Genomic DNA, 288,358 nt, shown 5'->3' with positions numbered 1-288,358 from the left:
TCTACTCTTTTTGTCTTACAAAAAGAAATCTCAGAACTGAGCCAGATGTTAGTGAAATTAATTGATTTCTGCTGGCCTCACAGGCCTAGTGGGAAATGGGGAGCTCTGTGGCTGGGTAGAAGTCTCAGACAATAGGTACGGGAACTCAGGATTTTTCTCTCTGTGTTCTCGCTGGCTGTGGCCAGTTTTCCTCCTGAATTATATAAAAAAAATACTCTTCACCAAAGAGATAATTCTGTTTTTGAGACAACCTGGTCCATCTTGCACTATGCATTTTGCTCTGCCTTCACATTTAATCCTTCAATGTTGACAAGTATTATTTATTCCCATTTTTCAAAGATGACACTTGCAGAAGAGCCCAGTTACAAGTAGTGTGGTGAGATTCAAATCCAAGTCTTTTGGATTCTAACGATGCTGGGAAGATGATGAACTTCATTACAAGGCACTAGAAAGTAGGGGTGAAGTACAATTGGCTCTCAGCCCAGGTATGATATCTCTCAGTCCTGCTATGTAACAGTTTTTTCATTTTCATAAGAAAGCAATTCCTCCCCAGTGTCTGTAACTAGATTTCTTATTGTCAATTGAAAATTTGGAGCATCAGAACATGTAGCTAATTTCTATAGGGCATTTGTTATTTTATTAAAGTGTTTATAATTCAAAAGCCATGTGCTAATCTTACTTGGAATGAAATGTCTTTACATATTGGATAGAATATCATCTACTACTGCAAAGAAGCTGAGCAGTCTACACTAGCACACCCCTGCCGCTCCAGCCAATTTCCACTATTACATGCTTCCAAGGCACCCTTATTAATTCTTCTAGACTTGAAAGCCTAGCTCAGTGGGATCACTGATTTTTCTCTCAGTAGACTGTAAATGAGAGCAAAGGTCATTGCATCTTCTGGAATACCCCTGGAATATCGACAATAGGAACTCAATACATATTCGTAGAAGAAATTAAATGATGAAATTTCATCATTAAAAAATAGAATAAATCTTGTATGTTTTTATTGGGATGGGATCTTGCCTACACATTATTTACCTGCTAATATTTGGTGTGTGGGGGGAGGGTAAGGGGGGGACAGCTGCCAGAAATCCTGTCATATTCAAGCTGGTACTCTTTGTTATGCAGCCTTAGATTCCTCCTTTATTTTTGCCTCATTTCTTTTGCTGTTGTTTTTGTTTGTTTATCTATGGTTTTATTGTGTGTTTTTGTGCACTTTTTGTCTGAGGACAGATTGTTAAGGTTGGAGAAGGGAGTATGATTAAAAGCCATAATGCAGCCAAGTGGAAGCTTGGCTGCTTAACCTGAGCCCAGGGCCCCACCAGCCTACACAGAGCCTTTGGGCAGACAGAAGAGACCTGAACAGGTAGCCCTCACTTGCATATTCTGCCCCTTTCATGCACTACGCTAGCTGAAGAGGGGGACAGAGCAGTCCTGACTGGGTGGAGGTTGTCACAGACAGCAGCCTAATGCTTATTTAGGTAATTGTCTAAGACCACCATTGGCCTTTTGGTTCAATTTTCTTTTTCTTGTACTCATATCCTAGCTCTAGAGTCTTGTTTCTTCATACCTCTACTCTAATGTCTGCCTCTGATGGCATCAGATTGTATGGGCTTCTGAATCACCTCCTGCCATTTTAACGTTAGGTATGTTTGCTGTTTTGTTGGCTGTGTTCACTCGTTGGCCTCCATGACACTGATGCTTAAGAGTGGAATTCTCAGCTCTGGTCTTGGCCCAGCAGGATCCACAATGCCAGCAGCAAGCCTGTCCTATTGCCCTAAGGGATCAGTGGGAATTCAACCAACACCAGTGCTTTCAAGTGACTTAAATAAATATCTCAAAGAACAACTTCTGGAATATGTCCATGTGATCAGAAGCATCAGGCAAAGGTAGAGTCAGTGTGATGTGTTCTGAATGGTCACAAGGACATAACTGCATAAACTATATGGCAAATTTGATCACTCTTGGAGAAAAAAAAAATTGCATTGCATAAACTGAAAAGTAAAAATGATCACATCATAAAAAAGTTTCATTATGTGGAAATGGAAATTTTACCTTATGTTCAAAGCATAACTCATGAATGCATGTTATACTAAAAGTGGTCATTATTTCTCATGGGTTGTACAAAGTAGGTGCAAGTGAGCAGATGCCTCAGGACATCTGCCATACTTAAATAATCACATTCAATAAAGTGCTCAGGATAAAGAATTATTATTAATAGAACCTCCTCCTTTCAATATTTACCCCCCAGAGGGCTATTACTTCTAAAGAAATTATGATGAAAAAGGATAAACAATTTTGGACAAAGAAAGACTATCTCTTCCAACTCTGGCCATAGCTGGAGTTCCCCTTAAACAATGCAAATGTCTATTCTGAAACACTGTTGTCTCCAGAAATTCTCTTTCCACCATCCATCACTGTCATGACATTTTCATCAGCTGCTTCTAATGATTTTCTTGCTGCTTCTGACTCAAAATTTTAAGATGAATGAATTGATAAATGGATGAATGAATGCATGCTTACTTAGAACTGTTTTGAGTGGATGGAATTCAGTCATATGGCACTGACGGGGACTGTGAGGTAGGAGAGGGCTCTTCTTTGCCCATGTTAATAAAATTCTGTTCTATTATAACAATGATTCCATGAACTGATGGGAGACAGCTGTGGTGAACACTGAGGAGTTTTAAGATAGTTTGCAGTTTAAGTTACATGACTAAAAATGTATATCAGAGTATTTGACTTTTTAGCTCAATGGATTTATTTTCCCTGTAAATATATTTTAAAATTTTTTCTAAACCAAAGTAATAAATTGAAGAGGTAAAAAAAAAAATCAGAAAAATGGAAATCTCCCTTTTTCTAATTCAAAGTTCTGACCAGCAATTTCACTCTTTGATGACAACCATTATGAATAATCTTTATATATCTTTCTAAAAATATCTGTTAACATAGACAAGTATATTCTGTTTATTGTGTGTGTGTATCCTTTCTTATTTATACTGATGGGATTATATTAAACATACTGTTATGTACTTTGATTTTATTAGTTAACAGCATATTTTATAATTTATTTTATATTCCTGAATCAAGGGAATATACTTCATTTTTATACTTTCAGAATGTATTTTTATTATATTCAAAATAGTAAAAATTAAATTCTATCGGACCCTCTCCCCCATATCTCAAAAAATCTACAGTATTTTAAAAACCTTGTTCACTTTAAATTCCTGAGTAGTTACTTTCAAGCCACTGAATTATATGAGTAACTTCTATTATTACCTTTAGACAGAACCCTTGTGCACTGTTGCTGGGAATAGTGGTGCAGCCAGTATGGAGGTTCCTCCAAAAATTAAAATAGAGCTCTTTTTTTTCTTTTTTCTAATTTTTGGTTGTTATATTGATTGTCTTTGAAATTTTGAATAATATATTTATAACAATCTTTTTTGTTTGTTTTTATGAACTTTAATTAATATACAGATTCTCCTCTATTGGGAGAATCCCCTCTTATCTTATGAAGCAGAAACTACCCCCAAATCCATTCTCCTCTTCTTCCATGGTAAAAACTTTTGTTGAGCTGTGGGTTCCCAGTTAAGAACAACATTGCCAGATAGCTTTGTTGCTAAGGGTGATCCTGTGACAAAATCTTGCTAACGTTACATGCGTGAGAATGATGTCTGTTAGCTTCAACATACATGCTGAAAATCAAATCTCTACCTTCTGTTCTTTTCCGCTATCCCTGGCTAAAAAGGTGATTTTCAGTGTGGCCTTGGAAGCCACGTATTGAATATTGCAGAACTGCCATAACCGTGGCCTCTGAACGACTGTATGGAGAAGAGCCACATACTGACCAGGAACTTTGAGTGTGACACAAGAGGAAAATAAACTTCTATCTTTTTTCAACCCTAGCATTTTGGGAGTGTCTGTGTTACAATATCTTAGCTTTTTACTCTAAGAAATAAACTTTCTTTATCTTTCTTCTGCCCATCCTTTTCTTCCTTTCCATCAGCTATAATGTATGCAGCATATATCATTGATGTCCTGCCCATACCCCCTTGATATTCACAGTGCCAGACCATACCACAGTGTCCCACTGCAAGTTCCTGCCATTTCAGTCTCAGAGTTTCTCTCATTATACATTCAGGGCACCTAGAAGTATTAGGGAGTTAGCACCCTGGGAGCAGTCCTTGGCCAATGATGGATTAGAGTTTGAATATATATAGTTCAGCTTTCCTGACCCTTGGGAAGGATAATTTTGAGGTGTGTTTCACATTGTCTTTTTTTTTTTCTTCACATCTTTGTTTTACAATGTTGTGTTAGTTTCTGCTGTACAACAAAGTGAATCAGCTATATGTATACATATATCCCCATATCCCCTCCCTCTTGCATCTCCCTCCTACCCTCCCTATCCCACCCCTCTAGGTGGTCACAAAGCACCGAGCTGATCTCCCTGTGCTATGCAGCAACTTCCCAGTAGCCATCCATTTTACATTTGGTAGTGTATATATGTCAATGCTACACTGTCTTTAAAAGTTCCTCAGTGAGATTGCATTTTAGTTGCCCAAATCAGTAACGTGCTTGATAACACAATCTGTATTTGGCTTCCTTTCCTTACTTGTCTTTCTTCCTCTTTCCCCTGACAGTACGTCTTGAGTACAACTCTCAAATAATTTGCTTGTCCTCATATCTTTTTCATGGGGTATGCTTGTTGGGGAACTCAACTTAGGAGAGTATCAGAAGTTGTCCCCTTGATGTGAGATACTGAAATTAAAGAGCTTACCAGTCAGATAGTAATAAGAACGCCATCACCAACTAGATGAATGAACAAGTTCAAATGAATTTATTATACAAGTGGAAAGAATACGATCTGGCTCTGTTTCCTGGAAGGTCCCAGAGGATACTCCTTTTACTAAAAGGATAAGGAATTCAGTATTAAGGAGTGCAACAGCATTGATGAGAAGCATAATGGTGACTGTCTCTGTAGGCTTCCATTGATGATAGAAGATGCTTGTATACAGCTTGTCTCCCTGGGGTCAATGTGGATAATAAAATCATGACATATTTGATGTTAGGAGGCAGGCCTTAGTCATCAGCAGCAAAGTAGATATAATTATTATGATGGGCAGCAAGGTCAGAATGACATTCAGGGACTGACTTTTGAGGCTCCATCTTATTTGAGAGATGACAGATCTCTTATGGATGAGATAGATGGGCAGCCAGTAAGGGTATTACTAGACTTGTACCTGGGTCAGCAAACTATAGCCTGTGGGTCAGAGCCAGTCGTTTGCCTGTGGAACACAGCCATGTCCATTTGTTTACCTATTGTTTATGGCTGTTTTGTGCTACAGTGGAAAAGTTAAGTAGGTTCAACAGAGACTGTATGACCTGAAAAGCCATAAAATCTTTTCTGTGTGGCCCTTCTCAGAAGAAGTTTGTTGACCCCTGACGTATACAATCAAAGAAGGTCAAGAACAAGTGAGAAGAAGATTGATGCCAGCGTCTGTAATGGAAAATCACAATCCTTGTTTCCAGACCTTAGCCAATTTTCAGACTCAGGGTTATTGACTGAAGGAGAGGAAGAACCCTCCAGATGGAATATACATAGAAGGCACATTCAACAGCCATTCTTCCACTCCTTTTCCTTTAATAAAATAGCATACATTGGGGAAAGGAGAAATACTCAGATATTTTGAGAGCACTTAGATACAGGTTCTGAGCTGACACTCATACCTGAAGATCCAAACATCAACCGCCCACCTCACAGAGGGGGAATACAGAGGCCAGTGATAAAGTCCTAGTTCATGTCCACTTCACAGATCTCCAGCATAGTCATTTCTCTGGTCCCTGAGGGCATATTCATGTTGGATAAACTTATTAGATAATGGACACTTCACATTGGTTTGTTGACCAGAACCCTTTGTCACCTACCGCTGTTAAGACAACTCTTTCTAAGCTCACAGATACATTCCCTTTGAGGTTTCCTTAAGGCCAGATGATGGAGGTGCAAAGCACCTAGTCTGGATCCTGGATGGATTGATTGATGTGTTGGTGCAAGTGAAGAAAAGACTGCTGCACACTATCACCACTTGGAGTGGCCGTGGAAGACAGTGGTGAGGGAAAGTCCCCCAAGTAGACAGAACTTCATTCAGTATAACTTGTCATCAAATTTATGTGAACAAAGAAGTGGTTCAAGGTACACAAATTCCTGGGAAGTGATGGATAGCTTTGCAGGTTGTTCAAGGATCTGGAAAGTGCAAGAATAGGAAATTGGAGACAAGGAGATATTCAAGAGGCATGCAGATAGATACATCTGGGAGTGGCACAAAGGTTTGTACGTCTTTTTACTTCAAAACAATTCATATTATAGCATACCAATTTCAGAGGAGTCATTAAAATCAGATGTACATAATTACTCATTTAGTATATGCTAGGCAGCCCCTGTTTTTCTGCCCTAGTATTTGAACATTTGGCTCATGAATGGAGAGGCTATGTTGGCTGGGATAATGGCTACCTATGGGCCTAATAGCTTGGATTCTCTTTCACCAAGTATAACCTACTGCTGAATGTCTGATCAGTGAGCAATGAATTAATACTAAACCCTCATCTTTTGAGGAATCCAACCAGTCACTTGGTGTCTAGTTGACTATATTGATAGCGATTCATCCATACTGAGATTGATATGTACCCATGTATACAGTACGTCAGCTAGCAGAAATGTCAGAGGGCTCACAGAGTGCTTATATTGTGAAATAACATCACCTAGGCCTAAGGCCTCACTATACAATTGAGGAGGTATAACAAAGGGGACATGATCATGAGATCTACAGGTAAGGAACTGTCGATCTTACAGAATCTTGGAAGGGCCTCTCAAAAGTACACATAAGGTGTCAGCTTGGGGAGGACATTTTGCAGTATTAGAGTATTGTCCTTTAAGGTGCCATATATACTTTGAATCAATGGCCATTCTGTGAGATTGTGATACAAATAGCTGAACTATATGGGTTTATGAAACAGGTGGCAGAAGTAAAGGTCTTCAACTTACCATTACTTCTATTTATCCATTTAGGGAATTTGTGCTTCCTATCCCCGCAATGTAGTCTCTACCAGACCAACATCTTGGTTTCTGAGTGGCATACGGGAAGGGGAAGGGCCTACAGCTAGGGGCACAGTAAATATTCAACTAAGTTTAAAGCTAAAGCTGCCACCGGGTCATTCTGGGCTCCTCATGTCAGCAGACTAGCAGGCAAATAATAGAGTTACTATATTGGCAGGAATAATTGACCTGACTATTACATAGACACTGGGCTGCTATAACATATTGCAGCAGTCAGGACTAAATATTTCAGGACTCAGGGGATTCAGCAAGTTGCCTCTTGCTGCTTCCATGCCCAGTGATAATTATCAATGAACAATTGCAGCATCCAAGTCTTGACAAGGGCAAGGTGACTCAGGGCTCAGACATCTAGTGATGAAGGTGTGGGATAAGCGAGCAAGCAATCTAGAACAGAAGGGTATCCAAAGCTGAGGGCAATCTAGAATGAATGCCAAAGGAGGGAGAGAATGAATACATAAGCTAGTAGCTTGTCCCATTAAGCCTCTCACTTATAAGTCTTTTGTCTTTCTTTTTAGATTAATTTTGACTGGTCACTAACTTGAAGAAGTGATGACACATCGTGATGTTATATCAGTGCTAATTCAGAGAATGGAAGTGATAGCACTTCTGTAATACTTTTAGAAAAGTGTTTGAAAGCACATGTACTAAAGATGTTCATGAAACGTAGTGATGTTACCTTAGTATGTGGCGTTAGTTTTTCCTTGGTGTGGGTCTATGGTAATGAATTCAGTGTTTGTTTTTAAAACTGTTTTTATTTCACATTTATTTTTAAATGTTGTGTGTGTGGGTACAGATGCATGTTGGGAAGGGTGAATCATGGAAACTTCACAGCTGAGTATAAAAGAATAAGTAGGGAGTAGTTAGGTGAAGCAAGTGACGAGACAAAGGGGAAAGAGTATTTTTTATGGGTGGCATGTGCCAAGATAAGAAAGAATAGAATGTTGCATTTGAGGAGTTATATAGTTTAATAGCTTTTTATAAGACTGAGGTGGGGGATTAGGATGGATATTGACAAAGACAAGAGCTTATCTGGGGTCAGGTTATAAAAGATCTTGTAGTCAATGCCTGAGAGTTTGGCAGGAGATACAAGGTCCAGGTAGAGGAGTTAAGCGGTTAAAAGCAGGACAGTGACATGATAAGAACTGACTTTTAGAAAGATTACTATAACTACAGGGCAGGGACTGTATTAGAAGTAAGCAAGGCCAGAATTAAGGAAAAAAGAAAAAAAGCTGTTGAAATAATTCTGGTGAAAGAAGATAAGAGAGGTGTTAAAGAGAGAGGAAATGGAAACTTTTGCATGTATTAAAATTGGAGGAGTGATATGAATTCATTTTCCTTCAGGTGTGGTGGGTATTGGAAGTGAGAGTGAAGGTAAGAACAACTCCCAGATTTTGGACTAGGGAAAGCTACATGAATAGTCCTGGCATTGGATAAGATACAGAGCACAGGACAAAGAGCAGATTGTTCGGCAGCAATATGACAGGTCTGTTTCTAGTTTTATTGATATGAGGGGCTCAACTGGAATTATCTGATGTGCAGTATGATTGAAATGTCATCAGAGAGATCAGGACTGGAAATATGATTTTTGAAATAGTAATTAAGAATGGATAGGGGCTTCCCTGGTGGCGCAGTGGTTGAGAGCCTGCCTGCTGATGCAGGGGACACGGGTTCGTGCCCCGGTCCAGGAAGATCCCACATACCGCGGAGCGGCTGGGCCCATGAGCCATGGCCGCTGAGCCTGCGCATCTGGAGCCTGTGCTCTGCAAGGGGAGAAGCCACAACAGTGAGAGGCCCGCGTACCGCAAAAAAAAAAAAAAAAGAAAGAAAAAAGAATGGATAAGATCACACACACACACACACACACACACAAAGAATTATGGAGGAGAGTTGAGAAATAGATCTGTTGAATGTCAACATTCAGAGCATTGACAAAGTAAGAGGAAGAAACCTCAAGAGATGTCATGAAAGAGTAGTCAGAGGGGTAAAAAGAAAACCAGAGAAGAATGGTGACTCAGAACTCAAAGGAGGGGAATTTCAGAGGGAAGTTAGTGGTCAATAGCATCAAATGCTCCAGAGAAACTGAATTAAGTGAGAACCGTCAAGTACTTCCTAAATATGTAGCACCTAGAAATTCTGGGAGAACAATTTCCAGGGCTGGCTGATTCAAACTGTAGTAGGTTGAATGGGAGGCGAGAAAGTGCCCTCCAGGTGTTAACACTGCAATAACAAAAAGGCAAAGGGTAATGGTTCCTCTCTAAAGCATGTGGGCATCAACCAGGGGAGAGGAAAATTGAGCTGAAATGATTGCGGATCTTTGCTACCTATGTTAGCTTTTTATAACAAAACAATTTTCAGGTAAAACGTCACCTCCTGTCAAGATCTAAGAGAAAAATATTTCCTTAAGTTAGTTTTTAAAAATTTACATCTTTAAATTGTGTGTACAATTTGGCCTTTTGTTTGTTTCTTCTTGGCTTTAGAGAAATGTGCTTGGAAGTAGATGCTACTGATTTAAATGCTACATTCCCAGTTCTCTCAGAGATAGCCCATTGTTTGCAATCCATTACATACTGGGAAAAGGAGTGAAAAAGTGAAATGTAAACCCTTGTATTTTTCTACAGATTTTTTTATTACAAATTTTCAAAGACTGGTTTGATAGCACTTAATTACTGTGTCTCCACAAAAATTCAAATTTATGTTTTGTTTTGTTTTTTACCTTGTAAGAGTAGGGAGGAACAGGAAGAAAATTCCAACGGGCAGTTTACCATCAATGTGTATTAAATGCAAATTGAGCGGTCACAAAGCACCAAGCTGATCTCCCTGTGCTATGTGGCTGCTTCCCACTAGCTATCTACCTTACGTTTGGTAGTATACATATGTCCATGCCTCTCTCTCGCTTTGTCACAGCTCACCCTTCCCCCTCCCCATATCCTCAAGTCCGTTCTCTAGTAGGTCTGTGTCTTTATTCCTGTCTTACCCCTAGGTTCTTCATGACATTTTTTTTTCTTAAATTCCATATATATGTGTTACCATATGGAATTTGTCTTTCTCTTTCTGACTTACTTCACTCTGTATGACAGACTCTAGGTCTGTGGGATAGGGAGGGTGGGAGGGAGGGAGATGCAAGAGGGAAGAGATATGGGAACATATGTATATGTATAACTGATTCACTTTGTTATAAAGCAGAAACTAAGACAACATTGTAAAGCAATTATACCCCAATAAAGATGTTAAAAAAAAATGCAGTCTTCTCTCAATTAGCCACATGTAGATTGTTGGTTTTGTGGGTTATTGTCACAAATGTTCATTCCCACCTGTCAATAGCCTTGTGCTCCTACCTTCCTTCATCTCTTAGAATGGGCTGCTGGGGGAAAATGCATTATAATATTAACATAAGAAACAATTAGGAAGATAAATCAGTTCACCATATGTGTTCTAAAGGCAGTTAAAAGTATATTTTGCATTATTGATAAAATATTCTTTTCCTGTGTATGTGTGTCCTATATATTTAATATATTTGATGCCAGCAACTTTAACCAGGAGGTATATCTACTGGGAAAGATCATGGGCTATGAAATTAGGTCATTATTTGATATTGTCTTTAGCACTTACTGGATTGCATGACTTGGGGAAAATGACTTAACCTCTCTGGGTCTAATTTTTCTCAGTTGTAAAGTTGAGACCGTGGATAACTTTGGGGGTTTTATGAACTGAAAGACTGAAAGTAAAATAATGCGTTCATATAAAATGCTTATCATAGTGCCTATAAATTAACAAAGTAAAATAAATTAAATTTCATCTGCCACTTTCTTTACTAATCTTACAGTATGTCTGCTTTTTCCTACACAGAGGGTAAAAACACAGCCTCTGTTCAAAAAGCTATGGTGAATTATGCTCCAGAATATTTTTTCTTTTAAGCTGTGCCTCCTAGACATTATTCTGAGCTTTTTCTCTATCCCTTGGTGACTAGTTCTTATCCTGTTGCCTGGTTCCTGTTTTGTGCCTCACTACCCAGTTTCATTAAATTGATGCTTCGGTTTTAATGTCAGTTTGGTTTTACTCCTGCTTTATTCCTGGTTGTCTTTATTTAGAACTGCCTCCATTCATGCTCTGTGACTTCCATGTCAGCCCTGTCATCACTGCCAGATTTGGACCCTACGACTCCAGCCTTTGGCTAGCACTGTATCTCATTTTTCCAGGAAGGGAGTTTGAATGAGAGTGTTAGCCAGTGAGATGCTTTAATGTAAAATTCATTTATAAGAAGAGAGTCTCATTGTATTGGTTTGCTTAACATGTGAGTTTTCAGGAATATTGTACTTACTTATACAATTCTCAGATCACCACCTCCATTGCCATTAGTTTTGCTTCTCTGTATTATTCATAATCTTATGAGCAGGTGCTGATTAATAGGAGAAACTTTGAGGAGGACATATTCATTTAGCCTTCTCAATAAATATTTTTTTTGTGCAATTTAAATTATGCCAGGGGCACTGGATAGTTGTTTATTGGTTCTTAGTCCCACACTTACTCTATTTTCTTCTCTGTACTACTGAAACTAGAAGGCTGCAAAGGGCATTTCTCAGATTTCCTCACCAGCTGAGTTTTGGTTAAGCTTTGCCAATGGATGCATTGATCGAAGAATAGATGGCAGGAGGAAGAGAGAGAGCATTTTGCTTTGGGCTCTGGCAGGACCACACTAGTCATACTTGAGGAATTCAAGAAGTACAGCGTATCTGGAGTAGGGAAAGAGTGAGGGGGAAGAGGTACGAAAAGACTTCAGACAATTAGGAGAGACCAAATCATGTATATAGGGCCATGGGGCGTGTTGATAATGGCTTTGGATTTTATTCAAAGTCTGATGGGAAGCCATTAGAAGGTTTGGAACAGAGGACAGATACAATGTTTTTTGCGTTGAGAGAGCAGTTGGCAGCTTTGTTAAAAATAGTCTGTAGGGATGTACAATAGAAGCAAGAGCACATCAAGGAGATCAGTTTGAAGGTTGTGTCAGTCAGGCTGTATTGATAGTAACACATGCAAACTGTGCTCTGGGTTGAGGAAACTCCCCATTCATCATCAATTTCATGGCACTTCCACATCAACAAGTGCTTCTAGATTGCCAAAGAAAGGATAAAAAAGCTCTAGAGAGTCAGCAATTAAGTGACTTCATCTGAAAATAAAACAAATCATATGCATCTATTTCACTTGCCAAGGCGAATCACATGTCAAGCAGGAAGAGAAGAGTGAGTTTTCTTTGTACCCACAAGTAAGGAAGAACCAGATATTCATTAGCAAAAATAATACTTTCCACAAAGGATATTTTAGTAATCTAGAGAAAAGATAATGATAGTGGCAGTGGAATTGGTGGGAAGTGGTCAGATATGAGATGTATTCGGGATACAATTTGATAGCAGAATTGAGAGATGTGATGACGAATTAGAGGTGGGATGTTAGAAAAGTAGGAGAGTCAAGGATGACTAGAGTTCAAGACTGGGCTAATGAATGAACAGAGGTGTCTTTTCCTATGATGGGGAAACTTGAGGAATTGCAAGTTTGGATACATTAAATCTGAGGTGATGATTATGGATTCAAGTGGAGATGTCATGAGCCTAGCACTCGGGAGAGGATCAGCTTGAAACATACATTTGGGAGAGTCAAAGGTAGTCAACAGCAATAGAAGGCATGGAGATTGTCACACTGAGTGAAGTAAATCAGGCAGAGAAAGACAAATATCATATGATACCAGTTATATGTGGAATCTAAAAAAATGGTACAAATGAACTTATTTACAAAACAGAAATAGAGACACAGGTGTAAAAAACAAACTTATGGTTACCAGGGTGGGTGGGTGGGGGGAGGGATAAACTGGGAGATTGGGATTGACATAAAAGTACTACTATATATAAAATAGATAACTAATAAGAACCTACTGTATAGCACAGGGAACTCTACTCAGTACTCTGTAATGACCTATATGGGAAAAGCATCTAAAAAAGAGTGGATATATGTATATGTATAACTGATTCACTTTGCTATACAGCAAAATCTAACACAATATTGTAAATCAACTATAGTACAATAAAAATTTTAACAAAAAGACATGAGGAATACTGAGTAGATGGCGGAAGAGTAAGACGCGGAGATCACCTTCCTCCCCACAGATACACCAGAAATACATCTACACCAAAAAAAAAAAAAAAAAAAAAAAAAAAGGGTCTGAGAAATACATCTACACATGGAACAACTCCTACAGAACATCTACTGAACGCTGGCAGAAGACGTCAGACCTCCCAAAAGGCAAGAAACCCCCCACGTACCTGGGTAGGGCAAAAGAAAAAAGAATCAACAGAGACAAAAGAATAGGGACAGGACCCGCACCAGTGGGAGGGAGCCGTGAAGGAGGAAAGGTTTCCACACACTAGGAAGCCTCTTCGCGGGTGGAGACTGCAGGTGGCGGAGAGGGGAAGCTTCGGAGCCACAGAGGAGAGCGCAGCAACAGAGGTGCGGAGGGCAAAGCGGGGAGATTCCCGCACAGAGGATTGGTGCCGACCGGCACTCACCAGCACGAGAGGCTTGCCTGCTCACCCGCCGGGGCAGGCGGGGGCTGGGAGCTGAGGCTCAGGCTTCGGAGGTCAGATTCCAGGGAGAGGACTGGGGTTGGCGGCGTCAACACAGCGTGGAGGGGGTTAGCGAGCCTAAGCAAGCCGGGAGGGAGTCCTGGAAAAAGTCTGGAGCTGCCAAAGAGGCAAGAGACCTTCTCTTGCCTCTGTTTCCTGGTGCGCGAGGAGAAGGGATTAAGAGCGCTGCTTAAAGGAGCTACAGGGATGGGCGTGAGCCGTGGCTGTCAGTGCGGACCCCAGAGACAGGCATGAGACGCTAAGGCTGCTGCTGCCGCCACCAAGAAGCCTGTGTGCGAGCACAGGTCATAATCCACACCTTCCCACCAGGGAGCCTGTGCAGCCTGCCACTGCCAGGGTCCCGGGATCCAGGGAAAACTTCCCCAAGAGAACGCACGGCACCTCAGGCTGGAGCAACGTCACGCCAGCCTCTGCTGCCACAAGCTCACCCCGCATCCGTACCCCTCCCTCCCCGTGGCCTGAATGAACCAGAGCCCCCGAATCAGCTGCTCCTTTAACCCCATACTATCTGAGCGAAGAACAGGCGCCCTCCGGCGACCTACATGCAGAGGCGGGGCCAAATCCAAAGTTGAGCCCCTGGGAGCTGTGAGAACAAAGAAGAGAAAGGGAATCTCTCCCAGCAGCCTCAGAAGCAGCGGATTAAAGCTCCACAATCAACTTGATGTACCCTGCATCGGTGGAATACATGAATAGACAACGAACCATCCCAAATTGACGAGGTGGACTTTGGGAGCAAGATATATTATTTTTTCCCCTTTTCCTCTTTTTGTGAGTGTGTATGTGTATGATTCTGTGTGAGGTTTTGTCTGTATAGCTTTGCTTTCACCATTTGTCCTAGGGATCTGTCAGTCCGTTTTTTTTTTTTTTTTTTACTTAAAATTTCTTTTTCTTAATAAATATTTTTTATTTTAATAACTTTATTTTATCTTATTTTATTTTACCCTCTTTCTTTCTTTCTTTCTTTTTCTTTCTTTTCTTTTCTTTCTTTCTATTTTTCTCCCTTTTATTCTGAGCCGTGTGGATGAAAGGCTCTGGTAGCTCCGGCCAGTCATCAGGACTGTGCCTCTGAGGTGGGAGAGCCAATTTCAGGACACTGGTCCACAAGAGACCTCCCAGCTCCACATAATATCAAACGGCAAAAATCTCCCAGAGATCTCCATCTCAATGTCAAGACCCAGCTCCACTCAACGACCAGCAAGCTACAGTGCAGGACACCCTATGCCAAACAACTAGCAAGACAGGAACACAGCCCCATCCATTAATAGAGAGGCTGCCTGAAATCATAATAAGGCCACAGACACCCCAAAACACGCCACCAGCCATGGACCTGCCCACCAGAAAGACAAGATCCAGCCTCATGCACCAGAACACAGGCACTAGTCCCCTCCACCAGGAAGCCCACACAACCCACTGAACCAACCTTAGACACTGGGGACAGACACCAAAAACAACGGGAACTACGAACCTGCAGCCTGTGAAAAGGAGATCCCAAACACAGTAAGATAAGCAAAATGAGAAGACAGAAAAACACACAGCAGATGAAGGAGCAAGGTAAAAGCACACCAGACCTAACAAATGAAGAGGAAATAGGCAGTCTACCTGAAAAAGAATTCAGAATAATGATAGTAAAGATGATCCAAAATCTTGGAAATAGAATGGAGAAAATGCAAGAAACAGTTAACAAGGACCTAGAAGAACAAAAGAGGAAACAAGCAATGAAAACAACACAATAAATGAAATTAAAAATACTCTAGAAGGAACAATAGCAGAATAACTGAGGCAGAAGAACGGATAAGTGACCTCGAAGATAAAATAGTGGAAATAACTACTGCAAAGCAGAATAAAGAAAAAAGAATGAAAAGAACTGAGGACAGTCTCAGAGACCTCTGGGACAACATTAAATGCAAAAACATTCAAATTATAAGGGTCCCAGAAGAAGAAGAGAAAAAGAAAGGGACTGAGAAAATATTTGAAGAGATTATAGTTGAAAACTTCCCTAATATGGGAAAGGAAACAGTTAATCAAGTCCAGGAAGCACAGAGAGTCCCATACAGGATAAATCCAAGGAGAAATATGCCAAGACACATATTAATCAAACCATTAACAATTAAATACAAAGAAAGCATATTAAAAGCAGCAAGGGAAAAACAACAAATAACACACAAGGGAATCCCCATAAGGTTAACAGTTGATCTTTCAGCAGAAATTCTGCAAGCCAGAAGGGTGTGGCAGGACATATTTAAAGTGATGAAGGAGAAAAACCTACAACCAAGATTACTCTACCCAGCAAGGACTTCATTCAGATTTGATGGAGAAATTAGAAGCTTTACAGACAAGCAAAAGCTGAGAGAGTTCAGCACCACCAAACCAGCTTTACAACAAATACTAAAGGAAATTCTCTAGGCAAGAAACACAAGAGAAGGAAAACACCTACAATAACAAACCCAAAACATTTAAGAAAATGGGAATAGGAACATACATATTGATAATTACCTTAAATGTAAATGGATTAAATGCTCCCACAAAAAGACACAGACTGGCTGAATGGATACAAAAACAAGACACGTATATATGCTGTCTACAAGAGACCCATTTCAGACCTAGGGACACATACAGACTGAAAGGGAGGGTATGGAAAAAGATATTCCATGCAAATGGAAATCAAAAGAAAGCTGGAGTACCCATTCTCATATCAGAAAAAATAGACTTTAAAATAAAGACTATTGCAAGAGACATAGAAGGACACTACATAATGATCAAGGGATCGATCCAAGAAGAAGATATAACAATTGTAAATATTTATGCACCCAACATAGGAGCACCTCAATACATAAGGCAAATACTAACAGCCATAAAAAGGGAAATCGACAGTAACACAATCATAGTAGGGGACTTTAACACCCCACTTTCACCAATGGACAGATCATCCAAAATGAAAATAAAGAAGCAAACACAAGCTTTAAGTGACACATTAAACAAGATAGACTTAATTGATATTAATAGGACATTCCACCCAAAAACAACAGAATACACATTTTTCTCAAGTGCTCATGGAACATTCTCCAGGATAGATCATATCTTGGGTCACAAATCAAGCCTTGGTAAATTTAAGAAAATTGAAATCATATCAAGTATCTTTTCTGACCACAATGCTATGAGACTAGATATAAATTACAGGAAAAGATCTGTAAAAAATACAAACACATGGAGGCTAAACAATACACTACTTAATAACGAAGTGATCACTGAAGAAATCAAAGGGGAAATAAAAAAATACCTAGAAACAAATGACAATGGAGACACAACAACGCAAAACCTATGGGATGCAGCAAAAGCAGTTCTAAGAGGGAAGTTTATAACAATACAATCCTACCTTAAGAAACAGGAAACATCTAGAATAAACAACCTAACCTTGCACCTAAAGCAATTAGAGAAAGAAGAACAAAAAAAACCCAAAGATAGCAGAAGGAAAGAAATCATAAAGATCAGATCAGAAATAAAGGAAAAAGAAATGAAGGAAACGAGAGCAAAGATCAGTAAAACTAAAAGCTGGTTCTTTGAGAAGATAAACAAAATTGATAAACCATTAGCCAGACTCATCAAGAAAAAAAAGGGAGAAGACTCAAATGAATAGAGTTAGAAATGACAAAGGAGAAATAACAACTGACACTACAGAAAAACAAAGGATCATGAGAGATTATTACAAGCAATTCTATGCCAATAAAATGGACAACCTGGAAGAAATGGACAAATTCTTAAAAATACACAACCTGCTGAGACTGATCCAGGAAGAAATAGAAAATATGAACAGACCAATCACAAGCACTGAAATTGAAACTGTGATTAAAAATCTTCCAACAAACAGAAGCCCAGGACTAGATGGCTTCACAGGTGAATTCTACCAAACATTTAGAGAAGAGCTAACACCTATCCTTCTCAAACTCTTCCAAAATATAGCAGAGGGAGGAACACTCCCAAACTCATTCTACGAGGCCACCATCACCCTGATACCAAAACCAGACAAATATGTCACAAAGAAAGAAAACTACTGGCCAATATCCCTGATGAATATAGATGCAAAAATCCTCAACAAAATACTAGCAAACAGAATCCAACAGCACACTGAAAGGATCATACACCATGATCAAGTGGGGTTTATTCCAGGAATGCAAGGATTCTTCAATATACGCAAATCAATCAACGTGATACACCATATTAACAAATTGAAGGAGAAAAACCATATGATCATCTCAATAGATGCAGAGAAAGCTTTCGATAAAATTCAACACCCATTTATGGTAACAACCCTGAAGAAAGTAGGCATACCCACATTTCCTCAACACAATAAAGGCCATGTATGACAAACCCACAAACAACATTGTCCTCAATGGTGAAAAACTGAAACCATTTCCACTAAGATCAGGAACAAGACAAGGTTTCCCACCCTCACCACTATTATTCAACATAGTTTTGGAAGTTTTAGCCACAGCAATCAGAGAAGAAAAAGAAATAAAAGGAATCCAAATCGGAAAAGAAGAAGTAAAGCTGTCACTGTTTGCAGATGACATGATACTATACATAGAGAATCCTAAAGATGCTACCAGACAACTACTAGAGCTAATCAATGAGTTTGGTAAAGTAGCAGGATACAGAATTAATGCACAGAAATCTCTTGCATTCCTATACACTAATGATGAGAAATCTGGAAGTGAAATTAAGAACACTCCCATTTACTATTGCAGCAAAAAAAAAAATATATATATCTAGGAATAAACCTACCCAAGGAGACAAAAGACCTGTATGCAGAAAATTATAAGACACTGTTGAAAGAAATTAAAGATGATACAAATGGATGGAGAGATATACCATATTCTTGGATTGGAAGAATCAATATTGTGAAAATGACTCTACTACCCAAAGCAATCTACAGATTCAATGCAATCCCTATCAAACTACCACTGGCATTTTTCACAGAACTAGAACAAAAATTTTCACAATTTGTATGGAAACACAAATGTTGTAGTTTATCTTATGACAAGGCCGAAAGTAAGCTCATCACACGAGATGAATTGTGCCGAAGCACAGCAGTAGAGGGCTGCCGCTCGCTCAGGCAAAACAGCGCCGTCTGTCCTGCTGTGGCAGCTTTTATTAAAGCATTATCTAGGTTGACACTTTAAGACTTGTTTTCTTAACATTTCAGAAATGCCAAAGCAGCAACCTATGTTTTTATGAATTATATAAGCAATAACTGGCGTTCTTGATAACATGCCGTGCTTCGTCCTTGAGCGCAAAAGCAGCACAAAGTTCCCACCATTATTTTGATTACACTGAAGTAGCACAAGGACATTTCCTTGTGTTCCCACCACTCTGATTATACTGAGGACATCTCATGGATCAGTGCCCAAAGCACTCAATGCTTCTTCGCAGGCCCCCAGTTTGCCGGGCGGGGGGGTGCTCAAAGCATTCAGGACTGTTCATAGCTCTGGCTTATTCACATGCCCCCGGTTTGCCGGGGGGGCCCAAAGCAATCAGGACTGTTTGCAGTTCTGGCTTATTCGCCAGTCCCCAGTTTGCTGGGGGGGGGGGTGCTCACGGGTCACGTCTCCTTTCCATATCCTCAGTTATTCCACTACACACAAAAGATCCCGAACAGCCAAAGCAATCTTGAGAAAGAAAAAGGAGCTGGAGAAATAGGCTCCCTGACTTCAGAGTATACTACAAAGCTACAGTAATCAAGAGAGTATGGTACTGGCACAAAAACAGAAATATAGATCAGTGGAACAGGATAGAAAGCCCAGAGATTAATCCACATATGGTCACCTTATCTTTGATAAAGGAGGCAAGAATATACAATGGAGAAAAGACAGCCTCTTCAATAAGAGATGCTGGTAAAACTGGACAGGTACATGTAAAAGTATGAAATTAGAGCACTCCCTAATGCCATACACAAAAATAAACTCAAAATGGATTAAAAACCTAAATGTAAGGCCAGACACTATCAAACTCTTAGAGGAAAACATAGGCAGAACACTCTATGACCTAAGTCACAGCAAGATCCTTGTTGACCCACCTCCTAGAGAAATGGAAATAAAAACAAAAATAAACAAATGGGACCTAATGAAACTTCAAAGCTTTTGCACAGCAAAGGAACCATAAAGAAGACCAAAAGACAACCCTCAGAATGGGAGAAAATATTTGCAAATGAAGCAACTGACAAAGGATTAATCTCCGAAATTTACAAGCAGCTCATGGAGCTCAATAACAAAAAAACAAACAACCCCATCCAAAAATGGGCAGAAGACCTAAATAGACATTTCTCCAAAGAAGATATACAGATTGCCAACAAAAACATGAAAGAATACTCAACATCATTAATCATTAGAGAAATGCAAATCAAAACTACAATGAGATATCCTCTCACACCGGTCAGAATGGACATCATCAGAAAATCTAGAAACCATAAATGCTGGAGAGCATGTGGAGAAAAGGGAACCCTCTTACACTGTTGGTGGGAATGTAAATTGATACAACCACTATGGAGAACAGTATGGAGGTTCCTTAAAAAACTACAAATACAACTACCATACGACCCAGCAATCCCACTACTGGGCATATACCCTGAGAAAACCATAATTCAAAAAGAGTCATGTACCAAAATGTTCATTGCAGCTCTATTTACAATAGCCAGGACATGGAAGCAACCTAAGTGTCCATCTACAGATGAATGGATAAAGAAGATGTGGCATATATATACAATGGAATATTACTCAGCCACAAAAAGAAATGAAATTGAGTTATTTGTAGTGAGGTGGATGGACCTAGAGTCTGTCATACAGAGTGAAGTAAGTCAGAAAGAGAAAGACAAATACCGTGTGCTAACACATATATATGGAATCTAAGGGAAAAAAAAAGTCATGAAGAACCTAGGGGCACGATGGGAATAAAGACACAGACCTACTAGAGAATGGACTCGAGGATATTGGGAGGGGGAAAGGTAAGCTGTGACAAAGTGAGAGAGTGGCATGGACATATATACACTACCAAACGTAAAATAGATAGCTAGTGGGAAGCAGCCGCATAGCACAGGGGATCAGCTCGGTGGTTTGTGACCACCTAGAGGGGTGGGATAGGGAGGGTGGGAGGGAGGGAGACGCAAGAGAGAAGAGATATGGGAACATATGTATATGTATAACTGATGCACTTTGTTTTAAAGCAGAAACTAACATACCATTGTAAAGCAATTATACTCCAATAAAGATGTTAAAAAAAAAAAGACATGAGGATGCAAACTACAGGATCACACAAGTAACTGGATTTGAGATGTAAGTGAAAAGGAGATGATGTTGAAATGATAGGATTTTTTTGGTAGCCATCAGAGAAGGTGATAAAGATTTCAAAATGTAACAGTGAAAAAAGTAGGAAGAGCTTATGCAGGGTTAAGAAAATGTATTCATGTTTGAACATATTCAAATGAGGCACGTCTGGATATTGAGATCATTGAGGGAGAGAGAAGAAGCCAAGAGTGAAGACAGAATCTTGGAAAATATATATACACTTAGGGAGGAAGAAGACAGTTTTGAGAAGTGTTCAGTGAGGCAGAAAAACCAGTAACAAGTTGTCATGGAAATCAAGAGAGCTGAGAGCTTCATGAAGGAGGAGGTAGTTAACTGTCAATGCAGCCATGTTTGAAATATATGGCAAAAATATACAGTTTGGATTATCTGATAACTCACGGGTTTGAATTATCTATACTTCCTCATCCCCAACTCAGCTGACTTATTCAATAGCGAGTCCAGATGATTTCTCTGAAGATTTCTATGATCCTAGAATTGCTCAGTTATTTACAGGTTGAGAAGGATAAGAACAGAAAGAGTTGACTTTTTGCTATTATGGAAAAAAATCCTTTTAGTGTACAATAATAATAAAATAATAATAATAATTACAGCTAATATTTATTGAGCTCTTATATGCCAGGCTCTATTCTATGTGTTATCCCATTTAACATTCACAACAATCTCTGCGTTAAAAAAAAATTCTTGATCATACATGCTCCTTTAGCTACTTTTCCTTTTTCCTTCTTTCCTTTGGAGCAAAATTTCTTTTACAGATTGGCTAAGAGCTACTCTCTCTCTTCCTCCTTTTTCATTCTCTCTTAAACCCACTCCAGTAGGGCTTTAATCCCCACCATTTTACCAAAACTTCTCTTGTTAGTCAACAGTCATCTTCTTGTTACCAAGTTCAGTGGTCACTTTCCATTACTCATCTACTGATAGCATCTGGAACATTTTCTTCCCCAATCCTCTGGAGATCTCTTAGTGAGCCTCCTCTTCATTAGCCATTTCTGATCTTCTCTAACTTCAGTTGTTGGAATGCCTTAGAGCTCAGTTCTTAGACCCGTTAACTATCAACACTGACTACTCAGAGGATGGTATTCAGTGTCATGAGCTCAGATAATAGCTATACCCTGATGAATTCCAAATTTATGTCTCTTTCACTTACCAAACTTCAGACTCTTGTAGGCAACTATGTACCAATGGGTATCTTTAAGATATCATGCCCTTAACCTCCCTTCACAACCAAAAATGCTCCACCTCTAATCTTCACCTTCTCAACAGATGGTAATTTCTTCCCTAAAGATGCTGAGGCAAAATACCTTCTCTTTCTCTCCTACTCCTAACAGTCAATATATTAGTAATTTCTTTTACGTCTACATGCTAATTATATCTGGACTCTGATAATTTCTCACCATGTCCACCAGGTTACTGAATTAGTTGGAGCTACAATTATTTCATTTCTTAGTCGCCCTTCTGTTTCCACTCTTTCTCTCCTACAGCCTTTTTCAACACATCAGGCACTACTACTTTATAAAACATAAACAAGTTTATGTTGTTGCTTTGGAAAAAATCCTCCAGTGGCTTCTCATCTAACGCAAGGTAATAAAGTCCCTACCTTCACTCAAGGTCCTGGATGATTTGCTACCTTTGCACCTGTTGCCTCTTACCTCTTGAACTTCACCTTCTGCCACTTTCCCTGTTCCCCTTTGCTGAATTCTCATTGGATTCTCTGCTACTATTTGTACACACTACACATGTTCTTGGTTCAGGTCTTTCCAATTCCTATTCTTTTGCCTAGAGTGATTTTTTTTTCCAGAATATCTACATGGCTTGCTCTCTGACTTCCTTTAGACACCATCTTCTTAGTGAGGTTTTCCCTGACCACTTTTTATGACATATCGAGAGCCTCACCTTCCTCCAGTTCATATAACCCCTTGACAAATTATATCTTTGCTTATTTATTATCTCCTCCTTCATGTGAGTTTCATGAAGTCAGAAATTATGTTTTGTAACCGCTACATCACTAAGGCCTACAGCAGTCCACGGTAACTATGAGGTAGGGCTAATATCATCCTCATTTACTGATTAGGTTCAGAGATGTTAAGGGCCTCACTAAATTTGTAAGTGGTGGAGCTGGAATTCAAGTCCAGAAAGTTTGAGTTCACTGCCCATACTTACTTTAAGTATATTAAATATTAACAGACACTTCCAACCTTCTACCCAGCTTTCCGAATCTGCCCACTGAAGTTTTAGTACTTTCTATTACCCTTCCCTTCACCCCATGACATTCACTTTAGCCAGATTTTATTTATGCAAATGCATTCATGGCAGCAAGAGGCACAATGAAATGGTCTCCTGTCTCCAGAAGCTACTCCAGGTGTCTCTGAGCCGTATTCCACTGGCTATAGGGAAGGCTTTGCTACCAACACTAATGATTAAGAGTTGGAAATTTTCCAATAGGCCACAGGGCAGATAACTTTATCAGTTTGGTTCATAAAAATGAGGAGTAATTAGATAATTGGAAACAACTATGATGTATAATAGCATTTGAGACCTCAAGAGAAATAAATAGAATAATGTGTATAAAAACTGAGAAAAGTGATAAAAACCATCTTGGCATGCTAGTTATGATGATTCCAGGAGGAATAAAAAGAACTAGAAATAGATACAATTATCTTTTAGTTTTAACCATAAATTTGTTTAATCAGATTTTTTTTAACCAAAATCATCTTAAGAGGCAGGCATTCATCAGCTACTTTCCCACTTAATATTTTTTTTTGTGTGTATCAGCTTTCTTGAGAAAATGCCAATATAATAAAAACGTAAACATCATCTTTTCACATATGTACACAGATATCAAAAGTAAGCATATCCAAGTCACTATATAGCCAAGAATCAATATTATTCCAGAGGAAAGAAAATCACTTAAATTTATGTCCCTGTTTCACAATTAAAACTAAGCTGTATTTGAATTGCACACTTAGAAAATTCTGAGTTACCTTTTCTGTGGCAATAGAGTGAACTAAAACTCCATTCCACTGGATTTTATATAAATTCCATTAGTTAATAACAAGATTAGCACAATATTGACGGATATGAACAAAAAAATGTATACCTCTCACTGCCACCTTTCCCTTCTGTCTCACACTTTAACAAGTATTTTCAAAGTGCCCACGATTAAAAAACAAAAAAAATCTATCACTATCATTCTAATGTACGTATTCAGCTATAAATAGTCTTTGAAAAATTGCTTGGCTATACAAAAGGAAACAGAAAGGAAAATACTTTTTCTAATGCGTTTATTGTATTCTTTGCATACAGCAATTTCTATGCCTTAGAATATAAAATAATGGAAAAAAATCAGTCAGAAAGTGAATTCAGCTTACAGAATAGAGGGAAAACACTTCAAATAGATTTATCAGAAATGCAATCAAAATGTACTATTGCCAGTAAAATTGAGACGAAATTATCCTTAAAAATTATTTATATTTTCACTAGTTAACATATTTTAAATTTATTAATTTGTAAATCCAGAGCTATCACTGAAAAAAATCCCAACTATTTATTTACAAAGGAATTTCTGAGGATGAGGAGAATGTCCAGGTCTTCTTTTTCTATGTATGTGCATATGTAAAGAGGCAGAGATAATCTTCTCTAAGAACAAGAAAGGTTAGTCTTGAATATTATTGAACCATTTACTGTGTTCTGAGGCTGCAATATCATTTAAAGAATTATTCCCATTTGGAACAATGTAATTGCTCAGTTGGGGTACTGTGGTCAGCCAGGGGATATAAAATGTCTGAATACTTGTACTTTTTAAAATATTTCTATCTTGTTCATTGAAATCTGCATCCTTTAGAAAATGCATACTACCTGCTGCTTAAGAAGCATAAATAGCCTTGTCATGCTATTCTATGACAAATAGATAAGCAAAAAAAAAAAAAAAAAGACAAAGTAGACCAATTATGACAAGAAGATTAAATAAATATATAACATAAAGGAAATTCAAACCATGCATGGAAAGTAAAATGTGAATATTCTTTTTACCATAGTTTTTAAGAGGAAGAGAGAAGACTTTTTCATATTCAAACACAAATACTAGGCAAATCTAAAATATTCCACAAGAGGAAAACTCTTTTACTATTTGCAACATCATGATTAGAAAAATAAAACAGATTTTTACAAAACTATTAAGTGCTTTTTGGCTAAGCAGTACAAATATAATTTACTTCTAAGCAAGTGCAAATCCTAACAGTACTACTGAATAACATAAATTTCTTTTCAATTAATATGCTATAACTATTTTTAAGGCTGTGTTAAAGAACAGCAAGTTGAGTTGAAACTATATTTCTAGTGGCCTTAAATTATTTTGGGGCAACAATGTGGATATTAATCAGCTAAACAATATCCTTCTTGTGCCTTATTAAAAACTCTTGGCCCTTACAAAGTAATTTAATAATAACTCAGTTTGTACACATTATGAAGTTTTCATAGTATTGCTTTCATTTGATCTATGAGCCACTGTGAGTTGCTTCAAGTAAGAAAGCACAGCAAGACACATTCTGGGTAAGTCACAGAAACAGAAGCACAGATCTGCCTTTGTTACTTAGGGGCAGTACCCTGGAAAGATTTTCCCAAGGCAAGCTACAGCTGGAAGCATTATTACCGAAGTGAATCTATGAGCACATCAATTGTCATCAGTTGTACATAGGAGGGACAGGAACCCTCAGCAGTCAAAGAAGGAATGGGTTGGCAAGGCCATGGGCTTTAATGTCAGAACATTCTGAATGTTAAGTATGGGTTCACTTCTCACAAGCTAGGTGATCTTCTAGCCTCCAGCCCTCAGTTTTCTTCTCTGTAAAATGAGCTTAAAATTATACTCAAGTTGCAGAATTGTTGAATGGATTATATGAGATAATATGTGTTGCCTGGCATAAAGAAAACACTGGTTGCATACTTGTGGAGGTGGGTATTATCATATCATCATTTTAAGCATCATCGTCATCAACATCATCATATCATCAGAGAATGAAAAAAGAGGCCAAGAAGCAGAGAATTTGTGAGGAATGAGGTGTAGCAGTGACAAATAGGGCAGTTTAGGAAACTAAGTTGGTGAGCTCTGGGCATGAAGCAGATGCTTCTATCATGCAGACCTCAGAATGCATTGGCAGGGCAGGATGGTTCCTTAAAGGTACTGCTGCAGGCTAAAAAAGAATCAGTAGGAACACACATAGCCTACTGTCATCCAGACTACCTAGCTAAATGTGGTCATTAAATACAAAGCCTTTTGGCTCATGTGCTCACTATTCTGTGTCAGAAAAGCTTGTGTGATTTAGATACTAGCCAAAAATATGGCATCATCAAAACACTGCATTAAATTGGAAGGCATGGGAAAGAATGATGGAGAGAGAGCAGCAGTTTGTCTTGTTTCTAGCTCTGTAGCAATCTAGGCTACATTCTTCCTTTGCAGTTGTACTAAAACAGCTTCTCCAAGAAGTAGGGACTAAGAAGACCCCTCATTAATATGCTCAGAAATGTAGCAAGTGTGAACTAAAGCCATATGGGTTCACATAAAACTTTCCTAAAATGTAGGACGTCAGGAGTGAGATAGGCAGCAGCAGGTTAACTAAATTGTGCTCACTCGAGAGGCTGTAAGGGGACAATATTAGTAGGGTGGTCGAGAAAATTGTCGTAAAGGACCTCGCTATATAACTCCTGGCAATATGGCATGGCTATTACATGCTAGTGGCCAAGCAGCAGGGAGCAGAGTGGTCACTTTAGAAGGTAAATTAGAGCACATCATCTTCTGCTCAAAAGCTTTCAAGGGTTTCCCCTTTCACTTACAGATAAAAGGCTACTCCTTACAATGGCCTGAATGGTCTTTTTTTTTAAAGAATCTTTTTTTTTTTAATTTTTTATAATGATCATCATGCTTTACAAAGTGAGACTAATTAGAAAACTTTAAAATATGATTCAACTTGCTCATGGTTATTCAAGGAACACAGTGAATATGCTGTGTCAAGTACGCTTACTAATGGATTGCAGGAGTTTTTTTTTTTTTTGGTTATTTAATTAAAAAAATTTTATTGGAGTATAGCTGATTTACAATGTCGTGTTAGTTTCAGGTGTACAGCATAGTGATTCAGTTATACATATACATATATTCATTCTTTCTCAGATTCTTTTCCCATATAGGTTATTGCAGAATATTGATTAGACTAATCTGGTTTACCTTTTTGACCTCGTCTCTTACATATTTTTTCATGGCTGGTTCCTTTTCAATCTTTGGTCTCATCTCAAATTCCAACTTTTTGAGAAATTCTCAACTCTTAATCACTTTGATTGGCCAGCAGTAAACATGCCATATTGGTTGTTAAATATTTTGAATATCACACTTACTATATTATATATTATATACATCAAAAAAGTACTTCTGTGAGTACTCAGGTAACAGAGTTGTTGAATAGATGGCATGAGACAATATATGCTAAGCAACTATCACCATGGCTGGCATAGAGAGAACACTGATGTATACTTGCGGTGGTTATTATTATTATATTATAATGTTATATTTTAATTATATAATTGTATAATTATCATTATTATAAACATGATCTGTCAGGCCTCAGAACATAGGCACTTGGTGAGATAGTCTTTTCCTTGTACCACCCTAATCAGAGACTGGAGACACTGTCTTCCCTCTTCCTTGGTGGCACTTAGAGACAGGGAATACTCATGCTTGTCTCTTTCTTACATCTCACTTTCCTTCTTCTCTCTTCAGTGCCCCAGGGCAAGAAGAGAACTTTTTTTTACTTCCCCAGTATTGTGTAATCTCTATATCATAAAGGTAACAAGGCTTTACTTTTTTTTTTTAATTGGAGTAAAATTGCTTTACAATGTTGTGTTAGTTTCTACTGTCCAATGAAGTGAATCAGCTATATGTACACCTATAACCCCTCCCTCTTGGACCTCCCTCCCACCCTCCCCATCCCACCCATCTAGGTCGTCACAGAGTACTGTGCTGAGCACCCTGTGCTGTACAGCAGGCTCCCACTAGCTATCTATTTTACAAACGGTAGTGTATTTATGTCAAACCAAATCTCCCAATTCCCCCCACCCTCCCCTTCCCCCGCTGTGTCCACATGTCCATTGTCTATATTTGTGTCTCATTTCTGCCTTGCAAACCAATTAATCTGTACCATTTTTCTAGATTCCACATATATGCATTAATATACAGTATTTGTTTTTCTCTTTCTGGCTTACTTCACTCTGTATGAGAGACTCTAGGTCCATCCACATCTCTACAAATGACCCAATTTTGTTTCTTTCTATGGCTGAGTAATATTCCATTGTATATATGTACCACATCTTCTTTATCCATTCATCTGTTGTTGGACATTTACGTTGTTTCCATGTCCTGGCTATTGTAAATAGTGCTACAATGAATATTGGGGTACATGTGTCCTTTTGAATTATGGTTTTCTCAGGGTATACACCCAGTAGTGGGATTGCTGGGTCATATGGTACTTCTATTTTTAGTTTTTTAAGGAAACTCCATACTGTTCTCCATAGTAGCTGTATCAATTTATGTTCCCACCAACAGTGCGAAAGTGTTCCCTTGTCTCCACACTCTCTCGAGAATTTATTGTTTGTAGATTTTTTTGATGATGGCCATTCTGACCAGTGTGAGGTGATACCTCACGGTAGTTTTGATTTGCATTTATATAATAATTAGTGATGTTGCGCAGCTTTTCATGTGCCTCTTGGCATCTGTATGTCTTCTTTGGTGAAATGACTATTTAGGTCTTCTGCCCATTTTTTAATTGTGTTGTTTGTTTTTTTGATATTGAGCTGCATGAGCTGTTTGTATATTTAGATTAATCCTTTGTCCATTGTTTCATTTGCAAATATTTTTCTCCCATTCTGAGGGTTGTCTTTTCGTGTTGTTTAAGGTTTCCTTTGCTGTGCGAAAGCTTTTAAGTTTCACTAGGTCCCATTTGTTTAATTCTGTTTTTATTTTCATTACTCTAGGAGGTGGGTCATAAAAGATCTTGCTGTGGTTTATGTCAAAGAATGTTTTTCCTATGTTTTCCTCTAAGAGTATTATAGTGTCCATTCTTATATTTAGGTCTTTAATCCATTTTGAGTTTATTTTTGTGTTTGGTGTTAGGTAGTGTTCTAATTTCATTCTTTTACACGTAGTTGTCCAGCTTCCCCACCACCACTTATTGAAGGGACTGTCTTTTCTCCATTGTATGTTCTTGCCTCCTTTGTCATACATTAGGTGACCATATGTGCGTGGTCTTTGGGCTTTCTATCCTGTTCCATTGATCTGTATTTCTGTTTTTGTGCCAGTACCATACTGTCTTGATTACTGTAGCTTTGTAGTGTAGTTTGAAGTTGGGGAGCCTGATTCCTCCAGCTCCATTTTTCTTTCTCAAGATTGCTTTGGCTATTCGGGGTCTTTTGTGTTTCCATACAAATTGTAAAAATTTTTGTTGTATTTCTGTGAAGAATGCCATTGGTAGTTTGATAAGGATTGCATTGAATCTGTAGATTGCTTTGGGTAGTATAGTCATTTTCACAATGCTGATTCTTCCAATCCAAGAACATGGTATATATATATCTCTCTGTCTGTTTATGTCATCTTTGATTCTTTTCATCAGTATTTTATAGTTTTCGAGTACAGGTCTTTTGGCTCCTTAGGTAGGTTTATTCCTATGTATTTTATTATTTTTGTTGAGAAGGTAATGGGATTGTTTCCTTAAATTCTCTTTCTGAGTTTTTGTTGTTAGTGTACAGAAATGCCAGAGATTTCTGTGCATTAATTTTGTATTCTGCAAGCTTACCAGATTCACTGATTAGTTCTAGTAGTTTTCTACAGGCATCTTTAGGATTTTCTATGCATAGTGTCATATCATCTGCAAACAGTGACGTTTTGCGTCTTCTTTTCCAGTTTGGATTCCTTTTATTTCTTTTTCTTCTCTGATTGCCATGGCTAGGACTTCCAAAACTATGTTGAATAATAGTGGTGAGAGTGGACATCCTTGTCTTGTTCCTGATTTTAGTAGAAATGCTTTTCAGTTTTTCACCATTGAGTATGATGTTTGCTGTGGGTTTGTTATATATGGCCTCTATTATGTTGAGGTATGTTCCCTCTATGCCCATTTTCTGGAGAGATTTTATCATAAATGGGTGTTGAATTTTGTCAAAAGCTTTCTTTGCATCTATTGAGATGATCATATCGTTTTTATTCCTTAATTCATTAATATGGTATATCACATTGATTGATTTGCTTCATTGAAGAATCCTTGCATTCCTGGGATAAACCCCACTTGATAATGGTGTATGATCCTTTTAATTTGCTGTTGGATTCTGTTTGATAGTATTTTGTTCAGGACTTTTGTATCTATGTTCATCAGTGATATTAGTCTGTAATTCTCTTTTTTGGTGTGATATCTTTGTCTGGTTTTGGTGTTAGGATGGTGGTGGTTTCGTAGAACGAATTTGGGAATGTTCCTTCTCCTGCTGCAATTTTTTGGAAGAGTTTGAGAAGGATAGGTGTTAGCTCTTCTCTAAATGTTTGATAGAACTCGCCTGTGAAGCCATATTGTCCTGGACTTTTGTTTGTTGGAAGATTTTAAATCACAGTTTCAATTTCATTACTAGTGATAGGTCTGTTTATATTTTCTAACTCTTCCTGGTTCAGTCTTGGAAAATTGTACCTTTCCAGAATCTGTCTATTTCTTCCAGGTTGTCCATTTTTTTGGCATATAGTTGTTTGTAGTAGTCTCTTATAATCCTCTGTATTTCTGTGGTGTCAGTTGTGATTTCTCCTTTTTCATTTCTAATTTTATTGATTTGTATCCTCTTCCTTTTTTTCTTGATGAGTATGGCTAAAGGCTTATCAATTTAGTTTATCTTCTCAAAGAACCCATTTTAGTTTTATTGATCTTTGCTATTATTTTCTTCATTTATATTTCATTTCTTTCTGTTCTGATCTTTATGATTTCTTTCCTTCAGCTGACTTTGGGTTTTCTTTGCTCTTCTTTCTCTAGTTGCTTTAGGTGTAAGGTTAGATTGTTTATTTGAGATTTTTCTTGTTTCTTGAGGTGAGATTGAATTGCTATAAACTTCCCTCTTAGAACTGCTTTTGCTGTGTCTCATAGGTTTGGGCCATTGTGTTTTCATTGTCATTTGTTTCTATGTATTTTTTAAAATTTCTTCTTTGATTTCTTCAGTGATCTCTTGGTTATTTAGTAGTGCACTGTTTAACCTCCATGTATTTGTGTTTTTTAAGGGTTTTTTCCTGTAATTGATTTCCAGTTCTTCTCTAAATGTTTGATAGAATGCAATCCATTCATTCTAGGGAAATTTAGATATTTTGCAATCATTTAGAGTTTAAAGTCAAATATAGAATGATTTCTCCTTACTTTCCTTATCCCTGAAGTTGATTCTAAGATTAAGGGCTTATGAAAAAATCTGTAATATTGGTGGGGAGAGAACTCCACTTCTTGGTCTTTATCTGCCCTGTGCTGGTATCCAAGGAAACACACAATTGTTTGGCTTCCACATCCACTGGCGTTTGTTTCAATGGCCTCTTGCCACTCAGTACAAGCTACTATTTGAGAATGCGTGTCTCCATTGAATTAAAGATTAATTTTATGTGATTCTTCTGCCTTTAGCTAAGGCTTGATTGTTTTTCTGAACCTTCCTGAGACTGAAGTAGACTGGGTCCCCATCAGATATTCTCTGCCACTGAAATCCCAGGCAGCCACCCTGATTCAATTGGCACCTACATCATTGTGACCCAGGGCATACCTGCAGACCTGTCAGAGCTCATCCAGAAAGTGGGCCTCAAATATATTCAACTTTTGTTTTCTGAAATTTAAAGGGGCATGTCTTACCTCAGTTTCAGTGCTTCCATATCAACTGCTAAGCATTCAAGCTTCAGCTTTCTTTCCTTCCAATTCTCTTTTTCTTTCCCCAGCTCAGAGACATAGGATTGAAGTGAGTGGTGGGGAGAGTGCCAGAGAAAAATTGGGGTGCGTTTTGTTTTGTTTTGTTTTCCAACTTTCACCTAGATTGGGAGATTTTAAAGCCTAAAAGGCAATCATTGACCATTTGCTCTTCACATCTTCTAACAATAACCTCCACCTGGAGCAAGAGTGGTCTCACTTCTCATCCCCACTTACAGGAAAGTCTTGGGTTAATATTATGCACAGGTTCAAGGGGGATTGAACTGAGAAATTTAAATATTTTATAGCATCTTTTTGCACATGTAAATTAGATAGCACAGAACTAACTACTAAGAGCTACTTGGTAATTTATAATAGCTAAAATCATATTTTTGGCTAAAATTATTACTGAGTGTTTTTATGCTTGAGGCTCTAGGCAAAAATGATGATATGTGTGATCTTATTTAAAACTTACAACATCCCCATGAGATAGAAATTATTATCCCAATTTTACTGATGAGGAAACAGTTTAGGGAAATCAAATAATTTGCTCAAGAATATACTGTCAGCAAGTGGTAGAGCTAAGTCTCAACTCCAAGTCTGTCTTACAGTCTAGCCTCTGTTCTTAACCCTGTAACCATCCCATTACTACCCTTCCTGTTTCCTCTCTCATTCTAGGGCTGACTTAGCATGCCCCAGCTTTTCATATGAGGGGGTGTGAGAGCAGAATGTGGAAGCAGGAATGAACATGATATGACTGTGTGACAATGATGCTAGCCACATGCAAGAACAGAATTTTCATAAAAACATATTAACAAAAATTTAAAATAAAATAAAAGATATGTGCAAATGCAAAGCCTTATTCTTGTGTTATTAGAAATATAAATGCTCTGAAATTTTATTTAAGTTTCTTGAGCATCCATACTGCTTCTGGATTTTCCACATGAGATGCTTTCTCAGCCTAGGTCAAGCTTGCCAATGACTTTGTTGCTTTTAGCTTCCTTTTTACATTAAATGTCAATTCTTAGACCAAAAGTCCATATTTTTATCAACATACATTTTATTGGAACATTAGTTCATCTATCCTATCTCTTAGAATTAGTCAACTTGAGCCTTAAAGATATCACTCCTTTTCCTGGCTACCTGTAAGTGTAGAAGAGCTAATTTTATCCCCAAAGCTCTAATTTATTTTGTCTAATTTTAGTTTTGTTTCTGCCTCAGTATTATTTGGCAAATAATCAGGAAGAGTCTGAGGTGAATAATAAAAGAGCTGAGGTATCTTGGCATAACTGTGTGGGGAAGCTTCCCACACTACACTGTGTCTGGCTCTAGACACCATTTTATGTCTGGATTAAAGAACATTAAAAATGACTCTCTGAAGTTCTTTGGGGGAAAATCTAATGATATATTCCAGGAAAATAAACAAAATGAAATATTTATTGAAATTTCCAATATTTGTAGGATGTTATTCATGCTATGTTAACATCATGTTAAATTTGTTGATCACTAAAAAAAAAAAAAAAAAAAAGAGCCAAGTACAGTATATTAAATTTATTAAAGCCAATTATATTTTGTGGATGTTCAATGATTATTAGTACTGGAGTTAAAATTTTCCATGATTAGATAAGGTGATGTTACACAAGGAATGACTCCGTGATCAGTTATATCCAAGTGGAGTTTTATACATTCTGGGTATTTTCCTCCTCTAATCAAGAGGGCCACACTGTTTATCAGGTCCCAAAGTCTCCAGGAGATTGGCAGTTGGTATATCCAAACAATTTCTACAAGTTGGTGATAGTTCACCCTAATCTACCTGGTGCTATTGGATCAGAACCCACATCATGTCCAGGAGATGCCCCGCCCCTTTCCATGGCATGATGAGGAAACTAGGGGCTTTACGAATCTCTGTCTTTCTGACTCTGCTCAGGTGGCTTTTCCCTTTCTCTAAACAAGCTACTTAATACTCTATAAATGTGAAATTGTAGGATTCATCTTGCCCCCTTGCAGGACTGGTGGCAGTCCTAAAAAGTTCAGTTTGGCTTGGCAGCAGGGTTAATGGTTTGAAGCCCTATATCTTGTAACACTCTGTGAAGTGTTACTTTTAACAAAGATTTTCTTGGACAGTGGTGGAGTGATGATACAGAAAAATCATCAGATTTAGAGTCATCCATTCCACAGCCATTTAATAGATGCTGCCTATGTCCTGGTCACAGAATCAGATCTTGAGTCTCTTCTTCCAGAAAGAGTTGCAGTATAGTTGGCATGGTTTTGATTCCGGCTTCTATGAACTCTGGCAGCTTTAGAAATATTCCTTAATACTTTTGATCTGTAGTTCCTTCATCCGTAAAATGGAAATAATATTACCTTTGCCACAAGTATTTGTTTTTCAATTGAGTAAAATACTGCATGTAAATTCCTGGTACAGTGTTCAGGTAAGCAGTCAATGAGTGTGGGATTATAGATATCTGGAAACAACCTTGGGTTTAAATTCTAGATTTTCCTTTTATGGTCTATGCAACCTGTACCATGTTACACAGAAAGCAATTTGTTTCTTTATTAGTTACCTTTTTTTTTTTTTTTACCTTTTTTTTTTTTAATTCAAAGGATGTGTGTAACCAACAGAGAGTATTCTGTGCAAGGACTGAGGGAAGCAATTTAGAGGCATAACTCTTTTAGCATTTATGAGTCATGTACAATTGTTCTCTGTCCTTTACAGATGAGAAAAACGTAACCTTAATCAGAGAAGTAACACTTCAGAAGAACTTCTTACCATTACACTAGACTATTGTAACTACTGAGTAAGCTAGTGTATCACATATCCCCAGCACAGCACTTGGAGTACAGCAGGAGCTCGAAACATATTCCCATATCCCTAACTTCTATCTAGTGACAGATTCTCAGAATGTTTTCATTCACAAGAGTTTGGTCTGTGCCCAGAGAAGCAATAAATACACATGAGGTTTGCATTGGATTTGCCTTAAATAATGAAATCTGTGACAAAAACCACTTTTTTACTTTGGTGTGATATTTAAATATGTGCATTTCTTTTCATGGATCAATCTTCTGAACGCTAAGCTAATGCTACATTCCTAGGAGCTTAAATATGTGCATCCTTTGAGTCAGATAAAAAATAAAATGGCAAAATTTATTACAAAATGTATTTCAACTACATTTTCCACTGGGAAAAAGTTATAGGTAATTGCCCAATTCTAGTTTCTCCAGGTAGTAGGTCTGTAAGCAAGAGTTTTTTAGAACAACCAGAAACAAAAATCATACTTCAGTGTCATTTCAAGTAAAGGTCCCCTCTTCCCAACACAGTAAAAAAAGGACTATTCTTAAAGTAGAAATTTTAGATGCCACTGGAGACTTTTGAAATAGTGGAGACCATATGAAGAGTGCTTTACCATAGAGTTTTTAAACACAGGTCTTCAATGGTGACCACAGCATATATAAATGGAGAGATAGAGAATTAATTCATCGTACAGTGAAGCAGAAAACTCACATCTGTTCTTTCTACAACCCAGTACACCCCATTTATTATTGTTGTTCTCTGCACTGTCAGGTCCAAGCAATTAACTTGTGCAGACTGGCTTCTGTCAGGGGAGATAGTGTGTTTATCAGGGGAATATACTAGTTGTGGCTCTTTTAACATCAGAGAAAAAGAAATACAATATCCCCTATGCTTTATGTAGACTAAGACACTATAAACTTACAGTCATGGAGTACTTTTAGCACCAAAATTATACTCAAAATTTTAAGTAATAAGATAACATTTCAGAGTGTTTCTTTCTTTTTTTTTTATTCCTTTAATCAGCTAAGAACAGATCATTTGGAATGGAGTCCAATACAGTTATTTTAGTTTCTTGGTGAAGGATTCATTTCTAAATATATTGGTTACCCACATCACTGATAATCTGGAAATGGGAAAAAAAAAAGATTCTGTCATTGCCATTAAACATAGCAACTAATGCAGATGTATATTCATATGTGTGTTGCTCATCTGAAGTGCTATTCCATGAGTGCTGATGACCTTATAAATAAAAGATGGGGTGCTCTGATGTGAATCCCAGGTATTATGATCAGAAAATAGAATTTGTGACCCTATATTTTTCATAAATTTTCTGTTTTTATTTCAACTTCATTTTCTAGCTCTTCAACAGATAAAAAGTAGGTATTTCTTCCTACTCATATTGATTATGATTGGGATAAAATGATTGAAAGAATTAAGAAGCAAATGCACAGAAATGATCACTTCTTATTTTTCTTTTGGAAACACTTTTGTTCCTAGGTTTCCAGAAGACCACACACTTTTGTTTGGATCCTACCCCAGTAGTCACTCTCATCTCTGTGACAGAGTACACCAGAGTACCAAAAATAGATTAATCCAAAACGCCAACCTCAGATCTTGTTTCTACTCGTTCTCATGGCTTTAAATACTATCTATATGGTTGGTGACTACCAAATTTGTTTCAAGGGCTTTAACATCTATTCCTGAATACCAGAATTCTACAAATTTCCTGCTCAACATCTCATTTAGGTGTAAATAAGCATATCACTTTTGATTTATTCGAAATTGAGCCTTTGATTCTTTGCCCGTTTCAGTAATTGGCCCAGCCATTCATCCAGTGGTGACCTGGTAACCCTGGAGACATAGGACTCTTCTTTCCTTCAAACATTTGATCCATTAGCAAAAGCTCTTCAAAAGAGATAAAAAATCCTGCTACTTCTCATTTATTTGGCTTACAGCTTATTCTCAGCCACCTCCCTCCCTCACTTGGATCTATGCAGTGTCTTCCTAGCTGGTCTCTTTACTTCCCCTTTTGTGCCCACACCTGTCTAGTCTGTTTTCTTTTCCACTCAGCAGCCCAAGGGATCCTTTCAAAACATCAAATAACTCCCTGATCAAATGACTTCCCTGCTCAAATTCTCCAGTGATCTTCCATCACACTTGGAATAAAATGCAATAAGTACCATATGATGTGACCCCTGCCCCATTCACCTCCCTAGAGTTTATCTCCTACCACTCTCCCCTTACCCACTTTCTCTTCTTGAGACACACTGGCCTCCATGCTTACTCCTGTCTCAGGATTCTGAACCAGCTGTTCTTTTTGCTTAGGGTGATTTTTCTCCAGATAACTGCCTTGTTCACTTTCTTACTTTATTCATGTCTCTGTTAAAATGTCACCTGCTCAGAGAAACTTTTCCTGACCATCTTTTTTTTTAAAAAAATAATAAATTTATTTATTTATTTATTTTTGGCTGTGTTGGGTCTCCGTTGCTGTGCGTGGGCTTTCTCTAGTTGTGGCGACCATGGGCTACTCTTCCTCGCGGTGCACAGACTTCTCACTGCAGTGGTTTCTCTTGTTGCGGAGCACGGGCTCTAGGTGCGTGGGCTTCAGTAATTGTGGCACACGGGCTCAGTAGTTGTGGCTCGCGGGCTCTAGAGCGCAGGCTCAGCAGTTGTGGCGCATGGGCTTAGTCGCTCTGTAGCATGTGGGATCTTCCTGGACCAGGGCTCGAACCCGTGTCCCCTGAATTGGCAGGTGGATTCTTAACCACTGTGCCACCAGGGAAGTCCCTGACCATTTAGCCTCTTAGTAGTTATCTCTGACATTATATGTTCATCTGCTCAATGACTGTATTTACATTAAAGTGTAAGAGAAGACACTTTTATTTTATTTTATTTTATTTTTTTACTATCTCAGTGTTCAGAATTGTGCCTGGTACAAAATGAGTGCTCAGTAAATATTTGTTAGGTGAAAAAATTAAAGGATGAAGTTTATATAATGGTATTATTCTAGCTGCATAAACTTTATTCAAGTTAAGGCCTCTCATAAATAAATCTGCTTTAATCAGATAACATCATTAAAAGTCAAATTTTAGTTAATATTTAATTACTAGGATTATTATCAATTAACAAATGGGAAGCAGAAAACATTCCCAGTCAAATTCTCCTATTTGGTAACCAAAAATAATTAGAGTGTTATGAAATCTCTCTTTCGTTTGTGCTGTGTAGACGTACCCTGAGACTGATACCAAGTTCTATCAAGTTTTACTGCTTGAGCAGAAGGTGAAACAACCTCCTGGGAATAAAATTGTCCAGGTTTCCTTTGAAGTTTTTCAAACAATAAATAAAATACTGTGTGGCAGAGAAAGATCTATATATGATGAAAAAAGAGAACAAAGTTTATTTGTAAAGGTTGGAAAACTTCTTGTTTTCCACAGTATTAACCATTAACCCAGAATTTACTCATTGATTCCCTTCCTCAGTGCTTTCTAGTGTCTCAGATTTGAGGACATAATTTATATACCATTTTTCTCTAAGTACTGTTTTCAGCCATTCCCACCAACCCAGACTCATGTTGTGAACAATAAAGCCAGTTTATGCATGGAGAATTATGAAATGAAGCATTTCTAAGAAGGAAACCTGTCCAGAGATATCTCAGTGAACTTCACTGCTTCTTCCTCTGTACACTGCTCTGTGCCATTCACAGCTTAGTGGGAATTAATTTGTAAAACAAATTGCATCCTGACAAGTAAAATAGATTTCAGTCTGGATGATTTGACAGAATATGGAACTATGCATTATTTTAAAGAAATCTTAAAAAAAAAAAAACCACTCCTGCCAAATAAATACTATTTCTGTCTCATTATTTTCTGCTTCTTCTATTTCAAACTTGAATGAATTTATTTAAAAAAAATCCTAAATGTAAATACATACTAACAGCTTCAAAACACAGGAAGCAAAAACTAACAGGACTGAAGTAAGAAGTGGAAAAATCCCAATTATAGTAGATTGATAAAAATTGATAGTAACTTATAGAACAAGTAGATTTAAAATATCAGTGCAGCTATAGAAGACAACGTTATCAAGGAAATTGACTAACATTAATAGAACATGCTATACGACAAGAGCGGAAAACAGTTTTTACAAGTGCAAAAGAGACATTCACCAAGATGTATTTTGGGCCATAAAATAAGTATCAACAGATTTAAAAGAATTGAAATTATATAAAGCATGTTCTCTGATCACATCAGAATTGAACTAGAATCAATAACAGAAAGATATTGGAAAGAAACCCCAAATATTTAGAAATTCAAAAACTTACTCTTAATAACCCATAGATAAAAAAAGAAAAACAAACAACAAACATAAACAAACAAAACACCCTCTGCAATGAAAGAAAAATGAAAGAAAAAAACCCACCCAAATCTGGAGTGTAGACAGTACTTAGAGAGTAATTTATAGCATTTTATGCTTATAGAAGAAAGGTCACAAATCAATGATGTCAGTTTCCAATTTAACAAGCCAGAACAAAAGAAAATTAAATCCAGTGTAAGCACAAGATTAAAGGTAAGAACAGAAAACAATAAAATAGAATACATAATACAATAGAGAAAAATAATGAAGTCAAAAGTTCATTCTTTGGAAAGATGAATAAAATTGATGAAACTCTAGCCAGACTGATCAAGAAAAAAGATTATAAAATTTATCAGTATCAGGAGTTAAAGAGGTGTTAACAATACAGATCTTATAAAATTAAGAGGATAAAAAACGCATATTATTAACAATTTTATGACACCACAGTTGACAAGTTATGTGAAATGAACAAATTCCTTAGGAGGAAAAAAAAAAACAAACTACCAAAGTTTATTCAGGAAGAAATAGCTCTATTTCTCCTAAAGGACTTGAAGTTGTAGTGAAAACTTCAAGTTTCTCGTAAAGAAAACTCTAGGCCTATTGGGCTTTATTAGTAATTCTACTGAACGATTGAGGAATAAATAATACCACAAACTCTTCCAGAAAATAGAATATGAATAATTATTGTCCTACTCATTCCACTAAGCTAAAACCTTATATTACGGAGAAAACATCAGACCTATATCTTTCATAGATACAAAAACTCTTGAAAAAATATTAGCAACTTGATTCCACAAAGATATAAAACTGAAAATGAATCACAACCAAGTATGATTTATGCAGGAATGCAAGGCTGGTTTATCACTGAGAAACAATCAATGCAATTCAATCAGATAAACAGACCAGAAGAGAAAAAAATTAAAATTATAGGATGATTTCAGTAGCTGAAGAAAAAGCATATAACAAAATTCAACATATATTCATGATACAGAAGAGAACACACTCCACTTCACAGAAGCCATCAAATGAAAACCTACTATAATAACTTAGTGGCAAAAAATGGAATGATTTATTTCCCTAAAATTGGAAACAAAACATGGTTGTCTACACTCACTACTTCTTTTCAGTTTTTTACTGCAGGTCTTAGGCAGCTATATAATGCAAAAAAATGATAATGATAATAATAAAGTAAAATAAGATCAAATCACATATGTTGTGAAGGATAAAGTGAAACTGTCTTTATTCACAGGACATCATTAAGGAATCTATGAAGAAGCTACTAGATTCTAAAAAGTGATTTTATCAAGTTCCTAGGATACATAGTAAATATATATTTAAAAAACCCTATTTCTATATATTAGCATGTATTAATGGGAATGTACCCTTATCTTGTTTTAACTTCATTCTTCAGAGAAGAAACAGTGCTTATATTGCTGCAGAACAAATAGATCTGATTATTCACCAACCATATTTTAGTTTCTTATTGCTACTGTAATAAATTATCATAAATTTAGTCGCTTAAAGCAACCTATATTTATGAGAGTTCTAGAGATCAGAAATCCAAAATCAGTTTCACTATGCTAAAATGAAGGCATTAGCAAGCCTGCATTTTTTTCTGGGGGCTGTAGGAGAAAATCTGTTTTTTTGCCTTTCCTAGCTCCTAGAGGCTGCCTACATTCCTTGGCTTATGTCCTCTTCTTCCAACTTCAAGGTCAGCTAGCTGTGTAGCATCTTTTCTTCTCTTTGACATCTGCATCTGTCTGTACATTTCCTCTTTTGGACTCTGATCCTCCTTTCTGTCTTATGATTTCATTGGATCCACCTAGATAATCCAGGGTAATCCTCCCATCTCAAGATACTAACTTAATTAAGCAAGTCTGCAAAGACCCATCTATCATGTAAGGTATTATATTCATAGTATACAGATGTATTAGGATGGGGACATCTTGGGAGGCCATTATTCATCCTATCACAGTTCACTCTCTGGCCCCTGAGGATTCATATCTATCCCACATGAAAGTACATTCACCCCATCCCAGGGTCTCAAATGCCTCAACTCATTCAGTATCAAGTCCAAAATCTTATCTAAGTGAAACACAGCAGGACCCTCTGGTCCTTGCCCCCCATGTCCTCAGCCTACATTTTGTCTGTGGAAAAACTTTGGCCAAAGAATAAGTTTAATCAGAAAAGTGAGAAAATGTAGAAGCAAAGGAAAACTGTCAAAGGAGACCAAATAATAATAGTTTAGTCAGTAAGCACAGTCAAGGACCTTTAGTTCCTCCTCAAGGGCTGTAGATAATATTCTGAGCCATATCCTGTGAGCTGCCTTGTAGATACTGAAACCTCCAGCAGGTGGAAGAAGTTTACATGATGACCAGTCTATGGCCATGACATAAGCTGCCACGATTCCAAGAACTGGCCTCAAGGAAATGGGAACAAATTGACCCTGGAACTGAAGATTAACTGTACTTAAAACAATCAAGATGACGCTGGTCAGACCACCGCATGACCAATTTCAAGATGACTGTCAGAGCTGACTGTGCTGTTTCTGCATGTAGCCCCCTCCCTCAGCCTGTAACAGCTCTTGCCCACTAATTGCCAGTGGGTGGAGGGAGATTTGGCCTTTGGACAGGAGTCATCCTCCCTTTTGCATGCAGAGTAGCACATTTGTGGAGATGAGTAGTTTTATAAGCGTTTCCGCCTGTAGAATTTTGAGGTTCGGCAGACCTTGTTTCATTTGGTTCTCTCTCGGTCCCTTTCAGTTCAAGCTGCCAGTGTTTCTGCTGGTATAACATTCCCAGAAACTCGTGAGTCTCAAGCATATATCACAGGAGTTTGCTCTATGAGACAAGAGGCTCCTCCACAGATCTTTCCTGGATAATCGTATTTCTTACTTTGGCTTCTGCTGAGAAGATGAAGGGAATCTATGAGTCACATGCCTAATCTCTTCAAAGAGCCTCTGTGTGATTTAATACTCTGAGCTTTTGATATTCCTTAGGTGCTAGCAAAAGGCTGGCTAGCTACACACACCCTTGGCTTTCACTCCAGAGTACATTTTCCTGACAGTGAATTTCCTAATTTTAGTTTCTTTTGCAATCTGGATAGGCCGAGGATTTCCACCAATCATTAAGTCCTTATTTCTTTTTTGGTTAAGTTCTTCCTTCAATTTATCTCTTTCTAGTGGCTTTTTGGAATAAGCAGCAAGAAGAAACCAAATCACACCTTCAGTACTTTAGAAATCTCAGCTAAACATCCAAGTTCATTAGTTTCCAGTTCTGCTTTCCATACAACTAAAAGACTCAATGCCACTAAGTTTTCTGCCATTATATAACAAAGATTTCTTTTCCTTCAATTTCCGATAACCTGTTTCTCATTTCCCTGTGAGCATTCACCAGAAGTGCCTTTAACATTTATGTTTCTACCACCTTTTTACAAAACACATATTTATTCTCTAAGAAAATAGCTTTCTCTACCATGCTCCTGAAACTGTTGGGGGGGAGGATGACTGTGGGCTCCTGAGCATGGAAACCTTTTTTTGTCACCATTCTTGTAGGCAAGACTCCAGCCTCCTCCATGGCCTTCCCTGAGTTCCAAAGGGCGGAATTGAACAGTTGCTAATCAAGCGAGGAGCAGCCAAGAAACCACCTGAGGTGAGATTAAAGGGACCAGAGAAGCTCATCAAGATTAGGAGACCCACCACCTGAGACCCTGCACACACTCTAATCTTGTCAGAAACCCCACCCTTGGACCATTGTTATAAAACTCCTCATCAAATCCTCCCCTGCTGTGTCCCCCTTTGCTTGGCAAGGCAATAAAGCTATCCTTTTCTACTTCACCCAAAACTCTGTCTCCGAGACTTGACCCTGCACCGGTGCAGGGAGACCAAGCTCTTGGCATCACTCTCCTACTTTTTTCTGAGCCCTCATCTGCAGCATCTTTAATGTTCAATTTCTAACAACAGTTAATTCAAAGCAACAAAAGCAGACGCCAGACTATAGAGAAGGTGTTATACTGCTGGTTTTGAAGGTAGAGAAAGGGGTCATAGCCAAGGAATGTAGGTGTCCTCTAGAAGCTGGAAAATTCAAGGAAACAAATTCTCCCCAGGAGCCTCCAGAAGGAATATAGGCCCATTGACACCTTGATTTTAGCCCAGTGAAACTGATTTCAAATGTATGACCTCCATAACTGTAAGATAATAAATTTGTATTGTTTTAAGTCACCAAATCTATGGTAATTTGTTATAATAGTAGCAGGCAACGAATACAGTCCATAGATGTGATTTTGTGTTCTATAATGTATTATGTTCTAACATATATTTTGCCTCTGACAAGCCACTTAACTCTATAATTTTTCTCTTGAAGCGTTCTCCTCACAGTATTTGAAGAGTGGAGAAAGAGAAAGAAAATATAATAGTGATTAATAAAATAATAGCGTAGGCTCAAGGAGAAGACTGCTTGTGTTTGAATCTCAAATCTACATCCTCCCCATGTGACAGCATGATGTTACTCCATCTCTCTATGCCTTAGTGGCCTTATATGGAAAATGGCAATAATAACTGTACCTACTTCATGGGCTTGTTTTTAGTTTAAATAAGATAATCTATGTAAAGTACTTAGCACAGCCTGGACACACAGTAAGCACTCAAGAAAGCTTAGGTAATATTTTCTTCTGTCTAGTACTTTTTTTTTTAATTAAAAAATTCATTTAACAGGATTTTGCCATAAGACATGTACCCCTGCATGAAATTATAGATAAAGAAGAAAAAAGCTTACAATCCAAATGCATAGGAGATATAATTGATTGATGTTACTGTGTTGATAAGAATGCATGATATTAGTACAGAGCTGTATTAGGTGAAGGAGAATGGAAAACAGGAGGCATCTCAATATGCAAAGGTGGGGTAAGGCATAGAACTCAGATGGGAAAAAGCATTCCAGGAAGATTTAAATGATGAAAATACATTTGAGAGATTTCCCATGCTTGTTCTGGTCAAAAACACAGAACAAAATTATTTCAATTCTAAGTGAATGTGTTCATGTTCTCCAAATTTATAAATATGTCCATAACATATCACAGAATATAAGTATATATGTAACATTTATATTATCCCTTTATAACTGCTAAAGAAAGAAAGTGAACACTTATTAAGTACCAGGAACTTTAAAATTAGTATCTTATTTGTGACTACATCTTTCTGAAGTAAGAATCATTGCCTCAGTGTTGCAATTGATGAAATGAAGGCACTGGGATACAGATTTGAACTCAGATCTGTTGGTTTTCCATGACCCCACATTAGCATTTGCCATCTTTTTGGCAGCACTAGGATTTACTCTGAGGAATTTTTTGTCTTTCTAAACTCCAGATTATCTAGCTACAGATATCATGAACGCAATAAAAGACTAAAACATCCAATTCGTGTCAAGAACTATGCTCCTTAAAATATTCAGACCTTCAGCTGGAATTTATTTAATTATAAAAAAGAGAATGAATTATGGAACACTTGCGTTTGAAAATAAATCCAGATGGGAGGAAACCAGAATCACACAATTAGAGATCCAATGGCTCTGAACCTATACCTAGGTGTTCTCGAGTTCTCTGAAGGACTCTCTCAGCCCGTGTAAACCTCTCAACCTTGACTGACTATTTAAGACCAGAAAAGAAAAATCAGAGTAAGCAGTTTATTGCAAGTAGAGGATAATCAGCTTTACTTTTTGATGAAAGAAACCCAGAAATTATAAATGAAATGGAGACGATTTATTTTTAAGTGAGGCAGAAATTGGAGTGGCGCTGGCTATGGAGGTGAAACATTGAGAAGATGAAAAGTAAACAAGATGCAGGAATTGTTTTCTTGAGTGAAGATAATGTTTATGGTAAAAACATGTTTTTAAATTATGCAAATAAGTAACAAATAAAAATATCATCTATAAATATTACCATGATTTTTGTACTTCACATGCCATGCACACCATCTCTAGGTATATGAATCCTTAGACTTGACTTTCACTCTGAAGCTGTTTCCAAAACATGTCAAATGCTAAGTGTCTGGGGTCCTATTAACTCATATTTTTCATGATTCCATGTGTAACTTGTTTATCAAAGAGTCTGATTTTAGTGGGGGTATAAATAGGAAGTGGTTTTATTTCTTTTCTCCAATCGCTGTATTTAACCATGATTTATTGTTTCTCATGTTCCTGCCACTAAACATCATCTTATAAAGATCTTTCAGTGCTTTTGCTCTGTTAGGTTCTGAAAAGCCCAGTGCAGCTTAGTCCAGGCTACAATTTCAATGTCAAGTCCATTTTAAAGATTTTTTTCTCTTTGCACTAACTCTGGATGGTATGTCATCCCATCTGTTGTGGGATGCCCAATGCCTATTGCTCATAGGATGTGCAGGTGGGTGGACTCCTTGGAAGCCCCTGATGAGGTCTCTCTGCTGCACAGGATCAGATTTAGGAGGAATATTCTAGGGTAATCTGTCCTGACCCTCTCCATAATCTCCTGCTCAGTCTTCTTTCACTAGGATCTTGTTGCACAAAAGGAAGCTTTCTTGGGCAGGTACTAGAATGATGGTACAAGTCCTGCACATCTGCTGCACCAACATTGAGGTGCATGTTACCCCACCATTGCTCCATATTGCATCCTAATAATTCCTATTTTTCCTGATAAATAATCAGAGAGAGCAGATCAGCAAGTCTGCTTTCTAAATGGGCATACCCTGTGGGAATGAGACAGCAGTTTCTTTCCTTGAAGCAACCTTCTATCGCTGTAAATGGTTCCTCAGGAGGGACCAACCCTTGGCTTGTACATGTGATTAAGGACGAAGTTCTTTCTCATCACGGATGGGAGTTGGATAGTTAAAAGTTGTGGACAAGTATCAACAGAAAACCATAGAAAATTGAAATTTGAGGGAAGTATGGTGTGGGAAGACCTGCCTTGGATCCAAGCAGACCTAGACTGACATCCTTGGTCCTGGCCCCCCAGTATTAGGATGATCGGGTAATGCATCTTCCAGGAGACTTCATTTCTCCATGTGTAGGATGGGATTCCATGTCTAGAGAGGAGCTGATGAGACATCTCATTGTAGTGACACCTATGAAAAGGCTGAACATAGTTCCTGGCAACAAAAATGTTTCCTCCAGAGTACTTCAGCCTTCCTTCACAGTCCTTCTAGGTGTCCTCAGGCTGCTCTCTACCCAAATTTCCCAAGGGAGCTATTCTATATCTTATTCATTTTCCTAAATATTCTATTCTATTAACCAAAACCATCAGAGCAGAAAAAAGAACTTAGGCATTTAACTCTCAAGTCCCCATTTGGCACATATAAAAGCATCTAATGACATGCTTTTGAAATTGTTTTCCCTTCTTTTTTCAAAAGCTAATCCTATCCCCAAACCTCTCACCACCTATATATTTAATTTCTCCTTTTTTCTCAACCTATAAAACACTGAAGCTTTTTCCATCCTAAAAACAAAAGCAAAGAAACACTAAAAAAGCAAATAAAATTTTCCTTCAATCTTTCATCCTCCTCTGGCTACATCCTACAACTTTTCATCTTTTTTCAGAGAACTATCATAAAAGAGTTATTTGCACAAGATGTCTCTGCCTAACTTATTCTTTCCTCAATTTATATTTTGACTTCTATTTCTCCTACAACATTGAAATGTATTACTGTCAGAGGTTTAAAAACCTTAACATTTCCAAAACTCTACTAATTCTCAACAGCCCAACTTACTCCCCACAAAAAAGGAGAAATCAATTATCCTGTGATGCTCTTCACTGAATAGTGCTAAGTCCCAATTGTCTAAGCCTAAAACCTTGGTATTACCCTCATTCCTCTTTCTCACTGATTGGCCTTCATCCATATATGCCAACACCAATCCATCAACCATTTACTTCTGAAAACTCTCAAATATACTAACTACTCTCTAATTTTTCTAACAACTATTTTAATAGCAACCTATCAGTATCTTTATCTTCCCACTTCTCAGCCATGCCCTGCTCCTCTCTTCTTGTAGACTCTACTTTTCTTATGACATAATCAAGCCATATTAGCATGGTATCTCTTCCCCACTTAGCCTAATCTTTAGCCATTAGAAACCACATTTTAGTCCCTGAATGTCACTCTCTTTTAGGCCACCATGATTTAACACTTCATAATGCCCTGTTTTTTCTGCTTCCAATGTGATTTTGCAGCCACTCACATATGGTGGTGGAGTCCATTTCCTCTTTCCTTAAATCTACCATGGCCTTGTGTCTTGCCTTAGTCAATAAAATTTGTTTTTTTATTTTTTGAATTTTATTTTATTTATTTTTTTATACAGCAGGTTCTTATTAGTTATCCATTTTATACATATTAGTGTATATATGTCAATCCCAGTCTCCTAATTCATCCAATAAAATATGACAGAAGTTTTTCAGTTCTACACCTAGGCCACAGGACACCTGTGTGTTTCAGCTCTCTCTCTCTCTGGGATATTAGCAGATATTAGCAGGGTAATATCTGGAATGAATAATATCATATCTAATATATGGAATGATAATATCTGGAATGAATCTGGCCTAGCTTGCTGGAGGGCGAGAGGCCACATGGAACACAGATTAATAATCCTAACAGAGGCCAGCTGGCTGATTTACCACCTAAATAGAGTTGCACAGAGACTTAATAAGCTGATTCTGGCCCAGACCAATAGAAATGACCACCTGACCCATAAAGCTACATGAATACTTTTTGTTTTTAACCACTAAGTTTTGTAGCAGTTTGTTTGCTGGAATAGCTAATAATGCACCATGTCAGATTCATATTGGTGCTGAAAATCACCTAATGGAAGAGTGTATATTCCATATAACAAAGATCCTTTATTTAACCTTTGCATACTAATGATGTTTTTTTAAAACCACTTTATTGAGGTATGATTGATATACGATAAGCTGTACATATATAACTTATACAACTCAATGAGTTTGGAAATGATGACTATACATCTGTAAAACTATCACCACACTCTATGTTACAAACATATCCATTACCTCCAAAAGTTTCCTCCTGCCCTTTCTGTTTATTATTATTACTATTATTATTATGTAATAAGAACACAACAGAAGATCTATCCTCATAGCCAATTTTTGCATATACAATACAGTATTATTACCTATATGCATTAAGATATTTTCTTGACAAATGTTTTCCACTTCTAAAGTCTAATTCTTTTTTATCACTTAAAAATACAACTTTTGGGTCCATATTACCTTCTGTTTTCATTAAGCCTGTGATAGAATCTTGTCCATTATTTCTTCTTTTTATCCTACAGTTAAAACCATTTGCTTAACATTACAATAATTTCTCATCCTGACAAATATGTTTTTGCACACCTATGTTCATGGCAGCACTATTCACAATAGCCAAGACTTGGAAACAACCTAAATGTCCATTGACAGATGAATGGATAAAGAAGACGTGGTACATATATACAATGGAATATTACTCAGCCATAAAACAGAATGAAATAATGCCATTTACAGAAATATGGTTGGAGCTAGAGATTATCATACTAAGTGAAGTAAGTCAGAAAGAGAAAGACAAATGTCTTATGATATCACTTATATGTGGAATCTAAAGTATGACACAAATGAACTTATCTATGAAACAGAAACAGACTCAAAGACATAGAGAATAGACTTGTGATTGCCAAGGGGAAAAGGAGGTAGGAGAGGGATGGAGTGGGACTTTAGGATTAGCAGATGCAAACAATTATATATAGAATAGATAAACAACAAGGTCCTATTCAATATCCTGTGACAAACCATAATGGAAAAGAATATAAAAAAAGAATGTATATATATGTATAACTGAATCACTTTGTTGTACAGCAGAAATTAACATAACATTGTAAATCAACTATAGTCAATAAAAAAGATAAATATAATATTTTGCCTCTGATTTTAATCATTCTCTTTTCTGTTACAAAGGCTATCATCAGCTTTCCCCCCTGGACACTTTATGCTTTGCTAAGCTTCTAAAATGTGCTCAAATTCTTGCCTTGTATTTCTTATCTTGTATATTTCACAGATCTTATTTCTATTTATTTTCCTTTGCTGATGTCATGGTAAACAACATTATAAGTCAATTCTATCTTTCCTTTTCCCTGATCCCTTCCCCTATATACTCAACACACATTATTCCATTCTCTCTGAATCTGCTGGCTAAGATAACAAAACTTTTTCTAATGCCTTTTGAAAAATGTGTCTTCAATGAAAATATTTATCCTATACAGAATGCCTAAGATCTGATTTGTATCTTTTAGCTATATTAGTCCTCCTGGAAATTTTGTATGAATTGTATTATCTGAATATTTACCTGCAGCTACATAACTCAGATTCTATTTCCTCATACATTTTCATGACTCTGCTTTAAGGCTCACACTCAATCTCTAAAAAGAAAAGCTACATTACACAGCTAAAACTTGTACATGCGGAGTCAGGTTCATAAGAATTAAAGAGCTTGGTCATGTTGATAATACACAACATAAAGTAGGAAAAAAACGTGTGGGACATAATGGTCTAAGTTGTCATTCCCTATTAAATTTTGTTCATATTTTCCCTTGCTGAAGGTAACATTAGGTGCAGTACAAATCGTATTTATTAGCCAGCACAAACCAAAAAACACTAAGGACTCATAGGCTATTGTCTATAGTATCCAGAAAAATTAGAGAGTATAATCAGCTATTTTTCAGGTAATGTTATACTAAGATATTAGACACCCAAGAGGACAGTTTGGATTCTACAAAATGTATAAGGACCTATAGAAGAATGTTGAAAAGAACAAAGGTTCTGGGGACAATTACAGTGGCTCCTGTTGCCAAGGAGATTCTAGGAATAATTGTTATTGTAACATCTTTTCAACGGGAGGAATAATGTCATGTGTTTGGGGTCTCAGAGGCTGAGGAAGAGGTAACTTGCTCCTGATTACCAGGAAGGTACTATGGGGATTTCAGATGAAAAAAGACTAGCAGAGGTTCTGATTCTTTTTAGGTGATGGGAATCTCAACAAAGCTCTTGCAAGCATGGCTTTCAGTTGCACTCTCGTGGGAGTAAAGGAAGTAGATGATTGCTGAATGGACTTCATGATTCTCAGATAAGAATTGCTCTTACAACTTACTTTTTTGTGTATTAATATAAATAAAATTATTTATTTTGAGAATGCAGTAGAGTTGAAAAATATTTTTGACTTATCTGCTTCCACCTCTTCACATTTATCCTCTGATTGTCTGAATCCTTCCAATCCCCTTCTCTTCTACTTTCCCATCGACAGTAGGATACTCTTGACCTATGTCTCTTTCCTTTTCCCTTCTTAGTCTAATGGTTGTGAGAGTGAATCTACTTCTCTCCCAGGGAGGATGTTGTAATTTTATCAAGAGTCTTATAAGAAAGTTTCTTAACCCAAAGAAATGACAAGTTTGGTGATGGGAAAGGAGGGCTTTGAGCAGTGTCATGCAAGTGAGTGATTTTGTTGTTGACAAGTGAGGCCTTGAGATGTCTCTCAAATTATACCCCATTGAAGCAGTTGCTGCATCTCAATCAGCTTGGCATTGCTTCTACAATGTCTCCAGATGAATTTATCCCAGAGATGTACAACAGAAGTCTTTGGGCTTCAGAGAGTGTTAGGTCATAATGATGACCTAGAACTTAGTATATACTATGATGTAATTTAAAACCTAATAAAAATAATTCTAAAAGGCATATTCAAGACTAAACAGAAAACATATAGGATATTTTAAACATATGAAGTGATTCAGTGGCATGAATTAGACCAGTCACAGGTTTTTCCAAAAACTAAAATAATATCAAATAAAGTGAAATATGACCTGTGCTGCCTTAACTTTATAAAGTGACTTTACATCTAACAGAGCAGTTTGATTTAGGGGCTGGAGTTTGGCAGAACGGCTTTTTAAAGCACTGGGATAAACTGTTGGGTTAACAGTAGTTCACATGCAATATTCAGAAGAATATTACTTCTTGAATGGTAACTTATTCTGTTCCCCTGGCCTCTATGTTTTTGGCATGTTAAAATGTGTTAATTATCATTTATTTTCACTTTCTTGAGACTTGACAATAATATCTAAATTCTAGGGAAAAACCAAATTTATTGTACACTTATTTATACAGGCATAAGTTTTCTGTTAATATGGTTCATCATTTTGACTTCAATCTGAAATTATTCTTACTTGAAAAACTAGTTAAGTATCATCTCAATCCTCTCATCCTTATAACAGAGTTACATGTATAAAAGCCATGTTATATCTCTAGGAAATTTGAATGCTTAAGAGTTAGTAGGTTCTGCTACTGGTGTTAAAACAGGACCCAGGAAATTACCTATATTGTTAAAATGCATCAGTGACTAAAGTAAACATCTAAGTGATAGTATTTATAGGTCCTGCTGATGAGTTTAACAGTGTTTGAAATATTCATGTTTAACCTGTGTTATTAACTAAAGTTTACTAGATATAAGTCTCATAGAATCATTCTTTTCAATCACTGTGATCTATAACAAGGCTTCATTATGTGTCAATTAAAATAGCTTCATTCTTCATATCACAATTATTTTCAATTACATTCCACTTTAAGAAAACTAATATAGAGTAAGGGGTAACCCAACTCAGTCACTGAATGCAGGGTGGGCGTGTGTGTGCGAAGCCCAAGGCTGGGCCTGAACCCTCAGCCTCTGCACTATCCATGCGTCAGCTGCACAAAGGTAGCCATGCCGAGCAGCTGTGTGGCTGACAGGGTCTTGGCGCTCTGGCCTGGTGTCAGGCCTGAGCCTCTGAGGTGGGACAGCCAAGTCCAGGACATTGGACCACCCGGCCCCACGTAATATCAATCGGCAAGAGCTCTCCCAGAGATCTCCGTCTCAACCCTAAGACCCAGCTCCACTCAACGGCCAGCAAACTCCAGTGCTGGATGCCCCATGCAAAACAATTAGTAAGACAAGAACACAACCCCACCTATTAGCAGAGAGGCTGCCTAAAATCGTACCAAGTTCACAGACACCCCAACACACACCACTGGACACAGCCCTGCCCACCAGAAAGACAAGATACAGCCCCACCCACTAGAACACAGGCACCAGTCCCCTCCACCAGGAAACCTACACAACCCACTGAACCAACCTTACCCACTGGGGGCAGACACCAAAAACAATGGGAACTATGAACCTGCAGCCTACAAAAAGGAGACCCCAAACACAGTAAGTTAAGCAAAATGAGAATACACAGAAATACGCAGGAGATGAAGGAGCAAAGTTAAAACCCACCAGAACAAACAAATGAAGAGGAAATAGGCAGTCTACCTGAAAAAGAATTTAGAGTAATGATAGTAAAGATGATCCAAAATCTTGGAAATAGAATGGAGAAAATACAAGAAACGTTTAACAAGGACCTAGAATAACTAAAGAGCAAACAAACGATGAACAACACAATAAATGAAATTATAAATTCTCTAGAAAGAATCAATAGCAGAATACCTGAGGCAGAAGAATTGATAAGTGAGTTGGAAGATAAAACAGTGGAAATAACTACCGCAGAGCATAATAAAGAAAAAAGAATGAAAAGAATTGAGGACAGTCTCAGAGACTTCTGGGAAAAAAATAAACACACCAACATTCGAATTATAGGGGTCCCAAGAGAAGAGAAAAAGAAAGGGACTAAGAAAATATGTGAAGAGATTATAGTTGAAAACTTCCCTAATATGGGAAAGGAAATAGTCAAGTCCAGGAAGTGCAGAGAGTCCCATACAGAATAAATCCAAGGAGAAACACGCCAAGACACACAGTAAAACTATCAAAAATTAAATACAAATAAAAAATATTAAAAGCAGAAAGGGAAAAGCAACAAAAAACATATGAGGGAATCCCCATAAGTTTAACAGCTGATCTTTCAGCAGAAATTCTGCAAGCCAGAAGGGAGTGGCAGGACATATTTAAAGCGATGAAGGAGAAAAACCTACAGCAAGATTAGTCTACCCAGCAAGGATCTCATTCAGATTCAACAGAGAAATTAAAATCTTTACAGACAATCAAAAGCTAAGAGAATTCCACACTACCAAACCAGCTTTACAACGAAGGCTAAAGGAACTTCTCTAGGCAGGAAACACAAGAGAAGGAAAAGACCGACAAAAACAAACCTAAAACAATTAAGAAAATGGTAATAGGAACATACATATCAATAATTACCTTAAATGTAAATGGATTAAATGCACCAAGCAAAAGACACAGACTGGCTGAATGGATACAAAAATAAGACCCATATATATGCTGTCTACAAGAGACCAACTTCAGACCTAGAGACACATACAGACTGAAAGTGAGGGGATGGAAAAAGATATTACATGGAAATCAAAAGAAAGCTGGAGTACCCATTCTCATATCAGAAAAAATAGACTTTAAAATAAAGACTATTACAAGAGACAAAGAAGGGTACTACATAATGATCAAGGGATTGATCCAAGAAGAAGATATAACAATTGTAAAATATTTATGCACTCAACATAGGAGCACCTCAATGCATACAGCAAATGCTAACAGCCATAAAAGGGGAAATCAACAATAACACAGTAATAGTAGGGGACTTTAATACCCACTTTAACCAATGGACAGATCAACCAAAATGAGAATAAATAAACACAAGCTTTAAATGACACATTAAACAAGATGGACTTAACTGAAATTTCTAGGACGTTCCATCCCAAAACAACAGAACACACTTTCTTCTTAAGTGTTCATGGAACATTCTCCAAGATAGATCATACCTTGGGTCAAAAATCAAGCCTTGGTAAATTTAAGAAAATTGAAACCGTATCAGGTATCTTTTCCTACCACAACACTATGAGACTAGATATCAACTACAGGAAAAAAATCTCTATAAAATACAAACACATGGAGGCTAAACAGTACATACTAAATAACCAAGAGATCACTGAAGACATCAAAGAGGAAATCGAAAAAAACCTAGAAAAAATGACAATAAAAACGCAACGACCAAAACCTATGTGATGCAGCAAAAGAAGTTCTAAGAAGGAAATTTATAGCAATACAATCTTACCTGAAGAGAAAAGAAACATCTCAAATAAACAACCTAACCTTACACCTAAAGCAATTAGAGAAAGAAAAACAAAAACCCCCCCAAAGTTAGCAGAAGGAAAGAAATGATAAAAATCAGATCAGAAATAAATGAAAAAGAAATGAAGGAAATGATAGCAGAGATCAATAAAACTAAAAGCTGGTTCTTTGAGAAGATAAACAAAAATTGATAAACCATTAGCCAGACTCATCAAGAAAAAAAGAGAGAAGACTCAAATCAATAGAATTAGAAATGAAAAAGGAAAAGTAACAACCAACACTGCAGAAATACAAAGGATCATGAGAGATTACTACAAGCAACTCTACACCAATAAAATGGACAACCTGGAAGAAATGGACAAATTCTGAGAAAGGCACAGCCTTCCGAGACTGAACCAGGAAGAAATAGAAAGTATAAACAGACCAATCACAAGTAATGAAATTGAAACTGTGATTAAAAATCTTCCAACAAAAAAAGCCCAGGACCAGATGTCTTCACAGGCGAATTCTATCAAACATTTAGAGAAGAGCTAACACCTATCCTTCTCAAACTCTTCCAAAATATAGCAGAGGGAGGAACACTCCCAAACTCATTCTATGAGGCCACCACCACCCTGATACCAAAACAAGACAAAGACGTCACAAAAAAAGAAAACTACAGACGAGTATCACTGATGAACACAGATACAAAAATCCTCAACAAAATACCAGCAAACAGAAGCCAACAGCACATTAAAAGGATCATACACCATGATCAAGTGGGGTTTATCCCTGGAATGCAAGGATTCTTCAATATATGCAAATCAATCAATGTGATACACCATATTAACAAACTGAAGGATTAAAAACTATATGATCATCTCAATAGATGCAAAAAAGCTTTCGACAAAATTTAACACCTATTTATGATAAAAACCCTCCAGAAAGTAGGCATACAGGGAACTTACCTCAACATAATAAAGGCCATATATGACAAACCTACAGCCAAGATCATTCTAGATGGTGAAAAACTGAAACCATTTCCTCTAAAATCAAGAACAAGACAAGGATGCCCACTCTCACCACTATTATTCAACATAGTTATGGAAGTTTTAGCCATAGCAATCAGAGAAGGAAAAGAAATAAAATTGGAAAAGAAGTAAAGCTGTCACTGTTTGCAGATGACATGATACTATACATAGAGAAACCTAAAGATGCTACCAGAAAACTACTAGAGCTAATCAATGAATTTGGTAAAGTAGCAGGATACAAAATTAATGCACAGAAATCCCTTGCATTCCTATACATTAATGATGAAAAGTCTGAAAGAGAAATTAAGGAAACATTCCCATTTACCATGGCAACAAAAAGAATAAAATACCTAGGAATAAACCTACCTAAGGAGACAAAAGACCTATATGCAGAAAACTATAAGACACTGATGAAAGAAATTAAAGATGATACAAACAGATGGAGAGATATACCATGTACTTGGATTGGAAGAATCAACATTGTGAAAATGACAATACTACCCAAAGCAATCTGTAGATTCAATGCAATCCCTATCAAACTACCAATGGCATTTTTCACAGAACTAGAACCAAAAATTTCACAATTTGTATGGAAACACAAAAGACCCCAAATAGCCAAAGCAATCCTGAGAAAGAAAAATGGAGCTGGAGGAATTAGGTTCCAGACTTCGGGCTATACTACAAAGCTACAGTAATCAAGAGAGTATGGTACTGGCACAAAAACAGAAAGATAGATCAATGGAACAGGATAGAAAGCCCAGAAATAAACCCACACACCTATGGTCACCTTATCTTTGGAGGCAAGAATATACAATGGCGAAAAGACAGCCTCTTCAGTAAGTGGTGCTGGGAAAACTGGACACCTACATGTAAAAGAATGAAATTAGAACACTCCTTCACACCATACACAAAAATAAACTGAAAATGGATTAAAGACCTACATGTAAGGCCAGACACTATCAAATTCTTAGAGGACAAAATAGGAAGAACACTCTGACATAAATCACAGCAAGACCCTTTTTGACCCACTTCTTAGAGTAATGGAAATAAAAACAAAAATAAATGGGACCTAATGAAACGTCAAAGCTTTTGCACAGCAAAGGAAACCATAAACAAGATGAAAAGACAATCCTTAGAATGGGAGAAAATATTTGCAAATGAAGCAACTGACAAAGGATTAATCTCCAAAATATACAAGCAGCTCATGCAGCTCAATATCAAAAAGACAAACAACTCAATCCAAAAATGGGCAGAAAATCTAAATAGACATTTCTCCAAAGAAGATATACAGATTGCCAACACACACATAAAAGGTTGCTCAACATCACTAACCATTAGAGAAATGCAAATCAAAACTACTATGAGGTATCACCTCACACCAGTCAGAATGGCCATCATCAAAAAACTTACAAAAAATAAATGCTGGAGAGGGTGTGGAGAAAAGGGAACCCTCTTGCACTCTTGGTGGGAATGTAAATTGGTACAGCGACTATGGAGGTTCGTTAAAAAACTAAATATAGGACTACTATTTGACCCAGTAATCCCAGTACTGGGTATATACCCTGAGAAAACCATAATTCAAAAAGAGACACGTACCACAATGTTCACTGCAGCTCTATTTACAATAGCCAGGACATGCAAGCAACCTAAGTGTCCATCTACAGACGAATGGATAAAGAAGATGTGGCACATCTATACAATGGAATATTACTCAGCCATAAAAAGAAATGAAATTGAGTTATTTGTAGTGAGGTGGATGGACCTAGAGACTGTCATACAGAGTGAAGTAAGTCAGAAAGAGAAAAACAAATACAATATGCTAACACATATATATGGAATCTAAAAAAAAAAAAAAGGTTCTGATGAACCTAGGGGCAGGACAGGAATAAAGACACAGAGATAGAGAATGGACTTGAGGACACGGGGAAGCAGAAGGGTAAGTTGGGAGGAAATGAGAGAGTAGCGTTGACAAATATACACTACCAAATGTAAAATAGATAGCTAGTGGGAAGCAGCTGCATCGCATGGGGTGATTAGCTCGGTGCTTTGTGACCACCTAGAGGGTTAGGATAGGGAGGGTGGGAGCCAGACGCAAAAGGAAGGGGAGGGGCTTCCCTGGTGGCGCAGTGGTTGAGAGTCCGCCTGCCGATGCAGGGGACACAGGTTCGTGCCCCGGTCCGGGAAGATCCCACGTGCCGCGGAGCGGCTAGGCCCGTGAGCCATGGCCCCTGAGCCTGCGCGTCCGGAGCCTGTGCTCGGCAACAGGAAAGGCCACAGCAGTGAGAGGCCCATGTACCGTAAAATAGAAAAAAAAAAAAAAAAAGGGGGATATGGGGATATATGTATACATATAGCTGACTCACTTTGTTATACAGTAGAAACTAACACAACATTGTAAAGTAATTATACTGCAATAAAGATGTTAAAAAATAAAAAAGAAAGCTGATATAAACATATACATTTCAGGATAGTTGTTCACATTTCAAAAAGCTGTTTCATAAAAAGATCCATGATCACATTCTTTGAAATAACATTCTCTCTCAGCACATCTAAGTGCTGGTTTACACATCATTAACTACTTGACAGAGAGGGAAAGGTTGTGAACAGAAGAGAGAAATTTCAAACTAATGTAATGGAGTCACTGATAATTGAATATAAAAACAAATCTCACCTGAAATTTATAAAGTAAGTCAATGAGGAAATATGTTTTTATTATCTGGACAATTTTAAAACTATATCTATGGTATAAAGTGAAATACTTATTAAAATAATTTAATGGAGGCAGGTTTTGAAAATTTCCTTTAGTATCCTTAAGTCAGCACAAAAAGTGACTATAATTTTTTCGTTGTATAATGGTCAGCAGCATTAAATTCAGAGGTGTGTGTTGCTATAGATGCCTATGGCAACTTAATACTTCTATAATCACAGGGCTGGGAAACACAGATCGATAGCACACAGTGGCTGTAATCAACATGCAGATTAATGAACAGGGCCATATCCATCGGGGAACGCTAGAACAAAGACCAGTTGAGCATTTTAATTGCTAAGTTGCTGCTAAGTCTCAATTCCCCATCAGTCTCCATCCATTATGACCATTGATGCAGAGCAGACATTAAGAGGAAAACAGTAACATAATGATTCATAAGTGCTAGGGTGCAAGTGAACGGTTAGCTCTGGGAAAATCATGGCTGTGATTATTTCATGGCTCAACCTACCTAAAAGATCTGGCACATTATTTCTAATTTTCACTGTTCCCTGGACCTGACCAGCCTATATTTAATAAGTTGGTTTTAATGGAACTAATAGCACAGCAAAAGGTTAGTTGAACAATATTTTCCCTAGTTATCTCAACATAGGTTTGAATTGTTCCTTAACTAAATTATTTAACTTAGAAAAATCACAGTCAGAGAAATTAAAAATGAAAAAGACTCATGAAATCATCTGAAATATTATCAACTTGTGAGGGCAAAATTTTCCCACAGTATGATCATGTATCATTTGTGGAGTTACAGCTAGATGCATTCAGTGGCTACTGCCTTTATTTTCATTAACAGCTCGGTTCACATCTTGGGGTTTTAAATAAATCTCACAGAAGTTGACCAACAATCCGTGGAATGTTTCTCCATCTGGGAGGAAATTTCTCATCACTACTTTGGAAGGCATAAAAATGATTATGTGGTAGGTACAGCACTGTACTGGAGAATTTACATGGGCTCCTCTAATCCTTTCAACAACTTTTTGACATAAATAACATTTTCATTTCTTTTATAAGTGAAACAACTAAAGTTTGGTGACTTTCCCAAGTCACACTGCCCAGGAGCAGTGAAGCTAGGTTACAAACAGGTCCTTTTGACTCTATAAAATTTTGTCATTTCCTCTACAATCTTTTTTTTTAATTAATTTTTATTGGAGTATAGTTGCTTTGCAATGTTGTGTTAGTTTCTACTGTACAGCAAGAAGAATCAGCTATACATATACATATATCCCCTCTTTTTTGGATTTCCTTCCCATTTAGGTCACCACAGTGCATTAAGTAGAGTTCCCTGTGCTGTACAGTATGTTCTCATTAGTTACCTATTTTATACATAATTCAATAGTGTATCTATGTCAATCCCAATCTCCCAATTCCTCCCACTCCCGCTTTCCCCCTTGGTGTCCATACATTTGTTCTCTATGTCTGTGTCTCTATTTTTGCTTTGCAAATAAGATCATCTATACTATTTTTCTAGATTCCATATATATGCATTAATATACGATATTTGTTTTTCTCTTTCTGACTTATTTCGCTCTGTATGACACTCTCTAGGTCCATCCACGTCTCTACAAATAACCCAATTTCGTTCCTTTTTATAGCTGAGTCCTTTACAATCTTGCTAGATCCTAGACACTATGTCTGGGCTGACTTCTCCTGAGCATTCTTATTAATCAATGAATATAGAAACCTTTAGTATTCTTACAGAATATACGCATACTGAGTATCAACCTACTGTCTTTCGGGTGATGTTAGATGCAGGAACCTTTCACTCCCACAAAGCCCTCTCTTCAGCCTTGTTTTAGTTTACATCCCCTGAATATCTGTTTCTTTACTGGATGGACTTTCCAACAAGTCACTGCAGCTGCATGGCCTCAGTCGAATGGACTCTGCTTAGGAAGTTAGAGCATGTCATTAAGTTAGGATTCAGGCAAATTATATCTTAATTTATATGAGTTTTCCCTTTTACAAAATCTTTCCTATAATTAAAAAAAATTTGACTGTTACTGCAGCCTTGTCAAGTGGCTAGTACAGGTATTAATTAATTGACTAATTAATTTTATTGAGATTTAATTTGCAAATTTTGAAGCTGAAAATCACAATACCGAAATAAATGTTCAAGGTTTCAAACAAAATTCTTCTGGCTCCTGGTATGGTGCTCTTTGCCAACTATTCACAAGTCAGTTTGGAACCTATCACTAAATGGTCTGCAGAGAAGAAATGATACCACAAACATCCATTCTTGCCTTTATCCTGCACTGATGCTCTCTCTGCTGCTTTTATTCCTCCAGGACACTGGTATGGAATTTTAACTTTCTTCTAAAGCTTTTTGACCAGGAACCCCCTATATTGGATCCAGGATATTTTCACAACCCTGATGCTGATATTCAAGTCAGACCTGGCAATGGTGCAGGGATCCAGTAGAGAAATCAGTAGTCAATAGACTTAAACTTCAGCTCAGGTTCTGTTAAATAGCTGCCTTAAGAATCTGGGCTAGTGCTTGAAACTTTCTTGGTATCATATTCCTCACTTATATAATGAAAGCATTTTTGAAGTTTGTGTGATCTGACTCTTGCAAATTCGACTTAATTATGGTACCATACATACATTCTTATTTTCACAAATCGTTATTTCTTCCAGCTATCTCTTCTTGCTACATTTAAAAAACTGATGCCTCTGTATTTATACTAACTTGAGATTAACAACACTTCAAGTGGCTACTTGCATCACTGTCCTGTATAATATCCCTTTATGTGTCTCTTTCTTCTAAGCTGGATCGCTGGCCACCTAAAATGGATCATAGTATTGGCATATACTCTACTCTCATCTTCAGCCTGCGAGTCATGGAACTATGAACACCATCTCAAGTATCTTCAACAAATGAACTCTGGTTTTTAGATTATTTTCCTAGATGTATGTTTTTTCTCATACTCCAGTTTTTTACCTCAGAGTCTGTGTCCTTTGCTGATATGTGCTACACCTTTCAATTAAGAAACATCTGTGAATTTAATTAATGTGCTGTTGACTCCCACTCTTTTCCAGGTCATTAATGAGGAGGCTAAATCGGAACCGACTAAGCTTTATCTCGAGTTCCAGGCGGACCTTTTGGAAAAACTTCCTCTATAGCGTTTCCATCCATTTGCATTGCTTTAGGGAATTCCTACTGTATGGTACTGAATATATTTTGGAAATACGGCATTTTAGATGTTAAAGAACTATTTTGGTAAGATCACATGTTTTTAGTCATGTATTTTTTTGGTATCTCTCCTCTGAGAGGGATAATAATCTATGGTTCAGTGGAATATGTATTTTAGAAGAAATCAAGAGTTAGCACGTGAAGTGGGTAGAATATGCAGTCAGTGGTATCACTCCCAACGTTCTACAAAAATACCAATTCTGTGGAATGTAGAATAGTATGAGAAACCCACTATGGACATGTGGCAGGCAGGAAGGAAGTCTGGTTATAAGCACACCTAGTCAGCAGTGAACCATTAAAATTTATGCTATTAGAATTATTCTGTTGGCTGTACAGGTATTTTATAAGATCAATAATTTATGTTTATGGTACTTACGTTTATGTTTAATAACACATACACATACACACATATAAATGCTGATCAAAACTGACAATGGGGAGAGCAAGTAGCCAATATATCAACTATCTTCTTAGATCACAAGAGCAAAAAAGTATTGCAAAAAGATAGGACTGTAAGTGCAGGTTCATAAATCTTTCCCTTTCTAAAACACAACTGAAGATTTTAAAGCCAAGGGAAATTCCTTAACCTCAAAATTAGAGAATTTTTGTTTTCTTTCACTTATAGTGTTTGGACAACAGTACTGTTTGAACAACACTACAGTCTGCAACAAAACGAAGGTAGAATCTAGGCAATATCATGGACCCTTCCACAACCACCACCACCTGTATGGAAAACATGTAAAACACACTTTTCAAAAAAGTGCTTTCCTGTTTGAGCAAATGTAGGATTAAGTGATTGTGGGGCATAGGTACAGGCAAGAGAAAGGAGGGAAGAGTCTGCTCCAAAACTGCTTTCCCGAGGGCATAGAAACGTCACGCTGACAGTTCAGTGGGGGGCGCTTCAAGAGGCTGCATGGAACCAGAGCTTTCCATTGGTTCCTTTTCTTTCTGCCTTCACTCTCTAATGAAGCATTCATTCAAATAAAGGAGAAAATACCCCTTTACCTGGAAGGGCAGTATGTAGTATAAAGGGCTATACTTGTTTTCTAGGGCTGCAAAAACAAATGATCACAAACTGGATGGCTTAAAACAAACAAAAAATTATTCTGTCGCAGTTCTGGATGCCAGAAGTCTAAAATCAAGGTATTGGCAGGCAGGGCTGCACTCTCTCAGAAGGCTCTAGGGGAGAATCCTTCTTTGTCTTTTCTAGCTTCTGGTGACTCTAAGTGTCTTTGGATGCAGCTGTTTAACTCCAATCCTTGCCTCCATCTTCACATAGCCTTTTGCTCCCCCTTTCTGTGTGTCTCTCCTCTGTGTCTCTTAAGATGTCTGTCATTGGATTTGGGGTCCACCCAGATAATCCAGGATGATCTCATCTTGAGATTCCCTAACTTAGTTACATCTGCAAAGACCCCTTTTCCAAGGTTCATAGGCATATCTTTCTGGAGGCCACCACTGAGCCCACTATAAGAGCACAAGGCAGAAGAGTGAAAAAGAACTTTCTGAAGGTATTTTTACAACTAAAGACCAACAGCAACAAAATGCCAGGACAAAAATATGTATCCATGTCAGATTAAAAGAATCCACATCTTTCAAAATGAACTTATCAGTGAAGTGCTCAGTTTGTCCCAAGACAGGAATCAGATTGATAAGGTAATTTAGTTGGGCAGCATTTGCTCCCAACGCAATAGACAAAGCATAACTCTTAGTTAGAATTTTTAGAAATATAGAGGGCAAAAAAAAAAAATGCAGATATAAAATTCCATCACTGTGGCTTTCTTTACACATTATGAGGAAGGTAGAGAAGAAAAAGGAATCAGTAGTGATCATAATATTTCATATGTGCAGGAAGGACAGAATCTTGATTTTTAAATGTCATAGAGGGATTAGGAGGAATAAACACTTTGGGGGAAAAGGATGGGAAAGATAATGAGTTCAGTTTCGGGTAAGTTGAACTGGAAAAGCTGCCATGAGACAGTAATGCAGATGACCATGTCATGCTCAATGGCTTTTTATTGTGCTAACAATAAAATCTAAAGTTCTCTCAATGGCCTCCAAAATTTTGTATTAACTGTGTTATACCTGTGTATAATGTGTTATATGTTCCTTCTCTGACCTCCTTTCTCCCTTTCTTATACACCTCTGTCTTTCTTACAATTCTAGGATTATGCCAAGACTGTTTTTGTTACAGTCTGTGCACAAGCAGCTCTCCCTAGAATTTTCTTTCCCCTAATGTTTGTATAGTTTTCCCCTCATCTTAAGCAGATTCTCTTCAAAGACTATCTCCTCAGAGAGATCTTCCATTATAACATCTCTATTATAGCCACCTTACTCTGCCCTCTGTTACTATCTATCCCTTTATCTTGTTTTGTCTTCAAAGCAGTTAGCACCAACTGAACCATATGTTAGTTTGTGTGCATGTGTGTGTGTGTGTATGTGTGTGTGTGTGTGTGTGTGTGTGCACAGGCATACACATGTCCGTTTCCTCTGTTAGACTGTAAACTCTGTAAAGACAAAGGCTTTGTCTTGCCATCACCATGTGGCCATATCTTTAACGTCTAACATATACTAAGTCAGCGATAACTATTTACAGAATATATAAATAAGTGAGTGGCACAAGCATCTAACACTAACAACCTCCACTTAGATTTAGTGTTAGTGACTCTGGGAGGACATGGCTTACATTTTTGCTTTTCAATTGCTTGTTTGGTTCATGCAAAGAAAATGTACACCTTCTTTGTTCTTATGAGTCTTTGAAAGTCTTAAAAACTGGATCCCAAATAGGAAGGAAGCAGAATAGCACAACTTATTACAAAAAAAGCTAACCACTTCGATCTTTTAAATTTTCTCTGTGTGTGTGTGTGTTTGTGCTTCTTATGTTAAAAACAAATAGGAAATCTTTTAAGTAGAGAGTGGGTTAATAATCTGTCTGTAAATGTGAAGTTGCATATTGTGCTTTGTCTGCTCTCTTTAAATAGGACTCAGTCAGCTCAATTAGGTTATCAAACACTAGAGCATCCCCAAGGTATCTAAGTATAAACTGCAGCATTTTCTGCATACTAAATTCTTAAAAATAACTCAATAATAGTGATGGTATTCACACTCCCTAATCTACTCTGTGCTAAAAATCTTGCTATCAATGATACAGCAAGAGAAAAGTACTCTTGATTTCCAGATGTGTTTCAACATTTACAAAATATATTGCCTAGAATTTCATTTTCCTTCTTTCACTCTGGCTTGGCATATTTTCAGAATCTAGATAATTGTTTTAAGAAAAAAAAAATTTTTTTCACAGTACTCCCAAGAGGGCAAATTTAGCATCTGCCTTTCTCAGAATTTATCAGAAGGTCTGGCATAAAACAGGCCTTAATATATACCTGATGAATGAATGACTAAATGTGTGACACGTGAGTGAATGAAGAAATTCCAGTTTAAAGTTAAAAAAAATATTTTTAACATTTTGATTTTTTTCTTATTCTCCCTTTGACCTTTAAAATCGCCTTTCTTTTATTTCTTCCTTTAGCCACACATTTTTAGTTTTACTGTACCTGCATTTTTTGTACCACATCACAAATCTTTTAGAACCAAGGTTATACCTCAACCAAATCTTTCCCTTTTCTGCCTTCACTCATATTTTTACGCTATCAATTATTTTGGTTACATTTAGTACCCTGGATTGTTTAATACTTTAACAGGACCAAGTTTAAAATTAGCCTGTTGGGCAAATTTTATCCTTTTAAACCTATGTGCATTTTGATTTAATTACCTAGCAACGTTTTCATTTTTTTTTATGTTTTAAAATAATGACAAATAAATGGTTTAATAGGTATGTTAGCTTCCCTATTATTACCTTGAGTTATTCAAAGTGATGGTTTCAAATCTCTTACCTGTTGGGTGGAGGCCACATCTCCCTCCTTAATTTTACTCTTATTTCCACCTAAACTACCTAAGGAATATCTGGCTCTGAAACTCAGATTGGGAGTGGTTGGTATTGTTTTGTATTGAATATTTTAGAAAGTGACAATAATTTCTGACTTCAAGAAAGAGTTTTCCCAGGCATGTAAAAAGCATTTTAAAAAAACAACATAGTTGAATGATCCAACATGACTTAAAATTCATGATAGAAATTGCCAGAGTGGGGAATATAAAAAAGTTCAACCTAATGTATATTTGGAGATGTTTGTCATGTCAATTGAAAAACATGCCTTAGAAACTCAAAATAGAGCCTCTTTTAACATCTATGCTCAAGTTGTATGTGCTTAGCTTTTCAGGACCTCACTTAACTGGTCTACCCCTCATGCATGAGCAATGTTGGCTGTGGTGGCTGAATAGCATGATCTTGCCCCTTTGACCACAGTTGATATTACTAGGAACAACGGACTGAAGTGTGGTCAGTTAGTTCCCCAGGAATTTGGGCCCTAAGAGAATCTGTGTTTTCTACCATGATGCTCTCAGTGAGAGAAGTACAGAAAAGCAGAGAAGAGACATGGAGAGGATGATTGGGTAGAGTTATGCTCCCTGGTTATTATTTCTTTATATTAGTTACCTATTGTAGTGTAATAAATTACCTCAATGATAAACGAAACATTTGTCATCTTACGTTTTTGGGGGGATTCTGAATCCAAATAAGACTTGACTGGGTGCCTCTTAGGGTCAGTCAAAAAGCTACAATCCAGGTATTGTCTGTGGTTATAGTCATCTCAAGCCTTGACTGGGAGAACATCCACTTCCACAGACACTCATCTGGCCATTCACAGACCTAAGGTCCTCTCTGAATGTTAGCCGGTCCTTTCCTTGCCACATGAACCTCTCCATAGGGTCACTTGCTTTCTCCGAAGCTGCTTTTCCAGAGTTAGGGCTTGCAGGGAGAGTGAAAGAGAGGGAGGGCAAACCAGGCAAAAGTCACGGTCTCTTCATTATCTAACCTTGAAATTTATATCCCATCACTTTTGCTGAATTTTAATCATTAGAAAAGGGTATTAGCACCAGTTCACATTTGTGAAGAGGGAGATTACCCAAGGGTATGAATAAAAGGATGTGAGGATCAGTGAGGGTTATTTTAGTGGCTGCCTACCATAGTCTACCCTCAAGCTTCCAATGATTCATGTCCCTACCGTATTCAAAAGACACTTGGTCTCTCCTAAGGTCCTCCAAAGTCTCATCTTATTACAACATCAGCTCAAAGCCCGGAAGCACTTTATATAAATCAGCATCAGGTACAAATGAAGATCCTCAGATATAGTTTCTTAAGTATAGCTCCTTGGGTACAGTGCCTTTTATCCTTAGATCTGTGAAACTAAAGAGACAAATTATCTAACCCTCCACACACCAAACTTAGTTACTTCTATCCCTCAGAGTAAAAGCTGGGAGAGAGAGTGATCAAGATAAAAGTCACGTACTTTTGTAATCTAATATTGGGAATGACATTGTATCACTTCCGTCATATTTTATTCATTAGAAGTGAGTCACTAGGTACAGCCTACACTTGAGAGGAGAAGATTTAAAAGAGCGTGAATACTGACAGGCAGGCATCATCGGGGGCCCATTTGCAGGCTACCTACCACACCCTTCTAGAGGTCTTACAGCATTTCTGGATCACATTGAGACACTTCGGGCTTATTTATTTATTTGCGGTACGCGGGCCTCTCACTCTTGTGGCCTCTCCCGTTGCAGAGCACAGGCTCCAGACGCGCAGGCCCAGCAGCCATGGCTCACGGGCCCAGCCGCTCCGCGGCATGTGGGATCTTCCCGGACTGGGGCACGAACCCGTGTCCCCTGCATCGGCAGGCGGACTCTCAACCACTGCACCACCAGGGAAGCCCCGGGCTTTTTTAAAAGTTCCCATTTTGCTTTTCAGATAGCTGAAGTTGATTTTTGCTGCTTGAAACAAAAAAGTCATTTATACAACCTCTCTGATTTTTAAACTGGACATTTCTTATTCTTTCCTTGCATTATTTTTAAAAGTCAAACTTTCTTGAGTGTCCAGTATAGGTTGGAAATTTCTCACTATCAGGAGGATTGTATCCAAAATTTTTCTTTTCACAGTCCTAAGTTACCTCCTTGGTGTTAAAGTCCACTGGAAAGATTCAGACTATTTTAGTTGACATCTCTATAGTATTTAACACTGTTAGCTATTCCTGCCTTTTGTTTCCAAATAGAAAATTATTTTATTCTGATACTACTGCCATTAATCCAGTAACAGGGGACAGAGCACAGGTCAACTCTGGATACTCAGTTTCACTCTAACAAAAGATGGGAAAGTTTTTAAAGAGCTGGCGTGGATGGATCTTAGGCCATCTGATTTTTGATTGGCTTGTGCTTGCTCCTATCCTAAACTTTCTCCTATCTCCATGACAGGAAGTAGTTGTATAGCTTGGAGCACCAAAGTTAGGTGCCTACCTTCCCAGAGAAACTGGGATATCGGGGCACTATCTTCCTTGATGATTATATTTCAAAGGGATTGCTCCCAGGTCCTTGAGAAAGTACTGGCAAAAGACTTGCAAAAAGACTTATATCTTAAAGAAACAGGGAAAGAATTTATAATTACACATTTTGTAAAGTAAATGCTATAAGAAAAGAGAAGTCAGAGGCCTGGAGTCAGGAAGAAGCCTGTCTAACGTTTGATCAAGCTGAGGAGAATGTTAAGGCCATCCTGACTATAGACTTCACTAGAGTTTCTGTCTCTCCTCCAGGGATGTAGCTTGTATTCCATCCTATTTCCTTGTTGACTAGGTGCTTTTCCACCCTAAGTGAGACAGGAAGGCTGGAGGGGCAAGAATATACTTCCTAAACTCAGGAAAAGTTCTTCCCTTGGAGAGTAAGCCTTTGCTATGGAGAAGAACCAAGGAGCTTCACAATGGTTACCCCTCCTTCTCCCCCGCCTCCCTTAAGCCAGAGCCCTGAGGGAGAATCTCTCTTGCAACCTCACTGTGAGAACCTGTCGGGGCTCCTGGAGCACTCTAAGTCTGTGAATCCAGAAACTTCTCAATCTCCTGTTAGTCCATACGGAGCATCCAGTAATTTGTCAAATGCCATTTAAGTGTTCTCACCATTTTGTGACTTCCTACAACTTCTGTTTGGGGCAATCAGGTCTTTGTGTCTGTACCTCTTCTCCCTCAGTCTTGAGACACATGATTCACACTCTCCTGGATTAACTCATCTTTTTATTAACTCTTACCTTTTTTTGTTTACGAAACATTCTCCCTTTTGATGTCCCTTTAATTTGCACATAATCAAGATTCCATTCTTTGTCCTTTTCTCTCAGTACCTATAGTCTTTGAATGATCGCCCCTTACTTGCTTCTAAGGACCATCTTAATTTGAAAACTGAATTCTAGATCTCCATTCCAAATTGCCATCCACACCAACAGCTACAGCTACCTATTCAACATCTCTATTTGATATCTCCCAGGCACTTACAAATATAACGTCTTATGACAATTTATCCCCATCCTCAAAATCCTCCCTGTGTACTTTCTCCCTTGCACAAGCTAGAAACTTGAATATCACCCTTGAGTCCATCTTCCTTATCCACATAGCAGCCATCTAATCCTGTTCCCAACTCTTGTTCATTTTCCCTCCTTAATATCTGCCTTTCTAGGAAATTTTTCTACACAATACCATACCTTTTTTTTCTTTTTAAAATAAATCACTGTCATTTTTCTTGTGATGTAGACTATAAGAAAGCGATTAAGAGTATGGGATCTGAAGAGACCAACTGGTTTTGAATCCTGGTTCTGCTTCTTCCCTACTTATTAGGGATGTGATCTTGAGCAGGTTACCTACCTCACTGAATTTTTAACAAGATTATGTGAGATAATGCAAGTAAAACATTTAGAATAGAGTTAGGCTCATAATAAACATACAATAAATATTAGTTATTACCCAAATTAGCTGATGACTACAAGCCATCAGTCTAAACCATTCTAACACTGCAATGGAGTACAAATGCAATTACATCATTCCTCACTCATTAAAATTTTTCAGTTGTTATCAACTGTTCTCTGACCTAAAACACAGGCTTACAAGGACACTCATGTTCTTGTCACCTTTTCAGCCATATATCTTGTTAGTCTTTCTGATCCTCACAATCTGGAATCATGCATTGCCACTGAATAATTACTGTGTTTTAAGAATAACTACCAGGCATTGAGGAACCAGTGACACTCTTCTGCTCTCAAAGAAATTATGCTCTTCATGGAGCCATCCATGTTGTCTGACTTCCAGTTCTTCAAACTAGTCACACTTTTCTTGCAGTTCTGGGTCTTGGAAAATACTGCCATCTCTTCTTCTCCTGCTTTTATTCCTGATGGTGTAATTCCTCTCATGCCTTGAGTTGGAGATTAGACATGCTTTTCTTCAGGAAAGTCTTCTCTGATCACTAATACTCAGTTATTTTCCCTCATTAGGCTCCTGTGGTACATTGGAGTCAGTCCTGTAAATATTTTCTATTTCCTTCTTAGTTTCAGTCACAGACTTTAAGCTTCTACTGCACCAAGACTGTGTGTTCTCATTCATCATCGCATCTCTAGTACCTAACATCAAGCCCAATATAAAGTGGGCCTTCAACACACATCTGCTGAATGAATGTCAGGGCATGTCCACTGGAGGGCTGTTAGGGTAGGGATCTAGGTATATGGGGGACTGTGGACCCACCTGGGAAAGATCTTGCCCCAGTGCAAAGTTGGGTTCAAAGGCAATATGCTAGCAAGGGAGCGAAGGGACCACTTTGAATACAAAATGGAATTAATTAAAAGTCATCTGACCCAGTACCATGAATCAAAGCAAAAGAGGGAGAGGGAGAGTGACAGAGAGAGAGAGAGAAAATGCTAAAGTAAATGAGTTGTTTACTAAAATTTCTGAGGAACCTGATAGCATAAGTACTCAACAGAATTGGTGGAACCTGACAGCATAAGCACTCAACAGAATTGGTGATAGAAGTTTAGTTAACAGTCGACATTTTAGCAGGGACATAGACCATGCTGTTTTGCAGACGTCAGCTCCCTGGCTATCTGGCATCAGAAGTCTCAGCGCAAACTCCAGAAGGTATCAACAGCAATATGACAGTGCCCCTGGTGTGCACTAGCTATGGAAATAATCTTCCTCATGTTGGCAGACACAGAAGACATCTGTGCAGCAAGCTGAGCCAGAAAGGAGGAAAATGGCAGTGCTGCAAGATAACCAAGACTGATCTTACATTTGCCTTCATACATCCCAAAGGTATTTCTGGAAACATCTGGAAGGAATCTGTGCATGAAGAGCAAGAAGATGAAGAGCAGGTGGGGGCAGAAGAAAATAAACTTTTATTTTTGACTATTAATATAAATCTAATTTTACCTTCAATGTGCTTTAATCTATGATTATGTACACAATGCCAGGTCTTTTATATATTTGTCTCTTATTTGACCCTTATATGGATCTTCCTTAAATGAGTTAAAATCTCTTGTTTAGACCCCATATGTATACATGTTGTTTGAATGCTGTGTGTTAGTCAGTGTGTACAAGGTTATGCTGCAATAACAAACAACCACAAAGCTCTTTGGCTTCAGTAAAGAAAGCTTATTTCTCATTTATGTGTCTGCTCTTGGTTATCTTTGACTTTATTCTACACATTGTCTTCGTTATAGGATCCAGATTGAAGAATAAGCCCCTTTTGAGGATTATTATTTGCACTGTCCTTGTAGTAGAGCAAAAGAAAAAGATGCAAAACCTAGCAATGCTACCTAAAATCTCTGCAATAAACTTTACCTGTTAATAATTGACTGGTATATCTGACATCTGTAGGAAGGGACATTGCCAATCTCATGGCAATATGTAGGGATGATTAATCTCACTGCATTTGCAAAAAATAACTGATAACAGTAGTCCAATAATCTATATGCTTCCTTAGTTATACAAAAAAATCTGTTTTATTTCCCAAACATTATTTCCCCTTTATATACATCTTAATTGAGTATGTGTATTTTAGCTCTATTATTGTCATGTTTCATTTCCTATTCAATATGACTGCTTTTCTACCTTATTTTTACAGTTGCTCAGGTATAGTGGCAGAATCGTGACCATCATAATCTTATATTAGGACACTGTGTCTTCAGTTTTTCTTAATACTTTGAGAACTACATGGCCAAAAGTCTATTTTCAATTGATCTTTAAATTTTTTTAAAGGAACAAGTTTTAGTCATTTAAATATCATAGTAATAATTTTTCTTGTTATTGGAACTACTTTCTTTGGTGTGAGATTATTATGTATGCTTGAAACTGCTTCATATTCTCTGACACCTTTTTGATCATCAGTACCAACCTCCAATTACCCTCATGCCCCCAATCAATCTATTCCCATTATAGGCAGTCCAAAATGTTTATTTTTATTATTATTCTTTCATATCTTTGGCAATAAAATGTTCTCAACTTAATTTATATAAAAAGAGTCTCTTTACTTCCCTAAAATAAGGTACATATGACACCTGTGGGTCGTCTGGAGAATGATGATGACCAGTAATTTTAGATCCATGAAAAATCTGTCTTACTCCATAAAGGTGTGATTTCTCAATGCTTCCATTTTAATTTCTATATCTTTAATTTAAAAAATCACCAACATTTTGTATCTTCTTTGCATAAACTGAGCATCCTATTTTACCCAAGTGAAAGAAAACTCTCATCAAAAGGGCTCATCCTTAAGCAATAAAGAAGGGTATTGACTCATATAAATGGAAGTCCTGAGGTAGGATTGGTTCAGGGTAAACACAATCAATCTGTGGTGATTTGACTTCTTCCTTCTTCTTGTTTTGCTTTATTCTCAGACTGATAGCAAAGGGAGTACAGGCTTCACATCCATACATGATAACAGCTGGAAGATGAAAGATGTTGTTTCTGAAAGTTCTTCCAGGGGAAAAAGAATTCTAGGAGGAACTTAGAGGCTCTGGGGAAACTTTTGTATTTCATTGGTACAAATCAGGTCACATGTCATTCCTTAACCAATCACTGCTAAGGATGATGCAATTATCCTTAATATAATCAGGCATCATCTGAGGATGAGAGCTAATGTCAATAGTCCTTTTGGCACATAATTTCAGTAAGAAGGTGTGGATATCAGAACAAAATCAGAGTTCACAAAGGAAGGAGAATGGGATAAACACATGCTGGATAGTCAGCCAACAATAACAATATTCAAGTCATCCTGCTCTGAATGAGTTTACTTGTTGCCTTTTGTCATTATATCTAAAATGATGAGAAAATTGTCCATACATGTTCGCAGATGCCAGAGAGAAAGAATGGTTTTCCTGTACATGCTTAAGTCATTTTTCTGATGTCTTGAAGGATTTTGCTCCTGGCAAACTTCTCCTAGAAGATTCATAATTCTTGGTAATTTCAGTATCTATATAAACGATCCTTTAATGATGTGGCTACTTCCTTAGCTCCTTGATCTTCCTATCTTCAGTGACCTTGTCCTATATTCTCTCTTGCTCATCTTTCCCAGTGTTATAATTTAGACCTTGTTATTACCAAAACCTACACACTCTTCTTAATCTCAATTTCAAACATCATCTTTCTCTTCTTTTACAATAGACATTATTTTTTCTTTTTTGGTCTGGCTCATGTCTTTTTGTATCCCAAATCCAGAAACCATAATGCTCACCAGGGCCTTTAATCCACTGATTCTACCACTTCATCCTTTCTCTTACCTGCCTTACATCTTCACTCCTTTCTTTAGTCTGCTTAAATTTCCTCATCAATCATTATTGTCACTCTACTGCATATGGATCCAAATTCTTGGTTCCTGTCTATTTTTTTACACCCTTTTTTTGTCAAAGTACAAACCTAATTAAATTGAATTCTCCCCTTAATTTATGGCTGAATCTACACACCTGAACAAAGCTAGATGACTCCATAGTTATCTCACTTTAAATTCATGATTACTAATCTCAAGTGAGCCCTTCATATTGTCTGGCCATCAGACTATATATATATATTCCTAGTCCATTAATCCTTCTACTCTCTTAGATAATTATTTCATAACTTCACTTTTCTTCTTAAATGTCTAATCTCCTATCCGTACACTCACTCTCAGCTTATGATCTTGCTTTTGCTTCCTATTTTACTGAGAATAAAGAAGTCAGCAGATGAGAATTATCACTGGAACCCAACACCAAATTTACTCATATGGTCATCTTGGCCCATATACTGGGTCTCTTGTTTTTTTGTTTGTTTGTTTTGTTTTTTTGCGGTACGCGGGCCTCTCACCGTTGTGGCCTCTCCCGTTGCAGAGCACAGGCTCCGGATGCGCAGGCTCATCGGCCATGGCTCACGGGCCCAGCGGCTCCACGGCATGTGGGATCTTCCCAGACTGGGGCACGAACCTGCATCCCCTGCATCAGGAGGTGGACTCTCAACCACTGCGCCACCAGGGAAGCCCTGGGCCTCTTGTTTTTTTTTTTTTTTTTAAATTTTTATTTATTTATTTATTTTTGCTGTGTTGGGTCTTCGTTTCTGTGCGAGGGCTTTCTCCAGTTGCGGCGAGCGGGGGCCACTCTTCATCGCGGTGCACGGGCCTCTCACTCTCGCGGCCTCTCTTGTTGTGGAGCACAAGCTCCAGACGCACAGGCTCAGTAGTTGTGGCTCACGGGCCTAGTTGCTCCGCGGCATGTGGGATCCTCCCAGACTAGGGTTCGAACCCATGTCCCCTGAACTGGCAGGCAGATTCTCAACCACTGAGCCACCAGGGAAGCCCTGGGCCTCTTATTACTGTGAGTGAAGCTTCTCTGCTCCTGGCAAAGGTCAGCTTTTTCACTGGTGCACTCACCCATGCCCTCTTGCTTTCTGAAGATCAATATTTTAGAAAATCTTGCCTTTTTTCCCTGTATCTTCTTATTTTCTCCCCATAAGCATACAAATCATGTTATTTTTCCTCAACTTTAAAAAATACCTTATATTGATCCTACTTACTCTGCTGGCTTTTATCCCCTTTATCTCTGCTCCTCTTTGCAGCAAAACTCTTCAAAAAGTATTCTCTATACTCACAGCCTCCAGCTTCTCTCTTCCTGTTCTCTCTTGAACTTACCTCCACCAGGCCTTCGCTCCTCTCTATTAAAGTTATTCTTGTCAAGATAACCAAGTGACATTATCCGACCATCCAACACAAAGGCTCATTCTCATTCTTCACCTTGTTTGCGCTATTGGCATCATTTAGCACAGTATCCTTTACACATTCTCTTTCCTTGGCTTTAACATGCTCCTGGTTTCTTCTTACTGACTGTTCTTTCCTTGTTGCTTTTGTTGGTACCCCCTCACCTCCCTAACCTCTAAACTTTGGAATGCTCCAGAGCTCAGGCTTCAAAATTTTCTCTACACTATAAACTCTCAGAACTCCAAATCTGTATCTCAGGTTCAAATGCCTTCCCCCAATTTTAGGCACATGTAGCAAACTGCCTGCTCAGCATCTGCACGTGGGTAAGATTAAGGTTAAGGAAGAGGCTTAGTGAATTGAGCTAAGGAATACAATTAAGATCAATGACATGTCTCCACGAAACTTGAGTAGGGCTAAAGCAAAAGGGATTTCAATAAGCGTGATGTGATCGGATATTCTCTGGAAACTGAAGGACTAGCTGTTTTAAATCAGGGTGGTTTGAGGAGAAAATAGATAACCTGAACCCTTAAGGGGTATATCTGACACCTGGGCCTTGGAGAATTTTCTGATACTTTATCTATGGAGCTCATCTCAAAGCCTACCAGATTAAAACGTCACTCTTAATAGAGCCTGTAGTGCCTGCTCCCCATGGCTAATGGTGCAGGCAGTAGACACTGATTTACTAGGAGCAGTGCTGGTCTTTGGTAAAGAAACTGAAAGTCAGAGGGATGCTGTGGAAAAGTCTTTGGAACAGTGTATGATTGAATAGTGAATATTTCACCTGGAGAGTCTCACATGCCCAGTGCTTTGTGAGCTTATTAGAATACATCAAAGAAACTCCTTCATGAAGTACCCAGCTGTACATTTGTGTTTAAACCAACCTTGGCATCATTTTCCAGAAAACTGGAATGCATCAAGGAAGAAGACATTGGGTGTATGGCCCACATACATGGGCTAATTAAGATACCCAATCAGCTTTATTATCTGTGACTGGACTGCTATTGAAAACTGTATCAGGGCCATTGTTCCAGCTCTTGTTAGGGAGCTTATACTACGCAGGGTCTAGAGACTTGGGTGGGGGTGGGGAGGGGAAGGGAAGGAGTCCAATGCCAGGACCTTTAGAGAAAGCTTTTGAATTGTGGTTGGAACACACCATTGAAATGTTAGTGGGGGGTGAAAACTCTGAGGTATAGATGCAGCAGAGATTAATAGAAAGTGTGTAGAGTCTGGCGCTAAGAACTATACATGCTTTCAAAAGTATGGATAAACAAAAAATGCCTCCTTTTCTACAGCAGAATGCCTGACATCAGTTACTCAAGTTACTCAAGAATGCAGGTAGATGCTGAGACTTATATGTGAAGTTTGTGAACACACATCACTGAAAGTACCTTAACATATATGTCAAGACTTGAGGGACTTTTGCACGGAGGTGCCGTGGAGCGCAGTGTCAACAATTATGTCCAGTTAGTGCAAGTTGCTGCAGCAGCTATTTACAATGAAGAGAACTGTAGGCTCCAGGAAATTCCATAAGGTCCTTCAGTTCTCACTGCTAGTTGAATTAGAGACAACAAATGGAGAGGCAGGTCTCCTAAGGAAACAAAGCTGGAGTAGTGGGATTGTCCTGCAACTGAAGGACTAAAGGCACAGTACACATTGAGGGAGCTGACCCTGATGTCGGTACGGTTATGCTGTCTGAGTCTAATGACAGACAGCAGAGTCTCAGGGAATGGGAGTGAGCAGGTCATCCAGCCCTGGCAGGGAAGTTCCTCAAAAGATACCCACGGGTCTTGCCAGTGACTATGCCAGTAGTCTAGCTCCCAGGTAGTACAATTGGCTAACGATTAGCACAAACAAAGCAGCTGCATCCATCCACCCAGGCCTTAGCACCTTGGGGTTCCAAGTTGAATTTGAGGGTGGATTCAGAAAACATAAAGGAGTTCCTAAAATTAAGCAGAAAAGAGGAGGGTTGAAATAATAGTGGGGCTGTTGAGAGAGAGTGCACTCATAAGGACAACGCTGACTTTGCATTTTCATTGATGTATAAAAATTGTCGAGGGACTTCCCTGGTGGTCCAGTGGTTAAGACTCCATGCCTCCACTACAAGGGGTGTGGGTTCCATCCCTGGTTGGGGAACTAAGATTCTGCATGCTGCGTGGCACAGCCAAAAAATAAATAAATATGAAAAAATAAAAATAAAAATTGTCAGAAACTGAGAGATGGGCTGCAGGAAGGAGCAATTTTAGCACATGAAAGAAAACCATCTTAGTAAAAGATCCCCTTTTAGAATATAGGACCCCTGGAATAGGTGAAAGAGATGGTGTATATATACAGGGATGAGTCTTTGTCCTAAGAGGGGAGGAAGTAAGGCAAACAACTCAGGCTAAAGATGTGGCTTCTTTTCTGGATGCTTATGAAGCTTCCTAGGCAAGAACCACTGGAGATAGAAGCTGACACAGGGGAAGGGAGTAGAGGCAAAGGGAACAATCTGCCTGGGTTGGGAGATGTGTCCCATGTAGAGAGAGAAAAGCTTTCATCCATTCAGGTGACTTGGGAGCCAGGGAGACATTCTTTAAACACAATTACCGAAAGGCAGAGAGAGGAGAAGAGTAGGGTGCATTCACATCTCTTAGAGGAGAGAGGACTTCTCTATAAAAGGAAGAGCCTGGAGGTAAACTTTTAAAGAATATGTCATACAGAGTGAAGTAATTCAGAAAGAGAAAAACAAATACTGTATGCTAACACATATATATGGAACCTAAAAAAAAAAAAAGTCATAAACATAAAGAACCTAGGGGCAAGATGGGAATAAAGCCGCAGACCTACTAGAGAATGGACTTGAGGACATGGGGAGGGGCAAGGGTAAGCTGTGACAAAGCGAGAGAGTGGCATGGACATATATACACTACCAAACGTAAACTAGATAGCTAGTGGGAAGCAGCCCCATAGCACAGGGAGATCAGCTTTGTGATCACCTAGAGGGGTGGGATAGGGAGGGTGGGAGGGAGGGAGACACAAGAGGGAGGGGATATATATGTATAACTGATTCACTTTGTTATAAAGCAGAAACTAACACACCATTGTAAAGCAATTATACTCCAATAAAGATGTTAAAACAAAAAAAACAAAAAAAACAAACAAACATACTTTGCCAGTCAGCTGTGGAATAGAAGGCAACTCATGCTGGTGCTGGGCTTTCCTTTGGAGGAAGGTAGGAGAGGGGAGAGGACAGGAGCCGAGTGCCCTTCCCTAGCAGAAAAGGCCAAGGGGGAGATGTGATGTGATGATGGGCTGGAAGGAAAGGCTGGGCATCCACAGCAGCCTCGTGATTGTGACATGTTATGCATGAGCATAGTGACCCATCACACAATCCGAGCCATTTTCAGTAAACTACACATTTTGTGTTTGGCTTTTATCAAAAACCTGGTGTTAGGGTTGGGTATTTGGGTCAAGTTTGGAGTCAAGTAGACACAGATGTGTTACATGTAAGTGGGGGATGTCTAATAGCTGAGCTATATACATCATTTCCATTGATGTATAAAAGTGTTTTTTATCTCTAGAGCTTTCTTTAAAAATTCATATAGTTCTATATCTAGTGTATCTTGAGAAACACATATACAGAAACTTGGTGATAACTTAGTGATGAAACATCTCACATAAATATTCAAAATGTTTTTGTATAGATAAGTGAAAAGTAAAAGATAAGTAAAAGTGAGAGTGAAATGAAATAAAAATTATCAGGCATTTAGTGGCTTATTAATTAACCAATTTCATAGCTTCATTGGAAGCAACATTTAGCAGTTAACATTCTCATATTTATATAAAGAACAATCAATAAGCTAAATCCTATGTTTTTATTGCCAGGGAATGTATCAGTGCATTCACAGAGTACATTCTCACTTCTTAAGCCAAATATTCCTTCATCAAAGAAACAAAAACACAATTTGTTGTGAAGCTGAAGCTAACATACCATTGTAAAGCAATTATACTCCAATAAAGATGTTAACAAAAAAAAAAAAAAAAAAGAATTACACACAACCACAATGTAATTCAAATATCAAGAGCACAAATAGACTTTCACAAACATGAACAAACTTTGGTAATAATAGTACTAGTGAGTTCTTTTTAAAAAGGTGTTACCATATACTTTGTGACCACCTAGAGGGGTGGGATAGGGAAGGTGGGAGGGAGACGCAAGAGGGAGGGGATATGGGGATATATGTATACGTATAGCTGATTCACTTTGTTATACAGCAGCAGCTAACACAACAATGTAAAGCAATTATACTCCAATAAAGATGTTAAAAAAAAAAGAAACTGATGGGTATGTTTAAAACAAAAAACAACAAAAAATAAAATAAAATAAAAAAGGTGTTACCATAAAAAAAAAAAAAAAAAGAAACAAAAACAGGATTAAAGAACTAAAATTTTAAATTAATTTAAAATTTAAATTTTTGATATTTTACTTCATCAATTTGATATTTTGCTCAATACAATTTTTGTGTCAGCTTAGCTTTTAAAATACATTGCACTTGATATAATTTATCTTGATTACTGAGTTATTTGGGACCTTCTAAAATTTTGTGCCTAAGTGCCAGAGACTCTGTCTTTTCATCCTGGTCCCCACTCTGGGTGGCAGCAACATTATCTATTTGTGCTGGTTGCGGAGATGAGCAGCAGTTGCAGAAAATCTGCAGCATTGGTGCCCAGAGTTGGAGGAATTGTTTATGATATTCTGGAAATTTCCTTAATTTTTTGAGATAAGCTCCTCTTTTAGACGTGACCAGTTCTAGTGAAAATTAGTAACCCCCAAGGTAAGGCCTAACGTACATCTAAAAAAGAGACATCTTTCAAGTATTGCTAGATTGCACATTTCTTTGAAAGTGTATCAGGAGATTCATTTAGCAAGTTTAGAAAGTAAACTCCCGGCCTGAGTGCAGTAAGTAGACAATGGAGAAGAGATACAGTATACAGGTATACAATTAAAAAACTCCTGTTGGAGTGAGACAGATGGTGAGGGTTTCAGTTTTGCATAGGAGGAAAAACGTCAGAAGCCTTTGGGAATTCACACTTTTCCCTTTAAACTCTTTACTCCTTTCATCTTTTAGAATTAAGCTTCCTTGAACTCCACCCAGCCAACACTGTTCTATTTTGAACCTTTATTATGTTTTTATGTCCTCCCATTTTCCTACACGGCTCCATGTAGACACACATAACTTTTTTTTTGAATTTTATTTATTTTTTATACAGCAGGTTCTTATTAGTTACCTATTTTATACATATTAGTGTATATATGACACACATAACTTTTGAGTCAACCACAGAAGCAGCAAGAAACACAATCGGCTTCTCCTTAACTCCCTTGCCCCCTCCACTTAATCTGATTGGCTTTGGATCAAGTCATTGTCCTGAATTTGAGATTCTAGAGCCACCTGTTTTCTGTGTATCTTATTGACCTGTGTTTTTATAGTTGCCAAAAAAAACAGTGGGCCAAGTGTGTCAGATTTAAGCCCCAGATGCTCAACGGTCACTAAGTGCAGCACCACTATGGCTCCAATTATAAGTCCAGAGGACTGATGCTTTCCTTACTTTAAACAGATTCATTCTATTTCACCAATTGCTGCCTCTAGGATCAAAGTTTCAACATAAACTACATCTCTCACTTAAGGCTTATGTCCTGTCCTGTTTTTGATCTTGTTCTTACTGGTTTTTCTGGGTCTTGATCCTGCCACATCTCTCAAGTATCGACAGTTTCTCAGACATATGCTCAGACCTCTAGGAGTGACAACTGTCATATCTTTGTCTTCTTGAGTCCCCAAAATTGGGTGACTATCTGGCTTCCCAAGTTGGTTGGTTGCCTTGGAACTTATTGCTAAGGGAATAACCCAGCTTGTGTTATGGCCCTCAGACAAAAGTGTTTTCTTACAGGTCAAGAAAACCAAGCATAAAAATATAAATATCTGTTGAATGAATAAAGGTGAGTTATACTGCCTCATTTGGTTTTCCTGTGATAGGGAGGATATAAATAAAAACTAAAGTTGACTGAGTGATACATTTAGCTAGCTTATTTTCAGAAAAAAAATAAATGGTTTTGTAAATTCATAATGCGCTTTGCTTGCAGGATTTGTAAACAGACTCTGGAGGCAATGCTAAAGAAACAGATTCAAACCTGTTCTGACATGGCACCAAATTGCTATTAGGGTTTAGCTTTGTAAGCTGACAATCTAGAAGGACAATGCTCATTTTTAAGTACTACTATGTTAATTTAAAAAATATTTTCAGTGCTTTACAATCACACTTCAGTGCTTTGTATTAAAGGATCAGATTCAATAAAAGTTAGTGTTTATATTCTGAAAATGAAAAATGAAGCAGGGATGATCAGGTCACTGATAAGCACCAACATCTGCATTAGAAGCCTTCATTCATAAAGGTACTTACTGAGATTTTCAAAAGCTACAAAAAACATATTTAGCTATGCCAATAATGAATCAACACTTTATTAGCCAAAGTTATAAAATTCAAATTACATTAAACCTCTAGTGACCCTTGACTCTTCTTTTTCTCTAATACCCTGTATTAATCTATATTAATTTTTTACTGCTGTTGAAACATATCACTACAAACTTGCTTAAGCAACACAAATTTGTTATCTTACAAAGTTCTGTCAGTTTAAAGCCTGACGTGGGTCTCACTGGGTGTAGATTCTTCAAGATTAGACAAGACTGCATTCTTTTATGGAGGCTCTAGAGGAAAATATATTTCCTTGTCCTCTCCAGCTTCTAGAGGCTTACCTTGGCATATGGCGCCCTTCCTCTATCTTTAAAGCCAGCAACACTGTATCTCTCTGTTTCTTTCTTCAGTAGTCACATCTTCCTCTGACTCACTCTTCTACCTCCCTCTTTCACTTTTAAGGACATTTATGATTACCTTGGGCCCACCTGGATAGTCCAGGATCATCTCCTTATTTTAAGGTCAGCTATTAGCAACCTTAATTCCATCTGCAACCTTAAGTCCTCTTGGCCACATAATCTAACATATTCACAGATTAGACATGGATGCTTTGGGAAGCCATTATTCTACCTTTCAAATAGCAAATTGCTACCAGTAGCAAAGCTTGTTTTCTCTCCAAATATATCGGACTCCCACCACTTCTCATACCACCACTGCCACCCCTGTGGCCCAGCAGCATCACCTCTTGTCTGGATTATTGCATCAGCTTCCTAACTGGTCACTGCTTTATTCTTGCCCTCTACAGACTGTTCTCCACACAGCAGCCTGGTTCATCTCTTAAACTATAAGTCAGATTTACATCACTTTTGGACTCAATTCGCCTCCCCCAGTGCTTTCCGACTCAGAGTAAAAGCACGAGTCATTAGAGTGATTTCAGGCCCTCCATAGTCTGACAGAGTTACCTCCTTGACCTCATCTATGCTGTTCTCTTCTTTAATCACCCTACTCCAACATGGTCCTCTTGATGTAGTGCCAGTAGGGTCAAGCTTATTCCCTCTCAGGGCCTTTGCACTTGCTATTATTCCCTTTACTTAGAATGTTTTTCTCCAGATTTCTCTAATGGTTCATTCCTTCAAAATACCACCTAATGAGAGAGTTTTTCTCTGGACGTCTATATCTAAAATAGCACCCTTGGGACTTCCCTGGTGGCGCAGTGGTTGAGTCCACCTGCTAATGCAGGGGATGCGGATTCGCGCCCTGGTCTGGGAAGATCCCACATGCTGCGGAGCAACTAGGCCCATGAGCCACAACTACTGAGCCTGCGCGTCTGGAGCCTGTGCTCCGCAACGAGAAAGGCCGCGGTAGTGAGAGGCCCGCGCACCGCGATGAAGAGTGGCCCCCGCTCGCGGCAACTGGAGAAAGCCCTCGCACAGAGACGAAGACCCAACACAGCCAAAAATAAATAAATAAATAAATTAAAAAAAAATAAAAATAAAAAATAAAATAAAATAGCACCCTTGCCCAGTCCCAGTCTCATCTTACTTTGATTTTTTTCTTCTCAGTACTTATCACCATCTGGCGTGTAACACCTTGCCTGTCTCCTTCCAGCAGAATATAAGCTCCACGAAGACAAGGAACATTGTTCATCACTATATCCTTAGCACTGGGAAGAGTGCCTGGCACAGATCACGTGTTCAATAAATATTTGTAGAATGAATTGTGTTATTGCAAGAAAGAAATCCATCATATAGAAATTTCTCTCTGTGGTTCATCTTGAAGGTTTTAAAAGAAGTTCTGACTAGATGTTTTCAGATATATATTTGCTCTTGCATTTTTAGAAAACTTTTTTTATCCTTCCATTAATACTTTGTCTAGTCACCAAGGAACAGGTCTAACATCTTGATCTTTTTATCTAGGTCATGGGTGCCACAGTTCACATTCTTCTTTTATTGATGGAAAAAACTGTTCACTAATAAATATGAATTAATGTACAGAAATGGTTTATTGTATTTGCATTACACTATAGTCTAACTAATCATGACACATTTACCATCATTGACATGAATTGCTAAGTTAAGATTGTTTTCTTGATTACAAAGGCATATATTTTTTGCCTTTGGTATGAAATCATTTTGGTTGATCTAATTTGAGATTAATAATGGAAAACATGCATTTGTATATGTAAATCATCATTTAGAAATGAATGATTTAAAAAAATTCTCCCACAATTAAAATAATACATTTGAAAGAAAATTTAGGATCAGAATTCCAATTTGTTTTTTTTAAACACATCTAGTATGCTAAAAATTCTGAGAGCCATTAATAATCTATAAGGCAGTTATACATATTTTATACTAAAGGATGTCTATATCTTAATAGGTAATAAGCTACTTACAAAAACACTTTTATGAATTTTTAATCTTTATTTGGAACAACAAAAATCTGTCATTTTAGAAGGTCAGGTACGACAAGCAACTATAATAAAATAGTATTTGGTCTTGAATCAGATAGCTATTTACTTGCAGTTGAAAAGGTAGTTAGCTGTTGTAATTTAACCAACCAAGACTTCTCTATTCAGATGATTAATTAAATGACTAAAGGAAAAAAAATACTTTCAAAAAGGATCTCTCCCTAAAGAAAGACAATGTGGAATAGTGACAGGCCACTGAATTCAGTGTGTAGTTTGCTAAACATCTTGGATGAATGAGGTGAGAAAACTTATTTATATTCTTTGAACCTCAGCTTCTTCATTTGTCAAATGTGGCAATTGGACCAAATCATCTCTGAAGTTCTTTCTACACCTAGAATTTCTCAATTTGGCTTACTTTTGTTACTATTTCACAAAAGACATATTTTCATTCTTTATACCATGTGTTTCTCAGGCATCCCTACGAAAGGTAATGATGAAAAACAATTAATACTAATAAACACAATGTAGATAAAATCTCAAGACACTTCAAGAAATAATTACTTTCCTAAAACTTAATCAAATTATTCAAAAACAGAGAATAACATATAAAATAATTTAAAATAAGCCCTCAGGGCTTAATGAAAGAATAATGCATTTTACTGTTTATCTTTGTTTTTTAATTGAAGTATAGTTCACTTATAATATTATACTAGTTTCAGGTATACAACATAGTGATTTGATGTTTTTATATCACACCAGAGTTATTATAATATTATTGACTATATTCTCTGTGCTGTACATTACGTCTCCGTGGCTTATATATTTTATAATTGTTAGCTTGTCCCTCTTCATCCCCTTGTTTTGCCCATCTCCCCCACTGCTATCCCCTCGGGCAAGCACTAGTTAATTCTCTGTGAGTCTGCTTTTGTTTTGTTATATTTGTTTGCTTTGTTTTTTAAAGTCCACATGTAAGTGAAAATATACAGGATTTATCCTTCTCTGTCTTATTTCACTTAGTATAATACCCTCCAGCTCCATTTATGTTGTCGCCAATAGCAAAATTTCATTCTTTTTTATGGCTGAGAATTATTCTATTGTATACATAAACTACTTCTTTATCCATTAATCTATCTTTTGATATGAAATATCTGAAGGCTGTTGATTTTCATAGGGAAAATATGGTTGCCTTAGTTTAGCTTACTGCAAACAGGTTTGAAGTTAACAACTTCATATGTTCTGTTTGTAGTGGAGGGATGGGGAGGAGCCCTATTAAAGAAGAAATGACGGGCTTCCCTGGTGGCACAGTGGTTGAGAGCCCGCCTGCCAATGCAGGGGACATGGGTTCGTGCCCCGGTCTGGGAAGATCCCACATGCCGCGGAGCGGCTGGGCCCGTGAGCCATGGCCGCTGAGCCTGCGCGTGCGGAGCCTGTGCCTCGCAACGGGAGGGGCCCCAGCAGTGAGAGGCCCGCGTACCGCAAAAAAAATAAAAATAAAAATAAAGAAGAAATGACAAGCAAAGGACGACCTCTGTACAGCAATAACAAAGCTCATGAAAGACTTTTCATCTCTTCCTTTATCTGCCCAGAGCCCTAAAATCACATCTTTTTTGTTGGGATTTTATCAGGTTAATTAACATTTTGAGTTTTTGTGATGACTATTACATGTTGTCAGCATTGGCTCAACCTGTATTTTAACAGAGGTGAAAGTTCTAGTCTTGTGACTGAGTTAAACTTAGCCACAGATGAAGTTACAGAAGCTTGTGAAGTGGCAGTTTTTAAGGTGTCATACTGATCTCTCTCAAATCATTTTATTTTACCAAAAAAAGGTGTAAGAGCCTTTCTGGCCATCAAAGTGGTTTTATGAGTTTGACTCACAGTACCAGTTTTTATGTTATTCACACATATTCTTTCTCTTCTGTTAGGATTCACAGACTACTCCAGAGATATTTTGCAGAGATTTCCTCCTGTTTCTCCCTTCAGTGTTCTATTGCAGTGGTACAGAGCTACATGCATGAAAGTACTTTGAATTTTTTTCTGAGAAAATGGGAAACCAATTACAAAATGTATTAAATATCGGTGTTGTTAAGAGCCCTATTTGTTAGTCACAGTGACATGAAAAATTTTTTAAATTACCTGAGGATGAAATACTCTTAAGAAAGAACCTTAGAGCTCCAGGCCACTAATAATTTCTTAAGTAGATCTGAACAAACAGTGCAATACTGTGACATTCTTATTAAGAACAGTTTGCCTGTTACTATAGTTTATGCTATCAAACTTAGTGGTGATTTCCATGGTTGAGTAAATGTTACAAAAAAACAAAAAACAAAAAACAACTCTCCAGAATTCTTCAGGTTATTAAATAAATTTGTATAATATTATTTTAAGTAATGGGGAAGGACAAGTTTATAAGCCTCACAGTCGTATAATATAGGTCTCTATTCTTTCCAGAAATTAGAATACTTATTTCAATTTGCATATTGTCAGTGCTCTCTATTCATGTTTGTTTGTATCACTATGCTTTTTTTTTTTTTTTTGCAGTACGCAGGCCTCTCACTGTTGTGGCCCCTCCCGTTGCAGAGCACAGGCTCCGGACGCGCAGGCTCAGCGGCCATGGCTCATAGGCCCAGCCACTCCACGGCATGTGGGATCTTCCCGGACCGGGGCACGAACCCGCGTGCCCTGCATCAGCAGGCGGACTCCCAACCACTGCGCCACCAGGGAAGCCCGTAATTTTTGATTTGAGAGAAATAGCGAACAATTTTTCCTATAGTTTCCCCTTGCTATCATCACAGGGGGAGGAAATTACTAGAAAATGTATCTCACTATTTATTCCCATCTAGAGCACTGCTCCTTCTCATTTAATCCTTCATCTATTCCAAATTCTCTTTTCTACTTAATCTGACAATGCTGCCTTATTCTTTGATGCATAAATTCCAGACACAGAACTCTGAAGAAGATACTCAGTAGTATCTACAAACTAAAATAAATGATGTAGCATGAGCTTGGAAGTTAGCTTGAACTCATGTCCCAGCTCTACCTCATTTTAGCTTCTTCATGCAACCAAAAGCAACATCCATAGAACTCAAGTCCATTATTTCTTGAATTCCGTGAGAGAAAACATATAATCGCCCAGCACTATTCTTACCATTTTTCCCTTCAGTTCCTTGCCTTTACATACAGGACCTCTCCTCAAGCTATTTCCTCAGTGAAATTTCCTTGCCCACCTGCATAAAAAAGTTCCTCTTAGCCCTTAAATTTAAGGCATTTGTGTTGTCCCCCCTTTTTTTTCCTCCTGAGTTCTATGACAAACACCTCTACTGGCAGACACCAAGTAATGTCCTTCAAGGGTCAGAAGATCAGAAAACTGAAACACTCAAGCTGAAAACATCAAACTCCTCTTAATAACTACCTTAGGACTATGTATTATAATGATTAAATGAGGTAATAGCTTTGAAAATAAATGGTAAATAAGTAAGGTCTTTATAATGGGTGTCTTAGTTCCTGCTGCTATAACAGAATGCTATAGACTGGATGGCTTATGTACAACAAACACTATTTCTTATAGTTCTGGAGGCTGAAAGGTTCAAGATCAAGGTCCAGCAGAATTAGTGTCTAGTAAGTGTCTTCTTCCTGGTTTGCAGACAGCTGCTCTCACATTTATGTCTGTATTTATGCACACACACACACACACACACACACACACACACACACACACACACACACACACACACACAGAGGGAGGGAGGGTGGGAGAGAGAAAGAGGGAGAGAGAGAGAAAGAGAAACTCCTCCTCTTCTTATAAGGCCATTTATCCCATCCTGAAAGCTCTACCCTCATGATTTAATCTAGCTCTAATCAGTTCCCAAAGGCCCTTATCTCCACATACAATCACATGGGGGGTTAGGGCTTCAATATATGAATTTTGGGGGAACACAAACATTCAGTCTATAACAAAGGGTAGCTATTATTATTTTTTAGTTCTGGTTGCCTGTGTTTCTTTTCTTTTTTTAAATTAGGTTATAGTTGCTTTACAATGTTGTGTTAGTTTGTGCTGTACAACAAAGTGAGTCAGCTGTATGTATACATATATCCCCTCCCTCTTGGACCTCCCTCCCACCCACTTCATCCCACCCATCTAGGTCACCAGAGAGCACCGAGCTGAGCTCCTTGCACTATACAGCAGGTTCCCACTAGCTATCTGTTTTACACATGGTAGTGTATACATGCCAATCCCAGTCTCCTAATTCATCCCAGCCCCCCTTCCCCCATGCGTGTCCACACGTTCATTCTCTATGTCTGCATCTCTATTCATGCCCTGCAAATAGGGTCATCTATACCATTTTTCTAGATTCCAAATATACGTGTTAATATACAATACTTGTTTTTCTCCTTCTGACTTACTTCACTCTGTATGACAGACTCTAGGTCCATCCACGTTTGTGAAACTAAGTTTACTGCATGTGTTAACTCAATGGGGTGCAAACAGAAAACAATATTTTCCAAATGCTGTCTTCTAACAGGTTAGGTCAGTCCACTTTGCTCATCCCTGTGAGGCAGATAGCATAGTTTTTCCATGCATGTTGGGATGTTAGAAGAAACAGAGAAAATTGCAATCAAATATAAAACTACACCTTCAATCTGTTGTCTAATTCAAAGCCTGAATTCAAGCTCTGCATATTAAGAACAGGTAAAAAGGTCTGCTTTTCCACTCTTCTTGATACACCTCTTTTCCACCAGTTTTGCTCCTTCTGGCATCTGGAAGGCTGTACACTGTATGTTGAATTTGATTGATTATGGACATATAATAACTTTGTAGAGCACAGACTGAATTAGATTTCAGGATGCATATCATGCAAGAAGAATAAATTTTATTTTGTGAAATTTTGAGTCTCTCCTCTCTCCCTCTCTCTCAAGGTAGACAGGACTGTGTGTGTGTGTGTATGCGTGTGTGTGTGTGTGTGTGTGTGTGTGTGTATGGAATTTCCACGTAAAGTGTATTTCATACCATGGGTTATGATCAAAAAGGTTTTCAAATCACTGGACCATTGGTGCTACCAATTAATACCTTCTGTTCTTGGAACATCAAGCTTGTTTTCTCCTGCGGTATTTTTGGTCTCTTCAGAGACCTCTCATGGAACACTCCTCATTTTTTCTTTGGATGATGCGCTCTGTCAACCTCTTATCACATCCTAGCTCCTGCCTTCCAGGAGTGCACCTCTGGTTTCTTCATCAAAACAGGCAGTCCTCTCTAGCGGGGTTCTTTCCAGTTGCACTAGGCCAATGGGACATACCCATCCTTGCCCAGGCAGCATGGAAATGCAGGTTGCTTCTACTGCAGTCCTTTTCATCCAGCCTTCCACCCTCAGACTTCTCTGGATGAAAACCAGGTTCCAGTCTCTTTGGTGCCCAAACTTCAGAGACTCAAGTTAGGCTCTTGGAATAATTCTGTCACACTCTATCCCAGCACTGGGAAAGCTTATGAGGTTCAAAAACTCAGTAATTATCCAGTTGGAGAGTGAGGTCACAGTCTCTCCTGCTGATTGTCAAACCCTATCTCTATGATGGTTCTTATGGGTACCTACTGACTTGGCTGCTGAGCCAGGGAAGCAGTGGAAGAGAGGGAAATCCCATAGCTTTTATTAAAACTAATAATTTTCTTCAAAGGATCTTCTGAGTCTTTTTAAGTTCAACAAATGTTTTAGGAACTCTTGTATAGATTGAGGGTAGAATTGGCTGGAATCACAGGATTGGATTTGGCTACTTATTCACAAGTTCTGTGGAGATGTATCTAGTACCTCCAAGACGATGGTGAATGAATTATTGATTATCAGTGGTTCCAAGTTTGGGGGCCTCAGTGAAACTATGAGACAATAAGAAAAGTACCCTTTACTATTTTATTAAATTTAATATTGTACTTCTGAATTACCATCTTTTTATTGAATCTTCTTTCTAGGACTTCTCTACTGTGCTGATGACCAAGATCCTCTCAGTGAGCACTTTGTGATTCTGGATATATATATATATTCCCCTTAGCTCTCTTTAAATAATAGGAAAATATATCCATAGTGTGACTTGATTGGTCCAAGTGTGAGCACTTAATTTACGTTGTATCAGTGATTCCATTTTCTGGGATTTTTCTTTAAGACATGAATTTAGAAAATGTGCCTCTGAATCACTTTCCCTCCAATGAGTGTGTTCAACTTTTATAAAAACAGGACTTGTTCGTGGTTATTGCTGGGTAATGGCTTCACCATTGTACCCTGATGACCTTCACATGTTTGTACAACCTCGTAGTCAAATGAATACTTGACCTACAGTTAATCTGAGCTTGGCATATTCCTTGTAATCCTCCTAGGATAGGACAGCCTGGGAGGCCTGTAAAGAGCTGCTTCTGGGCCATCTCCCTCTGCCTCTCTCTTCTTCCTGGGAGGCTGTCATGAGACAGTATCTCATCCTCTCCCCATGTCCTATGAGGTATGGGACTTTCTTCCTCACTCCTGGAATAGGGCAGCAGGATGTAGAAACACTTAATTGTAGTTTAGAATTAAACATCCAGCAGGATGTGGAGTCCTGGGTTCCAACTCAGGACAAATGAATCAATCCACAGGGAATGGTGCAAGGGCAAATAAAAATTAAAAACAAGAGGCCTAATTCTCCCCACTGCAATAAAGGAAAAGATTGCCTTTAACTCCCTTTTCTTAGGGCATTTACTTTAGAAAACTTGTAAGTTCTTGCTCCCTTTCTTAGAAATATATGTACATTTTTTAATAGCTAAATAAGACTCTTGCCCTTTACAGCCCTGGAATGTCTTTCTCCAGGACCTGGAACCATCTCTTTGAAATGTAAACATCCAGGGAGATAGTGTCACTCTCTTCTGGTCTCTGGGAGGGTAAAACATGGGTTTCCATGGGCTCCTAGTTCCAAAGTGCAAAATTACTTCCTGTTATAAAGACAGGAGAAATTTTTTTTTTTTTTTTTGGTATAGAGCCAGTTAACTAACACAGTCACCCTAATTACCAGGTAAAATTTAGGATGAACTATGTGCGACAAATGGTGCTACCAAGTCCTCTTACTTGAAGAGTAGTTATTTATCTGAAGAACATGTACGTAATGAGTTGTATCTGCTCAGCTATATGAATGAATGACATGTCTTTCTGTCTTTGCAGTCTCTTAGAGGATTGTATGAGATGCCTGTTATATTCTGGTTTAAAGCTTATTCAATAACAAATTCGTTTTCTTTCTCTATTCTTTACCATGTTTGTGGAGAGCCTTTCTGAGTTAGAAGAGGATTTTCTTTATAATTATATTTTTCCAACAATGGTGTCTAAGCGGTTATTTTTTAAAACCTCACAGGTATGTTTTTATGCACCTCTGATGAAAAACGATGCTCATGTGTCTTATACAGGAATGGATGAGGCTCCATAACTTCTAGGACCTGGCAGCAACAATTGGTCTAAATACAACTTGTCAGGCATCAGTACAGTCCTCATCACACAGCAGAGCTGAGGGTCTTGTACCTGATATGATTTGAGGGACAATATTTAAAAAGGATAAGAAAATTGACCTTTATCAAATGCTCACTGTGTAACCTACCCCAAATCTCAGAAGGTAGTACAGTAAGAGAAGTAAGGGCATAGGCTCCAGTGAATCAGTCTGAGCAGGGTTCTCTTTCTACTTTTTCCCACTTACTGTGTGACCTTGGGTATTCCACTTAACCACACTCATCCTCAGTTTCTTCAGTTAGAAAATTGGCTTTAATAGTACCTATCTCATAGTCATACCATGACGATGAAATGTCAAAATAAATATAAAGTGTTCAGTTCAGAGCCTGGTGCATATTTAGTATCTAACATATAATTGTTATAATTACTTTTGTACTTAAGGGTTTCTAGCTTCTTTCTAATTACACAATTAGAACTTCAATCTTTTTTGTCTTAAAGACCGCTTAATCACTAAACACCATTCATTAATAAGATGCAAAGGCCCCGTAGGTAAGGTTACCTCTTTAAACTAATTTTAACACCTTGTAAGTAGTAGTTTCTAATGGACCCACTCTCTAAAAGTGAAATGTCTTCATCAAAAAGACCAAGGGAAGGGCTGTATGCCTTGGTTGGTGTGACAATTGTGAATGCCAGAGGAGATCTAAGGGGGATGTGAATTGGAAAGATGGGGCCAATCTCTATAATTTTACCAAGCTAAACAGTATAATAACCCCCAAAGAACAGGCCATTTGACAGCATTCATGAAGATAATATACCAGTCTACATATTTTTAACGTATCTGTTCACTGATTTCTCACAACAGCCTTGCAGTGTATATAATTTTGCCTCTATTATATATGAGAAAACTCAGACTCCGTGCATTAGGACAATTAATGAAGGCTGCTGTATCTAAACTACCTCCAAAACTTAGTAGTCTACACATTAATCATAAGAGTTTATTTCTCAGTTTCTTTAAGTCTGAAGTATATCAGGAGTCTGTCCTGGGAATATTTTTTTCCAAGGAGAGACTCCTGCCATTGTGAGGCTGGGCCTGTTCAGTCTTCATTTCCTGAGAAGACAGAGGAAGCTGGATGCCCTTGGAAGTTAAAGATGTACCTGATGTACACTCATGATTCATTGGCATCTTGACCCTAACCTAACAGGAAAAGTGGTTGGGAAATAAAATCTGTGTAGCCAGGATGAGGAAATGGCATTCGTGAGGATCTAACCTGGTTTTGCCACCCCCAGGAAAGTAAGAATATTGGTTGGAATCTCTATTAAGGCAATAGGAATGTTGTAATATTCATGAAAACAGGACTCAGTACAGAATGTTGTAGGAAAGACTCAAGAGGAAAAAACAAAACAAAACTTTTGTTAATGATGAAAAGAACAGTAAGGTTTTTGTAGAGATTCTGCCAGTTGTTAGATTTACTTTTTCCCAGACTTATTTCCTAAGCTTGGGTAAAGCCCATGAAAGCAGCAATGAACTATGGTTCCGAGTGATTCATCTCACCAGTAGCAAATAATCTCCTTTATCTAGGAAAATAATTGTTCTTTATGTTGCTGTAGATGTCATTCTGCAATTTTGTCAGTACTCTGTAAACATAACTCTTGAGTACATTATGGGAGTGTGAGAGAGGCAGGATTAGGTAACAGACTGGGTCAATGTGTATCTTAGACCAGAGAGAAACAAAGATCACACACAAGCTGCATTCTCCCTGAGGGGAATAGAGAAAGACTGGATTTCTTTACCTAGTGCTCTAGTATCAATCAGCCTGAGCCCATGCTCCTCCAGTAATTGTAGATTTGCTTTGATTCTGAAAATAAAAGGTATCTATTAGGACATCTGAGGCAAATCCTTAATGACCATCATTTGTGAACCTTGGAGACATGGCTTTAAAACAGCTGGTAGCGAAACTCCCACCTCATCTTGTTCTGAGTCACTGGTGGTAAGTTTGCAGTGAGGTCAATTTCTGGAGAGCTTAGTATGGGAGTCAGGAACAGACAGTAGATAACTAATAACAGATAACTGAGATTAGAGCATATACATTTCCCTCATCTCTTTTTACCTCAGATCAAAAGTGTTGTCAAAGAACAGTTTGTCATTTTGAAATGAAGGCCATGGTGTTTTGATTGGGTGAAGGGATGAATGTAACAGAGTGTACTGATCACAGTGGTCTTTCAATAATAATATCAGATAAAGTGATGTTAATTGTTTAATATTAACTTTTTTCTTATTTTAAAATAATACAGGTTCATTGTAAAAATTTAACAAATACAAATAAACAAAAGTGATATAAACATATCACTTTTGGATGGATTATACATAATTCCATCCCAGATATAACCAACTTTTTTACTGAGGTATAACTGACATATAGAACTGTGTAAGTTTAAGATATACAATGTGTTGATTTGATACATTTATATAGTACAGTATGATTACTATGTTAGGATTAGTGAACACCTCTATTATGTTACATAATTATCATTTCTCTTTTTTAGTGAGAACAATTAAAAGCTAGTCTCTTAGCAAATGTGAAGTTTATAATACAGTATTGTTGACCGTAATGCTATGCTGTGCATTAGCTCTCCTGCACTTATTTACTAGTTGCAAATTTGGACCCTAAAAAACATCTTCCCAATGCCCCCCCTCCCTGAGAGCCTGGTAACCATCATTCTACTTTCTGTTTCTATGAGTTTGGCTTTTCTAGAGGCCACATGTAAGTGATATCATATGGTATTTGTCTTTCTCCAACTTTTCTCACTTAGCGTAATGCCCTCAAGGTCCATCCATGTTGTTGCAAATGGCAGAATTTCCTTCCTTCTCATGACTGAATAATATAATAATATTCCTTCTCATGACTGAATAATATTCCATTCCATATGTATATATATATGGAATATATACATACCAATGGAATATTTTTTATATATATATATATATATATATATATCTCACATCTTCTTTATTTTATCTATTCATCCATTGATGGAAACTTAGGTCATTTCCATATCTTGGCTGTGTGAACAAACATGGGAGTGCAAATATCTTTTTGATATCTCTTTTCATTTATTTTGGATATATACCCAGAAGTGGAATTACTGAATTATATATAGTTCTATTTTTAATTTTTTGAAGAAACTCCATACTATTTTTCATAGTGAAACAATTTACATTCCCACCAACAGTACACAAGTGTTCCCTTTTCTCCACATCCTCACCAACATGTGTTATCTCTAGTTGTCTTAATAATAGCCATTCTAACAAGTGTGAGGTGATATCTCATTGTACTTTTGACTTGCATTTCCCTGATGAGAAGTGATGTTGAGACCTTTTCATGTACCTCTTAGCCATTTGGATGCCTTCTTTGGAAAAATGTCTACTCAGTTCCTCTGCCCATTTTTAGATTAGATTTTTTTGGTCAGTCAGTTGTATTTTATACAGTATGGATATTAACCCCTTATATGACATACGATTTGCAAATATTTCCTCGCATCCAGTAGGTTTTTTCATTTTGTTAAATTTTTGTTTTTACCATGTAGATGCTTTTTAGTTTGATGTAGTCCCAGTTAAAGCAGCATTTGTCTATTCTCTTAAGTATTTTTTTCTGTATGTCTCTCTCTACAGAAATGCATCATATTACACACATTTTGATTTTTGAAACATGATTTTAAACTTAAAATTTTATTTTGAACATTTTTCTTTGGTTAGTTTTCTATTATCTCTTTAACAACTGAATTACGGATAATGATATCATTATTTCCTCTGCCTAAAATTCTCTTTTTCCTGTTTTTTTCTTTTCTTTTTTTTTCTTAGCTATCTCAAAATGTTATCAATTTCTCAGCAAATGTCAACATGCTGAGACTTTGACTATCCAATCTAAAGTAGCCATCCAGTCATTCTTTGGCATATCATTCTTTGAATTTTCTGTACGCTACTTTATCACAGTCTCATGTCTTCCCTCCTTCCTTCCTTCTTTCCTTCTTTCTTCTCTTGTTACTTCATTCTTTCCTTCTTTGTTTATTGTCTATTTCCCCTTTACCTCAATTTAAATACAAGGTCCTTTCTTCTTACCAAAATGGCTTCCTGTAATTTGCTTTAAAATTCATGTCACTATGGTTTTCTGCTTCTTCTTTGTTATTTGGTTTCTGGAAATTTCCCTTACATTTTCACAAACGTATTTGTGTATTTAAGAAAAATATTAGTTATAACCACAATTTTTAGATGTCTTACATCAGTAAGGATTTGGGGAGAGGAAGGGGAGTTTGTGATCTATCATATTATCAGAAGTTGAAAATTATCCCTGCTTGTTCTCTAAATGCTATTGAATACCTATAGGCAAATTCCTCTTATAATCCAGAATAAAATACTTAGGTTTTACTAAGTTTTACAGACTTATGTTCTATTATAATATAATTTAGAGAGCATGCTTTGTAAGACTCTGTTCCATTTTTACATTACTGCCTGAGATAGAGTTAATTTCCCATGGTTTTCTACAGATTGTATTTGAAAAGTTAAATAGAAGTTAAGAAAATATACACACACTTCAGAAATTGCTGGTAGGTTGTCTAATGCTTTGTGATAGATTCAATTTCTCTGAGTCATTAAATGAAACTTATTTAATATAGGCAAGATATGAGGTTCTTTTTAAACCTGAATATTTAATGTTTCTTTACCATGTTACTGAAGAATAACAAGCTTTTTGTTTTTGTTGGGAAAACAATTGTGGAATTAGGCAATGAGAAGTGTAATCAAGAAATTTTGATTTTAGTGATGAAAAATTTAATATCTGGCCAGTTTATTTTGGAGAAGCAATTTGACCTTTCTGGGTTTTAGCCTCTCATTTGAAAAATGATGAAGATGAACAAGATATTCATCAGCACGTTTTACAAATCAAAGTGACTATGTTTTCTGTGATCAAATGTATTCAGGACATCTTGTGGTTTCATCATGACCTAACTCTGATGGCTCTGGTGTGCGTTATCTATTATATAACATTTCTGTACCCTTGAAAAGCCATATAAGTTTTAACTATTAGTCATTATTATTAGTTTCTGTTAGTTTCTACAGATTTCTTCATCTCACAGTTCTCTTGATTAAACAATGTGTTTGAAAATATCTCTGGAGAAACCTTGTTTTCATGAGAACTGAAAAAAATAAGACTAAAATGTAAGTTTCTAAACTTATTTTGGCTAATGTTCTAAAAGACAACCTTACAGGAAGGAGGTATTTAATCCCCTCCCCTTGTGCTTAGTCAAGTAATTATTTGCTAAGTGACTAGAGAATGTATTGATATATTAGGAAAAAGTCAGCAAGAAAGCTCTTTATCTAAAATTCAGGACTCCAGATTTTTACACATATTCATAGTTCAAAATAAACATATTTTTGGCTGCTCTTTAAGGACAAAAAAATTCAGAGGAAAACTTTGGTAAAGTAGATGCTACCTAAACAGAAAGTTAATATTGCTATTTTTTATTTGTTTAGCTGAGTTGAGCAAGATAAAAACACATGAATACCCCTTGTCAATTATTTAGCCAGCGTGTTCCTTCTTTGCCATCATAAAAATGAGGTGCAAGTACTAGGGACTGAGGAGGGGAGCACAGTCTCCCCAACTATGTTCTCCATCAGTTCACTCAAAAAGCAATCCAAGAAATCATTTCATCTAAGCAAATCGGTATACCTGTCATGTAAGTGCATCTTCAAAACAATCTCCAGGCCTATTCTATCCTCCCCCACCTTCCTCTTTCCAACAACTTCCTATCCCTAAACTACTATTGTAAGGAAATCTTGGAACCTGGAATTGATTATAAGATTTTAAATCAAGCTCAACAGTTGGCAAATAATCTTGTCGGTTTATATGATTAACATGTACGTATCAACCTGACAGTGATCACTGTTAAGATATCAATTTTTACAGTGAGGAGGATCAATGGGGACAAATAGAAACTAAAAGACTGAAAGGGAAATAAGAATGACTACTAGGTTTCTGGCTTATGCCTCTAGAGTATGACGGTGTTGTACTCTAACAGTGGGAGAGAACCAAGGTTTTGAAGGAGGGTAATGTGCTCAATCGCAGATAGAAGGAGCTTGAAATGCTTTTGATATCCAAGTAAAGATGTTGAGAAGGTAGTTGGATATATGACCCAGAGGAGAGGTCTACCTGGAACTACAAAGATGAAAAGATTGGAGTCATCAACTCATGGATGGTAATTAGAGCCATAGATCTGAAGTTTTAGAGAGAGAGTTAGAGAGAAGGAAAGATATCTGAGTCTTGAGAAATTGCAACATTAAATAGGCAGGACTAGAAGAATGAACATAAATGAGATTAAAAAGAGAACAGAAATATAGTTGGGAAACCAAGAGAGGGTGATGTCACAGAAACCAAGAAAAGAGAAGGAAAATATCAGAGACAATAGAAATAATGGAGTTGTCTACACTGTCAAATGCTATGGTAACAGCAAATAAGAAGAGGGCAGAAAAATATCCATTGAATTCCACGACATGAAGGTCAGTGGTGAGATCAGTGAATTTTCACTGTAGAAAAGACAAAGAAAGCCATTTTGGAATAGACTGAGGAGTGATGAACCAAAGAAAAGGAGATAAAACTATGAACAGTTCTTTCTAGAAGTTAGATTAAAGGTAAAGAAGAGTATGGTGATAAGCTGGAGGCAAATATGTGGTTGAAGGATGATTTTGTGTAATTGTATGTTAGAGGGATCTAGTCGAGAGGGACCGGTTCCATAAACAGGGATTAGAAGCAATCATTAATAATATAAGCATCCTCGGAATACAAAAGTAAGTAGATCTCAAAGCACAGATGAAAGAGCTGTGCTTAAAGAGAGATGGCCTCGCTTCTAATGTAACAGGAGGGAAGAAAACGTCATATGCCTGCATGAGTAGGCTTGTAAATTTCCTGTTTTGTAGGAGCAAACTGAGGGAGTTCCTGTTAGATAATTTAAATTTTATCTATTTACTATTGTTTCCCTAAAAGTCAGCTTGTCTGCCTTTTAAGATTTACAATAAAGTTATTATTATTATTTTTGGTTACCATATGTGCCTATAAATGACTAAAGCTTTGTCTGTGGAATTAAACTATGTTAATGATTGAACAATTTACTTAGGCAGAGTTATCCTGAAGCCTTAGGGTAAAAGGCTGTATGCTAAAGTCAATAATAAAGGCTAGATCTAGGTCTGGTTTAATGGAAAGGATCGATACTTTGCAAAAGAGCTTTTGAAAGTAGAATTTTTACACTGGAAAAGAGAAGTTTATTTTTAGCAAAAAAAAAAAAATCTTCCCTCCCACCAGACTCTGCAAACCTAATATATGTACTCCCCATGATCTGTCATAAACACAATTACATGTAGTCTTCCATATTTTCTCCTTTTTTCTGTAGCTATAGGAAAAATTATAAATAGAGATTTCTATCGTGATAATTCATTTATTTTAGAAACATGTACTTTTTGATGAATTTAAAAGGTTTCCTCAACTATACCTTATGGAAATCTCTCCAAATCAATTGGAATAGTTCTCATTTATTCTTTTCAATATTTCAGAGTGAGCTTTGTACCATAAATTATTCAGTTATTCCTCTATTGATGGTGATTTAAATTTTTACTGATTTTTGTTTTCTTTTTTGCTTCTATGAACCAATACTGCTAGGATATCCTTGTTATGAAACATTTTATACTAGTGTCATTTTATATGTATATAATGATTCTCAGGAAAGGAGTCTCCAAAGTGTGTATGTAATTTTTATTTTAATGGATTTTGTCAGGTTGCAAACCAACATGGTTGTAACAATTAACATTTTTACCAGCAATACATGAGAGTCCTTTTAACCTTGCATCCCCACCAAATCAAGATGCAAATTTCCAAAGGAAATATTAAGAAAGGTTATCATCCCTAAGGTTGACTATTCAAAATATTTCAAAGAATGAAGATTGATAGGGGACTTAGGAAAAGTATTTCTTTGTATAAAGTTGAACTGAGAGATTCATCCCCAAAGTCAATGGTTGGGGGAGTCCCCTCCTCACTTCAGGTCAGAAGAGTGACATTAACAGAGCTACTAGGGAGTAGAATTTCTAGATAAAATACTAAACATGGAAGCTAAAGTTCAATTGCTATTGCAGATAAACAACAAATGATCTTTTAGTAAAATGTATATCCAAAATATTGTAGGGAACATACTTCTACTAAAAATATTTGTTGATTATCTTCAATTCAAATTTAACTGGATGCCTGTACTTTAATTTGTTAAATCTGACATCCCAAACTAGGAGAGCTTGATATCCTGAATTAAGGCAACATAATGATCAGTGTCTCACACATGCCTGAGAAATCTAGCAGGTGAGAGATGTGCCAGTGGTCTGCTTAGGCTGGGATTAGCCTGCATTCTTCATTCGTCTGATCAAAGAATGAATGTTTCCCCCTCATTTCCCAGATGTAGGAGATGGGCAAGGAAGACTAGTGTGTGTCCTATGCAGGCTTGCTCCTAGATGGGTGAACTGGACTCAGCAAAGGAGAAGCTAGAGGTAGATCTCCAATTTATAAAAACTGAAAAGGGAGTGAGCTAACACCAACATATAGTGCCTTTGTGTGTGGGTCAAGAAAACTTCAGGTAAGAGGATAATGAACAAGATTTCCAAAGAATCTGCAAAAGTAGCAAGGAGTGAGAAAGTTAGCATTAAATCCACCTGACTGAAAGAGTGGGAGACCTCCTCACAAGAGTGAGTTAGATATTTCCTGTCCCTCTCATCTATGCTCTATTTTGACATGGGCAGGTTCAGAAACTGTGGTTGCCAAAATCAAAGAGGGGGAATTGGAGAACGAAGTGTAGAAGGAGAAAAGAAAAATTATACCCCACTCCTTCTGCCTACATTCTGCTTTCAGTGATTCCCGAGGTGGTATGTGAGGGAGAAGACTCAATTTGATTCAGGTTTAGAATGTTGATTCCTATTTGGAATTGGATATTTTTATTAATACAAAAGGCATTTAGTTATTTAAAGTGATTGTGGGATTTTTTTTTTACTCCCTAAGGATAAAAAGGAAAGCACGGAGTCATCACACTTTTCATTCAGACACATGAAAAAAATCTTCTTTTCCCAAACAGGTACCATTTGAATGAAAAGTGGGAGAGATATGTTTATTCAACATAAAGGTTATAGATGTTATTAGTCTTTTAAGGTTTATTAATTCAAAGAGGTTTAAATATAAGTTCTTAGGGTAGTTTTTAAAACAATTTAATTTGGGGGAGAAGAATGACAAATAAGGTGATAAAATCCCAGGGGCTGGAGTAAGAGCCACAACCTTAAATGTGTCCAACTTCTGAATTCTAAGAACTCTGTACAATCTTGTATTGTGATTTGCTTTTTAAATATCTTTCCAAATTGTCTGTAAGCCTCTCAAAGGCAGCAGCTATCATATCTTTTCTTTGAATTCCTACCACCAAACATAGTGCCACCTGCACAGTAAGTTAGATATAGATTTCAACTGATTGGTGTCTTCTACTGTTTCTTGAAGGATGAGATATAGTAGAGGGTCTAGATGCTTGGAACATATAAGAACACTATGAATTCAGAAGAGAGGCTGAGCCCCTAGGACAGTTGAAGATCTTATGAAAAGGGCAGGCCATGATGTAGGCTTTGAATCAAAAATACTTTTCAGGCAGAGTATGGACTGAGCAAAATGGAGGTGTGACTACGTGTTTTGTATTCAGGAAATAACGATGGATGGAGATTAAATAACAAAGTGTCTAAGAAGACTGAAATTTATATGTTAACTTTTTTTTGTGTGTGTGTGGTACGCGGGCCTCTCACTGTTGTGGCGTCTCCCGTTGCGGAGCACAGGCTCCGGACACGCAGGCTCAGTGGCCATGGCTCACGGGCCCAGCCGCTCCGCGGCATGTGGGATCTTCCCAGACCGGGGCACGAACCCGCGTCCCCTGCATCGGCAGGCGGACTCTCAACCACTGCGCCACCAGGGAAGCCCTACATGTTAACTTTTGAAAGTATCTGATGAAGGGAATGATTTGCACAATGAAGATATAAAAAACAGTTTTTCTCCATAAGTTTTGAACTGGTAGAATAAAAAGACAAGGTGTTAGAGGCAGCTGGAGTAATGGCCACTTAGAGAGTTTTATAAGAACCCTGGAAGAAGTGGGTAATGATATGGATACAGCAGTGACATAAAAGAGAAAGAATTCATATGGGAGGCTCTACAACAAAGGAAGAAGAGACTAATAGGATGGCAGAAGAGGGAAGAAGGAAGGCTCGCAAGATGGTTTGGAGCCAGAGAAAATGATGAGCTCATTCACAGAAACAGGACAATTCACATAGTGCATTTAGTTGAATAAAAACATAAATAAAATGTGTAGACTTAGAAGATCCTTGCTTGCTTCATCCAAAATATTTTGCAAATAAATCTGATATTATGTTTATGAAAATTTTAAACTCTTCCAAATTCATTTTTCAAAAAATAAAGAATATTTACTTTTCTAAAGTTAAATACAGCTGTCTTTTCCTTCTTTTTTTTGTAATAATTCTGTTGTTTTTAGTTCTCACTCATCAGGCAAAGCAAGATCCTCAGTTATATGGGTATTCTATCAGAGGTTAGATTTTGTTGGGGAAAAAACTCACAATTGTTTATATTAAGTCCTATATTAGTTAAATATTGATTCAAAGACCAATTAGCAGTGACTTAAACATGACAGAAGATTTATGTCTCTGCTGCATAAAATTCTAAGATTGCAACATAGTGGGATTTGGAAGAGTTGCTTTTCCATCATCAGCATAGATTCCATCCCTGGTTCCAGTTGTTGATACTTCCTAGGTGAAAAGAACAAGTGAAAGGCAAGTAGCTTCCTTTTAAGAATGTGACCTGAAAGCTGCTCACATCCCTTTGGCTAACACTTGTTCACATGGTTTGGGAAATGTTATATTTAGATGGGCATCCCAATGACAATTTGGAGGAGGAGGGATTTGGTTGTAAAATGAATAAGGGGAAGCTTTGCACAGTGACAGTATTGTAGCCAATGAGGTTTATCCAAGGCACAATTATTGCTAATTATAATGAATAAGGGTAGTCTTATGCAGGAAAACCCAAGTCTGCTTGTATTTCATGTAGCACACCCTGTCCTCCTGATGTATACTTATTATTAGGCTTTCCTTTTTCATTCTGTTTCATTATTTCTTTATTAGTTATAGGTTTTCTTTAAAGTTTCAATTTATTATTATGTATAACAATATTAAGAGATAAACTTTATGAGTCATATTAAAAATTTTAAGGGTTTATTTGGGCAAAAATGAATTCCAATCAGTTAGTATTGAAACTAGCAGATAGAAAGGAGCTCTGAGGACCTGTATAAAATGAAAAACTTTTATATACAGAAGGGAGCAGGAACAAGGAAGTTATACTAGGCAAAGAAGTGGGTTGATTGTGACCAAGTTACTTTCTTTTAGGAGATGACAGGGGTCTGACAGGCAGATTACTTAACTAGTGCTGATCAGACAATTCCTGATTGACTGGTTTAAGATTCCATTTCTGGGAAAGCAGAAACTGTAATTAAGTGAAGTCTTGGTGGTGGTGTGAGGTTTAGCATAAGCAACTCCATTTCGGGTCTGTTGCCTTGTTTTTAATAGCAGAAAGATTCCAAGACACTCGAGGATAATGTTCTCTATAATTATTTGAATAGAAGTAGTATGAAGCAATACCACTTGTCAAAATAAGAGGGCCTTTAGGTTTATTCAAAATGATTATTTTCTATTTAGTATCCTAGATATATGTTAATTGTAAGAGATAATTTCTGCTGATCTGAATACCCCTTACCCCAAGTGTTATTTACATGAATTACTAGTATGCATGAGAGAGTTTCACTTTTTTGTTGTTGAATTGGGTGTATGGTGCACAACAGTTCTTTGGGGGTTGACATTCTTAGGAAGATAAAAGAGAGTAACTATGAGCACAACAGAGATGAGAAAAAGTTCTCTCTCATCCCTTCATCATTGCCTACATTTGGTCAATAGACTGACTTGAGCCATTTAAAAAGTGTTGCTCAAAGGAACAGCTGTAGAAGCTGTGTACGTATATGAATGTGTTTGATTCTGGGCATAAGCAGTGCTGCTTAGAGGCCCAGATAGTCAGTTGTAATGCGATTTCCAGAGAGGTCCATTCTTCACCCATTTCCTCAGCTGTGTTACAGATAATAGGACATATTTGTTATTCTGTGGGCTAGCAGACACAGGAAAGAGAGGTCACTGTGCCTGGAGAAAGACAGCGGGGAGAGTAAACAGAGGTGTATTAAAGTTGAGGGAAGACGGTTATCCTTATCACATTCCTACATAGGGTCCCAGAAATGATTGGGTAGTGGTGGTGATGGGAAATTTGGGGGGAAGACTTTCTAAATGGATAGGTATAGGCTTGGAGCAGGGGACAGCCATGGGTTACTTCCGATGAGACTTCATGTGTGCTCAAAGACAAAGAAGTTTAAGACAGGGCTTCTCAAACTTTAAGTACAGATGAATTGCCAAGAGACCTTATTACAAGGCAAATTCTGGTTCAGTATCTTGGGTGGGGCTGAGATTGTACATTTCTATTAAATTCTTAAGTGATGCTGCTGTTACACAGGTAAGGCAACTTCCAGTACCAAGGACTTTGCAACATTGAATTAATCAAGCATTCATCCTACCCATTTCCCAATTCACATCCTGAAGTCAGAAATGCCTGGATTTCAAAACTGGCTATTCCACTAACAAGTGTCATTGAGTGGTTGTTTGACCTCCCTGGGGCTTAATTTCATTACTAAAATGGACTTTTATGAGCCTTGTGGTGTTTGCTATTTCTATCCAGCAAATATTTCTATTTTTTTCTTATGTACATGGTTGGATTGCATGCCTCTGTTCTTGTGGAGTTAGGTGTGCCATATGTCTACTTTGGCCAATAAAATATAGGCATAATTGTTATATGTTACCTGCATGATTTTCGACCTTCTATTTCTCTCTGCCTTGATTACTGGCAATGTTGTACTAGGTGTTTCATCATGAGGATCACACAGAGCAGAAACCTCAGCAAACCCTTAGCAGACAGGTAACATGAGGATAAACTTTTATAGTTTTAAGCCACTGAGACTGTAGCAGAGTTTGTTATATTGGTAAAGCTGGCTTACATTGACTGGTACGAGCATTAAATGGAAAAAGTCAGATATTTGGCTACTGCACAGATATTCAGATGTTTCCCTTTCTTTTCTCTTCCAAACTCCTGTGATTTAGCTTTTTTTATTCCTCTGTATCTGTATTATAAAAGCAATAGGTCATTTTAAAAATGGTGAAAACTATATTTATCCTTTTTTAAAAACGCTTTTAGTCCTTACAAAGTTTTGATTCAAAAATTCAGAACTTACAAATGAATGAAGCTTGGGAGCTGTCCAGAAGCTTCTTTCTCCTCATTATCATGACTAATTTCAAGTTAGCTGGAATTGTGCCACTGAAATCTAATCTGTTGGGTGATATTTAACACTATAACTGACTGGAAAACACAATAACTGATAAAGCAGGACCACAAAATGAACACCTAGTCACACTGATGGCTGTTTGCTATTTGTATTGTTAAGCTTTATTTTTGAATTTTTTTGCTTGTTAAAAGAAGGGCATTTTTATTATTCCTCTGGGCACCCATTTGACTTTGGCCCTTACATGGCAAAGGCTCTTCTTTCTGTTTTTGAGCTTTTAGTTCTTTTCATATTTCATCTACCCTAAGAAATAAAGTGTTAACTAGCATTTCTTTGACCTTTTTACTGGGTTATAATTTAAGTGTCTGGTATTTCTTTTTTTCCCTCACCTTTCTTCCAGCTCTGTAATCCATGTGTCAGAGCAAGAATCACCAGCTAATCAAAATAGAGATAATTTACAAGGAATGTTTAAACCAGTCTTTCTTTGAACTTTCCTTGTAATTATTCTCCATCATTTCTCCAGTTCTTTTTTTTTCCCCATTTATATCCTAATTCTATCTTCTAAGGAAAGGATATTTTTCCTTATCTCTTATCAGACTTACGTTGCTTTAAAAAATGTATCATTCAAATCTTAAATATTACTTTATAAGAATTTCTCTTTTCATGAGTCTCCTTACTATATATATGAGATCTTTGATAGTCAGGTACAATACCTGAGTATGGGGATGTCTGTGTGTATATGTATATATAATATACATCTAGTATACAGAAGGCTCTATGTAAGTGTCAGCTACTGCTGTTAATGCTTAGTTTTTCTACATGCTTCTATCCACAAGCCCTTTGCATTAGCCAGGTTTCTCCAAACAGAACTTGTAGTATGGAGATTTATTATGAGGATTTGGCTCATGTGACTGTGGAAGCTAAGAAGTCCCACTATCTGTTGTCTGCAAGCTGGAGACCCAGGAAAGGTGGTGTAATTTCCCCTCATGGAAACAGCATGAATAAAATAGTTGTCAGAATGCGTCTAAAAAAATCCCATTCTGAGGGCTGGAAATGTTAAGATGAGATGTTCCAAGTCAACTAGGCAGGTAGGAAGTAAAAAAAGGGTGAATTCTTCCTTTTTCTGGTTTTTGTTCTATTCAGGCCCTCAATAGATTGGATGATGCCCACCCTACATTGGGGAGGGAAATCTACTTGACTGAGATCATGGACGCAGTTGCTGATCTCATCTGGAAACACCCTCAAAAACACATCCAGAAATAATATTTAATCTGGGTGCCCCATGGCACCCAGATTAAATATTATGCAGGGGACACGGGTTCGTGCCCCCTGCATTAAATATTATGCAGGGGACACGGGTTCGTGCCCCGGTCCGGGAATATCCCACATGCCGTGGAGTGGCTGGGCCCGTGAGCCATGGCCGCTGAGCCTGAGCGTCCGGAGCCTGTGCTCCGCAACGGGAGACGCCACAACAGTGAGAGGCCCGCGTACCGCAAAAAAAAAAAAAAAAAAAAAATTAATCATTACATCCTTGAAGGCAAGGATCATTCCTTTTTAAAAAAATATGTCTTTATCCCTTAACACAGTGTCCTGTTAAGTACTTAACAGATGTTTGTGAATGAATAATAGCTGAGCAAGCAATTATATACACTAACATTCATATTCTCTAAGTTTCACATAGCCTATTCCCTATATAACTAAAATTATACTTGTTATATTGTAATTTAATTGTTATTTTTCAATATTGAAGACAAAACAGTCTTATTTTTTTTTCAACTGCAGTGAGTTTTGGTGATGATGTGTTTCAATTTTCTGTCTTGTCCATTGCCAGTGAGAGTATAATTTGGGGAAAAGATGGCACATTATCCTATACAACTGACTATTCATATACTTTCCCAGCAGTTCCCCTCTTAGTTATATCTTGAAGGATTTTTTGCACCAAGAACAGTACACATATATAGAAGCATTCCTAATAACCTTATTCATAACAACAAATCCCAGAAACCATCTAAATATCTGTAAACAGGACAATGGATAAGTAAATTGTGGTATATATGGAATAAAATTGAAGGGTCTGGTACTTTTTAGCAGTAATGGTCCCTAATTTTGTTTATTCCTCCTTAGACTTGTCCTTGTTTAGTACCTTTGCATGCTGACTCTGGAGCACATGCTTTGGCCAATAAGATGATAGCAAATGTGATGCAAGCAGAAACTTAAAAAGTGCTTTTCACAGAAAACTTGCAACTGCCACTGTGTGTTTAAGCCCAGGCTAATCTACTGGAGACACGTGTTCCAGTTAACTCTATCACCCCGAGCTGACAGCTATCACCTAATAACCACCAGTACTATCATCAAACAAGTAAAGAATGCCACTAGAACAACCACACTCCAAATAAAACTATGAGCTGATTGCAGCTGCTTGTGTGTGTGCACTGTGCAACCAGCATAGGTACTGCCTGTTGGAACTCAACCTAAGTTGTTGACCCAAAGAACAGTGGGCTAGTATGTGATTGCTCTTTGAAGCCAATACGTTTTGGGATGGTTGTTATATAGCAAAAACCAACTGGTATGAGCAATAAAAAGAGATGAACTATAATTACACACAACAATGTGATTAAATCATATTACCATTGTTATTTTTTTAAAAAAAACAAGTCCCAGAGATCTACATAAAGTTTGGAAAATTATTTGTAAAGAATACTAAGTAAATGTAAATCATTATTGCCTAACCATTATATATACATTAATAATAAGCATTAACTGCAATTTCAGAATATAAATATAACCCTTAACATTTTAATATTTCCTACTAGCATTTTTCCATGCATATAGATGTATGTAATGAAAACCATAATTGAATACACATGCACATTTTTATACATTGTTTTTCTTACTTAACATGTCCTTAAGTTCTCCAAAAACATAATTAAAGACTAATTATCCATCATATTAGAAAATGTATTTCATTGGTTTCCTACTTTTGATATTTTGATTATTTATACATTTTATTATTATTATCACCTTTAGGACACTCTCATCATAAATAACTTAAAAGTGGATTTAATCAAAATATTATAAATATATTTAAAAGTTATATATACTAACTGCATTCCGGAATAGACAAAACCTTACATGCCACCAGAAATGTATGAGATAAATTTTCTTGTTGAACATTTGCAGACATTTGGTATTACTCTATTCATAATCTTTGACAATTTGATAGGTAAAAATGACATCTCACTATTATTTTAATTAAGTTACTAGCTGAACTTGAGACTTTATTCATTAGTCATTTGTATTTTCACTTCTTTAAATTATCTTTTCATGTATTTAACTCTAGATACTTGCCTTCTTTTGATAGTTTATAATAGAGTTGATTGGGTGCCACCTTTCTTAATTACAATCATATTCTAGTACTGACCGTAGGAGATTATACCCTCATCACCTTGATTATACTTCAGTGCTTTTGTAGTTCTCAGACACCCCTTTAAAGATGATTAACCTCTTCTTTTATGAGTATCTGATAATTCATGTATTTGTATAGTGAGTTTTAATTTATCCCTTCAAAATCCCAAAATCCAAGACCAATTTTAGGTGGCTCATTTTGACTTCATTCTTTTTTTTTTTTTTTTTTTTTGGCCACACCGTGGCTTGCAGGATATTAGTTTCCCCACCACGGACTAAACCTGGGCCCTCCACAGTGAAAGTGTGGAGTCCTAACCACTGGACTGCAAGAGAATTCCCTTGAATTCATTCTTCATAATTATATAAGGCATCATTATTTCCTCAATCAAAGTGTACCTTACAGTATTTGTTGCTGTATATTATGTTTATGTCCTACACAAGTATACAAATCTGACAAGACAACTTAGAAGAAATAGTTTTGGAAAGAAAGTTATATATATTTTTTCCTATATTGACTCTATCACTTGACCTCAGGATTTGAAAATTGTGGAATCAAATCAGAGTAATCACAGAAGATACACCACTTAAAACTTTAAGTGAATGACCTGTGGTTTCAAGATGGTAATCACAAAATCAAGCTAAAAAGGTATTGATAAACTATATTGATAGCTGATCTCATATACAATGTCATTCATTTTGCAATTTAAAGAACTGACAAGTGTGAAATAGCAAAATAGCAAGTAGCTCAAATGAAAGACCTTTCATTGGATCATTTGTCCCATTTTCTTTTCCACCAAGCCTTATTAAATTCTGTGATTGTTTGGGGAAAAAAGGGTAGTTTTCCATGACAGGCTAAGCCATAAAAAGAAACAAAATTGAGTTTTTTGTAGTCAGGTGGATGGACCTAGAGTCTGTCATACAGAGTGAAGTAAGTCAGAAAGAGAAAAACAAATACCATATGGTAACACATATATATGGAATCTAAAGAAAAAAAAATGGTTATGAAGAACATAGGGGCAGGACAGGAATAAAGACGCAGATGTAGAGAACAGACCGGAGGACATGGGGAGGGTGAAGGGTAAGCTGGGATGAAGTGAGAGAGTGGCATGGACATATATACACTACCAAATGTAAAATAGATAGCTAGTGGGAAGCAGCTGCATAGCCCAGGGAGATGAGCTCGGTGCTTTGTGACCATCTAGAGGGGTGGGATAGGCAGGGTGGGAGGGAGATGCAAGAGGGAAGAGATATGGGGATATATGTATATGTATAGCTGATTCACTTTGTTATAAAGCAGAAACTAACACACCATTGTAAAGCAATTATACTCCAATAAAGATGTTTAAAAAAAATCAAATCAAATTTTAAAAAGATATATTTAGTCAGACATATCAGATGGATTAAAAAAAGGAACTAATAAAAAAATGAAAAGAGCACCAAAAGGTGAAAATTCAAGAAAATTATATTTTGAGGCTACTGACTACAAAGACATAGACTGCAATTAGGCCAAAAATTTCCAGTAAACTATTAGCTGTGTGCCATGTAGCAATAATTTTTCAACTGAATTTATTTTGAAATCTAAATTTTAAAAATCACTTTCATTTTCTCTTCTAGGTCAAACTTTTTAAATGCATTCATGTTTTTCTCCGTTAACATTGTAAGGTACAGTGAGCACACATGATGAAATATATGTACACGTGTTCAGGTTAGGGGCTTCAAGCTCTTGGCTACAGCAAGCCATTCATTAGGTTGGGAATGCCATAACAAACATACTTGAAACAGCACATTTTTCATAATATGTATGCGTTTCCTTTACAAAACCGAGTTTAAACATGTAGGCAATTGCGTGCATGAAAACAAAAATATTTTCATTCTTAGAAAGGTCATCAAATTAATGCTAGAAGAGCACCCCTCCCTATAAGCATACATGTTCCAAAACGTTATCCCTAAAGATTTTATTTAGGACAATATTTTGACTTCCTAGACTACCATTATGTCATTATTCCCAGAGTGCTAACATGTAGAAATAATATTATAATGTATGTAGCTAATCAGGAAATAGACTCTACACGTTAGAATAGTGCTTAAAGATTTTAAGGATATTAACTTGACATGCGAAAAACCGTTATAAGAACACTGCGCAGTAGCATAATTAAACACAATTTAGATTTGTCCTGAATCTGCCTATCAGAACTATTTGTCTGAAAATCAGATCCTTTATATCTCTCTGAATATGCAGCAAGTTCCTTTCAATCAGTAATACAATAGATGATTATTGTACTACTCACAGAAACCTTTAGTATTCATTAGGATTTCATTATAGAGTTAAGGAGGAAATGAAGAAAAAGAATTGCTTTCTGTCAAAAGAATTTACCATGTAGTTTGCTTCAGGAGACTGATTGCTACAGAGAAAGGGGAAGATAATGTGATTTGTTAACGATAACCAAACAATACTGTAGACAACCTCATCATTAGCATCTTTCATTAGACTGTCATTATTCAATGTGAAGAATACTTTGCATTTCCATTTTTACTCACATTCTCAGAGAGTCGGACACTCTTCATTCCTACAGCCCTTCCTCCGCCTTTCAGTTGAACCACCATTTGTTGGTAATAAGCAGCTGCAATTAAAGTAAGTAGCCACAGATAAATATTTGCTTACACACCAGACACACACACACACACACACACACACACACACACACACACACACACACACACACACACACACACACACACACACACAGACATTCTCCCTCTGAAAACCTGTAGTGTTCTGAGACAGCTGTTTGGTAATTGCCAGTTTGATCTGAGAGGTGAGTGTGGAAATCAACATCAGTCATCATTTTCCATTATGAAAGATTTATAATTTGTATGTTATTGTTTTTGTTGGCAAAGGCTTACTCATGAATCTATGGGTATCATTTAGATAGCAAATGGAGTTGGCTCAAAGAAATGCTTTGTAAAGTATCTGTGATTTTTTTTAGTTTGCTTAGAGGTTGAGCCTAGAACAGTAGCCTCTAAAGCTCTGTGATCTTAAGAATTATCTGAAGAGATTGAAACATACAGATGTTAATATGAGATAGAGTCTAAGACACAGATGTTAATGAGATCAAATAATTGTGCATTCTTGCCCATTACCATGTGACTAGCGGTGCTTCTGCTGGGGATGCATTCGTCCCCTCTCCATAAAAGGTGGCTTTATCCAGGTGACTTGTATTATACAATGACATGTGAGCAAAACTGAGCACGTTTATGAACCACAGCATACCTTTCCCAGAGTGTTGATACCACCTTCCCTACTGTTTTCCTTTATCATGAGATCAACATGATCCAAATAGGGCTGCTCTTTCTGCTTGGTTCCTAGATATCAAGGAACAGAGACAAGCTGTTTCCACAGTGCCTTACTTAAATTTCTGACCAACAGTTGCTGTTTTACACCATTAAGTTTTGGAATGGGTTGTTACTCAGCGATAGATAGCAGAATATTATTTTACTTATATGTGACCCTGAGCACATATTTTCAATGTGAAATATAGTTTTTCTTCTGAGAATTATGTTTGAAAATAGTCAAGTAGCCACAAACACAGCAAAAGTTACCAGTATAATCTCCAGTCAGTCAGCTCAGACTATAATGCAAGGCTTAAGATACCAATTATTTTTTAATAGCCAAAAAAATCCAAAAAATAAATGCAAAGTAAAAGGCAAGCACACAGAACCAAAAGAAAAGAAACAATATCTATACAAATGACAAGGTATCGGCAAATTCGATTACTTTGCACCTAGTTAAGATATTCATTGTCTTTATCTTAGTATTATATCTCTTCAATAATTTAGTTTTCCAAAAATTTGCATATAATATAATGCTTCTAATCTGGATACGATTTACATAAAATCTTCTGGGTTGAAAAAGTGTTCAAAAAGTCAAACATTTAAACTGTTCAAGTCAACTAAAACGGTTTCAGAAAAAGAAGTTCTCAGGAAGAAGATGTATAATTTAACTTCAATTTTAAAATGGTGAGTTTTGTAAGTTAATATAACGAAATTCTTTTGGCTTTGATTATGTGTGAGGTATGTATTGTGTGTGTGTTTGTGTGTGTATATGTAAGATGGGAAAAGAACTGTAAGTAATGACTTAGGTTGTTTATTCTGTAGCTTATCAAATGCCAATGAGCAACATGTGGTCATATTCTGTTTCTATCATTTATCATTTCATAGCTACATTAATATTTATTCTGAACATTAAGCTAGGTTTTGAATATCAATTTGGCTGAATGCCATCTCTAGAAGGAGGTACACTTGGATGGGCACTTTATTTAGTGGCACAAGAATATATTATAATATTAGTTTCTTGGTAGGCATTTAACCTTTTTAAAAAAAAATCTGCTCTTTTTCTTTGCTCTAAGTATTTGGAAGAATGCTACCACAAAGTAAACCACTGTGCTTAGTATACAGTGAAAATACATTCAGGTAACATCCTTAAAATATCATAATAGCTCTAATTAACAACACATTGCTCAAATTGTATTATTAAATTTATATTGAATTTATTTGAAAAAAAGGGAATTATATTCTGTATTTTTATATTATAAAATTCTAAAATACTACAAATAGTAGTTGAAGGAAAGAGATCATTCCCAAAGCTACAGATTTATTTTTAATCTTGTCTAACAGAAGGTATATTCTTACAGAACCTATTCTAAATTCTTATCTATAAGTTTGGCTCTTTTGTCAAAACATAGCTGTGAAATTTAGAAGTTTTTTTTGTAAAATATATTGTCTATAGCTAAAATTCTGCAGGTCCAAGAAGATTTCAGAAGACGATAGGTATAATTAGTTACTATTACAATAATTATGCTATAAATAAGTTTACTGATATTTTAAACACTGAGTAGAATTTATTCAACTGATATGAACACAAAATATTATAAATAAAATATTTTAACCAATGTGACTTAAACATGCCTGTAACTTATGATCTTTTTAAGAAAACTAAAATAATAGCGCAAAAATACTTATAAAAATAAATGCAGGTATGTTATGTGTTTGAAAATACTGAAAAGCTGAATGTCTCTATCATTGTATATTTTGATATGAGTATTTCATAATGTAATATGAAACTCTGAAAAGAAATCAAAGTACCAAATAATATCCATAATTTCATTACTATGTCATTTTTGTATGTTTCCATTTAAGTGTATATTACACTTAGAGTATTATTCAAGTAATTCCAGCTCTTAAGTTGGAATTGTACTATATGTTTAACTTTTTGGTTCTTTTTTTATTCCACTGAGCATTATATCTTAAGCACTTTTCTATGTAACAGCAGAGCCTTTATAACCTTCACTTTTAAAGACTGGGCTTGAAGTTAGGTTTTGGTTTCTGATTCTTACCACTCACTTTGCTGCCATTTCAGCATCCCCTATCAAGCCAGCAAATACAGAAGGACCATTTTATTTATTTATTTTTAATTAATTTGTATTGGCATATAGTTGATAAAAAGACCATCTTAAAAATGTGAAACAGAGTACTGATGATATTAAGAGAAAGCCAGTACCAACTGTAAGGCACTGGATAAAGTTGAAGAATGAGTTTTTAGCTTAAGAAACATGAGAGTGCTCCTACCTATAATTCTTTCTTTTTTCTTACTTTTTATTGGGCTATAGTTGCTTTACAATGTTGTGTTAGTTTCTGTTGTACAGCAAAGTGAATCAGTTATACATATACATATATCCAGTCTTTTTTATGTTCCCTTCCCATTTAGGTCACCACAGAACACTGAGTAGATTTCCTGGTGCTATACAGTAGGTTCTCATTAGTTATCCATTTTATATAAGGTAGTATATATATGTTAATCACAATCTCCCAATTCATCCCACTCCCCCTTCGCCCCTGGGTAACCATAAATTTGTTTTCTACATCTGTGACTCTATTTCTGCTTTGCAAATAAGTTCATCTGTACCATTTTTCTAGATTCCACGTATAAGCAATATTATACGATATTTGTCTTTCTTTTTCTGACTTCACTTCCTGTATGACAATCTCTAGGTCCACCCATTCACTTCAAATGGCATTATTTCATTCCTTTTTATGGTTGAGTTATATTCCATTGCACATATGTACCACATCTTCTTTATCCATTAAATAGACAGCTACATGTAAAAGAATGAAATTAGAGCCAAGCTTGTTCCTGTGTCCTGCCTGCTGTCTGCCAAACACTGTTGCTCCAGGACTTTAGCTTCTGACTTTGCTCACCAGAGAGGTGATGGTGGGCAAGAGTGGTCTTCAGAACTGCAAGGTACCTCACTGAGGTACCCACCAACACAACTGCCTGGAAACTGCCACTGTCCTAGATAATCTCCCACTTTGGGCCCCCAATTTTAATCTCCCAACAACGCAGGATTTGGCCTCCAACCGATCCAGTGATTGCATCCAGTTCTTGGAGCAGCATGGAGTCCACAGCCCTTTCTGCCGTGCCAGTATCAACATGGCACCAGATTATCTACCCAGTCTGAGAATTTAATGCTGCAACTTCATTCTTATCTGTGGCTACAACCAACTTTTTGGATCCAGGGAAAATTCCAAGACGGCAAGCTTGAGCTTCCTCAAATACCACTGTCTCCAAACTTGCCCATTTGGTCTCTGTAGATAGCAGCCGCAGGGATATGCAGGGAAGCCCAGAGCCAGAAACCAAAAGCCTATGGGTGCAGCCATATGGGAGCCTAGGCCCCACCTGCTGCCAGCCCAGCATGCACCACGTTGCAGGCTCAGACTCCATGGAACCAGAGAGTTGGCACCGCAGGCAACACCTTTGACTAGAGCCGGAGAGATTCTCCTTTTGGCTGTGAAGAAGCAAACAGCCATACTGTGAACTGTCTGTGGAGAGCACTACATGGCAGGAAGGCTTCTGGGACCTCAGAGTCTCCTTCAGTCATAATGCTGCAAGGACATACATTCTCCAAAAGCCTTGAATGAGTCTGGAAGCAGAATACTTCTCTAGTTGAGGTTCCAGATGAGAAAACAGCTAAATCATGCCAGTACTCATGACTCATGACCCATGGAAACTGTGTGATAATAAATGTGTGTGTTTTAAGTTGTTAAGTTTGTGGTAAGCTGTTACTTAGAAAAAGAAAATTAACACAGTTGAATCTGTTCTGATCCCAGAATGCTATCAGTAAAATATTGTAATTTTGCCTTGCACTCCAATATATGTACATTCATTTATAAATTGTATATACTACTGCTACTATAAAACCATGTATTATCACTGAAAAAAAGAAAGAAAACACTCCCTAACACCACACACAAAAATAAACTCAAAATGGATTAAAGACCTAAATGTAAGGCTGGATACTATAAAACTCTTAGAGGAAAACGTAGGCAGAACACTCTGACATAAATTGCAGCAAGATCTTTTTTGATCCACCACCTAGAGTAATGAAAATAAAAACACAAATGAAAAAATGGGACCTAACTAAAAAGCTTTTGCACAGCAAAGGAAACCATAAACAAAATGAAAAGACACACTGGCATTCTTCACAGAACTAGAACAAAAAATTTCACAATTTGTATGGAAACACAAAAGACCCCGAATAGCCAAAGCAATCTTGAGAACGAAAAACGGAGCTGGAGGAATCAGGCTTCCTGACTTCAGACTATACTACAAAGCTACAGTAATCAAGACAGTATGGTACTGGCACAAAAACAGAAATATAGATCAATGGAACAGGATAGAAAGCCCAGAGATAAACCCACGCACATATGGTCACCTTATCTTTGACAAAGGAGGCAGGAATGTACAGTGGAGAAAGGACAGCCTATTCAATAAGTGGTGCTGGGAAAACTGGACAGCTACATGTAAAACTATGAGATTAGATCACTCCCTAACACCATACACAAAAATAAGCTCGAAATGGATTAAAGACCTAAATGTAAGGCCAGAAACTATCAAACTCTTAGAGGAAAACATAGGCAGGACACTCTATGACATAAATCACAGCATGATCCTTTTTGATCCACCTCCTAGAGAAATGGAAATAAAAACAAAAGTAAACAAATGGGACCTAATGAAACTTAAAAGCTTTTGCGCAGCAAAGGAAACCATAAAGAAGACCAAAAGACAACCCTCAGAATGGGAAAAAAAATATTTGCAAATGAAGCAACTGACAAAGGATTAATCTCCAAAATTTATAAGCAGCTCATGCAGCTTAATAACAAAAAAACAAACAACCCAATCCAAAAATGGGCAGAAGACCTAAATAGACATTTCTCCAAAGAAGATATACAGAGTGCCAACAAACACATGAAAGAATGCTCAACATCACTAATCATTAGAGAAATGCAAATCAAAACTACAATGAGATATCATCTCACACCAGTCAGAATGGCCATCATCAAAAAATCTAGAAACAATAAATGCTGGAGAGGGTGTAGAGAAAAGGGAACCCTCTTACACTGTTGGTGGGAATGTAAATTGATACAGCCACTGTGGAGAACAGTATGGAGGTTCCTTAAAAAGCTACAAATAGAACTACCATATGACCCAGCAATCCCATTACTGGGCATATACCCTGAGAAAACCATAATTCAAAAAGAGTCATGTACCAAAATGTTCATTGCAGCTCTATTTACAATAGCCCAGAGATGGAAACAACCTAAGTGTCCATCATCGGATGAATGGATAAAGAAGATGTGGCACATATATACAATGGAATATTACTCAGCCATAAAAAGAAACGAAATTGAGCTATTTGTAATGAGGTCTGTCATACAGAGTGAAGTAAGTCAGAAAGAGAGAGACAAATACCATATGCTAACACATATATATGGAATTTAAGAAAAAAATGCCATGAAAAACCTAGGGGTGAAACAGGAATAAAGACACAGACTTACTACAGAATGGACTTGAGGCTATGGGGAGGGGGAAGGGTAAATGGTGACAAAGCGAGAAAGAGGCATGGACATATATACACTACCAAACGTAAGGTAGATAGCTAGTGGGAAGCAGCCGCATAGCACAGGGAGATCAGCTCGGTGCTTTGTGACCGCCTGGAGGGGTGGGATAGGGAGGGTGGGAGGGAGGGAGATGCAAGCGGGAAGAGATATGGGAACATATGTATATATATATAACTGATTCATTTTGTTGTGAAGCTGAAACTAACATACCATTATAAAGCAATTATACTCCAATAAAGATGTTAAAAAAAAAAAGTTAAAGATGAGTTTTAGAAGCTGGTAAGAGAACTGTTATAAACAGGCCTTTATAACCCAGGGTCTAAAACTTACTGTGAAATTAAATGCCGATTTTACCAAATGACTAAAGGGGAAAAATCTGTATTGGGGCAATTGCAGGCCTTTTATGCTACTGACCTACACACTTCCCTGAGGCTGAGGTCAGAAGCAGTATGTCTGCATGGCTCCTCAAGCCGGACAGATACAAAAAAAAAAAAAAAAGATCAGGAAAAGAGAGGAAATAAAATAGGGATTAAAAATAAAATAGAAAAAAATCAATAAAACCAAGAGCTGGTTCTTTGAAAGGGTAAACAAGAATGACAAACCTTGGGAATTCCCCAGTGGTCCAGTAGTTAGGACTCCACACTTTCACTGCCGAGGGCATGGGTTCAATCCCTGGTCAGGGAACTAAGATTCCATAAGCTGTGTGGCACAGCCAAGAAAAAGAAAAGAAAAAAAAAACCCAAAACACGGAAAAACCCCAGATAAACAAAATAAGAAATGAAAGAGAAGAAATCACAATTGATACCACAGAAATAACAAAAAACCATAAGAGAATACTGTGAATAATTATATGGCAACAAATTCAACAACCTAGAAGAAATGGACAACTTTCTAGAAACATACAGGCTACCAAAACTGAATCAAGAAGAAATATATAACTTGACCAGACCAATCACTAGAAATGAAATAGAATCTGTAATCAAAAAACTCCCTACAAAGAAAAGTCCAGGACCAGGTGGCTTCACTGGGGAATTCTATCAAACATACCAAGAAGAACTTACACCGATCCTTCTCAAACTCTTCCAAAAGACTGAAGAGGCAGGAACACTCCCAAAGAGATTCTATGAAGAAACCATCACCCTGATCCCAAAACCAGTCAAAGACACTACCAAAAAAGAAACTTATAGGCCAATATCTTTGATGAATATAGATACAAAAATTCTCAACAAAATATTAGCAAACCAAATCCAACAACACATAAAAAAAGACATATACCACAACGAAGTTGGATTTACCCCAGGGTCAAAAGGATGGTTCAACATACACAAACCAATCAATGTGATACACCACATCAACAAAAGAAACGACAGATGCTCAGTCCCCTTCTGCCACTTGGAATCATATGTTGAAGAGAGTAGAGCCACAAGATGGAGGAGCCCTGAATGTTGCTTGAAGGAGCACCACCCACAGGTTAGAAACACCCATTTTGGCTTTTACATGAGCAAGAAATAAACTTACGGTGTTGGAGAAAGAAAAACAAACACACAAAAACAAAAGAAAGGACAAAAACCACATGACCATCTCAACAGACGGATTTGATAAAATTCAACATCCACTGACGATAAAAACCCTTACAAAAATGGATATACAGGGAACATATCTCAACATAATAAAAGCTATTTATGACAAACCCACAGCCAATTAAAAAAAAAAAAAAGAAAAGACAACCCTCAGGATGGGAGAAAATATTTGGAAAAGAAGCAACTGACGAGGGGTTAAACTCCAAAATATACAAACAGCTCATGCTGATCAAAAAAAAAAAAAAAAACAAACACAATCAAAAAACAGAGGAAGATCTAAATAGACATTTCTCCAAAGAAGACATACAGATGGCTAAAAAGCACATGAAAAAATGCTCAACATTACTAATTATTAGAGAAATGCAAATCAAAACCAAAATGAGGCATTACCTAACACTGGTCAGAATGGCCATCATCAAAAAATCTAGGAACAATAAATGGTAGAGAGAGTGTGGAGAAAAAGGAACCCTCCTACACTGTTGGTGGGAATGTAAATTGGTACAGCCACTATGGAGAACAGTATGGAAGTTCCTTAAAAAACTAAAAATAGGGCTACCATATGACCCAGCAATCCCACTCCTGGGCATATATCCGGAGAACGCTATAATTCGAAAGGATGCATGCACCCCGATGTTCACTGCAGCACTATTTACAATAGCCAGGCCATGAAGCAACCTAAATGCCCATCTAATTCTTTATCAGTCAAATTTCAGAAAGGAAAAGAGAGAGCATGTCAGATAATTGAACAGGTGAAATGTAATATGGGGAACTCGTCCTAAAATGTTAAGATGTTAAAGATGTCCTAAAATGTTAAGATGTTAAAGATGTCCTAAAATGTTAAAAGCCTAACAGTAAATAGTGTGTCAATTTAGAGATTAGCAATTCATAGTAGGAAATCACCATAATCTTTCGGGTAAAGGAACAAAGTTTATCACTAGAATTCAAGAGCAGAAACTGCATCTACAGCAAATACTGCTTAGTGGGAGCTGGCCTTCTTGAAGGAGACACAACTTGTAGAGAAACACCAGAAGCAGAGAGGTCTGGAAGACATTTCATGGCTTCTTCCTTCTTCCCACCACTCATTCTTCGTTAGGAACTCCCAATTTGTAATGTATTCAAAAATCAATTTTGATGGGGAAGACAGTGCTCTTAACCTGGAAGTGGGATCTTGAAGTTCAAAGTCTTTAGTAGTCCTGAGTTTCTGTAGTCTTCCGTTAAGTTTTCCCAGTGGATTGGAAGTAGTAGAGGTGCTCTAATAAATACCTTGGGGTTGAGATATAATCCTTCTTGTCCCATTGTGTAGTAGCAGTCTTATTTCTCCTTGGTAATAGAATTATTCACAGGATTACTCTAGCCTTACAACATAATAGTTCATTCTTTTTATCCAGCTGGTTCTACAAGGGAAGTGCAAAATGGCAGTCTCAATTTCCAATTCAATGGAAACATTGTTGTGACCCTTGGTGAAAGCTTTCTTCCCTTGAGGACTAACAGCTCAAGGTTACAGGGATGAGTATCTAGAACACTTTAAGTGGGTTAATAGGTACAGCTGTGAAAAGAGATACTTCCAACCCTTGGTTCCGAGACCTTTGTGCCCTGCCTATGGAAGGAACAGCACCACACATTTCTCGACGATTCAAAGTATATATTGTATCCAATCAGACAGCACTCCAACTTTGCAGTTTTTTCTCTTAGCTGGCACTGTAACAATTTTCAGAACTTTATTCCATTATTCTATCAGGGTCCTGGACAATGAGATATTTGGTAAGCTAAATAAATGTTATGGACTTAAACCCTTTGCCACATTTCTTGTGCAGAAACAATATTTGTGTAGTGCCCTGTGATGGTAAATAAAGCATTCTATAAGTCTGTGAGTGATGATGCTGGCAGGAAAATGGAAGGCAGTGAAGACAATCTGTACCCAGAATAGGTGTTTTTCCAAAAGGACATATCACCACTCCCCAGAAAATGAGGTTCCAAAGTCAGCAAGCTGCCATCAGGTAGTTGGCTGGTCTTCCTAGGAAATAATGTTATTTTGGGGTGGGCCAGGTATTGACCTCTGCTTTTGGCAGGCTGCATACTCAACAGTGGTAGAAGAAAAACCAGCTTTAGTGAGTAGCTCATGCTGTGGATCCCATTCATAGTATCTTTTCTGCTGAGTATTATTTTGTATATTGTCCACTGAGCAACTACCAGGGTGACTGGGAATGAGGTTGACTCATGGGATATTCCTTATTGAGAACCCACTCAGCAATGGATATTGCTTTCTTTTTTCCCCCACTAAAATTTTTTTTCCAATTTTATTGAGAAATAATCGACATACATCACTGTGTAAGTTTAAGGTGTACAGCATGATGGATTGACTTACATATATCGTGAAATGATTACCACAATAGGTTTAGTTAACATCCATTATCTCATTTAGATACAATAAGAAGAAAAGAAAAAAATTTCCCCTTGTGATGTGAACTCTTAGGATCTATTCTCTTAACCACTTTGCTATATATAATGCATCAGTGTTAACTACAGTGGTCACATTGTACATTACATCCATAGTACTTACTTATTTTCTAATTGGAAGTTTGTACCTTTTCACCACCATCCTCCAATTCCCCCTCCCCACAACCTCTTTTTTGTTTTATGGTAACCACAAATCAGATGCCTTTTTCCATGAGTTATTTTTGTATTAGATTCCACGTGTAAGTGAAATCGTACAGTATTTGTCCTTTTCTGCTGACTTATTTCACTTAGCATAATGTCTTCAGGGTCCATCAATGTTGTCACAAATTGTAGGATTTTCTCATTTTTATGGCTGAATAATATTCCATTGTGTGTGTGTGTACATATGTGTGTGTGTGTGTGTGTGTGTATATATAACAATTTCTTTATCCATTCATCCATTGAAGGATACTTAGCTATTATAAGTAATGCTGCTATGAACATGGGGGTGCATGTATCTTTTCCAGTTAGTGTTTTTTTTTTTTCCTTTGGATATATTCCCAGAAGTGGAATTGCTGGATCATATGATAGTTCTATTTTTAATTTTTTCTGGACCTCCATACTGTTTTTGTAACGGATGCACCAATTTATAATTCCTTCCAACAGTGCACAAAGTCTCCCTTTAGTCTACATCTATGCCAGCATTGGTTATCTCTTATCTTTTTGATGTCTTTTTTGGTTATCTCTTGTCTTTTTGAGGATGGCCATTCTAACAGGCATAAGGTGATAACTCATTATGGTTCTAATTTGCATTTCCCTAATGACTAGTGAATTTGAGCATCTTTTCATGAACCTGTTGGTACAGTGAAAAATTATTTTAAAATAATTTTTGAATAAGTAATGAATCTAAGAACAATGTGATATATTCTGTTAGGCTAGCGAGTGCAATATTCTGCCTATTTTATATGGTTGTATAGAATTGGAGAATCATCACTGAGTTAGATAAGGTGACCTCTAAGTTTCTTTCCAACTATAATATCCTAGATTGATATAGAGTACATTTCCCTGCCACAAAAACCAGTTTCACACTCACATTGCAAAATTGTAAACTGGGACTCAGATCACTCTACATTTGCAAATTGTTGGAAGATCACCAGTCCTGGGCTTCACTCCTAGTAGTTAGGGGTCACTCTTTCATGCTTAATTTCACCCTTGTGACTTTCAGAACTTTGTGAAAACAAGGCTGAGGGCAATATGAGGCAATTAGCTCACAAGAATGGAGGGTTCCTTTCAATGACATCTTTGTTTTCAGTTTTAATCTTTATATTGCTGTAAAACATGCACACATTTACTCTTTTAATCGGTCGGTGATCTGATTATCACAATTAAGTATGAGGTGTTCTGTTCCTTTTAACTTTTAAAATATGTTATTCACAACTTTCTAATTAAAAGTACCAATTCACGTCGGATGTGAAGGACAAGAACCACTATAATGATCCATGAATTTTTTACTCCTATTTGTGCAGTTAATTTATTTCATGGAAATCATGGATTTTTCAGTTCACTGTCCATTTACACTCAGGGTAAAAGCATAAAGGTCAGTAAAGAATACTTAATGACCAGAAAAGCTGCTAACTAAGGAAATACAGAAAGTGTGAAATTGTACATTTTCATCTTTTCATTCTGCCTGGGAACATCTACATTTTGTTAAGTCTGATATTTAAAAAACATATCAAAGTTTGGCAAAATGTTCAAATTTCCCAATATGTGAAACGTGACAGGCTCTAGATTTTTGCCTAGCACCTTTTTTTAGGTATAAGGAAACACATAATTCCCGAGAATCAGCCAAGACAGTACAATGCTGGATGATAGAGAGTTGAATATATAAAGTTCAGCATTTTCCCAAGTGGGTTTAAACAGGCTTCCCTTAGGAACAGTTTCTGCCATGGAGTATTTATTACCTTGAATAATGTGACAGAAAGAAATGGAGTAAGGAAATGATTTTTACTAAATAAAAGCAGCCATCAACTCTCAAAAGATAAATATCCATATTTTAAGAAGAATACAGTTCACTAGAAAATCTTGGTGTCCTTTTTTTTTTTTTTTTTTTTTTGCGGGCATCGGCAGGCGGACTCTCAACCACTGTGCCACCAGGGAAGCCCATTGGTGTCTTAATGACAATTTGGAGAAGCAGTTTTTATTTGCACTGTGCAAAGCAAGGACGCACATTCAGTTTTACAGCTCAAGTATCCAAATCTAGATGTCTAAAAATTGTCAAGATCTTCAAAATGGTCTTCCTTTTGTTAGTTCTGCCCAAACTAGAAGGGAGGCCAAACTACCCAAGCACAGGTTCAAAGTGCAGACAGGAATAGTAAATAAGAGTGGCTCTTAGAGAAACCAAGGCAGAAATGAAAGCTCTCTGAGACCCAGAGAACCTGTAGGAGCTGTCATGATTCACTGTGCTCTTATAAAACAGGAAGTCTAAATCACCGTTGTTGAGCTTCCAGAAAAATCAGCTGCTGGCTTTTTTCTTGGGAGGGGGCATTGGTTTTATCCTAACGCTTAAATCTGTAAGTAGGTGAAGATTACTATTCCATAGAGGCACATAACAAAGGAGCTATTTTTTTAGAAGCTAAAGTAGAAAAGGAGAATCCTTGCTGAAAATTGTTTCCCTGTCTCTAACCCATTTTTTTAGAAGCTAAAGTAGAAAAGGAGAATCCTTGCTGAAAATTGTTTCCCTGTCTCTAACCCAATTTTTTTTTTTTCCTAATGGAAATTATGGTCTCTTTTTGGGCCCAAAGTAGAGTTATTAGATTTCTCAGTGAAAAATTGAAATCTTGTTGGAGGAGGTAGAAAGCAAATATAGATGCAAAATAAAATTAAGGAAATGAATACCAATATATTTAAGTGCTTCTCTCTGAAAATCATTTGCTTGTTTAAAATGTCAAATATTTATGCCTTAAATTCATTCTTAGGATATTAAAGTCTCTTTTACTTTAAGACAACTGTTTTCTTATTGTTAAAAAAATAAATAAAAATAATAGTAATAAAAAGAACTACCACCGAGTTAGATTAGGTGACCTTTAAGGTTCTTTCCAACTGTAAAATCCCAAGTTGATGTATAGAATGTCTTTTATATAATATTATATATGTATTAGAAATAATGTTAAATACGTATTAGGTAAACAATATTATATAAACTATGTTATCACTTGGCAAACTCATGTAGTTTACTTTCATTATCAAATTGCTCACTTGTACTAAGCATCAAGAGAACTGTAATTTGTGATCTAGAATCTCTGTGGTTGATTTTGAAGACATACAGCCTTGATTGTAAAATCAATGTTTAAGGAGGGGGGCTCTGTACTATACAGATGTCACTGCTTTTATGGCCTCTGAATGTATTCTATTGCTTGTATAAATGGAATGTTTGAAGGCAACAAGAGATAATGTATTAGAAGCCATGTAAATCAGCATATAAGTATCAATTTCCAATGTGATTTCAGAGTATTGCTGTGAAATTCTATGTGATATCTCATAAGAGGTGTTTGTGGAAGTCAACATTCACATAATAAATAATTCAGGAATGCTAAAAATTATTATGCACTTAGACAAATAACCTGTAAAATTCCCAACACCAGAGAAAGCAATAGTAATCAATGTCACTTATGACGTCATCTCCCTCACGGAGATATTCACTGCTTCACGGTTCACTGAATAAACTCTTTGGGGTTTAGCTTCATTAACATAAGTTGTCATAAGAACACTTAACTCAACCTAAATTGGAAAAATGGAAATGCTCAAATTAAACTCATATTTAACATATTAAACTTCTAGACGACACTCCCTTGACAGTGAATATAATTCACATGTATTATATTTTTTATGTTTAGTAGCTCTTTCAGTTATCTGTTCCAAACACTTGAAAATGAATCGTTTACTTTTGCTCCTGCAATTTAAATAATGCAGTGAAGAGTAAACCTTATGTTTTTCTGAGAGTCTCAGTAAAATGCAATTTCATTTATTGGTCAAGAGGCTCATAAGAATGCTCCATCCAAAAAGCTTCATTTTACTGAGAAAGAAAAATAGATTAGATAACTTAACATTATTTTTTCAAATTTAATGTCTATTTTCACAAGGTAAATGATCCAAAACACATCTCCCTATTTTGAAAAGCACAATTTTAATTTCAATCGTGTGTGATTCTGACTCTGTGAGCTTCAGCCTTCATCTACTACTTTGAGTCTTGGGCACGAGTCACCTGCTGTTTAGGGTAGCGCTGTCTCCCAGGAGCATGAGCTCCTGATACTGCGGCAGCCTTCTTCATATTTGCCATTTTTACTTCATACTTTTTCCTTATTTTTTGATTCAGCTTGCATCATCCTCTTTGGCAGAGTCAGTAGGAAATTCCTTTGATTCCAGGTACAGTGTTAGTCACTAAAGGAACTATTTTCAAAGGGAAACTCCTTATCTCCATGGGGCTATAACAGACACCCTGAGCAAATTTTTTCTTAGATCAATAAACCTGTACATCCCATCATCTTTAGGTCCCTATACAGTTATGGCTAGGACAGTGAAAACCATGAGAAAAAAATTGAAACCTATATAGTTTAAGTAATCTCTCTGTTGTTATACACATAACAGAGAGATTATGTGTTATAATAGTAACAGTGTGTTACTATAATAACAGTGTGTTATACACTGTCTTTCTATATATAATAGCCATGGTCCATACCTATATGTCTAGGGTATAAATTTCCTAATAGCACGATGCTGTCATTTCAGTAGATAGTCCTCATGATGCTATTTTTGTGAAATAGATATAGTGAGATATTATTTGTATCTCTTATATTAAAAAATTCACTCCATATAGTCCCATCTTTATTATTAATAGCTTATGACAATGATATATTTATCAAAAAATGTTAATATTAAAGATTAGAGAACAAGAAAATAACCCTTTCATTTGGTTTATTAAAGGATAACAATATTCTTGAGTCATAAGATATTGGGACAATAAAACATCAATGCTAAATGTCAAATTATTAATGTGTCCAAATTAGGAAAGAATAATAAGAATGTACATGAATGATGATTCTATTCATGCTTTTGTTATTGATGTAAACCACTTGTTTTCATTAAAATGCACCAGTTTGATCAAGGTCATTATTAGCTCTAAAAATGAAAAAGCATTTGATCTATACAGGTGTTTTAGAATTTCATAGCCTTGCATTTCACAGAAGAAATCTTCTTTAGTCACTACTTCCATACCCTGACCTCTGTAATTAACACAGAAGTTATACTCTCGCAAAGATTTTTCTTTAAAAACAGACATGTAGGGCTTCCCTGGTGGCGCAGTGGTTGAGAGTCCGCCTGCTGATGCAGGGGACACGGGTTCGTGCCCCTGTCCAGGAAGATCCCACATGCCGCGGAGCGGCTGGGCGCGTGAGCCATGGCCGCTGAGCCTGTGCGTCTGGAGCCTGTGCTCCGCAACGGGAGAAGCCACAACAGTGAGAGGCCCGCGTACCGCAAAAAACAAAAAAAAACCCACTAACATAACTAACACAATTTGAAAGCGTTTCTTAATGCACCAACCGACAGTTTTAATTCATATTCATTGGTTACATAGAGTACTATAATGACATAAGGTTAAATAGTCTGTGTAGGTTATTTCAATAATGTGCATTTTTCCAGGGAAAAATTTAGGCAAACTGGCTAATTCATTTGTGTTATTTTGTGTGTATCATGTTGTCCTCTATTCTGCATCTTTAAATGGGTGATTGATAAACAAAGAGCAAGCTCAGTCACAACTGCAACAGAGGTAAGCTTTATGAATTCACACCATACTTGTGAGTTGGAAGCCTTAAAGCCCTTTCACCCCTCTTACAGACCATTGAGAATAAAGTAATCATTCCTGGAATTTGGGAGGCTATTGATTGAAAGCTCTGTGGTATCTCCCCAGGTACACAGAGGCTGAAAAGACACAGAGAATGGGCTTGGGCTTTATTTATTTGCTTTGCAAAGTGACTCAGACAAAAGGATTGGGGGAGGGGCTATTGTTTCCCTCATTTAGGCTGATAGAGATTTTTAATTTTTACTATTTTAATTTTTAGATTTTCAAGAAATGAGGTTTTAGAGAGTATTGATCTCTATAAAGGTAAAATGGGGTTATTTTCTTATGGGTATTGAAACAACCTGCTAATTCAAGTACATGTGATATGGTTATCCCTCTTTGATTAAAAAAAAAAAATCTTCCTTACCCCCAAACAGAATAGTTGATTCATTATTTGATGCAATCCTTTGATGCTGCAAAAATGCTGTCTCAAAAACCATTTAGAGTGAAAATCAGTGAACAGCTATGGTTTCAAATATGGAGACTCCAAAGTGTTTCTTATAAGTTATTACCATATTTTTTAAAATAAATTTGTATTTTTAAAAAATAAATTTTAATAAATGGACTAATTTCCTTTGATTAACTTCAGGTTAAGAAATTCAAATAAACATTCTTTGATATGGCTACTAAGCAGGTAATATAGCAAAGTGATAAAAATAGCACCAGTGAGAAGTAGTAAAAGGGGACACCTAATAGTACAATACTATTAAAAGAACAGAATTTTCTAAGCATCCAATCAGACATATAATTAAACTATTTTAAATTTGTTCTCACTTAAGAATACTTAAAAATTCTGATAAAAGCCGAAATATAGATGAATCTCTTTGATATATAACACTGTAGATAAAACTTTGCTGCTACAGTATAGACATTTTCTATGTAATACAAATACTTAAAACTAATAATTAGATTCTACACTTTAGGCTCTCAGCATCAGATAAGACATTGAAGCAGTTGCCAATTCAATACTATTTGTGGTGAAATTTGGAATGTTTAATGCCTCAAAATTAATCCTGTTGAAAATGTAATCTAATATCCTAAGAAAGTGAATAAAATCTTCAAAAGTGGGTTTAAGTGCCCAACAAATGTTTGTTGAGTTGTTTGCCAAACTAGAACGAACCAAACATTGGTACAAATTCCTTTAGCTTCTTTATGGAAAGACTGACTGATTTTTAGGTATAGACATACACATGTTGTTTACTTTCAATTTGTGAATTTCCAAAGCAATAAAAGCAGAAAAAAAAATTCAAGGAGGCATATCCTGTGGATCTCCCTCCTCGACACATAATTTGTAGGTGGTGATGTGGCTGCACTGATAAAATGCTGGGTGTGTAATAGGTGAAAATGAAGGCCTGGCTTTCATACAAGCTTAGATAGGCTATATTTTCACAAATCAATTATTTTTCTCATTGAAAGATAATACATTTTGGTAATGCTTGGAGAAGTTAGATGCTAGAGAGGTCACTGCAGGGGGTGAAGGAAAGCGATAGCAGTTGTCAGAACTGCAATTATTCCTAGGTGAACTTGGTTTGATAGAAGGAGTAGCAGTCTTGCTGGGCTCGAATTGCTTTTCTATTCGACTATGCTTATCAGTAATTAGAAGAAAGTGTTGGAGGAAACCAAGGGTTGGGGAGAGAGTTCCCTGGGGCTGTCTTTCTATGACAATAAAATATCCGAGTCAAAAATCATCAGGCAGTTTTTTCTACAGGGTGCCAAATAACCTATTTCACGGTTATTTGAAAAACCAAAAATTGATTGTTCATGAATGCTTAATGTGAACCTATGCACATCCATAAGTCAATTTGAGAAACAATTATTTAATCAAAAATTAGGCATCTTAAACAAAAATCTGTGACATATAATCAGTTAGTAACTAAGTTAGTAATTAAGCACTTCTGGAAAATTATTTCTTTTATTGTTTGTGTATACTGGTACAGAACAGTCTAGATATAGATCAGATCTTCTCATCTGTAGCTAGTTAAGAAAAATCACCTAAGAAAATTTCAACTAATTATAAATAGAAAGCAGCAGGAGAGGTTTGCTCAATCCCTGGACAACCATAGCCTTGCTTCAGGACTGTTATGAAGATTATTTTTCTTCTTTTTTTTAATACTAAGTCATTTTTCATACATAAAAATACCCGACTTCCTGGTCATACTTCTATATATCCTATTTTCTCACTAGCTTTCATCCCACTGCATCTATTCTTTAAACCCATCGTGAATCACAGAGCATCATTTCTCAACTTTTCTCTATTATCATCCACATCTCTTATCAGTCCTTCTCCAGTGTAGACACTATAGTATATTCCATCACAACAGCTACTGCTTGCCTGTTATATTCCAAACATTACTGCCCCAGCGTGTCATTCCATCCAGTCAACGCTGCAGAACCATAACTCAGATGAGTCCAACAACCTCTTCTCCATATTCCGGATAGTGAGTATTTGCTGATAGAGAAAACTTTGTAATCATATGGAGAGTTGCTGTTATAATTTTATGTTCTCTAATTTCGATCAGCTTCTCAACTACACACAGAAATTCACCTTCCTTTTCTTAAGTAGCTTCTTCTTCAAGATTCTCTTTCAGATCCTAATTTTTTATACTACTTATCTCTCCAACTTTCTCATTATTCTTTATGGATGTCCTCAACTCTTACATCTTATATATATAAAAGGAGATCTTCAGCTTCCTGTGGCATCTTAGAACAAAGCAACATCAATGCCCTTCCTTTCCTTTCTTTTTTAAAAATTTTATTTAATTTTATTTTAAAAAAATTTTCATTGAAGTATAGTTGATTTACAAAAGGACAAATGAATTTATCTATAAAACATAGAGTTACAGGTGTAAAACACAAATTTATGGTTACCAGGGGGAAGGGGGGAAAGGGACAAATTTGGAGATTGGGATTGACATATACACACTACTTTATATAAAATAGATAACTAATAAGGACCTACTGTATAGCACAAGGAACTCTACTCAATACTCTGTAATGGCCTATATGGGAAAGGAATCTAAAAAAGAGTGGATATATGTATATGTATAACTGATTCACTTTGCTGTACATCTGAAACTAACATCTTTTCCTTTCTCATAGAAGAGATGTCTCATCTTTGGTAATCCCTTCCATTAGCACTAAGACACCTTCGAATAAACAGTATGAGATATCATGACTGACATCAATGACAGACATGACAGACTTTACAGTCCTCAACAACCCACAGTAGACGGTTGACTTCCTTCTCCCCTTCACATAAAAACCTTTGTAAGAGGTGTGAACACTCTTTTTCTCCATTTCTTCACCATCCATTCTTTTGTTAAACTACTGTGAAATGGCTCCCACTGCCTATATTTCACTGGAATTACTCTTTCCAAGGTCACCAGTGGACTACTAACTGATAAATTGAAATGACCGTTTTGAATTTTCTTTCTTGAGCTTTCTGCACCATTTTACTCTGTGGAACCCTCCCCACTTCATGTAATGCTTTCTTCCCTGGGATTCAGTTGTGCCACTTTCTACTCTCTTCTTCCTACTTCTCTGTTTACTTCTTAATATTTTTCTTTTATTTTTTATTTATTTTTTAATAGATCTTTATTGGAGTATAATTGCTTCACAATAATGTGTTAGTTTCTCTTGTACACCAAAGTGAATCAGCAATATGCATACACATGTCCCCATATCCCCTCCCTCTTGAGCCTCCCTCCCACCCTCCCTATCCCACCTCTCTTGGTCATCGCAAAGCACTGAGCTGATCTCCCTGTGCTATGCTGCTGCTTCCTACTAGCTAACTATTTTACATTCGGTAGTGTATATATGTCGATGCTATTCTCACTCTGCCCCAGCTTCCCCCTCCCACCCCATATCCTCAAGTCCATTCTCGGTGTCTATATCTTTATTCCTACCTTGCCACTAGGTTCATCAGAACCAATTTTTTTTTTTTTTAGATTCCATATATATATGTTAGCATACAGTATTTGTTTTTCTCTTTCTGACTAACTTCACCCTGTATGACAGACTCTAGGTCCATCCACCTCACTACAAATAACTCAATTTCATTTCTTTTTGTGGCTGCGTAATATTCCATTGTATATATGTGCCACATCTTCTTTATCCATTCATCTGTCAATGGACACTTAGGTTGCTTCCATGTCTGGCTACTGTAAATACAGCTGCAATGAACATTGTAGTACATGTCTCTTTTTGAAGTATGGTTTTCTCAGGGTATATGACTGTAGTTGGATTGCAGGGTCATATGGTAGTTCTATTTTTAGTTCTTTAAGGAACCTCCATACTCCATGAGCTGTTTGTATATTTTGGAGATTAATCCTTTGTCCGTTGTTTCATTTGCAAATATTTTCTCCCATTCTGAGGGTTGTCTTTTCGTCTTCTTTATGGTTTCCTTTGCTGTGCAAAAGCTTTTAAGTTTAATTAAGTCCCATTTGTTTATTTTTGTTTTTATTTCCATTACTCTAGGAGGTGGTTCAGGGCTATGAATTTTATAGGTTTCCATATCATTTTCATTCTTTTGTGGTCGCACATTTACCCACAAGTTTAGGAGTCCACAGAACCTGGGGCACTTGCCCAAACAGAATACTCACCATCACAGAATGCATGCTTATCTTTTTAGACCACACAGTAGGGACCTGGAACTCCAGAACTCTTTGCCCCAATAGCTCCAAGAATTCTTCTGAGGCCTTCCCAGGCCACAAGATATTGTCTTCACTTTTTTTTTTTTTTTTTTTTTTGGCCATACCGTGCAGCATGCAGGATCTTAGTTCCTCGACTGGGGATTGAACCCATGCCCACCACAGCGGAAGCATGGAGTCTTAACCACTGAACTGCCAGGGAAGTCACAATAGTGTCTTCACTTCTACGCCTGAGAATTGGTCAGGAAGCAGCTGATGATGGAGTGTGTGGACCAGCTTGAACGTGTGATATGGCTGTTCATATAGGTACAGATGAAGCCAGTCATGGTGAAGAAAGAAGCCAGTGGTAGAGAGAGAATGGGAGTGGGCTCATGACCATGGACCAAGTCTCCTATATTTTTATGGTTCAAAGTTCAAAAATCCACAAATTCTTTGATATTTCTCCATTCAAAAGGTAGAGCCTAATTCTCCTTTCCTTCAAAGTGGCTTGGATTTAGTGACTCACTTTTAAGCAGTAGAATGTGGTAGAAGTGATGTTGTGGCTTCTAAGATCAATATGTAAAATACACTGTAGCTTCATCCTAGTTCCTCTTCTTGGATCATTTGCTCTGGGAGAAGCCAGCTGCCATGTTGTAAGAACACTGAAGTAGCCCTAAGGAGACACCTTTATGGCAAGAAACTGAGTACTCTTTCTAAAAATCAGCAAGGAATTGAGGTTTTCTGCTAACAGCCATGAGAATGAGCCATTTTGAAAGTGGCCATTGAGAGATGAATGTATAAAGAAGATGTGGTACATATACAATGGAATATTACTCAGCCATTAAAAAGAATGAAATAATGCCATTTGCAGCAACACAGATGGACCAAGAGATTATCATACTAAATGAAATAAGCCAGAGAGAAAGACAAATATCAGATGATATTGCTTATATGTGGAATCTAAAAAAAAATGAAACAATACCAATGAACTTATATACAAAATGGAAATAGACACACAGACATAGAAAACAGACTTATGGTTAACAAAGGGGAAGTGGGGGAGAGGGATAAATTAGGAGTTTGGGATTAACATACACACATTACTATATATAAAACAGATAACCAACAAAGACCTACTGTATAGCACAGGGAACAACACTTAGTATTTTGTAATAACCTATAAGGGAAAAGAATCTAAAAAAGAATATATATATATATATATATATATATATATATATATGAAACCAAATCACTGTGCTGTACACCTAAAACTAACACAACACTGTAAATCAACTATACTTCAGTAAAAAAACAAAACAAACAAAAAAACAACTGGTGGTCAAGACAATGAGAGGAAACTAATATATTACTGATGGTGGGAGTATAAACTCTTAGAACTCTTCATAAGTGATGTGGCAATAAGAATCAGAAGCCTTTTAAAAAAAAAAAAGTGGATCCTGTAGCCCCACTCAAGCTTTCAGATGACTGCAGCTGAGACTGACACCTTGAATACAACCTCATGAGACACCCCTGAGTCAGAACTACACAACTAAACTGCTTTTGAAACTCTTATTCATACTGTGATATAATAAAGAGTTGTTTTTTATGTTGTGAAATTTGGAGGTCATTTGTTATGAAAGCAAAAGATAATTGATACATGAAACCACTGATTCTAAAATTTTTAATCTCAAACTGACCTTTTAGATTTTTATCATGGGTAGGATGATGGACCATATTTTATTTAACAGCTTATTAGGTTGATTTTCAGTTCTTAATATTTGGCATATTTAGATACATGGACCGATGCATGCATTTGTACTCTTGTCCTTTAACGATGGGCCTAAACTTCCCCACATTCCTGGGTTGCACGTGCAGAGGCACTAAGCAGGTCCTGTGAAGTGTTATGCTTCAATTGCAACAGGGAAGCCCTGGTGTGTGAGGCTAGAAGCACTCAGTGAAGGCTTGAAACTGGACATGTCTGTATATCCCTGCATAAAGTTGTTGTTCTAAACCCGTGCCGAGTTGGTCTCTGGAGTAGCAGTTGGGAGAGAAACAAAATGGCTAGGGGTCCCAGAGACAGGTCTGTCTAAATGGATCTGCAGTGATGCATAAGAAGTGCATGATACAAAACCCTTTACTGGTTCCTATTACTCTCTGTATAAAGTTTTGTTTTGTTTTGTTTTTCCGATACACGGGCCTCTCACTGTTGTGGCCTCTCCTGTTGCGGAGCACAGGCTCCGGACGCGCAGGCTCAGCGGCCATGGCTCACAGGCCCAGCCGCTCCGCGGCACGTGGGATCCTCCCGGACCGGGGCACAAACCCGTGTCCCCCGCATCGGCAGGCGGACTCTCAACCACTGCGCCACCAGGGAAGACCCCGTATAAAGTTTTAACCCTTTTAAGATCTGGGTCCCTCTTAACTGTCTAACTTCATCTAATGGCGCTTTTATCATCAAGCTCTAGGTGCCAGCTAGACTGAACTACTTGTGATTCTTCAAACGGCCACACTCTTTATTCCTTCCACACCTTCGAGTATGCCCTTCCACGTTTCAGAGATACTCTTTACTCCTCCACACTCCTATCCATAAACCCTCTCAGAAGGCCTCTGTGATCAATTCATAACTCTTTTTGGTGCTCCCACTCATTCTATAGGACACTGCACTTACTGTTATTATCACATTATAGTGTAACTACAGGGTTATTTATCTGTATTTATAGTCAAAGAACTATAAACCCTTTGAGGATAGGAGTGAAGTCATTAATTTTTGAGTTTCCTGTGACATATATAACACTTGGTACATGCCAGGATCAAACGATATTTAGAATATAAACTTTGAGCATGTCAATAAAATGATTCTATATAAGGATCCAGATTATTAAAACTCTGGGAAAAAGAACTGCATTTTGTTAAAAAAAATAATACTTTGTAAAAAGCAATATACAACAAAAACAGTAATGACCCAATGCATTATTAGTGTACAGTCCTGTTTTAAAAAGGACATCATTCAGAGGTACTAGAGATACTATAAAGTATAATGTAGCAATTACTATCTTAACTATAATACATGGTGTAAATCAATGGTGGTAATAAATCTTGTCTAAATGACCAGAACATGAACTAAAGCTCCCTTTGTAGCACATATCTCTCTTTAGTTGATTTCACTCCCTTTAGGTTTGTGGTTTGTAAATAGAGGCTTTTAATGACAGGAAAACCAGGGATTATTTTATTTCAGTCTTCCAAATATCATCTCCCCAGGAAAGCACAAAGTCTAGAAGTAAATACCTAGAGGCTTCCAAATGTATTTGCAATGTAAAGCAAGAGACTATTGGAGTGATAATCCCATAAAACAAAATTAGTTTTTCATCTTTGGTATAGATATTTTTAAATATCTCAAAGTAATCAAACAGTAAATCCTAATCTTGGTTTTGTGATTCCTGAGATGCCTAAAAGAAATTGCAAATATTCAAAACAAATATGTTCAGTTCTCTGAGAATTTGTAATCGGCTTTGCAAATGGTTGATCTTGGAGAAGGGGATGATTTAACAAGCAAACAATGATGGAGCTCAACTCCAAAAAATTTAGGAAGTGTTGATATAAAACATGATCGTTGCCCTCACTGAGTTAAATACTGAAATCCAAAAGAAATATGATGTTCAGTTGTATCTTTCTTTGCTTAACCAAATAATTACACATCTCACCCTTTTATGAAGGTATTCCAAGTAAACTTCATCAACTCTAAATTCAGTGATACTGTGAATTCTGTGATTCTATAATTCTATTCCCTTTTCTCTAGTGGCATTTCCAATGGACACATCACTTAATGTCCTCAATCTAGAAGAAAAAAGAAGCTGATGCCAAATGTTCATTTCAGTCGAGTTCCTTCTGTGATAGATACTACACTGGACACTGGAATCTATCCCTTTTGTGGTTCTATAAGTATTGAAAATAGATTTAAATAGAGGTGTCTGAATTATTATCAGCACCACATATCCTGTCTCTAATTTAATCCAAATTTTTATTTTCCTATTCCCTTATGTATTGTTTTATTGTTTTCCTATTCCCTTATATATTTTTATGAAAAGTAAATTATTAGATTATTTTAACTTATTTCTTTTACTTTACTTTGGTGCACCTATTTTTGTTCATATTTTTCTTAAATTTATTAGTAACCCATTTCAGTGGAAATTTGATGGAAAATAGCTTTCACTTACTTGAATAACAAATGGAGCAATGAAGAATTGCAGGTATAATAACATCTATGGATAGTCAGTTGTAGTGAAAATATTAAAACAATATGTAAACACTCAAGTCGTAACAAAGTTTAAGCTTAGATCCTCAGTAAACCACAGAAGTAGATGGAGCAGTGGAATCCAGTGATGTGACTAATTTAGTCTCTGTGGCATCCATAGGCTCATTTATTAAATGAATGTTTTAAATCTATCTTGATTATCCAAAGTCAAGAATCTTTAAATAAATCTTTAATGCATCTTGCATCCTAGGAAGGGGAGGGAGGAAATCTTCAAATGCTGGCACAGACAGGCCTTAATGCTGTCATTCTCTGTAGTGGAGTGAATCACATTCTTTTATGCTCTCAGCATTCTTCCAGTAAATAATCAATGTAAGTCACTCTCTCCCTGGGATGTAATTAAAAGCCTGCTACCAAAAGACAAGGTTGTTTTATGTACAGATATAGAAGTATATGTTCTCCAAGGAATAAACGATCCTCTTTCCTCCCTCTTCCAAACACAGTAAGAGGGTCCTAACCTGATTTTAAGTGCAGTAATATACCTGCTGTGAGAAAAGACATTTTGATGCATAGAACACTAGAGTTTTCCTATGTTGGCTTAAAACAGATGCAATTAATTTATCATTTCAATTACCTTGCCCCGAAGGCATGCATTTAACTGAAGTATCAGTGTAGTGTGGAGCTGGAAAATTGTAGTTTCTTGAAATCTCTATTGTATTCAAATGGTCAGTGTGGGCTCTTTAGAAAAATTAAGAAGACCAGACAGGCAATTTATCAGAACATATTCTAAAAAGTATGTCGAGGTGAGGTGATTGCCCTCCTTTTCCCTGCCACTTCACTGCACTAGTAAGGGTGATTTTGTATGAGGCAGCACAGTTTCCTTTTAGGATGACAGGGTAGAAAATAGCTAGAGGACTTGGACTGCCAAAGTCCTCAAGATCTCTCCAACATATCCAACAAAAACACAGATCAGTGAACCAAGAGATAAGAGACGGAAGCCTCCAACACAAAAAGACCATTGTGCAGTTCATGGTGGTATCTTAACAGGGCAGCACTGTTGTAGTGACTAATTAAAAAATATGTGTGATTATGTACTTCAGAACACACAATTTGAAAAAAAAAGAACTTAAAAAGTTTTCAAATAAGTACTTTTGCAGTGTTCAGTCAGGCTTTGGTTGGTTCAGTCATGCTTTGTTTTAATAAAGCATTTGTTTTAATTTTTAATAAATTTTAATAAATTTTAAATTATTTAATAAATGTTCATTAAGTTTATTAAATTAAAATTGTTTTCCTATTCCCTTATTTATTTTTTGAAAAATAAATTATTAGACTATTTAAACTTATTTCATTTATTTTACTTTGGTGTACATATTTTTGTTCATATTTTTCTTAAATTTATTAGTAATCCATTTCAGTGGAAATTTGATGGAAAATAGCTTTCACTTATTTGAATAACAAATGGAGCAACGATGAGCTGCAGGTATAATAACATCTACGAATGTTATTAGTAAATAAATGTTTTATTAGTTTATTATTTCATAAATTTTTATTAATTTATTAGTTTTCCATGAAATAACTCCAAAGGGAAAATATAAAAATAAGCGTCTGTCAGTGTACCTGGTCTCTCTTTGCCAAATATAAATGTTTAGGACCTGTCTTCCTCTGTTTCTCCCACCTCCTCAACTTCCTACAGTACCTAAGTTATATATGGCCAAGGTGTTTCTGTTCATATTTAACATATTTATATTCTTTTGTTAATTTCTGGTCTGGTTGAATTTTTCCCCACATGTTCTATTAATTTGCTCATTTCACTGTTACCTTAGTATTCTAAGATATTTATATTAGAAAGGATATTATAGGTCATTTACTCCTATAACTCCCTCGAGAAACTGAGTACCAAAAAGGAAGGATATTTCAAGATCACATATCTGTTAGAGGGGAATCTGAGACTAAACCCCAGGATTTCTTCTTTCTTGTAGTAGAAGAAGCACTGACTACCTGGACTCAGGACCCAAGTCTCTCTCTTCATCTCTCTATATCTCAGTTCTGCATTTATAAAATAGGGGTAGCAGCAGCTCTTTTGCACACTCACAAAAACATGCAGAGGGTGACGAGAGATGATAGATGTGACAGTATGGAGTAAGTGTATGTAGCGATTAGGTATTTGCAACATTTAAACAGAAAAGCAGATGAGATGAAGGCTGCCAGGAGAGTCTTGCTGGCTGTCCCCCAGGCTGCATCACTGAGCTGAGTCACCTTAGGGAATTTTCTGTGCTGGAAAGTCTGGTGATCTACTTAGAAACCTGATTTTACAAGTAAAATGTTTGAGAGTAGATCATTTTCTCATGGGTAAACTCACATTAATTAGCCTCTTGGTGGCAAAGTCGAAAATTTGTCATTTAGAAAGGTAACTCGTACTGACATCTAATTTGGAACACCTGTATTAGTAAAACTGGCATATTCTCCCTTGAGGCAGAACCACACAGGAAATGAAATTATAATCCATTGGTTTCCAAGCGGTCATGGAATCAAAGTAAAGGGAATCAGTTAAATAATTCAAATGTTCAGTGGTATCAGACATAGATAAACAGCCCTTTGGCTCCATTTCCATGAAATAACAAACAACAACACGAACAAACATTTATTAAGCACTTACTATGTGCCAGGCATTATGCTCAATGCTTTGTAAGAATTACCTCATGGAATATTTACAACCCTCCTAGGCACAGACCATCCTTTTTTTTATACCACTTTTGCGGAGAAGGAAGCAAGACTTAAGAAGGTTGGCTGGTTGTTACCTCTTCAATATTTCCCATGCCTCTCCTGATGTCCACTTCCATGAGTTCTTTGAAAACCTCAGGTGTGCTCCCACTATCAAGACTGTACTTGCCCTTCCCTTTGCCTGAGTGCTCTTCTCCTAGAAGTCTTCACGGCTATTTCCCGTTCTTTCAAGTTTTTGACTGCAAAATCATTGTCTCACTGAAGTTTTTTCCTAGCTCAAATCTAAAATTTCCAATCAGCCATATACAGCATTTAGTATACCCCAAACCTACTTTACTTTTTTTCCTCAAGATACTTATTAGTAGCAAACATAGTATATAATTAACTAATTATCATTTCATTGTCTGTCTCTCCTATTAGGCTATACACTTTATGAGGATTTTTAGTTTTCCCACAATACTCTATCTCCAATATCCCCCTACCTGACTCGGTGAATGCTCAATAAATAAATATTAATTAAATGACTGAATGAAGCCACTGCCCAAGGTGCTGACTTGAATGGGGAATCCATCTAGACCATTAAATGTTATTTACTCAATCTTTAGCAACAGAGAGGACCAGCATTAGTGACGCTACTTCTGTGACCTTCCTTAGGCTATGAATACTTCCCTTACTGACTAATTTGCTGCCTAATTAATGCATTTTTTTTCTTGAACATTTTCAGTCTCTTATACTCTGGGAATCAGCCTTTAAGGGTACTGTTTTACAGGAAGTTCGATCATGAGAAGATAATTTAATGAAGGCAATTAACACAAAGAAAATCATTTAAAAGAGGAAGCAAATTTTCATAGGAAATTGTGAAAAATTACATTCTTAGACCTTAAAATTGATAATAAATTTATTTCATCTTTTATTTAACAAAATGTCTCATAATTGCCAGTATGTGTTCTTTTTTTAAAGAATAAATAAAAATCAATCCAGTGATACTTTCTGTAAAAAATATATCATGATACTCTGATATAATGATGTTCTTTGCTTTATTTGGACTTTCTCAGTTTGACTATAAGTAGATTCATTTTTATAAATGCATTTGTGAGTTTAAGTAATTTTCTCAAGGTCTTGTTTTAATTTCTTAATATCTTAATACTTCCCCTTTGAAATACTTTGTGTTAACATCCTGTTTTTGTTTTGCTTTTAACTTACCCAACTGCCAAACCTCATCTCTGATATCATGTTCAAAGATTTCATGAAATCCTTCATTTTATTTTCATTGTGTTACATTAACAGGTGTTATTATATATATATAATATATAACAGGTGTTAGTCAGACTCCACCAGAGACTAAGTGATGGGGGTATAAGTGGGAAAAACAGGATAGCAGCAGAATTAAGGATAGAAGAATGTTTTAAGTATATTAGTAAAAAAGTTGTGTTAAGATTTTAATTTTCCTATGCAATTTCAAAGTATGGGTAATTGGTTGATGAATATTCTAAAAAAAATACCGTTCACTTTATGATTCCTGGTGAAGTTTTAAAGAGCACCTCAGAGGTGCTATTACGTGGTAGGCACTATGCAAAGCGTTTTATATGTATATCACTCCCCACAACAGCTTGGTAAGAAGGAAACTGAATCTCAATACTCAGCTACTAAATGACAGACATTGTCTCTGCAACTCTCCACAAACTCCTGGCTCTTTCAACACAAAGTTAGCCTTTTAAATAGACAAAGCTACTAACGTAGTTTTATTTGAAGAGCTCTATATAGAAGGCTGCTCCATGAAATCCTTCCTTCCATTATTTTGCCAAAAATTCCCTTATTAGAGATTCCACAACCCTGAATTTACGACTTTAGAATTTTAGTTGGCCTATGGTTTTATGTCAAAGACGAATTTTTAACAGTCGGTTATAATGAAAATAGCAATGGCATTGGCCTTTGAAAACCTGCCTCCCGTTCAAATGATTTTACCTCTCTGAGTCTCAGTTTCCTTCCCTATAAACTGAGTATGACAACTTCATGCTGTGACTGAATGAAACTCAGAGAGACAATGCATGTAAAATGGAAATAGCAAATATATATATATGTCATCATGCAATAATTAACTCCAGATATAACACCTTAACCTGTAAATGAAAATGTCCTTGAAAATAAAGCCCTATAGCATATCCACCTAATAAAGATTGCCCACTCATTGTTTGGCAATTTGAAGATTGAAAAAATATAAATAATAACTTGAATTGTTCAGATATTTTTACCTGCAAACAATACATAACTACAAATTCACACTGGCTTTAAAAATGAGGGTATTTGTTATTTTATACAACAAGAAGTAAGAAGATGGGGAGAATATGCCAGGCTCTGCTTCCACCTCATATCAATCCTAGGCTCTGACCTAGTTCTAGGGCTTCACCCTCTGGTCTGGGAGCAAGACAGCAATTCTAGGAATCACACTTCACCACAAACATCAAGCAGGCATGTTCCTGCCTCAGGGCCTTTGCAGTTAATATTCCTTCTGCTAGAGATAACCTTTCTCTGTGGCTAATACCCCCTAGTATATTCAGGTCTCTGCTTAAAAGTTACTCTAACGAAAAATATGTTTTATCTTGCCCACGTAGGTACTTTTTCATACCAAAGATTGTTCAGAGATTTTTAAAAATATTTCAATTTATTAAAGTTATTCCTTTCCTGAAATCACATTTTTAATATTTCCAACTTACCTATTTGATTATTCTGTTTTTAAGACTAGTAATTTTAATCATTATCTTAAAAAAAACTTTGATTAATATATATTTTTTACTATCTTCGTTAAGTTTCTTTAGATATTTAAACTGTATTTACGAAGTTTATATATTTAATTTGTTCAAGTACCATGTCTATTTACCTTAAATAACAAATACTTCCAAAGTAAAATAATTCTTATAACTTAAATATTAAACAAGTCAGAGGATTGACTAGTCACTCTAACAGGTCAAATTCTCTTTAATATTACTTATACAAACAAATATTTATATTATCAAATATGTACATATTTCTTAATATAAAATATTAAGAGAATGGGTTTATTTTATTGTTACAAATATTCTTAAACTTAATTGTAGATCTACTAAGTGTTCAAAATCGACTACATAATAAGGAAATATACATCACACATTTTTCAGAAATACCTTTCCAAGTAATTTTTGAGGTCACTCTTAGCTTAGCCTGAAGTGACCGAAATTTAATGAAATCTGTTCATAATCCATAGCAAGGATTTCATGGTATAGAAGAAACTGTGATCATACAGAGGCTTCCCTTATTTTCGAGTAATATCATCGTTAATTTTTAAGATATATTAGAGTCTATAACTCCTATTCAAATGGTTGTATCATTTGAGCTAGTTTTCTTTTTGGTTGTCTCTTGAGATATGCAAATACCTTTGTTATCTAAATGTAAAGATCGTTGTTCATAACAGATTCTACATTCTTTTTATATACTCTTATCTCTTAGGATCACAAAGCAATTCTAGTCATTAAAATGATATCCAACTGTATTCTAGTTTTGTTTTGTTTTTTTGCGGTACGCGGGCCTCTCACTGTTGTGGCCTCTCCCGTTGCGGAGCACAGGCTTCGGACACACAGGCTCAGCGGCCATGGCTCACGGGCCTAGTCGCTCCGCGGCATGTGGGATCTTCCCAGACCGGGGCACGAACCCGTGTTCCCTTCATCAGCAGGCGGACTCTCAACCACTGCACCACCAGGGAAGCCCGTATTCTAGGTTTTTCAATCACAACTTCTATGTCACATAACATAGTGGAGATTTGTTGATCACATTTATTGAAAACAACATCCTTCCCACATTTCTCTATATTACATTACCTGACTTAAATTTTTCTTCACAGCACTTTTCATTCCCTGAGATATTATTGATTGATTGATTTATGTTTGTTTTATTTTTCTCTTTCCTCTAAAATATAAGCTCTATGAAGAGCTGTGACTTGTATTTTCTCTATATCCTCAAGACCTTGAAAAGTGCCTGGCACATAGGAGGCACTCAAAAATGATTATTGAATAGATGAGTGAATGAATGAAGGCGCCAGACATTCATCTCATGCCTCCTCATAAACTAATGTATTGGTAGAGAAAATCACTACCATGACTGTCTTAAGACTAATAGGTTCCATGGAGCTGGAGATGACTTTATTTCCTTATTGTCATAGGTGCTAGAAAGTGTGAAACACAATTCTGTAGGTAAACAACTAGGAATAGTCCACTTAAATGACTCTAATAATCACATTTGGAGATCAAGACAAAGGAGGCAGAGACGGTTTTAGGATGACAAAACACAATAACATAACAAGAGTTAGAGAGAAAGGTTTCTTCTCCTGAAGATTTTGACGCATCCCAGAAAGCCTCATAGGAGAAATCACATGACTATTTGATCTTACTATGCCCTCTAGAGTAGAGAATGGAGTTAAGACGCCTCTTATCCCAACCTCATAGATCACGTCGTAGAGATAAAAAAAGATTAAAATCTTAATTATTTTTTATTTGAGATGAAGAAAACTATTCTTATGTACTAGTTCTTTTATTACATTTTCTTAGATACATGTTAATAAGAAATATAATAATTTTCTATTGACAACTTTTCTTTAATAGAGTCTTTAATAGCTTAAATACTATAATGTATAACACACTCCACGTCACTTGCAAAGGTGTGGGTAACTCTATATCAAATAAAATGTTGCTAAGTAATGTAACCAATCCAACTGGCTAATAGCATTAACTGATTCAGAATTCCCTTCTAAAATTAGATAGAAGCTATACTACCCAACCAATATCCAGGTATAACTGGCCTTCAAAGCAGTTTTAGGGGTGAGCTCTTCAATACAGAACAGAATCTGGCTTCAGTGGTTTTACCTGATTCTTGCTTTATTCAGCAGCATCCAAATGCATAAGGTTCTTCAGTTGTAAGTCGAGTCATCTATTCCTCCCAGATGGTTATTAATTCTTAAAATTAATAACTTTAGTATAGTTATAATCCCTTAATTATGTAATTAGGGAGATGCCATATAGTCCTGACTACAGGTTAATAAGAAAGGGGAATTAAAGAAAACGGCTTTGGGCTTCCCTGGTGGCGCAGTGGCTGAAAGTCCGCCTGCCGATGCAGGGGACACGGGTTCGTGCCCTGGTCTGGGAAGATACCAGTGGAGCGGCTGAGCCCGTGAGCCATGGCCACTGAGCCTGCGCTCCGCAACGGGCGAGGAGAGGCCACAACAGTGAGAGGCCCGTGTACCGCAAAAAAAAAAAAAAAAAAAAAAAGAAGCAGAAAGAAAAGGGCTTTCAATAATTGCGAGGCTTTCTCATTGAAAATACTTGAAAAGAGATAAAAGTGTCTACTGGTCTACAACTTGTCTCTAAAAACAGATGTATATTGAAATGGACTTCAGTGGTGAGAGTTGAAGAAAACGTATAATTTTAGATTTGAAATGGAACTTTAGAAAGTCAAAAACTGCTTTTATTATTTTGATAATTCAGGAATTGGAATCTCATAACTTAAAGGATTTACACACAGTCACATAAAGAAGGGCTTGAACCAGAAATATGATGATACTGACATAATCTAGTGCTCTTTCTTCTCTGATGTCCTTGGTAAAAGAATATGAGTAAAAATCGATGGTAAAAATAAAATCTAGCTAAGAATAGGTACAAAAGTGGATATCCCCCCCAGAGAAGAGTCTTCATTAAAATTGGCTAAGTGTATATTATGTTAATTTATTAATTCAGCAAATACTTATTGAGTGACTGCCATGTCTACTAGGTATTATTCTAGGCACTGGGAATAGAGTAATGAATGAAAAAGACAAAAATTTTTCTCTCTCTCTCTCTTTCTTATATACATATAATTTCTTTCTTTCTTTAAAACAGTATATAAGCTTCCATTAAAAAGTAAAACTCACTTAAATATAACTAAACTATCAAGAAGAAACATAGCAAATAATAAATATCAATACAACTGTTAGCAATTAGCAATTAGATATTCATTATTTACATGGCCATAGAACAGATTGTAAAAGTGTTTATTATTTGCTAGTAAATGATGAACCCCTTGGATTAGGCAGTCATTTTGCATACATAAAAACAGAGAATTAAAGAAAAGATTAATTCTATGACCTTTTCAGGATGAAAGGATTGTAGTGACTAAGAGATCTCATTTATTCAGCTTCATTGGAAAGTAGCAGCTTCCATATATGTGAATTTCCTAGACTAATGGATTCATCCATTCATTAGTTTGACATACATTTGAGGAGAACTTCCTATTTGTCAAGTCTTATTCTAGGAACAGAGATATAGGAGAATAAAGGACAGTCTTGTCCTGATATAGTCATGTAACTAAGAAGTAAATAAATACATAGATATGTCCAAGGCAAGTACCTGGAAGAAAATTAAAGGGACACAAGTTTGGGGCGGGTCTGGAGAGGTGCCATTTTAAATAGTATGGTAATACGAGTTTTCTTGGAATCAAGATAAATTTTTATATTAATATTTTACACATGGAAAAGTTTTTGTGAAAAATGGCCCAACATAAATGTTTCAGAAACCTAGGTGATGTTAGTATTGATCAGCAGTAAGAAGACAATTTAATAATCACCATTTAAATAAATATATGAATACAATAACATGCATGTCTTGTGAACAGAGTAATTGCATCAAACGGAGAGAAATATTTATGTCTTCTTTCTACCTCTAGACTCCTAAGATCCTGACAATGGTTTCCATTGCTCCAGAATCTTAACACGACCTAATACACGACCTTGTCTAGTCCTTGGCTAACTATCAAGTTTCATTTCACATACTTTTTCTCTATATGCTATATCAATTAAATATTGGGAAGAGATCAGATACATTATTAAAACTGGAAGTAATAAAGCATTCTTATGGGAGTGATAGAAAATAAACATGTTATCAAATTACAAACAAGATAGCTATGGATAGTTGCGATGATAAGGTTATGGAAAGTCGTTGGTTAGGTTGGAGAAGATGCAGGCAAATACATGGAGGTCAGTAGAAGCCCAGGAAGGAAGGGAGGGAGATATGTAGGTATCTTTGGACAGCCTAGTTAAAGAATGAGAGCACATCAACTGCCAAGACTCAGAGAGAAGCATATTCCAGGTACAGACAACACAGAATGCAAACACCTTGAGTCAGAAGACCTTGTTATCTTACACAAACAGAACTGAGGCCAATGTTATTCATCTTAGCTATAATAGCTCAGTGCTTGATGTTATGAGGGGATTTGAAAGAAGCAGGTAGAAGCCAGATCATGAAACACCTTTTAGACCATGGCAAGGTCTTGGAATATATTCAGAGTGCAATGGGGAGGCATGGAAGAGGTGTAAACAGGGGAATGAGATAGTCTCATTTCATTTTAACCAGTTTTTACTGGCTCCTATGTAGATAACTGATTTCAAGAGATGAAGAGGCGATGCTCAGGAGCCTGCTGGTGGGCTATGCTAAGAATCCTGCTGAGAGATGGTGTAGACTTGGCAAGCACAGAGTTGCAAATAGACAGGATTTATGTCAGTACAAAAGCTTGCAATCTGTTCATGGAACCCCTTTCAACCAAGCCTTAAACAATATTGACTGAAAAGTAGAACTACAAAAGCAAAGTCCTTTCTTTTCATCTGTGACAGTCGCACTGACATAATTCTGTCTATTTGCAACTGTGTGTTGTGTCAAAAATCTACGCTTTAAAGATCTCTAATAAGAAATTAATGATGGTAAACAGTCCATTCTGTCAATAATAAGCACACACAAACCTTAGCAAATATTTAAAATGTGCTATCTTCACAGAGTCAATAATATTTTCAATATATTAGCCCTAAATAACATTACTGCATTGCCGATATTAGAAACTAGGGTTCAATGGGTTCTCATTATCAAAAGTTGAATGATTTAAGATTTATATGGAAGAAAACTGTAGATGCCCCTTTAGACTAAGACAGTTGTTTGGCTGCTGGGAGGGTTGCCTGGCAAGGACTTTGAGCTGAGTTCCTTTCCAGTCACGGCCTTAGATCAAAGTAAAATGCCTTGTCCTTTCCCTTCCCTGGGGGCATCACATCCATGGACTTGTCCTTGTGAGAGGCTGGACTTTGGTACCTTTTTGCTTCAACTTGGGACTCTGAAGGGCTATTCCCTTGGAGTTCTCTGAGGAATTGACTGAGGCTCTGTTGCAGCTGCATCACAATTTCTCCTCTGACCAATCCTGTTTTATTCTCTCCCTCACAGACACTGTTATGAAGAAATTATGTTTCTTTCCAAGAAACTACTTCCATGCAAATAACCATCTCAAGGTCTGTTTCCTAAGGAACTAGACCTAATATTAAAAATAAGCTTAAACCTATCTCAAATGAGTGATGAGAAGCAAAAATTTCTTGTTGGTCCTCAAGACAATCTGAAGGATTTGTCAGGAAATTGCTTTCTTTTTCACATTTATAACTTGAATTAGTGATGTTGAGCTACTAAGGCATTTTACCTAAAATATGGAATTGGTATTTTAAGCATAACATTAACTATTTTATCTATCATCTCTCTCTCTCTCTCTCCACGCTCCCCTCGCCACAAAATTGTTACACCAGCCAGAATAACTTGATGAAATGTGATATTTTGGAGGCCCTTCATTAAATTAGCGATACATCTAAAATTTAATCCACACTGGAAAATTTGTCATTAAACTTTGTATAAAACCTGACAATGGGCTTGCAAATACTTTTCTGGTTGCAAATATTTCTTGGAAGAAAAGAGATTTGCTGTCAGCGCTTCCTGTGTTGGTGGTCTAGATCAGCAGCCAGGAATTGCAGTTTCTATAGTTCTTGTATTCTGGTTAGGTTGTGATTTTTTCCAAAGCATTTTAGCATTTTAATTTGTGGTTAGAGCCAGCAGCAACTTGGGAGAAGAGTGGTCAGAGGTTTAGGAACCTCCCCACATTTTCTATTACTTTTGCCCATGAATGAGAATACAATCAAAATAAATATCATCCGTGGGCTTCCCTGGTGGTGCAGTGGAACACAGGGAACACAGGTTCGTGCCCCGATCCGGGAAGATCCCACATGCCGCGGAGCGGCTGGGCCCGTGAGCCATGGCCGCTGAGCCTGCACGTCCGGAGCCTGTGCTCTGCGACAGGAGAGGCCACAACAGTGAGAGGCCCATATACCGTAAAAAAAGTAAAAATAATAAATAAATACCATTTGTGTGTTATGTGAGACAACTTCAACCTGTATCCACTAGCTTCTTTTCCATAACCATTTCCTATATAGAAGTTTTTGAATTACCACTGATCACCTTCAGCTAGAAAGACAATGAATCACATTCTTTTCTGCAAAAAGAGCCCACTCAAGAAGATAAATAGATCAACAATTACACTTGCTGGATTTAGGAAATAAGCATTAAGGCAATGTGGCCAGTAATACTGTTTTTGAGAAATTTGAAAATATTTTTCAGTTTTACTGCAGGGCTCACCTGTTTCAAAAGGGATCAGACTTTCATCATGTCAGCAACTTGTCTCAGTCACAAGCATGTCCATCTGCGTGGTCAAAGCATGCTGGCTTCTTGGGTCATTAGTGAGCTCCTCATAGTAAGATTCTGGGTAAAAAAGTGATATAAGTGGTTGAGTTTTCCCCAATTCTGAATGGACAAAAGAAAACACTGACTTATTCAAACCTTAGTTTTGACATGTCAACCTTTTGAAGTGTTTGATGTAAGACAATGTTTCTATATGTCTAAAAGGAGAGGCTTACTTTAGATGCTAATCTTGCCGTGTTCTAATAGAACACAGGGTAGAGAATCTATGTGTTTTGAGTATAACTACTGGTTTCACAAAATTACTGCCAGTATCTGAGTTTGTTGTACTCCTCAGTCCTTCCTTAAAACTCCCTGTAGCTCAGGCTCAGAACTGACAAACTAGTTAATGAAATTAAAGGAGGCACTGTATTATGGGGACAATGTCCCAGTTATCAAAGAGCTCTTTTGGGGGTACAGTGAAAATACAGTCACCTTAATCTAGGGTGTGACTAATGACTGGGTTTTGCATTTCAAGATTGCTGCTTCATAACAGTAATATGAGAAATAAAGCATTCGTATTACTTTTCAAAGGTCACAGAAAAGAATTTATTTTCTGGCTAAGAGAAACTCTAATAAAAATTTTTTTAAAGCTTGCTTATCCCAGAAAATTTATGGTAAAGAATTTTAGAACCGTCACAAATAGAAATTTCAATGAAGATTCATATTTAAGCTGGACATATTTTTTTTTCCTTATTGTGCCTTGCTTCTCCACTGTATATGGTATCGAAGGGAGAAATGGTACATAGAGTCTTTGAATGCCATCACTGTAAATCATATATACAGCTGTAGAAAACAGACTCTGGAGAATAATATTGCTGCGGTGGGGGAAAGGCAGCTCAGGCCAAAGTAATTTAATTTATCTAACCTAAATCAAAATTTCAAGACTCACTAATGAAAGGATTGTATGTATTTTCCCTGTTTCTAATTCTTATTTTTCAGGCTGGCTTGTGTCCTTGCCTCCCATCCAAATCAATGTTAAATCGAAGAATCATAGTCTTAAAATTATTTGTTAAATAATTTAATAGACACTATAATGGGTTTTTTAGTTTGCCAAAAGCCACATGTTATTTTCAATAATACATAATATTATTTTGCACAGATATGTGTAAAATCTATTTTGGAAAATAGATAGCATAATCTAGCAGACAAGAGATTATGTTAGGTGGCAGTTTATGTTGTTTAAAATCTACCATTACAAGCTTACATGGTATTTATTTATTCAGGATGAATAATAATCTTCATTTCTCAAGGGCAATGCACTAGAAAATGTACATAAAATCTTGTCCACTGATTAACCTAACAGATAATAAAAGAATATGAGCATCATAAAATTTTTAAAAGTGTAAATGAGGAGTTAATATGAGAGGTGGGATTTACAAATCAGAAAAGAGAGAGGAAGCTCATTTTAATCTACCTTCTACGGTATTGTATTAGAGATAAAAACACAGAATCATTTCAATTAAAACAATGGTATTGGCTACATTCAATCTTTTTACTTTTATTTTTTTAATCTCAAGAGGTGAAATATAAAAATAGCTAAATGCTTGTGGGAATATTAAGGACTCAATTTAAATTATTTTGAATTCAAATGTAACTTTTACTAATACTGTTGAGCACTGGGAATAATTAGAATGATTTCAGCAAGGAAGGCTGGATATTTGAATAATTAACGACACAAGATTGATTTCAGGAGAAGCATCATATCTAAAATCAAATATTAGCATCCTTATAAAAGACAGGAATAGGGATAAAAGATAGCAAGAACCACATTTTACAACTATTTAGCCTCATTAATATCACAGATTTCTTGAAATAATAAAAATCTATTTGTATTAAATATAAATTTCAGTCTCATGATATCAATATTTGTTTCTTATAGAAAGTAATAATTGAATAATCATGTCCATAATTCTTATATTACAGTTGAATAGTTTCCCAAATTACTGTTTTTTGATCATTTTTGAATAGGCAATGTGTACAAATTATAAATGTTCAGCTATACTGAAGATTCCTTCCTACCTTTTCCCCCAAACCAACTACTTTCCCCAGAGCAAGTATTTTTTTTTTTTCCAGTTTCTGAAATATCTTGAATATCTTCAAATATTTGTGTTTGAGTATTTGGCTCATGGTAGGCTTTCACTGTTCTGTTCGTTTCTTTAATCACTCAACATTATATCTTATTGTTCATTCCGTATTAGTACATACAACTTTTAACAGTTGTGTAGTATTCCATAATTGACTTAATGAGTCCCTAGTGATAGATACTTGACGTTGTTTCCTTTTTTATTTTTTTTTGCCATTACAAGCAGTACTGAAATGAATATAATTGTTCATACATCTTTGAACACGTCTACAAAATGACTGCTAAAAGTTTAATTTCTGGTCAGAAGCTATATGGATTAATAATTTAACAAATGGCTAGAATTACCATCCAAAGAGGCTTAACCAATTTCTGTTTTCACAAGCAATGTGTGAGAGAGCCTATTTAAAAAATGTGTCAAAATACATTTTACAATTTTTGATCTTTGCCAAATGACAAGTGAAAAAATAGAATATTATTGTAGCTTCAGTTTGCATTTATCTGTTTTGTGTGGTTCAGATTTGTTCACTTATGTTTAAATGCCATAGTCTATTCTTTTCTATGTTCAAATCCTATACTGATGGTAAACATTGAAAACTTAAAAACACTTCATATTTGTGTATCTGCAAAATTGGTGCCTTATTTACGAGCATCTACTCTCTGCTAGGTCCACATTCTCACTGTTTCATGTGTCTTGGGTAGCCGGTTCAGTACCCTTTTGTTCCTTATTGAAGCAAAGAATCAAATCAGTTTTGAGTTTAGAAAGATGACTTTGGAAAATATGTATTCAACACAGCAGTACCGTACCCCATGGGCTGAGAAAAAGATAACCGAGAATAAATATCAATAATTACTTATTAAAATTCCAAAACAGGGAAAAATACCATTCTAATGACAATTAAAATATTTCTATAGTTCCAGAATAGAGCACCACAAATATGAGATTACATTTGAATTTCCAAAGTACTGATTTCTGTAAATACTTGAATTGATCATCATCATTGTATCTATTGTACATCTTTGTTTAGAACACATAGAGGCTATTAAATTTAATTACTTTCCCCTAAGGTTTTCATGGTAAAGGTACATGCAAAGGTAAGTCTTCTAAGTTAGAACAGATTCTCATGAATAAGGATGTCATTTATTTATTACAATTTGGAAGAAGCAGCAGGTCTGAAAACTGCCTACTTCAAGTTCTGGACAAGAATAAAAGTATGAGAGAGAAGGCATGTCTAATTTTGAATGATATGCCTGAGGAACTTTTCAGCAGGATCCACTCACCATTTCTTTGATATACTCTCTGAGTTTTGCTGGACAAGTTTTACAAAGAAATATGGGTAGAGGACTTAAGCCCTAGCACCTAACTATTGCTCCTCTGCTTCCTATCAGGCCTATCATTTTTGAAGTTAATTTTGTATATTATTAAACATTGAAAATAAGACAAAGTAATATAAAATAAGTACTTTGACAATTTATATTTATATTCTTTTACATTAGGACATTAATATTTAAAATTAGATGCTTATTTCTACCTATAATTTGAAACTTTACATTTATCTTATGGTTGTTCAATAAAAAAAACAAAAACATCACCTGAAATATGTGCTAAACCAAACTCCTTCCTTCTAAACATTATGTCCAAAACCATTTAAAATATATTCTGACTATATGTATGTAGAAGAATTCCAGGTTAAAACAAGTGGGCTTCTTGTTTGTTTTATACATAAACTAACAATGACAACAACAAAAACATAAGACACACCTTGTTTGGATTACCTAGTCACACTTATTTGGTAGTATAAAGAAAATTTCAAGACTCTCAAATATGTTACAAGGATCTAGAAAAAGAAAGAAAAAAGTGAAATGAAATATGAGGAAAGGACCCTTGTACATGTGAGTAACAATGTTAAAGATATCTCCTGCAATGGAATTTTGTAATGAAGCACCTTTGAATATTTTGGAATTCTTTCCAAGAAAATTTATAAGATAATCTATAAAGAAAATTTTTATACTATGTTCTTCAATTTCCCACTAGACTCCAGGTATTTAGTACAGAGTAGGTACTCATGTTTTTGCTGAATAAATGATCACAAAAGTATATACAGATGCTTCCTAAATTACCAAACTCAACTAGGTATATAACCAGAAAGACACACAGAGAAGTAGAAATCTTGTGGGGAGGTCATCTCCTCTCAGATGAGAACCTTTGTTATATTCAATATCTTTCATGTTAAAAACCAATCTGATAATAGGAACAGAGGGATTGGTTGGGGAATAAGGGACAATGAAGGGTATTTAGGGAAAAGATACTATGATCTGTGGATCTAAGGGCTTAGATTTCAACTCTGGCTCTGCCATTTACCAGCTGTGCAGCTTTGGACAAGTTTCTTAGTCTCTCTCACCTCTTGTATCCTTACCTTTAAAGTATTTATAAAATGTTAACTACCTCATGGGTATGGCAAAAAATACTGATCACCAAAAATCCATGTGCTCCTGACTCAAGGCCAGACACTATCAAACTCTTAGAGGAAAACATAGGCAGAACACTCTATGACATAAATCACAGCAAGATCCTTTTTGACCCACCTCCTAGAGAAATGGAAATAAAAACAAATAAACTAATGGGACCTAATGAAACTTCAAAGCTTTTGCACAGCAAAGGAAACCATAAACAAGACCAAAAGACAACCCTCAGAATGCGAGAAAATATTTGCAAATGAAGCAACTGACAAAGGATTAACCTCCAAAATTTACAAGCAGCTCATGCAGCTCAATAACAAAAAAACAAACAATCCAATTAAAAAAAGGGCAGAAGACCTAAATAGACATTTCTCCAAAGAAGATATACAGATTGCCAACAAACACATGAAAGAATGCTCAACATCATTAGTCATTAGAGAAATTCAAATCAAAACTAAAATGAGATATCATCTCACACCTGTCAGAATGACCATCATCAAAAAAATCTAGAAACAATAAATGCTGGAGAGGGTGTGGAGAAAAGGGAACACTCTTGCACTGTTAGTGGGAATGTAAATTGATACAGACATTATGGAGAACAGTATGGAGTTTCCTTAAAAAACTACAAATAGAACTACCATACAACCCAGCAATCCCACTACTGGGCATATACCCTGAGAAAACCATAATTCAAAAAGAGTCATGTACCAAAATGTTCATTGCAGCTCTATCTACAATAGCCAGGGCATGGAAGCAACCTAAGTGTCCATCAACAGATAAATGGATAAAGAAGATGTGGCACATATATACAATGGAATATTACGCAGCCATAAAAAGAAACGAAATTGAGTTATTTGTAGTCAGGTGGATGGACCTAGAGTCTGTCATACAGAGTGAAGTAAGTCAAAAAGAGAAAAACAAATACCGTATGCTAACACATATATATGGAATATAAGAAAAAAAACAAACGAAAGGTCATGAAGAACCTAGGGGTAAGACGGGAATAAAGACACAGACCTACCTAGAGCATGGAGTTGAGGATACAGGGAGGGGGAAGGGTAAGCTGTGACAAAGTGAGAGAGTGGCATGGATATATATACACTACCAAACATAGAATAGATAGCTAGTGGGAAGTAGCCGCACAGCACAGGGAGATTAGCTAAGTGGTTTGTGACCACCTAGAGGGGTGGGATAGGGAGGGTGACGCAAGAGGGAAGAGATATGGGAACATATGTATATGTATAACTGATTCACTTTGTTATAAAGCAGAAACGAACACACCACTGTAAAGCAATTATACTCCAATAGAGATGTTAAGAGTGGCGGGAGCTTCGAGACTAGGGCGGTGCGAAAGGTAGGAGGTGTGGAGAATTTGGCTTTTCGAAAAAGCGTTTGCTGTCTGATCCAAACAAAAGTGAGGCATGGCTTCCGGGAAGATGGCGGAAGAGTAAGACGCGGAGATTACCTTCCTCCCCACAGATACACCACAAATACATCTACACGTGGAACAACTCCTACAGAACACCTACTGAACGCTGGCAGAAGACGTCAGACCTCCCAAAAGGCAAGAAACCCCCATGTACCTGGGTAGAGCAAAAGAAAAAAGAATAAACAGAGACAAAAGGACAGGGACGGGACCTGCACCAGTGGGAGGGAGCTGTGAAGGAAGAAAGTTTTCCACACACTAGGAAGCCCCTTCGCGCGCGGAGACTGCAGGTGTTGGAGGGGGAAGCTTCGGAGTCGCGGAGGAGAGCACAACAACAGAAGTGCGGAGGACAAAGCGGAGAGATTCCCACACAGAGGATCAGGGCCGACCGGCACTCACCAGCTGGAGACGCTTGTCTGCTCACCCGCCGGGGCGGGCGCGGCTGGGAGTTGAGGCTCGGCTTCGGTCGGAGCGCCGGAAGAAGACTGGGGTTGGTGGCGTGAACACAGCCTGCAGGGGGTTAGTGCGCCATGGCTAGCCGGGAGGGAGTCCGGGGAAAAGTCTGGAGCTGCCAAAGAGGCAAGAGACTTTCTCTTCCCTCTTTCTGTGCGCGAGGAGAGGGGATTAATTAAGAGCGCTGCTTAAAGGAGCTCCAGAGATGGGCGCGAGCTGCGGCTAAAAGCACAGACCCCAGAGACGGGCATGAGACGCTAAGGCTACTGCTGCCGCCACCAAGAAGCCTGTGTGCGAGCACAGCACACTATCCACACCCCCGTTCCGGGGAGCCTGTGCAGCCCGCCACTGCCAGGGTCCTGGACCCCGGGACCACTTCCCCCGGAAGAACGCACAGCGCGCCTCTCGCTGGTGCAACGTCACGCCGGCCTCTGCCAACGCAGGCTCGCCCCGCCCCCTCCGTGCCCCTCCCTCCCCCCCCCGCCCCCCCCGCCTGAGTGAGCCGGAGTCCCGGAAGCAGCTGCGCCTTTAACCCCGTCCTGTCTGAGCGAAGAACAGACGCCCTCAGGCGACCTACACGCAGAGGCGGGGCCAAATCCAAACCTGCGCCCCTGGGAGCTGTGAGAGCAAAGAAGAGAAAGGGAAGTCTCTCCCAGCAGCCTCAGAAGCAGCGGATTAAAGCTCCACAATCAACTTGATGTACTGCATCTGTGGAATACATGAATAAACAACGAATTATCCCAAATTAAGGAGGTGGACTTTGAGAGCAAGATTTATGATTTTTTCCCCTTTTCCTCTTTTTGTGAGTGTGTATGTGTATGCTTCTGTGTGAGATTTTGTCTGTATAGCTTTGCTTCCACCATTTGTCCAAGGGTTCTATATGTCCGGTTTTTTGTTTTGCTTTGTTTTGTTTTTTTAATTTTTTTCTTAATAATTATTTTTTAATTTTAATAAATTTATTATATTTTATCTTACTTTATTTTATTTTACTTTAACTTCTTTCTTTTTTTCCTTCCTTCCCTCCTTCCTTCCTCCCTCCCTCCCTCCTTTCTTTCTTCCTTTCTACTTCTACTAATTCTTTCTACTTTTTCTCCCTTGTATTCTGAGCCATGTGGATGAAAGGCTCTTGGTGCTGCAGCCAGGAGTCAGTGCTGTGCCTCTGAGGTGGGAGAGCCAACTTCAAGACACTGGTCCACAAGAGACCTCCCAGCTCCACATAATATCAAACGGCGAAAATCTCCCAGAGATCTCCATCTCAACACCAGCACCCAGTTTCACTCAACGACCAGCAAGCTACAGTGCTGGACATCCTATGCCAAACAACTAGCAAGACAGGAACACAACCCCACCCATTAGCAGAGAGGCTGCCTAAAATCATAATAAGTCCACAGACACCCCAAAACACACCACCAGATACAGTGGAATAACTGAGGACATGGAAAGGAGACGTGACCCATGAGCCCCCCCCGCCCCAGCAACCTGGGGGCTGGCGAATAAGCCAGAACTGCAAACAGTCCTGATTGCTTTGAGCCCCCCGGCAAACCAGGGGCATGCGAATAAGCCAGAGCTGTGAACAGTCCTGAATGCTTTGAGCACCCCCGCGGCAAACCGGGGGCCTGCAAAAAAGCATTGAGTGCTTTGAGCACTGATCCAGTATAATCAGAGTGGTGGGAATGCAAGGAAATGTCCTTGTGCTACTTCAATATAATCAAAATAATGGTGGGAACTTTGTGCTGCTTTTGCACTCAAGGACGAAGCACGGCATGTTCTCAAGAAAGCCAATTATTGCTTGTATAATTAATAAAAACATAGGTTGCTGCTTTGGCATTTCTGAAATGTTAAGAAGACAAGTCTTAAAGTGTAAACCTAGATAATGCTTTAATAAAAGCTACCACAGCAGGACAGACGGCGCTGTTTTGCCTGAGCGAGCGGCAGCCCTCTACTGCTATGCTTCCGCACAATTCATCTCGTGTGATGAGCTTACTTTCGGCCCTGTCATAAGATAAACTACAACATTTGGCGCCCGAACAGGGACTTGCGGGTAAGTAATCGCGTAATCGCGGGACCGAAGGGGAAATTGGTCCACTCAGAGTAAGCAAAACCTTCGGCAACAGTAGAGTAACTGTAATGGGGAATTCCCATTCAGTAGAATTTCAATACATTAGACTCCTGAAACAGTTATTACGGAGTTCAGTAGTGAAAGTGAAATCAGAATCTTTTGATGAATTGTTTGCGCTGGTACGTAAACATTGCTACTGGTTTCAATCTACTGGTCATAACCAGTTGAATTTAAAAGTTTGGAAACAGGTTATGCAAGCCTTAAGAAGAGCTCATCAGCATGGAGACACTATATCTGTCCGTGTTTGGTCTCTTTGTAAATTAATTTCCCTTGCCCTGGCACCATTACAGTCTGAGACGGAAAGTGAAAATGGGGTGCGCCCTTAGCGTCCAAATTCTGCTCCCGATCACTGCTACTTTTCGCCCCCCGCGCCACGGCCTCCTTACAGCCCGGCTGCTCAGTGAGTCTCCTATAGAGGACCTTCCTCCGCCTCCTCCTCCCCTTGTGTCTGAGACAGGAGAGGATTTTTCAGATTCCAGTGATGAAGGGGCTTTTTCTGATGATGATAAAGAACGCGAGCAGACTAGCAAACAAAATGAGATGCCGCTTTCTCAACAGAATGAGATTTCTGATATACTTTCAAAGTTAAAAAATTTGATGGTTAAATTGGAAGAAAATAAAAACAATGCTACCACTCCTTTATATCAGGAGCCATGTCCTACTATTCCTTCGGCTCCTCCTTTAGAATTAACAGCTTATCCTGTTGGAGCCTCTCGTCAGTTTCGCTTTCCTCTAAAACCTAAATCTAATAAAATATTGTTGGAAGAAGAGATAAATAAAGAAAAAAAGCAATATTCTGAATCATTTTTTGCTTTCCCTATTGTGAAACAAGCTATGCCTGCTAATGATCCATTTCCGAATGGATATATAAACGTTGAGTATAACCCTCATGATGTAAAAATTTTAAAAATGCTAAAAAAAGCCATTAATGCGCATGGGATACATTCTAATTATGTTCAAGGTCTTTTGTCTAGGTATGCTTCCAAAAACATATTAATTCCTCAAGATTGGGAGGCGCTTGCCAAGACTGTTCTTGAACCTGGACAATATATACAGTTTAAGACTTGGTGGAAAGAAGAAGGCGCCTCCATTGACCTGGGGGCAAATGAAAAAGTTTACAGGCACTGCTGAAAATCTTGTCATTTCACAGGGTAAACCCCTCACTAGCACCAATCTTTTTGTGGCTATGTTGGCAATGTTGTCTACACAGGTAATAAGCATATCAGCCAATGAGATAAATTGTACTAACCATACTTATTGGACTTATATTCCTAACCCTCCTCTTAATATGGAGGTTACCTGGTGGGATGCCCCAATTCTTGTATATGTAAATGAGTCTGGATGGTTGCCTGGTCCTTTTGATGACAGAGGCCCTTTAAAGCCGGAAAAAAAAGAAAGGATAATAGAAAATTACACTGTGGGTGTTAATGGACCTCCTATTTGTATGGGAAAAGGAGATCATTGCCTTAAAATGAATTATCAGGCATGGTTAAGTGTTGTCAAAAATAAAAGCAGATATCATGGGTTATATCTTTTGAGTGCTTATAGTTTTAAAAGTTCTAATTCCACTCTTAATGAGAATGTTTCCGCACCCTCTTTGCCTCCATGCCAGGTGCCTCTTGTGGATCGATTATTGGATTGGGTCCATTGGACTCGATGCCGAGGAGAAATGGCTTGGGTTCTTATTAATACTTCTTGGGGAAGCGTCATTGATTAGAGCCCTTTTGGCTCCGCCGGAGGAAAAAGGGGTCTGAAGAATTTACACTGGCATAGAGAGGATAACACTATTTATAGCAATACTATTAATGATACCATAGTATAACATGCAGGAGGGTTTTCTCCTCCTGGTCCTCATTTAAATGGATATCCTATTCAAAAGGATTTATGGAAGCTTATGACAGCTTTGAAAAAGATTAATGCCTGGGTAGGACATATGGTTAACAAATCTGGAAATCATAGTTTAACTTTTCATGAAAATGTTACTCGATATACTCGTAGTTGTGTGAAATTACCTTATATATTGTTAAAGGGACCAGCTGTATGGAATAAAACTCAAGGTATTATAATGGGTAAAAATTGCTCTCTGTATACCTGCATTAACTCTAGTATATCTTTTAACAGATCTACTGAAAGTTCATAGATCTTACGAGCTCGGACAGGTCTTTGACTTCCTGTCAATCTTAGAAGGGAATGACAAGAATCTCTTCCTATGGCTGTTTTACAATATTTAGCTGATGCATTAAAAAGAAGTAAAAGATTTGTAGAAATGTTGATTACAGCTGTCATGGGTATTATAGCCGTAACAGCTTCTACTGCAGGATTGCTAATGCTCATTATAATAATAATCATATATTTAATTATAGTTTATGTTTAAACTATATGTTTAATTATAGTCCGACGACGATTGAAAGTCACCTGCCATACAATATCGCAACAAGCTGCTGTGTTTTCCTTGATGCTGCACAAGCTGCAAAATAATTCCATGTAGTTTAGTACCAAAAGTAATGCTGCCGTGTTCTCCTTGATGCTACAAAAATTGCAAAACAAAAAGGGGGAAATGTAGTGGAATAACTGAGGACATGGAAAGGAGACGTGACCCATGAGCCCCACCCACACCCCAGCAAACTGGGGGCTGGCGAATAAGCCAGAACTGCAAACAGTCCTGAATGCTTTGAGCACTCCCCCGGCAAACCGGGAGCCTGCAAAAAAGCATTGAGTGCTTTGGGCACTGATCCATGAGATGTCCTCAGTATAATCAGAGTGGTGGGAACGCAAGGAAATGTCCTTGTGCTACTTCAGTATAATCAAAATAATGGTGGGAACTTTGTGCTGCTTTTGCGCTCAAGGACGAAGCACGGCATGTTCTCAAGAAAGCCAATTATTGCTTGTATAATTAATAAAAACATAGGTTGCTGCTTTGGCATTTCTGAAATGTTAAGAAGACAAGTCTTAAAGTGTAAACCTAGATAATGCTTTAATAAAAGCTACCACAGCAGGACAGATGGCGCTGTTTTGCCTGAGCGAGCGGCAGCCCTCTACTGCTGTGCTTCCACACAATTCATCTCGTGTGATGAGCTTACTTTCAGCCCTGTCATAAGATAAACTACAACAACCAGACGTGGACCTGCCCACCAGAGAGACAAGATCCAGCCTCATCCACCAGAGTACAGGCACTAGTCCCCTCCACCAGGAAGTCTACACAACCCACTGAACCAACCTTAGCCACTGGGGACAGACACCAAAAACAACGGGAACTACAAACCTGCAGCCTGCAAAAAGGAGACCCCAAACATAGTAAGATAAGCAAAATGAGAAGACAGAAAAACACACAGCAGATGAAGGAGCAAGATAAAAATCCACCAGACCTAACAAATGAAGAGGAAATATGCAGTCTACCTGAAAAAGAATTCAGAATAATGATAGTAAAGATGATCCAAAATCTTGGAAATAGAATAGACAAAATGCAAGAAACATTTAAAAAGGACCTCGAAGAATTAAAGATGAAACAAGCAACGATGAACAACACAATAAATGAAATTTAAAATACTCTAGATGGGATCAATAGCAGAATAACTGAGGCAGAAGAACGGATAAGTGACCTGGAAAGTAAAATAGTGGAAATAACTACTGCAGAGCAGAATAAAGAAATAGAATGAAAAGAACTGAGGACAGTCTCGAGACCTCTGGGACAACATTAAACGCACCAACATTCGAATTATAGGGGTCCCAGAAGAAGAAGAGAAAAAGAAAGGGACTGAGAAAATATTTGAAGAGATTATATTTGAAAACTTCCCTAATATGGGAAAGGAAATAGTTAATCAAATCCAGAAGGCACAGAGTCCCATACAAGATAAATCCAAGGAGAAATACGCAAGGCACATATTAATCAAACTGTCAAAAATTAAATACAAAGAAAACATATTAGAAGCAGCAAGGGAAAAACAACAAATAACACACAAGGGGATCCCCATAAGGTTAACAGCTGATCTTTCAGCAGAAACTCTGCAAGCCAAAAGGGACTGGCAGGACATATTTAAAATGAAGGAGAAAAACCTGCAACCAAGATTACTCTGCCCAGCAAGAATCTCACTCAGATTTGTTGGAGAAATTAAAACCTTTACAGACAAGCAAAAGCGGAGAGAGTTCAGCACCACCAAACCAGCTTTACAACAACTGCTAAAGGAACTTCTCTAGGCAAGAAACACAAGAGAAGGAAAAGACCTACAATAACGAACCCAAAACAAGAAAATGGGAACAGGAACATACATATCGATAATTACCTTAAATGTAAATGGACTAAATGCACCCACCATAAGACACATATTGGCTGAATAGATACAAAAACAAGACCCATATATATGCTGTCTAAAAGAGACCCACTTCAGACCTAGAGACACATATAGACTGAAAGTAAGGGGATGCAAAAAGATATTTCATGCAAATGGAAACGAAAAGAAAGCTGGAGTAGCCATTCTCATATCAGACAAAATAGACTTTAAAACAAAGACTATTAGAAGAGACAAAGAAGGACACTACATAATGATCAAGGGATCGATCCAAGAAGAAGATATAACAATTGTAAATATTTATGCACCCAACATAGGAGCACCTCTATACATAAGGCAAATACTAACAGCCATAAAAGGGGAAATTGACAGTAACACATTCATAGTAGGGGACTTTAACACCCCACTTTCACTAATAGACAGATCATCCAAAATGAAAATAAATAAGGAAACACAAGCTTTAAATGATACATTAAACAAGATGGACTTAATTGATATTTATAGGACACTCCATCCAAAAACAACAGAATACACATTTTTCTCAAGTGCTCATGGAACGTTCTCCAGGATAGATCATATCTTAGGTCACAAATCAAGCCTTGGTAAATTTAAGAAAATTGAAATTGTATCAAGTATCTTTTCCGACAACAATGCTGTGAGACTAGATATCAATTACAGGAAAAGATCCGTAAAAAATACAAACACATGGAGGCTAAATAATACACTACTTAATAATGAAGAGATCACTGAAGAAATCAAAGAGGAAATTAAAAAATACCTAGAAACAAATGACAATGGAGACACGATGACCCAAAATCTATGGGATGCAGCAAAAGCAGTTCTAAGAGGGAACTTTATAGCAATACAATCCTACCTTAAGAAACAGGAAACATCTCGAATAAACAACCTAACCTTGCACCTCAAGCAATTAGAGAAAGAAGAACAAGAAAACCCCAAAGTTAGCTGAAGGAAAGAAATCATAAAAATCAGATCATAAATAAATGAAAAAGAAATGAAGGAAATGATAGCAAAGATCAATAAAACTAAAAGCTGGTTCTTTGAGAAGATAAACAAAATTGATAAACCATTAGCCAGACTCATCAAGAAAAAAAGGGAGAAGACTCAAATCAATAGAATTAGAAATGAAAAGGAGAAGTAACAACTGACACTGCAGAAATACAAAAGATCACGAGAGATTACTACAGACAACTCTATGCCAATAAAATGGACAACCTGGAAGAAATGGACAAATTCTTAGAAATGCACAACCTGCCAAGACTGAATCAGGAAGAAATAGAAAATATGAACAGACCAATCACAAGCACTGAAATTGAAACTGTGATTAAAAATCTTCCAACAAACAAAAGCCCAGGACCAGATGGCTTCACAGGCGAATTCTATCAAACATTTAGAGAAGAGCTAATACCTATCCTTCTCAAACTCTTCCAAAATATAGCAGAGGGAGGAACACTCCCAAACTCATTCTATGAGGCCACCATCACCCTGATACCAAACCAGACAAGGATATCACAAAGAAAGAAAATTACAGGCCAATATCAATGATGAACATAGATGCAAAAATCCTCAACAAAATACTAGCAAACAGAATCCAACAGCACATTAAAAGGATCATACACCATGATCAAGTGGGGTTTATTCCAGGAATGCAAGTATTCTTCAATATATGCAAATCAATCAATGTGATACACCATATTAACAAATTGCAGGAGAAAAACCATATGATCATCTCAAAAGATGCAGAGAAATCTTTTGACAAAATTCAACACCGATTTATGATAAAAACCCTGCAGAAAGTAGGCATAGAGGGAACCTTCCTCAACATAATAAAGGTCATATATGACAAACCCACAGTCAACATCGTCCTCAATGGTGAAAAACTGAAAGCATTTCCACTAAGATCAGGAACAAGACAAGGTTGCCTACTCTCACCACTCTTATTCAACATAGTCTTGGAAGTTTTAGCCACAGCAATCAGAGAAGAAAAGGAAATAAAAGGAATCCAAATTGGAAAAGAAGAAGTAAAGCTGTCACTGTTTGCAGATGACATGATACTATACATAGAGAAACCTAAAGATGCTACCACAAAACTACTAGAGCTAATCAATGAATTTGGTAAAGTAGCAGGATACAAAATTAATGCACAGAAATCTCTGGCTTTCCTATACACTAATGATGAAAAATCTGAAAGTGAAACCAGGAAAACACTCCCATTTACCACTGCAACAAAAAGAATAAAATACCTAGGAATAAACCTACCTAAGGAGACAAAAGACCTGTATGCAGAAAATTATAAGACACTGATTAAAGAAATTAAAGATGATACAAATGGAGAGATATACCATGTTCTTGGACTGGAAGAATCAATATTGTGAAAATGACTCTACTACCCAAAGCAATCTACCGATTCAATGCAATCCCTATCAAACTACCACTGGCATTTTTCGCAGAACAAGAACAAAAAATTTCACAATTTGTATGGAAACACAAAAGACCCCGAATAGCCAAAGCAATCTTGAGAATGAAAAACGGAGCTGGAGGAATCAGGCTTCCTGACTTCAGACTATACTACAAAGCTACAGTAATCAAAACAGTATGGTACTGGCACAAAAACAGAAAGATAGATCAATGGAACAGGATAGAAAGCCCAGAGATAAACCCACGCACATATGGTCACCTTATCTTTGATTAAAGAGGCAGGAATGTACAGTGGAGAAAGGACAGCCTCTTCAATAAGTGGTGCTGGGAAAACTGGACAGCTACATGTAAAAGTATGAGGTTAGATCACTCCCTAACACCATACAGAAAAATAAGCTCAAAAAGGATTAAAGACCTAAATGTAAGGCCAGAAACTATCAAACTCTTAGAGGAAAACATAGGCAGAACACTCTATGACATAAATCACAGCATGATCCTTTTTGACCCACCTCCTAGAGAAATAGAAATAAAAACAAAAATAAACAAATGGGACCTAATGAAACTTCAAAGCTTTTGCACAGTAAAGGAAACCATAAACAAGACCAAAAGACAACCCTCAGAATGGGAAAAAAAATATTTGCAAATGAAGCAACTGACAAAGGATTAATCTCCAAAATTTATAAGCAGCTCATGCAGCTCAATAACAAAAAAACAAAAACCCAATCCAAAAATGGGCAGAAGACCTAAATAGACATTTCTCCAAAGAAGATATACAGACTGCCAACAAATACATGAAAGAATGCTAAACCTCATTAATTATTAGAGAAATGCAAATCAAAACTACAATGAGATATCATCTCACACCAGTCAGAATGGCCATCATCAAAAAATCTACAAACAATAAATGCTGGAGAGGGTGTGGAGAAAAGGGAACACTCTTGCACCGTTGGTGGGAATGTAAATTGATACAGCCACTTGGAGAACAGTATGGAGGTTCATTAAAAAACTACAAATAGAACCACCATATGACTCAGCAATCCCACCACTGGGCATATACACTGAGAAAGCCATAATTCAAAAAGAGTCATGTACCAAAATGTTCATTGCAGCTCTGTTTACAATAGCCTGGAGATGGAAACAACCTAAGTGTCCATCATTGGATGAATGCATAAATAAGATGTGGCACATATATACAATGGAATATTGCTCAGCCACGGAGCAAAACAACATTGAGCTATTTGTAATGAGGTGGATAGACCTAGAGTCTGTCATACAGAGTGAAGTAAGTCAGAAAGAGAAAGACAAATACCATATGCTAACACATATATATGGAATATAAGAAAAAAACAATGTCATGAAGAACCTAGGGGTAAGACAGGACTAAAGACACAGACCTACTAGAGAATGGACTTGAGTATATGGGGAGGGGGAAGGGTAAGCTGTGACAAAGCGAGAGAGATTCATGGACATATATACACTACCAAATGTAAGGTAGATAAGTAGTGGGAAGCAGCCGCATAGCACAGGGAGATCAGCTCGGTGCTTTGTGACCGCCTGGAGGGGTGGGATAGGGAGGGTGGGAGGGAGGGAGACGCAAGAGGGAAGAGATATGGGAACATATGTATATGTATAACTGATTCACTTTGTTATGAAGCAGAAACTAGCACACCATTGTAAAGCAATTATACTCCAATAAAGATGTAAAAAAGATAAATAAATAAATAAAAATAAAAGGAGATTCAAATCTATTAAAAAAAAGATGTTAAAAAAAAGAAATTAGATACCTAAAACTAAAACAAACAAAAAAAAAACCTTTGCATCTGGGTGAGACCATATGATTAACTCTGCATAATGGGCTATGAGTGAAGTGATGGGTGTCACTTACATGTGTAAAAATTTAAGACCCAGTCAACAACACTCTTTCAATTTTCCGTCTACCATAATGATAGAAGAGGAAGCACATTCCAGAGGTGTAGCTAAAGATGGTGGAACACTGGGAACCTGTGTAATGGTGTGGAGTAGAGGTCTCTGCTACTTCCCTCTACAGAGTACATCCAGGGTTATGTACTCTGGATGAGGAATATATTTAGTCTTACAGTAAGTCCTGAGAATTAGAGATTAATACACAGAAGATTTTGTAAAAATTAAATGAGACAATGATTGTAAAGGCATCATTTGATAAATGGCATATTGTAAGAGCACAATATTTAACTCACTGTTTGAAAAGCTTTTTCTGTAAAAGGCCGGAGAGTGAATAGTTTGAGCTTTACATGCCATACGGACTTTGTCACAAGTACCCAACTCTGCTACTACAATGCATGAAGTGCCAATACATTACATGAAAGCAACCACAGAATATATGCAAAGAATGAGTGTTGCTATTATCCAATAAAACTTTACAAAAATGAGTTGGTGAGTTGGATTTGGTCCAACGGTCATAATTTGCTGTCCCCTCTATTAACTCACTATTATTTGATTCTGATGATGATGAAGACAATGAAAGAAAAGGGCTTGGTTGAACTGAGTTGAATTCACATGCAGTTAGGAAGCACATAAATGTACTTGGAACTCTGTTATTCACTATGGGAAAGACATTTACGTACACTGAGCATTCTCCACGTGGCGAGCAATCTGTTAATTTCTTCATATACATAATTGCATTTAATCTTGATATGTTGGTATTTTGCACATAAGGATCTTGAGACCCAGAGAGTTTAAGTGAGAACTCAAGTTAACTCTGTTAGCATCAATAATTCTCAGATGTAGGATTAGAATCCAATCCTGTTTGACCCCAAGTATTGAGTTTGCTCTTTGTTCTTGTAACTGTTACGTTGAATAAGCAAGACCCAGAAGCACAATCACAAAGACATTTCCTCCTCATAATTGCCTCTACGAACCCAATCTCCGCGGCTGTTATTTTACTCTCCTGAAATAACATTTTGGCAAATAGCTCAGATAGCTCATCTGTTTATTCTAAGATAATAATAATATTTACAAAATTATTCTCTTTTCACTTCAGTCACTCCAATAGTCTCAGCTCAGTATATCTTGTCCTGCCCAGTGTAATAATAAAAACTGAACTTTTGTCAAAGTGAAATCTTTTGGATGTTAGCTGAACCAAGTGTGGTGATCATTTCACAATATATGTAAATCAAACCTTCATGCTGTATACCGTAAACCTATACATTGATGTATGCCAATTATTTTTCAATGAAACTGGAAAAAAAAGTGAAATCTCTGCCTCAACTTTAGTTCAGGTCTGCTATAGGCAGGAAACAAACATCTGGGCAGGATAGACATTGGGGAACTTTTTTTTTTTTTTTTTTTTACTGATGGGGGCCCATCAGTCTTACCTCACTGGCAGTGACCTGGCTATGAAAGGTGTTTGAATGTGAATCTTTCTCTTCAGATACCACCAACCACTGCTGAGGATGTGGGGAGTGCACTCATCTGCATTTCCCTTTCTCCACCAAATGCATCCCCTCCTGCTGATTCCTTACTTCCTCAAGCCTCCTTCTGTCAAGGTGTATTCCTCCCCACAGGTGATCTAGGGCAGGATTTAAAATACCTCTGTGTCCTCTGTCTCTCTGTCTTTTTCTTTTTCTCATAAACACTGTACTTAAGGGCCACATCAGGGTTTCTCAAGCTCCAAGGCTCTCTTAAAAGCACTTCTTATTTCACTAGAGGGGGAGTGGAGGTGTCCCACACACTTCATCCTCATCCATGGTTGGGGTTCCTTAGACCAAACCTACAATCCTCTCCAGCCTCTGATTCCTGGCAGCTTCAACTTTTGAATGACTTTCTCAAATCCACCTCCTCACCTGTCCCTGTCTAGTTGGTCAAACACCTCCTGATGAAATGCGGGGAAAATTAGTGTCTATTATTCTAGAATATCTACAGAAACTTTCTAGCAGTCTTGTATAAAAGCCTAAAATACTCTGTTTTTCCTTAAGGCACTTGCTCTATGGTTGTGAATACAAAACTAACACTCCAGAAATATTTACAAGTTTCTTATGGATCAGAAGGGACTTAGAGGTCAATAAGTTTATTCCTTGGCTGAAATAATGAATATTTACTCAGTACATAGTATTTGTAAAATGCTGGACTAGGGCTTAGGTAAGACAGAAACCAAATGCAGATACCCTTACAGTCACTACTTTAAAATTATTCGTTTGGGAGAATTCACTACCCCTTTAAAAGTCCCATTTCCATGTTTTAAAATCTTGGGGTCTCCCTATTATTTTGAACAAATATGCCTGCCTTGCAGAGAAATGTTAATCTTTATAGAATAGCCATTTAAATGTTGAGAACAAGGCTCACCTGTCCTCTCATCTTCCTTAGGCTTTCCATCGCTAGGTCTTCTAATAATTCCTTTTATAACATGTGTAACAGTGGTACATGTGACTGCCCTCCAATTGCCCTCAAGTACAGATGCTGGAGCTCTCTTTTAGAGACCACCCTTACTACTAACCACTGTGGGTAAAAGAATCCATCCTGAACTCCTGGGTGCTTACACATAGTTTGGACCATCTCTTGATGCTGACTCTGCATCTGTGCATATAATCTGTCTAGGTCCAGTTCCTCATCCCCGGCTTCCTTGACTTTCATTAACCAAAAATGCCAAAATGGTGGGTTTCAGGTAACAAATATCTTTTAAAATGAAGAACTGGGCTCAAAAAGTAAAGAAAATTCACAGGGCATGGGAAGGTAGAAAGTGATAAAGTAAATCTAAAATAGTGGCTGCCCACCAGGCAAGTCTATCACATCTTAGTAGTAATGGGGAAACACAAACATAAATATCAATATCATGGTATAGTGACTAGATTGTCACAACTTTAAAAGTTGACCAATAGCAAGTGTCGCTGAAAATGTAAAGTAAAAAATGCTCCCTACTTCTGGTGGGAGTATAAATTGGCAAAATCACTTTAGAGAGCAATTTAGCAACACCTAGTGAAGGAAAAAATGGGCTGACCCTACAGTCCAGCAATTTCTCTCTTAGATAGTCTTGTCATAAAGACTTGGTCAAATTTGTACACAAGGAGATCTGTAAAATAATCTCTTAGCAGCATTGTTCATGACCAAACACAAATAAGAAAGCAAACAAACAACAATAACAGCAACAAAACTTGAGGCCAGCTTAATGTCCCTGGTAGAATAAATTTTAAAATGTGGCATATTTAGACACTGGAGTACTATACAGCAATGAAAATGAATGAATCAGATTTAATAATATAAATGTGTATGGATCTCACAAATATAATTTTGAAAATAAAAAGCAAATTGTATAAAAATAATTAATAAAGTTTAAGAAACATTTAGAACGGTACTCTATTTTGTGTAGAGAAACATACACATGTAGAAAATGTATAAAGGAATGTATGATGTAATGGAACTCTGGAAAGCCACATAAAAAACTAAAGTAGTGTTTCCTGAAACAGGGTGAGTGAATAGGAGGAGACATACAAATGAAGGCAGGTATAGGAGTAAACTTTAAGTGTATGCTATTTATATTTTTAGTTATAAACTCTATGAATATATTCCTAATCAAAAAATACCATTGGAATGATAAGCAGCTAAATTCAGGATAGAGGAGAGGAAAGAGAATGTAATTGGTTGGAGAGATCTCAAAAGGAGCCACAAATTATATTCATAACATTTAAATTATTAAGCTGAATGATGAATACATATTGTTTTATTATTCTTCATACCTTTTACATGTTTGAAATATAATATTTTTAAATAAAGCTTTGGCTTTCAAAACTATTGTTTCTGCTAAGGGCTTGAAAATCCTATTTTGGAAGTCAAAAAATAGGTATTAATGTTTTATTCTTCTTTGTAATTTTACTGTAATATTATCAATTTAAGTCACAGAAACATAGATGATTTTGTCAAAATATGGGAAAAGCAAATTATCAGGAAGTATAGAGGTGTGGAAAAGAAAAGTAGATTAATATTTTAAGGTATTATTATTTTATCCAGTTTACACATCCCTCACTCTCCTTAACACTATTGATTTTGATATATTTCTTAAAATCTTTTTTCCAGAATTAAACAAATCATTTCAGATATTACCTCCCAATGGTAGTATTTATACTTTCTGTATTAATCTATCTCATAGATGAACTAACATTCTATTTATGTAAGTATAAACTATGGTTTATTTCTTTAAACCATAGTTTCCTTTTCAATTATTTTATGCACAACTTCTTAGGACAAGTGTTATATAAAATGAGTTAAACACCTAATACTGTTTCTCAAATGCTATAAGTAATGAGGTGAGTTCCATTTATGGCAAAAAAAAGTAGTAAGAAAGAAATTTAGGCCTACACATTAAGATATCATTTAAAATATATTTGACAGGAACTCTATAAGAAATTTAAAATGACAATTTTGTCTTTAAGTTTTTTTTCATTTAGAGTGAACAAATAATGATGTGTTATACTCAATGTCTACATATTGAAATAATTTAAAACCAGTACTTCAGGTTGAAGTAAAGTCTTTTAGTGGTGTTTTCACTGTAACACACCATAGATTAAGAAAAGAACAACTTAACCTGGCACCTACTGAGACTGTGTTTTAACCCCATAGCTCATGATGCATTTCCCCTGTCCTGGCAAACAGGTAGTGGTGCTATTTTTGTTCAAAGCATATAGTCAGCTTGTTTTGAAATCCAGTTATATATTGGACGTGCTGACCCCCTGCCATAGTGAATTCCACAGGCAGGAGCTCCATGCTATGAAAAGTGGTATTCAACTAGAGGGGTTCATGAAGAAAGTGAAAGTTTCTCAAATTAATTTCTCAAAATGCCCTAAGCCACAGCCATCACCCTTCTGATATTCTTTGCAGCTGCTTAACACTTCTGGACTAGTCGAACCTGAGTGAGTTGGCTGTCTCCCCCTTTGGCAATATTTCCTTTTCAAAGGGCAGTTGCCATGGTTGTATAATTTTGTGCAGAGCGGGAGCCTTTCTGATTGACCAAGCTGTGCTGAAAGATAACAAGGTCAAGAGCTACAAGTTTAAGCTGAGGAAGACTTAAACTCTCAGTTGAAAGTTGAAGAGTGTTTTCCACAATGAAAATGTGTTACACTTTTAAATATCATCTAACTGCAAGAAGCTCACATGCTTAAAAGGTTTTATTAAGATTTTATTGTCGGATCTTTGTCTCCTAGTGAGCATGTGGTGAGCAGAAGAACTGTAGATAGAATTAGTGCAAAGTAGAGAAACAGAGGAATTGACTAAAACTCTTAGCTCTTTTACTGTCACATCTTGAACCATGTAAATGGTTGGCAACTCCTAGTGCCCCCTTTTGGTCTAGGTTGATGCCCTATCATTCGCTCTGACATTCTCATTATTATCTGTTATCCCTGGCATCAGGCAATTTCTTCCACTTGAAATTCTTTTGTTGCAATATTAGGTTTGAGCAAAGTTTTGGACCCAAGTCTCCTTTCTGCTAATAAAACAGTAAAATACTGACTGGCTAATGGTAGTATTGAATAGATTTGAAGATAGAGGGATAACACTCAAAGAATGTTGATCAAAAATAGGCTCTATATATACCAAGCTGCCACATATGTGTCAAGAACTGTGCTGGGTACATTTGCTTACATTATCTCAATTAATCGTTTTGACATACATGTTAGTTGACGACCAATATATCTTTTTTCTTACTAAAATAACTCCAATTTTTTTAAGCCTCCACTTTTTCCAGCTAAAATTCCAGATTCAGCAAACTGCATTTGCATATAGTCCTGGTCATATGCATAGTTCTGGTCAATGTAATGGAGGTGAATGTCTCTGGGGGAAGGTTCCCTTTCAGAAATTTAACTTCAGTTTAAAGAAAAGACAAATCCCTGGGAAGGAAAAGCTTTGCCTTTTGTCCTTAGCTGTTCCCTCACTCCTTCTTCCTACTTGGGACAACACTGTGATAGTGATCCCAGAGGAAGAGCAGCCATCTTTGATGAAACCACATAATAAGAAGGGCAGAGTGGAAAGATAAACTAAGCCTGAATTTTAGGTGACTTTTGGGGCAGTTCCACCAGCCCTGAACTTCCCACTGCCAGCATTTTTGTTATATAAAATTTTTAATCCTATTTAAGTCTTTTTCTTTTTTTGGTCAAGTTTTCTGCTACTCCCAGTGTAATGCAGTCATTACTTATGCACATATCATAGCAACTCTCCAAGCTATGCGGTAATATCCCACAGTTTGGAAATAGGAAAAGTAGGTAGGATTTGGAGCTCTCTTTATAACTCTAAATTCCATTATCTTTTCACTCACTTCTTATGGTCCTATATAGCTTAACATTCAAAGACTTTTTTAAAATTGATTTTTGAATATAATCTTTAAAGGTTACACTCTATTTACAGTTATTACAAAATATTGGCTATTTCCCCATATTGTACAATACATCCTTGTAGCTTATCTTACACCCAGTAATTTGTATCTCCCACCCCCCAACCCCTATATCCACACCCCCCTACCCCACAACTGGTAACCACTAGTTTGTTCTCTATATCTGTGAGTCTGCTTCTTTTTCTGTTATATTCTCTAGTTTGTTGTATTGTTTAGAGTCCACATAAAAGTGATATCATACAGTATTTGTCTTTCTCTGTCTGACTTATTTCACTTAGCATAATACCTTCCAAGTCCCTCCATGTTGCTGCAAATGGCAAAATTTCATTCTCTTTTATGTGAGTAGTAGCTTAACACTTTTTGGTTAGTGAATTAAATGGAGAGATAGAAGTGCAAGTCATCAGATTTGCAGTTTCCCAAAGCTTAATTGATAGCTAATACATCACAATCTGAGGCTGCACATGTCTTGATATATTGGATTTCCTGTGTCAAGCTTTTCACCATTGGTTGAATTTATATTCAGATAATTCATGGTTTGGTAAGTCTATTAGAATCCAAGTAGAGATATTGAGTAGGCAGTTGTATGTAGTAGACTTGAATTCAGAAGAGAGATCTATACTAAAAATATAAATTTATTCATCGATGGCATATAGATAGTATTTTAAACCACATGACTGGGTGAGGTCACACAGAAAAAGAGAGTAAATAGAAAAGGAGATAGGATTAGTGACTGAAGCCTAGGCTTCCATAGTAATGTTGTTGTTAAGAGTAAAATATACAAAGAAGGAGCAATCAGTGAATGTGGCATCCAGAAAAACAAGTGATGAAACTCTATGATCTATGGTGTCAGATACTGCTAATTTGTCAAGGAAGATAAAAACTGAATTGGCCATTGGATTTAATTGCATGAAGAATCTTGGTAGGGTGACTGTGCATCCTATTGTGCCTGTGACACTCCCAGTTTGTACCTGTTGTCTTGGTTTAATTAATAATAATGTTCCTTTCATTTTTAAGTGTCATAGTTTAGAAAATAAATTAAATGATCATCTTAGTCATTGGTGATCTTCGCAAGGGTAGTTTCAGTGGAATTCTGTGAGATAAAAACCTTACTGGAGTATATGTAAGAACAAATGAGGAAAGAGTATGAGATGCAAAGGATAGTTTTGTTGCATGGATATGCAGAGAAATGGGATGGAAACTGGAGTAAAAAAAACAATGCAATTATGTGCCAAAGGGACATAGTATAGTGAAAAATTATTGATGTAGGAGAGAGAAGGAAGAAGTTCTCAAATAACTAAGAAGGAATTGGATTTGTGTTTAGTTGGAAGGATTGATTTAGAATAAATAAATATTGGAGACCATTCTCCAAGGGTCTCTTGCATTTCTGCATGTTTTGTGGTTGAGGCATTGATTGCCCTGTGTTCTGGACTACTATTTCAAGGATATTTATATAGTCAACAGCCTTGGAAGAGAGAAGTAGACTTTCTTCATAGCAAAGGGTAGATTTGCTTATAGTCCTGCAGAAAAAAAGACAGTGTCTTCTTCTGGAGGAAAGTGCAGACATATTTACTGCCGTTTGTAAAAATGTGAGTTCCCTAAACTCAGAGTTCCTCTCCTGTAATGTCATCCACTGCATGTTTAGGTGGCTATGGCCTTCCTCATGTTACCTGTGGGAATTGGGGCTTGGAGAATTGGAGCCAAGCTTCTGATGTACTGCTTGTTGCTGCCTGTGTGAGTAATAAACTGTTTTACATTTCTCATCCAGGAATTATGTGTCCTCTCCCACTATCCATGAAACATGTGGGCTAACTTGTTTACTTGGAAGCAGGGTAAAATATTAGACCCTTGATGATAAGATCTTAGTTCATCTAGGATAAAAAATACTGCAAATATAGCCTCACTTTTTACTATGTTTTTCACTGTATACATGATTTAGGTTTTTATGTAATCAAATCTATCAATCTTTTATAACTTGTGGGTTTCATGGCTTGCTTAGAAAATTTTTATTCACTTTCTAATATATGAATGAAAGACTATCTTTTGTTTTCTTCTAGTCCTTATCTTTTATAGTATTTTTTAAAGGTTAGATATTGAATCTACATAAAATATATATATGTTTTATGAGACAAGGTTTTCCCTCCAAGTGATGGCTATTTGTCCCAATACCATTAAAATTCACCCTAACCTGATTCTTTGAAATGTCTTTCTGTAATATATTAAATCTCTAATATGGAAATGTTCATATTATGGACTTTTTGTATCCATATATACTTAATCCTTCCTTTCAACACATGTCCAGTTAGTGCCTACTATGTGCTATACATAATACACATTATGTGTTATAATGCTATATACATTATTCCACAGTGATTAACAAAATGGACATGGTTTCTGCTCCCATAGAAGTTGGAACCTGCTTGGGAAAATAAATATTAAAAAAGTAAGCAAATAAATATATAATTTAAAAGTATAGTAAGTACTATGAAGGAAATAAAAAAGATGCTTTGACAGAGTGTTGAGGCAGGAGAGAAACCTATAAATGTAGATCTCCTCTGAGGAGGATATAATTCAAGCCTACACTCAGACTATAAGAATTGAGGATTACAAAGAGCAGGTAGAAGAGTGTTCTAAGCTGATAGAACAGAATGCCATAGATAAAAGTTGTTTCAGAAAAGGGTCATGCAATTGTTTTTGCTCATCAACCAACAAAGTCTATCATATAAGCTTGACCTTTCAGCTGGCTGAGTTCAAGTCAACTTCCTTTTACAGTTAAGGTCACATCATTGTATATATAGTAGTGGTCATTATGACTAACTACGAAACTTCTATTTGAAATAATCCATCTAATCTCCTCTTCTTGCTAGGAATTGTTTTTAAGGATAAAGTCAAGTTTGGAAAATAAGATGTGAAGAGAATTGTACTGGGTAGATTTTGTTAAAAAAAAAATCCCAACTTCTGAGAAAGAATCATAGAAATAAAAGGATACTGTATGCTTAAGAGTTTGAATGTAACTTTTGACCTCATGCAGGTACTTGCTGTGGGTTTGACAATCAGTCAACATGTGGGAGAGCAGAGCAATGAGAACTGCAGAATAGCAGAGCCAGAGCCCTGGCATATAGTGCCTGGAAACTACCAAACTTCTGGGCTTACTTTTAAGGGCAGTAATGCATTTCATTTTAGTTAACTCAGTTTTAATTGAGGTTTTCTGTTTTTCTGCAGCAAAAAAAGCATTCTAAAACTTGTAATATTTTAAAGTCTGAGGCCTCAAAAGGAGGAAAGGACTATCAGAGAAGAGTGGCTGATAGAGTCAAAACTCCCCATTCCTTTTGGCCCCAAACAAACAGGTTTACATAACATTTATTGAAATTATTTGACCAGGATTGTGGAATTGCAACGCTTTGTGTTTACCATGTTTTGTTAGTCTTTATTATGATGTAATGGAATTTTTTTCCTTACATCTGCTGCTTCTTAAATAAGCATGGCAAGTGGTGTTGGGCATTATACCCTTAAAGACACACTCCTTCACTGTCTGTTTCATACTTGAGCAAGCCCTGGGAATAAATTAGACTTATGATTTTTCACCACAGAGCTGGGATTTATAGTGGAGAGTGGGATCAAACTGTGCTACTTGGTACTGAGTCCTTTGTCTCCTGTGCTCTTGCCCTGTACCTATGTATCCCAAGGTTCTGTATTCTCTCTTTGCATACTGCTGAGCGGGAATCCATGTCATTTTCATCATCATCATTAACTCCTGACCACTCATTCATTTACTTATACCTTAGTTGCTTCTTGTAGGCTGTTAAGTTTTGTTAGACCTGATATTGAAATTTTTCTATTGTTTCTGTTTACCAGGAGAATAGATATCTCCTTCTTTTTCATGCATCTTCTCTTTTTGGGTTGTTTTTCTGCCCTGTATAGTGCTAGAGTTGTAGTGAAAATATCTATTGTTAAAATGCATACTATAAAATATATTTTATACTTGGAAGATGTACTGCTGAGATAATTTCAGCCCATAACTGTTCTTTGGTGAAAATAACTGCTTGAGTATTTATAACAACTTTTTGACTTGCACATTTACAACTTTCCTGGACTTTATAGTTTTGTTTTGTTTTGTTTTGTTTTTTTGCGGTACGCGGGCCTCTCACTGCTGTGGCCTCTCCCATTGCGGAGCACAGGCTCCGGACGCGCAGGCTCAGCAGCCATGGCTCACGGGCCCAGACGCTCCGCGGCATGTGGGATCTTCCTGGACCAGGGCACGAACCCGCGTCCCGAACCCGCGTCCCCTGCATCGTTAGGCGGACTCTCAACCACTGCGCCACCAGGGAAGCCCTGGACTTTAGTTTTAATTCAATTATATAAAAACATAAATTCACCATCAATAGAAATTCCTATACATAGGAGCAACAACAACAAAAATAATCCCTCAATTTGTTTTGCTGCTTTCTAAGATATTTTCAGAAATTATATATCACAAATAACTCATTGGCCAAATCAACTTTTTGATTATCACTGTCTTTATGTTATGGAATTCCAAGTTGAAATGATAAAAGTGTTTAAATGAGCATCCAACTTGCCACCAAGATGATTTGTGCTTGTGTATTTGTTACTCAAGGAATGTAATTAGTGTGTCTGAATGTTAAGGACAATGGAAATAATTGGTGGCTGGAAGAAGGTGACTACATGGAGTGATTATTAATAGCTGTTAAGAATATAGGGGATGGAAGTAGTAAACAACTGAATACTAATTTTCTTCATTTAAATCATTATATTTTAGTAGCTTCAAATTCTAAATCTAAAGTTTGAGAGATCCATTGGAACCTCTTCATTTTACAAATGGAGAAAGAAAGGCCCAGAGAGAAAAATATTTTCTCTTGGTAAGTAATGAGGCATAAAAAGTAATATTGATTTTGTCTTAATTGTAAATGTGTGAATGGAAAAACAAAATAAAATCAGTCTTTTTAAAAAACAAAGAAAAAGATTTAAAAGTAAATAAAGTCATCAGTCCTTTATTGGAATTTTTCTAAGTCTCCTTTGAAATGGGATTGGCATAATGATATGTGAATAATGAGACTATTGGTAGACCTCAAAATGTTTTAACCCTAGATAACAAAATTTTGGTAGGCTCTTATTTAAATTATGTGATATTTGAATTGTGTATATCCTCCTTGAAGTTGATTTCAGTTTGAAAAGAAATTGAGAAAAGCCTTAAAAATAGTTTACTAGCACATGGAAATCTTACATGAAAGTCAGTATAACAGTTTGCCTTGAACTGCACCCAAATATACTAATTTAGTTCATAAGTCAGTTTAATCCATTCCTATATATTCCAGGAAGAGAAATTAAAATCACTCCCTGGCTATTTTATAACTTTTCCATTACTGGATAAAAAAGCTGTTAAGTCATATAGATTATTTTCTAGAAACAAGTTATTGATGATCGTTTTACAATCACTAGCATATATGGATTGTGCTTTCATATCTTACTTTGGAAATGCAGATGCAAAATGAGGTGGTTGTGAAATGACCTGAAGGAAAAAGTTTTGTACTGTATGAACAAGATTTTTAAAGGCAAAGAGACATGGAAAAACAGGAAAATAAGAAATGTAATGTTTAAACATGTGGCATGTAAATCGTTAATTTATGAGTTGATAAAAATGCTAAAAAGCAGCTTAAATATCCTCTCAGGAAGACATCACTGAACAGAGGGTCTGGCTCTGTGTTTCCCTTATGTGTCCTACTTCAAGTCCAGATGAGCCTTGCTCATAGCACCTATTATACATCACTGAATTATCTAGGCTTTCCTTTGCATATGTTTATTAGCCCTTTGTGATTTCTTAATTGTGAGTTTCCCATTCATATCCTTTACTCATTTTAATGCGTTGTTGGTCTTATTCATTTTTTCTTTATCAAGACATCATTAACAATTTTTTTTAACATTTATCCATTCATATAAACATTAAAATCATTCTGTCTAGTATAAGAAAAAGATTGGGACTCCTATTTCTAGGGAAATGATTGGCTAGATTATTTGCAGGAAACACTCTGCTAAAAATATCAAAATAGATCTAAGATATTTTTAAATCATTTTAACCATAAAAGATCCAGCAGGAAGTAAATCAATGTAGGAGAATTAAGAACTTGGAGAGGTGAGTAGAATACTGAAACCACTTTTGCCCTTGTTATTTACCAATCCATGGATAGGCAAAACTTTCATTTACATGGCCTTGAGTGCTATAGGGAACAGAAGTTGAAGCTTTGGGTCTTCCAAAGTGAGGACTCTAAAAGGACACACTCCATACTAAGCTGGGATTCCTAAAACCTAAACCTTCAGAGTAAAGGACCCAGAACTACTGCCACCAGCAATTATCACGGAAAGTTGCTTAGAACTTGGCAGAGTAAGGAATTGAAATGAAACGTAGTACTTCCATGTATTTGCAGTTCCAACCAGACCCATATATTTATAAACCATGGATGGATGACAGAGATGGAATTGCACATCAATGGAGAGAGCATGCACAGTTGAGTTGGCATGAGCCAAAAGAGACATTTTAGACAAAATTTCAATGGAGGGAATGGATAATCAGTTCTATTCCTTTATATTCTGGAGATTAGAGGCACTGTTCTAACACACATGGTGTTGTTTTATTTCCTCAGTGTCAGGAGACGCCAGGTGTGTGGATTGAATTGCATCCCCCAAAAGAGATACATGGAAGTCCTAACCCCTGGTATTTGTGAATGTGACCTATTTGGAAATAGGTCAGATATAATCAAATTAAGAAGAGGTCATACTGAGTTAGGCTGGGTTCTATTCAATAATACTGTTGTCCTAAGACATCAGGGAAGAAGGACACACAAAGATAGCAGCAGAGATTGGAGTGACACAGCTACAAACCAAGGAATACCAGAGAAGCTGGGAGAAACAAGATTCCTTCCCTAGAGCCTCCAGAAAGTGTTCCTGCTGACACCTCAGTTTTGGACTCTTGGTCTCCAGAACTGGGAGATAGTAAATTTCTGTTGTTTTAAGCCACCTAGTTTGTGATATTGATACTTTGTTAGGGTAGCTCTGGAAAACAAATACACCAGGCCTACCATTCCTGTCAGACTTTTGCTTTCAGCTTCTCTAATGCCTGGCCTGGGGGTGTGTTTATCTGAGGTGAACGATGCTAACTTCCCCTGCAGAACTCCGTCCTCATCAAAGTCTTCAAAGTGGGAGACTTAGAAGTGGTCAGAGATGAATGAGGTTTTTGGTATGACCTTGCGCTTTCCAGTTAAGCCCCACAGGCTCCAGTTCGTCCTTATTTTCTCCACTTCATATCCATTTTCTTTACCGAACTGCATCCCTCACAGACTTCAGAGCTTCAGCACCAGGCACAGAAATAAAGTCATCTATTATCTCCTAGCGGTTCTGCTTCTCTGATTGAACCCTGACTGATTTCACCCAAATATAATAATATATGTTTCTGTGAACTTATTTTGGTTAACTGTGCAAAAATTATCCTATATTATTTCCCAATAATAGTTTGGTACTTTGTCTCTTACATTATTATCTTTTAATCTTAGTTTTTTAAACTATTTAGTGAATACATATTATAATATCACTTTTATTTTTAGCTAAATGTATAATATGCCTTGAAAACCCAACAACTGGTTGCACCTGTGAAAAATAAATAGACGAAAATCTCCTACCAATGTGACAATTAGAGCATTAGCAAATGCAATAGACATGAATCAGAATGGGTTCTACTACCGAGAACTATAAAGCATTAACCATTTGCAGTTGGCATCAGTTTATACACAGAGAATGATTCTGTGTGATAACTAAAATATGCATGAAATCAGTTAATTTTTTTATGAAATAGCGTATTTCTTTAAAATAAACCAACAAACACAGTTATTTGTATGAACAGATGATTTAGATGTTAAAATATAAACTGACAATTCAGTTTAAAAATATTGGTTTAGTAAGGCAAGTATTAACATTTTCAAGTATTTTAATCTTACAAGCACCCCACACCTAAGATATCTAAAAATCTAACCTAATATTTTTACAGACACAAATGCAAACATACGTTCCACCCACAAACATACTCACAGAAGTTTATGATATACATGCTATTTAAAAAGGGGATTAGCACTGTGAAAACTTTCTTTTGTTTCTTAGATTTTCAGAAATGGAGTCTGAACTCAAAAGAGGCATAGGAAATGCTCTGATTAAAAATGTTAGAAAAAGAAAGAAGCATAAATGAGAAAGTCTGACTGACTGTGGGGATCCAATTATAAGAATTATAAGCAGCGACTTCTACTTAAAAAAATACAACTCCCTGTTTTACTCCTCTCAGTAAAAAATAAAAGATACATTGCAGTAAAAGATAAACTGATTTATTCATTTATCTATACTGAATATAAAAGAGCCCATGAGGATATTATTACTCAGAAAATACTTGAATCTGATATGACTCCTGACTGCTAAATGTAACTAACAATGATATTAGCTAATCTTTTTTTTTTCAATTGACTACATGGAGTTTATTTATTTTTTAATTGGAGTATAATTGCTTTACAATGCTGTGATAGTTTCTGCTGTACAATGAAGTGAATCAGCTGTATGTACACATATATCCCCTCCATTTTGGACCTCCCTTCCTATCCCCATCTCACCCATCTAGGTTATCACAGAGCACCGAGCTGAGCTCCCTGTGCTATTGAATTTTATTATATGTTAGTCACTGCATTAGCAATTTTGTGTGTATTAACTTGTGTAATCTACACGCTAATACTACCAGGGAGATACTGGTTTTCTTTGCAATTTATAACTGAATCCCTGGATCTTCAAAAGTTTAGGTAACTTTCCCCAATACTAGCAGTTTGTAAGTTAGGGAACCAGCATTGCATTCAGTTTATTCACCCGGACTCTAGAGTCTGTATGTTTAACTGCTGTGCATGCTGGGCTGCGTCTTTACTGGTCAACCTGGATTATGCTGTGGATTGGATTATGGTTACTCTGGATGATGACAAAGTAAGGGGAAATACCAGATATTCCTCAATTTTCTGTTAAAGTGGCCACAAATACATATGTAAGGGAGTTCTTTAGAACAGCACATGAAACTAATGACAACTAATAGTGATGGAATCAAGCACGCTCTAGAGAGGAGCTGATAAATAGGATTAAAAACCCACTAATGACTGTGATTTCTGACCTATCTTACAGGAAGACAGAGTAGGCTAACTGGGCAATGGTGCAAAGTGTTGAACTACAGGTTAAACAAATACGTCACCAGACTAAATATAAAATCCTGTACTAACTCAGGTTTCCACATTTGGTTCCTGAGGCAACAAGTAAAATAATCAATGGTTGCACTTTGGCAAATTAGGTAGCATTTAATTATAAATAAATAGATAAATTTAAAAAAAGAAAAAAAAGCATAAACTTCTTGTCAGATTGATTTTAAAAACTACATGCAATCAAATAAAATAATGTAATAATAATAATATAGTAAACTGTTTTGTTCCATACTTTAAAAATTTATACCAGTTGGCATTTGTGGAGAGAGAGAAACTTTTATCATCAGTAGCTGGTATTAAATATTTATTATAAATAAGTTTTATTTTTTAGTTTGGTCCAATATTATTGGCTGTGCAAGTTTGCTTTTTCAAATATATTTTTTGTGGGAGTATGTATGATCAACTTTCAAAATTATTCAGTGAAGGCTTGCAAAGACATAACATCAATTTTGTAAAACTCAAAGTTTAATAAATATACATGAAAGCTATTTTAAAGTCATTATCTCAAATACTTTATATTCTATTTTTTAACCAACACGATCTCTCAGACTCTGAGATGTCTGTCAATATAAACGTTTCTGTCACCTTCTCCTCATATTTTTAACACTTTCCCCCCTATTTGTTGGGTGCTTTTTAATTTGGAGAAAATAATTTAGGACAGTTCAAATATGTATAATAACATCAGCAAGGTAAAAATATACCCACAATGTTTTCTTTAATATTTTAATTCAAAGTCCCTTATTATTAGTATTATTAACCTTTCATTCTTTTTCTTATCTGGCATACCTCACAAATCTTTGGCTTTTTTATTGCTTTTCTGTTTAATTTTGATCTCAATGTGTTGCATTTAAGTAATACATACTGTAACTTCTGTTTTAAGATAGTGAGCTGAACACACACTTCATTCTTACCCTCCTGTGTCAAATATCTAGAAACAATATAAAATTTAAATAGCAAGGAAATAAACTAACCCAACAAAAATAGGCTCTCTAACTGGACCAGAAGTTATGACCAGTTCCTTAAAGTTAGAAAACCAATAAAATTTAAGAGATAAGCCTCAGCTAAGGACACATACAGGAAATATGTGAACGGCGCCTCAAGTTAGTTGAAGCCAAAGAAACTCTGCAGTGATTAGTCTATACCTTTTCTAAAACCTCTTACATTTTATCTTCCCCATTATGTGAGCTAGGTATTAAGCAACAGGATGTATGCCTCAGCATACCCTCAAAATAAAACAGAATACAAATTTCTTTTAACCATTTGTGATATATTACATTGACAAAAATTGTCTATGTTTAAGAGGAGACTCAGAAACATATTCAAAAAGTTGATAATGTACATGTCAAATTCAATGATCATAAAACAAAAATTTTAAAAATTGACAGAATGTCCCTCAATCATAAAAAAGTATAAAAATACTTTTAAATAACTCTTGGGTTTAGATAAAACAGAGATCACTGACTATCTAGATTTACATGACAATGTTGACATTAAAAATAATACGTACTATTTATTGTGTATTTAGAGTGTGTAGATGCTCTTCCAAATGTGTCAGTCACACTCAAATATTTAATCCTAAAATAAACTCTATGAGATCAATATTATTATTAATCCCATTTAAAGACACAGGGAGGGCTTCCCTGGTGGCGCAGTGGTTGAGAGTCCGCCAGAAGATGCAGGGGACTCGGGTTCATGCCCCGGTCCGGGAAGATCCCACATGCCGCGGAGCGGCTGGGCCCGTAAGCCATGGCCGCTGAGCCTGCGCGTCCAGAGCCTGTGCTCCGCAATGGGAGAGGCCACAACAGTGAGAGGCCCGCGTACCGCAAAAAAAAAAAAGACACAGGGAGTTTAATAATTACCAGATTTCACATAGGTAAGATATAATAGAGCTAGGATTTGAAATTAAGCCGTTTAGTTCTAAAGTTCAAACACTGAATCACTATGCTTTACTTTCTCCACAGTCCAAGGGAGATACCACATACTAAACTAAAGGATCAAAGTGACAGAAGAAAACATAGCTTTAAATATAATTATTAGAAAATAAGAAGAGTAGAAAGAAATGAACTAAACCCACAATTCAATAAGATAGTAAAAGAACAATAAACTAAATCTCTAAACAGAAGAAGAAAGGAATTGATTCTAAAACCAGAAATTAATGAAACAGCAAACAAACAAAAACAGAATTGACCAATAAAGAGAAAAGCTGGTTCTTTGAAAAGATCCATAAGACAGACAAGCCTTTAACAACTATGATCAAGAGCTAACTAAAGAGAAGACACAAAAGGAAAAAAATATATACGTGTAATGAAAAAAGGAGGTCATGACTGCGGGTCCAGAAGACATTAAGATAACATTTCCAGAGAACACTATATACAACTTTATAGCAAAAATTTTTTAACTTAGACAATCTTGAAGAAAACTATAGATCACCAAAATTGACCCTGGATAAAGTAAGAAATATGATTAGAGCAATAACTTTAGAAAAATGAAAATGGTTGTTAGAGATTTGTCCTTAGGAAAGCATAAGCGTCCGGGTTTTTTATGGGAAATTTCAAGTGAGCGATAATTCCAATCTTAGAGAAAGTATTTTTAAGAACATGGGAAAAGATAGGAAATAACACACTCTACTTTACAATGCTCATGTATACCTGATAAGAAAATTGGATGAAAACAGAATAAAGGAGAAAACTAAGGACCAATTTTACTCTTGAGCATAGATGCAAAATGTTATGGTATCAGCAAATCAAAATATTCCTCTCTTGGCTGTGTTGTGTGTGTGTGTGTGAGTGTGTGTGTGTGTGTGTGTGTGTGTGTGTGTGTGTGTATAACATCACAACAGGATATACAACCTCTAAACTATGTCTAGGTGCTCATTTCCTATGATAAATATGACCAAATATTCATACTCCAAAAGACCTATTGATCTGAAATCATGAGTCATATGAGCTCAGGAAAGTATTTCTCTACCATAGACCTGATTATTGATTTTGATTTTATAAGCACAAATTATTGCCAGGTTTAATTACTATTGATATTTTCTGTCTTTATTGCAGATGATTGTTTTCTTTTTCTTTATGCACTTTAGGAAATTATCTGTTTTTCCCTCCACATTACTGATTCCATTTTCTATAGCATCAATTACTATATTTACTGCTTCTATTGCACATGTTTCTTTGCTAACTTTTGCATTTACTTTTTCCTCTTATTTCATGTAGCTTTTTAATAAAACTGTAATTTAGCAACCTTCCTTTTCATTTTAGTTTATTCCTTATACTTTTTTAGTCTTTAGAGGATACAATTAGATGCTTTCTAAAATGTATTCCTTTTTAATTTAATAATAATATATTTTAATTAAAAAATGGAAGAAATGTATTCCTTAAATCTTATATCTACAAACACAAATGTAACTACTGACCTCAAAATTTCCAAGTTCATAAGACATATATTGAACAACAAAGGCCTAAGGATGGTCAGGTCTCCACAGACTGCTTATCAGTTCATAGTATTTGGCTGTGAAATCTGTTTGAAGATGAATAAAACAACATCTGTTATTAAAGCTTGCTTCTTTTTTGAAACATTATCTTTAGATCTGATACCCTTTTCTAAAGCAAACTGAGAGAATCAATGCTATCTTGAACAACATCATCTGGATTCATGAGACTTTGTTTTTATGACTTTCTCAGTTAAAAACCCAGTGAAGGTAATTTTTTAAATCTCCAGGCTCTCTGGTCAGTGGGATGTTTCTCATTACTGGAGTACTTTTCATAGCAACCATTATCATTAATTTGTAAATGAGAAATTTATGTGTTCCAGGTATTTCTTCTCCTAGCAATCATAATTATGAGATTTCAGGCCATTAGGTCTGAGTTGTTCTGAGTTTTGCATGCAAAATCCTGCTGACAGTCACTTGACCCAGTCTCTGGATAAAAGGACTCTCTTCATTTGCTTTACCATTTTCTGCTCAGTTTTTGAACAAATAACTGCAAATTCTTCATTTTTAGATCTGCAAGTTGAATGTTTACATCACTCTCTTGGAAACCCTAGAAATCTGGAAAATCTCTTTCTATTTTAATTCTCTCAGTGTTAATTTCCCTTTTTCTCTACATGTGGACCTTAAGATTCTTTAAGTATATTTCTGATAGAAAACTTCCGGAGAAATTTGCCTAGCTGGTCAGTTCATGTCTAATGTCTATAGGGTATGCTTGTTTACACAAAACTTAACAGTGGAGTCATGATCTGAGGATGTTTGAATCCTTTTTTAAAAAATACGTTGAATCAAATCTATAGCATATCACGGGGTATTTACAAAGTTCCTCCTCCTTGTGCATCATCACTCATCTCAAGGACTAATCATGTCGGCTGACTTCTTTTTGGTTTTCAGCAGTTCTTTCACTTTCTTCAAATCGGTTTTGTGGTAATTGCTTAGTCCTACCCTCAGATACCAGATATCATCAACCACATTCAGTGCCTTTTCTCTAAGCTTTGGTGAAGCCAGCGGAGGAGATGAGGTGCCTAAATCAAGTGGCATAAGGTTGCACACATCTTTTTGACTCCCTGTAATACTAAACATGCAACTTCATTAATTTTTTCTTATGTTATGTATGGAAGTGTTAACTCTGCATTCCATGATATTTAACTAAGGTGCCAAGGTCTTTCTACTTTATTTTTCATTTCTACCCAAAGATATTTCCATACATGTAGATAAATAGAAAGTACACTATTGACCAGTAAAGAAGTAAGATAGTAATGAAAAAATGCAAGATTTACAACCCAGTCTCCCAAACCTTTCATAACTTTCTAATTTGAATGGGTTTGTTGGCCATGCCTACTTATCTCATGACTTTCTAAAATTTCTCCTGCCTTTATTAAGAGAGAACTGGAAATTATTACCACATCATTGAAGGAGAGCACTGAAAAACAGTGTGTTTTCCTAGGTAAGCTTGATGACCTTTCTATAAACAGATATAACAATTTAACGGAGTATAGGCTTTTCCTCTCTCTTTCCCTGAGGTGGCCTCAACTTTGTTCCAAAGCCTTGGCCCCAACTTGGTAACCAAATTTATTGCCAAAAAATGTTCCTGCTTTCCTCAGACAGCATCAAGGACAAATTCTCTACCATGATACCAGAGATAGAAAGTGCTGGAGGCCTCTCCCCCAACACGTCCAGGAGTAATATGTCTTTTCTTTTTTGCTTCATGCTCTGGGGTAGATGCTCAGACACGACCCACCCATATGAGACACTACCCACAAAATTTTGAGACATGATGAAAACATGTCTCAAAGAGACAGGGGTCTTGGGGATGAATAGAGATTTTGCCATATAAGATTTCCTATTACAAAGCTGTCCCTCAAGTAAAATAACATTCCCTACAACTACAAAGTAGGGAATGCCTTTTGAGTATCTTTGAATTGGACCAACGGTGCTGCTGCAAAATACATTTTAATTGACAACAGTAGGGTTTTTGTACAAAATAGTAATGATAGCCATGGAAGGCTATATTTTTGTTTCTAAGGACTAGTGTTTTAATGAAAGAAGATAAATTGTCCCAGGATCCTTATTAAGAGAAAGCAAAAGGTATTTAAACTGATCCACCAGTGGAACAAGGTGGGAATATTTGGGTCTTTTGTTTCACCACTGCTTAGGTCCAACTGAATTTGTGAATTCCTGTGTTTGCATTATCTGTTCTTAGATGTTATTCTGCCCTGGCTCTGTGTCATCTCACTCATTTGACTTAGAAAGTGACCTTCGAAGGACCCTGTTCACTGCTGCACATCTCAATGAATTAAAATTTATTTCTGTTCTAGTGAAAAAAAAAAAGGAGTACTGGTAGTGACAAAGACATAAATAATGGCCCTTATACAACTTAGAGCAGTTTGAGGTGGTTATAACACCAGACAGAGCATAGATGACTACAGCTCCTATTGCTCCCTTGTCTTCTGGTATTTCTACCCTTTCTGCTGCTGAGATCACAGCTCAGGTTACAATGTACCATCACTTGGTAATTTCTGCCTTTGACCATGTTGCTCTATTGGGAAGTGTAACCAAAAGAACGTAGAAGAAAATTTAGTAATAAACTAATGGCCCTATGTAACTACCTCTGAACAGAGCAACAGAGTTACTGTGCTATAGAGTTAGAAGGACCTTCTAAGGGAAGTACCTGGGTTTTTAAGGCATCAGAATTCAGTGGGGTTAGTGCTCAAGTCTTACTGTCCTGCTGTTTTACCACAGTAACATGGTTTTGCTATTGGAAATTCCTCCTGGGCTTTGGTGAAGTTGACAAATATTGCTAGCTTCAAATTCTATCACTTTACATGTTTTTTGAAATTCTTCTCTGTGCAACACCTGCAAAATTTATTTCTCTCTACACTTTTGTAACAGTTATGAAAGCACTTGTATAACATTTGTCAGACAGCATTATGTTTGTTTTTAAATATTGTAAAGAGAGAAAATGCTTGTGTGGTAAGCATTGCTTAATTCAGAAGCCTATGGATTTACTGAATCTGATTATGCATCCATAAAAGCTAGGTTTTCCACCTTATGACTAGCCCATCATGTTTTCTTAACACTGTTGACTGCTTTGACTTGGCACCAATTGACCTATCATGTTGTCATAGTCAACATCAGCATCTTTCACATTCATTAGACAATTGTAAATACAAGCCTTGGTCATTACTCTGGAGGATCTTAATTACAATAAAAAGATCATAAAACAAGAGGTCATAAGTAATAATTTGAGATGTGTCTTTTTTTTTATCATAGTTTGGGAACTCTTATTTACCCTCTTATTAGAAGACTATGCCATAGATTGTGGCACAAAGAAAATAATTTTTAATCATTTACTAAATGAAAATTGAAAATTAGTATAAGTATGCTGGCAAGAACTAGGGTTTACCACTGAGAATTATTTTAGAATCTTCTTTAATTTATAAGCCTATTCAATAAAAAATTTTGTGTCTAATATATACAAGACAAGGAATATTTTAAAAGCCTATTTCACATTTTGGAGATTAGAAAAAAATACTGGATAGAATTATTTGAATGCTACTAAGCATAAAGCTTAACAATATGGAGACCATCAAAGAATTGAAAACTAATACTTATTTGTCCAGGCATCATTGGAATTTCATACTTGCTCTAGCTGAGCAATGTACACAGGTTGGACCTTGTTCACAAGTCCTGACATTGGGCTGAATTTAGCCTACTTTGTAATCCATTATAACCCATATTTATTGTCATATAAATAATAATAATTAATACATAATCCATATAACCCGTATTGAAACTCAGGGCCTATCTTCTGAACTCTAAGATGTCTCATTACTTTGTCAATAGTTTTTCTTTTATCTTTTTGGCCATTTTTTCTAACCTGAGTCAGGTTGACCAGGCAGCAGATTGTCTGGGCTTGGGGCATTAAAAATCAGTTTTAGCCTGCTCACTGCTACTCTGCCATGTTTCCTTGAGGGGAAATCTTCCATTGCAGTGTAAGTGGAGGTCTGTGCATTCTTTTCATCAATCACAAGAGCTTTACAATGGATTGAGAGAGTTATAACCATAGTCTTTATACAGTTATAATTTCAGTAGACTCAGAAAGATGTTGAGGTTCAGAGTGAATTTTAATTGGAATAATGACTTTTCAACTAGTGTAAAATTTCTATCTCAAAAATAGAAATAAGCAATAAAAGAATGGTTATCATTTTATCAATCACACTGGTCATAGACCAAAGGTCTATGTAATTCCTGCTACATCATTTCAAGGGTTGCTATTTACCATCAAGATAATGTGATGGTAGACTCATTAAAATAGGAAGTTTTCTCTTTGATCCAAGTATCTTTCCACAGGGAAAAATAGAAAAACATACAGAGACAGTTTGCTCCCAATCCTAGTATTCAGGGCTCCTAAAGCTATTATGTCAACTAGGAGGGATTTTAATAGATATAAAGTTCATAAGTCTGTCAAATTGGTTCCCCACATCTGAGAAATCTGTATGCATTTTAATGGAAAGTTAATATATTAAGACATTCCAATTTGTTATTTCCAGGAAGTTGGATTAAAAGAAGGAAGGAATACATTATTTTTAATGCATCAGGTGCTCAGAAATTAAACCTTTGATGTTACAGAAAAATATTATAAAGTTTTATACACAAAAAGTATCTGAATATGAAAGTATATAATAGTTCAGAATTTATTTCACAAATGGAATCATCGTGCAGCACATCTCCATGTTGGTTTATGTATAATGTATAAAGCAAGCTTTGACTTTTCTTTTTTTTAAGGCAGCAAATACTGAAAAAGAAACTCTAAAATTTTGTCTGTAGCTCTATTGGACTCTTAGATAGTAGGCATGTGGTCATAAAGTTCTAAAACCTGCCTTTTTTTCATTTGTTTTTTTAAAACAGATATACTGAAAAATACATGTAAAGGTGCACACTTTGGAGTAGCCAACATGGTAGTTAATACATGTTTTTAAGAGTTGTTTCCATTGATTAAAACTTATTTGGACCCTTTTGAAATTGCTATCTGAGATTTTGAGTAACATAAGATTGTAAGTATCCTGTTTTTATTTACCTAAGTTAGCATTAAATAATGTTTGGCTGTTTTAAAAAAACTGCTAAGAGAGTAGATTTTAAATGTTCTCACCATACATATATGCATGAAATGATAACTGTGAAAAAAAATCTATGGAAACCTAAATGCCAAAGTCAGGATTTTGATGACCTCTGGTAGAGTTTGAAAATCAGAGGGATTTCAACACTACAATTAGTATATAGGTGTTTCTTATCTTATTTGCCACACTTTCTAATATGCCTAAAATATTTCATAATTAAAAAACAATAAAGATAAAAATAAAACAAGTCCACTCTTAACAGAGATACCATTAGTCTCAGGATATGCACAATAATACACTACAAATTCTGAAAGAATTCCAAAAGCATTTTTTTGTAAGAAGTTCCCTTCTGATTTAACAATTTCAAACATTAAATTGTGATGGATTTTCAGGTTTATTTGCTAAAATATCATTGACGATTCTTTATAGTCAAATCACATAGGTTTGTCTTTTTTGTTGTTATGTGGGAATTTTTCATGAATGAATGTCAGTATTACATTACACTTTCTGTATTTCGGACACACACGAGAGATACAAGAAATACCTAAGACAATTAAGCATCAGTTGCTCTATGTGTAGCCTCTTGTGCTTCAGCCTACTCTCTTCTCTCTCATGATCAATCAGGCATCAGTTCTCTTCTTTTTAATTATATCACATATGATGGATGATATTAACACACATGACATATTCCCCTGACATCTAATTGGAACTCCACTTTCCCTTCCACTTGAGAGAGGAAACTTTAATCCTTTATTCACAGAAGTAAATTACATGCAAAACACCTCACAACTAGTTGACCCATGTGAGTTCATGATTGTGAACAGCTGAATGGGGGGCTAGTGGTCCAGGATATCTACACGTGTCTCAGAAGAATTATATGTCAGTGGTGTCTATTCAATGTTAAAATGCAGAGATGGAGAATATATTTAAAACTTTAGTTCATTAACAGGCCTATCTCTGTGTCCCCACAGTGTCCCTGATCTGCAGATTGGCTCTCTTGCGTCTGTGTCCCTATTTTAATTTTTTTTTTTTTCTGTCTGATATTAGGGGCTAATATCTGAAAGAATTACCCATTTGATAGTAGTCTATAGCTTCCTTCAAACTCTTTATTCCTGCAGAATGTCTTACTTTCCTTTTCAATATATTGGGGTGGGGAGTTGTTCCCAATCCATTTGTGTACTTCCTGCTCTTATCTTTATAAGAATATATATCCCTAGTATATAAAACCTCACCTGGAAATAAACAGTAGCTACTATGCTTATGTCAGACAAACAATTCTTTCATGTTTACCTTCTAGAAATATTTCAAAGCAATCTTTCTCTTTTAGGCCTGGTGCTGCTGCTTTTTTTTTTTTTCAATTAATTAATCAATTTATTTTTGGCTGTGTTGGGTCTTCATTGCTGCACACGGGCTTTCTCTAGTTGCGGCAAACGGGGCCTACTCTTTGTTGCGGTGCGTAGGCTTCTCATTGCGGTGGCTTCTCTTGTTGCGGAGCACGGGCTCCAGGTGTGCAGGCTTCAGTAGTTGTGGCACGTGGGTTCAGTAGTTGTGGCTCATGGGCTCTACAGCACAGGCTCAGTAGTTGTGGCACACGGGCTTAGTTGCTCCGCGGCATGTGGGATCCTTCCGGACCGGGGCACAAACCCGCGTCCCCTGCATCGGCAGGCGGACTCTCAACCACTGCGCCACCAGGGAAGCCTCCTCTGCAGTTTTTTAGTACGTTTATTTTCTTTTTGCTCCCCTCTCCCAATAAAATACAATTTTTTGTCCTAAAATCCTATTATATTGTACTACCTAAAGAAACATTCCTATTTTTTTGGATAGTGTTATATTTTGAGATATCATTATTTTGAAACTTGACAACTTACTTCACTTATTTCCATAATCATATAGTGAGAGACTGAATATACAGACAATTGCTACATCATATATAAAAATGTTGCATAGAAGTCTGACCCACAACGTCTGCATCAGTCAACCCAAGATAATAAAAAACCGGGTCAAGTAACTGCCAGCAGCTGGAATTTTTGTCCCTGCTTCCAACTGAGGGCCAATTAGAGAAAGCAAGATATGCTCCCTAACTAATTACATAGATGCCTTGCTTTTAGTTAGCTCTCCTTCAGCTTCCCCATGCCAACAACCTCCAATCACACAGTATACCTCAAGCCTTCTCTTTTTTCCACATTAGGTTTCACACTCTTCCACCTGCCTTCGAGTCTGCCAAAGGCCAGTGATGGTGGCTGACTCCTTTACTATGCTTTTTCTCAGTTTGTGGTCTTCACTTACTTCTATGGTAGAATTCAAATCCTATGTTCATTCTCACAACGATGGATATTTAAGTTGTTTTTAAATTATCATTTGTACAGTACTGAAAACTACATTTATGTATGTATGCAAGAGTTTGTGTAGAATGTTTATCTCAAAGATACAATAGAATTTTAGACTAGTTATAACTTCAACTTTACTAGTTATTCCAGAATTACCATTAAAGCTTGAAAAAATTTACTTTTTTACCAGTAAGAGTTTCTATTTCCCAAATCTTTCTCAACAATTACTCTTATCAGACTTTATATTTTTTGGCAGTGACCAGAGCTATTATAGGCTAGGGCTACAATAAGAAAACAAATGTTAGTAGGTTTATCTAAAAAAAAGGATTACTCATTTATATAGAATATGATATTGGTCTATTTATTTATTAGGTTTTTCAGAATTTGTGACAAATTTCTATGAAAGTTTTGCATATTTTTGTTAGGTTTATTCCTTGATATTACATGTTTTAAGAGGTTTTGTAAATTCTATGTTAAATTTTCTTTTACTAATTGCTAGTATATAGAAATATTAATTTTTATATGAATACCTCATATCCAGCTTGCTAAAGTCACTTATTAATTCTATAGATCATTTTAGATTCTTCAATTATCTGGAAATAAAGTGTTATTTCTTTTTTTCTATCTTTATATATTTCATTCCTTTATTCATTCTTTTATCATTGGCTTTTAGCACTGACTAGGACCTCCAGTACAATGTTGAATTGAATAGAGGTTGTGATCTCAGACATCCTTGTCAACTCCTGTTCTCAAAACGGGCAGTGGGGAAATCTTTTCAGTAATTCACCATTAAGTTTGATATTTGTTATAGGCTATTTACGAGTATTTTGTCAGATTAAAAAAATTTCCTTCCATTCATTTTATATTTACATTTATTAACTAATCAGGAGTTTAAGTATCTTTCCATATTTTAATTGAACATTTGTGCTTCTACTTCAATAAATTCCATTTCATTTCCTTTGCCCATTTTTCCTTTGGGATGTTTGTTTCTTGTTTACATGTTGCTTATTTTACATTCTTATTTACACCTTTATATATTTCTGTAAATTTGTCATTTGTTAATTATAGGTTTGAAAATATCTTTTCCTATGACCTTTCTTTTCATCATGTTGATTGTATCCTTGTCATACTGAAGACTTTTAATTTTTATGAAGTGAGTTAGATCTTTTTTCCTCATAGTAATTCTCTCCATTGCTAATAGGCTTTCTTCTTAAAGTCATTCTTAACCTGATCTATCTATATATTATCTATCCAGCCATCTATCTATTCAGTTTATCTCAGTTCATATTTAGCTAGAATACATTTAAAAAATCATCTTACTTGCAATATCATGAGGTCCTTGACTTCTAGGTTTGTTTCTTTAAAAGAATATACAGCTTTAAATAAAATAAAACATGTATTTCTTTTAACTGATATGCTTAGTTAATTTATATTTATCATGATTTTTAATGTATTTAGGCATTTTCCCTTCATCTTATGTTGTTTTGCTTTCCTTTTGAATATATTTTGTAATATTCTTTTGTACCCTTTCTTGCCTGTTTTTGTTTTCTCTTTTTATCCTTCCTTTTTTATTTTTTTCTTTCATTATTTCTTATCTGTATGCATGCATGTGTGTGTGTGTATGTATGAATGTATTTTTCATTCAGTATTTGTGGAAGTTACATACCCTATTTTTATTTATAGTAGTTATTCTCAAAAAGAATTGTCACATATATTTAACATATATAGATTTATATAATATTCCTTATGATTTCTCTCTGGATTAGAAAGTATTCAAAAATATGTTTTTAATCTTTTATATACATGAAGTTTGGGAGTTTTTTGTTTTGTTTTGTTGCTTCAATTTTATTTTATTTTAATAAGGGAACTCTATGTTCTAGATGATATTTATTATTTAGTCTTGTTGAAACTTTTTTCTACTCCAGTACATGATTAATATTTGTAAATTTTCTGTATGTCCTTGAAAAAAATGGATAATCTACAAATTTTCAATATAACCTGTATATATTTTATATATATATGTATATATGGTTATATATATATATATTTTAATTGAGTTTATCAAATATTCTATACCCATGCTAATTTGGTTTGCTTTTCTTATTCCTATCTTTCTGACTGTGATATATTAAAAACACTGCTACTAAAATTCTAATTTTTTTCAATTTATTCATGTAATTCTGTCTAACTTTATATATTTGGAGAATTTATTGTTGTAGGCATAAAATTCACCATTAGTACATTTTTCGACAGATTTTTTTCCTTATTGTTATTAATGGCCTTCATATCCCTAATAAAGTTTTTTAACTTAAAGTCTATTTTCATCTGATAATAGTAGTACTTTATCAACTTCCTTTAGTTTTACATTTCTTTGGTATATATATTTTCCATTCTTTTAGCATCTATGTTTCTGTAAGATTATGGGGTTTTTTAAACACCTGTATTGGAGTATAATTGCTTTACATTGTTGTGTTAGTTGCTACTGTATAACAAACTGAATCAGCTATACTTTTACATATATCCCCATATCCCCTCCCTCTTGTGTCTCCCTCCCACCCTCCCTATCCCACCCTTCTAGGTAGTCACAAAGCACTGAGCTGATCTCCCTGTGCTATGCAACTGCTTCCCACTAGCTATCTATCTTACATTTGGTAGTGTATATATATCCATGCCACTCTCTTACTTCGTCCCAGCTTACCCTTCACCCTCCCCGTGTCCTCAAGTCCATTATCTACAACTGCATCTTTATTCTGTCCTGCCCCTAGGTTCTTCAGAACCATTTTTTTTTATTCCATATATATGTTTTAGCATACGGTATTTGTTTTTCTCTTTCTGACTTACTTCACTCTGTATGACAGAATCTAGGTCCATCCACCTCACTACAAAAAACTCAATTTCGTTTACTTTTTATGGCTGAGTAATATTCCATTGTGTATATGTGCCATATCTTCTTTATCCATTCATCTGTTGATGGACACTTAGGTTGCTTGCATGTCCTTGCTATTGTAAATAGTGCTGTAATGAACATTGTGGTACATGACTTTTTTTGAATTATGGTTTTCTCAGGGTATATGCCCAGTAGTGGGACTGCTGGGTCATATGGTAGTTCTATTTTTAGTTTTTTAATGAACCTCCATACTGTTCTCCATAGTGGCTGTATCAATTTACATTCCCACAAACAGTGCAAGAGGGTTTCCTTTTCCCCACACCCTCTCCATAATTTATTGTTTGTAGATTTTTTGATGACGGCCATTCTGACCGGTGTGAGGTGATACCTCATTGTAGTCTTAATTTGCATTTCTCTAATGATTAGTGATGTTGAGCAACTTTTCATGTGTTTGTTGGCAATTGGCATATCTTCTTTGGAGAAATGTCTATTACAGTCTTCTGTCCATTTTTGGATCGGGTTGTTTGTCTTTTTGATATTGAGCTGCATGAGGTGCTTTTAAATTTTGGAGATTAAGCCTTTGTCTGTTGCTTCATTTGCAAATATTTTCTCACATTCTGAGGGTTGTCTTTTCATCTTGTTTATGGTTTCCTTTACTGTGCAAAAGCTTTGAAGTTTCATTAGGTCCCATATGTTTATTTTTGTTTTTATTTCCATTTCACTAGGAGGTGGGTCAAGAAGTATCTTGTCATAATTTATGTCAAAGAGTGTTCTGCCTATGTTTTCCTCTAAGAGTTTTATAGTATCTGGCCATACATTTAGATCTTTAATCCATTTGGAGTTTATTTCTGTGTATGGTGTTAGGGAGTGTTCTAAATTCATTCTTTTACATGTAGCTGTCCAGTTTTCCCAGCACCACTTATTGAAGAGGCTGTCTTTTCTCCATTGTATATTCTTGCCTCCTTTATCAAAGATAAGGTGACCATATGTGCATGGGTTTATCTCTGGGCTTTCTATCCTGTTCCATTGATCTATATTTCTGTTTTTGTGCCAGTACCATACTGTTTGATTACTGTACCTTCATAGTATAGTCTGAAGTCAGGGAACCTGATTCCTCCAGCTCTGTTTTTCTTTCTCGAGATTGCTTTGGGTATTTGGGGTCTTTTGTGTTTCCATACAAATTGTTAATTTTTTTGTTCTAGTTCTGTGAAAAATGCCATTGGTAGTTTGATAGGGATTGCACTGAATCTGTAGATTGCTTTGGGTAGTATAGTCATTTTCACAATGTTTATTCTTCCAATCCAAAAACATGTTATAACTTTCCATCTGTTTGTATCTGTTTAATTTCTTTCATCATTGTCTTACAGATTTCTGCATACAGGTCTTTTGTCTCCTTAGGTAGGTTTATTCCTAGGTATTTATTCTTTTCGTTGCAATGGAAAATGGGAGTGTTTCCTTAATTTATTTTCAGATTTTTCATCATTAATGCATAGGAATGCAAGAGATTTCTGTGCATTAATTTTGTATCCTCCTACTTTACCAAATTCATTGATTAGCTCTAGTAGTTTTCCATTGCATCTTTAGGATTCTCTATGTGTAGTATTATGTCATCTGCAAACAGTGACAGTTTTACTTCTTTTTCTGATTTGGATTCATTTTATTTCTTTTTTGTCTCTGACTGCTGTGGCTAAAACTTCAAAAACTATGTTGAATAATAGTGGTGAGAGTGGGTAACCTTGACTTGTTCCTAATCTTAGTGGAAATGGTTTCAGTTTTTCACCATTGTGGATGATGCTGGCTGTGCGTGTGTCATATATGGCCTTTATTATGTTGAGGTAAGTTCCCTCTATGCCTACTTTCTGGAGAGTTTTTATCATAAATTGTTTTTGAATTTTGTTGAAAAGTTTTTCCACATCTATTGAGATGATCATATGGTTTTTATCCTTCAGTTTGTTAATATGGTGTATCATATTCATTGACTTGCATATACTGAAGAATCCTTGCATTCCTGGGATAAACCCCACTTGTCATGGTGTATGATTCAATTAATGTGCTGCTGGATTCTGGTTGCTAGTATTTTGTTGAGGATTTTTGCATCTATGTTCATCAGTGATATTGGCCTGTAGTTTTCTTTTTTTGTAACATCTTTGTCTTGTTTTGGTATCAGGGTGATGGGAGCCTCACAGAATGAGTTAGGGAGTGTTCCTCCCTCTGCTATATTTTGGAAGAGTTTGAGAAGGATAGGTGTTAGCTCTTCTCTAAATATTTGATAGAATTCACCTGTGAAGCCATCTGGTCCTGGCCTTTTGTTTGTTGGAAGATTTTTAATCACAGTTTCAATTTCAGTGCTTGTGATTGGTCTGTTCATATTTTCTATTTCTTCCTGATTCAGTCTTGGCAGCTTGTGCATTTCTAAGAATTTGTCCATTTCTTCCAGGTTGTCCATTTTATTGGCATATAGCTGCTTGTAGTAATCTCTCATGATTCTTTGTACTTCCTCAGTGTCAGTTGTTACTTCTCCCTTCATTTCTTAGTCTATTTGATTTGAGTCTTCTCCCTTTTCTTCTTGATGAGTCTGGCTAATCGTTTATCCATTTTGTTTATCTTCTCAAAGAACAAGCTTTTAGCTTTATTGATGTTTGCTATTGTTTCCTTCATTTCTTTTTCATTTATTTCCGATCTGATCTTTATGATTTCTTTCCTTCTGCTAACTTTGAGGGATTTTTGTTCTTCTTTCTCTAATTGCCTTAGGAGTAATTTTAGGCTGTTTATTTGAGATGTTTCTTATTTCTTGAGGTAGGACTGTATTGCTCTCAACTTCCCTCTTAGAACTGCTTTTGCTGCATCCCATAGGTTTTGGGTCACTGTGTTTTCACTGTCATTTGTTTCTAGATATTTTTGATTTCCTCTTTGATTTCTTCTGTGATCTCTCGGTTATTTAGTAGTGTATTGTTTAGCCTCCATGTGTTTGTATTTTTTAGTTTTTTTCCTGTAATGGATATCTAGTCTCATAGCGTTGTGGTTGGAAAAAATACTTGACATGATTTCAATTTTCTTAAATTTACCAATGCTTGATTTGGGACCCAGGTTATGATGTCTCCTGGAGAATGTTCTATGAGCATTTGAGAAGAAAGTGTATTCTGTTGTTTTTGGATGGAATGTCCTATAAATATCAATTAAGTCCATCTTGTTTAATGTATCATTTAAAGCTTGTGTTTCCTTATTTATTTTCATTTTGTTTGATCTGTCCATTGCTGATAGTGGGTGTTAAGGTCCCCTACTATTATTGTGTTACTGTCGATTTCCCCTTTTATGGCTGTTAGCATTTGCCTTAGGTATTGAGGGGCTTCTATGTTGGGTGCATAAATATTTACAATTGTTGTGTCTTCTTCTTGGATTGATCCCTTGATCATTATGTAGTGTCCTTCTTTGTCTCTTGTAATAGTCTTTATTTTAAACTCTATTTTGTCTCATATGAGAATTGATACTCCAGCCTTCTTTTTATTTCCATTTGCATGGAATATCATTTTCCACCCCCTCACTTTCAGTCTGTATGTGTCCCTAGGTCTGAAGTGGGTCTCTTGTAGACAAGATATATACCGGTCTTGTTTTGGTTTCCATTCAGCCAGTCTATGTCTTTTGGTTGGAGCATTTAATCCATTTACTTTTAAGGTAATTATTGATATGTATGTTCCTATTGCCATTTTCTTAATTGTTTTGGGTTTGTTATTTTATGTCTTTTCCTTTCTTGTTTTTCCTGCCTAGAGAAGTTCCTTTAGTATTTGTCGTAAAGCTAGTTTGGTGGTGCTGAAGTCTCTGAGCTTTGGCTTCTCTGTAAAGGTTTTAATTTTTCAGTCGAATCTGAATGAGATCCCTGCTGGGTAGAGGAATCTTGGTTGTAGGTTTCTCCCTTTCACCACTTTTAATATGTCCTGCCACTCCCTCTGGCTTGCAGAGTTTCTGCTGAAAGATCAGCTGTTAACCTTATGGGGTTTCCCTTGTATGCTATTTGTTGCTTTTCCCTTGCTGATTTTAATATTTTTCCTTTGTATTTAATTTTTGATAGTTTGATTACTATGTGTCTTAGCATGTTTCTCCTTGGATTTATCCTGTATGGGACTCTTGCACTTCCTTGACTTGATTCGCTATTTCCTTTCCGATGTTAGGGAATTTTTCAACTATAATCTCTTCAAATATTTTCTCAGTCCATTTCTTTTTGTATTCTTCTTCTGGGACCCCTATAATTCAAATGTTGGTGCGTTTAATGTTGTCCCAGAGGTCTCTGAGAATGTCCTCAATTCTTTTCATTCTTTTTTCTTTATTCTGCTCTGTGGTAGTTATTTCCACTATTTTATTTTCCAGGTTACTTATCCGTTCTTCTGCCTCAGTTATTCTGCTATTGATTCATTCTAGAGAATTTTTAATTTCATTTACTGTGTTGTTCATCAGTGTTTGTTTGCTATTTAATTCTTCTAGGTCCTTGTTAAATATTTCTTGCATGTTGTCTATTCTATTTCCAAGATTTTGGATCATCTTTACTATCATCACTTTGAATTCTTTTTCAGGCAGACTGCCTATTTCCTCTTCATTTATTTGGTCTGGTGGGTTTTTACCTTGTTCCTTCATCTGCTGTTTATTTCTCTGTCTTCTCATTTTGCTTAACTTACTGTGTTTGGGGTCTCCTTTTCGCAGGCTACAGGTTCATAGTTCCTGTTGTTTTTGGTGTCTGTCCCCAGTGGCTGAGGTTGGTTCATTGGGTTGTGTAGGCTTCCTGGTGGAGGGGACTGGTGCCTGTATTCTCGTTGATGAGGCTGGATCTTGTCTTTCAGGTGGGCAGGGCTGCGTCTGGTGGTGTGTTTTGGGGTGTCTGTGAACTTAGTTTGATTTTAGGCTGTCTGTCTGCTAATGGGTGGGGTTGTGTTCCTGTCTTCCTAGTTGTTTCGCATGGGGTGTCCAGCACTGGAGCTTGCTTGTCATTAGTGGAGCTGGGTCTTAGCATTGAGATGGAGATCTCTGGTAGAGCTCTCTCCAATTGATGTTATGTGGGGCCAGAAGGTCTCTGGTGGTCCAATGTCCTGAACTCGGCTCTCCCACTCGGAGGCTCAGGCCTGACAGCCAGCCGGAGCACCAAGACATTGTCAGCCACACAGCTTCAAATCTTCTTCAATGTGTTCTTTGAGTTAGCTTTCCGGTGTGTTGGATCAAGGAGATTTCCTTCTTCATATTTTACAAAGAATTCTCCCTTTTTTCCCTTTGTGCTTTCTAGTTTCACTTGCTCATTGGTGCTGGGGGGCAGAGGCCTCACACCTGGCTCTTCAGACCAGAGTCCATAGTGCCTGTGTCATTATGTTTTAATTGTCTCAGTCGGCATATGTATTAAAAAATCCAATCCAAGATTTTAATATTTTTGTACATGTGAATGTAATGTATTCCCCAGTATATTTGCTTTTACTTCTTTTTAAAATTCTTTACATCATATTTTTTTCATTTTTTATATTGAATTTATGATTTTCATTAAAGATTTCTGGTTATTTTGATGTTAAATGAGCTATAATTAAGGCACAAAGATAAAATTATTCCAAGAAACTACTTGCAAGCTTCTAGATTTGTTTTCAGTATCCAGCCATGCCTTATAATTTTGTACCATAAAAAATATTAATATCTCCAGTATTTAGGGAGAACTTTGGAAAAAATTGTGTGAATGGTTGCCTTCTACTAAGACTTCAGTATTATCTCCATTGCTTTATTGACTAAGATCCATGTTACTTTTGTTTTTGTTTTCCAGTAAAGAAGTTGACTTACCTGAATAATAAACTGAACATTAAAATAATCAAAAACAGGACTTCCCTGGTGGCACAGTGTTTAAGAATCTCCTTGCCAATGGAGGGGCATAGGTTTGAGCCCTGGTCTGGAAAGATCTCACATGCTGTGGAGCAACTAAGCCCGTGTGCCACAACTACTGAGCCCACACTTTACAACCCGTGAGCCACAACTACTGAGCCTGCGTGCGACAACTACCGAAGTCTGCGCACCTAGAGTCCATGCTCCACAACAAGAGAAGCCACCACAATGAGAAGCCCGTGCACCGCACCAAAGAGTAGCCCCCGCTCGCCACAACCAGAGAAAGCCCACAAGCAGCAATGAAGACCTAATGCAGCCAAAAAGATGAAAGAAAGGAAGAAAGAAAGAAACGAAGGAAGGAAGGAAGGAAGGAAGGAAGGAAGGAAGAAAATATAAAGAGAATTTTCTGGGGATCTTTTTAAAAACATAAATAAATAAAAAATAAAATAATCAAAAACTATTTAGTCCCCAAAATTGTGTTTTGGTTTTGAAATGTGAATATGGATATACTCTGGTTATGCCACTGATTGTCCAGAAAGAAAAAAAAAAAGCCTAATATTCAGCATTTGCTTATTTCCATGATATAATATTCCCACTACAGTGAATAAGATTCCAACGTGAGATCACAAAACACCGAGTTTGGAAAAAACACAATTGGCTCTTTCTTGCAGGTATGATCCACTGGCTTCATGTATTCACACTAATTATCAATCTGTTTCTTAATAATTGTATTTCAGCATAACTGTATTTATAGCAGCAACACATGTTTGACAATATGTATGGGTTTAAGTTAGATTTTGTTGGCCACCTGCATGGTTGAAACTCCCAAACCATGAAAGTGCAGTTTAGAACAGACTACAAGGAGAAGCTAGAACCGGCCAAAAGGAAAACATTAAATTCAGGCAGTGAAGAGTGAAAGATTCAAAGTCTCTGAGACTATTCTAGATGAAAATTGGTGGACAATACAAGAGCAAAGCATTAGCACTTGGGGCAAGCATCTGGGCTGTAGAGACAAATGAATTCATGTGGTGAAAATCTGGCTATGTTGGGGGCTCTTTTAAAAGTTGCATATTCTGATTCTGTAATCAGGTTACAGTGAATTTAAAAACATCTTATTCTGAGTGTACTTCCCCCTCCTTTCCCCTTATGTCACCAATTAGTTTATTATGTGACAGTACTGATGTGGTCCGTCTATAACAAATTGAATTAAAGTGTACATATTCCTGAAAACTAGAACTATGATGAAAATATTCTCAAAAAATAGCTGAGATGCCTCTTTCGTTATGCCATTATAAAATAACTATCCTGTCAAGAACTTTGAAGGATTTGAGAGTGTTACCCTACTTACAAGCTAAAAGGTTAGCCTGCTGCAGTTACTGGTTTCTGGCAAAAGATATGACACCCTTGGGTCAAACACAAATCACTTTGTTACACATCTCAGCAGGGAGTGTGAACTATGTGTTTGCATTATTTTCCCTTGTCCTCTAAGTCCCATGAGAAAAGTGTGAAGTGATCAGGTGTAAGCTGTGCATGTAGTACATTTGCATCGTAGCTAAGGAACCCTGAGCTAAAGAAACTCCAGTCCTTTAAAGGGACTGCAAGCAGAGCTGTTCAATCTTTCCCCTGGAAGGAGACATTATCTTTGCTATATTGGATGGCAAACAAATCTGCTCTCTGAACCAGGAGACACTATCCCTATCTTCCAAAATCGTTTGCTATATAAACATCCTTGTAAAAGGAGTTCTAAACAGAAGTTGTCATCACCTCTGCTGACAAGGTGTACAGAAACATGAGAGAGACCTATGAAGAATATACCAATGACAAGGACAATACTCTGTTATTTATGAATAAACAGTAAACCAGCACACTTCAGTCTATGCATTGTTTCCATACTGTTTTATCCACTGCTTTGTTATTCACCCAGGAATTATTCTGACTTCCACGGATTCCCTAGGCATCATTCCACAGATCTTGGATCTCAGTCAGCATTACAATTTAAGAAGTTACTCTTCTAACCTCCCTGTTTCTAATCTACAAGTCTGCTGCCAACTCTGAGGACTGACTTATAGCCAGATGTATATCTCAACTAGATTTTGAGTGATCCTACTCTAGCTACATTTTCTTTAGATAATACATCCTCTACACGCCATGGATTTTTCATGTAATGTCACCATCTCCTAGTGCACCTGCTTCCATAGTAAATTTCCATCCTTGGTATTACTCATAGGTCTTAAAAGCACCATTACCCCTACAACCCAGCCACTAACTAAGGGAATATGAAAATGGGAAAGATGATGTCTAGATGTCCAAGGAATGGTATAAAGATATATTAACCAGTGTTTGGAAGTATGCCCAAGATATTACTCACCTCTTCTCTCGATGAACAGATGTCGAGACCCAAAATTGGAGAAGTACAACCTTGAGGCCTACCCTGCAAAAAACCCCTACACCTCTGTGCTACATTCTGTTCTAGACCCTTCAGATGAATCCATCTCACCCACACTGGCAGAGCTGACTGAGAAAATTCAACTCATCACTTCTACTTTGAAATAACGTAATATTCTCTAGTTTTGCTTCTTTTTATCTATTCTTGTCTCTGGAGCCAGAGAATTATTTCTAAGTTGCAACTTGAAAACTCAAATCATGTCACTCTCTGACTTAAAATCTTTTAATATTAAGCTTCATATACCACTACTTTCTTACATGCCTGCTTTGCCCCCAAACTACTTGCAATTCTGAAGGTTAAGATATTTTAGGCACTCACATTTTACCCAGTCCTTTTGTCTGGACAAACCTGTATGTATGCCCCCCCGCCCCCTGCTCTCCTCACTAACCAATTTTTCAAGTTTAGTGTAGAATGGAACATCATAAAAAGGCAAGCCCCCAAAGAATGATGAGTATGTCTTACTTACTGTTAATCTCTCCTGTCTATCAAATTATAGGTGATAACTGTATATTTTTATATTAATTATAAGCATGGGTCTATCAATTATTATATGTTAAAATGAAGAACTGTCATATTTTAGAGATATATTTCAAACCACTTGTTAAAATCCGTATAGATACCTCCTGGTAAATTGCAATGTGAAATTTCAGTAGGAATTTGCTTGTTAGGTTACAAGTAATACTCCAGTGTGTGTAACTAGAGGCTTATGATTCTTTACTCTTGTACAACCTGAAGAGTTAATTTAGATTCAAGGCTACAGATCTTTCTGCTGATAGGTGCCATGAGAGTGTCAGAACACGTCAACTGAACTTTATCAAACTGAGTGGCAGATTGGTTTATCCAAATTGAAGGGCTTTTTTTCTCTACCTTTTAATTGTGGATCATTCTTAAGGTGTTTTATTATAATTGTTCACAGCTTGTGCTGCTTTATTGATTAAACTGCTGTGAAGCTCTTGGTGAAAGTACAGCTTTAAACCATGTGATATGAGCCTTTTAAGGTTATTGTTATGCTTGTAGTCAGATGGCTGCAGTTGTGACGTTGGTGATTGAAAAACAAATGAAATGTTTTTAGGAAACTGTAATCACATTAGTCTTGACATTTCACTACTTCTCCCTTGGTAATTAATAGATTCTTTCCATTTCTAAAAGGAAGCTTCTAGTTAAATATTATTTTTCTTCTATTTTTTAATGAAAGAATTCTAATTCTATAAAGACCTAGGAGCTTATATAAAATTCATCTCTTTATTCATATTTGAGTTTCTACTATACTTGACACTAAATGTGTGTGTGTGTGTGTGTGTGTGTGTGTGTGTGTGTGTGTACACATATATTTCAAGAAGTTTAGGTGGGTTTCCTTATGGTGAGACACAAAGAATGTGTGCTTGTACGAAATTAGATTTTCTTAGAAAACACATGGAGAACTGAAATATGTGACTCAGAATGGATTTGTTATTAGTCCTATAAAACTATTAACGTCACTGAATATGAATAAGAAGCCAACAAAAGAAATGGACTGTGAGTTCCTTAGACTTCGTGATACTGTGAGATGCTCTACACTTTCTAAGCCAGTACAGCAAAACTTAAGCAGGCTCAGGAGTCAGATTGCTGGAATTCGAACCTAGGCTTTATCAAGTATCAACTCTGTGATCTTGAACAAATCATTTAACCTTTTATGTCTCAATTTCCTTATCTGTAAAAGGAGAATAATAATAGTACCTAACCAATATGATTACTGTGAGGATTTAGTAAATTACTTCAAGCAAAGTATTTAGTTTAATCTCTCAGCAAATGTTGGCTTTCAGATCTATTTTTACTATCCATATTTCTCCTCTTCATTCAACTAAACTCACTATGAACAGATAGAACACCTACCTATTAGAGGCACTAGGAGATACAGAAGAAAAGAGAGAATTTCTGTCCACCATGGTATTCAGGTATCCATCCATTGGATATATGACATTGTTCTGAATACAAACTTGGTAGAATTGAAGTATTGGCATCATTTCCCTTGGGCAGAAAAAAACGCCACTGGAAGCATTACTAAGTCAATAGGTGGTAACTGTGTTGCATATGAATAGTGGTTGTGTTTAAAGGAAAACATTCATACTGAGTCAGTAATGCTGATGAATAAGTTAAGCCTTATTGCTGGTCAGTATTTTGAGAATTGATGTTACCACTTGCTTTGTATTCAGAGATTACGTGTAAGTAACGTTAAACTACCCATTGTAGCTCATTAAACGTGCAAGTTCATACACATAGTCAACTAAAAAATAAATATTTAATTTTCTCTGGTGGGCTAAGTCTTAGGATATACACATTATGGATGAATCTGACCGGCATTAATTATTTGGGCATTGTAACATCAATATTCAATTTGCCAACGTTAGGACCCTTCTCAGGAGTGAAACAGCCATGATTTATCTCTCTAAATTAAAAAGGTTGAATGGCATTAATGCATATACATAATTCATTTTAATTAAATGCATATTCTTAAATAGCTTCTTAATGGCTATCCAGTGCCTCATTAATCTTAAATGTAACAAACTGAATCCTTTGGGAGGTCATGTGATAACTCAAAATTCACAAACATAATGTGTAATGCCAAGTAGAGTGTCTGTTAGGCAATCTATACCGGTTGAGTATATACCAGCCATGACATTCATTTCTGATATAGTTAGGCAAATATTAAAGAGATAGAAGCCACGGAGTCAAAAGAGCTGATTTTTATACCATCACCACTTTCAAAATTGTGTTCCCAACAATATTGGGATGCCCATGATATTTTAATTTCTCTTCTATGAGGAGAGTTTATGGAAGTGTAGTATGTGCTAGGTTAATGCAAATTAAGTTAGGTTTCTTTTGTGAAATAGGGGTTTCCTGTAAACATTAGACTATGGATTTCCAAAAGGAGAAAATTCAGTCTGTTTTGTTTAATTGTGTGCCATCAGAATCTAGAAAATTCCCTGACATATAGATATTCAGTAAAGATTCCATGAATGAATGAATGGTCTTTAAATACATTAGAGTACATTGTGACTATCCAAGAAGTAGATATATCATCATCGACCTACTTGATTTTGTCATCCTTTGCTATATCTTTTGATACAGTAGTGCTCCAAAGAAGTAATTTGAGTAACATTCCTCTGGTCCATAGTTATGTCTTCCACAACAATCTCTGGTGGAATTCATTCCACCTGTGGAGTATCAAACTAAAGAATATGATGAATGACTGCAAAAACCCAACATTAGTACAGTAGAGTAGATGTGAATCTCCCAAATAAAACAAAATAGAATTCTTATCCTATGAGCTCTCCAAAATAGATGAATTAATCATTAAACATCTGAGAAATATATCTCACATATTCCTTTGTAAAAATTTCTTACAGTGCCTATAAGATATAAAAGCACAATATACTTTCATTATTTTTGCATATTATATTCTAGCTTCTTTACAAAGAAGATTCTTCTGAAAGAAGAAAAATAAGTCTCTGAAGTTTCTCTGGTACATCCATTAATATGAGGGAAGGAATGAAAGTGACACAGGACACACATACACATTTCCAGGAGAGCCTGCAGAGGCTCCAAGACAGCCAGTCACAAACACCTTGCTTTTTACTGACTGTCAAACTGCGCTCCTATGAAGTTTGAGAAATGCACGAAGCACTCTGCTTTTTGAAGCACTTTTACTTCATTAATTAGGCAACACTTGCAGAAGCTTAGTGAGCTGAATCAGAAGCGTGGTCCACATTTTACAGGTAATGAAATCGTGACACCGTGAAGTAGGAGCAATTTGTTTAAGGTCATGTGAATAATAAATTGCAAAGACAAGATAAAAGAGTATGGTCTCTAAATATATTCACTGATATGGCTATGAATAAAATACAGAAGAGGGTTGTGACAGAGAAGGGACAGAATTGGACAAATAGAGATTGATACAGAAACCTGGTGATATGTCACTGATCTTTGTAAGTCTTGAGTGAAGTTCTATGGAAGAACTTATGCTGAAAAACCTTGTAGCTAATCACACACAAAGAATACAGCAATGAAACTCAGAGAGATGTTTTCCTAAATGAAGCTACACAAACAAGAATTTAAGCCAACTGTCCTTCAGTTTATTTAAATATAAAAAATAAACCATATATTTCTTACAGTGTGCCAGGCACAGTTCTTATTGTTTTGTATGTATTAACCCATTTAATCCTTTCAACAATCCTATGGCATTACTATCCCCATTTTGTTGATTAGAAGATTGAGGCAGAAAGAGATTAGGTAACTAGTTCAAGGTCACATAGCTGAAACTTGAACCCAGTCAGTGTGTCTCTAGAGACTACAGAAATAGCAGAAATAGTATTTCTCCTTAACAGCATTCACTTCATTGTTCTCTCAGTTACTGAGAAGAGCATGTTAAAATTTCCAGTATGACTACAGATGTTTATTACTCCATTTTAGTTCTTCAATTTTTGCTTCATGCATTTGAATCTCTATTTTTAGGTACATATACTTTTAGTATTAATATGTCTTTCTCATTAATTGACCTTTTTATCATTATCAATTTAAAAAAAATTTCTGACGATAACTGTATTTACTCTTTTACATTCAATTTGTCTGTGTCTCTATATCTAATTTGTTCTTGTTTTCTGAAGTTTGAATATGATGTGCCTGTATATATATATGCATGTTTGTTTTCTGAGGGCTTTTTTTCGGGCGGTATGGGGAGCATGGGAAGATACTTATCCTTCTCTCAGCTTCCTGAATCAGTGGGTTTGATTGTCCTGGTATTAAAATTATGTATATGTTACACCTTTTGATATTGTCTCACAGTTGTTGGGTTTTTTTCTTTACATTTCAGGTTGGCATATTTCATCCTATCTTCAAGTGCACTAGTTCTTTCCTTGGCCATGTCCAGTTTTCTGATGAGTCCATCAAAGACATTTCATTTCTGTTACTGTGTTCTAACATTTCCTCTTGATCCTTTCTTAGAGTTTCCATCTCTCTGATGCATTACCCATCTGTTCTTGACTGTTATATATTTGCACTATTAGGGGTCATAACATATTAATCATAGTTATTTGAAATTCCCGTATGATAATTCCAACATCCGTTTCTTGTCTGAGTGTTGTTCTAATGATTGTTTCCTTTCTTCAGAATGTTTTTACTTGCCTTTTGGCATGACTGCTAATTTTTTGTTGAAAGCCAGATATGTTGCATTAGGCAGTAGGAACTGAGGTAAGCAGGTCCTTAGTGTGAGGATTTATGCTAATCTGCTAGGAGTTGGGCTATGTTTAATATTTGGTGTAGCTATAGGTACCAGGGACTTCTAATCTTTCCGGTGTTACTGTTTTACTCCCTGTTATATTTGGGCTGCCGTGTATTCCTGCTCAGAGAAAGTCTGTGTCTTGTTTCTCTTCAGTTATAATGCACTATCATTATACTGGTGCCTTGTTGGTGTGGTTATAAGTGGGGGAGTAGAAGCATTTTATAATATTCTGAATAATCTAGCCTTTTAAGTGGGCCTGTTTCTCAGGGGTATGAACTTCACGAGTGTTCCTCAAGTGGCTTAGCTTTTGTCCTCTCTTCCCCCTACTCTCTTTCAATCTATTTCCTTGAATAGGAAGGAATCATCTTCCTAGGTTTTGTGCTCTTGCCAAGTTCTTCCTCTTGGACATCAGGCTTTTGCTATGGAGAAGACTCCATTGTGCTTCACAGTGGCTACTCTTGCCCTTCCCTTCCACAGCCACTAGGGGGCTCTCTTGGATCCTCACTGTGAGAACCTGGTGGGGTTTCTGTAGGAAAAACTCAGGTGTAACTCTTCCCACCCAATACTGCAGCCCTCAGGAATTTCTCACTCTCCATCTAGTCCATAATCAGCCTCCAGCAATTAGTCATGATTCCCACTTAAGAGTTCCTATCAGTTTATGGCTCCAGTGGATTCTGTTTTAGGTAAACAGGTTTCAGTTGTATCTCTCTAAGATGTGTCTGTCTCTCCAGGTTTAAAGATGGTGGTTTGTTCTGCAATCTCAGATCTCTTATGGGCCCAAGAAAAGTCACTGATTTTCAATTTTTCCAACTTTTTCTGGTTGTCTGGTTGCAAGTAGTTCTTTACATGTCAGAACTGAAACCAGAAAGTCGATAGTATTTCTTATATGCAACATATAGTTGGATCATTCTTCTTGTCCAATCTGACAATCTCTGCTTTCAGTTGGAGTGTTTAGGTCATTTGTATTTAATGTTATTATTAGTATGCTTATATTGAAGTCTACTATCTTGGTATTTGCTTCTTATTTGATTTGTCCTGTTTCTCTGTTTCTCCTTTCCTGACTTTTCTCAGTAAGCTGAACATTTTTTAATATCTCATTTTATGGCCTCTGTTGATTCATTAGCTATATTTCTTTGTTTTATATTTGAGTGGCTATTATAAAGTTTACAAGATTTGTCTATAACACCACAACCTAGTTTTAAATTATATTATGTGACTTCATGGCAAATGTGTAAACCTTATAATAGCATCATTTCATTTGCCCTTCCCTCCGTTTTGGCTCCTATCATACTTTATATTTCTTCATATGCTAAAATCCTCACAATGCACTGGTATTATTTTGTTCTAAATGGTCAATAATCTTTTAAAACGTATATACTTATATAAATGTGTACCTTAATGTTGCTTTAACGTTGCCTTAACGTTGGTTGCCTTGACATTGGTTAAGGCACAGAGTGAGTGCCTCTCAGGATTTCCTTTCAGCTCTCTTGTCCTGACTTCATTCAGTCAGGTGTTGCTTTGTTTAGTGAAAAGCCCCACATGCCTCTGGGAGGATCTCACAGTTATTTTACCTTGAACCCAGTCTTTGGTCTATTCCTGAATTTGCTGTAGGACTATGAAAAGGGTTGGTAGATGAAGACAACTTGCTGTGTGGTGGGGCTCTTTAGAATTCTAATTTATCATGTCAGCCCATATGTAGCTATAAAAAGTATGTATGAATTTTTCTGGTGTCTTTTCCTCAGTCTATGGCAGAGTCTTCTTTCTTCTGCTTCACCAAGGATGAAAGCAGTGATGATGTCTTCTCTTATACTATGCACTCATCCTTTTCTGGATATTAGCTTACTTTGATTTCTTTGCATTCTCCTCTCTCTGAATTTATTTTAGATACTGTTTGGTAATTTGTTCAGCTTATTTTCATTTTTATGGTTAGATCAACATTATTACATTTTCAATCCTAACTGGAAATGGAAGTCCTCTTATTGTTTAAAACATCTTTCTCCTCTTTGGCAGATACCATCAGCCAATTTGTAGTAACCTATTTCATATCCAAGTAAAACTTTTCTCTATCTAGTCTTCTCTTTATACTAATTTATGCAGAATAACTCTGTTTAGGGCATGGATGAAGAATCTAGGGCTATGGAAAGGTCTTACCAATCTAACTCAGAACCACTGCTGGGGCATCATGCAGGGTTTGTCACAGGTCATGCAAATTGTTCAGCTTGACTAGTCAAGCATATGCCTTCTTTTTTTTTTTTTTTAACTGTGTCAGTCATAGGTCCCAGGGGTCTTGTGTCATCAGCCTCAAGGAGAATTATATGAACACTGGACTGTGAGCAACAAGGGAGAGGGGACAACATGAGTTTTTGCAAAGATGTGAACACAAATAAAGGTCGGAATAATATCTGTTTAGCAATCTGTTTAGAATCCCTAAATGTCTAGCTCCTTCTGTGGTGCCCACCACTCAGGGAGAGGTGGTAGAAAATGACAGCCCCTAGTAATGAACAGTCTGTAGTCTTAAAAATGCACAGCACGACTGGCCACTCAACCCAGTCATGGAACTACTCATGGGATAATTACCTTTTATAAGGATGCTGCTTACATATCATTTCTCCTCAAATGCATCTACTTCCTAGTCCATAGGAGCTTTCTCCATCCCCTGCCCATACCTACCTCACAAAAAAATTGCATGTGTAAGTAAATATATATATATATATTTTTTTTTAAATATATATTTTTTGAGGAGGGTTTCTTATATCTTTTTAAAATTAAACTTTATTTTTTAAAGTTTTAGATTTACATAAAAATTGTGAAAAAGAGAGTGCTTTCATATACCCTAAACCCAGGTACCCCTACTATTAACATCACACATTACTATGCGATTTATTATAATTAAGTCCATACTTTATTCAGGTTTCCTTACTTTTCACCTAATGTAAAAATCCAGGATTTCCATCTAGGATACCACATCACATTTAGTTGTCATGTCTCCTGAAAGCTCCTCTTGGCTGTGACAGTTTCTCAAACCTTCATTGTTTTTGATGACCTTGACAATTTTGAGGAGTATTGGTCATATATATTTCAGAATATCCCTCTATTGGAATTTTTCTGATTTTTTTCCTTATGATTAGACTGGGGTTGTAAGTTTTGGGGAGGAAGATCACAGAGGTAAAGTATCCTATCAACCTGAATTATGTTGATAAGTGATGTCGACCTTGATCACTTGGATGAAGTAGTGTTTGTCAGGTTTCTCCACTATAAAGTTACTCTTCCTTTTCCTTTTACATTCTGCACTCTTTTGAAGGAAGTCACTTGGTGCAGCCTACACTTAAGGTATTGGAAGTTATGCTTCTCATCCTGAGATTCGTCCCTCATCTTCCACTGGTTTATTTGTTCAGTCATTCATTTATATCAGTACAAGACTCATAGGTATGTACTGAAACTTTAGGTTATAATCTAATACTATTTTATATATTTGTTTGCTCAAATTTTTCCAGTTTTGGTCATTGGAAGTTCTTTAACTTGGCTTCTGTGTGCCTTTGACTTACTGCCATCATCATCATCACCATTATTATTATTTTACTCCCTTATTTCTGGCACTGCAAGATGCTCAAGCCTCATCTTATATATTTCCTGCTCCATTCATTTCTAGTCAGCCATTTTGCCAAGGATCCCTGGTTCCTTTTAAGGAAGAATGGTATTAGAAACCAAGAAACCAAGATCTGGTGTATTGTTTATTGCTACTGCTGTGTGTCATTTCTTCTAGGTAGTCTCAGCTGACAGAGCAAGGAAATATATATGTCTGCACCATACACATATTTATATATTTCTATATGTAACCAATGGTATCTTCATTAAACTAAACCTGAGTTCATATTTATGTCTCCAATTCTAGTCCATTACTACATGGACCATTCTTGACTTATCCTATTGCTTAGCTATAAACTTCCCCTCCAGCAGTGAGAAAATTTGGTCCCCACCACATCTGAATACACTTCAAATGATTGAAACATACAAAGTTTTGTTTTCTGCCAGTAATGGTATTAAATAGAAATCAATAGGAATAGCAAGAAAATCCCAAAATATTTGGAAAGTAAGCAACTCTGGATAACTCATAGGTTAAAGAAAATATCACACAGGAATTTAGAAAATATTTTTGCTGAATAATAATGAAGAACAACACTACAAAAACAAACAAATGAACAAACCAAAGAACTCCCCTGCTTTGCAGATTGGCTCCAGCACTTAAAGGCTTAGGGCCTTTCAGCACTTAGCCTGGGAGGCCATTTACAACTCTGACAGCCTTAACTTCATGTTTGCACCAAGGCTACAGATCAGTTATAGGTGAACACTTAGGGTCTTCTCAGGTCTTTTCTGAGCATGCATTCTGCCCTGGACATGCACATGTGTGTGATTTTTCCAAATACCCCAGCTCTTTTGACTGCCCTAATTTCCCAAAGAAACTCTCCAGCTTTTCCTCTCAGGCTTTCAACACTCTCTGTTTGCCTCCACTGTATTCTTTTGCCCCAGGTGGCAGCAAGTTATTCATTTCTTAGAATATTTTTGAGGAATGACAGTGAGTCTGCCATGAGTAAATTCTGAGTTAGGAGAAACAAAGACATGCACTTTGTGTCATTTCTTCAGGCAGCTTCCAGGCAGGAAGCTGACAAGCAGACAAATGCCATTCTTTAAGAACAGGTTCAGTTCTGCTTCCTCCAGAACCAGAGCAGAGGGTCCTACATTTGCAGTGTGAGCTGCCATCTTCAAGACTGCCACTGAGCTGGAAAGGAGAGCATGGCAAGGGCAAGTAAAAATGTTGCAAAGCTTCCTTGTTGTTTGAAAGTTGCCTTGCTCCTGTTTCAGCATTTTCTTTGTTGCTGTAGACCTTTGGCAATTTTCTAAAGTTCTGGCAATGTTTATTCTAACAGTTTTTGCTTGATTTTTTGATGTTTCTTTGGAGAGATGGTACTATGGAGTTACCTACTCCACCGTATTTGTGGACACCACACTGTATACATTTTTCTGGTAAGGTGGCTATTCAAATCTTTTGCCCATTTTTCAATTGGATTATTTCTTTTCTTACTGTTGAGTTTTGAGAGTTCGTTGATTTGGTCACAAGTCCTTTATCAGATATATATTTTGCAACTATTTTCTCCTAGTATTTGGCTTATCTTTTGATTCCCTTAACAATGTCTTTCATAGAGAAGACATTTTTATAATTTTAATGAAGTCCAACTCATCAATATTTCTTTCATGGATCATGCTTTAAGGTCTTGTATTAAAAAATTCATCACCAAACCCAGATTGGTCGTTTTCTCTTACGTTGTCTTCTAGAAGTTTTAGAGCTTTCCATTTAATATTTTGAGTTAATTTTTTGAAAAGTGTAAAGGTCTTTTGTCAAGCCTTACTTTTTCACATGTCAATGTCCAGTTGTTCCAGCATCATTTGTTGAAAAGAATATTCTTTCTCCATTGAATTACCTTTGCTTTTTGTCTAAAGTTAGTTGATTATATTTGTATGGAGCTATTTCTGGGGTCTCTACTTCATTCCATTGATCTGTATGCTTATTCTGTCATCAATATCATACTCTCTTGATTACTGTAACTTTATGCCAAGTCATGAAATCAGGTAATGTGAGTTCTCCAACTTTAATCTTATTATTGTGTTGGATCTTCTAGGTATTTTGCCTATCTCAATTTTGCATTCAGTTTTTATATAGCCTGCAAATAACTTTCTTGGAGTTTGATTTGGATTGTGTTGAATCCAGAATTCAAAATATGAAAATTTAATACCTTAACAATATGAGTCTTCCAATCCATAAATATGAATTATCTCTGCATTTATTTAATTTTTAAATTTCTTTTCTCAGGATTTTGTAATTTTCCATATATAGATCCTGTACATATTTTAATGTATTTATTTTGGGGGTGCTATTGTAAATAATGTGTTTTTAAAATCTCAAATTCCACACAGCCATTGCTGGTGTATAGGAATGCAGTTGAACTTGTATATTAACCTTTTGTCCTGTGACCATGCTATACTCACTTATTATTCCTAGGAGTTTTAGTTGATTTTTAAATTTTCTTCACAGACAATCATATTATCTGCCAACAAAAATAGGGCTTTTTCCCCCTCCCAATTGGTACAGCTTTTATTTATTTATTTATTTATTTATTTGGTTAATTAGTTATCTTATTGCACTAGCTCTCAGTATGAAATTGCATTAGGAGTGCTGAGAGAGGATATATTTGCTTTTCTCACAATCTTAGGGGCCAGAACCTCACTATTAAGTATGACATTAGTTGTAGGTGTTTTGTAGATGTTCTTTATGAAGTTGAGAAACTATAATCTTCTGATATTTTTGGTGGGCCTGTATCCCTGGGCTGTGACCTTGACAAGTGTTTCTTAGCTTTTATTTATTTTTTCTCCTTTTAGGTAAGACTGAAAGGCTATAGGGGGGGATCATGTCTGGGAAATGACCTTCCTCCAGGTTGTTAAGACTCTGGTAAAGTTTTTTTCTCTGGAGAGTAGGCTTTTGGTATGGAGAATGCTCTGGTACATTTCACATTGGTTACCCTTCCTTTCCTCACCTCTCCTAAAAGCATGAGGAATCTCTCCTGGCTCTTCCTTTTGAGAACCTCATGCAGTTTCTTAAGGGTAAAACCCTTGAAAGTGTGTTGGTATCCCCCAAAACCGTGTCCTCCAGGAGTTCTCACTCTCACGCTAGTCCATAATCAGCCTGCAGAAATTCATCAAAATTATCATATATGTGTTCCCACCACTTTATGTTTTCGGTTGCTTCTAATTTAGGCAAGCATTTCTAGCTGTAACTCTCTGTGTTTGCCTATTTCTCCAGGTTTTTGGGGTGCCAGTTTACCCTGTGACCTCAGTTTTTCTCATAAGTCCAAACAAAGATGCTGATTTTTAGTTTGCTCAGCTTTTTTCTAGTCGTAGGGATGAGACGGATTGCTTCCAAGCTTTTTACATGTTTGAGCTAAAACTGGAAGTAACTACATGTGTTTCTGAGGTGGAAGAATAGAGCATACTTTTTTCAGTTTTCTTTGCTATGGAATGAGGTTTTAAACAGTCTAAATTAGGGAAAGCGTAAAAGGATTAGAAATAGTGGTCTACATGGCAAAGAAATTATGAAGTCTGGAGCAAGCCCTTTTGCATTATTTCAATAGAGATTTATAGCTACTGACTTTCTTTCAATAGGTCTGTGTCTACATTGAATTTATTTATATTATATGTAAATATATAAAAATTTATATATATATAAATATGTATATATTCTAACTGCATTACTGAAGAGAGCTCTCAATAAATATCATGAACTCAGAATTAAGTCAACAATAATCCTGAAGTGTACTGTTTTTGTTAATTTCCTTGGTTTAAACACATAACTGGGACTTCCCTGGCGGTCCAGTGGTTAAGACTTCGCCTTCCAATGCAGGGGGTGCAAGTTCGAACCCTCGTCGGGGAGCTAAGATCCCACATGCCACAGGGCCAAAAAACCAAAACAGAAAACAGAAGCAATATTGTAACAAATTCAATAAAGACTTTAAAAATGGTCCACATCAAAAAATCTTTAAAAAAATAATAAACACATAACTTACATTTCTAAATTATCTACCTCGCAAAGATAAATAGCCTGTGATACGTTTCCTTATAGTCATTTTAATGTCATGACTTAGAGTGCCAAAACATGGAATAAGGATCTTATTACTGAAAGTGGTGCATCAGTGAACATAAAGGGAAATGAACAAACTGGTTGGCTCGAAACTTGGCGTAGTTCTCCCTTGCCCCAAGCAGTCCCTGCTCCAATAACATCAGATACTATAAAAGTACCCATAAGAATAAAAAGCTTGTACTTTCTTTATAGTCCATTGCATAACAATGGGACCCTTTATTTTCATAGATGCAAAAGCAGTTTGGGGATTTCCAGAGCAGTGTTATAAAGATGTTCAAAATCTGAATATGCAGCTAAAATACTATGTGGGTCTCTCCGGGACAGCAGTAGGAGTGGTGCTGTGCCTCAATTCCAGTCTTCTCTAGCAGTGTGTGTGTAGGGGTGTGTGTGTAGGGTCAAGCTCTTAAAGGGAGAAGCTTCTATGTTAAAAATTGATACAAAAACAAGATATAAACAGGTAATCAAGGAGTTACTTAACAAATTTACACTTAATTCAAGGATTTATGTTGGAGATACAAATTTATTTGTATGTTGAATCTGAAAACTTATGTGGATCAAATCTGAAATATGTGTTTATATAGATTTTTCAGTTTAGTTTTTAGGAAATAAAACTGTAATCCTCTCTAAAGGCATAACCTAAAGAGAAATTAAAATATATTAAACACTTAGACATATAGTGTAGGAATAAATTACATACATATTTTATGTATGTATTATGTCTGATATTAATTTCTAAGTCTAGGATTTGTTCATAGTTGTTTTTGAAAAATAATGTAAATGGATTTATTTAGCAGTTGCATAATTGAAATTTCCTTTCTTATCCTGCTGGCTCATATTGCACAGGTGAGCCTAAATATGCCTACTGTAAAGCATTTCTGATATTCAAAAGTGGGAGGAAATATCGAGCATAAGTAAGCAAGTTTTACTAGCTTAGATGGGAAATTTTTTGAGCAATGGTTAAAAAGTCTGTATTTTGGGAGAGACTTATCAAGATATCTCTTGAAATTACCAGTTCATTTGATCTAGGAGCATCAGTTGAAATCAAAAGAAATATTATTAAATGGTAACATGAGAAGAAATGAGTTAAGATTTTAGAGGAAACCTAATTAAAAGGCAGAGGATTCTAAAAATATTCAAATTAATCTCAGCGTGAAGTCTGAGGTAGTAGTTTTTTAAAAGTACTGATAGTTAAGGCATACATAGAATAAAAATAGGAAGTAAAGATAACTTCAAAAATATTTATTTTTAACATTCTGAATATGTGAAAGGCTTCTATAATGTAGAAGAGAATTTTGATGTTTCAATATATGTTCTTGATAATTTTAAACAATGTAAGTTGCAGAAGAGTCTTCTTTTCCCGGCTTTGGTTATTAACCCTAGATCACCTTAACTTATTTTTGTTGGAGAAATATATTTTAAACACAGTTTCGCCTACATGCCATATGTTTTAGTCCACTTTTTGTTTTTCAAATAGTATATTAAGTGTAGCCTCAATTGCTAAGTCTTCCCACCTCCATTTTTGTATCTTTGAGCCTGATCTTAGCAGGAGGGTAAAATACAGTGTGCTTTAATGCAGTATATTTAGCACAGAAATTCTAAAATATAGAGTTGCTCAATAAAACTAACAGCAGCTTGAGCAAATTAGAACAAAATATCAAAGGAATCTATTTTGTAAGATTCAAAGCTATTCCTCCATTTTAGACAAGAATACATTTTCTAATTTTCTTTTGTTAATGAAGGATCATGTATTCTTTTTTCATCCAATATATTTTTTTTACGGGTTGGAATGATAAATGGGGGTAGTATTGGGGGATGGTGATGTTGAGGGAAAATGAGATATTCTAAAGAGAAAAATGATGAATTCTATAAAGCTTGGCCAAATAAAAATCTGTGATTCCACACAGACGGTCACTGTATATCTTATACCTTTATTTTTCTACCATGCATGAATGGAATCCTCTGATTAATTCCACATTACTTTACATGTTATAACATCAAAGGGCAAATCACAGAAAAATTGCCTATTGAAACCACAAGAATAAAATTTTTATCTTGATTATTTTTTAGAACCTTAAAAGTAGATGAAGATAGGGATGATAGTTATTGAGACCAATGCCACAGATTGGCTCTAACCTCACAACCGTCATACACAATGCAGGTTCTTTGAGAGAGAAATGAGAGGATTCTTTATAAGGTCTACAAAATGGACTTGTATAAAGAGTCCTTTCAAAGTGACGGAAGGGAAAAATTACAAATTGATGAAACCTAATCTTTTGAACCCTTTAAAATCTTTAGGAGTTTATTTACTGACAACGGAAAGTCTTGGCATTATATATTTTTATAGATTCTTGTATCTTCTGTAAAATGAAATAGTTCATTTTTCTGGAGCTAAAATGATGAATTTGATTTGAGAAAATTTTATTTGAATTTTGATGATTTGTACTGATATATTTCCAACAATATTAATTTCTAAGTCTAGGATTTGTTCATAGTTGTTTTTTGAACACTGATTTCAAAGCAGCCTTGTAGTGACTTGTATAATTACTCATCAGTGGTTTTATTACTAAGGCTGTGATGATTGTTTTCTCTTTGAGTTTGGTCCTTTACTAACCATCTATTCTAAAGTATAGTTACCAGAACTTCAAAAAAATGTATCCGGGGTATACTTTTTCTACTATAGTGTCTAAATATTATTTGTTTGGGGTTTTTTTTAGCAGTTTTAATACTTTTAGCATTTTTATAGGTTTTGTGTTAGCAAACATTTTCTGAGTTTCAGTTTTGTGCACTTTTTTTCTAGAGCTCAGTGTTTTGATAAAGATGCATATCACTTATTTCCTGCCTATAAGGATTTTGGAATTTTGTGGGGAAAACTGAACTATGTATTATGATTAGACAGTGAATATTATTAGCATTTGTGTGCAGATTAAATTTCTAAACAGACAATAGCATGAGTAGTTTATTTATGTATTTATTATTCATATTTTATTTTGTCTGTTTTGTTTGCTTTATATCTTCTCTCTCTGTCTGCCTATCTGCCCCTTCTGAAGCATCTAAGAACAAATTGAAGAAAGACAAAATAATTCACATGAATAAGTCAGCATTTAGCTTCTAAAAACATGAGCATTATCCTTACAACTATACTATAATTCTCACACTCAGAGAATTTAACATTGATATAAAATTTATATCTAATATACAGTCCATATGCAAATATCCCCAATTATCTGAATGCTGTCCTTTTTAGCTTTTTTTTTTTTAATCCAAGATCTAATCAGTGATCACACATTGCATTTCATTGTCACATCTCTTTAATCTCCTTCAGGCCAGCAGCCTTCTATTTGTCTGTACGGTATGGACATTTTTGTTGGGCTCAGGCTAGTTGTTTTGCTGAATGGTTCTCAATTTGGATTTTCTGATTGTTTCCTCATGATTAGATTCAGGTTAAACATTTGGAAAGGAACTCTGTCTTAGGCGATATTGTTATCTTCTCAGTGTGTCACATTCAGAGCATAATGCACTGTTGAAATGTCATGCTGGTTGTGAAGTGCTTAGTGGAAGTAAATGCATGAGTGTCCAGAGGCTGGAGCATAGGTAGCTTTTAAATTAATTAAAATTGCTAAATAGTTGAAATCCACACAAACCAAAGTGATGGGGCAATGTGAACTTTATAATCTTCTGAGCTGAACTTTAGTTTTTCTAAACAGACTCATTGAGATGGGCTGGACCCTGGCCACTACTGACATCTTAATTCGGATGTTTGATAATCACAGATACAGGAGTGAGTCATGATAGTGAAGACGAATGTTTACTATTTCTTCTGGGCCCGAACTTCTGGAAATTGTAGCTAATATTTACATATTTAATGGTTCAAGTTCACAACAAACCTGGAAAAGAAAAAGCTGGAAAGTGGGTGTGTGGGAATTGTTGCTGTGTGTATTTGCTGACCAGACATTACAAACAATTTTTGAAAATTAAAGTTGATGCTCTAGTATTGCCCATATTATAAACAACTATATCAACACAACCCAAACCCAAACCAAAAGCTCTTTGAACTCGCCGCTCTGTCCGCTTGGTCCTGACATCTTTTGCAGTACAACTTTTCAGAATAGATGTTCAGAACTGCTGCCTTCATTTCATTGCCTCCCGTTCTCACCTCACCTACCCAGCCTTTCATCTACAGCATTTCCCTAAAACTACTGTGCTCAAAGTATTTAGTGACCATCATCAAATGACGAATGGCCACAACCTTGTCTTCATTTGATCCAGCTTCTCAGCAACATTTGACGGTTGAATACTCCATCCTTCCTAAAATTGTCTTCCCTTGACTGTTACGATAACATGTTTTATAGTTTTCCTCTTTCCTCCTTTACAACTCCTCTTATTCTCCATTTTTGGCACCTTCCTTTTTGCTATGAAGTCTGCCTACTTTCCTCCACAACTACAGAGATCATTCTACTCCAAGCCACTATCATTTCAGCACTGGATTTTACGATAGCCTCTTATGCCAAACATATCCTTCCACTCCCTTAATTATATTCCTCAGAAGACAACCCATCAAACATAAGATAAATCCAACCTCCATCAAGAGCTCACTGGGTCTAGCATCTTGCCACCTGATCACTATGTGTATTAGTCAGCGTTCTCCAGATAAATAAAACCAATAACATGTATACATATGAAGAGGTTTATTATAGGAATTGGCTCACATGATTATGAAGGCTGACAAGTCTCACAATCTGCCATTTGCAAGCTGGAAAATCAGGAAAAGCTGGTGGTATAGTTAAGTCCAATCCAATGGCCTGAGAAGCAAAGGGGCCTATAGCGTAAGTCCTAGAGTCCCAAGGCCCATGAATCAGGAGCTCCAATGTCTAAATGCAGGAAAAGATGGATGTCGCAGCACAAGAAGAGAGAGAGAGAATTCTCTCTACCTTTGTCTTTTTGTTCTGTTGAGGTTCTCAACAGATTGGATAATGCCCACTCACATTAACAAGGGGAATCTTCTTTACTGTCTACTGAATCAAATGCTAATATCTTCCAGAAACACCTTCACAGACACAACCAGAAATAATGTTTTACCAGCTGCGTGGGCATCCCTTAGCTCAGTCAAGTTGACATATAAAATTAACCATCACAACATGCTTCTAACACCGATGGCCTTTTTTTCCCTAAAAGACTCAACCCTGGTTTTATATCAGAACCTTTGTATGAGCTATTTTTCACTATTTTATTTCACTAAGTGTTCTGCTCAGCGCTTCTCAAAGCCATCTCCTTGTCATCCAGGTCTTGCCTTAACTATTTTTTTGTCAGAAATGCCTGCACTGACTACTTAGTCTAAAGTACGTTCCAGGTTCTGTTCCAAACACTTTACGTGAATAGTTCATTTAATCCTCTCAATTGCCCTTTGAAATAGTTATTAACATACTTATTGCCATTTTGCAGGTAGGGAAATGCAAGGTCAGAGCAGTTAAAGCAATTTTCCAAAGTGGTAAGGCTAGCCAGCAATTGAATTAGGGTTCTCTATGAGGCAGATTCTTGAACACTAACTCCTAATCATTGTTAAATATCCACCCATAATTGCTATCGTACCACCTTTTCTTATTTTCACTGTAGCATTTATACAATCTCCTTGTTTATTTATTTTTTACTGCATATTATTTATGTAATATAGTCTCCATGACGTATTTTTAGTCTTCTTCAATACCCTACCCTATCACCTAAAATAATTCCTGGAACAAAGAAATTGCTAAGAAAGTGATTGATAAATAGATCAGTGAATCCCATTGACAAGAGAAAACCCCAATCCAAAACATAAAGGAGACAACTGCTGTGAAATTGGATAGAGTTCCAGGTGTACTAACTGGAAAGCAAAGAGAGGAATCTTGAGAAACCTCTGGGTCTTTGGTTAAAAAAAGGAATATAATTGGAGTGTTCAGCTGGGCTGGCTCCTTATTACTTCTCAGCCTCATTTTTAGCACAAGCATAGACCAGCCAAAGGCATCTGTCTCCCATTGGGGTGACTATGTGCACTTGTGTTGGCAATTGAATTAAGTCAGTTTACTCTGAAACAGAAAAATGTCTTTTAATAAATGTACCTTTTACTTGTATAGAATTCTATATCTTAACATGTTTTTACATGCAATTTTATTTAATCCTCATAATTACTATAGGAGATAAATATTATTATCCTCACTTTACAAACATTAATTGGAGAGTTACACATATTAACTTACCTGCTAAACTTAGTACATGGCATATCTGGGACTTGAACTTAGATCTTCCGTTGTCAAGTCCTGTGTTAATTTTTAAATCATAATATAGTTACTCCTCTCACGATTAATTTCTTATTTACTATTTTCACCTAAGGTCTTTTCATAATATCGTTAGTGAATGTATGTAGTCAGATTTTAATTTGTTTTTCTATTTCATTAACTTTGCTTTTGTTCCTAATGAATTTTGGCTAACTTTTTGGTCACAATGTCTTGTTAAATGAAATTGAACTTATAAAGTAATAAATATAGTTAACATATTACTGAAGCATCGTTTTAGAGAGTTGATTTGGAAGAATAATCCTCTTCTTGAATAAAGTACTGAGGCATAATATGGGGATATAAGAAAATAAAAATCAAATCTTTGTTAAAAAAATAACATGAGGCAGTAGACTTGGCAATAAATGTCTTAAAATGTGTATATTTGTGGAATAAAACAGTGAATGTTGAAAGTAGAATACTTTGAAGAACAGGCATATGATTATATATTTTGATAAAAAAGCTGTGATTAAGAAAATTCTATTCAAAGCTAAAGAATTTGACAAAGACTTCTAAAGTAGAGTCATACATATTAGAATTTTATGGTACAAAAGATTTGCTGATTTTCATTTCCAAGTTTAATAAAAGATCCCCTTTACTTGAACCATGGCGATTGTAGCAGCAAATGGAATCTACACATCTTTCTGCATGTTATCCCCAAGATGACTATATCTACACTATGCACCACTTATTACCATGTTAGAGGCGACATGGTATTATAACTGTAGGAGTAAAGTATGGACTTTTAGTTCAGTCACACCCGAGTTAATTTAAAAACCACTTCTGTCTTTCCTGTTCACTGACTCTGAACAAGCTTCTTAACTTCCCTGGGCCTGTTTCCATTCATAAAATGGAGATCATACTACCATTTCACATGATTCCTGTGAGGATGAATTAAATAATGAAAGTAGCATGCACTGTGCTTGGAATAATAAGTGTTCTATCAAAGAAAACCAAGTCAGTCCTCCTTTTCCACCAACTTCAGTGCATCACCATAAACTAAGGTGGACTTGCTGGTCAGGAAAGCATTGAATTTAAAGGTTAAAATAGAGGTTTACATCTATCTATCTATCTATCTATCTAATCTGTCTTATTTATCTACATTTATATGTTGCTCTATATCTATGTCACTGTATTTATCATCTATTTATATTATTTCTTGTAATGATGGAAAACTGTAATAATGGAAACTTCCTTCAAATGAAATTTTAATTGAAATGCTAGTATGTAAAACAGTGTAAATGCTCTGACTGACAATTGGTTTTCCCAGAAACAGCTCCACAGACCTGAATGGCACTGTGAGGTACAGTTTGAAAATCACTGGGTTAAATAAGCCTTTATGGGTTCTGCATCCATCCCAATACAACAAAGTTTTGCAACCTGAGTTTTTCAGACTTCATCTGCTTGTAGACACAACTGACACTACATTATCAACAATGGCTCAAATATTATTGGTTCAGTCATCCAACTTTTTAATGAAGGATTAAATGAATTTCTCCAAATGAATTCATTTCTCTCCAAATGAATATCCAGGAATAAATCATATTTGATAGTGATATTCTATTTTTAAAAAATAATATCATATATATATCACACACACACACACATAATAGTTAACAGTACTGTATTATATATTTAAAGTGTCTAAGGGAGTAGATTTCTAAAGTCCTTATCACAAGAAAAAAATTGTAGCTATGTGAGGAGATGAATGTTAACAAAACTTATTGTGGTAATCATTTTGCAATATTTACATGTATCAAATCATTATGTTGTACACCTTAAACTGATACAATGTTATTAGTGAATTATATCTCAGTCAAAACTGAGAAAATAATAAGATAATAAATCAATACAGTTTTATTCCAAATCACACCCTAATATTTCCTAGCTGCCACTCACCATTTATTTAAGAAGAAGAATTTATGGGTTTTGTGAAGGAAGGAGAAGATAATGCCTAGAACAAAGATGTCATTGCTTTGGCAAAACTTAAGTTTTTAAGTTCCATGAAGGAAAAGTTAGACTTTGTTGAGAGAGAAAAGATTTTCCTTAGAAATCTCAAAACTAAGTTTTAGTATCAATAGTCAATCCTAAATACTTGTAGCACAGAGTTATTATAATGAGCCGTGGAATAGGAAGGACAAGGCTTCAGTCTAGGAGAAGTTTCCTACTGGGAAGGATGAGGAAGAGAGGAGAGAGAGCAAAGATGAAGATGTAAATGTAGAAACACTCAGATTATGTCCAGTGTCCCATTTCCATGCTGTATCCTTGGGAGATTATAAACCTTCTAGAGAAATCTTGCATTAGTCGTGGATTCATGCCCCCTATGGCATGGAAGGGGTAGCGGACCAATTTTTATAGGTGAGTCTGTTGGTGCCTATGGGCAAACTCACCTTGGGTTCTGAACTCCTCACTATGTACAGTGAAGACAGTCCAGAATTCTGTGCTTTCTTGGTGTTTTGGAAGTGTGGAGAAAGCCAGTCAATAAGAAATTTGGATTTGGACTCAGGAGGCCATTGAGTGAGGGTAATTCCAAGTGGAGAAAATGGCAGAGTCCATGGTTATGAAAACAAATGTTAGCATAAACAAAAAATATCAAGTGAGCCAAGAAAATGGAGCATAAACAGACACTGGAGTTCATGGGCCAAATGGAATGAATTACCTCGCCCGAAGGCTATCATGGAATCCCTGTTCCTTCCCTGATTTCAGAATGCACAAAATCCTGAAGAGAAGGATAATAGCAAAGGGTAATAGGAGGTGGTTGGAAAGCTCCAGAATGACTGAACATTTTCCTCCCAGTTCCTGGACTTTGGACAGTGGACAGTGACTTGAATTTTACTGACAGATCTCTCAACCATATAGACTATCCTGGAACAGGATGGAGTGAAATGATTACTGAAGGCAGCCTGAAGCTAAAAAGCAAAGTTGTACAAAGTTATATATTTTTTAAAATCATCTGAGACCGAGTGTATGAATGTTTGTTACAATGTACTCATGAACTCACCTTCTTCTCCTATTGCTTTGCTAACACCGGGATCTCCTAGTGGGCATCCCCATTGCTGAAATAGAAATAGCAACAGTCACCGATGTGGAGCCAACAAACATCACCATCCTCACTAAGTAAAAGTCAACACCAGCATAAAGCTGTTGGGGGCCTCTTTGGCACTGTGGGGAGAGGGGAGACTCCTATCTCTCTTTGGGTGAGATTGGGATTTAAAAAGTCTTATGGCAAGGTTGCTTGTACAGACTTTACAGAAGAAACTGAAACTGTTCCTTTAAATTTTCTTGATCACAGCCCTGTTTGTCTCTCCAGGATACAGGCACAAATCCATGCATCCACAAGATGGATTTAAATGACTGCAACCACATTCAAAATCATTATTTCTCTCTAATAACAAAACTTTCTTTATGGATAAAATTCATCATGCCTGCCTCTGTTTCCCAGCATGAGTTTTCCCAGGCTGGGGGGGTGGCGGGTATTGGAGAAGTCCTTTAGATTTCTGGACGTATCTTGCAAGTTTGCTAGACATGGAACCTAGTTAGATTTTTTTTTAACTTTTTATTTTATATTGGAGTTTAGTTGATTAACAATGTTGTGTTAGTTTCAGGTGTACAGCAAAGTGATTCCGTTATACATATACATGTATCTATTCTTTTTCAAATTCTTTTCCCATTTAGGTTGTTACATAATATTGAGCAGAGTTCCCTGTGCTATAAAGTATGTCCTTGTTGGTTATCCATTTTAAATATAGCAGTGTGAACCTAGTTGGATTTAAGTATGACCCCAGCTGTCTCTTCATTCCTCTCTGGTATTTGGAGTTAAGTAACTGCATCATTATTCAATATCTATAGGAAAAAGTTATAATGGTGTATGGAGAAGAGCTCTGGACATTGAATTAGAGAACCCACATTTCTTTCATATCCTCCTATGCAGGAGCAGTATGGCATTTGACAAGTCAGCCATCTCCCTGAGCCTCAGACTTTTCACATAAAATGCATAATTATAATGCCCTGTATTCCTTACAGATTTGATAAAAATAACATGTTCACAAAGTATATGTACACTCCTTGCAAAGTGATATACACATATGAATATTTTTATTGCTGATTTTAGCTCACAGCATCCCTCATATGCAGTCAGAAGTCATGGTCATGTGCCAATGCAAACGGATCCCTCCCAAAGGATTGGAGGAATCTACCACATTTAACTAGGTCAGAAAAATGTGTTTACCTTTAATGTAGTTCATATATAATTCACTTTTATAACATAAGTAATTTTTTCTTCTATTTTTTAAATTTTGGTTGTTCCACTTAAACCTCTGTACATATTCCAAAATAAGCAGGAATCAAAGAAAGTATCTTTGTTGTGGCTTAAAACAGATAATTATTCTCAATGTGCTTTCCCTGCAATTTGAACATTCATGAGCAATAAGACTACTGAAATCCAGCTAAGCATTATGATAGCTTTTTAGAAGTAATATTACTAGGCAGTATTATAGTGAGTCTTAGTTCTCCTTGGAATACTACATTTGCATGGGGTTTTTCTATTGAAATGGAATGTGTGCACATTATACTTTTTCCCACATTAAAGAACAGAACATTCTGCCTCATTTTCACCTGCTTCATATGCCATCTATGCACAGAGATCCTACTGACTTAATAAAATAACAATACATAGGGTGCTGCATTAGATAAACTTTACCAAGTTAGGCCTAAACTTTAAAGACACTACTCATTTTTTTTTCTCTGTTTCTGCATCTGTTTATTAGTAAAGAAAGGGTTTTAGGATAAATCATAAAATTCTCAACCCATCCCTCAAAAGCACCATCTCCCATATTTACATCTGTAAACTGGTCAGTTTAATCAACTTCCCTGTGAGTAATAAAATTGCTGCACAGAATCAGTTTATTCTGACCATATTTTGACAACATAGCTGTGCGTGCAGAAGGCTCACTGCTTACATTCAAAATGTCAAAATTGTCAATATTGGAGGTGTGGTAGATTACAACCCCCCCATCCCCCGCAAAAGTCATTACTTACTATGTATGCCCTTTGTACTGACTTTGTAGCTCCTCTAACCAAGAGATGGAGGCTATTCCCCCTCTTCTTAAATCTGGACCGGCTTTATGACTTGCTTTCAGCAACAGAATGAAACAGAAGTGACGTGCCATTTTCAAGCCTAGTCTTCAAAGAAGTTGAGTATTTCTGCTCACTATGTTGGAACAGTACCCAACTAACATGTTGAATAAGCTGTGTTGGCATACTGCAGAATGAGAGGCTATGTGGAGTAGAGCTGAGTTGTCTTAGCCTAGACCATGCTGGACCAGCCAGTTCCCAGTTGACCCATAAGCTGATCACAGTCACATGAGTGAGCCTAGCCAAGATCAACAGAGTTGACAAGCTGACCCACAGACTCAAGAGCCATATAAAATAGTTGTTGTCATAAGCCACTGAGCTTTGGGGTGTTTTATTATGCAGCAATAGATAACCGATATAGAAGGACCAATCATTTATCTAGGAAAAGTTATTCTTCATGGTCCTGACATCATGACTGGAATTTCATCTTGTACAAGAAAGATTTAAAGTCAAGGAAAAACTCTGAAGACTTGACAAATTCAAATATGAAAATACAGTGATAAGAATGGTAATTTATACATTCATTGTGAAACTAGTCAATAGTAAAATGACAATTAAACTGATTTCTTTTAGTTTATGAAATAATCATAAAAACATGAGAGGAAAAGAGCACAATGAAAAACCTGACCAGTGTTTGCACAATATTATCTTTGCACAATAAACTGGTAAGAGGTGAGGATACTCTTAGAAGGAATTTTCTACCAGTAATGTAAAATGTTCACTGAGAACTCTGGGCTGTTGGTTCAGATTAAAATGGAAAATGTCACATCTTATCTAAACCATGCGGACGTGCTTTCAACAGTCAAATACTTATGCCAGTTAGATAGACGGCTCAGACGGCCAATGAAAAATTACAAATGTTCTGTTCCATAAGTACTTCCTCTTAGAGTTTGCTGAACACAAACTTCAGTGCACAAGTCTGGGAGTTTATAAGGGTCCATGAATTAGAATAATTATTAGAGAAAATGATCTAATTCTCCATGGATTTTGCACTTATACATGTCACTCATCCTCATGTGACCATGTGTGAACAGATGATGATGTGGTTGTTGATTATGATAATATTAACTGCTTTTGATAATAATATGATACACTCTTACATGAGAAAGAATGAAAATCTGTCTGTAAGTATGAGACTAATGAAACCACAGCAGTCATAGTTCTCAAATCCTGGTGATTTGAGGGGGAAAAAAGCTGCTAACAATCTCTCACATGGCCTTGGAACTTTCTTAACATAATTGATATCCTGTATAAAATTGGCTATCTGAAGAGCTGATGAAGAACAATTGCATCTAGTTATATTCTCAAGAGTTACTACCAGGAATTTACTTTTTTAAAAAGTCATTATTACCTGAGAGCTATTCCTTGAGAGCTGACACATAATGGTTCATTTGCAATAGCTTTGGGAGAAGGGGGGCTTTTTGAGACATCTTTTCTCATCAGATATTTTACTCCATTGTGGTCTTTTTTCTCAGCTGATGGATATCATGAAAGATTAAGTGAAAGGACTGACAGAGAACAGCTTCTAAAAATACCTTTTGTCCCTGAAAAGACATTCTGATGTGAAAAGAAGATATTGAGTGCCTAGAATAAAATGTGCTTAATTTAGGCTATATCTTGATGAAACAAGATCACTCAACCATACTATATTATGAGGGTGCATCAGTGACTAATGAGAATTTAAGTATAGTTTCACTTTTTAAAAATGTATCTCAGTTGTTCTTGACAGAGGTGATTTTGCCCATTTAGGGCACACTGAGAGAAGCATCTAGAGACATTTTTGATTGTCATGACTTGTGAGTGCTACTGGAATCTAGTGGGTAAAGGGCAGGGATGCTGCTCAACACTTGACAATACACATATATCCCCTATAACAAGAATTATGTAGTCTAAAATGTCAATAGAACTGAGGTTGAGAAATCCCAATTTAGAGGATACATTCTTGTTCAATGAAAATTCCACACCTTAGTTCTAACATCTGATATGCCTCCACATTCTAAAAAGGAAATATTGTATAGTGTTTAAGAGTGAGCTCAGGAGTCAAACTTTCGATTTTCAAATTCTGGTTATACTATTTATTCCCTTTATCCCTCAGTTTTCTAATCTGCACCTTCTGAATAATAACTACCTCATAGGGCTATTGTGATGATAAAATAAATTTAAGTCAAATGCATAAAAATTCCTGGCACATAATATCTACTCAGAAAATAACAGCTGTTGCTATTTTTATATTAAAATAATAAAAGTATAACATAACATAGATAACGTTGTAGCAAATATTTGTAATCATACTTGAACTTCTCTATGAAGGTTCAAAATGAACCTCAGAAGTTACAATGATGCTGAACAACTGTCTATTTAGCTCACATATTCACTGGTAAATGATGCTTGACTTCACTGTTTAAAGACAGTAAAAGTGAAAATTTTCTCTGTTGATCAGAGGTATAATCATACACACATGCACAAAAGTAAAGACTATTACAAATCTTTTTGGAGTTAAGAGCATAACAAAGAAACATATAATAATAAATATATGGATTTTGTTCAATAAGAATTTATTGAGTAACTTCTACATACAAGACAAGATGCTTTATAGAACAGATGAAAGATTGTTCAGAAACTTGTCATTACTTGGGCCAGCTCTGGGAAAGGCAGAGTTGTGCTTGGAGAGAACACTGAGCATGACCAGTGTTGGGGACATTGGTGAACTGTATGGTTAATCTCTGTGGAGGAATTTCTACCAGGACTGGGTGTTGCTCTAACAAAACATAGAGAATATAAGGCATTGACTTTGGATCTTGGCAGTGGGTGACAAGGTAACTATTACAGGAGCCTGGAAAAATGGTGACCCACGTGTGGCAAGGCATTTGATACAACTGACTCCTGTGATGGTATAGAAACCAGATAATGTAGTTAATAAACGTGTGGCTGTAAGTGCAATGATTGAGAAATGAGTAGTACTAGCTAGTACTGGTTACAACAGACTGCATTTAAAAAGAATCTCAGAAACTAACACAACATTGTAAATCAACTATACTTCAATAATAAAAAGAAAACACTGAAAAAAAAAAGAATCGCAACACTTGATTGAATGAATAAATCTCTACTAATACTCTTCAGTTCAAATCCCTAATCGTTATTTGAATTATTGTCTTTGCTTCCTAGCTAGTCTCTTTACGTTAACCTTATTTCTATTATCTAACTTCCTTTTCACTCTGGGAAAATAATCTATTAAATATGCCTATTATGGCCTTGTAACAGATGCTTCAGGATATATTATATATTGTACCCTTTAGTAAGTCATACAATAATTTGGCTTCTGCTTACCTTTCCTCTACCTCCGGAATTTTACAAAGTCCTAACAGTAGAATTTCCCATAAAAGTATCAATAGAAAGAAAATATAGGTAAAGGGACAGTATTAACAAAGTCACCGAGATAGAATATTATTGCCTTTAGCCACAGTGAATTATTTCAATTTGTGGTTACTTAGGATTTACAGAGGTGAAATTAAGGCAATAATGCTGGAAAGATAAGTTAAGATCATGTTATAAAAGATCTTGAAAACCACAGTGAGAAACGTATACCTAGTAGAGCTGGTAGTGACAAACAATTAACTTTTTTTTTTTTTGAGTAAATGTGTATGTGTGTATGTATGAGTGTGTGCATGTGAATTCATTTTGGTTATTTGGATTGTGAATAAATAAGTTAAAGGAAAAGAATTTGGCATGATATCAAAGGGAAGTCAGACATAACAGCACCAGAGTGATGAGTAGATGAAATTCCATATTGATATTTAGCATCATAAGAGTATCTTCAAGTCACTACAATGCAATCTCTGAAGCCAGAACACCTCCCCTTCCTCTTTTCTCTCACAAACTTAGATTTAATGAAATATTTGTTTGGTTTAAGTTTGGTTTAGAAAAATAGTTTGTATTGTTTTTATACCTGTTTCATAGAGAAATATGTAGATTTAGTTCCTGTTTGACCTAGTCAGTTGAATTAGAAACCAACAAGCATGTAAACAAAAAAGTCAGAGTAAAATCTAATTCAGTTAATGGCCTAGAAACAGTTTTACATTTGCTTTGGTTAGGGGTAAAAAGCTCAATGAATATATTGAGTTTATTTCAGCTTTTAATTTACTTTTTGGTTGAACCATTGAATACAAATGCTGGATAGAACACCCAGAATGGATTTGGAAGCATTCGAGTACACAATGTTAAACTCCAAAATCTCTGAACTGAGACTGTAACTTGCGGAAGCTTATCTAGTGGCTGTATTTCAGTGAGGATATCCCAGTTATCTGTGATTCTATATGCATGTGCCCATCAGGAAACATTTTCAGTAGAATTTGCCTAAGCTGTGTAGGTTGACGAACAAAGGAAACCTGAGGGGCTGGCATCATATAAGAGTAATCCACAACACCCCCTTTGTATTGTTTATTTGCAAAATAAATCAAACTACTTTTTTATGCAGCTAAAGCCAAATCTATCTGTTTGATGATTCTCTGAAATCTTCTTCAATAGTAAAAACAGACTGCAGAAATCACCTTAGCAAGATTGTTTGCTATATTACAGGAAGAAAAAGATGAAAAGATTTTATGTCTGTATGTGAACATTAATTGGGTCTGATGCTGAAAACAGAATCAGGATGCATATAGTTGACTGCAATAGACTGGATGTTTGTGTCCACCCAAAATTCATATGTTGAAGTCTAATCTCCAATGTGGTGGTATTTGGAGACTGAGCTTTTGGGAGGTAATGAGGCCATGAGGGTGGAACCATCGTGAATGGGATTAGTGCCTTGTAAAAGAGACCTTAGATGGCTCACTTGCTCTTTTTCCAACATGTGAGGACACATGGAGAGGATGGCTGTCTATGAACCAGAAAGAGGGCTCTCATCAGATAGTGAATATGCTGGCACCTTGATCTTGGACTTCCCAGCCTCCAGAACTATGAGAAATAAGTCGATGTTGTTTAAAGGCCACCCAGTCTATGATAATATATTATAGCAGCCTGATCTATCACATTGACCAATGGATCAAAAGATAGATATCTATCTTTTGACAGAATTCATATAGATAGATGGAACTACTTTACTTCATTTCTAGACTATAAGCATCCTGAATTTAAGATGTTGTCTAAAAGATATTTTGAATATTCCCTACAATCTGCATAATACAGTGTGCTCAAAATAACAATTTAAGAAATGTTTATGGAATTGCATGAAAACAAATTAGCAAGCATATCTATCTACTTTTCTGGAAATTAAAACCCAAATGAATTTCCTCATCACTCTCTATGTTCCTAGAAGATCAATGTGGAAGGAAAAAAATACAGACAGGGTTTAGAGATAGACTGATTTTATCCAAATCCCAGCTTTCCATTCACTATGTGTGGGGCTTTGGGAAAATTACTTAAATCCTCTGCACCTGATTTCTTCATCCCTAAAATGGAAATAAAATTTTGTTGTCAATGTTAGTGTGAGTATTGGAGATAAAGCAATGTAAAGTGCTAGCATCATTCATCATGCACAGAAGCTATTCAATAATGTTATCTCTTATTAAGATATAATCTTTACACCTTTAGTTTTCATCATAACCAAGTCACCAATTCACATTCAGCAGGGAATTTTGCAAAAAATGCCACTTTGACTTTTCTTTGTTTTTCTTAGTTTATTCAAAGACACTGAGAGCTAAGTTGGGGTGGGAAAGTTGAAAGCTATGAAGGGACAAAGGGAAATAAACATTTGAATTAGGGAGGGCTGTGAGCTCTCAGGAGACAGAATAAATCCTGAAGATGATGGACAAAACTGCTTCCTTCTTGCTGGAGATGGGTAAAAGGTAACACCTCACATTTTAAATGCTTTTCAGTGGAAAAAACAAAACTAGAAGCAGTAAATATACTGCTTAAAGCATACCTCCAAGGTCAGCATAGTGATTTTTGAAAGTTTTTGCCTACTACTGAGAAATTTATATGAGGAAAAAGAAAGCATGACTCAGAGATCCTTATAAATCTTCTTAAAGTACCAGAATCGTCTCCCTCTATATATCCTTCTAAAGTCTAAGAAGATAAAACAAAATCCCTCTTAATTAAATGTTTGATGCCTCTTCTAGCTAAGCTAATAGTTTTAGCTCAAATTTTGGATACAGTAGTTATATGTTATTTGCTGTAGGTTTCTTCCCCCACATAATCAATGTGCATATTGCATTGATATTTATTTTATATGATCTAGAGCATCATTTTAATGTTTTATATGATTATTGTATGGGTTTTCATGCTTTTGACTTTGTGACATTTGTTAGTTCAGGCTAAGATTTATTTAATGCTGAGGTCTTGGTCAGGAAAATAACACTCAATTGTAATATTTTTATTTTTTGACTTGCCAGATTGTGGCAAGAAGCATGAAATGGGTTTTCCTGAAGCATAAAAACAAAAAACATAAAAAAGCAAACAAATAAAAAGTCTATGAGGAACAAATGGTATATGACTTCTAAAGAAAATGATAGCTTCATAGGTAATTATTGTGTAGATTACACAGTAAGGTTACTAAGAAATTAATGTGTGAATTTGGGCTATTTTTTGATGCTGTGTCTTTATGTATGCATATAATTTGATATGATTTGTGATTACATTTATGATAACACTGTTATTAAAATGAATACTGATTCCTCCATGTAATCAAACTTTGAACTCTCAATATTAACATGATAGAGTTGAAGTACTTTTATTTTAAATCTGTGATCATGTTTTTTTCTGATTTACAAGTTAGAAGGAAATAAACAAACTATGGAACTCCTTAAGTTGATAATTGTTGAAACATGTGTTTGGAAAAACATAACAAAAATAATGAAATAATTCCATTTATTTCCTGCCATCTTAGAAGAAATTCAAGAGTAAATGAATTCTTGAATCAAGAAATGTTTAGAAAACATATTACTGTATTTGAGAATAGTTTAATTGAAGAAATGTCTGATAATTCGGAAAATATTTCAGACATTTGGAACCTAAAGAAGAGTAGATGTTTTATTTTAGGATTAAAAAAAATGAATATTGGAATGCAAGGAAATTTAGATGTCATCTATTCAACCCCTGACTAATATATTTTATATTAATCCCATGGAAAAATAATCATTCAGCCCTTTTGGGAACACTTCCAATGAAGGGTGGTTCTCTTCCTCCATTTTGGGAAAGCTGTGTTCAAATGTTCTTCCTCACATTGATTTGACATTAAATTCTATATCACTTATAAGCATTCATCTCACAGAAAACAGAATATCATAGGTATTGTATACATGAACTTCAAACGTTTTTACCTATGATAAGAGTATTTTTACTTTGTTTTTCAAGTTTCACAAAATAAACCTAGTTTGTTTTCCATGTGATAGGTCTTCACTGGCTCTAATGTGTCCAAAAAGTCTTTTGTCCAGGATAAGAATAGCTGGAAAAGCAAGAAATGAATAGTTTGGTAGATAAATAAGGAGATTTACATTTCTGACAGTATATTAGACAGCATACATAACCCTCTCTGAAAAAAAATAGTTGAAGACACTATTAAAACATATCACTGAGCTGAGAAGAAAGTAACTAGAAAGCTGAAACACTATAAAAATGGGGATCTTGGAAGATAGATATATTAATGTCAAAGATCTCTTTTGATCACAAGTTTTCCACCAAGCCCTATTGTTCATAATCTTCAATTTTAAAATTGTGGAGGCTATGGAATTATAATGGGGTGTCCTGCAGATAAAGTCTAAGAGAGCATCTCATGAAGAGAAAACCCAAAAGGGCCATTCCATCTGTGTATGGGTAAATGAAAAATAAATCTACCCATCCTCCCTCCTCTTGTGACAACAGGGATGAACCTGGAGGTCATTATGCTAAGTGAAATAAGTCAGAGTCAGATGGAAAAAGAAAATACTGCACAGGTTCATTATATGTGGATTCTTAAAAATAAAAAAAAGTTGAACTCATAGAAACAGAGAAGTGAAAAGTGGTTGCCAGGGGTGGGAAAAATAGGGAGAAGCTGATAAAATGGTATGAACATTCAGTTATAGGATGAATAAGGTATGAGGATCTAATGTAAAACATGGTGACTACAGCTGATAACACTGTATTGTATAAATGAAATTTGCTAATAGAGCAGAAGTTGAATGTTCTCACACACACAAAAAAGTAAATATGTGAGATGTTAACTCAATGGGGGGAATCTTTTCACAATATATATGTATATCAAATCATCATGTTGTACACTTTAAATATCTTACAATTTTGTTTATCAGTTATACCTCAATAAAGCTGAAAATAAATAAAATAAGATGCAACTAATTTTAGATTAATTAATGCTCCGTCTCATGAACATCACTTTCACATTTTTATAAATGAAAATGACCATTGTGACTCTCCATCAGTAGACAGGAACATCAGCAATATTAGGGTTTTTCTGAATGAATGGTGATGGATTTCTGATGATTCATCCATTCCTTTTAGCTAGAAATCATGTAGAAACGGAATTCTTCTATAGTATATTATGGTGCTCCTTGGTAAAACAAAATTGTCTTCAGTGGGATTAAGTCTTGGTCTACTTAGCCCTTACTCATAAACATTTTGGTTTCCAAATACAACAAATGGAGAAGTGTATCAGTTCTCTCAAAACCCATTCTAATACTTTTTTTCTGGAATGCAGAGGCTGGAGATACAATATTTACTATTCTCAGTTTCTTTGTGGCTGTAGTTCCACATGTGATTTGGATTTGGCACATTACATAGAGTCATATGCTACTTTGGTTTGGATCTAAGTCATGAAGGAAGAAAGGGTATCCAATTTGTTGGCATGGATCATGACAGTGAGCCTCCTTGGGGCTCTGTACCTCTGCGGTATTAAAAGTCATTTTTGGAAGTCTAGCCACGAGAGCATTTCTTCAGCCCTCCCAGCAATCCTATGAGCTGTGACTGTACTGATTAATATCCTTTTTCACTTTTCCAAAAATGGAGTCTCTTGTTCATACTTTCCTATATCCAGGGGTGTATCAAGTGGATACATCTGGATACTTAGAAATATAAAAATGAAACAGGAAACTAAATGTAGTACAATTGATTGAAGGCTAAAATAAGTTAACTAATGACCTAGACACTTCTGTTTAATTAACTGGGCTGGCTAATAATTTATTTCATCAAATAAAATAAGTTATTTTAATATAAACAATATATGTGTAAATCTATTAGAGGAATGTTTTCCATACTTATCTTACTTGAGAAAAGGAGGTGAAGGTTGGTATTATTAACCCTTATAACAACCATATAAATAAAAACACTTTTTTGCATTATTGGACCTTGGATATTTCTCAGTGTGAAATGATTATTTTTTTCCTTATGAATGTGAATGGCTAATACTCTATATTGATTTGTGCTGCCACTTGTCACAATGCTATTCTAAGAGTACTCTATTTGAGAAAGTTCAACTTTTAGTTACTGGCTCCTTTGTCTCTGAAAGTTTTGGTGATTCATCGTATTAGCTAAGCTACAATGATATTGTCAGGAAGGAAAGGAAAAATTAATGTTGATAGATGTGCATGACATTTATAACTTAAGATGTGTATGACCATCCTGCTAATCATGGCAAGTTTTCTTCCCATTTTCTGTATGAGTTGCATATATGTATATGTTTCCTTCTTCTAAGCCATTCCAACATCAATTGCCTGTTGTGACTTTCATACAGGGAAGTGTATGTTCACAGCAAAAGTATTATCACAGTTGGATAAAAAACCTATTGTTAGTGATGCAAAGAAATGGAACATAAAGTGAATTTAGTTCAACGGAATGATGATCTTTTCCCCATGATTAGCATGGTCTTGTTTCTCATTGCAATATCCAAACAAGTATTATGTAACCTCCAGAAATTTGTACTGATATTGAAGGAAATGTGCAGCTCAGAATTTCAAGTGCTGTATTTGATTAGCATCCAAAAACCTAGTTTATTTGACTGGTGTTTGTTTATTACACTTATTTGAACAAGTAGAATCTTGAAATATATAAAGCTAGAATAAAAATAAAAGATTTATTTTTAAGTAAAAAGAGTGAGGAAATTTATAATTGATTTCCTTTATTCAAGAAATGCCCTCATAAACCTTAAGTAGGGGTTTAGATGTGGGTCCATCTGGACCGAAAGGAAAAAAGTAAAAGAAAATCACTTAATAACTTATTTTAGAAATAAAAAAAGCTTAGGGTTTTAATGTATCTCTAAAAGTGGGCCAGGATCAGCAGGGGTTCTCATTTTATCTAAAACAGTTTCCATAAACTTGAGTATTTCAAATGTGTCAGAGATTCCACCTCTTTCAAAGTTTCTTCTTATTTAATCAATGTCTAATAACCAAGGGATGCTAGAGAACAGTTTTACAAAGCTCATTCTTGATGACTTCAGTTAAATCCTTGTTCTGTGCTTTATACTGATGAATACTTATACATCCTCCTTTTGTTGAGAAACACTGAACTCAGAAAAATCCTTATTTTCTGAAATTTTTTGTACCTTTTTTTCCCTTTGGACAGATGTTAGTAGGTGGAGTGTTAAAGACTCTAGACAGACCTAGTTTAATATATAGCTCCATATAAGCTACTGGAGTGAGAGAATTAAAAAATGGTATTTTGTTTCAAATCATAAAGGGTTTAGCAAAAGAATCAATATATACATTTACCTGTTTTTAAAAGCTATGTTTTAAGTAAAAATGAATTTATTTAGTTATATATTAAACTTAAACCAGTAAATGATAATGTCATAAAATGAACTAGAGACACTAAAGATAGCTTTTCTCTAGTTTATTAAAAATGGTGAATGAACTAAAAGGAAAAAGGAACTATTTTTAGCAATAGCTTTTGTTTCACCTGCACTCTGCTCAGGGGTTAATGTGCACATTTTCAGTTAAAGCTAACTCAATTCAGCATCACTTTCTCGTTTCCTAGAAATAGGGCAGTGGTCAGTGATCCCGTTAGCTATGAGTGCCATCAGTGGGAATACAAAATGGTCAACGGTGTCATTGTTTTTTATCATAGAAAGGCACAGTTAGAAAAGAAACAATAAAAGAAGAAAAAGGAAGCAAAGGTGTAAAATGAGAAGAGTTTGGTGGAAAGGAAAGAGTGGAAGTAAGAAAAAATTTAATATTTGGGAACACCAATAACAATTGACTTTAGGACATTTTGAGTCTCCAGAGCTAATACTTAAATTTATAAGAATTAGTTCTGTCAAGTGATTCTTATTTTTGAGCTCCTTGTAGGCAGGTAGAAAAATGCTATACAGAGAAAAAGAAAAGAATACAAAACAGAAGTCTTGCCTTCTAGAAGGTTACATTTTAGTTAAAAATGTCATTCTAGCTTACAAAAAATAGCAGTTTTTTTTCATGACAATATCTACTCAAACTAGGACAAATTTGGTTAGATTGAAGAATCCATTTGGAAGTTTTTTCAAGTGTATAACTATCATTTTTATGGATTACTGCCGTTTTCCCCCAGCATCAATTCTGATGGTCATACATCTAAGCATAGCATCATCTGAACAAAATGATGTCTACTCCATTGAAGATATCGTGGCCATTTTATTTCAGACTGAAATCAGAAATAAGATGGCAAAGCTGGTCTTAATTTCCTCATATTTTGACCCCTGGTTAATTCTCATTCTCTGACTAAAAGGCTGATATCGAGCTCTCTTAGAGGGAAAGAAAGGTACTGATCCCCAATATAAGTGTTATGAAAGAATAAATGGTGAATTATAAAGCACTTAGAATGGAGATATTAGAACTTCTTCAAAAGATTCTATTTTGTATGAATTGCCTTACATAGCCACAATATCAGTTCAAAATTCCATAGTGCGGGCATAATCTGTTGTCGCTTTTTGGTTTGCTTTAGATTATTTGTGTAAAGGGAGTCTAAATGTGACAGCTATGAAACATCCTAGCTGTTATCAGCACATTTTGGCAGTCTCTTTGTAATGTAGCTTCTGGTCCTACCTCTGTTTATATTTTTAAAAACAATGGGAAACAGGATGATTGCTCTTATCACAAACAACAGAAGGACACAGAGAGCCGAGTTGCGTATACAATGACACTAGAGATGTGTCATATTATTATAGCTGATTTACTTCAGCTGATCAGTAAAGTAGGTCCTGTTGGTTCACATCTTCTGCTTGCTCTTTTCCATCTGATAATCTTTTGGTATATATATATATTTTTTTTAGTTTGGGCCTTTTCCTTTCTTTGTTCTATAATACACCCAGTCCATTTTCCCAAAGTAGAATAGCATACTCATTCTGAATTTTTATCCACACTAGATTTTTTTGTTTCTTAGGATTTTCTGTCTCTTATTTGTTCTTCATCTCTCTCTCTCTCTCTCTCTCTCTCTCTCTCTCTCTATATATATATATATATATATATATATATATATAGAGAGAGAGAGAGAGAGAGAGAGAGAGAATTATAATTTCCCCAAATTTTCTTAATAAGCCCCTTCTATATTCTTATGAATTCTTCTCCCATGTTGAAGATGACCTCCATATGCATTCATTTAAAATAAGGAAGTGTAACAATTATACTTTGAAATTCATTTACTTTCGATACCTTCAAATTTTCTGCCTAGGAACCTACAAACATTTTTCCAGAGGACAAACCAAAGGGCTAGCAACACTTTTTTCCTCTGGCATGAAAAGTGTTTAAAGACTAATTATCATCAACTCAAGTTCCATAATTTCTCTCACTGAGCAAACCTTAACTGTTCTTGGGGGAGGGATCTTTTTACTGTAGAATGTCTGCTGGACATCATTTTGTTGGCAGAATATGCCACAAGACTAGCTGCACTGACTCTGTTTTCCATCAGAGTGAATAGGTGCATGAGGAATATAATACCTGATGTGGCCTCTATGCCCAGGTAGTCTGCTCACAGTGATAGGCTTTGTCCCCAACAGTCTTCTATGTGTAATTAATTGTCATAGGCCCCTACTTCCCAATCTAGTGTATTGTCCTTCCTCTCCATAAATGTCCCTCCAAACTCCCAGGAAGTACCTAGAAAATTTCCTTCTAGTTTGGTGAGAGAATGTTACTGTTTTATGAACTTTCAGATGAGAGAGGTTAATATTCTTATGTACAGTTTAGTCATCTTAGCACTAACCCATACCTGGAGAATTTGTATCTATGCCTCGTGTAACACTTCATCTTATTTTGAGCTTGAACTAAGTATAAACAAGACAGTCCTTAAAACTGATGGGAAAAGTAAAATGAACCAGTGTTTATTGAGCAGCAATTTTGTATCATATATTTTTACACATATTATTTCATTTAATTTTTAAAATAACACTGCAAGGTAGGCATTACTATTCTTGGGTTCACACATGAAGAAACCAACACTGAGAAGTGATAGGATTGGAGTTAAAAGTCTCTATGTATTATAAAGCTCATGATATTTTCATTAAAACTTGCTTCCCATTTGTTACCAACAAAAGCAGCAGAAATCTTCCTTTAGCCTGAGGCTGAGAAGGAGAAGACTGAGTGGGTATCCTTTTGTTAGGAAACAATTCCCATCTTACCTCATTGCTTGGCAGACTATTCTCGGTAAGGCTGCTCATCTTAAAACTGTCCTAATGTGTATCCACAGAAGCCATCATTTCCTATTTTTACCCCAAACTTATGCCAACAACTTTTATGTTCCTAAGCCATGAGTGATCTATTTTCGTGTTTGTTCTAAACAAGCATGAATTTTTTAAAAATAGTTAATTGGGTTATGTATAATTTTAAGTCAAACAGATTGCAGTGGGCAATCTACCTTGTGTTAAAATCATAACAAATAATATTTCTGGAGCTAACTGAAATGTATTATTGAAATAATTTCTATGCTATCTATGTACTTATAATTCCTGTTTACTTTGAATACATATATGCATTTAGAATCAGTTTAAAATAATCATCCGTAAGATGAATATGTATCCTTCTGTTCTGACAAGGATTCAAATATCTTAGGGATTGTTCCAAGAGGGATTATCTTTAGTATTAAGAACTGCTGTTTGTTATTGGGTGTCTGTGTTCATGCCAGGCACCGTCCTAAACAATAAGCACCTTATCTCTAATCCTCATAAAACTCTGCAAGGCAGATGTAAATAGCCTAATTTTTTAAATGTGGAAACTCGGGCTTAGACTGTTTAAATAAGGTCACAAAACTAGCAAATGGCAGAACCAAAAATCAAACACAGTGTTGGTTATGAAACTCCATACAGTAAGCCATCCAAGTAGGTATTTTTAATTGGTCCCATCTTTTGTCTAGACACTGGAGTCCTGAGTCCCAGAGGCAGATGGAAATACAAGTCTCTGTTCAATTGTGTGGCCCAGTTTTATCTATACTCAAACATAGGATACTTTTAAATATTTACTTGGTCCCCAATGTTTATCTTTAACATGGCTGGCGTTAAGTGAAGAGCATCCACAAAATTCCATAAAGCAAAAACCAAGTTTTCTAACTCCAAACTTTAGGCTTTTTCATTACACTGTGCTGGCTCTATGAACTTTAATTTTTTTTAAATTTCAGGTGACTATTTTTTTTATTAGGACATAATTCAATAATACTGAAATGTACAGAATAATATAACAAAAACTCATAGCTCCACCACCAAGCTTATCAAATTTTAGCTTTTTTAGGTCATGTATTTTCCTTAAAAAAATATCTTATACCTTCCCATAAACTCACAAGCTCATTCCTCTTCCTCCCTCTCAACACGTCCCCACAATACTGAACTTCCAGTTTATCATTCCTTTCCACACTGATATACTATTACCACACATAATGTATCAATAAAACAATATTCAGGACTTCCCTGGTGGCGCAGTGGTTGAGAGTCCGCCTGCCGATGCAGGGGACACGGGTTCGTGCCCCGGTCCGGGAGGATCCCACATGCCGCGCAGTGGCTGGGCCCGTGAGCCATGGCCGCTGAGCCTGCGTGTCCGGAGCCTGTGCTCCGCAACGGGAGAGGCCACAACAGTGAGAGGCCCGCGTACCGCAAACAAAGCAAAACAAAACAAAAACCCGATATTCAGTATTGTTTTGGATCCTTCTGAAAAATATATACACATATTTATTTTATATATATATCTAATATATATATTATATATTTTATATATATTATATATATATATATATATATATAAAATTGGCTTATGCAATTGTAGAGGCTAGCTATGCAAGTTCCAAGTCTATAGGTCATGTAGGCCACCAATCACAAGGGAAGATCAGGAGCAAGCTAGAATCCCGTGGGCGGGGTCTGAAGCTTATCTAATGTCTATAGTTGGGAGTTTCTACCCTTCAGGGAAGCCTTAACTCTTTTAAAGGATTTCTGGCTAAATCAGAATGACCTAGGGTAATCTCCCTAATATGAAGTCAACTGCTTAGGGATTTTAATTATACCTGCAAAATCCCTTTACAGCAATGCTTAGATTAACATTTAATTGAGTAACTGGGAAGAGGTGTGTATATGCTACAACATGGCCATGGTATCCCTTCAGTCCTCTACGTCTCAAGTAAGAATGTCTCTTGTAGCTCACCTTATCTGGAAACATACTAAAACCTGAATTTTGGGGAAGGTAGATTAACTTAGCCAAGTGACACTCCACAAAGTTATCACACTCTTTCATGGTGAAAGAAGTCATAAAATTATGTCCTTGTGGGTAGGGGAATAGCTATTAATCAGGAAGGGGCAGGAGTGCTTTTGGAGTACTGGAAATATTTTATACTTTAATCTGGCTGGTGGTTATGCAGGTATATATGAATGTAACAATTTATCAAGCTGTACACTTAAGATTAGTAAACTTTAAGCCCTTCATTATACGCTTGTTATAACTCAGTTTAGAAAAAAAAATGAGAAAAAAAATAGTAGGCATAAGTTAGACAAAGGAATTGTGAGTGCCAGATTAAGAAGAAAAATATATCTCATGAAGTGAATATCTTTTAATGGCTTGGAAGTAAGAGAAGTTTCTCCCATGTTAAGGACTTCAGTATAATGAGCATATATTTGGGAGCAAGTGAAGGACAGAACACAGAGTAGGATGTGTTTCCTGGGTACATGAGAAGAGCTCAGAATTTGAAAAGGCCTTGTGACCTATGTTAAAGTATTTGGACTTCCTTCTAAGGATAATAGGAGGATATCACAAATTTTAACTAGGGTAATCACATCATCAGATGGATTTTTATAAACTCACTGGCTACTGTGTGGAAAATTGATTGGTAAGGGGCAAAAGGGAGGGAGACATCAGGCTTCACAAATCAGTAACACTGTGGCATTCAGATGTCACTTAATTTGTCAGTGTCTGTTTCCTCATCTATAAAAATATGTTATCAAGTCTGTTTACTTATGTCAGAGGATTGTTCCAAGGATTGTTTACAGACTGTATTTTATAAGAATTTACTAAATGAAAGAATAAATGAATTTGCCCAAGAGATGCCCAAATTGTCAGTAAAGTTATAATGTACCACTGGCTGTATCACCCTGTGTCAGAAGCTGCCTGTTTCCTTCGATATTTTTCTCTCCTTCTCCCCCAAATGATAACATATTTAGCCAGGCATATGTATGACTAAAAATTTTTTAAAAAGCAAAGGAAAAAAAAAAGATTATATCATCCAAGCATCCTAAAGCTAGGTGTCTCCATGTGACTAAGTTTTGTCCAGATGGGACGCAAGTATATGTGATTTGTAGCAGTTTCCAGGAACTTCCTTAAGAGATACCTAGAGCAAACCACTCACATTCTCTTTTTTATCTCTTCTTCGATCTTGTGTTCCGGACTGTACATGCTGCCTTGAATAATGAAGACAAAGACACACTGTAGAGATGACAGAGAGGAGAGCTGGAAGTATTTTGAGTCTCTAAACTACTTCTCCACTGCTGAACTATAAAGTTTCTGACATTTATACCGGTGAGAAATAAATTTCTTATTTAAGCTCCTTTTATTCTGTGTTTTTTAGTTACTAGCTGCTTAACGTAAGGTTAAGAAATAAAGAATTTCGTACTAGCAATGATATACTTAGATTAGTGAAATCTGAACTTTTTTCAATGGCATAATGGAATCATTCATGTGACAGCAACTCAGATATTTCAAGTTTGAAAAGCTACCTCATTCTTTCTTGGCAATGCATTTTGTGGACATTGTCTCCTGAATTTTCTTAGAAGGCTGTGAGTTGACAAAACTATAGTGTTAGGGGAGCAAAGAGGAATTTTTAAATTTGTTGTGTTTTGACTGCTTTTGTCACTTTCCATAAATTCTTTAAAAGTGAGGTAAACATGAGTATGCAAATAGAATCATTTATTTGATGAAAGAGTCTGTTGTATATGTGGGAAGGAAAGTATGGACATTTATTTAGCTATCCAAAATGCTGGACTGTGCAGACTGTCTGACAAAAAGAATGTAAAAAGGTATGTCCCACAGAAGCTTCTAGGAACTTCTCTTAAGAGACAGCAAACACAAGACATTTGCCTTTATCATGGTTCCCTTTCTCCATTTTGCTACCTGGAATGTAAATGGAGGTGCTACTGGACTATGAAGAAAATGAGCACCCCCTAAAATAGGGGAATGGTGATCTGGAAGAAATATGGATTTTGAAGACCTCTTAGGACAAAACTGCCATTTGCTCTGGACTGCAAATTTTCACTCTTTTATGTGAGAAAGAAATGAACTTAAAAAAAAAAAAATAGGCAAGCTGTAGCTGTAGTTATTTTGGACTTTTCTATAGTTTTAGCCAAACCTAATGACCAAGATGGCCTGAATGTTCTCCCAGCTTGTCTAAACTTTGGACACGTTCCTTCCTGTCTATAGGCCCCTGATCTCTCTATTCTTACAGCATTTCCCCCTTTGAAATGTAAATCTTCTTACAGGCTTTTACCGGTTTTACAACTAAGGATGTCTTTTTCAAGAATCTGATAGCCATCCTTTGAAATATAATCAAGACAGATCATACCCCTATCTCTAGTTTCTGTGAGAGGTAGGAGCTTAACTTTGATAAGCATCAATTAGCAGACACAGATTACTTAATCACACTGACCAACCTCTTCCTAATGTCCTTCGATACTTTCCAGTAGCTCATCCCAGTGCTTAAAAACTCTCCTGGAGTCATGGGGAGAAGGCGGAAGATGGCGGAAGAGTAAGACGCGGAGATCACCTTCCTCCCCACAGATACACCAGAAATACATCTACACGTGGAACAACTCCTACAGAACACCTACTGAAGGCTGGCAGAAGACCTCAGACCTCCCAAAAGGCAAGAAACTCCCCACATACCTGGGTAGGGCAAAAGAAAAAACAGAGACAAAAGAATAGGGACGGCACCTGCACCAGTGGGAGGGAGCTGTGAAGGAGGAAAAGTTTCCACATTCTAGGAAGCCCCTTCGCGGGCGGAGACTGCGGGAGGTGGAGGGGGGAGCTTCGAAGCTGCGGAGGAGAGCACAGCAACGGGTGCGGAGGGCAAAGCGGGGAGATTCCCGCACAGAGGATCGGTGCCGACCGGCACTCACCAGCCCGAGAGGCTTGTCTGCTCACCCGCCTGGGCGGGCGGGGCTGCGAGCTGAGGCCGGAGCGCAGGGAGAGGACTGGGGTTGGCGGCTTGAACATAGCCTGAAGGGGTTAGTGTACCACAGCTAGCCGGGAGGGAGTCCGGGGAAAAGCCTGCACCTGCAGAAGAGGCAGGAGACTTTTCCCTCCCTCTTTGTTTCCTGGGGCGTGAGGAGAGGGGTTTAAGAACGCTGCTTAAAGGAACTCCAGAGATGGGCGCGAGCCGCGGGTAAAAGCGCGAACCCCAGAGACGGGCGCGAGCCGCGGCTGAAAGCGCGGACCCCAGAGACGGGCGCGAGCCGCGGCTGAAAGCGCGGAATCCAGAGACGGGCGCGAGCCGCGGCTGAAAGCGCGGAATCCAGAGACGGGCGCAAGCCGCGGCTAAAAGCGCGGACCCCAGAGGCGGGCGGGAGACGTTAAGGCTGCTGCTGCCGCCACCGAGGGGCCTGTGTGCGAGCACAGGTCACTCTCCACACCCCTCTTCCGCGGAGCCTGTGCAGCCCGCCACTGCCGGGTTCCCGGGATCCAGGGACAACTTCCCCGGGAGAGCGCACAGCGCGCCTCAGGCTGGTGCAAAGTCACGCCGGCCTTTGCCACCGCAGGCCCGCCCCGCACTCTGTGCCCCTCCGTCCCCGCCGGCCTGAGTGCGCCAGAGCCCCCAATCAGCGGCTCTTTTAACACCATCCTGTCTGAGCAAAAAACAGACGCCCTCCAGCGATCTACACGCAGTGGCAGGGCCAAACCCAAAGCTTAGCCCTGGGAGCTGTGAGAACAAAGAAGAGAAAGGGAAATCTCTCCCAGCAGCCTCAGAAGCAGCGGATTAAAGCTCCACAATCAACTTGATGTACCCTGCATCTGTGGAATACCTGAATAGACAACCAATCATCCCAAATTAAGGAAGTGGACTTTAGGAGCAAGATCTATGATTTTTTCCCCTTTCCTCTTTTTGTGAATGTGTATGTGTATGCTTCTGTGTGAGATCTTGTCTGTATAGTCTTGCTTCCACCATTTGTCCTAGGGTTCTATCCGTCCATGTTTTTTTTTTTAATTTTTTTTCTTAATAATTAATTTTAATAACCTTATTATACTTTACCTTTGTTCTTTCTTTCTTTCTTTCCGTCCTTCCTTCCCTCCTTTAGACAACGAATCATCCCAAATTGAGGAGGTGGTCTCTGACAGCAAGATTTAGGATTTTTCCCCATTTACCTCTTTTAGTGAGGGTGTATGTGTATGCTTCTGTGTAAGATTTTGTCTGTATAGCTTTGCTTCCAACATTTGTCCTAAGGTTCTTTCCGTCCCTTTTTTTTTTTTCTAAATAAGAAGTTTTTAATTCAATAACTTTATTATACTTTATTTTATTTTTACTGTATCTTCTTTCTTTCTGTCTCTTTTCCTTCTTTCCCTCCTTCCTTCCTTCCTTCCTCCCTCCCTCCCTCCCTCCTTTCTTTCCTTCTTGCCTTCTTTCCTTCTTTGCTTCTTTCTTTCTTTCTTCCTTCCTTCCTACCCTCCTTTCCTTCTTTCTTTCCTCATACTTCTACTAATTCCCTCTACTTTTTCTCCTTTTTATCCTGAGCCTGTGGATGAAAAGCTTTTGGTGCTCCAGCCAGGAAGCAGGGCTCTGCCTCTGAGGTAGGACAGCCAACTTCAGGACACTGATCAACAAGAGACCTCCCAGCTCCACATAATATCAAACGGCGAAAACCTCCCAGAGACCTCCATCTTAACACCAGCACCCAGCTTCACTCAACGACCAGCAAGCCACAGTGCTGGAAAACCTATGCCAAACAACTAGCAAAACAGGAACACAACCCCACCCATTAGCAGAGAGGCTGCCTAAAATCATAATAAGGCCACAGACACCCCCAAACACACCACCAGACGTGAACCTGCCCACTAGAGAGACAAGATCCAGCCTCATCCACCACAACACAGGCACTAGCCCCCTCCACCAGGAAGCCTACACAACCCACTGAACCAACCTTAGCCACTGGAGACAGACATCAAAAACAGCAGGAACTACAAACCTGCAGCCTGCAAAAAGGAGACCCCAAACACAGTAAGATAAGCAAAATGAGAAGACAGAAAAACACACAGCAGATAAAGGAGCAAGATAAAAATGCACCAGACCTAACAAATGAAGAGGAAATAGGCAGTCTACCTGAAAGAGAATTCAGAATAATGATAGTAAGGTTGATCCGAAATCTTGGAGATAGAATGGACAATAGATTGGACAAAATGCAAGAATCAGTTAACAAGGACCTAGAAGAACTAAAGATGAAACAAGCAACGATGAACAACACAATAAATGAAATTAAAAGTACTCTAGATGGGATCAATAGCAGAATAACTGAGGCAGAAGAACGGATAAGTGACCTGGAAGATAAAATAGTGGAAATAACTACTGCAGAGCAGAATAAAGAAAAAAGAATGAAAAGAACTGAGGACAGTCTCAGAGACCTCTGGGACAACATTAAACGCACCAACATTCGAATTATAGGGGTTCCAGAAGAAGAAGAGAAAAAGAAAGGGACTGAGAAAATATTTGAAGAGATTATAGTTGAAAACTTCCCTAATATGGGAAAGGAAATAGTTAATCAAGTCCAGGAAGCACAGAGAGTCCCATACAAGATAAATACAAGGAGAAATACGCCAAGACACATATTAATCAAACTGTCAAAAATTAAATACAAAGAAAGCATATTAAAAGCAGCAAGGGAAAAACAACAAATAACACATAAGGGAATCCCCATAAGGTTAACAGCTGATCTCTCAGCAGAAACCCTACAAGCCAGAAGGGAGTGGCAGGACATACTGAAAGTGATGAAGGAGAAAAACATGCAGCCAAGACTACTCTACCCAGCAAGGATCTCATTCAGATTTGATGGAGAAATTAAAACCTTTACAGACAAGCAAAAGCGGAGAGAGTTCAGCACCACCAAACCAGCTTTACAACAAATGCTAAAGGATCTTCTCTAGGCAAGAAACACAAGAGAAGGAAAAGACCTATAATAACGAACCCAAAACAATTTAGAAAATGGGAATAGGAACATACATATCGATAATTACCTTAAATGTAAATGGACTAAATGCTCCCACCAAAAGACACAGATTAGCTGAATGGATACAAAAACAAGACCCTTATATATGCTGTCTACAAGAGACCCACTTCAGACCTAGAGACACATACAGACTGAAAGTAAGGGGATGGAAAAAGATATTCCATGCAAATGGAAGCCAAAAGAAAGCTGGAGTAGCAATTCTCATATCAGACAAAATAGACTTTAAAATAAGGACTATTAAAAGAGACAAAGAAGGACACTACATAATGATCAAGGGATCGATCCAAGAAGAAGATATAACAATTGTAAATATTTATGCACCCAACATAGGAGCACCTCAATACATAAGGCAAATACTAACAGCCATAAAAGGGGAAATCGACAGTAACACATTCATAGTAGGGGACTTAAACACCCCACTTTCACCCATGGACAGATCATCCAAAATGAAAATAAATAAGGAAACACAAGCTTTAAATGATACATTAAACAAGATGGACTTAATTGATATTTATAGGACACTCCATCCAAAAACAACAGAATACACATTTTTCTCAAGTGCTCATGGAACGTTCTCCAGGATAGATCATATCTTAGGTCACAAATCAAGCCTTGGTAAATTTAAGAAAATTGAAATTGTATCAAGTATCTTTTCTGACCACAACGCCATGAGACTAGATATCAATTACAGGAAAAGATCTGTAAAAAATACAAACACATGGAGGCTAAACAATACACTACTTAATAATGAAGAGATCACTGAAGAAATCAAAGAGGAAATCAAAAAATACCTAGAAACAAATGACAATGGAGACACAATGACCCAAAACCTGTGGGATGCAGCAAAAGCAGTTCTAAGGGGGAAGTTTATAGCATTACAAGCCCACCTTAAGAAGCAGGAAACATCTCGAATAAACAACCTAACCTTGCACCTCAAGCAATTAGAGAAAGAAGAACAAAAAAACCCCAAAGCTAGCAGAAGGAAAGAAATCATAAAAATCAGATCAGAAATAAATGAAAAAGAAATGAAGGAAACAATAGCAAAGATCAATGAAACTAAAAGCTGGTTCTTTGAGAAGATAAACAAAATAGATAAACCACTAGCCAGACTCATCAAGAAAAAAAGGGAGAAGACTCAAATCAATAGAATTAGAAATGAAAAAGGAGAGGTAACAACTGACACTGCAGAGATAAAAGAGATCATGAGAGATTACTACAAGCAACTCTATGCCAATAAAATGGACAATCTGGAAGAAATGGACAAATTCTTAGAAATGCACAAGCTGCCAAGACTGAATCAGGAAGAAATAGAAAATATGAACAGACCAATCACAAGCACTGAAATTGAAACTCTGATTAAAAATCTTGCAACAAAGAAAAGCCCAGGACCAGATGGCTTCACAGGCGAATTCTATCAAACATTTAGAGAAGAGCTAACACCTATCCTTCTCAAACTCTTCCAAAATATAGCAGAGGGAGGACCACTCCCTAACTCCTTCTACGAGGCCACCATCACCTTGATACCAAAACCAGACAAGGATGTCACAAAGAAAGAAAACTACAGGCCAATATCACTGATGAACATAGATGCAAAAATCCTCAACAAAATACTAGCAAACAGAATCCAACAGCACATTAAAAGGATCATACACCATGATCAAGTGGGGTTTATTCCAGGAATGCAAGGATTCTTCAATATACGCAAATCTATCAATGTGATAAACCATATTAACAAATTGAAGGAGAAAAACCATATGATCATCTCAATAGATGCAGAGAAAGCTTTTGACAAAATTCAACACCCATTTATGATAAAAACCCTGCAGAAAGTAGGCATAGAGGGAACTTTCCTCAACATAATAAAGGCCATATATGACAAACCCACAGTCAACATCGTCCTCAATGGTGAAAAACTGAAAGCATTTCCACTAAGATCAGGAACAAGACAAGGTTGCCTACTCTCACCACTATTATTCAACATTGTTTTGGAAGTTTTAGCCACAGCAATCAGAGAAGAAAAGGAAATAAAAGGAATCCAAATTGGAAAAGAAGAAGTAAAGCTGTCACTGTTTGCAGATGACATGATCCTATACATAGAGAACCCTAAAGATGCTACCAGAAAGCTACTGGAGCTAATCAATGAATTTGGTAAAGTGGCAGGATACAAAATTAATGCACAGAAATCTCTGGCATTCCTATATACTAATGATGAAAAATCTGAAAGTGAAATCAAGAAAACACTCCCATTTACCATTGCAACAAAAAGAATAAAATATCTAGGAATAAACCTACCTAAGGAGACAAAAGACCTGTATGCAGAAAATTATAAGACACTGATGAAAGAAATTAAAGATGATATAAATAGATGGAGAGATATACCATGTTCTTGGATTGGAAGAATCAACATTGTGAAAATGACTCTACTACCCAAAGCAATCTATAGATTCAATGCAATCCCTATCAAACTACCACTGGCATTTTTCACAGAACTAGAACAAAAAATTTCACAATTTGTATGGAAACACAAAAGACCCCGAATAGCCAAAGCAATCTTGAGAACGAAAGAAGGAACTGGAGGAATCAGGCTCCCTGACCTCAGACTATACTACAAAGCTACAGTCATCAAGACGGTATGGTACTGGCACAAAAACAGAAAGATAGATCAATGGAACAGGATAGAAAGCCCAGAGATAAACCCATGCACATATGGACACCTTATCTTTGATAAAGGTGGCAGTAATGTACAATGGAGAAAGGACAGCCTCTTCAATAAGTGGTGCTGGGAAAACTGGACAGGTACATGTAGAAGTATGAGATTAGATCACTCCCTAACACCATACACAAAAATAAGCTCAAAATGGATTAAAGACCTAAATGTAAGGCCAGAAACTATCAAACTCTTAGAGGAAAACATAGGCAGAACACTCTATGACATAAATCAAAGCAAGATCCTTTCTGACCCACCTCCTAGAGTAATGGAAATAAAAACAAAAATAAACAAATGGGACCTAATGAAACTTCAAAGCTTTTGCACAGCAAAGGAAACCATAAAGAAGACCAAAAGACAACCCTCAGAATGGGAGAAAATATTTGCAAATGAAGCAACCGACAAAGGATTAATCTCCAAAATTTACAAGCAGCTCATGCAGCTCAATAACAAGAAAACAAACAACCCAATCCAAAAATGGGCAGAAGACCTAAATAGACATTTCTCCAAAGAAGATATACAGACTGCCAACAAACACATGAAAGAATGCTCAACATCATTAATCATTAGAGAAATGCAAATCAAAACTACAATGAGATATCATCTCACACCAGTCAGAATGGCCATCATCAAAAAATCTAGAAACAATAAATGCTGGAGAGGGTGTGGAGAAAAGGGAACACTCTTGCACTGCTGGTGGGAATGTGAATTGGTTCAGCCACTATGGAGAACAGTATGGAGGTTCCTTAAAAAACTACAAATAGAACTACCATATGACCCAGCAATCCCACTACTGGGCATATACCCTGAGAAAACCAAAATTCAAAAAGAGTCATGTACCAAAATGTTCATTGCAGCTCTATTTACAATAGCCAGGAGATAGAAACAACCTAAGTGCCCGTCATCGGATGAATGGATAAAGAAGATGTGGCACATATATACAATGGAATATTACTCAGCCATAAAAAGAAACGAAATTGAGCTATTTGTAATGAGGTGGATAGACCTAGAGTCTGTCATACAGAGTGAAGTAAGTCAGAAAGAAAAAGACAAATACCGTATGCTAACACATATATATGGAATTTAAGAAAAAAATGTCATGAAGAACCTAGGGGTAAAGCAGGAATAAAGACGCAGACCTCTTAGAGAACAGACTTGAGGTTATGGGGAGGGGGAAGGGTGAGCTGTGACAGGGCGAGAGAGAGTCATGGGCATATACACACTAACAAACGCAGTAAGGTAGATAGCTAGTGGGAAGCAGCCGCATGGCACAGGGATATTGGCTCGGTGCTTTGTGACAGCCTGGAGGGGTGGGATGGGGAGGGTGGGAGGGAGGGAGACGCAACAGGGAAGACATATGGGAACATACGTTTATGTATGACTGATTCACTTTGTTATAAAGCAGAAACTAACACACCATTGTAAAGCAATTATACCCCAATAAAGATGTTAAAAAAAAAAAAAAAAACTCTCCTGCTTTTTGTTCCAGTGCAGTTGAATTCAATCTCTTTCCCCTTTCGCAATGATCTTGAATAAAGTCATTCTTGCTCATTTAACTCTGTCCAGTGCAATTTTAATTTGACACTAGTCCTAATTAATATATTCTCTGTGTAAGAAAAGATTCCTCTCACAACATGTCAAGCTATCTATTCATTATGCCCATGTTAGCATAGCCAAGGAGAGACTTAATTATCCTGGAAGGAAAACAAAATGAATAAAAGTGTCAAAGTGGAAAAACAGTTCTAGAAGATAGAAAAACTAGGTAAAAAGATGAGAGACAAAACTAACACAAGACAATAATAGAACTGGGCAAAGTAAAAGAAAAGAAATAACATTACAATGGTGCAGTGACAAAAATAGATGATTATTTAATTCTTTTACCCAGACTTTGTCTTTAAGTGTTGGCCACAAATGGAAAATTAGTAAATTCATTCCTGGTTTTCAGATAATCAGAATGTATCATCTTATTCTCAAAATAAAAAAGTAATATACCCCTACAGCTCTGTGTTGAAGTTAAACAGAAATATTACAAGAGATTAGTGGCATGAATATATTTCCAGTAAAACACGACAGTAAAATAAATATCGATATAGCTTAAAGCTTCTGTCTCCCTCAAAATTCTGTGTATGCTATTTATGACAGTTGTTTTTATAACCATTACTATAATGCTACTTAATTATGATTGTTATTATGTAAATTTAACGTAAATTGCAGTGATTATTATGGAAATTGAAGGTAAATCTCATTTGTATTCCATTAGTAATGCTTTGGATGAAGATGTAGGTTAATCATGAGAGAGTTATTTGAGATTAGATTTAAAGAATGGAATAGGAGAGTTTCTAGTGAGATCTTTAAAAGCATGTGTACAAATAATAGTAAATGCATAGACTTCAGTCATTTATTTCATCTTTTTGATGAAATAATGGATTGATCAGTATATATGTCAATGTACTTCCTGTGGGTGAAACTTTACCTATGAAAGTCTGGAAATTTCTAATTTAGGAAATAGAAATGTAATGTCTTTTTTTAATCTCTTATGGTGTTATAACTTCTTAAATATGCCATGAACTTTGACATTGATTTTTAAAATACTAAAATGAATATAGATAGATAATCACTTATCTAACCAACATAAACCATTTTATACTTTTTTATTAGTTATCTATTTTATACATATTAGTGTATACAATGCCAATCCCAATCTCCCAATTCATCCCACCACCACTCCCCCAAGCCCCTGCTTTCCCCCCTTGGTGTCCATACATTTGTTCTCTACATCTGTGTCTCTATTTCTGCCTTGCAAACCAGTTCATCTGTACCATTTTTCTAGATTCCATGTATATGCGTTAATATATGATATTTGTTTTTCTCTTTCTGACTTACTTCACTCCGTGTGTCAGTCTCTAGGTCCATTCACGTCTCTACAAATGACCCTATTTTGTTCCTTTTTAAGGCTGAGTAATATTCCACTGTATATATGTACCACATCTTCTTTATCCATTTGTCTCTTGATGGGCATTTAGGTTGCTTCCATGACCTGGCTATTGTAAATAGTGCTGCAATGAATATTGGGGTGCATGTATCTTTTTGAATTATGGTTTTCTCAGGGTATATGCCTAGTAGTGGGATTGCTGGGTCATATGGTAGTTCTACTTGTAGTTTTTTAAGGAACCTCCATACTGTTATCCATAGTGGCTGTATCAATTTACATTCCCACCAATAGTGCAAGAGGGGTCCCTTTTCTCCACACCCTCTCCAGCATTTGTTGTTTGTAGATTTTCTGATGATGCCCATTCTAACCGGTGTGAGGTGATGCCTCATTGTAGTTTTGATTTGCATTTCTGTAATAATTAGTGATGTTGAGCAGCTTTTCATGTGCCTCTTGGCCATCTGTATGTCCATTTTCACTTTCTTTTAACAAGATTTTACCACTTAAATTTTTTCCACAGTGAGATTTTATTTGCTTAATCAAAACTATAACATTGTATGGTAGAAAAGAATACTTATTTGTGTATACCATAACAGTTTACGAAGTACTTTCATTTACATTATTTCAATTAAATTCAATGAGACGATTAATGGTGATTTTTCTTCCCAGTAGTCTCTTCAGTATTAAAGCAGGAAAGGCAGCAAATCCAATGTTCACTCTAACTTTCAATGGAATTTTTTATGTTTATTAATGTGAGCTATAATAATTTCATTTTAACATTAAACTTAAAAAAAATCTTGGCTTTGAACCTGAAGCCTACTTTATATAATTAATTAATTAATTGTTCAACATTTATTGAGTGCCTGCTATTCCCTAGAGACTGGATTAGGGAATTCAGAGGTTTAAAAGAGAATTTTTACAAATCTAAAATTTTTAGTTATATCACTAGAAATGAAGTCATCAGCTTTGTTCTGAATCAGGATAAAGGACTGTTGATCAAAGCTACAAATATTTAAACTAAATTGAAGAGTTGATTTGGTTAGAAGAGGAGGGAAGGGCAAGAAGGAAGCATTCATATTGAAGATAGAATACAGAGTGATCTAGGGTAATTTATACTTTTACAATTTACATTTCTCCTCAGTGATTGGCATCAGATAAAATGGAAAACTTGTAATTCTGTCCCTGATTTTCAGATTATCAAAATAATTAGTCAGCATCTAAGGGACTGTTAAAAGAGACAACCTTGTCCATTCTCAAGGTACTGCTTGGCTCCTACAAAATTGTTCTGCTCAGGACATAGAAATCCACTGGAAATCTAAGGAAACAGAGAAGTGCCTTAGCAAAGAGGGAACCATTGATAAATCTAAAACTGACCTTCACAGTATAATGCCCTTGCTTCCTCTTATTTATTTTTCCCTGTATAGTCCTCTCTAAGCAATAATCTTAAGGATTTTTTTTCATTTCTATTTTTTTCTTTTATAGCGCTGTTACTACTAGTAGTGATATTAATATCTACATAGTTCTAAACACATTATGTACTGAGAATGGCTATATGCTCTTTAGGATTCTACTCCAAATTTGATTAGAATATAAGCAGAATACACAACCCGTATCATCCACTTTTTCAGCTTTCGATGGTGGCTCCTGGACTATGGGGATACTCATATTTTACCATCTCAAGGAATTGCAGGATTATTTTATTTGTTTCTTGAAAGAATTATCAAAGAGGAGAGAGGACCCAATTTCCTTCATGCCTGAAAAAAACAATTATCATATTTTCTATGAGTGCTAAAGGGAAAAAAAAGAAATCTTAATAGATCTCTTATTTATAAGGGAAGAAAATCCCACTATCAGTGACAGCCTTGAAAAAAAGGAAAGCAATATATTTTAGTCTTTGTTGTTCACTTGTAACTTACAGACCCTGGGGCAGCTCTAAAAAGAGTACATCCTGGGGTTTCCCAAGCAGGCCTGCTAGGATCTATTTCGGACAAACCAGAATATAAAGGATGGGCTGATAACTTCCAGCGAAAGAGCGCTTAAACTATCTGCATTTAATCATTGCTCTGAATAACTCATAATTTAAAAAAGGAATGCTGGAGTTTGGGCAGAAAGAACCTGCTACACATGAGCAGTGGAAAGTAGAAGCGTGAAACAATTGTAGAGTAAATTATTTTATTATGCATTACATAGTAATTTTATAATTGGGGATAACTGATGACTATGTCTATTGGAACTAAGAAAGAGGAAGATGTTTAAAACTTTTTTCTAACAAATAACACTTTTCAGATTTTTTTCATATCTGGCTGACTATAAGAAAATGAATTATTATTAGAGGAGTTATAAAAATAATCTTAGTAGCAGCTTAAAATTCTCCCCACAGTGATTCTTCTACTTATTTTTCATTCGTTTTTCTTTTAACTTTTTATTATGGAAAAACTCAAACATATACAAAAATGGACAGAAATGTATTAGGAACCTCCATGTACTCATCACCCAGTTTCAAAAATAATCAGCCTGACCAATCTTGCTTATTGATACTCCAACCCACTTCTACACACCATCAATCCCTACTCAGTATAAGCCCATCCCCATCCAATATCATCTCATCTGCACAAGATTATTTTGAAGCAAACAATAGGCTTTATGTTTTCCATAAATCTTTGAACTTTTCTCCAAAAATTAAACTCTCAAAAATATTCATAAGAGCCACATCACACTGAAAATAAGTGAACAATTCTGTAATATTATTGAATATCTATATCTATCAAATATCTAGTTGAATGTTCAATTTTTTCTTTAGGCTTTCCTTTTTGATCTTCCATTTTCCATTCTTTCTTTTTTCCCCCTCCCTGTTTTACAATCTCTCTCTCTCTCTGTGTGTCTCTCAGCTTGTTGTTTGAATCAGGATCCGAATAAGGAGCACGCACTGTAATTGGCTGAAATATTTTTAAGTCCTTGCAACCTCTTTATTTTTCATCACTATTTTTTTTCCTTGTAAGTTGTTTGTTGAGGAAATAGTTATTTGCTCTGCAGTTTCATATGGTGTACATTTTACTCACTGTTTGCACATGGTGTCATATAACATGTGCCCCTCTCTCCTATATTAACTCTCTATTGGATATGATCTAGAGGCTTAATCAGATTCTAGATCACTATTTAAAGTTTTTGTTTGTTTCTTCTTCTTTTAAAAAAGACTTTTAAGAGTGGTTGTATACTTCCATCATAAAGGATCCATTTTTTCTCTTTTTTTGTGATGTTAGCTGACTTTGATTTTCATTAATAACTAGATGTGTTAATTCAGTAGAAGTTATTAAATTGTGATGTTCCAATAAATATATTCATTTATTGTCTTGAATATTTCTGTAATACAAACATTCTCTCATCTACTACTTGGTTACACAGAGGTACAGTTTGAAAGAAAAGGCAGAATAAATACTAGATTATTTTCCTGTGTTTACTCATTTTTGAAAATAGTAAAGGAGTTCTTTATGATCCTTTATAAGGTGACCGATTAGATGTTGTGTTTGTTTTTTGAGTATCATTATGAGTCCATAGATATTTCATGTGCTTAAATCCATTGCAGTTATTATCTTTAGTGGTGTTAAAATTTTCCCAGTTTTGATCAGTAGAACCTGTTCAATTGACTCCTGAATACTTTGATAGTTTTGATGGCTTCCTTGTCTGTTAGTGTGGAAAGTCTCATCTTGTACATTCCCTACACCAGATCTCAAACCAGCCATTTCTTCAAGAAGTCCTGCTTGGTTTTAAGGGAAAATAGCACTTGCAGAAATGGGGAACTCAGTTATTGTTCTTAAGACTTTTCAGTGAACAAGATTGTTTCTTTCAAGATAAAATAGTTCCTGGGTTCATAAGGACAGTTCTAATTCTAATTTAGGAATACAAAGATTTAACCTAATCAGTCTTAGATCTTGATATCCTTTCTCCCATGCTAAATATCTTAGTTCTCAACAGCACTGACAATTTTCTTTTTAACTCAGCATAAAAATAGAGAAACTAACTCATAATATGATTAATGAAATAGTTTAGGAACACTTGTATTCTATTAGTCCTTAGGGTATATCCCATTAAAAATATAGAGTCAAATTACTGTTTTTTTAAGGTCATTTGCAATTATTCCTGTATTTGTTTTTTTTATTGTTACTATAAAAAAGTTACAAACTTAGTGGCTTTAAACAAGACAAATTTACTAGCTTTCAGTTTTGCAGTCAGAAGTTCAATACTGGATTAAAATCAAGGTGTTGGTAGGGTTGCTTTCCTTTCTGGAGGCTTTAGAGGGGGATCCATTTCCTTGCCTTTTCCAGCTTCTAGAAGCTGTCCACCTTGCTTAGCTCATGGTACCCTTCCTCCATCTTCAAAGCCAGCAATGTTGTTGTCTTTCTGGTACTTCTTCAGTCCTCACTTCACTCTCTGAACAAAACTGGGAAAGGTCCTTCACTTCTAAGGACTCACTCAGATAATCCAGGATAATCTTCCCTTCCCAAGGTTTGCATCCCAAGGTCATACCTGCAAATCCCTTTTGATACAAAAATAACATATCCACAATTTTTGAGTACTAGAGCTTGGACATCTATTGGGGAGAGCCATGATTCTGCCTATCACAAGTCCTCTTCTGAGGCTACACTGCCAACTGCACAAACAATTTAATTTGTTTACTTTCCAGAGATTGTTTATCCATATAAACAACATTTTCTTATAAAATATTTACAGGATTCCAAAATAAAATCTACAAAACAAGATATATTCAAAGAAGTCTACCTTCTGTTCTGTCTACTCTATTTCCTCTTTCCCCTAAAAATAACTGTTATTTTTATGGTATATTCTTTCACTGGTTTATTATTAATATAATATTTTATGTATTAATGTATATTTATACTTCTCTCATATTTTTTAGCTAAACAATAGCATAGTATACACACATTACTCCCCATTTTTTTACTCAACATTACATCTTGGTATCACTCCTTCACTGTATAAAAAGTTAGTTCTTATTCTTTAATACTGCTGCATAGTACTCCATTGTGTGGATGTTCATGGTTTACCTAACCAGTATCCTCTTAGTGGGAATCTGATTCTTTCCAGCCTTGTGTCAATCCAAATAGTGCTGCAGTGAACACCACAGCCTTTTTATTCAGTAAAGAACAGAACTTAAATATATTTCATAGATTCTTAGAAAAGTGAAACGTCTAACACCTCTAGATCTGACACGTTATGAGTTTTCCTTTTTCTGTAAAAGCACATTTATTAATTAACTATTTCACATATGTTTATGTAAATACTTCAAATCCATACTGAAGAGTTTTTACTATTTATTATCCATATAACAATGACTAGGGAATCAGCAATTCTGTGGGCTGGAATCTTGACATCCTAATCTACGGGTATTATATTTTAGAGAAAATTGAAATTCCCAAAGAGCAATTAAAGATAAATATATCTGGCTCAGTCTCCACTTCTTCACAGCACTGTGCAGATAAGGCATTGTCTGGACTATACTTGAATCTTTCCAAGGATGGGTATGGAGCTAAACGACATAGTAGTTCATCTTGTGGTAACTGTTAGAATGAACTGACCTAGAATTGATTGAAATGAGCTTACTCATAATTTTATCCATAGAGACCAAATTCTGGATTTCACATGATACATATTGTTCTTCTTTCTGGCAGTACTTAAATATAGTGATTTGAACTGATTGAAATCATAAATTAGAATTTTTCTGACACTCATTAGAGTTTTCTATATTACTCAATTCTGCTGAATTAAGTATTACATGAGAACATATGCTGTTTTCCTAAATTGTTTATTCCAGTCAGACTGGCATCACTGTCCTTAAACACTTTACTCTTATTTGTAGTTTTAAGTGTTAGAACCTACTTCACTACCAAGCAAATGTCTCAGCTCTAACTCCTACCATTTCCTCCTTACCATTTATTGAGAATTTGTCATGTTTCAGGGATTGTGCTGAGTGTACTCAATAAGTAAGGAATATTTGCTGCTTTTTTTTTAAACAGTGTGAGGAGTAAGAGATGCAAACAAATTGAATATAACATGATAAATGTTAACAGAGATATGCGAAAGAAGTACCATGAGAGACTGTGGAAGATTTTACAGTAGAGGTGATGGTGTGTAGTCTTGAAGAATAAGTATAAATTGGCTGATATGTTGCATGAACAAAATCATGTAGAACAAAAGAAGAAATAATATAATCCCAAGGTTTTCCAGTTCCAGCATAGAAGAACTAGGTTAGAAATTTTGGATTCCTAGCCAAAATTTACTTTTACTTCCTAGCCTCACTTATTTGGATAAGTCACTACTCTAATACTTTTGAGACACCCATTGTGTGTGTGTTGTGTATGACTATATATGATTCTTGAATAATACATATTTTATTCATGAATCATAGACAAGTACTACTGTACAACCAAGTAGGTTGAACTCAAAGAGATCTGCACCAATACATATTATAATTAAACGGTTGAAAGACAAAGACAAAAGAGAATCTTAAAAGCAGCAAGAGAAGAGCAACTCATCACAGATAAGCAACTCTTCCTCAATAAGATTGTTAGCAAATTTCTCATCAAGAACTTTGAAGGTGAGAAGGCAGTGAGCTGATATATTCAAAGTGGTCAAAGAAAAAAAAGTGTCTACCAAGAATTCTATATCTGCAATAAATGTAAAGGGAGTCTTGCAGGTTGAAATGAAAAATCACTAGATAGTAACTCAAAGCTATATGAAGAAATGAAGATCTCAGTAAAGGTAAATACATAGGCAATTATAAAAGCTAGTATTATTATAACAATTGCTTGTAACTCCACATTTTGTTTTCAATGCTAGAGACTAATACATTTTAAAAAGCCTCACAAGAATTTATCTAAAAGCTAGTATTACTATAACATTGATTTGTAACTCCACATTTTGTTTTCTGTATGAGCTAAGAAACAAATGCATTAAACATTATTAGTTTATGCTTTTGGACATCCAATGTATAAACATGTAGTTTTTTGACATCTAACATAATGAAACAGAGTTGTAAAGTAGCAGAGTTTTTATATGTTGTTGAAGTTAAGCTGGTATAAATTCAAATTAGAGTCATAACTTTATCATTTTAAATGTAATCCTCATGGTAACCACAAAGAAGTTATTGAGAATGTGCAAAAAGAAATGACAAGGGAATTAAAACATTTCACTGCCAAAATTTAACTAAACACAAAAGAAGATCTATAGGAACTGAGGGACAAAAAAGGTATAAGACATATGAAAAGCAAATAGCAAAATGACAGAAGTGAGTCTCTCCTTATCAGTAGTTACTTTAAATGTAAATGTATTAAACCCTCCAATAAAAAGATGGAGACTGGCATAATGGAATCAATTACCATAATATGAGTATATGCTATTTATAAGAGACTCACTTGACATTCAAAGACATAAAAAGGTTGAAAGTGAAAGGATAGAAAAAGGATAGTCCAAGCAAATAGTAACCAAAACAGAGCAGGAGTGGCTATACTACTATCAGACAAAATAAACTTTCAATCAAAAAAAGTTAAAAACACCAACAGAGACATTATATATTAATAAAGGATTCAATACAGCAAAATATATAGCAATTATAAACCTAATGCACCTACTAACAGACCATCAAGTATATGAAGCAAAACTGGCAGATTTTAAAGGAAAAATAGACATTACTACAAAAATAGTTGGAGACTTCAATACCCTATTTTAAATAATGGATAGAACAACCAGACAAAAGTAAGAAAACAGAGGACTTGAACAACATAAGAAAACAACTAGTCCTAATAAACATATAAGGAATACTCTACCCAACAACAATAAAAAACACATTTTTCTCAAATGCACATGAGATATTTTCCAGGACAGACCATATGTCAGGTCACAAACTGAAACTCAATAAATTAAAAAATATAAATATCTTACAAAACATCTTCTCTGACCACAGTGGAATAAAGTTAGAAATCAGTAACAGAAGGAAAACTAGAAAATTCACAAATTTGTTGAAATTAAACAACACACTCTTAAACAACCAAAGACTCAAAGAAGAAATCAGAATGTAAATTAGAAAATACTTAGAGACAAATAAAAATGAAAACACAGCATATCAAAATTTATGGGACACAGTGAAAGCAATGCTAAGCAATGCTATAAACACTTACATTAAAAAACAAGAATGATCTCAAATCAACAATATATCTTTACAAATTAAAGAACTAGAAAAAGAAGTAAAAACTGAGCCCAAAGCTAGAAGAAGAAAGGAAATAATAATTAGAGCAGGAGTAAACGAAATAGAGAATAGGAAAACAATAGAGAAAATCAATGAAATAAAAAGTTGGTTCTTCAAACAGATCAACAAAATTGCGAAAATCTTAGCTAGACTGACTAAGAAAAAAGAGAGAAGACTGAAATTACTAAATCAAAAATTAAAGTGGGGATATCAATACTGATTCTACAGAAACAAAAAGAATTATGAGACTATATTAATCAGAAATTTAATAACCTGGATAAAATGGACATATTCCTAGAAACACTAAACTATCAAGACTAAATCATGATGAAACAGAAAATCTGAATAGACATACCTAGTAAGGAGATTGAATATGTAACCAAAACCCTCCCAACAAAGAAAAGCTCAGAGCCTTATGGTTTCACCAGTGAATTCTACCAAACACTTAAAGAACTAGAACCAATCTTTCATAACTTTGTAAAATGAAAAGAAGTGAAGAAGAGGAAACACTTCTTGACTCAGTCTATGAGGCTAACATTAGCCTGATACCAAAGCTAGACAAAGACACTACAAGAAAAGAAAACTACAGACCAGTATCCTTTATGGACATTGATGGAAAAGTCCCCAGCAAAATACTAGCAAACAGAGTTCAGCATACTAAAAGGATAATGTACCATGATCAAATTGGATTTATTCTTGAAATGCAAAGGTGGTTTAACATGAAAATCAATCAATGTGGCACACCACATTTACAAAATGAAGAGGAAAAAAACACTACATAGTCATCTCAACAGATGCAGATTCATCAACAGATGAATTTGACAAAATTCAACACCTTTCATGTTAAAAACACTCAACAAACTAGTAATAGAAGGAAACTACCAAAAACATGATGATAACTCATGATAAAATCCATGTGCACTACAAGTGGGAATGTAAACTGTTACAGCTGCTGTGGAAAATAGAATGGTAATTCCTCAAAAATTAAAAATAGAATTATCATACAATTCAGCAATTCCACTTCTTAGTATATACCTAAAAGAATTAAAAGAAGGGTCTCCAAGAGATATTTGTACAACCATGTTCATAGGAACATTATTCTCAGTAACTAAATTGTAGAAGCAAACAAAGTGTCCATCAACAGATAAATGGATAAACAAAATGTGGTGTGTACATACAATGAAATATTATTCAGCCTCAAAAAGGAAGAAAAATTCTAACATATACTACAACATGGAAGAAACTTGAGGACATTATGCTAGGTTGAAATAAGCCAATCACAGAAAGAAAATTATGCTTAATTCCACTTATTTGATATGTCTAGAGTAGCCAAAATCACAGAAAATACAATGGTGGTGGTCAGGAACTGGGGTAGGGGGAAATAGGGAGTTATTTTTAATGGGTATAGAGTTTTAGTTTTGAAGATGAAAAGAGTTCTGGAGATAGATGGTGGGAATAGATATATAATGGCATGAATCTACTTAATACCACTGAATTGCATGATTAAAAATGGTTAAGATGTTAAATTTTATGTGTATTTTACCATTAAAAAAGGGAAAGAAAAAAATGATTTTTCTTTCAAAAGGAATAAATAGAGCATTCTCTTAAATAACAAAACAAAGTATATCAAATATAATTCAAACTGCATTATGTTAATTTTGTCATTATTTTAGGAAACAGATTTCTTGCAATGGCTAAATGTTATTAAGAACTCTAAAATCCATAAAAGCAAGGGTCCTGTCTCTTCTGTTCATTCCTATTTATTTTGTTAAAGCACAGTACTTGGAATATATAGTAAGTTCTCAGGAAATATATATTCAGTTGAATGAAATTATGAATAGTTAATATTAAAATTTATACATTAATTCAATATTCTTTGGGAATTAAAAAACCTCTAAGTACATTATTATGTGTTTTTGTCCATGCTTGCAAATATGTTAATATTTTGTATGCTTATATTTCATATTATACAATGTAAATTTACTTATGTTAATATTTAGTAAGTTTATGTACTACTTTTTCACAAGTATAGCCTCCCACCAAAACATGAATCCCCCATGTTCTTGCAAGACAACGCTGTGGCAGTTTATTTTGTTTTCATTTACTCTTACTCATTAATAGTTTTGAGTTTAAAATGAATCCCTTGGAAATACCTATTGCTGAGTCACATCTCAGGAGTCATGGTCTGTATCACATTTCCTAATTTGGTCCCCATGGACTAGAAATGCTGAGCCTTTTGTTTGTTTTTAATTTAAAAATGCCTTTCAGTAAAAAAAGATCTGTAGTTTAGTGATACTTATCATTGGGAAAACATGATATAAAAAACTGGAATTTACAGTTTGTAAGTGCTATGGGTTAGGCTTGAGGGTACACTGTTGAATTCCCAGAGAATTGAAGAGCTAGAGACTTCTCAGTCAGCAGAAGAGGAGAGTGGTCACCAGGGAATTCTGAGTTACATTCACTCTTTTTATCATTGGGTAGTACTTTTCTTTGTCAGGGTAAGCAAAGAGAAGCATATTTATGCTAATGTGCCTTTGTAACTGGATTACAATTTGAACATATTTAATTGCTGCATTAGTCAAAACAGAATTTATGTTTCAAATTTGACAAAGTGAAGAAAAATAATTGGCTTATTAATTTATTTTTAGCCACAACATTTTTACCTCTGACATTACACTCTGAAGATACAGTTGAGTTATTATTGTGTTTAACAAAGATGTGCTAATGATGAGTTCACTGAAGCTGCGTCAGAGCAAAAATAAGCAATCTGTATTTAACTTTATGCTGATGATACAGTGGGAAATATGGTTGTTTAAAAGACCATCTGTTATTTGCAGGCATTTATATGGAATTCTATGGTGGATAGCAAAACTATCGTGACTGTAACCTAAAAAAAGATGTATGTTATTAACAAAAGTAAAGCCCCCATCTGCCCCTAGATGTTTGTTAGAGAGCTGAATTTGGTAAACTATTTGTTTGAAATGGCATTGGTTGCTTTGAGTGACTTATTCACTAATATGTGTGCATTTCATTAACCTGTTAGTGTCCCATCAAGGTCATTATTTTAAACCTAAATTAAAAGTGTGACAGGTGAATGGAACTTTGGCTTACTTGAAAGCCTTCAGGTATGTAATAGTGAAAGAATGCCTTTCTTTCATTTGGTTTTAATTTACTTTTCTATAAAATGAAAGAGTTCATTCTTAGGATTTTTTATGAATCTAAGGCTTTATGATTTTGTTAGCTATCCAGAATAGTTCTGAAAAAATGGGTTTATTGAATTCCCTGGAAGCCATTTTAGCATTACGTACTACTGATCATTTCAGAAATTTCTTTAGGAGTAACTTATAAATGGTGACACACACACACAAATCATTGCAAATTTGATTAAAAGAGTTTATAAACAGACACTCAATGTTTCTGTCACAGACTATAGATTACCTCTGAAGCTTGTATCCACGGCAGATCAGAGAACTGAATAGGTGGTGGGATGAACTGGGAGATTGGGATTGACATATATACACTAATATTATAAAGTAGATAACTAGTAAGAACCTGCTGTATAAAAAATAAAATAAAACAAAATTTAAAAGAAAAAGAACTGAATAGGCAGTTAATCTTTCCGGCTTAGAGTCTTTTTTCTGCCTAGGATCAGTGTCTGAACAGAAAACCTACTCAGTTTACCATCACCTGGGAATTGCAAGAGAAACCCTCTGGCATCAGTGTGCACTCTCTATTTTCCTATGGCATCCTCTTAGGAATGGTTGTGTGTATAGATTTCTCAGATCAAGGGACACTTGCTTGGAGACCTCCATCTCAGTGAGCAAATATATCAAATTTGTGTGTGTGTGTGAATTCATACAGACAAAAAAGGGAAAGAGGCAGAGAAATGAAATGAACTAGAAGATAAATTAATCACCTTAAACATATGCATGGCTTTCCATAAAATAATAAAACATTACTTTCTTTCTCACTTTTACTAGAAAATCTCAACATTAGAAATTTCTCTTTTTCTCAGAAATACGTATATTTCTTTGCCAATTAGAAAAGAGATTCTTGCAATAAAAATGAAAGCACCTCTATGGTATCTTCAGTTTCATTTTCTATTGAATATTTCTAGAGTGGAGACTGAGTAATTTTAGGAATAATCTTTCTTGTTCATTGGTTGAATTTTTTTTAAATTAATTAATTAATTTTATTTTTGGCTGCTTTGGTCTTTGTTGCTGCACACAGGCTTTCTCTAGTTGCGGCGAGTGGAGGCTACTCTTCATTGCGGTGCGTGGGCTTCTCATTGTGGTGGCTTCTATTGTTGAGGAGCATGGGCTCTAGGTGCACGGGCTTCAGTAGTTGTGGCACATGGGCTCAGTAGTTGTGGCTCGTGGGCTCTAGAGCGCAGGCTCAGTAGTTGTGGCATGTGGGTTTAGTTGCTCCGTGGCATGTGGGATCTTCCCAGACCAGGGCTCGAACCCGTGTCCCCTGCCTTGGCAGGTGGATTCTTAACCACTGTGCCACCAGGGAAACCCTGGTTGAATTTTTATATAAAATCATGAAAATGGTTCATTGCTGGAATATGGATTTTTTTTGGTTGGAACAGAATATGGCAATAATAAAAGGCATTTTAACTGTGTAAGAAGGTAAGCAATTTTCTTGATGCCTCCAATGATAATGTTCATCAGTTCCAAGTTCATTTTCATAGTATAATACTGTTATTAGAATTAGCATAAACTTAAAATGGTGGGTAATTCATATCTATTAGACAAAAAATCATATTCTGTTTTTGAAGTTCTTATTACTGTTGAGTAACTTGCAAGCTTTAAATTAATTTTCCTAATTTGCATTAGGTTTAAAGCTGTAAATAGCTTTTCAGAATATATAATTGAGTTGATGTTGAGTTTGTAGGCAAGAGCATCCTATTAAAATAGAGATTTCTATTAACATTTGAGCTGTGATTTCAGAGACACCAAGGAAAGACATAAGACAAGCAATATATTAGTAATATGCAGTTTTGCTAGGCTCCTTCCAACAAGACTCACCAGAGAATCATAAGGGAAAGGGAATCAATAACAGTACAATTAATGTTCCAATTGAGCCATATTTTACAGATTACTACAGATGTAATTGGGTGAGAGAAAATACAAAGAGAAACAAGAATTTTAATATTGACAGAAGGAAAAGCAAGTCAGCACTTTGCTTGTCAAACACAGAGAGGCTTCCACCTCTCATTTAACACAATAATTGCAGAAGAAACAAATAGGCTATTTGAGCTGCATAAGAAATTGTATTAACCAATCAAGTTTTATAGTGATTGAGAGTCTAGTATTTAGTGAGAAAAATCTGTCATTGACATCCTGAGGTTGGGTTGCTAGTAGTTAACACTTGAGTATTCTTCTCCTTTGCAATCTGAATATTTTCATAGTTCTTTTGATTTTCCAACTGCATCTTCACTATTGCTGGGGTTTTTTTTTTTCACTCTTACATAGATGATTTTCATTTCTCACCCTTAGCTCTCTTCTCTTTTCATCCATTTCCATGACTTCCAACTAGCACTACTATGCAAAAGAGCCTCAAACTGGCATCTCCATTTGTGAGCCTGTTCTTTAACTCCAACTCATATTTACTCACATGAATTTATTGAAATTTGCCCTGTATGCTCTCATGTCACCTCCAATACAACATGGATGAACTGAACTTCCTTATCATCCTCCCTCACAAAATTTTTCTTCTTCTTGTGTTCCCTCTTTTTATTTATAAACCACTATTCTTTTTGTCACATATTTGGCATTTTGGAGCCCTGGCTGAGTTTTTTCACTCTCTTTCCTCTCACATTTAATAACACAAGGTCTATCATTTGTTAATACTATAAGGCTCTCTCATCTCTCTCCATTTTCTGTATTTCAACTATAATGTAGCTTTTGATCTTATACTTTTAACCATCCCAGCACGTATGCACTACATACCTGCAAGATTTTTGATAATGATGGGAAGTCATATACTGCCTACCTCATTTGTTCCTAACTTCCTCTGGCTTTGACTCCTTACATAACTTAATTTATTGTCAGACTCTTCTTCATTATTCCATCCCAATCTTTTGGCTGTGGAAATTGTATACCACCTCTCTGGCTCTGAAGCCAAGCCCCTGTTTAAGGGAGCTGGCTTATAACTGCTCAACTCATGTCACTGGGTGATATATCAAACCCAGCAAAGTTGGTTTTTGTAGGATCCCAGCATCTGCTCTGTATGTCTCCCAGTATCACTGTGTGGTTACATCTATCAGACAAAACAAATAGGAAAACTAATACTATGTCCATAAACTTCTGGAGAAAAGGGACCTGCTACCTGAGTGTATTTGCCCCCTTGGGTCCAGCTGTATGTATTCAATGGAATTTCCCCCCAAATTTCTTTTTTTAATTAATTCATTAATTAACTTTTTGGCTGTGTTGGGCCTTTGTTGCTGCGTGCGGGTTTTCTTTAGTTGCGGCGAGTGGCGGCTACTCTTTGGTGTGGTGTGTGGGCTTCTCATTGCGGTGGCTTCTCTTGTTGCGGAGCACAGGCTCTAGGTGCGCGGTCTTCGGTAGTTGTGGCTCACAGGCTCTAGAGCGCAGGCTCAGTAGTTGTGGCGCATGGGCTTAGTTGCTCCATGGTATATGGGATCTTCCCAGACCAGGGCTCGAACCCATGTCCCCTGTATTGGCAGGCAGATTCTTAACCACTGTACCACCAGGGAAGCCCTTCCCCGCAAAATTTCTTTTCATTCCTTATATATCACACTTCAAAACTGCTCTTTTCCCACTCACATCCAACCAAATTGATTTTAGAAACCTAGATACAATTGTAAGGATTCAATACCTAAAGGCAGGCTTCTATTTTCCAAAAACTTCCTGACCCAGAGCTGATTACTGAAATATTTTTGTAAAGATAATACTAATTGCAGTCCTTTTGGTAAACTCCCTAGCATTTATGCCTAATTACCCAACAGTGCAATAATTATTATGCAAATAAGTAAATGCTAGGTTAAATTGGCTGTAAATTTTGTTTGACTGCAACATGCAACCTTATGTCTGCTCAGAATTTATTGTGTGTTTTTTATTTACTATGGCCATATATACCCAACTTCTTGGCAAAAGAGATTTTAATTTCAAGGATTATAGTAGATTATGATGATCATTCACATTTGGTTCCCTAATTCAGAATTCTTTGTAGGGCTTAACACAATAATGGTTAATTAATTCTCATGATCCTTAGAATAGAAGATTTTTTCAGCCAGGTCACCCTTGCTTCTGAACAATAATAGATGTTCAAAAATGTAGATGTTCAACAAAAATTTACTGAGTCAGTGATTGCTTTGACAAGATATCTGCTCTCCTCAGATTTTAATATTTTAAAAAGTCTGATTATATACAATGTTTTTCAAATTGATTTTGTCAATATTTTGTGCCATTTAGTATTAGAATAAGTTCAATTATTTAGAAGAAAAAAAAGGGTTCTAGTGTCTGCATAGTCAGTTTAAGTCATGAACAGAGAAGTCAGGTTCATGATGACTTTGAAATCATAACATGCTAATGGTAATAAACTTAGGACAAATGGTTATGTTATTTATTTATTTTACTTAACAAATACTTATTAAGTGGCAGAGTTTAGTCTTCACAATAATATGGGCAACTCAAACTGGAAGTGTCTATTCAGGGAGCTTGCACAACAGTTTAAATGATAATGGTACTCACTCTAGTGACAGTATTTTTTTTTTTTATAGTGACTATAGCATACTTGGAGGCAATATTCATAATCATAAGGCTGGCTCTGTGGACATTCCATCTGTGCAGTCATATAAGGCTCTATGCTCAGAAGGCCCCACATTTGTATTAATGCTCTGCTGTTGCTGTATTGAAAGTCTTAATAATTTTTGAACAAGGGGCCTTGCATTTTTATTTTGCAATGGGTCCTACAGATTATGTAGGGGTTCCTGCATAATATATAAATAAAGAAATTTGGAGTCAGACTACTTTGGGCTTGAATCCTGGTTCCATCAATTTTGGATAAGTGACTTTTAAGCTTATAATATTAGGGAAATTCTACCTACTTTATAACTTACTATGTGGATTTGATGAAATATTGTGTAAAAAACTTTAACCAGCCATGGTGACTATGAAATAAGTTATATCTCTTATTGTTATTCTGTTGCAATGTTTTGCTAAATATTTCAATAGATATAATTTGAAAAATGGGTTCTAGGTTTAAATAAATCAGAAACTTTAAAAGATTATGCAAGACTCAGAATTTTGCATCATGTGAAGATCTTTATGAAATATGCAGTTTATTCAAAAATGATTTGCGAGAGGGCAGACAGCAGAAGCAAGAAGAACTACGATCCTGCAGCCTGCGGAACGAAAACCACAATCACAGAAACATAGACAAAATGAAAAGGCAGAGGACTATGTCCCTGATGAAGGAACAAGAGAAAACCCCAGAAAAACAATTAAATGAAGTGGAGATAGAGAACCTTCCAGAAAAATAATTCACAATAATGAGAGTGAAAATGATCCAGGACCTTGGAAAAAGAATGGACGCAAAGATTGAGAAGATGCAAGAAATGTTTAACAAAGACCTAGAGGAATAAAAGAACAAACAGAGATGGACAATACAATAACTGAAATGAAAAATACACTAGAAGGAATCAATAGCAGAATAACTGAGGCAGAAAAATGGATAAGTGACGTGGACAGAACGGTGGAAATCACTGCTGAGGAACAGAATAAAGAAAAAAGAATGAAAAGGAATGAAGACAGCCTAAGAGACCTCTGGGACAACATTAAATGCACCAATATTCACATTATATGAGCCCCAGAAGGAGAAAAGATGGAGAAAGGACCTGAGAAAATATTTGAGGAGACTATAGTTGAAAATGTCTCTAACATGAGAAAGGAAATAGCTACCCAAGTCCAGGAAGCACAGAGTCCCAGGAAGGATAAACCCAAGGAGAAACATGCCAAGACAAATAATAATCAAATTGACAAAAATTAAAGACAAAGAAAAATTATTAAAAGCAACAAGGGAAAATCGAAAAATAACATACAAGGGAATCCCCATAATGATAACAGCTGATTTCTCAGCAGAAACTCTACAAGCCAGAAGGGAGTTGCATGATATAGTTAAAGTGATGGAAGGACGTACAATCAAGAATATTCTACGCAGCAAGGATCTCATTCAGATTTGACGGAGAAATCAAAAGCTTTACACACAAGCAAAAGCTATTAGAATTCAGCACCAACAAACCAGCTCTACAACAAATGCTAAAGGAACTTCTCTAAGTGGGAAACAAAAGAGAAGAAAAGGACCTACAAAAACAAACACAAAACAAAAGAAAATGGTAATAGGAACATACATATTGATAATTACCTTAAATGTGAATGGATAAACACTCCAACCAAAAGACACAGACTGGCTGAATGGATACAAAACAAGACCTGTATATATGCTGTCTACAAGAGACCCACTTCAGACCTAGGGACACATACAGACTGAAAGTGAGGGGATGGAAAAAGATATTCCATGCAAATGGAAATCAAAAGAAAGCTGGAGTAGCAATTCTCATATCAAACAAAACAGACTTTAAAATAAAGACTATTACAAGAGACAAAGAAGAACACTATATAATGATCAAGGGATCAATCCAAGAAGAAGATACAACAATTATAAATGTATATACACCCAACATAGGAGCACCTCAACACTTAAGGCAAATGCTAACAGCTATAAAAAAGGAAATCGACAGTAACACAGTAATAGTGGGAGACTTTAACACCTCACTTACACCAAAGGATAGATCATCCAGACAGATAATTAATATGGAAACACAAGCTTTAAATGATACAATAGACCAGATAGATTTAATTGATATTTATAGGACATTCCATCCAAAAACAGCATATTACACTTTTTTCTCAAGTGCACATGGAACATTCTCCAGGATAGATCACACCTTGGGTCACAAATCAAGCCTCAGTAAACTTAAGAAAATTGAAATCATATCAAGCATCTTTTCCGACCACAATGCTATAAGATTAGAAATAAAGTACAGGAAAAAAAACACAAAACACACAAACACGTGGAGGCTAAACAATACATTACTAAATAACAAAGAGATCACTGAAGAAATCAAAGAGGAAATCAAAAAAATACCTAAAGACAAATGACAACAAAAACACAATGATCCAAAACCTATGGGATGCAGCAAAAGCAGCTCTAACAGGGAAGTTTATAGCAATACAATCTTACCTCAAGAAACAAGAAAAATCTAAAATAAACAACCTAACCTTACACTTAAAGGAACTAGAGAAAGCAGAACAAACAAAACCCAAAGTTAGTAGAAGGAAAGAAATCATAAAGATCAGATCAGAAATAAATGAAATAGAAACAAAGAAAACAATAGCAAGGATCAATAAAACTAAAAGCTGGTTATTTGAGAAGATAAACAAAATTGATAAAACTTTAGCCAGACTCATCAAGTAAAAGGGGGAGAGGATTCAAATCAACAAAATTAGAAATGAAAAAGGAGAAGTTACAACGGACACTGCAGAAATACAAAGCATCATAAGAGACTACTACAAGCAACTGTATGCCAATTAAGTGGACAACCTGGAAGAAATGGAGAAATTTTTAGAAATGTATAAGCTTCCAAGACTGAACTAGGAAGAAATAGAAAATATGAACAGACCAATCACAAGTAATGATATTGAAACTATGAATAAAATCTTCCAACAAACAAAAGTCCAGGACCAGATAGCTTCACAGGTGAATTCTATCAAACATTTAGAGAAAAGCTAATACCCATCCTTCTCAAACTGTTCCAAAAAATTGCAGGGGAAGGAACACTCCCAAACTCATTCTATGAGGCCACAATCACCCTGATACCAAGAACAGACAAAGATACTACAAAAAAAGAAAATTACAGACCAATATCACTGATGAATATAGATGTAAACATCCTCAGCAAAATACTAGCAAACAGACTCCAACAATACATTAAAATGATCATACACCATGATCAACTGAAGTTTATCCCAGTGATGCAAGGATTCTTCAATATATGCAAATCAATCAATGTGATACACCATATTAATATTGGTTGAACTCAACTGCCTATTTCCTCTATGTATGCATGTGAGCAGTGAATAATTTTGGAGAAGATTAATAGTGGAAAACAATAGCACAGTAAATTATTATAAATTAATAACTACCTGTCACAGCTGGAATCTTTACATTGCTCAAAAGTCTATGTTTTTCTGTCAATTCAATCCCCCAAATGTGTGAAGATTATTTCGAACTTTTTCAATGATATTCCAACCTACCCAATTCCCACTCACAATCCTCATTTTCAGCAAATGAACATGCCTCCTGATTTAAGAAAAAAAATGGGAGTGGTATGGTAATTATTAAATGGAAACTCTAACTTTCTCTCCATATACTTTTGTGATAATCTTATGTCTATATTCATTATATGCTTCTTCCTTGATCTTTTAATAGAGAGGTATTACCTTTTCTCACCTATAGCCACTTCCTCTCCCTATGCTTCCTCTACCTGACTCACTTATTAAGAAACCAGACCCTCTCAATTATGCCTGTTCTCTTCTATATCTTCAAAATTTCTCTGGTACTTCCCATTATGTATGTCTAAATTAAAAAAAAAATCATAGTAAACTAAAAACAAAAAAACTTTATAAACACTGGGAAAAACCCATCTCTGAACCCACAAGTCTCTCCAGTCATCATTCTATTTCCCTCCCATATTTTACAGTAAGACATCTCAGAAGAATTACTTGAACAAATTGTCTCCATTTGTTATCTTTTCATTCCCTCCTCAATCTGTTCTGAGTTGACTTCTTCCCATATCACTACCAAAACAATTCTCACTAGGTCATCAATACTCTTAAATCAATGGTCATTTTCAGACCTCATCTTATTTATCAGCAATATTTGACATATTGATAACTTTCGCACTGAGACACTCTCCCTCTCTCTCTCTGTCTCCCCTCTTCGCTCTCTTTTCTTTTTTTGTATTTCATAACATATAGTTTCCTAAATGTTCCTCTACCTCTCTGCCTGCTACTTGTTATTCTCCCATGCAGTCTAATTTTTCTCTGTCTAGCAATTGAATATTAGAGAATCTCAACACTTGGTTATATGCCCTTGTTTCAATTATGCATAAAGCAAAACCATCCCCAAACTTAATGCCTTAAAACGATAACAACTTATTATTTCTCATGACTGTGTGTTGGCGGGATAGTTCTCCTAGTCTCACCTAGGCTCACTTGTATGTCTTTATTCATCTGCTAAGTCTAGACATATAGAGTAAAAGATGACGTCACTCTCATGTCCAGAATGTTGGCAGGGAAGGCGGGTTTCTGGGACCTCTCTCTCCACATGGTCTTTCATCATTCAGTTATTTTACCTGCACTTCTTTACACAGTGCCTGTGTCTCACGAATGTAAAAGTAGAAGCTACACTATATCTTGAGGCTTAGGCTCTGGAACTTGCACAAAGTCATCTTAGTCAAATTTTTTGGTCAAAACAAATCACAAGGCCAGTCAGACTCAAAGTGATGTGGAAATCCACTCCACCTCTTGATAGAAGAGCGGTGACATCACAGTGTCAAAGACCATGAACAGTGCGAGTCATGATTAATTGGGGATCATTATTATCACTCTCTACCCCAGACCTCATCTTTTCATTCTATACTCTCTCCCACAGGGCTCTTTGCTTATTTTATTTGGCAAATATGTATTGATCATTTACTTTTGTGCCAGTTACTATTCTAGATTTTGGGGACTAGATGTAAACAAGATTAAAAAATTGCTTCTCACTTTGAGCTTATAATTTAGAGAGGGTGAAAGAATATAAACAGGTAAAAAACTTTGTAAAATAATTTTAAATAGTAATAAGGGCTATGAAGAAAATGAAACAAAGCTTAGTAAAATAAAATTACTATTGATGAAGGAAAAATTTCAGGGGTACTCCTTGATGAAGGACCTAAGGTGGAACACTTAGACTTGACTCTTCGTATTTCCATGTGAGGAGAGTTGCAACAGTGCCACTCTGGCCTCTCTCTGGCTTTTTATTCACATCTCCCTTCTACTCATACCGCCCCACAGAAGTAGGATTGACTTATCTTAGTTTGGGAGAAGGAACTAGGTAGTGTAGTTCCACATACAAAAAGAAGGCATTCCTTGCTTCTCCATGCCTTGAAATTTTATAGGACGAGTCCATACTCAGAAATCTGTGATCGTGCACTCTGTCTGTGTCTGAATGGGTAAATTCAATTCTGGGATGCAAGTTTGGTTTGCCAAGTCATTTTACAATTAGCTTTAATAGTAATAAAAGTCATTTTTTGATTTCCATCTGTCTGACTCTTCAGGCTATGAGTTGGTTCTGAATTTGAGAATTGAAGAGATGAGTTTTATTTATTGATACTCATATTCCAATAGAGACATTTTAATTAATATTTTCAACTATGAAGAGTCTGCCAAGCAAAGGTGTGAAAATGACTTTTCAGTCTGGGTGTACAAAGAATTACATAGCCAAATTTACAACATCTATATGCAGCCCCTAAAAGTATGTTCCTCTTTTCATATTCCCTGTAACAGTGAACGGAAATACTATTCATACCATAGTATAGTCCAGAGCCTAGAATTTATTGATATCTTTTTTTCTTGTCCCATTTATTCTACTAAAGCCTACTTATCTACCAAAATATCTTAAACCTAATGATCTCTTTTATTTCTATCAATAGCCATTTTGCTATTAGCTCTTGACATTTTTTTTGAATATATGCATCTTTCCCACATCCAAATTATACCTTATGTCAGTTAATGTAATTTACACCAGTCCCTACTGTTTCTTATATATGTCCTTAAGAATGTTTCCACTGGTTTATAATAAACACTCAAACCCATAACAAATATTAACCTGTCCATCAAAATTCATGTTCCCCTTTCCATAATTTGGACTTGTCAAGACAACTACTTAGCATGGGATTGCATTTCCCTGTATTCCTTCCTTTTTTTCTAGTTCTCACTGACGAAATATAGTGGAGGTAATCACTACCTTTTCTAGGTTAGGGTTTCAAGAAGTCAATGGAGTTTCTCGATTCTCTCTCCCTTCTGCATATACACAGACAGATCTAAGATCACACAGTTGGCAGAAACCCAAGACAAAAGCAGTTTGGGTCATGAATCGCCCCATGCAAGAAGTCATCTACCAATCACAAAGAGCTATACTGGACTTTCAGGTAAATGAAGAATAAACTACATCATGCTAAACCACTGACATTTTGGGATTTGCATATTTGAATACCCAGTATTATTTTAGCTTATATAGCCTACATGACCTAAGGTGGTCTAGCTTATCTCTGCAGCCTCACTTTGTTCTACTTTCTCTTATTTCATTATGTTCTCTTCACTAAACTTCATTCAGTTCCTTGAATGCTTCACTCTACCACAGGACCTTGGTACATGGTATTCCTTCTGCCTGGAATGCTCTTTAATGCCTTTATGAGGCTTACTTCCAGAACTTTTGCATCTAAGTGCTCACATCTGATACATTCTTTGGAGGTTTGCCCTCAGTCTACTGCTACTTGTTGCTTTGCCTGAAATCACACACTTGTTTGACTTTTGTCACCTTTCCTGTCCTGCTTTTCCCACCCTTGAGAGTACTCCCTCGATAAACCACTTGCACAAAAATACTTATCTTACTATCTGTACTCTGATGAATCTGATTTATGGCAACGTCTCTTAGATCTCATTTTACATCCATTTACTCAGGGCAGCCTTTCCTGATGTTCCAGAACATGTCATGTTCCCTATAAGATGATGTTTTTATAACACTGAGAATTTGACTATAGGAAGTATTTCATTTTTGCTTAGTGCCTGGCATGCAGTTGACTCTCAATAAATACTGAATGAATAAATGGAGCACAGAAAGAAAACAGAAAGGACTAAAAGAGAAAGGATATACCTCACATTGGTGATGACATAAAAGAGAACCCGACCTTATAAGAAAAATAAATTCACTGTAATGTTTGCAAGGATTTTTTTTTTTTTTTTTGCAGTACATGGGCCTCTCACTGTTGTGGCCTCTCCCATTGCAGAGCACAGGCTCCGGACGCACAGGCTCAGCGGCCATGGCTCATGGGCCCAGCCACTCCACGGCATGTGGGATCTTCCCGGACCGGGGCACGAGCCCGTGTCCCCTGCATTGGCAGGCGAACTCTCAAGCACTGCATCACCAGGGAAGCCCCTGCAAGGTTATTTTTTAACCTCTCATTCCAATTGGGAGATCAAATTGCATTCCAATCAACTCCATAAATTATAGGAAATTATTTTGAGGAGGTATTTTTGGGAGTGTTTATAATTTCAAGTGTTTTATTAACTACTACAAACTGGTTGATTTTTTTTTTCTATACCAGGTCAAATTAGGACTTCTTAAAAGCCATTAACAAATCATTTCTCTATATGAATTTTTTTTTTCAATTAATAGTTATTTGTTGGACTCACTAGGCATCTTGTTAGCCATTGGAAGTACAGGGGTAACATAGGTAATGTATATAGCCCTTAGTTTATGAGGCCTTAAATATAGCAGTCACTTGAAAATTTATATGAATGATTATAATTGTACTAAGTTCTTGAATATGTGGTGATTATGTAAATATTAGGACACCTCAAAAGTACATGTCCCTTCAATGTTTTCCTAGTCCTAATTTGAGTGATATGAAGGCTTTCTGATTTTCTGTATTGCTATTTTTGAGCTCCCAGCTCTCTGTAGGACAGCCTCTAAGAATTGCTTTTTATAACTGGAAATGTCTCTAGGTCAGTTTACACTCTCCCAATTCCCTGCAGTAGATACTGTGCAGGGAAGTAAGGATCAGAGGGGATTAGAAAGAGATTTATGTTTGTGCCAAGGACTTTCTAGGGAACGGCTGAGACTCCTAATGGAAGCCAAAGTAGAAATGTTTTTTTTTTTTATTTTTTATTTATTTACTCGCCTTCCTGGAGGCGTGTTTACGCCTCCCGGTCTCTGTATGTCTCTCTCTCTGTCTCTGTCTTTCTGTCTCTCCCTCTGTCTCTGTCTGTCTCTCTGTCTCTCATCCTTTTTCTTTTTTTTTTTTTTTTTTTGCAGTACGCGGGCCTCTCACTGCTGTGGCCTCTCCCGCCGCGGAGCACAGGCCCCGGACGCGCAGGCCCAGCGGCCACGGCCCACGGGCCCAGACGCTCCGCGGCACGCGGGATCCTCCCGGACCTGGGCACAAACCCGCGTCCCCTGCATCAGCAGGCGGACTCTCAACCACTGCGCCACCAGGGAAGCCCCAGTAGAAATGTTTTGGAGGCATGCACTTACCTGTAGACCTGGGAGAGCCAGCTGAGAATGCAAAGGCAGTGGAAGGCCAGGAAGGGTTGATTGTGCTTCTTAAAACTGAGGCATGAGGATTGGGCTATCCAAGACCTTGTAAAATTTGCAGAGGGTAGGGCAACGTGACTGAGCGGCAGAAATGCTATGCTGGAGAGCAGAGTTTGCCTGAGGTGATATGAAGCAGCTGAGCAAGGAAATCTGCTGTGCCTGGAGACTGCAGCGTGGGCAATCCACCTGTGAATAATCAGTTCTTGGCTGATGACTGTATGTGCTGCTGGGTGTTTTTGAAATACTCATTCTTACGAGGATAGGGTCTGGTAATAATTAGGCGTTCTACAGTCTGCTGCATCTCTCAAAAGTCATTTCTATTAAGTGGAATTACACTCTTATAAATCTGGCAATTCAGACCCATATGTTACTTACTTGTAATTATTCCAGATCTTTCCTTTTTTACTTAGGCAACTCATTAATTAAAGTTATCTATATTAATAATGATCACCATGCAAAGCTACAAACACTCTTGCAAGGAATTACAGTATCAACAGCTGCCAGTTCTCAGGTGAAATGATTCAGTAGTGGGGAATTACTATTCCTTGGGGATCTGCAACCAGTTCTTGGGTATAGAAGTTAAACTTTCCAAAGTCATCCAAGTAGAATTTGCAGACCTTTCCCTTTGCGTTCTTTATGAGTGACTAAAAGTATTCAAACAGGAAAATGTGTTTTTATGTGTCCAGAGATATAGGCTATAAAAGAAATCTTGTTTATTTTCGAACTGCATACAACTCACGTCACAGTCCTATACAGGTAAGAGCAAACAACAAAAAAATCATTTCATTTTAATTAAAAAAAATAATCAGTACTGGCACTATTTCTACATAGAAAAAGAAAAAAATCCTGAACTACTCTGAAGTATTCAAGTGATTTGAATGGATGTAGAAGAGTTTGGGGTGATGCAAACATATAGGTCACTCCTCTTTGTAACTGTATGAGTTTCAACTTAATGTACTGAAAGTAGTAAAATAATGTATTGGAGAATACATAGGAACAACAGATCTTTGTTTAAACTGTCTCATGTAGAAATGTAGTTTCCATATAGTACAATGCTATCTTGATTAATCCTAAGGAGATGAATCAAATAAAGTAAAATAAGGTCAGATTTTGCCTAGGATTGATTGAGGATATTGAATAGTTTTTTTGCGTTCTCTAGGTGGAGTAGCTTGTAGAAGCAACTGAAAGGAATATAGTACAGTATAGTATAGTATAGTATAGTATAGTACAGTAATTACTGTAGTATAGTATGGTGCAGTTTGAGTATCTGGAAAGTGACCAGAGTACAGGCTGGAAGATGGAGGGAGCCGAGGGAGAGGGAATCCTGAAAGAGGGCAAAAATGGAGGGGAATCCCTGTGCTGGGATGCAGCTCTGTCTCTCTTATGGTCTGTCCCCTTTTCTGATGACCCTTCTGACAGCAGTATCTTACTCTTCTATTTGGTGACTGGCAAGACTTCAAACTGGAAACTTGAACTTACATTATATCATTTTAATGGAATTCTTAAACAAGTAAACTCATGGATTACAGATAAATAGGATTTCTTCACAAAAGGGGTACAAATCTAAGGGATTGGGTCATATATTTTTACAGACACTCTATTTCCTCCTCTTCAGTTAAGAGTAAGGTCAAGTATTTGCATTGAACTTTTTATTTAAAAAAAATTTTTGACATCTTTATTGGAGTATAATTGTTTTACAATGGTGTGTTAGTTTCTGCTTTATAACAAAGTGAATCAGCTATTCATATACATATATCCCCATATCTCTTCCCTCTTGTGTCTCCCTCCTACCCTCCCTATCCCACTCCTCTAGGTGGTCGCATTGAACTTTTTAAGTTATGCAGCACTTTTCTATAAATTGTCTCATTTGAGTTTCAAAACAATTCACCAAAATAACTTCTTTGACCCAATTTTATAGGTCAAACATTAAAACTTAAACATTAAAAGACTTTTCCAAATCACAGAAGCAAAATTTGATCAAGGCAAGAACTGTGTGTGTGTGTGTGTGTGCATGTATGTGAAAGTGTTTTTTAACCAAGAAATAAATCAATGTTTACACATTTTACTTTAATATGAGAGATAAATAAGAATTTTCATTTTCCCTTCCACTTTTTGATAAGAAAGGAAGAGGGTAGTAATTTCAAATTAATGACATTCAAAGGCAATACAAAGTCTATGGTTATAGACTGTATACAAGATAAGTACCTTGGGGAAGTTTTAGGTTCACTATACTATTATTATATCTTTTGCCCTAAATCAAAATATATCTTTTCCTTAGACTATTATGGTTTAAAATATTTCCTTCCAAGTCTTGAACGTATACATTAATGCACATGCATACTCATATGAATGTATACTCTCTGGGATAAAATTTAGGAATATCAACCACAGCAATAGCAGTAATAACAAATGCTACCATTTATTACACTTTTACAATGTGCTAAACTTTGTGTGCTTAAAGAATCTCATTTAATCTTTATATAACCTACAGGGATAGCTATTATCCTCATATGACAGATGGCTAATTTAAGGCTCAGAGAGGTTGAGAAACTTGAAGTAGTTGGGATTTATAAGTCTAGTGTAACAAAGAAGCCAATAGGATTTTAAAACAAAGAATGTAAAATTGTTTATTGATCTACATACCACCTAAAGCACTGACTAGACAATGTGTGGTATATGGTAAACACTGTTGCTTGAAAAGTAATGCTTGTCATATATAGCAACACTCTTTGTATTTTTATTTCTTTCTTTTACAAACAAGTGCCAGGGTGACAGATGACAGTGTGGGTAAGGGGAGAATGTAATACAGTGTGTTTTGTGTTTTCAGGCCACCAACAAGTCCTCCAAAGGTCAGATATTGAACGTGACTACAATAATTCTAAACCAGCCTTGGGAGCCATCAAATCACATAAAACTCAACCATATGATGGCAAGTCTTTAGCTGTAAAGGAGATATTTTATTCCCTTCTTTCTAAATTCCTATATATATTATACTGTCAAAGAGTAGAAAAATTGAGGATTAATAGAAAATAGCCACACCTACATCTGTGTCACTGGAATTAAGAGAGGCTGACTTTTTTTCCCCTGAATTATCAAATTCTTGCTGTTTCCTGTCAGTCCTTTTGGACTCCTTTCACATTCTCATTCTTTACCTTATGATGCCACTTTGGGATCTTCCTGAGTAACTATTAATGCTGTTCAGGATTGGGTAGCAGTTCTGTTATCTTTACTTTTATTTCTGTCTCTTCTGGGACACATTTGATATCCTCGTAGGCTTTAGAACTAAGAAATCACAATTCACTTTTTTGAAGTAAATTCTTCAAATTACTAAGATAAATTCTCTAAGGTACTCACTGTCATATGACAGTGCAATATTATTGGTTTCTAGTGGTGATTTCAGCACTGATTTGTCCAGTGTTTCCCCTTCCTCAGTATAATTGTTTTTCGCTTTAATTCACTCACAATTTCCTATATACTTTGAACTTATACTTTCTCAAGTATAATATTTTTACTTTCTATATCTTGATGGTTTACTGTATTCCATATTGTATTTCAGCTCTTCCTTATAATTTTAATAGGAACATTTAGTATTCTTTGCTTTTTAGAATGATTCCTACACGCTATCTTCATCATCAAAATAGATTATGAAGTGATCTGTGGAAAGCTTTTATTTGTAAGGGATGATTTCCCAGCTCCAATCCTACTCCTGAGGGATCTTGAAGAGTAATCCCTTTATCCCTAAGCATTACTCTTGGGGATGAGCAAGGCCTATAGAAATTGCTGCCTGACTGAAAGATTAGGCTGAGAGAGGAGGGGAATAATTTGAGCTAAAAGAAGGCAAAGGAACAGAACAGGAGTATGAAAAAACATAAAGAATTCCTAAAGTCCAGGGGAAATAAAGAAAATAAAAGTAAAAATTGTCTTCATGGAACAACTGGAACACCACATGGAGAAGGGTGTTGTGGATGTTTATCCCAAATTACTTCAAATTTTGTACTATCCCCATGCCAGTGCTTTGCATTCCTCTATCAGTATATCTCTGTCTTCTGGACTTTGGGATAAGTACTTAATACAGATCTTCATTTGTCATTACCATTTTCCCCACCCTAACTCTACCCTCATCTCGCTTTGTGTTTGACTGCACTTGACAGAAAACACCCCAAGCTTCTTAAAACCTTGATTTCTCACTAAGTTCCAGCAGCTGCTCCTTGGATCCATCAACATGTCAAAATGTCAGGTGCTGAGACTCGTATGCGGGTATTGCTTCTGGCAGTTTTGATCATTGTAGCAAGACATGAACATTTCCTATCCAGTATACTTTCCGAGTGGTATGACTTTGCAGCAGTAATTGTATAACATCACCATGTTATATATTATTGTGGAATACAGAATTGTACTAAAACATACAGTGATCATACTTTTGCAGTTTGCAGTTAATATAATAGGAAAAATGAATACATGGTAGATATATGATCCAATCACTATCACAAAGACTGCAAGTGGTCATCACTTTAAATTATTTGGGAAACTTATCTGTTACTATTGAGTAGAAATAAAAGCATATGTATGAACAACTTATGGGAATGGATTTGGGGTATGTTTCCCCAATTCGGAAATTAGTTTCTTCTTCCAATATATGCCTGAACTACATTTGAAAGTGAAATAGCTAATACTGGCATGTAATAATGTGGATTACTGGGCAAAGACCTATAGAATCTTATATCATCTCAATTTTTGGTTCTTTTGGTGCTGTCTCCCTTGGGCCCTACGACCTACATAGGCAACTAGGAGCTTCATGACAGGAAACAAGTCCAGGTATCATCTTATTACCAAAGGGTCTTGAAAAATTGATCTAGGCATTTCCTTCTACACTGGCCTGCTGTCTTATTCCTGTCCTTCCTACAGAGAGGATTTAAAGTAGAAGGTCCTGGCACCCCCTATCTTCAAATGTAGGTACCTGAAGCATTAGTACCTGGCACCACAACACCATTAGGTGGGGCCTTAAGGGGCTTTCCTCATATGAACACTTTTTATATTGCTTTCATTGTAAGATGCTGACCCTTAGACTCTTTTCTTTAGTTACTTAGAGAAGTAAAGCTCCAGCGTGTTCTTGCTTGTTGAAGATTACACTTCGCATTTCCCTTCAAGTGCTCTAAGTTTCCACTTTTCTAGGTCTTATAACATCAGAGATAAAATAATCTGTCAAGTGTCAGTGTTATTAGACATGAATAAAATCAATTACAGACCATGTCTGGCCAGTACCTTCCTTCTCTAAGGAAGCAGGAACTAACCAATTCATATTGGTGATTGGCCCATAATCAAAGATTTCATTTCTGAGAAGCAAAATGGTATAGGAGAGAATCAATCATCAGTTATATCTGGGATCAGGACCTCTGCTTTTGGTCTGGATAATCCAGATTTGTATCACTAGACAAACAACTTTAGCATAAATAACCTCACCTATCACGTGAGTTTGTAAGATTTTACCAGTGTTGTGCAATATAAATTAAGAAAGGGGAACCATTTAGTTTAGTACCTATTTAGAAAATGTCTGGTTGTAACTATCATTTGTAATCCACTTATTCATCAATATGAGATATTTATTTATAAATTTATGGACCCATTTTGGTATAGACCAAATGTTTATAGAAGGTCTGAAAATTTTTAAGAATATTACTTTAATCAAGAATGAGGACTTAGAAAATATTTGCAAATGATGCAACCAACAAGGGATTAACTTCCAAAATATATAAACAGCTTATACAGCTCCATATCAAAAAAATTAACAGCCCAATCAAAAAATGGGCAAAAGATCTAAATAGATATTTCTCCAAAAACATACAGATGGTCTACAGGAACATGAAAAGATGTCAACATAGCTAATTATTAGAGAAATGCAAATCAAAACTACAATGAGGTATTACTTCACACTGGTCAGAATGGCCATCATCATAAAGTCTACAGATAATAAGTGCTGGAGAGGGTGTGGAGAAAAGGGAACCATCCTACACTGTTGGTGGGAATGTAAATTGGTGCAGCCACTATGGAAAACAGTATGGAGGTTTCTTAAAAAACTAAAAATAGAGTTACCATAAGACCTAGGAATCCCACTCCTGGGCCAAGAAGTGGGATTTGCTGTACACCTGAAACATTGTAAATCAACTATACTTCAATAAAAAAAAAAGATGAGGACTTCTTTCATCCCCCTGAAAAAAAGTCTTTAAAGGATCAATTCATTTCATAAAAGTCAACATCAACCTATTTATTTTTAGTCTGTGTGTGTGTGTTGAAAAGAAGGAGTTGGTCATAATTCTAAAAATTTAATTAACTATCTTCTGGGAATTATGATAGAAATGTATTGCCCAGAGAGAGAGAGAGAAGAGATTGAATTCAATGGTTTTGGAAATACTATCAAATATTTGTTTTTCATATCAAAAGACAGGTCATAAAAAACTGTAATTTTTAACAATTTTTCTTAGGAAGTTTCCAAAGGAACTATAATGAATAGAACTGTTAGTAATAAAGTTTAAACTTTTTAATAATAATCCTGGCATATGCACATAAAGAAAAAGTTTGGATTAATTTTTATTACTCTTACAACTTAAATTTTCTTCATTGCATTTTACTGGAAAATAGTTCATGTTTATTGCATTTTTATATAAATATGAAAATTACATAATGTGAACCAACAGTGAAAAATAATATTACGCTATCAAAACTGCAGTGTAGACATATACTCTATGCCCGTGAGAGGTACACCAGGAGCCCAGAGTATTTATTTTTAAAATGTCAGTGTACACCTTTACTAAAATGGAGTGCCATGTTTTGAAATATAGCCTTTTTATTTCATTGTGGTAGACATGCTCTACACACATTTTATGCAGTGTTTGCCCACCTGTATTGTGCAGTTGCTACTGCTTTATAGATGGAATCAGTGGTGCAGATGAGGACAGACTTCAATTTTTCAGACTTTGAGTCTGAACTATATTTTGAAATAGTCTTCTCCCTAAATATCATATGCATGTTGAAAGTGCATAGCATTGGGAATGAGACAGTCGTAAGAACATCACACACACCATACATAACAGGAGTAGATATTTGCTTCTTAAAACAAAGAAAAGTAGGTCCATTTCCAGTTTTCCAGTTTCTAAAAATACGTGTTTGTCTCCCCTATCTTGTGTCTTCTGGGAGCATGGCTTTATGTACTGTTCATAGTAAAATACTGTTTGATAGGTTTTCACAAAATGAAGCTTGTTTTTGGAAATGCTTACCACGAAATTTTGTAGAAAAAATTAGTATTGTGTCTACTTTGAATATTTATATATGTAGTAACATACTATGGCTCATAGGAGATAAAAGAGCACTGTGTGTTGGAGACCTCTGTTTTAGTGAGTTGGACTGTTTGGTGGTTAATGTGCTTCAGTGGTGTGTGTTCATGGAGGCTTTTTGAGCTATATCCTGGACAGTGGAAAGAGCATGGCCTTCCTTGACTTACCCATGCTCTCTCCATCCACCCAGCCTGGGGGAATAAAGAAAGTCATCTTACCTTCTCAGCTGAATGAACTGTGTTAGCTTCAGTGTTTTGCAAATTTTAATGTGTATTTAAATCACTTTGGGATCTTGTTAAATGGCAAATTCTGATTCAATAGGTCTGGGTGGAATGTAGCTTGCATTTCTAACAAGCTCTCAAGGAGCAAGGAGCTAAAAAACAAAAATGTTTTATTCGAACTGCAGCTATGACCCTCAACCCACCTGCAATGGTTGTGGAAACTGTGGTAGATGCTCTCTGTTGAATAAAAAGGGAAAAAGGTATTCTTGAATAGTGGGATATGTATGGATACAGAAAATTAAGAGGTTAAGGAGAGCCAAGAAGAATTAAATTAAAAGTGATGGAGCAGAAATTGGAATGGGTGAACACCTTGGAAGAAACTGCTATTCATGCTTATGTAGAAAATCTACAGCTCATCTGCTGAAGTTGCAGCCAGTCATCTGGCCTGGAGAAGACTGGATAGCGAATGTAGAGTAGCAATAAAATCTCAGCAAACTGTAAAGCATAGTGTTGGCAAAGAGCATCCTTCTGAATTAATTTAACTGCCTAGGAGAAATTGGCTCTGACGGTTTAGTACTGAGAATGTGTGGCTGAGAGCCAGAGCTCAAAATTTAAAATAACTTTTTAAAACTTTGTCACATAGGTGTGGCTTAATACCAAAGCTGGCTCTTTGTCAATAAATGTACTTTTTCATAGCCATTGAGTTTCTAAGGGCTCAGAACAACATTTCCCCAAAGTTGTATGGGAAATACTCACTGTGTTTGAAATCAACTAAATCTGAAATGATTGAATATGAACTAAACAGACCTAGGATGAATTTTAAATAATTCAACTATCAATAAAGACCTTTTTGTAATTAAAAGGATAGCGTAAAGTTGCAAGTATTCAATTTTCTGGACAAGAGAACTATACTTTTGTAAATTAACAGAGCACTTACTTTCTCTTTCCTTTAAATGTTCAGCTTTACTCTTGACATTTTAAACGTGACTTTGGTGCTTATGATTGATAATAGTAACTTTTACAGAACTCTTAAAGTTAGCTATCTTTCATCACTTTATTCATTTGTCTATTTTTTGTCTATTATGGCTTTTTTCTTTGACCTCATTTAGCATTTGGGTGGACTTCATTGATTTCACCCTGTGGTCAATTTGCATTCAAAGTTTGCATTCGATTCAGAAGAAGCACTTGTAATACTGGATATTAACAAGGAGTTTCAGAGACCGGTGTCTGAGTTACCTGCTGAAGCTGCCTGAAGCAAATCATAGTGGATGAAGAGGAAATTATTCACATACACTAATTAAAGATTATTTAAATAATGATTTTCAAGATAATACTGCTAAAAATGAAATTATTTTGTAACATATTTCTAGTCACAGCTCTGTAAGGAGACCTTTGTGTTTATTATGAATGATGGGGGAGATGATGTAAAGGAGAAGGGGGTATCAGTCTCTCTCCATGTGTAGTCCATACTTACATTTCCATTTTACATTCAGCTATATTTAAAATTCAACCACAGCTTGTAGAATTTTGCCATTCTTTCCATTTTTCACATTGTCAAATTAATTGTATTAAATTCATTTTATTTTTAAGATGTTCATCCAGTGTAATAACTAATATGTATAATCAATATACATCATGTCAATAGAATGAATTTAATTTTACCAAAACAACATCATTTACATCATGGAACTTTTCTGTCCAAAAATACTGCTAGCCTAAATGTATTTTAATATCAGACTTCCACCTTATACTTCAGTATTATTGTGTTAAAAGATGAGATGGTGTCTTTGAGGGAAATGTGTCTGGAATTGATCTGATTCATTCTCTCTCTCTCTCTTTCTCTCTCTGCCTCTTGCTCTCTCACCCACTG

General features: G+C 36.4%; 1 long non-coding RNA gene and 1 pseudogene across 1 annotated transcript; one reads left to right on the top strand and one right to left on the bottom strand.

Annotated features, from left to right (window-relative positions):
- Positions 1 to 101,708: 101,708 nt before the first annotated feature.
- On the top strand, positions 101,709 to 101,782 carry LOC132530095 (U4 spliceosomal RNA; annotated as a pseudogene).
- An 8,311-nt stretch (positions 101,783 to 110,093) lies between these two features.
- LOC132528773 (uncharacterized) lies at positions 110,094 to 224,898 on the bottom strand. The gene is made up of 3 exons (XR_009543294.1): positions 224,856 to 224,898; positions 147,505 to 147,627; positions 110,094 to 110,175 (listed from the first exon to the last, which is right to left on the bottom strand). It is a non-coding gene; the product is annotated as an uncharacterized LOC132528773 (long non-coding RNA).
- Between the last annotated feature and the right edge of the window lie 63,460 nt (positions 224,899 to 288,358).

This window comes from Lagenorhynchus albirostris, chromosome 11 (assembly GCF_949774975.1).
Source record: "Lagenorhynchus albirostris chromosome 11, mLagAlb1.1, whole genome shotgun sequence".
Lineage (NCBI taxonomy): Eukaryota > Metazoa > Chordata > Mammalia > Artiodactyla > Delphinidae > Lagenorhynchus > Lagenorhynchus albirostris.
Note: the sequence above shows the minus strand (reverse complement) of the source record. Positions and strands in the feature narration are given on the sequence as shown.